At 40.4% G+C, this 288,358-nt stretch overlaps 2 protein-coding genes across 3 annotated transcripts in view; one reads left to right on the top strand and one right to left on the bottom strand.

Moving 5' to 3' along the window:
* Positions 1 to 119,986: 119,986 nt before the first annotated feature.
* On the bottom strand, positions 119,987 to 272,641 carry TMEM232 (transmembrane protein 232). Its single transcript, XM_067464496.1, has 13 exons — positions 272,514 to 272,641; positions 270,224 to 270,335; positions 266,652 to 266,757; positions 261,559 to 261,716; positions 256,236 to 256,335; positions 253,256 to 253,422; positions 241,357 to 241,535; positions 235,327 to 235,450; positions 233,792 to 234,011; positions 212,845 to 213,023; positions 191,368 to 191,609; positions 125,102 to 125,195; positions 119,987 to 120,480 (listed from the first exon to the last, which is right to left on the bottom strand). The coding sequence occupies exons 1-13, from the start codon at positions 272,639 to 272,641 to the stop codon at positions 120,196 to 120,198; spliced, it is 2,094 nt and encodes a 697-aa protein (XP_067320597.1). The 3' UTR covers positions 119,987 to 120,195.
* A 15,540-nt stretch (positions 272,642 to 288,181) lies between these two features.
* Positions 288,182 to 288,358, top strand: part of SLC25A46 (solute carrier family 25 member 46) — a 20,823-nt gene continuing 20,646 nt past the window's right edge. Inside the window, exon 1 of one of the 2 annotated variants that reach the window (XM_060761888.2) lies at positions 288,182 to 288,358. This exon is cut by the window's right edge and continues 156 nt beyond it. In XM_060761888.2, coding sequence (XP_060617871.2) covers positions 288,298 to 288,358 — 61 coding nt within the window. In that variant the 5' untranslated portion in view covers positions 288,182 to 288,297. The other variant, XM_067464494.1, reaches the window with a different exon arrangement.

The raw sequence follows: 288,358 nt of genomic DNA, 5'->3' as shown, positions 1-288,358 counted from the left end.
CTCATCATTTGTTATCACTCCAACCAAATGAGAGTTCAAAATTGGCCATGTTGGGTATGAGAACCAAGTTTGGTCCAGATCCATTGTTGGTTGGGATCACAGTGTTCTTTAGATGCAGGTGAACTATAACTTTTTAAATTCAAGGTTAATTCCCCCCAAACCAGTTGGCCATGTTTGGTGTGTGTGTCAAGTTTGGTCCAGATCTGTCATCGATTGGGTTTACAATGCTCTCTAGATGTGAGGTGAACTATAACTCCCAAAATCCAGGGTCCATCCTCCCAAACTCCTCCAGTATTGTCTGTTGATCATGTAGGGTCTTGGTGCCAAGTTTGGCACAAATCCATCATTGGTGAGAGTTACACTGCTCTTTGAAAGTGTGGGCCATCTAGGAAACCACATATATAAATAAGGTTGGTAGGTAGGTAGATAGATAGATAGATAGATAGATAGATAGATATTATAGAAAGAGATGTATGGATCAAAATAGTATTTTGGGTAACTAGATTTCAATCACTTTTAAATTGGCTTCATCATTGAACTGCCAACGATGGAACAGCCAAACAGTGGCACCCAGGTGGTCAAAATATCCTATCCCAATCAATAATTCTGTACCAATATTTTGAAACAAATTTTGAAGACAGACTGATATACAATGTTTCACAATGGTTTAATCAACACTTTTCTAGAGAATGGGAGTTATAGCCAAACCATCTCCATGCAGATAAGTTTGCAACTGATTACAACTATAGACAATGCTGGTCACTAAAAAAATATAGCACCATCAACTAATCTCATTTTTTTCCTCATATTGGAGGTTCATTGCTACACTTCCTGTTTGGCTAAAACATTAGTTTATCTTTTTAAAAATATATATGAAGTGGCCAGAAAACCTGAACCAAATACTGGAGAGAGGTTTTTTTCAGATTTCCGGAGACTCAGCTGATGGAATAATAAACATGTCTGTCACAGATATGTAAATGAGTTAGACTGATGCATACATATTTGCAAACACTAATCAGTAACCCATGACTATTACACTCAGAAAATCCATGATGATGATTACAGGTTTGAGATAAAAGTGGAGGTAACTAATTGCTGAAATGACCTTTGAGGTCATTTTTTCATGGAGGTGTTTAGCCACATGGCTGTAGTTCCTCTTCAACATACTCCAAATACATGCTTCTTCCTCACTACATGATGCATTTAGGTTTTAGTCAATTCACAACCCCAGCTGGCAGCAGGGCTCACAGGGAAACCTGTGCTTATACATGGCTGCCGCTCGGCAACCAATGTATAGCCAAAAGAAACTGAAAGCACACTGCGTGTTTTGTTGTGGCTGAAAAAAACCCATGGCCATGCCACCCATGCCGTTACAGACCATCCAACACCTGAAAATGCCGAATCATCCGGAGCCTGAATTGAAAAACAGAATGGTACACAGCCCTAATGATCATTACTGACATTTCTGGATAAACATCATCTCTCACCTCTTCCAATACATATCTTACAGAAGCTCATTCTTTAAAAACAACTCTTTGAATTTGCATAATTGTTTGAATTATGTGTTAACTGAACTCTTGCTGATTAAGCCTAGTAGTTATTTGAAACATGTAAAGTGTCTAGAGGTGAACTTAGAAATATTACTTTTCAAGGTTGCTGGGGAATTCTGGGAGATGTTCAGAAATTTAAGATTTCCATGTTCTGATCTGTTATGTGAAGCGAGTATGCACAAGCCGTTGTCGGGAGAGGCATAAAGAGTGATTCCTTGCCCTTTCCAAGTATAGTTTTGAAAGAAAAGAAAAGATGTGTCTTGAATTTTTCATTTTGACTCTTGATTGGGCCCAAAGGTGAAGGTTCCCTTCTGCCCTCTTTCTAGTCAACTCAACTTAAGTGGGACTGTTTGGCTTTTCATCATCCCTTCTTTTTACAAGTGATGCTTCTGGTATGTAGTACAGAATATCAATTTTGCACGTATGTCTTGCATCATAAGTATGTAGTCTCTATGCCCGTAAAAACACGTGAGCCACATGTTCTGTTCTTCCTTTATTTTCTTTGATTTATCTGTTGCAGGAGAAATGAGGAAAAAGAAATGAATCCATGGTAGATCTTCATTGTTTGTTCCTTGATTGGAAAAGGTTGATCAACATTTTCAACAAGAATATATAAGGAGAAATTTACACCCTTTGTTGTGTCTTAGCTCCCTGTTTGGAGCAAAGGAATCCACTCAACTGGTTATTGGAAATCCACGCCCTTCTGAGTTTGTAATGAATTCTGTAAAAATAAAAAATAAATGTGTTCAAAAACACACATTCCCCACATCATAAAAAACACAGTACAGATGTTTCTAAAATGTACACAAACACGTTTTAGTGAATGCAGACATGCATCCATCAACACCTCCATGAACTGGCATGGTATGAAATTGCCCATGGGAAACAGAAGAACTCTGTGGATATGATCTGAATGGATTTGCCAACCTCTCATATGAAGCAGATCCATATTGTCACAGAATTATAAGCTCTTCCTTCATCTGACTTTCTCCAATCAGGGATGTCTTGGTTTGATCAAGAGACATTGACATGTCTCATAAAGTAAGAGAGGAAGACAACCACATTACAGGTTAATATACTCAGGGTTTATCTGCACTAGTTTTTTTTTTAAGTACCCACCTGAATTCACAGCGACTTCCAATAAGTAGCAGGAGGTTTTTGGTTTTTTTTTTTTTTGCCATTGATTCAGCTTTGTTCTGTGCTAAGCAAAGTCAGGGAAGTCTGCAGGAAACTCTGAAGTATCTGTGAGTTTTGCAGTCATCTAGACAGCTAGATTTTGTCTTGATCTACATGTACGCTACCAATGCAGGAAATAGATGTGTCATCCACACCTTGCTGCTAATACTTCTTACCAGCCATGGAGTTTTCTGCAGGTGCTTGGCCACCATAGATGTGCATGTTGAGGTCAGAATAGGATACCCACCTGATGAGACCAGAGTGGATACTCCCTGATCATACAGAAAGAAAATTCAGAAATTTATTTCAATATGTGATAACTTCAGCAAGAACGGTTTATGCTCAGAGGTGGAAAGAACAATTTATTCCAACACAAGAATGAGTTGAGATGGACTAACTATGTTGTTTAAGGAGAAATCTTTTTTAAAGTAAATTTCTATTGTGTTATATGAAGAAAAAAAATCAACAATCTCGATACACATATTATTTCCCCAGTCCCACCAACTCCCACCTCCCTCCTCCCACCTGTGAACCACCACCAATGACTTCCCACACCACACCATATGGAACTAGTATCTATCTTAGTCATTACATTAATAAATTCCTCATGAAACTATTTCAAAATCTATTTTGTCTTATTTTTTAAATACCCAAAGGCAGTGTTTGAACAAACTCTTCATTTTTTGCTTTCCCTTAAGCCAAATACTTTCCCTTAAGCCAAATCTCTAATCCTTAATTAGTAGTCTTGTCCCCCTTCCAAAAATGTGCTGTTGTATTTCTCACAGCCACAAAACTATATTGGCAAATTTCTACATCATCTTTAATAATTTTCTCTTGAAACAAGCCCAATGGGCATTTTTCTGGGTTTTCCTTGATCTTTTAGAAATCATTTTATTAGTCTCTTTCATCACCTTTTTCCAGATTTTTTTACCTCGTGATACATCCACCAAACATGAGAAAAGATGCCTTTCTGTAATTTACATCTCCAGCATTCTGGCTGAGGAGAAATCTTTGAGCACCTTTAAGAAAAATCAGAACTGTGTAGGTTTTAGTATTATATATCACAAAATTTTGCTGGTTTCTTTATTATAACTTTATTTGTACCCCGCTAGCATCTCCCAAGGGATTCGATGCGGCTTACACAGGCCGAAGCCCCAAAACACAATACAGCAATACAATACCTAAAGCAAATTAAAAACAGTTAGGCAGAAAAAAAAACAATAACAGTAACAATACAACAAGACACTATTAAAACTGGGCCGGCCAGAATAGGGGTACAGGATTAAAAGTGCTGATGTGGCGGGAGGAATGTAGGATTATAAAGTAAGTGCAGTGTGCAGTGTGGTTCTACTAAAGTGCTTCTAGAATTTGGTGCTAGAGGTTCCTACTCTGAAAAGGCACATCGGAACAGCCAGGTTTTCAAATTCTTTCTGAAGACTGCCAATGTAGGGCCTGTCTGAGATCTTTCGGGAGGGCGTTCCAAAGTTGGGGGGCCACCACAGAAAAGGCCCTGTCTCGCGTCCCCACCAAGCACGCTTGCGACGCGGGCGGGATCACGAGCAGGGCCTCTCCAGATGACCGGAGTGAGCGTGAGGGTTCGTAGACAGCGATACGGTCACGCATTGCTGCCATTGCTGCTCTATTATGCTTTGCTTCTTTCTGAATAAAATATTTAAATAATCTTTAAAATATTTTTTAAAGAATGGGGTGCCTACATGATCAGCAAGAACTACACTGCTCTACAGGCAATGGCCAGGCACTGACAAAGAACTCCATGGCTGGCAAGAAGTGGGAGCAATATACTTTCTGGACCCCAATTGTGGTGATACAGAGGGTTTGGCCAAGTGCCTGTGGTCAATTCGGGAACAGTCAAGTTCATACTGCTCTGAATTGGTCCTAGATTAAGTGGCCATATAGACACTAACCACACTGTCATATGATGCAGTTTCAAACTGCATTATATAGCAGTGTAGATGGGGCCACAAATGCAACCTCAATCAAGGAAGCCACAGCTGTGTGTCTGCCAACCTTGAGCTGGACCTTTTAATAAGATGATGTCTTAGAGGTCTGTCATTCATAACTTACCATATGTTGAAGCTGATTTGATAGCAATTCAAAAACACAAAATCCTAGATAGGATGTGCATGTTTAATGATGGTGAGAAAATTATTCATTATAGGAAACTAGGGTTTATTTTTTAATCTTCTCTCATGTTAATTTAAAACTCCAGGGTGGGGGCATATAAATACACAAAGGAATACAGGTTAGTTCCCTTAGAATTATAGTGGTACAGAGTGACATGGAGAAACCTCGGCAATGACCAAACTCTGTGCATGCATCCAAGACTCATTTGGAGGGTCTTGAATAATTTTCTTTATTTGGGGAGGCATGCCACAGCCAGTGTTCAGTGAAGATATTTCAATTCTATATTTTCATATTTATCTCTTGGTCATAAAATTTTGGAGAAACCTCTCTGGGTTTTATCCTTGTTTTCTTCCATTTCAGAACATCTTTCTCCTGTTCCCATAAGCATGAATTATTAATTTCAAAATATTAACATTTAGATGGAAGATCATAATGGATGTGGAACCCAAGGGGAAGATCTTAGGGAGAAAGAGTGATATTGTGGGTGGCTGTCCCAGCCAACATATCCAAATGAGACAGTTCTGTTTATTCCAAGCGCCTTGCTATGAATTGCACAAACGCCCAAGCAACCATCAATTTATGAAACAAAAGAAACTGGATTTTACTTTTATAGATTTCTGCTACTATTCCCTGTCCATTTGTAGCTGAGAATTAATGACATATACTCATTGCAAGAGAGGTCAAGTATCTGAGATTGCCAGTTTCTGACCCAGAAATAGAACCATAAGTGCATGTGAAAACGGTACTTATTGCACTAACCATTTTCCAGCTGCTGTTCCCAAAATTTATACAATTGAGGAGGTAATGTCAAGGAGAGGGGGAAAAGGTCTTTCTGAAGTGGAAATACAGTTTGTAATATCAGCCTGGGAATTTCAAACTCTGTGAAACTCTGAGAATATAAGATGTCACCAAAATGATACACTTTGAGGGGGGAGGAATTATATTTGCCCTCAATGGATATACTGTGAAATAACTCTATATCACAGAGCCTCTGATAGAAAGAAGTATTATGTTTCCCCCAAAGTGCCTCCGGCACTCAGATTTCCATGGAAAAGATACATGTCATTCCCTCACTAGCTTTGCTTTTAGATGCAATTAATTTTGCTGTCCACTGATACTTTTAAATAGACATGCTAGACATCTGGGCTCCAACCCTTGAAGAAAATCTTGTCAACCTATAGCCTGGTACTATTTTATTTTTATGTTTCCTGCTGATTGAAACTATTGGGATTAATTTTATTCTTTCTGTCTTTCTTTCTTTCTTTCTTTCTTTCTTTCTTTCTTTCTTTCTTTCTTTCTTTCTGAACCTTTCCAGACATGGGGTGCCAAGTGCAGGGGAGGGGTGGATATTATAGCTAATCGGGGTCTTCTCAAGAGTCTGAAATGTTTGCCCAAGAGACTGAAAACACAGCATTAAAAATGTAAGTAAGTAAACTATTATGGTCGATGGCCAGATCATAACAGGGGGACCCAGTCCCATACATTCACATCAAACCCAAGGGCATATATTCTTCAAACTTCAACAATTTTTAAAATCTAAGCTAAAAACCAATACAAGTAGTTATTAAAGCCTAACTCAAACTACAAGATCATCCGAACGCAGTCTAAAGAGAGGTTCTGGGGATGGCACCAGGGAGGGGCATTAAAATGTGTTTTCCCGCAGACAGGGCAGAAACTGGCTATCCTTGCAGGGGGGGGGGGGTGCAAACATGATAGGCACTTATTGGTTAATATTCATAACATCATTTTGAAAGGAAGCTCATTGGTGGAGCATGTGTTTTCTGTGCAGAAGGAACTAGGTTCAGAGAAGGCCCAAGACATTTTGTTATCTAAGGTAGTGAAAGAAATACCACCATCACCACCAACTCATGCATGAATGTGGATCATGGGCAGGTAGTCAAACAGTACACAGAATTAACCAATTCAAACAGTACACAGTTAATGATATTGTTGCTCCAAACTTACTGCCTTAAATAGCCTGTTCAGAAACATCCTCCACCCCCATGGATGCTAAGAATGGTTAGAGAGAGCTTTTTTATTCTAGGTAGACACTGTCCTGTACCATCAATTTCAAAGAAACTCTCATGTGAAGAATTTATTAATTTATTATTTACTATATTTATATCCCGCCCTTCTCAACCCCAAAGGGGACTCAAGGCGGCATACAGCAGAGGCAAAATTCAATGCCTTAAACAATTCAACAGTTAAATAACATTTAGTTTAAAATCCAAATGAGACTAAAAGCAATTAAAACATAAACAATATCATTTACAGCTATAAAATAACATTATCCATAATCAAGGTCGGGTCATTCCAATGATCGTTACACATAAATCCAAGTCATCTATTGCACTGAATTAGTTGCTGAAGGCTTGGTCACAAAGCCATGTTTTCACCTTTTTTCTGAAAATCAGGAGTGAAGGGGCTGATCTAATATCACTGGGGAGGGAGTACCATAGCCAAGGAGCCACCACTGAGAAGGCCCTGTTTCTCATCCCCACCAACTATGCCTGCGAAGGAGGCAGGACCAAGAGGAGGGCCTCTCCAGATGATTTCAATCTCCGAGATGATTCATAAGGGGACATACGTTCTGACAGATAAGCTGGGCCAGAACTGTTTAGGGCTTTATAGGCTAAAGCCAGCACTTTGAATTGTGCTCGGTAGCAGATTGGCAGGAAGTGGAGCTAGCGCAACTGGGAGGTTGTACGCTTCCTGTGCATCGCTCCGGTGAGCAATCTGGCTGCCGCCTGTTGCACCAGTCTTCCAAACAGTCTTCAAAGGCAACTCCATGTAGAATGCATTGCAGTAATCTAAGTGGGATGTAACCAGAACCTGGACCACCGTGGCCAAGTCAGACTTCCCATACTGTCATTTCTTCTGTTTTGAGGATCCATATAATTTTATAACATGTTGGCTGAAATTGGTTTCTTTAAAACAGTAGAAAAGGTTTTAGTAGACAAGAAACCAAGCATGAGTATACAATTGGATGTGGTGGCCAAAAAATTATCTAATTTCAGGCTGCGTTAACAGGAATATAGTGTACAGATTGAGAGAAGAAATGCTACCCTATGCCTCTGAAAGGATTAGAAGAATGGTATAAGATCTGGAAGCCAAGCCACATGAAAAACAAGTTGGGGAACAGGATATGTTTAGCTTGGAGATTAGAAGATAGACAGGAGATATGATAGCCATCTCTAAATGTCTCAAGCAATATCAAGTGGGAGATGAAAGTAGCTTGTTTTCTGCTGTTCCAGAGAATGAAACATGAAGCAATGAATTCAAATTACAAGAAAAGAGATTTTGCCTCTTGAGTATAAGAGATTTTTGAGATTGGAATAGTCTAACTAAGGAGGTGGTGGATCACCTAAGCAAATGTTGGATTACTTGAAATTAGTATACTTGAAATTAGTGTTTCTGCATGGACAGGGCTTGTACAAAAAGTTCCTTGTAGTTCATTCTAGATCTATGATTCTATGATTTTGAGAATTCTTGTTAATAGCTGCCATTTCAACTTATGCCAGTCCTATGAATGAGAGACCTCCAAGCCTAATGAACTCGCAACACACCTCTCAGATTCTCAACTGCCCAACAAGCATATCACACAATCACAAGAAAACTTGTCTAACTCATGACCAAATTATCAGTCAATTTTCTGCAACATTATAGGGGGTGGGGGAGAATTTATACCCAAACCACCCTAATCCTGAACACAGGTAGCAAGTCTGATCCACATCTGAGCCAATACCATGCGAACTTCTCCAAATGGTGCTAAAAAACCTTTGCATCTAAGCTTTCTCCCTGTTTCTCATTGACTTGCATGTGTGTCACATGATTATGAAGCAAAGATCCAAAGAGGGCATGTGAAGGGATGACCAGGTCTTAAATAGCCTCTGGCTCTGCCCTTATCGCATGCAGTGTGATAGCTTCTTTGTGAGAATGTAATGGGGAACCCTGTCAAAAGCATTACTGAAATTGACATATTCTACAGGCACAGCATTCCCTTCATATTCCAAGCTTGTAACACTAATAAAATAAGATATAAGATTCAGCTGAGAAACTTGTTTTGACCTTTTGGTAGTATAGCATTCCTTACTAAGTGCTTACAGACAGGGGTGGCTCGTCCATTACGCAAAGTAAGTGGTTGCGGTACACTTTTTTTGCCAGGGGCGCAGAGGTGCCTCTGTAAATGCCCCTCGATTGCCACTTGAGGAGCGCCACCTTGGCTCACAACAGCCCTAGCAGTCCAGGGGAGCCTCGGTTTCCTTGCCTCACTGCCAGGCGATCTTCTTCCCGAAGGGGCCGGGCCCTTGAGCCTTGCCTAGCCCCTCTTGTCCCTGCTCCATATCAATGATTGGTTGGAGGGCCCCCGCCAAAATACTGTTTGCTTACCATTGAAAATTACCTAGGGCCACCTCTGCTTACAGATCATCTGTTTAATGATCTGCTCCAGAATCTTTCTTGATATTGCTGTCAGGCTGACTGGGTGGTAATTATTTGGGTCTGAAACTTTTTCTGTTCTCCAGGAATTCTCAAAGATTATTGCCAGTGGTTCTGAAATTATTTTCGTTAAGTCTTTTAATACCCTTAGATCTAATTAATCTGGTCCCGGGGACTTAAATTCATTTAGATTAGCCAGGCATTTCCATACTGCCCCTTTACCTATTCAGAGCTGCATTTTCCCCACTGTATAATCTGTTCCATTCACCCCCAAGTTGAGCACTAATAACTTTTTGGGAAAAGAATGAAGCAAAGAAGGTGTTGAATAGTTACATCTTTTCTTTGTTCCCTTTAAAAGCCCATCACTTGTCAATTTAAAATGCTTTATGGCAAAGAAAAGTTTTTATCTGCCAATGAAAAGTGAACAGGGAGAGGGCCAAAGTCTGTGAGCAGAAATCAAGAAGGCTATCTCCTTTGTTTCCATCACATTTTCTTGAGCAAATGGTAGGACAGAGAAAGCTCTCTGCAAATGATTGGCAGGGACGAGAGAGAGAGAGAGAGAGAGAGAGAGAGAGAGAGAGAGCCTTCTCAGTGATTGGCCCTTAGCTATGGAACTCCCTTCTTGGCAAGATTTGATTGCTCCCCTCCCTCCTGTCCTTCAGAAGGATGGTAAAAACTTGGCTGTGGGACCAAGCCTTTGGGATAGTACAATAAGGCAGCAATAGAAAACCTTACCATACCAACCAGATTTGATGTGGATGATTGAGACAGTTTTAAACAGTGGATTTTAATGTTGAGATAAATGATTTTAATGTTTATGTATATATATATAGTCTATTTATGTCCCGGCATTGAATGTTTGCCGTGTATATATTGTGCTCCGCCCTGAGTCCTCTTCGGGGTGAGAAGGGTAGAATATAAATGCTTTAAAAATAAATAATAAATAATGGGCTCCTAAAGAGAGATGCACTGCTTTAAACAACTTGGGCCCAAGCATAACCCCTTGCCTCTCTGAAGCCCACAATCCTACCACCTTTGGAAAGGTTCTGCTATTGATAGGATTGAAACATTTCCTACTTTTCTGCCCTTTCAAACTTGCATAGTACTTGCCTTTTCATATAATTCCTTTCAGGATCTATTAACTTCTATGGACATTTGTAAAAGTGATGGTGGTGATTCAGAGCTCATTGCCATACTTTTTCATTTTTATCCCTGGTGCTGAGTACTTTGTTAACGGAAATAATAAATTAAATGAGAGTCCTTTTGTCAGGATTGATCTGGAATAACCCCTCTGTATTCGAGGAAGACATTCCAGATTTAAAACCTTAACAAATGAGTTTGGTCAATTATTTATTTTCCTTTTGCTGTCCACTGTTGCTTAATTGAATGTGCATAGTCACAAGGCAAAGAAACACAGTAGTGTTTTTTCTCAGTTTTATGAGGTTCATTATTCTTTCCAAATCCATTTTACCTTTTCACATTTCAAGCAAGAGGCTGGGTTCAAACTATCCATGATTTGCATAGTTTATATAGAAACTGACAATTTTTTCACGAACTCAAAAAAAAACAAAAAAAACCTAATGCTAGCCTATAGTGCACTTCGCCCTGTTAAAAACAATGTCATCAAAGACTTTGGGCTGGCATTCTTTTGGAAACTTTCATTAACATAAGTGGCCTCACATGTTTGGGAAAGAGAATTAAGCAATTCTGCAATATCTATATTCACCAAGGGGTTGTGGTGATATAACCACATAATAGTGCCCACAGAGAACAGTAACTACAGGAGTGACCAGTGTACATTGTGCCCAAAGTCATATTGGTACCCACTGCATCACAGCTCTCTGGTGGTATCCTGTTGTGTCTTCTGAAATCACAACATTGGATCTCTGCTAATTAGGTATGGATGCATAACATTACACACCACTGAACGCAAAGTAGAATTTTGGCCACAAAGTTTAAGTGTCACCTCAATAGAAGATAGTGGAATCACAAGTCATTTTTTCCTTAACTAATTTGAAACGGAGATTAGAAATGCCCCTTTTGGATTACACTTTTAGTACAATTCCCCCAAAATCACAGAATTAGAATGACTACTAGAATTTCAGGAACTGAGTCTGAGAGAGGAAGAGAGGAAGGAAGGAAGGAAAGAAGGAAGGAAGAAGCTATCTCCCTCTACGAACCACCAAGGATGTTAATATCATCCAGGTATGTCCTGCTTTCGGTCCCACCTCCTTTACAGTCTCCTGGTGGGAGTCAAGAGAGAGAGGGAGGGGGAGGATCTAATATCATTGGGGAGAGAATTCCATAGCCAAGTAATACCTTTGCTAATCAATCTGAAGAGGGATAACATTGTTAACTAGAACCAAACTGGGGGTTTTCTTCCCTGAGTTCATGTGCTAGGGCTGAATTATTAGGTGCTCTGAACTGTCTCTTTCTCAGCTATGTCAACCTGACCTGACCATCAATATAAAGGAATGTGTGGCAGTAAGATACTTACACTGAGCTCAATAAGCTTTCTGTTATGCAAAAGGGAGATCTCTCCATAGACTTGTTAGTTATAAGCTCCGTGTCACAACTCTTTAAAAGAACAGAGCTCCAGTGAGCTAACCAGAAAAAGAGAGGGCAGCATGTGAAAACATCAGAAATGCAAAATAATGTAGACAGTGCAGAATCAAAATAAGACATGACACGTTCGTAGCATGGAAATTAACTTTTTAAAGGTAACTACTTAAAGTTATAACACTAGTATCCAAAAGGTGTTGTTTCTGTTTCCACTTCTTTTTAAAAAAATAGCAGTCTATTTTCCTATCAGGTTACTTCTAGTTGCTTGGGATGGAGATCTGAATCTTGTGAGTCATTGGCATATTGTACAAACACATGCACTCCTTTTGTCTACACTTTGACCACTCTGACACCCACAACAGAGCACAAATCAACGCCTGAATCAAATGTTGTTTTTCCACCACCACCTAGTAAGACCATAAGTGAAGAACCACAACTTTGGGAAAACTGTTTATTAGAAAAGGTCTTTTCAGTATTATTTTTACTATTTTTGCCATTTTAATTTATATGTTTTAAATTGTTTTTAATTCAATATATAATTTAATTATATATAGTTGAATTACATCTTAACAATAGGTTTTGTATCTTTGCACCTGTAGCTAGCCCTTTGAATCCACATATTCAACTATCCATGGCTTGAAAATATATGTATTGAAAAATTCTAAAAATAAAAACCTTGATTTTGCCATTTTATATAAGGGGCACAGGAGCCCCCACTGAACTGCTAAACTTGTTGACTGAAAGGTTGCAGGTTCTAATCCAGAGAGTGGTGTGAGCTTCCACTGTCAGCCCCAGCTTCTATCAACCTAGCAGTTCAAAAACATGCAAATGTGAGTAGATCAATAGGTACTGTTCTGACAGAAAGGTAATTGTGCTCCATGCAGTCATGCCAGCCACATGACCTTGGAGGTGTATACGGACAATGCTGGCTTTTCAGCTTAGAAATGGAGATGAGCACCAACCCCAAGAGTCAGACACAACTGGACTTAATGTCAGGGAAACCCTTTACCTTTACTATAAGGGGCACCATTTACTACACCATTGTATATAATGGGACTTGAGCATCCATGGATTTTGGTATCCATGGGAATCCTAAAAACCAAACCCCAATTGATACCAAAGGCCCACCAGGAGATCTAGTGATTTGTTTTGTGAAGAATACGTAGCAAACTGTGAAAATTCTTGCCTATCAGGGACTTTCTTCGTCAGAATTTCCCAGTACTTGAAAAGCCCATTTTTGACCATTATCCCAATATTTTCAAACATTCTTGTCATCCATCCTGCTAATGTCACACTTGATTTGGCCCCAGATATGCTACAGTGGTAAGCAGATTGCTACCCGGGGCTATTTAATTCTTCCCTGCCTCAGCTTCTCTTCCTTTTAATTAAGGAGATACATTTATTTAATTAGGCACTTCTTAGTGCTGACAGTTTTGATCTCATTTACCCATCAACTAAAAAAAGGTGCTAAATAATGTCTGTCTCTATATTTAGATGACAATTATCTATTTTCTGGATGAGTCACTCCAGGGTCCCTCTTATCAGTAATGAATTAGTTTCTTTCACACACACTCTCTCTCCTCTCCCCTTTCCAAAGACAACATATATTTGGGGATGATGTACTGATGTTTATCTCAAAAATATATGTATTCAGATTATATTAACAATTCCTTGTTTTAATAGCACCTGATCAAATCTCAGTTTTTCCTGACTGATGCTAATCAGCATACAATCTCCAGCAGTCTGAAGCAATCTATTAGCACACTTTATTACCCTTTCTAGAAAGCAATGCCCTCTCTTCTCCGGGGACATTATATTTAAAGCAAAGAGGTTTTCGCTGCTTTAAAAAATGCAAGTCAAGGAGCAAGACCTATAACCATTGGCCTTGCAGTTAAAATTCATTTTGGGGGAATTTGATAAATAGCCTGCATTAACATTCTGGGATGCCAAGTTAATCAGGGTAGAAGAAAAAAAGAAATGTTGTTCTTACTGCAGGAATAACTCACTTTTCCATAGTAGGGTTGGTGTAATTATAACAATGGCAAGAAGAGGAAGGAGAAGGAGAAGAGGAGGAGGAGGAGGAGTAAGAAGAGAAAGAGGAAGAAGTAGTCTGCTGGGGATAGTTTTTTCCCCCTTTGGCTCTACCTTAGAGGTAGGATCTCAGACAGCACATTTTGAGTAACATGAAAAGACAACAAATATCAGTCATATAATTTATTCTCATTGTATTTTTATCACCAGGGATTTAGAGAACTCCTTTTGGGATTTTCTCTTTCATGGCCAATATAGTTTTGCTGGTTTTAGGTTATACTAGCCATCCCCTCCCACGCGTTGCTGTGGCCCAGTCTGTGTGTGTGTATCTGTGTGTATGTGTGTGTGTATATATTTGTGTATATGTGTATACAGTATATGTGGTCTTGTGCATGTGTTGTAATGTATGTTTTATTTTTTGGTGTTTTAAGTCTCTTCTGCTGTCTTTTCCCATGTTTTTATGAGTGGTCACTTATTGGCCTAATCAGTGTATTGTGCCCAAATTTGGTGTCATTTCATCCAGTGGTTTTTGAGTTATGTTAATCCCACAAACTAACATTACATTTTTATTTATATAGATGTAGCCACTCTATAAGAAATTTGGTGGAGTAGGATTTGAGCAGCAATTTTACCCACATTCGTGCAGGGGAAAGCCACTGGGCCATTCTCATTCAACCTATCCAGCTGTTCACATGTACCAGTGCTGCTATCCCAGTTGCCTATCCTCCACAGCATTTCTATTGTTTGTTTCTGCAACAGCTGACCACAAAGCTCTGGAGAGCTTCCGGCCATTGCTGGGCACCTTTGCTGATGTCAACAAGGGTGTCGAAGTGACCTGAGGAAAAAAAAGGGGGATTGTCCCTTCCTTTCCCCAAGTTGCAGACATCTTTGCTGATATCCACAAAGACTCCCTGTGATGGCCAAGAGCTCTCTGGAGTCTATGGCCACTGATGCAATGATAAACAACAGAAAAGGTAAGAGTGACTATTCAATTCTGCTGTCTCAGAAGGCAATGTAGCCTATGTTTATCTTCCACAGGTTGATCACAAAATAAAGCAAAATGTATAAGGGGGGATAAATGTGGTATGGCAAATAGAGACATTTTATCAAATGAAAGAGAATCTCTTCCAAATGCACGTCTAGTTTGACCATTGCATACATCTTTCTTACCTACTCCATATTGTTTTTTCTTGATGGTGGCAAGTTGTGACATTATGTACTCTGCTCGGTCCAGTAATCTCACCTAGAATTGCTCTTAAAAGCTCTTAAAAGCCAGTTCACACGTTACACAGCTTGAGATGACAGCTTGGGAGAGTCACACACCCTTTTGCATAGGTTAAATGAAATCGTTTTTAAAGGCATTGTAAAGGTACATGAAACCTTGTCACTGTAAGCATTTGAAAGCATTCCCTGATCTCTCTTTAAGTTCAAATGGCCCAGTATATCCCATTAGGTAGCCCATTTCTCTTCCTCCCTGCTTGCTGGCAAAAGCTATCTCAGTGATTTTCCTGTTAATTACTGATGCATCTAGGTATCCTATGTTAACACCCAATGCATATTTGCTTTCCAAAAGCCTCACATTTTGATAATTAATATTTGCTCAGACATTTATTTAGCTAATTAATGTTGCAAGGCAGGTTATGGAGGTGGGGAAGCCAAAGGGTTTATAATTTCATACTTTCTGGAAATAATTCATGGTCTGGCAGTTAGAGAACAGAAATGGCATAGGTCAAGATTTCTGCATGGCCCCTTTGAGAAATGCAAATTATAATTTTGGGGTCTTTACAAAAAAAATCGGAACAGAGTCGTGATTATTTCAAAGTCTGTTCTGCAAAACATAGAGAAAGTTTGAGAGCTCTCCATTCAATTTTGTTCACTCTTCTGTTCCACTAAAAGAAAACAAGGGCACTTACTGTATGATTCTGACTGGAGAGTCCCAAGTGGAATCAGGTAATACGTCTAGGAGTTTACAAGGGCATCATGAACCATGCCAGGGCAATGGACCTATATCCCAAAGTATGTAATCTCATCCAGAACAAGTTAAGGAAAACTGTACTTTAACAAGAACAAAAATAGAACAAATGATGCAAAAAGAGGGACTGTAGCTCAGAATAGGTAAATCCAGATAAACCACATTTAAGGGAACTTAAGGAACCTTCAGATGTAATATCAGATCTAATATCGATAATCTTTGAGAATTATGGGACCAAGAGAGATCCCATAAGACTGGAGGAGGGTGACTGTTCTCCTTATCTGAAAGGGTAGTAAAGATGAACTACTTGACTAGCCAGCTCGACACCAATAGCAGGAAATATTCTGCAACAGTCTGTACATATTTAGAAAGAAATGTTGTGGTTACTAAGAACAAACATGAGTTTCTCTGGTCATGCCAAATTAATCTTATCTGTTTTGTCCAAACTAGAGTTACAAGTGTGATAGCACAAGGGAGTGATATGGATGTAGTGCATGTGATATGGAGCCGTGGTGGCGCAATGGATTAAACCCTTGTGCAAGCTGAACTGCTGACCTGAAGGTTGGTGGTTCGAATCCACAAGACAGGGTGAGCTCCTATCTGTCACCTCCAGCTTCCCATGCGAGGACATGAGAGAAGCCTCCCAAGAACATACATTCCTCTGGGAAAAAAAAACCTTATTTTTTGTAAAGCAGTTCAGCAGTACAAGAGACTGCCAGACAGGGTGGTGGACTCTCTTTTGGAGTTTTCTAAACAAAGGTGGATGGCTATCTCTGAAGAATGCTTTAGCAGTATATTTCTACATGGGGGGGGGGGGGGAAGGCTTGGAATAGATGGCTTCTGCAATATCTTTTTCTTCTATAACTTCTATAACTCTATGACTATTTTAGTTGTAGTATAGAAATTAGTTTTACATGTGTAGAAAGCCCACAGATTGCTTGGTCATATTGAATCAGGCTCCACTTTTCATGCTAGCTTATCACCCGGGAAGAAGTTGTTAGGATAAAAGAGGGGACATGTGACCTCATCAGATGGGCTGATTTCCCTGTCATGCAACACTTGCTGCCTCCTTTCGCCATGGAATCCATTACATGACACTGAGGAAAGGGGAGAGCAACTGGTGTACGCCACCAACGCTGCAATACAAGAGGCTTCCTGTGTTGCCTTTAGAGCAATGGAGGGAAGTTGAGCGGCAACACTTTCCCCTGTGGGATGGAGGCAGAGGTAAGCCAGGTGATGCGGGACATGGTCCGACTGGTTCTCCACTCCCTTATCTGGAGCCCACTGATTTGCCACAATGCATGATGAATCTATAAGCCTTTGTGATGAGGTCCATTGGCATTTGGAGGAAAAGGAGAATAATATAAATAAATATCAGAGGCCAATAAAGGGGTCCAAAAGAATTATTCCATCCTATTCACTTTATCCACTAGGACTGTTTTTTTTTTTATTTTGCTTAGATTTGGGGGGGGGGGGGTCAAGATTTTTTTATTGTTGTGTAAATGAAAAACAAAAAGAGAAGAAGAAAGAAAACACTGAAAGAAATTAAAAGCATACATAAAAAGAAAAGAAAATATTAACATCTAACGCAAATCATATATGAATGTTTGCCATTTGTATGTTGTGCTCTGTCCTGAGTCCCTTTCGGGGTGAGAAGGGCAGAATATAAATGTCTTTAAAAATAATTAATAAATAAATAAATATACAAAATATTACTGATTGTACGCTTATCACATCTTATCAAACCCCTACCCCTCTTACTTGCTTAATTAGGCGATCCCTTGTTGTCCGAGTAGGATAGTCTTCCAAGATCAGTGTACTGGTGGGTCCGTAGGTGACTGTGGAGCCCTATTTTTGATCTGCATCTTCTCCCACAGTGAGTGCATTGGTTTCCAGGTGAAAGGCAGTCCGGGTCGGGGTTGGTTTGACGCACCTTCCTCTTGTCATGTTTGTCTCTTTTGCCCTCCATTAGTGCCTCTTCAAATTCTACAGCACTGCTGGTTACTGCTGACCTCCAGCTGGAGTGCTCAAGGGCCAGGACTTCCCAGTTCTCAGTGTCTATGTCAGAGATTTTAAGGTTGGCTTTGAGCCCATCTTTAAATCTCTTTTCCTTTCCTCCAACATTCCACTTTCCATTCTTGAGTTTGGAATAGAGCAACTGCTTTAGGAGACTGTGGTCGGGTATCCGAATAACGTGGCAGGTTCAGTGGAGTTGATGGCGGAGGGCCATCGCTTCAATGCTGGTGGTCTTTGATTCTTCCAGAATGCTGACATTTGTCTACTTGTCTTCCCATGAGATTTGCAGGATTTTCCAGAGGCAGCGCTGATGGAATCGTTCCAGGAGTTGCATGTGACATCTGTAGACAGTCCACATCTTGCAGGCATATAGCAGGGTTGGGAGGACAATAGCTTTATAAACAAGCACCTTGGTATCTCTATGGATGTCCCGGTCCTCAAACACTCTCTGCTTCATTCGGAAAAAAGCTGCACTCGCAGAGCTCAGGCAGTGTTGAATTTCAGTGTCAATGTTGACTTTTGTGGAAAGGTAGCTGCAAGGTAGCAGAAATGATCAACATTTTCTAATGTTACACCATTAAGCTGTATTTCTGGCATTGGAAAGGGATTGGCTGGTGACTGCTGGAAGAGCACTTTGGTTTTATTGATGTTCGATGACAGGCCGAGCTTCTCGTATGCTTCTGTGAACATGTTTAGAGTGGCTTTAGGCCTTCTTCTGAATGCGCACCCCTTTTACCCCACACCCGTGAACCCATTCACACTACTCAGTGTGAATCTCATATCTAACAAGCATCTACCCCTATTTCTTATCTTGATAAATTCCCTTTGTGGCTACTTTCAAATCTACCTTTGGTTCCCTTTCCAGATAGCCAAATGCCAGCTTCCATTTATTACAAATTCTTTGTTTTTTCCTCCTCTAATACCCACTAGGATTAGTAAAGCATTTTCTGTTGAAAAATCTGGCCAGAATCAAAATGATACATTTAAGAAATAGTATTTGTTTTTTTTCCAGAAGAACCACACACTTGATTACTTTGGACTCAAGAAAAGTTGACTGGACAGTGAAACACATGCTTTGCCACCATCTTGTAACAGAGCAGATTTTCAATTGTATTCTTTATGGTTCTAAGTCAAATTTCGTCTACATTTGCAAGGAAATGCAATCTTACAATCCGTACTGAATATTTCATATCCTTAAGTCCCTGGTGAACTGAGTACCCACACATCTGTGGGAAGACAATCATGAGCATATATTGATAGTTCCCCACAGGCAACCAAGTGAGTTTACACCTGTAAATTCTCACAGTGTGTTCTGGAACCCATTCATTTCTCAGTGGGGTGTTGCCTACGCAGAGATTACAGAATATGATTGAGAAGACAATATCTTATTTATTAGCTAACCAAGAAGAGACACTTCATTTACTCACACTAATCAATTTTGAAACTTTATTCCATCTGTATGTATTAGCTTCATTTCTCTTTATTTCAACCCATCCAAAATAAACTGGAATTGCCCAGTTATGCGGCATAGTCGATAAACAGGATTAGAAATCCTCCAAAGCCATAGAGATTTATATATTATTTTCTCATTATTGCTGCTCCCAACAAATCTGTAAATGTGTTTATCAATTAATTCTATCTAGTTTCAAGGGATCAGCTGTGAAAAGTATTTGCACAGATAGAGAATTCTAGGGAGACTTCTTGATTTAATTGTTCCTGTTTTATCTAAAAAATATAACAACAGAAAATCTCATCAGCTATAATAATTTCTTCTTAATATTTTGGAATAATTTGTTTCTAATTTTCTCTAAATGAGTTTTTTTTTAAAATGATATTTGTATTTTTCACCTGATTCTCTGTTGGTTCAAAATGTATTCATTCATTCATAATGGATAAAAATCCACATAACTGTAGCAGGAGGCACTGAAATGAAGCTTCTGCAATGTGATGAAATATCTCCCTGGACAGAGCCGAGAAAGAAACAGGCAAGCCATGGTACTCGGTGCCCCTGTTGTGTGATAGAACTGGGTTCATTAAGTCAAGGATGAGACTGGGTGTGATGCACGGATAGGCGGTCAATGACTTGCCCTAGTGGCTGGAATAGCAGTTATGTTAGGCATTCTTGTGTAACCTGTTCTTCATATTTAGGATGAGGGATGGACCTTATCCCTTCTGTGTATCTAGTTGCTTATAAACAATACGTGTTGCACATACACTGAGATAGCTTGCATATAAGGAAGCAGATGTTCTGTTCCTAGAATAGAAACAATTTTACAGTCATGAGCCCTGCATTAAAATTTCTTCTGTGAATCCAGTGTTGTTTTATAGCTGTTCTTTAGGATTTGATATTTCATACTTTGCTACTAGTATCAGGCACAGACAGGTCTGAAAACTAAAACTCATTGCAAGAGATCTGAAATATGGCCAAAACCAGATAATGGTCTCTTTTGTTTTGAGCTGTCCAGAGCTTGGAAGTATCTAACTTAATGAATGAACTATTTGCTTAATGAATTCGTAACACACGACGTCCTCAGAGGGGAAGGGGGGGGGGGTACTCCAATCAACTAGAATCCAATTGGAACCATCACCAGAAGACCTTTTCATTGGCCACTGCAAGATTATGGCATGATCTGCCAGAAGAAATTCAGCGGCGAAATCAGCTGAAGACTGAAGATCTATCTCTTCTGGCAGTTTTACCCAGTCAATGTTAATGTGTGAATTTTAACCTCCATTTTACCTTTGTATACCCAGGAGCCCCCAGCTGTGCAGTGGGTTAAAATGCTGAGCTGCTGAAATTGCTAACTGAAAGGTTGCAGGTTCAAATCCGGGGAGCAGCATGAGCTCCCACTGTTAGCCCCAGCTTCTGCCAACCTAGCAGTTCGAAAACATGCAAATGTGAGTAGATCAGTAGATAAGGTAACGGCGCTCCGTGCAGTCATGCTGACCACATGACCTTGGAGGTGTCTACGGACACCAGCTCTTCAGCTCAGAAATTGAGATGAGCACCAACCCCCACAGTCAGACATAACTGGACTTAATGTCAGGGGACCAACTTTTACCTTTATCTACCTTTGTATATCTAGTTATTTGTATTTCAAGTGCTGTGCTTTATCTCTCTATTTCAACCATGTTGTACCCCGTTTCAGGCCACAATTGATGGTGATGATGATGTATTGAGGGATGAATGTAACATTGATGTCACTTTAAAGGGTTTGGTCTCACTAAACTGTGGAAGAGGAAGGACACATAGTTCAAGTGCTTACTCATGCTTTTACGTGTTATAGGGACAGTGCTTGTGAACTTGAAAAGTTTAGAAGTAATTAACGGCAGTGCTTTGGTCTCATGAGATTATGAATTCTCAGAGCTGTGCAATTATTACAGAAAAAAGAAAATAAAAAGGGGATGGACAAAGAAGAACAATGCAAGGATTGAGAAAAGTTATGTCACAGCAACTGCGGTAAGCTAAAAAGATGCTTTCAGCTTTCTGAAAGAACTTGCAGAAAGGACTGGTATGATAAGAAGAGTAGCTAGCCTAACACACTCCAGCTCTTAGTAATAAAAATTTCCAACAAAAGGATCCATTTTTTAAAACCTGTGCTGTAATCTGAATGCTCCCACATTGTATCAGATCAGAGGATACATGCTGCCTATAAGGTAAGAGTCTAAAGCAGGGGTCCTCAAACTTTTTAAGCAGAGGGCTGGTTCACGGTCCCTCAGACTGTTGAGGGGGAGGGCTGGATTGTAGTTTGAAAAAAGCATGAACGAATTCCTATGCACACTACACATATCTTATTTGTAGTGCGAAAATACCATGAAAGAACAATACAATATTTAAAATGAAGAACAACTTTAACCAACATAAACTTACCAATATTTCAATAGGAAGTGTGGGCTTGCTTTTGGCTGATGGGATAGTCAATTTAATTAGAATTGTTGTTGCTGTGTGCCTTCAAGTCGTTTCAGACTTAGAGTGACCCTAAGCCTAAACTTTAGGGTGGGAGCAGGTAAGTGAATTTGGAGGGCTACATCCAACCTGCTTGGGCTTAGTTAGGCAAACCCTGCTCTTAACACCCCAAATCTTAATATGTTTTTCCTATAGTCAAAGGAACTTGGGAGGGTTAGCTTCTAGTTGTCATTGTATCATAAAAATTATATGGTGACACTGAGGCAGTCACTGTCTCTATCAATTGAACCTACCTCACTGATCTGGGAAGATACAGTGTATGTGTTGCGGCGGCGACGGGGGGGGGGGGGGGGACTCACAAACTCCATTAGTAATATTGATGATGATGGTGATGATGGTGATGATGGTGAAAGTGATAATAGCAATACTTTATTTGCAGACCACCCTAACTCCTCAAAGTGACTAATAGCATATCTTAAGAAAATGAATGGACTTTATAGCAGCTAAGGGTGTGCAATTTGGCAAAAACCCAGGGCGGTTTTGGTATTTGGTTTTCAGCTGCCACTGTTCTGTTTTTAGGGAACTTCTTGAATTCAGGAGGGGTTTCTGTTTTCATGCCAGAAAGATTTGGTTCATTGGCACCAATGGAGAAACTTTAGAGACTAATTTATCCATCATTTCAAGGCCTATCAGAATGAAACCTGACTCATTAATAGGCCTCATCTTCTACTGCAAGTTTGCCAAGTTTCAGAATGTTTCACCAATCTACTAATGCTTTGGAATTTTTAAAAGTTTTGACCATAACATTTTAAAAAAAAATAACCACAAGAGGAGATTCTGGGAATTGAAGTCCCAAGCACATGCCATAAGAGGGGAAGAGAATGGACACAGTCAACCAGGTCTCTGATTGGCTGAAAATGAAAGTGGGAAACACAGAGGGAGAAAAACCTCAAGGCCCCTTCAATGCTTGCGCTGCACAAAGTGCTGCTGGGAAAGTGAGTTCCCATTTGCCTCAAGCAGGTGCCGGGGTGGGGGGATGTCAGGGAAGAAAGCAAAAGAGGAGCCACAGCTTTCCTGATTAGTGAGGCTGCCCTGCCCACACACAGCTGCTGCCTCTGGTAGAGTGCCGACGTGCCGTGCAGCCCCATTGATCCCCATTATTAGCCCCTATTCGTCTAAAAGATCAAGCTGTCATGATCTGTATCAGCTAAGGCTTCTCTGTGTGTTGGGAGGGGGTAGATTTGTGGATATTTTTAAATGAAAGTGTGTATCTTCTGTTGGAGAAGGGAGTAGGAGGAAGTTGTATTTTTTCCTTATAATATTATTTTTGGATAATGTTTATTTCTTTTTATACGGTAATTTTTGGATAATTCAGTATCTGCATGGCCAATGTCTTAAGCATGCAGGAGACACTGTCTGCCACCATGGAGACATGATACAGTCCCATTCATTGAGTTACCATTGTAACCACGTCATTCTTTTCTGGTGACCTAGCTGGTTAATATCGCTGCTCTTTGCTTAACTCCTAGTGTGCTTTTATTTAAAGCTTACCACCAAGGTTAGCCACGAGACACTTTTCAATTTCCATAGGAACAATTAACATAGAGTAATGAAAATGGGTTTTCAAGCTGATTTCAGTGACTGAACTGAAGCAACTAAACATATCCAGAAGGAAAGTCTCTTGGAAAATATCTCTTTGTTAGTAGTATTTGTATCTGCCCCTGATGAAAGAACATTTTATTCTGACTAGAAGTCATATATAAAAAGAAACCATAGCACTTTCAGTATTTCTATTCAATAATGCAACTGCGCCAATTTGACTATTCATAGTCCAGCAATCGTACTTCCGCATATCCTCGTAACCTCACCGTGCTGCATTACTGCTATTCTGTAATTCTTTTTTATTTTGGAGCAATTTCACAATTTCATCTTTGAAAAAAAAGAGCAAATATAACTAGTAAATATAAAATAAATGTAAATAGGTAGCATTCCAAGGGAGGATGGGGCAGGGGGAGAAAAGGAGAATCCTACTCCCTTGATGTGACTTTACTGCTAGCATGTTAACTCAGAAGCAAAATTAACCCATTGCACCAACATATGTGATGGGAATATTGTGGGATTGGGAGCTATTAGTGAGTTTTATCCATCAGTGGTGAAGGATGAGATAATCACAGGGAGGAGGCAGACCATGAGGGATTCACACAACATTGTATGATAGGAGCAATCTCCAAAGATGACAATCCATCTCCAATATCAGTTTTCCTGCCTCATATGATGCACTTCTGGAAAGCAAATGAATCTATCCCCTATTGTCCTCCCATTCCCCTGAATAATGGAGTGCAAATGACTTTTGAACTTTCTGTAAAGTTTGTATTAATGGAAATAACCAAGGACAAAAGAGAAAAATGAACACAGGAGAACAAGTCAAGGTATTTTTTAAAAAAACCTGAAAACTGGGATAGCAGGGGATTAATCAGGATTGTCCCTGACAAATTGAGAGAGTTGGAGAGAGGACATACAACTGATAGTTCAAAAGAAATAGTTAAAATCATAAACCTAATTTCTATTCCCAATGGTGGGGAGTTGTGGGAGTTGCAATTTGACCCATACAGTTACCCCTAGAGACGTATTTGTTTGACATGGGCAGATAGTTTTGGATAGTTTTGGCAGACATATTTCTTTGACTAGGCCATCACCCTCTTCGAGGCCGCCACAACACCAACAGGCCCTGGAGGGCCTCATCATCACCTTCCTTGAGGCCGCTGTAGCACCAATGGGCCTAGGAGGGCCTCACCATTGCCTTCTTTGATGCTGCCACGGAGCTAACAGACCCAGGAAAGCTTCACCATTGCTCTCTACCAAGCTGATGCAGCTCCAGTTGTTTTATTGCTGTTTGCTGTTTGTTTGTTCATTTTAGCAATGAATGTTTGCCACTTTGTTACTTTTGTCTGTAAACTGCTCTGAGTCCCTTTGGGAAGATAGGGCGGTATATAAATAAATTATTATTGGTATTATTATTATTATTATTATTATTATTATTATTATTATTGGTATTATTATTATTATAGAAGAAATCTAATTCTTCCTTTCTCCCTCTCCTGAACAGGCCTGGGGTCTGTAAAACCCCACCTTACAATAGCAAGAGGCCATTTTTTCCTATGTGGAAGGGACTGACCAGAATTTGTCATTTCAATTTCTGATGTTTGATACTTAACCAGTTTGCACTTATTAAAACTAATTCTACCATGGGTACGTAAAACAGGCATTTGCTGTCAGTACTTGCTCAAGACATTTTGTCTCATAAACCCTATATCTTTCCACAATGGACTTACGACCTCTTTTGGGTAAACACTGCCACACTCTATGAAGGATCACACATGTTTTGAATCTGACAGTGATGGTAGCAGGATTGTGGGCTGCAGAACTGGGGACATATTGAACTTCAAGTCATATACTCCTCTAGAGCAGTGTTATTAACCTGTGGGACGCAGACCACCAGTGGGCCACAAGAACAAAAATGTGATCCTCAAGGCTCCTTCCTCTTTATTTTATTTTATTTCTGCTTCTTTCATACTGCCTGCCCTTCTTCCCTGTCACTGACCATGGTATATGTTCTGTATCAAAAACTAGAGCTCATGTGGTCTATCCAATGCAATTTTCTGAGTCAGCACCCCAAACTGAATCTAATGTTGACCAAAAACTGATTTGTAACTTTCGGTACTAATGTTGGAGAGTTGTCCCTGGTCAAAGTGGTCCCTGATCAAAAAAAGGTTGGGAACCACTGCTCTAGAGGCAATACTGATGGGAATTGTAATCCAAAAGGTAAACCTTCTAAGCTCAGGATGAGAACAGTGACAGTTTGCCTTCTTATTTTATTATCACATTTACACTGTAGCCTACATCTTAGAATCTCAAGGTAGTTTACAAGTGAAATCTCTAAAACAATTTAAAACAGTTTAAAAGCAAAGAAGAAGATTAAAGCATATTATATAATTTGTCAGGTTAAAACAGATTTAAACAGCTGAAATAGTTTAAACTACATTCATATTTGGAATAAATCAATTATCCCTGGCCTATATGCTTGAATTAAAAAGCCACATTTTACCTGGTGCTCTAATAAACCCAACATTATTCCAATCAGATCAGCCACAATTGTATGTCAGCTAAGGAAAGCATTTCCCAAATCTTTCCATTGAGTATGGTATGATCTTGATATCCAGGGGAGTTATGTTTCCAACCAGAGAGAGAAAAAGAAGCCATAGATAGGAATGAATGACACTGAATTATCTCACTTCTGATTCCAGTAGATCATAAATTTTCCAGATGAAATATACCATGGAATTCTATGGGGGGACCTAGCAAATTCTTTGAGAAACCATTTTTCTCCTAAGCATGAATAAGTGAAATCATGGATATGGATCCTGTGGTTATGGGTGTAGTTACTGTATATCTTACCCACTGGTGGAACAGAAGGTCTCCTCAGAAGACCTCCAACCTTGGGCAGGGATGTATAGGAAAGATGCTCCCTCAGGTATCAAGGTCTAAAACCATTTGGGGTTGTGAATGTCATCACCAGTATCTTGAATTCAGACCAGAATCATACTGGCAACAGAAGAATTCCTTTCAGTGTCATATGGTGACTGTATGATAATTAGGTCAGGGATCTAGCTTTTTGTTTGGATAGAGCATCATGTACTTGCTTGGTGACTGTTTGGGTTGTAAATAGCAATTACACAAAGCACAGCTAGTCAGAGTTGCAATTGTAGCTTGCAATTATTTGGGCTATGTATTAACAGTGTTCATTTTGGGACTCTTGCCATAGCAATGGCATATCAGACAGGAGATAAAGTATAGGTCTAGAGGGTGCATTTTTTCAGTTTGATTGGCTTGGCTGCCTTTGTTGGGATAATATCTCATGTTTAATTTATCTCCACAGACAGCAATAGGCATCTGTCTAGGATCTGTTATATATGTATGTATGTGCATGCTCTTCCCATTATTATTCTTAAAACACTTCATTGCTGCTCTGGTTTTCTTTATTGAAAATATACATGCCACCTGACAATATCATAAACAAATCCTTGCTTTGCAGAACCTGACAAAAGACGAGGTGGGTGGGAATTCTGAGCAAGAAAAATCTCATTAAGGAGCTTCTTAGAGGAGAAAAGAATGTGAATTTGGTGCCCAAACATTTCTTTCTCACCTCTTGGGTAACTCAACTCAGGTTGCTCCCACTGTTTTTATGCACAGGGTGCCTGCTTTCTGCAAAAGCCATGTTAGTATACCTCATCATCAAAGGTCAATAGGGTCAGGAGAGGAGGGTGGAAGCAACCATGATAGACCTGGCTTCCCTGCGAAACTTGACACGTATTTGCTGCAGCAGCACAATTTCAATGCGGTTTTCTCTCCTCTTCCTGATGCACTGCACTAGCGCCAGGAGACTGCAAGGACAAAGCCAGAAAAGACTCAACTAGAAAGGGCGTTTAGGATTCATAAAAACCATTAATGGGAGTGCACAGAGCATTGCTTAGTATAACTGGATTGTATTTCACTGAGCAAGCAAACCCACCCAAATGCATGATAGAGCTCTTCTCACTTTTGAATGCCTCAGATTCTAATTTAAACAGCTCTGGACATCCTCTGGGCAGGTAGAGGAGATAATCAAGTGAAGTGGGGTGACTCTTTTTTTTGTTGTTGAAAAGCTACGCATTAATTTTCCCACTTGAGGAATGACACATTAAATGCTTAGGATTTCTTAACAGCTTCTAGAATCCTGCCAAAGTGCTGGTTTTATGGAAGTACATTTTCTCCTGCCTATTCCTTTGGGTTCATGCAAGGTGCTTTTGATTTCCAATTAATAATAGATTGACCTTAAGCATGCCTAATTGCTGCATTTTTCAATGTGCGATTCATAAGGCGAAAGATCAGTGAGGCACTCCATGGGCTTATACTGTCCCCTTTTTGTGCATGACAACAATTCTCTTGACAAGAAGAGAGGAATTGCATCTCAGACTTGTCAAACCCATATTGCTTCTAACAAGTGTCAACTGTAGGTATCTATCACTGTCGCTTATCAATCTGCTTGGAACATTACATCTGGGGAGTACAAGGTGGGGCTGCAGTCCTCTGAAGTAATTTATGTTTTCAGATGGCAGGCTAGCTGAGTCATAAAAATTCTATTTATTTTTAATGAAGGAGGGAGAGTATAGTATATACAGATATAAAAATTATACACACTCCTTGAATTTTCTCATACTATAATTTGCACTGGAGTGTGTAGCTGTAATTTTACAAGTTCTCTGAGACTTGATTTTCTTTGAAACTTGTTCAGAAAGCCTTACAGGAGTCTGAAGCAATCTCTGAGCAATTTCATTTATCTCCGAGCTGCCTTTCTGATATAATGTTGTTTATGAACTTTTTAAAATCATCCTCACTTAATTCATGGTTAATGTTGTCTCCATGTTTACAGAATCAGAAAGGTAAACATATTCTCCCACCTGTAGAAAACAAGCAGGTCCATTAGGAATTGAACAGAAGCCCAACTTCCTTTGTTCTCTCTTCGTTCAAATTTGGATATTATTTTAAGGCCTTTCTGTGACTTCTAAGCAATTTCCGTTCTCACAGAAGCAAAATCCATTCCAACCATAGCATAAATGCCAACATTTCATAAATGAAAACTGGGACATATGAGGCCACACAACATCAGAGTGCAGTCAAGGTGGCAAAAATTATGAGTGAGGAAAAACAACAAGCTAGAAGGGTTTCCAATAGTTTGCTTTTGCCTGAACCTTCAGAGAAGGGCAACTTGAATTAACAAAATTGCTCTCAGATTGCTTCAGACTTCAGTTAGCCATTCAGTTATTCCACAGAAATGAATGGGACTTTCGGTTTGTTCTTACCAAAGCATTTTGACCTTAAATCCCAAGCTTTGACTCATAGTCAAATACTTTTTTCAGGATTAACAAATTATTTGCTAAGGTTCATGATCTAATATTCAATCAGCACAAAAGGGAGGATTTTAACAGGATATTTCTTTCCTCTATGTGCTCCTTGGAGGCAATATTTCACACCTTAGCCTTAAGATATGCCTATATATCACATGGTAAATTAGCACCAAATTCCCTTTAGCTCAGAGCATATGTGCAATGATCTTTTAAAATATAAAAGTAGATTTTTAGTGCATAAAGGCCAAAACATGGGGAAATAACTTTGGCTTACAACTCCCAGACTCTCACAACCAGCATGACCTGGGTGAGCTGCAGTCCAAAAAGTAATTTTCGCAAGCTTATATATATCTTCCGAACTCATTTGAACTGCAGACAAAGGGATTTTGTTGCTGTGTGACCAGCTTGACTTCACTACTTCACAGGGTGACCCAGCTTGACTTCACTACTGCACAGGGTGTTGTATAAATATGGGCTTGATTCCTTGGGTTTAGACCAACTAGAGTTGATCAGTTGAGTAAATCAATGGGGTCAACACTTATGTAAATACTATTATTCCAGTGGCTCTACTTTAGTGGAGGGCTAGCAATAAAATTCAGATAATTGTGGAAAGATAGTGGGACACATTATCCCCCAAGGAGAGCTTGGAGGGCTTCACACATCACCATAAATGACATTCAGAAACATATTTGCCCTCAAACTCTGCCATCAAGGGTCCTAATAGAGCTGTGTCAACCAGTTCTGGAAGGGGTTACACTCCCCCTGAAATACTGTGTTCACAGCTTGGGAGTTCTCCTGGATCCGTCTTTCCAAATTTGAGCCAAGGTAGATGCACCAGCCAGGACTGCTTACTATTAACTTCGGCTGATATGGCAGCTCACCCCATCCTAGATTTGAAGGACATGAAGATGGTACTGCACATGCTGGTAACCTCAAGGTTGGATTTCAGCAATGTGCTCTACATTGGGCTACCTTTGTACCAAGTTTGGAAACTCCGACTGGGTCAAAATACATCAGCCAGACTAGTTACGGTAACATCTAGGAGTGAGTATATTACACCTATTCTAAAGTCACTCAACTGGCTGCCAATTAGTTTCTAGGAAAAATATAAGATGTTAATTTTGACCTTTAAAACTCTACATGGTTTGGGTCCAGGTTGCCTAAAGGATTGCCTTCTCCCATACAATCTCACCCGCACACTTAGGTCCTTGGGGGGGGGGGGGGGGGGGCGGTGACTACTCCAGCTAGTCAAAACCCAGCTTGCAACCACCACCCTGAGGACCTTTTCATTGGCCACCCACAACTATGGGATAACCTGCCGGTAGAGCTCTGACAGCTGCATCACCTGTCGGAATTTAAAATACAAGTAAAGTCCAATCTCTTCCGGCAGGCCTAACCAGATAGTTTTAATTATGAATTTTAAACTCCACTCAATGTCAATTTTATGTGCATTTTAATATTTTATAGAAATATATTTTAATATATGTATTTTACTGAATATTTTAAAATGATTATGTGTTTGTTTATGTTTTACTAATGCTGTAACCTGCCTTGGAAATAAAACTATTGTTATTGCTGTAACCTGCAAGCAAGAAATAAAATAATAATAATAATAATAATAATAATAATAATAATAATAATAATAGGGAATTTTCACCATCTTTTCTTTTTTAAACAACAGGAAATGAACGTTTCAAAAACTAAAGTTTCTCCATTGCGTACATTGATCTTAGAGACCCCAGAATGTTGTGAATTGCACTTGTTCCTAGACCCAATATGCTCTAGAAGACATTTGGAGCCAAAAAAGTTTTGGAAAATTGTTTTTGACTTCATGGGGCCTCCAAACGTTTTAGGATTAGCTTCCACACACCTTGGAGGGCATTTTGTGGCAATATGGAGGCCAAATATCTTGTTGATCACTACAAGGGGAAGGGGCTAGGACTCACAATATCACCCTGAGACTGCATGTTACTTGCAGTCTTTGCCCACCCTTGCACTAAAAAAAAATCAGTTTATATAAAGCTGTCCAAGGAATGAGAGGCTAATTTGATGCAACTATTAGAGATTATGATTGTATCCCTACAGCTGGTTTATTGTAGGAGGAACTTCTGTACCTGTTAGTGTAGATACAGTCTTTTATAACAGTCCTACCTAATTTTAAATGAGAGAGTAATTGAGCATTGGGAATGCAGTCAATTAGGGTGCTGAAGCATCGATTCATTGTGATTCATTAACTTGTCAGTGGATTATGCCTTATGTTTCCATAGCATTTCTGTTGATAGGCATGCCTTTCATTACATTTCAATCTCCCTCCCCCCACAATCCCCATCCCAAACGGGATATGTTACCTGCATGATTTCTGTATCTACCAGGATCACTCTATATTTAATTATACTGTTCTCAAACTGCACGTTTGTTCTTTATCCCTCTCCCAACTTAATCTTTTGTATTGCACAAGACTGAAACTGATAATCTTTTTTGCTATTAACACTTCATTTTGGTCTGTTGGGAAAACATTTAGCAAGGTATTATCCCCATAGCTCATTAGAGAATTAATCATTTGTGTACAAGAGAAGAATGCTTTTGCCATTGTAGTAAAACCAAGGAATCTTCTAAGAAAGACTATTCAGCTGTTTATGACAATAGGTATCTTCTATCAATACAGCAAAAGGCAAGCAAAAAGTGAACAGAATGTTAAGATATGAAGGGTTTTATTTGCATTGTTGCTCCCCATTTTGCAGATGCTGGTAGGACTCAGCTCCCTGATATCCAGCTGCTATTTTAAATCTGTAACTCAGAAGTAGATTCTTTCCTTGGCTTTGATCATAAATCTTTATTTGATGCTGTACCTTGAAAAGCACAGTAGTAAAGCTCCAGCGAGTGATCTGTCAAAGCAGCATGCTTCTTAATCTTCCCAGGGCCGCTCCAACCATTAGGCAAAGTGAAGTGATTCCCACTGCTCACAGAGGTTGGGGAGTGGCAGCAAGGGAGTGGAAAAAAGGAGGATATGGACAACCTGGATATGGATAAGCTGAAACATGTCCAGAGAAGGGCGGCCAAAATTGTCAAAGGTCTGGAAGCCAAGCCTTATAAGAAGTGGTTCAAGAGTTGGATATGTTTGACTTGGAGAAGAGAAGGTTATTTTTTTTTTAGTAATTTCAGTTCTGCTAAATTGTGAGTTTAAGGACCCAGAATGTCTTGTTTCCCAGAAGCCAAATGAGACACAAACGGGTAGAAGGAAAAAGCAGAGGTTTATTCTCAATGGCCAGAAAGAATATCAGTAGAACACACATTCCAAAGTACTGACATACCACAATGCATACATGCAGAAATATTTATAGCACTTTGACCACAGTTTGAAACAACAGTTTGAGCCCTGAATGTCAATTGGTCCAGATCATGGCAGGCTAGGATCTGCATGTTGGTTGGCTGGGATGCACTGTATGTCATTGTTGCCGACCAGGTTCCAGGTTTAGAGGGAAATTTAATAAATTGTCGTTGCTCAGTTTGAAGTTTTGTGGCCACTGCTAGTTCCACTTCTCATGGGGTGTATGAAGGAAAGAATGTGGATGGGTTTGAGGTAATGGATGCTAATGATGGAAGTTTCTCCAGCCTGGATAGGACAATGGTCCATGCTGGTGAAGCATTGGTAGCAATGAATGTTAGCCAACCTGAATGGGTTCCCAGGAGATGACAAAAGAGGGTGTTGGACTACTTCTGTGACCTTTGGTTTGGCTTCATTGTTAGGTGCGTGGAGACATTGTTAGGGAGTTATGGCTATTGTGGGGTTATCTCCTAAAGTCCTATGTGTGGTGAGGCAACATTTCAATGAAATTCATGAAAGGTTAACTAGCAGGCAAGTAGAAATCCAATGTGTGTTGGCTGTATATCTCAATGGAGTCATGATTTCTCAATAACAAAGAGGAGACATGATTGCCATGTTTAGCTATTTGGAAGGATGTCATATTGATGAGGGGGCAAGCTTGTCTTCTGCTGATCCAGAGAGTAAGAGTGAGTCTACTATGACTGCTAAAGCCATGCTTAATCCATTTCCAACATTCTATGGATACAGAGTATCTACAGACCTGACAGTACTGTTCTGGAAGAAAGTTATTCCTTAGCTTTAACTTTTTAAAATTCAAAAATGCACCTTTAGTGTTCATCCGAACATGGCTTTCTTATTACTGGCACTCATTACTGAGTTTGCTGTTGGATGCAGTGACATACCTCAGACATAATCTGAATCTGATTTCTCTAAACTTTGGCTGTAAAACTTCATTGCTCTGGAATGTGGGTTGATTTGTTTATAAAGGTGTACCCTCCCCAAAACTGGTCTTCAGAACAATATACTATAGAAACATAAAACAAGTTGAAAAGGGAGGAAAACATACAATAAAATCCCAATCGGCAATTAAAATTAAAGAGCAGCAAAATGTTAAACGTCTCACAGAACACGGCAGTCTTTACAGCCCATCAAATTCAGGACAAGGAGGGAAGACATCTCATCTCCATTGGAAGAACCCCATTATACTGCTATTCAAACTGACCTGTCTTAACTACCTATCAGCTTAGACTTTCTGGTAAAATAGAGTGTTTCTAGGTGCATGTGACATTCCTTTCTCTCAACACTAAGCATGCATCCACACTGGAGAATGAATGCAGTTTGACACCACTTTAACTGCGATGGCTCAGTGCTATGGAAACCTGGGATTTGTAGTTTGGTGAGTCACCAGCACTTTTTGGCAGAAAAAGCTTAAAACCTTGTAAAGCTACAACTCCCATGATTCCATATCATTGATCCATGGCAGTTTAAGTGGTGTCAAACTATCAATTTTGCAGTGTAGATGTACCTTGAATATTTGTAGCAAGGTGTATGTTTTGCTACTAGGCCAGAGAATTTGGGTGAAGTTAGGTAAAATCAAGCCTAAATCCCTTTGCTAGTCCATCTTGGGTAGATTAGTTGAAACAATGAATATACAAATGTGTTGACATACCAACTCTCCTGGTTTATTATATCATTATTATATATATCTCTCCTCCTTCATTATCCCCCTATTTCCCGAACAGACTTGCATACATGTATGAAGTGCAGAAATAATTTCCACTCAGTTTAGTCAGCAGGAAGGTGTTGAGATGCAAAAGTTTAGTCTTCCCAGTAGACTCAGGCAAAAGCAAACTGCTGCAGCCTCTCCTAGCTTGTGCCTTCTCCTTCATTAATACGTTTCACTCTCTTGACCACACTCTGGTATTACTTGACCAGGTATGCCCTAGCTTCATCTTTGAAATGTTGGAGGGTAGGCCTTTTCCCACATTGCTTAGCATCCTATCAAGCACACATTCAATGCAAGCTGTCTTTGACATCTATCTGCTGATTTGCTGGTCTCTGCCTTCCCTTTGGTTTGCTTGTGTGGTAACATAAAAAATAGAGAGGAGAAGATATTTGAATTCTCCTCACACTCCCAACAGATCTATCTCTGTCCAATAATTTGTTCTCAGTATGTCTTTTGGGCTGTGGTTTTTGTTTTGTTTTTCGTTAGATGTGGGGGGAAAGGCACCTGCTTCTCTAAGAAGAGCTGGGGGACATTTTTTGCCATTCAGCATGAAAGCGGGAAGTATCAGAGGGCTGGGGTCTGCTTGCACTGAAGGGCAGCTGCTCATTAAAAGGTTTAGCTCTAATGTATCTGCATGGCACCGACTTCTCACTGAGACAAGCTTCGCGCAACTCCTACTAGTTCCTCTATGCTGTCAGAAATGTCTTTTGCCTCATTGTATTGCGTGGCTTCCCGTGGTCTCTGAAGGCCCCAGTTTGAGTCCCATCAGTGATGGTGTGATTGTCAGTCTGACGGCTGCTTCAGTGAAAGAACGAGTGTCTGAAGTGATTGATTGAGTCAGTTTAGAGTGCTTGGTCTCTTGCTAGCAAAACACGGCAGACCTAACAATTTAATAGCAGCAGCAGGACCAAAAAATCTATTTTTTGTACTACTGTGAGCCAGTTCAATGTGTGCAGTAATGACCTAGTGGTGGGGCCCTGTCACCCTTGGAAGGAGCTTGTCAGTCCAGAACTTCCCTTCCAGCATATCAATACAATACAGATGTTATTTATTTTCCGGCCATGTGCCCCATATTTTTGCAAAGAACAAAATGTCTTATGTCCATTATTTTCTTCATAATAACGAAATTTCTAGGAATCCTGGAGAGAGGGAAAGCTTCCATTTAATGATCATAGGCTTCCAGTATGTTTTAGCTCAGGGGCAAGCAAACTAGTCTCCCTCTGATTTTGGGGGGATTTTAGTCTCCCAAACTTCTGACAGCATTAGCCATGTTGTCTTGGGAATCTGGGAGATGTAACTCAAAACATCTGAAGAATGCCAAGTTGCCGATCTCTACTTTACTATAAAAATATGTGTGGGTCATCGGCTTGTTATCTGCCTCTTTCCATGTTAGAATACCCCTAGTAAAGTTATAATTTCAGATTTCTCCAGGTGGCCTGGCTGACTGCCAGTCAACTTTCTGATGCTGCTTTTGGGAGAAAGCAGATGGAGCAAATGTTGCTGGGGGTTCTGATATTTGTAGCTTTATTTCTCAGACACAGACACACACAGACACACACACACAGATACACACACACAGACACACACACGAACACACACACACACACACACACACACACACACACATATATATATATATATACGTGTTTTGTTGTACTGGACTATTTCTTGGCGGTTCTCAACAACAGGTGCAACCCTTTATTCCCATGCTTCATTTTAAAAAAATCTGAAATTTAGCAGATAAAAAAATCTGATGGGCATGTCTATTGTTGTTGCTCATGCTAGAATTTTTGTCTCTGTTAATTGTGTGCATTGGGAGGTAGGCTGTGGTATATATTTGCTGGATAGTCTGAAAATGGATGGTGGGAAAGTAAAGGCAATTCTTTCATCCTGTTTTTCTCTCTTTTCTCTTTTTTATGTTTTTTTTTCTTTTTTAAAGTATCATAAACTATGATGCCCCCCCCCCCAGTGGCACAGTGGGTTAAACTGCTGAGCTGCTGAACTTGCTGACCAAAAGGTTGGTGGTTCGAATCCAGGGAGCAGGGTGAGCTCCTGCAGTTAGACACACCTTCTGCCAACCTAGCAGTTCAAAAACATGCAAATGTGAGTATATCAAAAGATACCACTTTGATGGGAAGGTAACAGTGCTCCATGCACTGTTACCTTCCCATCACATGACCTTAAAGCTGTCTACAGACAACACCGGCTCTTCGGCTTAGAAATGGAGATGAGCATCAGCCCCCAGAGTCAGACACAACTAGACTTAATGTCAGGGGAAAACTTTACCTTTATCTTTTATTCTATGATGACAGCCAGAATGGTATGGTGATTTGAGAACTGGACTTTGACTCTAGAAACTAGGGTTCAAATGTCTGCTTAGTCATGGAAACACACTGGGTGATCTTGGAGAAGCCACACTGAGGAAGGCAAACACTCTCTGAACAAATTTTGCACAGAAAACTGTGTAACTGGTTCACTTTAGGAAAAAAAACTGCAGGCACCATCACCACCACCAACAGCAACAACAGCAGTGCCACACTGAAATAGCACTTTTGCTAAATTCATTTTCACTATTTCACTAGGGCACCCATGGTCTGTGCATCAAAAACATATTTTTTTTCCAAAATGTAGCAGAATACCTCGACCTCAGTAAAAAGACATTGATGATATCATAAGGTTGATGTTACAAGGAGCAGCAACTGATGGTGTTATTAAGCTGTGGCACATCAACTAGAGACATAAAGAATATGCTAGTCAACTGAAAAATATCTGGTTCAACAAATGAGGAAAATATATGCATATATACATTTTCAAGACGGTGTTCTCATCCTGAGATTCCTCCCCATCCCCTGAGGACAAGAAAAGAGTCGTGCTTTGAGATCTGAGAACCTTATTGCTCATCTTTGGATTATATGATCAGTATCAGCAGTGTGCAAATAATAAAACTCAACAGGAAGAAAGTAGAAGGGAAAGAGGAGGAGAATTCTCTTTCACACACAGAGATACACACAGGCCACCCATTTATTGTTCAGGATTCCCTGTTGTCACGGAAGAGACATGATTATTGAGAGAGATTCCGAGAAAGACTGAAGTCACAAAAGAGAGAAGAGAAAATGCTGAAAGGAAGACAAAAGATGGAGAAGGTCAATAACAGATGAATAAAGCAAGGGGGAATTACACTCACAGACTTTTAAAAAATGAAGGCATAAATGTGGCAGAAGTGTACCCTGCAGAAGCATTCGTGCCACCTGAGACTATCCATGTATATTATTCAGTTCAGCTAGTTACTTCTAGGCAAGTATGTAGAGGATTGTAGATTTAATTCACTGTTATTGAGAAAAGATATATCACTTTCAGTTTATGGACAGATTTCATAGTTAATCCCCCGCAGGATTGAACAGACATAAAACCAGGTGTTTGCTTTGAATAATACATGGGGAAAATTATTTACCATTAATAGTTAATGAAACTAAAAGCGAAGTGACAAGGGGATATTTCCACTTTGGTAACACACTTGAGATATTTGAAACAATGTAGATATTTATTTTGGCTTGTATTTTTTTTAAGACAAAGCTTCTTCTCTGGCTTAAAATGTGGAAGAAACTGAAATTAAACAAATATGTTTTGCAGGCTGCTTTTCTCCACTCCCTCCTAACTGCAATTTGGGGATGTGAGTAATTAGGAAGAAATGAGATTGCTCCCTAGCAGCCCTGATCCAACTTCTTGGCTCAGTCAACAAGCTGGGGAATTAAGTTCCACATTGGCGAGGAATATCTGGCCATTTAGAGACGTGTCGGCCTATAAATAGGTCTATCAGGATGTGGTCCTGACATTTTATGGCCAGAAAGTCCTTGGGATGTGTTGCACTGCTCTAACTTCCTTCTCACATGTTGCTGTTGTGTATTCATTCAGTCACTTCCAATTCTTTGTGACCTCATGGACCAGCCCATGCCAGAGCTCCCTGTTGGCCATAACCACCCGCAGCTCCTTCAAGGTCAAGCCAGTCACTTCAATGATACCATCCACCCATCTTGCCCTTGATTGGCACCTCTACCCAAAAACTTCCATTTTCCTCAACATCATTATCTTCTCCAAGCTTTCCTATCTTTTCATCATGTGGCCAAAGTACTTGATCTTTGCCTCTAACATCCCTCCCGTGAGTAGTCGGGCATTATTTCCTGGAGTATGGACTGGTTTGATCTTCTTGTGGTCCAAGGCACTCTCAGAATTTTCCTCCAACACCACAGTTCAAAAATGTCTATCAGCCTTCCTTCTGGTCCAGCTCTTGCATCCATAGGTTACTACGGGGAATGCCATTGCTTTGTTATGCAGATCTTTATTGCCAGTGTGATGTCTCTGCTCTTAACTATTTTATCAAGATTGGTCATTGCTCTCCTCCCAAGAAGTAAACGTCTTCTGATTACTGACTGCAGTCTTCATCTGCAGTAATCTTTGCGCCTAGAAATACAAAGTCTGTCACCGCCTCCATATTTTTCCCACTGTTTGCCAGCTATCAATCAGTTTGGTTGCCATAATCTTGGTTTTTTGTGTTTAACTGCAGCCCAGCTTTTGCGCTTTCTTCTTTCACCTTGGTTAGAAGGCTCCTCAGCTCCTCCTTGCTTTCAGCCATCAACGTGGGATCATCTGCATATCTACGGTTGTTAATGTTTCTTTCAGCAATTTTAACTCCAGCCTTGGATTCATCAAGCCCCGCACATCGCATGATGTGTTCTGCATACAAGTTGAAAAGGCTGGGTGAGAGTATACAGCCCTGCTGTACTCCTTTCCCAATCTTAAACCAGTCTGTTGTTCCATGGTCTGTTTTTACTGTTGCTACTTGATCGTTATACAGATTTCTCAGATCAGACAGATCACATACCCTTCAACATTTCACAGACTAAAACCAGGACACATGTATTTAAATAACATTAAAATGTGGTTGACATACCAAAAGGTATTAGAAAAACATATCAGGAGAGGCTGCAGTATTTAGCTTTGGCCTGAGCTTCCTGGGAAGGGCACAACCCCATCCATGCCTCTCCTCCTAAGTGTGCAGCTATTAAAGTCAAACTGAAACAAAAGTGATAGAGGGAAGAGAAGAAAAAAACCACGGCATTTTAAAAACAGCTGAAAAAGTGGGATCACAGACTATTAATGAAACTTGTCACACAACTCTCCTTGCCAAATTGGGATAGTTGGATGGTATGGTGTATAGGCTAAATAGAGTTTTGGGCTGGGGTCCTGTGGGAAAGGTGTTGTTTGTCTTCAGATCCATCAAGCCAAAACAACTGATAGAAACTCTAAAGGAAGGGCGCCAGTGAAGGAAAAAGAGCTGTATCTTATATGCCACTTTTCTGAGTAAAAATTATATAGTGCATCCCAAATTCAAAGGGAAGCAATCTAGAGAGTCTGAAGTGAAGCCATTTTTTTAAAGCACAGCAGACAGATGAATATACAGCTGGACAGTCTTTCCCTCTGAGCTGTTTATACCATCAAGTTGGTTTGTCCTCAGGCCATTCACAGTCATGCGGCATAAAAGGCAAACGTAGGTTTAGATACCATGGCAGGGAGTGTTATATGCCTGAGGATCATGGCAAACCAGCCAGGAAACTTCCTGAAACATCCAGGAAACAGGTAGAATCAATAGGGTGGGTGATATAAAAACGAAATAAAAACCACTATAATTTAGCTTGCCCAACCTAATTGCAAAGAGGTAATTTCCAATAGCAGTTGCAGGGTGGGCACAGTGGGCATGCTTTCAATGATGCCATGTCTGACTTGCCTTTCCCAGCTGAAGAGATTAAAGAAGGGCATCTATTTCTGCTGCTTCAGGGACTAGAAGATTCCAGGCAGATCATGCCACAACATGGGAATGGCCCAAGTTATTGACTACCATACCATTTTCTCCTCCTTGCAGCATTAATTTTCCTAAAATAGAATCAATATTATGAAAAAGTGTTCCTAATTAGATTTTTTACATCTTCCCTTCAGTTCTGATTTTTGTTTGGTTTTGATATTTGCATAAACCTTGTAACTAAGGTTTATTTTCACTAGCTTTATTCTCTTCTTTTGATTTACTCATCCTATGTGTGTGCCAGGGCAGCACCGTGCCACAGAAGATGAACGGTGACATGTAGAGGTTGAAGATTGGGGAGGTTTGACTATCTCCTCAATTGGAAAAAGAAGTGTTTTACAGCAGAGTTCCAATCATATTAACTTTGTGACCAAAACCTGTTCAGAAATAAATCCCAGTGAGTTCCATGGGTCTTACTCTTGGATAAATGTGTACAGGACTGTAGCCTGAAATATTCTAAAAGGCAACTACGAGTTGCATTTCATTTTTCTCCTAGAACTAAAAGCATCACACATTATTATTCCTTATCTGTTGTTCTTCCTTGTGCCTTAAAATCGGTTCCAACCAATGATGATCCTAAAGCAGTGGTTCTCAACCTCTTGGTCCCAAGAGGTTTTGGCCTTCAACTCCCAGAAATCCTAACAGATGGTAAACTGACTGAGATTTCTGGGAGCTGTAGGCAAAAACACCTGGGGACCCACTGGTTAAGAACCACTGTCCTAAAGGGAACCTATTGCAGGGTTTTCTTGGCAATATTGGTCCAGGAGAAATTTGCCATTACCTTCCTCTAAGACTGAGTAAGTGTGACTTGCCCAAGGTCACCCAGTGGGTTAGGAGTCATGGTGGGTAAAACCCTTGTGCCAGCTGAACTGCTGACCTCAAGGTTGGCAATTCGAATCCACGAGATGGAATGAGCTCCCATCTGCCTGCCCCAGCTTCCCATGTGAGAAGAAGCCTCCCTCAGGATGGTAACACATCCGGGCATCCCCTGGGCAACGTCTTTGCAGACGGCCAGAAGCATCTTGCAGTTTCTCAAGTTGCTTCTGACACAATTTTTAAAAACCTAGTGGGTTTTAAAGAAAAGTGAGAATTCAGGTCTTGGCCTCCAGAGTCATAGTCCAACACTCAAACCACTACACCATGCTTTTTTATTCTAGACTATAAAGTACATTAGACTGAAAATCTATGTCAAAGTTATGAGGAAGCTGGGATTGACTTGATCTGTAATATGCATTGGGCAGAGAAGGTTTGTATGAACACAGTGACAGGTGTAATTTTGGGCAAATCTCATAAAGGCAATTTGCTTTTAGAAAAATATATGTCTATAATTAATCACGCTGTGTGCAAGCATGCATACCCACAGGTATTACATGTATTGATTTGTTGTTATTGTTTTTCTCTCAGGCTTCCCTAAACTCAGCACATAAATTCCAAGGGTTCTCTGCTTAAAATAGTGTGTGTTCTTCCTAATAGCTTTTGCTCTCTTTGTTTTCATGAACATCCCCTTTGACCACTCTGATGTTGCTTAGCTACATATGTCTCAGTTTTTATCTATGAAATGTCAGAGGGTATGTTCCACACTCTGGCCAACAGTCTGCTAGCAGCTTTTCCACATTTCTAGAGCAATCAGACAGCATCCAGCCATTCAGAGGAATGTGGAGATAACATACCGCGCTTGCAACAACACAGGGCAGTCTGACCCCAGTGAGTCAAATGGAAAAGAATAGTGTGTTTAAAGCAATGTGGCAGAATGCAGGCAGACAGATTGTTACACTATAAGGCATGGGGAGACTCTATCACAACTTGAGGCAGCTAAAAAAGCACTGGTGACCACCTCTGCTCTCTTGGTGTTCTTTGAGGGAAATTGCCAGAGAGTTGCCCCTGCCACTAGCATTTCCGCCTTGAGTCCCCTCAGGGAAGAAGGCAGGTATAAATAAAGTAAATTATTATTATTATTATTATTATTATTATTATTATTATTCACAACAAGATTATTACACAGTAAACAAGATCACTATGTTGCCTGTTGTATAGGCTCACACGTCAGACACTTCCCAAGTGCCTAGGACTATGTGATGTATCGGCGAATAATGTGTGCAGATCGGAGTAGGGTGGGTTTTTGTAGCTGACAGATGGTGATTTTGTCAGCACCAATGGCTTTTAAGTGCAGCCAAGGTCTTTAGGCACTGCACCCCGTGTGCCAATCACTACAGGGACCACCTTTACTGGCTTGTGCCAGAGTTTTTGCAGTTCAGTCTTTAAATCCTTGTACTGTGTAAGCTTTTCCAGTTGCTTTTCATCAATTCTGCTGTCATCTGGGACTGCAACATCAACAATCCATACTTTGTTTTTTTTTCCCATGATCGGGAGGTCAGAAGTATTGTGCTCCAAAACCCTGTCAGTCTGAATTCAGGAGTCCCAGGGTAGTTTGATGTGTTTGTTTTCTGTAACCTTTTCAGCTTTGTGATCCCACCAGTTCTTTATCACAGGCAGATGGTATTTGTGGCACAAGTTCTAATGGATCATCTGAACAACGGAATTATGCCTCTGCTTGTAGTCTGTCTGCGCGATCTTCTTGGAGCAGCTGAGTATGTGATCCATCATTTTGTCTGCTTCCTTGCAGAGTCTATACCTGGAATCTGTTGTTGAGTTTTCAGTCCTGGCTTGGATAGTATTTGTTCTAATTGCTTGCTGCCCAAGAACTATTATTATTAATAATAATAATAATAATAATAATAATTTCTCCACCCAGGCATTCAAAAAGCCCAGAAACAGTATCACAATGGAGAGAGGGAAAGGGGGGCTGGTGCTTCTTGTGGGGTCTCCTGGGAAAGAGTAAGCTCTCATCTTTCACCCAACTACTGACAAAAGGGGTGGTTCCTTTTTTATAGAAGAGTTTAAGTACAGTACTTACACTGACCTGAGTTTTCAGGGTAATTTTTTAAACTAAAATTCTAGACTTATACATGAGTATATATATTAACTACAGCACCTCCAGGATTGCTCACCATGACATCTTGTTTGAAAGCTAAAAAAAAGAACAAAGCCTGGTGAAGGATAGTTCAGGGTAGGGCACTTAGGGTGTTAAAGACCCCAGTGCCAATTAAATTTGAAGTCTTGTTTTTGCAGCTGAAATAGTCATCAAAGACTGTGGAGTGCAGTTATTTGGCTTTTAATCTATTGTTTACTATTGTTATTATGTATCGTTTTATATATGAAATGTTAGCACATGTGTTTAGATTGTTTAGATAGCTATATAGGGTAATGTTACCAAAAAAAGTAAGAAAGATTTGGAAGTCAAGGAAACAGCACAAATAACAGCCTTCCTAAACACACACACACAAAAGATATGAGTTATCATTTCTGGAAGGGAGTATGTACTATGGACTAGGTCAGGATTACATCTTCTTTATTTTGCCATTATTTTTTGTAAACTGCTTTGAGTCCCCTCAGGGGTGCGAAAAGTGGTGTATAAATATTGTAAATAAATAAATAAATAAATAACTTAGAACTAATTGAAGCCAATATTCAGGTAAAGTATGTAAAGTCTGAGCATCCCTTATCCAGAATTGTGAAATCTGAAATCCTCCAAAATTCAAAATTGTCCACATGAGTATTTGAGATATAATGGCTTTCTGATGGTTCACTCTTCACAAACTTTGTTTTAAAATATTGTGTACAGAATTATCTTCAAGCTATATTTATAAGGTGTAATGAATTTAGTGTTTAGATTTGGGTCTCATCTCTGAGATATCTCATTATTTATTTATTTACTTATTTACTTATTTGCCCTATTTATATCCTACTTTTCTCTACCCCAAGGGGGACTCAAAGTGGCTTACATATGTACATACATACAAATAACAGGTATTTCCATGGGGGGGGGGGAATGAAATACTTTGATCCTAAGTATTTAAATAAGGGATATTCAACCTGTATCAGAGTATACTTCAGGGAGGCCCACTGAGTCCTATGTGAATTCATATGGCACTTATTTCAATGAGTCTACTGTAGAAAAATGAGGAAAACATTGAAAAACTCATATGTTCTAATTTCAATGAGTAATAACTGCATTTGCAAGGATAAATGAATGAAGCAAATGGTAGGAACAGACGGGGATAAATTTGGCTTGAAAAATACAAAATTGAGGATGTTCACAACACCATTAACAAAAAAGAATATTATGCTCCATTGCATAGTATTCTAATTTGGATATTAAGAATGCAAGTGGAAGTGGTGGATGAATTGAATAATAACTTTAAAAGGATTTTGAGTTTTCTATAGCAATAAAAGGAACAGGTAGTATCCATTTGTAGCATTACAATGCCTCCCCCCTTTTGTTTGAAAAAGTGTTCTGTGATCATTCTGATAGCAAGTGTTGAAAAGGAAATGTTCTTAAAACTTTATAAGCCTTCCTGACCACTCCCACCCACCTGCTAAGAACAAAAGTGAAAAGTAAGAAGGGATCATAGAATCATAGAGTTGGAAGAGGCCTCGTGGGCCATCCAGTCCAACCCCCTGCTAAGAAGCAGGAAAATCGCATTCAAAGCACCCCCGACAGATGGCCATCCAGCCTCTGTTTAAAAGCCTCCAAAGAAGGAGCCTCCACCACATCAATCACTAATGGCATAAATCTTTTTCTTAGTTCTGACTAGACGAGATCTACTAAATAAGCTGGATTTATCTATGTGTATAGTATATTTGTTGACTTACTACTCAGCAACTGATTTAATTTAATTTATGGGGCCACGGTGGTGTAATGGGTTAAACCCTCATGCTGCTGAACTGCTGACCTGAAAGTTGGCAGTTTGAATTCGCAGGACGGTCTGAGCTACCACTGTTAGCCTTAGCTCCTGCCAACCTAGCAGTTCAAAAACATGCAAATGTGAGTAGATAGGTAGTGCTTCAGCAAGAAAACGCAAAAGGTGCTCCAAAAAGTCATACTGGCCACACGACCAGGAGGTGTCTATGGACAACGCAGGCTCCTCAGCTTGGAAATGGAGAAGAGCACCTCCCTCAGAACCTGAGATGAGCACCACCTCCAGAGCCGGAAATGAAAGAAGAAGCCTTTGCCTTTGCCTGTGTATTTGTGTTTCCTTGTATTTCATTGTAACAAGGCATTCAATGTTTGCCTGTGTCTGTTTATATGCTGTAATCTGCTCTGAGTCCCCTCGGGCAGAAGAGTGGAATATAAATAAAGTATTATTTATTTATTTACTCTGTTTAGTACCAACAACAGGTTTCCTGTTAACTTAAATTAAATTTCTAGTCCCAACTAGAGTCCACCCGTTGCATTAACTGGATTTACACAGTTGTTAATTTAATATTAGCTAACTGATTATTTGCCTTTAAAAACTCTATTCACAGGGTTCCTATATGTCAACATACCTAGAAGTCTCTTAGCTGGTCTTATTCTCTAAGGAGTAAGAAGTCAAACTGTTTTTGGGTTAAAATGTGGACAACTTTAATTAATTGTTACCTATTTAACTTTGTAACAATCTAATTCTATAGGTGTCCTGAACTTGGTGTGGCAAAGCCGAGGTAGCGTTCCTGCCCAGCCTACCCCTTGGCTAGTTAGGGTGAAACACCTGAGTCACCTGGTGACCTAACCCGGGTAACCTCTAAGCAAAACATGCCGGAGAAGTCTCTCTCAAAGTTGTTGAGGCCAGACTCTCTCCATTTCTAGGCCATTTGGTTTCACCTCACCTCACCTCACCAAAATGAACCCCAGGTTAGTGTTTTAGCTAATGGCCTTCACCCCTTAGGGGGGTGCCTTGTGTGTACACCACATGTTAGATTCCCCTAGCTGTTTTCTGTCAAAGCCTATTTAAAACCACACCATCCCCATTTGCCCCTGTGAACAGTACAGGGTAGGCGAAAACCCCTCCTACAACATAGGAGGGGAAAAATCCGGGCATGGTGGGTCGTAGATCAGGAACAGAATGAAGAAGGGGGCAGGCCAAGGCTATTAGCCTAGCTCTGCCCCCTTCTGAGTAGTTCCAGCAGGAACTACATTAGTCTCTTTGGATTTTACTATATAAGTTTTTGCCTTTGTTTTTCATGGACTTTGATGGACGAATTCCTTGAACTATTTTGTTCTGGCTTATCTTCCTACCTAATTGGAATTACCTATATTTTAAAGTGGTTTTTTTACTTTTACTGCTTTTTAATTATATTGAATAAACGGATTGCATTTCTACTCAACTGTGTGGTGTCTAAAGTCAGAGGGCTCTTCATGTATGGAGTGCAACATCTTTCTGCATTGTGTGCCAGACACACCTTTCTTAACTTTCCCTCCATTCTTTTTTATTCATTTACAATTCTTCTACTGCAAGATGTAATGTCAGTGAAAGCCTTGACAACTTCACCCAAAACCTCAGCTCTTTCTCTTGTCAAACTGATAAGCTTGAGAGAAGGCTGGTCAATCATCTAATCATCAATTTCTTTTTACTGAATAGCAAAAAAATAGCTTTTTGAGACTTTATCACCCCAAAATACTATTCCACTACAGCCACATTGGCATGAAAAGTGAATACATGCTGCCTTAAGCACCAATGTTGCACCTTTTGTCATTAGTGCAATTGCACCAGTTTGTCAGCCCATAGCCTCACGCCCACGCTTCTGCAAACCCTGTCTTCCTACACTACTGCAGTTCCTTTTCTTATTAATATATTATATATTTTTGTATAATTGGCAATTCCAGCATTTAAAAAGGAAAAGAACAAATATAAATATGAAACAAAAAGAATAGCTTGGGAATAGGGAAGGGAAGGGAAGGGAAGAGGAAGAGAGAATCCTTCTTTCTGACAGCACGTTACTGCTGACATGCTGGCACAGAAGCAAAGAGAAATTGAAAAAGGTTAAAATGACATCCAAAGTCCATTTTTCTGTATGGACATTCATTGATTTTTTTAAAAAAAAAAAAACCCTGATATTAATGCATTAGCATTAGCATTTCTATTTCTCATACTTGCAGGGGGTCTAAAATGTGGTTTAAGTGGTAGCATGTGAAATCAATATAGAATACATAGGAATGAATGAATTCCTATTTGCCCTTTCTGCCCAGCTGTGCCAAGGATGGAACATATTATGCTTTACTAGTGAGCTTCCTCAAATGTGGAAATACCATAATCTCTCTCTCTCTCTCTTTAACTTATCTGGAGATTGGGGTAATTGTATTCTTATGAAGTAACATTTACAGATTGCAACACAAATAATTATGCCTGATGCCTAGGACGTAGTATGAGATATAAATGTTAAATCACTTAATAAGCCTGTCCGTAGTACTATCACATGGGACAGTAAGGAGAGAGAGCCAATTATGAATGCTCTTCCTGAGTGATTGCATATATTTATGGGAAATTACCCAGACATTTAATTTGGCATAAGGAAGCTTCTAAAAACTGAGAGCATTCATTTAAAGAAAATAAAAAAGAGAAGTCAGGGAGGTCAAGGCTCCTCAGAATTATTTAAACTATGATACAAGAAGCCTGGCATAATGCACACCACAGATCAGGAAATGCACAAACAAGTTCATGAGGATATATGCTAACGGGAAGTTACAGTTCCTTAAAAAGCAGTGTGAGATTAAGGCTGCAATCCTTATTGCACACTTTTTCATTATCAAAATATGCTACTCTAAGGCCGCAGGCATGTAGCCGGGGGGGGGGGGCTTGGGGGGCTTCAGCCACCACCACCACCACCACCACCACCCCCCCCCCCGAAATTCTGATGGTGGTCCGCGAGAAGGCCTTACTGGTGCATTATTTAAACTGCTATGTTTATTCATATCATGATCTGATCACTATACTCAATATATCCCATATGCATGGGGGTATTGGGGTAATGATACAAAAGGTTTGCTAGGGTAGACCCTCTTTCACTCAGACTCAGCCCCCCCCCCCCGAACCAAACTCACCTCCCCCCCCCCCCCCGGAAACAAAATCCTGGCTACAGGCCTGCTAAGGCCCCATCTACACTGCCATATTTGAAACTGCATTCTATAGGCAGTGTAGACTCATGTAGCTCCTGTTTAAACCGCTGAGATGCTGAACTTGCTGACCAAAAGGTTGGCAGTTCAAATCCAGGGAGCAGGGTGAGCACCCGCTGTTACACTCAGCTTCTGCCAACCTAGCAATTCAAAAACATGCAAATGTGAGTAGATCAATAGGTACCACTTTGGTGGGAAGGTAATGGTGCTCCATACAGTCATGCCAACCCCATGACCTTGGAGGTGTCTACAGGCAACGCTATCTCTTCGGATTAGAAACGGAGAAGAGCACCACGCCCCAGAGTCAGACACAACTAGACTTAATGTCAAGGGGAAACCTTTGCTTTACTTTTAAACTCATATAATTCAGTTCATAGAATCATAGAAGTATAGAATCATAGAGTTGGACGAGACTACATGGGCCATCCAATCCAGCTCCCTGCCAAGAAACAGGAAAATCACATTCAAAGCACCGCCAACAGATGGCCATCCAGCCTCTGTGTAAAAGTCTCCAAAAAAGGAGCCTCCATCATAGTGGAGCCCCAATGCAGTTTAACTGCATTATATAATTATACACTGACCATCTAATGCAATTTCAAACTGCATTGAATGGCAGTGTAGATGGGGCCCAAATGACTTACATATCAGAAACCTTATGTGAGCATGATTTATTAGTGGCAACGTCAACAAATGTGAAGATGAATCTATTTTGGTTACCTTTACTTACTTTTTCCCTCATCTTGCATTCATTCTGCTTTGTTTCTGCATCAGTTTATGTCTTTTATTTGAATATAAGCTTGAGAATGTATGAAAATTTCAAGCACATTTTGTCTAGATATCCACAGTTTTAATGTAAAGTTTCCTTAAAATGCCTATTTTTGCAAGCTGTTTTCCTCAGTATCGTGTTATTTCGGCATTTTAAAATAATACGTGTAGTTTTTCACAAAGCTTACCCCCCAATATTCACATTTATGTATGCATACAGTAATCCACATTTGCCTAGGACCCCTGTGAGTGATAAAACTGAAATAAAAACCTGTTTTCCTCTTTTCACCTGAGAAAATTCCTCTCTGGGAATCTGTAGAGGCACTGTCAAAATCTCTTCTGAGTATTCCTTGCCTATGAAATTAGGTGGTCACGAATTACTAGAGGATTCCAAAATTCTGGCAGAAGTTGACTGTGCTCAATTTCTGCCAGAATCTCCCTGAACAACATAGAGATTTCCTGAGATACATTCTGGTTGAGTGTAAGAGTCCCTTTGGCAGATACATGTTCCTCCTTTGGATCTCAGCCATGCAATACTTCCTTCATCCCACTTGACGGACTCCATGGTTCCTTGAAAATTAATAGCATATGGAAATGCTGTCCGTCAGTACAAGATTTATCATGACTCTCTCTTCTGTGCCTTGAATGCTTGTTTCTAATCAGCGATGATACATTTGAAAGTTTAGCATTAATGACATTGTGTAATTACAGTTTGCTGGGGCTACATTAAAAATAAGGCTATAATGCAGGAACGAGGAGTGATTACGAAGTGAAGATTGTGGCTCTTCCAGATTTAACAACTACTAAATTGCTCCCATCTCTTATGAGGTTTAGGTAATTATCTCTTGAAATGGATATGAAGTTATATTACTGTCATTATAAAATGTATCTAGTCTAGGTATGCGCTGGTCATATTTATACTGAAAAGTTCTGAGTTTAGCTTGTTTATGTTCAATATGGATTGGCTTTTTCTTCCTTTCTTTTGTTCGTTCTTTCTTTCAAGTCCATGTTGTGTGGTGAAAGTGGAGTATAAATCATGATGATAATACATTTCTCCCTCCTTCTCTTTTCACTTTCCTTTCTACTTTTTAATGCTAGCCCTCTTTAGTAATCATAAATTTGCTTTGGAGAAACCTTAGTGTTCATATTTCCCCTGAAATAAAAGAGAAGCTTTTTTTCTTTCCTTTAGAAGAGAAGTTGAAATTGCATGGTTCATTGGTTACATAACCCCAGGGAAGTATTTTGTGCAGACCCCAGAGGTCCCCAAACCCCTTTCCCCACCAAAAGATTCAACCGAAAAGAAATAATTGTGCCCCCAGAGGCTTCTAGTACACACAATTCTCTATTTAAATGCAATGGCCCCATCCACCCATGTACATACTTATCCCGCTTATTTAAGCCCAAACAACACATTTTGGGAAACCAAAATGAAAAATATGCCAGTGCAGCCTCTAATGGCCCAAAGAGATGGAAGATGAGTTCACCCAACCTGTGATTGCCCGTCTAGTCCAGCAAAAGTCGGGGGGGGGGGGGGAATAGCTGAAAAGGGTCCATTGCCAGTCCGTTAGTCCTACAAAATAGTTGGTTAGTTAAGTTTAAACAGTTCAAACAAACTCTGTTGCTGTTGTTTGTCTTCAAGTTATTTCTGACTTATGGCCATTCAAAGATGAAAACATCAAAGGCTTTTCTGGAGCTGGAAGTGTGCGATTCATCTAAAACCATCCAGTGAGTCCCATTGCCAAGCAGGTAATCAAAGCCTGGTTTCCAAAATCATTCTCCAACACTTACTTACTTTTCTCATCCTCCCAAAATGTGAATAGCCAGTGAAAATAACTTACAGTTGTGGTTATCAGCTTATTTGTTTTGTCCAGCCTTGTTCTAGATTCAGTCACAATATGAATATTGTCTAACAGACCTAGCAGGCACAATCTCCACTCTATCCCCTATCCACTTGTTTCTACACTGCTAAAATATTTACACAGGTTTCAGGTTCAATAGTAGCTATTGGAAGACAATTGGCTCTGAGTTTTAGTCTGAACTTGAAAGAACTATCCTAGTTTCTTCAAGTTCAAGTTCTCCAAAATTAAGAACTTTGGTTATTTTCTTCAAACTGTGGACTAAAACCAGGAGGGGATTTGCCATCCCACACCAGTGGAAGTCATTGGGTAGTGCTGTGCTTGTCCTGTCCTTCAGCAAGCTACTCCTGGTAGAGTAAGACAAACTTCCTTGAACTGATTTATAGGAATTGTTCTAACCTTGATGGGACATTTGGAAGAATAAATAGTGTGGGGAAAAGGCATTTCTCTACTAATAAAAACTATACAGCTTACATTTCATACTATGATCTTACATTTGTCTTCACAAAAGGTTGTACTTTTTTTCCCCAACGCAGTACAAATTTCAAAAATGTTTATGCCAAAACTGACATGTAACATTTGCCACAATCTTTAATGCTGCCACGGAAGTGCACCTAATGCTATATTCTATTCCCACATTCCAACATTTCAACAATCTAATTCCCTACTATAATTGTGTGTGACAATCCAAGAACCATTGTTCTGTAACTCACAAATATTTTTAGGTAATATTTTGCTGCTTTTCTATTGTGCTAATTGGCATATGTCAGACCAAGATGGAAGTATAGCTGTTTTTAGAATCCTAATTACAAGTTCTTTTTCCTTTCGTTTGATTGTGCTCACAAATCTGACATTAATCAAGAAAGGCAGCACTCCAATGGAATATATAGAAAGATGACATTCAGCGAAAAAAGGCTAATCATGTCTGCTTTCTGTCTGAATAGGAGGTTTCACACCTGTGGTACTTCTGTCACAGAGTCATTCTCGTATGTATTGACAGGGCTCTTGCTCCAAAGGGCCCCTGCAAAATCCCCTCCACCCTTGTGATGCCTTGATGGCATCCACTGAAGTAAAAATTGTCAAAGCAAATAAACCTCCAAGGCATTTCGAAGAGCCATTGCATTCAGACAGCAGGGAGTGGGACAGAGAGGAGGAACCTTTGGTCAACATGTAGCTTGGGTTGCTGTACGTTTTTCGGGCTATATGGCCATGTTCCAGAAGCATTCTCTCCTGACATTTTGCCTGCATCTATGGCCAACATCCTCAGAGGTTGTGAGATCTGTTGGAAATTAGGAAATGAGGTTTATATATCTGTGGAATGTTCAGGGTGGGAGGAAGAACTCTTGTCTGTTGGAGGTAGGCGTGAATGTTTCAGTTGAAACCATGAAAATTACCAGAATCTGGCTACCAGTATTTTAAAAACTCTAAAATTATAACAGTAAATAAAGACAGTGCTACGGCTATGAAGGAGAAAGTGATGAAGCAGCTCCCAAGTGAAGTTTATAGCTGGGTAAGATAAATTTTAGCAGCTACTTCCCTATATCTGATGATTTGTAGCTCCATAGATACCCTTTTCCTCCTTCACTGGACAGTATAGAGCCACATCAGTACACTCCAGGTGCTTGAAAACTGCATTGGGAGGAGGTAGACAGTAAAAGCCTCTATCCCCACTGATAAAAAATGACCTATATGCTGGTAATCTCAAGTTACACATGTGGTATGTCAGTTGGCCAGAATGCTCCCTAACTAGGCCTATCCTATAATTTAAAAGGAATTGCACATTTTCCCAAGTAGTGGATATTTTCATAAAAGTCTACACATTTTCTGAATGTTTCCTCCTTGATGAAAGTGCTTTTAAGAGCATGTGCACAGTCCAGAGAGAGAGGGAGAGTATATCTTTTGTACAGAGATTAATTTGGAAGCATAATGTTTCCAGTGCAGTTTCTCTCTGACTTCTTCATTTCAGAGATGTATCATAAATATATGTTGCAAATATTGGTTTGTAGAAGACTGAATGGCTCCCAGAAGAAGACTTTAAACCATTCCAGCAAAGCTGTTACATCAGTTGCCAAACTAATCAAGTTATTTACTAGTTTATTTCCTCCTTCCAGTTCATGACACAACACCTATAGCATTCAGATTTGTTCCCCTATCCCTTTCCCTATCTCAGTAGCCAAAATATTCAGAGCTATGGCTCTAAAAGACAAGATCTGTAATTGAAAGGCTCAGCATTTCTGTTTGTCAGGGCTAAATAAAACACAGGAAATATATTTCCTTTGTAAAATGATAGTAGCAAAAACTTTCCCATGGAATAACGACATCAACATAGTTTCAAAGGATTATCTTTCATATCAATTTTCAGCACAGAATGATATTGAATGGAATTTGGTTTGAAATGTGAAACTGTTTTTGACAGTTACTTTGAATGTAAAAGGCAAAAAGTGATGACATTATGGGGTAGATTTCAACTGCCTGAATTGTAGCTTTTGATTCAAGATCCACAGAGCTTTTTAACAACTTTTTTTGTAGCTTTCTAGTTATAATGGCTCTGTGTTACCCTATGTCTTTGTTTACACCTGCACACAGGGGTGCATATGGGAGACGTGAAAACTAGCTATGACACATACACACTGTAATCCAAGGAAATGAGAGAAATGACTTCTTTGACTGAAATAAGGATAAACTACCTTTAAAATAACTTTTAAGATTGGACACCAAAAGCTCTATTTGACAAAAATATTGTACAAAGAGAATTTTGATTTTAAACTCTGCTTCTTATCCTTTGATTGCACAAAAGCTTTTCATTACTGTATCATCGCCTTCATGCTTTGGGGAATGCTGGCACCCCATCTCTGTTTCTACTGTTTACATTTAAGGTCAATTGAAAGGGGGTTGTGGGGAAATGGAAAAACAAAAGATGCAAAACCTAAGGATATTACTGACAACAGGCTGTGTCCCATTGTTCACATGTATCCAAAATAAAGGATTTTGGCAAGAAGACTTAGTACAAACTGAGCTATTATTAGAAATCTGGAGCCAAAATGATTTGGATGCCAAAAGGAAAATAGTATTTATAGTGCAGACTATGATAATTCTTCTTGGTCTCCTGCCCCCCCCCCCCCCCCCGCCGCCTCCTGGCACATCATTTCTACATGCCAGGCAGACTGCTGGAGCAGCGTAATGGCCACCAGATATGTTTTCTTTAATTTTAAGGCCTGGGGGGGGGGGCTTCTGGGTGTCTACATGCCCTCCCAGTAGTTACCCGGAAGGCATCTAGACACCCCACTGGGAAAGCCTAATTTGGTGTGCATTTTTGTCACGTCTGGAAGCACCCTTAGACTGATACTTCTTAAAGACATGCTTTCTTTGTTTCAAGTTACAGCCTCATGGCAAGTCCCCGAGTCCTCCATTTTCTTCTTCTCCTATGAGCCTGGAGCAATACAAGATGTCTTCTACAGAGCGTCAGATAGTTAGATAGCTATTTATGCAGTTCTTTGAATAAAGTATTGAATAAAGTTTTTAAATAAGAAGGCTTTTATGACTGGAATCACCAGATTGCTGTGAGTTTTTTTGGGCTGTATGGCCATATTCCAGTAGCATTCTCTCCTGACATTTCACCTGCATCTGTGACTGGCATTTTCAGAGATTCCATACAACCCGAAAAACTCACAGCAACCCAAAGTCTTTATAACTTTCAAAGCCTGGCTGTGTTCCTGTATAGCTGAAGTTCATTCGCTCTACTGCTGCATTCAAAAAAATTCTGATCTGCTAAAGTGCTGCTGCTATTGCTGATTTACCATTTTATAATGCTTATTTCTTTTTGAAATTACCCCAACATGACCATGGAGATAGAAATATGAACTAGGCACCGCAGTAGAAAAGAGAGAGAATGATAAATGAGCAATAGCTTAAGGACCTAATAACATTGAGGTCCTGAAGCTGAGTGACAGTGGATGAATCCATGGGGCAGCGGAGGAAACGGTCACTCTGCACCCTGCATCACCTCTTCCCAATCACATGGGGGAAGCCATCACTGCCCAGCTTCCCCCTGTGCTGTCCCTAGCTTACTCAATCAGAACACAGGCAGTCACCCATGTTTTGAATTCTTTCTCCCAGAGTGCTTTCAACTCGAACCTCACCAAAAATCACCCTACATCATGTGATGGGCTCCGGCAGGCTCCATGCTACAAAAAGCCCCATGTGATGAGGTCTTATGAGTAAGAGAAAATCCAAGCAATTCTTCATGTTGTGTAATGAACAGTTAACCATAATGAAAGAACAGGGTGAGTGTCTAAGCACAAGTCTAAACCATCTACACAGGATGCTGGCCAGATTTCAAAACAAAGAATACAAAACTCAAAACAAAGAATGCCAACAAATCAATGTCTTTGAAATGTATTCAGAATTGGGGAGAAGAAAGAGGTCAATAGCTAGGTTCTGAGGAATGTTCCTGACAGCTTTCAAGGCCCTTTCTCTTGCTACTTCTCATTAGAAAATGGACACTTTAGCCAAGCAGTTAAGGAGGCATCCACAAAATATAAATCACAAGCTACATAAAGCCATCAGATTGTGTGGTCCAAATCCAGAACATATTTAGACAATAGCAGAAAGCAGCAGTCTTTGTTACTAGGCGAGTCAGCCCTACTTCCAAATGTAATCTCAAAGAAATGAAAGCAACACCAGTGATTTCTCATAAAAAGTGGGAATTTCTATTATGTTGTTGCCAAGCCCAAGTGTCTACATATGTTAGTATCTCATTGTTTTAGTGTCAGAATCACTTAATGTTGTTTTAAGTTCAGAAGCTTTTATCCACTTATATGCCATTTTAAAATAAAGAATAACTTCCCATTGTAGCTAGTTCTTTAAAGCCAGCATTTTGATACTCCAGATACAAGGTCTTGCTCTTTAAATGGAAGCTGTAATGTCATTTGTTTAGAAGGCTTTTTACACAAAATTAAAGTAGGAATAAATCCTAGCTGTACTTCTTACTGTGGGTCAATGAAACAGTTGCTTTTGTTTAAGCTTCCAAGGGAACAAGGATGAAGCATGTATAAAAGCAAAGAAAACAATGGTAAGGAATCCTTCGATATGTGCCCTGCTATAAAGAGGAATGTCCCCTATTTAAAGGCTATTGGACAATTTTCCAGCCATCAAAAATTGTCTTCTTGAAAGACTGAGCAGCTGAAGTCCAGTTTAATGTCCAGTGTAAAGACTGATAATGGCCCTAGTAATGTCTGTTATAGCTGGAAATGTATTTTTTCAGGTTCTGTGTAGGTGAGATGCTGCCTTAGTTATCACAACCACGACAATTGTTTATTATCCTTTTTTCTTTTTCTGCCCTTGAGAAGGGATAGCCAGAAATTCAAAAGATTGTGTTGTAACGGCAAAGAATAAATATACTGGGTTGTTGTAGGTTTTTTCGGGCTATATGGCCATGTTCTAGAGGCATTCTCTCCTGATGTTTCGCCTGTATCTAAAGCAAGCATCCTCAGAGATTGTGAGACCTCACAATCTCTGAGGATGCTTGCTATAGATGCAGGCGAAACGTCAGGAGAGAATGCCTCTAGAACATGGCCATATAGCCCAAAAAAAGCTACAACAACCCAGTGACTCCAGCCATGAAAGCTTTCGACAATACAATAAATATACTGTTAAAACTCAAAATTGGAAAATTTACTACTCTCTGCTGAATTTTGTGAGTAGCCATTTGAAAAAGTAACTTTTCCAATCTCTGAGTAATAATGACACTGTTATTATGCTTGCCGTTGTGTTGTAAACCGCGTTGAGTCGCCGATTTAGGCTGAGAAACGGCGGTATATAAGCACAGTAATAAAATAAATAAATAATATATATCCCCTACTGATAGCTAAGAGTAAGGCCAACTGTTAGCTCCATATACTTGTTTATTTCTATCTCAGTCAGTTATAGAATGTCACGAGACCAGCTTTGACTAAACAGTGGGAATTCTTCAGGCTAAACTGGTCTGTATGATTCTTTGTGAGAATTTGCTAGTTCTGTGTTTCTGCCCAAACAAATGTGTGATCAGAAAATGCAAATGGTGCTATCATTTCAATCTTAATGGGCAGGGGAAGCTATGGCAATGGATATAGGACAAGCCAATGTAAAAGAAATGGAAAGAGACATATTGTGGCTGTTCCAACTTCTGGTTCACCATCCAACCCACAGATTCCCAGCAACTGTAGTAGAAACCCATCACACCATGAGGTACTGCTGTTTAGTGCCAGGTCAGAGAACAGGAAGAACTGTACAAATCAAACCAAGAACAGCTTAAGGAACAATTTAGAACCTACTTCATAGCAGCGAGGAAAGCAAAGAAACAAATATTTGCTGTGTCTATTACATCTGCTCAGACTCATCCAGTTCTAAGTATTACATCCTAGACCTCAAGACTGCTGATGAAGAACACTCTGAAAAGTGTGGGGTTGTATTTGTTTTGTGAAGAAATTGCTTAGATTCTTTCTGACTCAGATTCCACGCTGAATATAGAGTCTGAGGAGGTAACTGAGGCACGTACTGGTCTGATTTTGACATGATAATTTGGACAAGTTACTTAGAAAGCTGAGGCCAACCACTTATTTGTTTGACCCATGTCCACTCTGGCTAAAAAAAGTTGCCTAAGAAGACTGGTCAATCGCATGGTTGTAAATCCTTCCTTGAAACATTCCACACTCTCCAAAGGAAGCAATGGTAAACCTTTGCTGGAAAAGAAAATCTCCCAAAAGTGAGTAATGGCAACACAATTTCAGGATTACATTCAGACATTCCAGTCTGGATTCAGGCCTGATTGGTTATGGGACAGAAAAAGCCAAGGAGGCCATGGTAGTACATTGTCTGGAGGGAAAGTTGTCCTGCAGTGAAGAACTGGATGTGAGTAAATGGAATGAGACTTAATCCAGACAAAACCAAAGTGCTGCTGGTCAATAGGCTGTGATCCCAATCTCAACCTGAGATTGGATCACAGCCTGTTCTGGGTGAGGTTCCTCTCCCTCTGAGAGGTCAGGTTCATAGCTTAAGGGTGCTATTAGCCAAGTGTAGATGCACCCTAGGTTAAAATCTGAGTTTAGGAAAGCTACTTTTAGGAAGTACTCCTCCAATCCCCAAGACAGCATGTGGCTAGTCCAAAAGAGCAACCTTCCCAAACTGTAAACATAATCAGCCACAGATTTTTTTAAAGAATTACAAGGTTAACTCTCTTGAATTTGTTTCAAAATGCTGAAAAGGCATGTGTCTTGTTTATGGCTGAATAGCCTTAATGATTTATGTCCCAGGCATTTCATCAAACTTCACTTCTACTGATATGTGTTGGAAAATACAAGGCCAGGCCAGCGAGGTTGGGAGGAGGAACTAGAAAGGAGATGCCAAGCTTAATTTGGACAATCCATCCTGTTATATTAGCAAGCTTTCATATCCGTTGTGTCACAGTGATCTTTTGGAATTAAGCACACACAAACAGACTTAATTCAGTTTGGAGGTCTTGCTGCATCAGTGTCTTTCATGCAAAATGTTAATATGACAGGGATGAAATATTAATCCAGCAGCAGATATAAGCCATAAAACCAATTTGATCCCAAAATATTAAAATAAATATGACACGATTAAAAGTCTGCTAAGGAAATACAATGGTTTTCTCATAAGGATGAGTTGCTCAGGTGTATATTTAGGACTTCTTTGAAATGTCACCACTGGATGATGATGTGGTAGAGATGAAAGTATTAGTTTGATGGATGTATTTTCTGCCTCCTCATCATTTCAGACGTTAATGTGCATTTTAAATGTTCCCTCAACCCAATTCTGTCGTTCGTTCTGACTTCCATCCAGCATATTTAGTGAATTATAACTAGCTCTGAGAACAATTGTTGATCTGCCAAATAAGTACCCATAAATAAAAATAAAATAGTATATATATGAGGCATTTTCATACGCTGACTTGTGGATGAGTCTCCTTCCAATTTCCATCAGTTTCACAAATACCAATGGAAAATAGAGAAAGACTTATTGTAAATACCTCAGGTTTCTGGTACTATTCCAAGGCATGAATCAGGTCACACAGGGAAGCCTCGATTTTTGTGTTAATTGTTAATCCCAGTACCCTCAAGGCATCAGATCCCATCTGATCTTGAAAGCTAATCAGGGTCATCCCTGGTTAGTATTTGTATAAGATACTGCTATTGAACATGACCACTCCAACCCAATAAAAAGGGAGACATAGTTCTATCCCCAAGGATAGAGGGCCAAATGAACTACAATGGCCCCATCCCTCCAGCCTCCCGATATCAGCAGCACATCCAACTCCATAGCCCCAACTCCCCAAACATGCATGCATCCCGGCTCAGCTGTTCAGCCTGAGCCAGTCCGCTACTGAAAATCTCCTCATGGCCCCACTCTCTCCTCCCAACTAGGTTACAAGCCAGGCTTATACAATGTATTCTATACCCATTTCCAGAATCTCCACAATACAATGTACCTTTCTATATTTCTTTCTCCTTTTTCTTTTATGTGAATATGAGCACGAGCACAGAGGAATGAATTAAAATAAATAAAGCAAATAACCTTTCATGTCCCGTATGCAGCCATGGTAAGGACCCTTTCCCTTCACCCCCTTTTCCAGCTAGAAACTTATATTGAAACACCACATGAACTGTCTCTTTTATATTTTTATAATTTTATTATTATTATTATTATTATTATTATTATTATTATTATTATTATCACTGGGTTGTTGTAGGTTTTTTCGGGCTATATGGCCATGTTCTAGAGGCATTCTCTCCTGGCGTTTCTCACTACCTCTGAGGATACTTGCCATAGATGCAGGCGAAATATCAGGAGAGAGTGCCTCTAGAACATGGCCATAAAGCCCGAAAAAAAACCTACAACAAACCAGTGATTCCGACCATGAAAGCCTTCGACAATAAATTATTATCACTATTACTATTTTTATCTTGTTTTACTGAACTATATGAAATAAAAGTCAAAACTTACATGAACTTGTGAACTCTAATAATCTCTTGAGCAATCTCAACCCCTCCAGATACTCTTTCTACACTCTGTGTGGGAACCAGAGATGAGATATAATCTACTGGACAAATAATCTTTGCTTTTGCTATGGTCTCTGCTTGGGGTAAGGGGCTCACTCCTACAAACTGTGTAAATGAATTTCCATATTTCCATTCCGTGTATATTGCAAGTGTGCGCCAACTCAGTCAAGCCCAGTACAAGATTTTACTTCCTCTGCTATTAACATCTACATAAACCGCTGAGTTGGGTTGCCAGGTGAAAGATTCCTATATCTTTTATAGCTGTGTGGAAGAGGGAATTTCAGCAGGTGGAGTTTATGTGGCAAGCAACTCCTCCTGCATTCTTTCATCTGCATCATTGTTAAAGATACACGATTTCCGCTTCCTTATATTTCTTCTGGCAACCCTATCATCGCCTGATGCCATCCAAAAATGTGAAGTGAATGGTTATAAGCACAAAAAACTCTGCAAATACCTGATTCTGGAAGTTCTGGAGGCCTTTGTCCAACACTGGGGATTACTATCAATAGAAGATCTCACAGCCTGACTTATATATCCACTAGCATCAACATGAAGTGGTACATGTCCCAACAGGATTCCAGCTGCAGAGAGTATCTGCACTTACACTACACATTTATAGCAATTTGATCCAACTTCAATTGCCATAGGTCTGTTCCACTGAATTCTGGATGAAGGACTTGGAATTTTCCTGGAGACTGCTCTAATGTAGTTTAGGGAAGTGAACCAGAGTTCTTTAGCAGGGGCCCCACCTACATTGCCATATAATGTAGTTTGTTTCATAATGCAATTTGAGTGCATCAACCTGCATTATATGGCAGTGTAGACTCATATAATCCAATTCCATGAAGTTAAACTCCATTATGAAACTGCTTTATACGGCAGTGTAGATGGGGCCAGAGAATTCAAAGTACCTCCAAGGAACTACATGTCCCAGGAGTTCATGAATGAAGGTAGGGCTATTAAAGCAGTATCAAACTTCTATAACTGGGTAATACAGGTGTAGAATCACATAATGCTATACTTGGCATGACTGTCCTGACAACCATTGTCTTTCCTTCCTGGCAACAGACAATGCCCTTTTTGTTCAAACAAGCTTTTATTATCTTGCTACTTTTTAAAAAAATACATGCTGAAATAAGAAATTTATATTCTATTTAATTGTTTAACTTTGACTATGGCTATTAATTCTTAATAAAATTCTTTGCTGAGACTTTGGATTGGGAGACATGTCATAAAGTTCCATACAGATAGAATTACAAAATGTCTCCCTATCCGTTCACTTTTTTTAAGCTGCTGCAGCATTTCTCTAACATCATTTTCCTGGCTGGTGGAAAGTAGCAAAGAAATTCCTGGATATAATAGCTGGACACAAAGAGAAAAGCATTTTAAGAGACATCCTCCTCACAAGCTTCTCAGCCTGTTATCAATATTAATGTAAACTTTGGGAGAAGAAACTCAATGGCCAAAGTATATCCATATACAAGTTAGACTCATTAGACTAATTTACTTAAAGCACCATAATCATAGATCATACGTATAGGATAGGAATAGTGATTCTGGGGAATGTTGTTTAAACCATTGCTTTTCTAATCTATCATGAGGCAATATCTTTCCCAGTACAGCCCTTCCTGTAGAAAAGGTAAGGATGAATCTGCATAACACACCTACTGCATGACCCATGACCATCGAAGAATGGACGCATTTGCAAATATTTCCCCTGCTCTTATAGTAAAATCATGAATCAATTGCTGGAGTGTTTTCCAGAAGAATAAGCAATTTTGACTGCATATAAGGGATTTTATGCAATTAAGTCATATTTGGGTGCTCCCAGAGGCAGGAACTAAGTGGCTAAAATCAATTAAATTATCAATTCAGTTGAATATTATCTAATACAAGGAGCAATTTAATCCTGCTGAGTTTTTAACTAAAGTCATAGACACATTAGCATTTCAGCATGAACTTACTTCCAAAATTAACCATTGGTTTCTACATATAGGCAAGATTTTAGATCAGCTACTTAGCTAAGTTGGTCCTCCACATTTGCAGGTTTTGATTAATATGTTCATACTAGGAATATCTAGGTCCTCCAGGGCTATTCTGTGATCAACTTCCAGTCTTTTTAAAATGCCTGGTTCTCCCACTTTTGAAGGGGCTGTGTACTCCTAATCCTTGTAAAATGAAGGGACTACTGTACTTAAGTATAATGTACTGAAATATACCAAGTATACAGTATTGATGTGTACATCTCCTGAACTTACTCTGCCTCCCCATCCTACTTTAGTAGCAGTGGATGCTGTGAGTGACAGTGGTTTCTTCCCCAATTGATCAGGGCACAGCATATTGACATTTCCACACTCTTCTTCCAATGATCTCCAGTGTAATAATCAGATGCAATGATGAGTAATTTCAGTTAACCGCAAAAAGTGGGTACAGTCTGGTGTGCTTAGTTACTTCCAATGAGTCAGATTCAAGACATGAACCAGGTATGAAGGCAACAAACAGAAGTTAATTCAATCTAGCCAGATAGGATGTCTGTACAGAGTCTGTGCTCAAAAAGAACCGACATAAAGCATACAGGGAAGTGGAGAACATTTTACCCTCTTTGACAACCATTCAAAACACCTGCACCCTCCCATAATTGATCAGAAAACAAGGCCAGTTTTGATCTTACTTGAAGGCTGGATTTGCCCGCAGCGGGTCTGCTCTGATCCTATCAACAAAAGCCAGGAAGGTTCCTAGCATATGTAAACAGATTTGTGAATGGGGGAGAGGTTTTTAAGATGGAAGAGAGTTGCTACATGCACACAATGGAAAGAGAGTTGCCGTTTACATGCACACATGTAAACTGTGTGTATGTAAACTGGAAGAAATTTGCAGTTTACATGCACACAATGGAAATTCCACCAGTGAGGCTTGGGCTCCAGGCTATCTTAGTCCATTTCCTGTCCCCAGGCATGAGATTAAGAAAAACAGATTGATACAATTGCAGATTTATACAATCAATTTATACAATTGATTCCATTTTCTATAGTTTATATAATTTCGCAAGAGTGGATTTCATACACAGGAGAAGATATAGCTGGCTGGACTCTCCTGCAGTTGAAGCAGAACAGCACTTGGGAAATGCAAAATTGGAAAAAGGGGGAAAATTAAATAAATTCATATTTAATTCATCTTTGACCCTTTGTGTCTAATCAGGAGGGGGCTCAATTTTTCAATAACATAAAGATCTTTTTCACAATTCCATTTTGCACCAGAGATTGCTGGTAGGAGAGGATTAGAAATGTCTGTCTTCTGGAACTCAACTGATATGGGAATATGCCTCCATTGCTCACAGTGGCTATTGCTTGGTAAAGCAGGACTGGGAGATATTTGTGATCATTGCAGTAGTACTACGGTCATTAATACACATGGACTGTGAATATAAGTTAGTTACAGAAGGATAACTAGGTTATGCCTCTGTAATTGTGATAGTGAATTCCATTATCAGTTTTTAATCAATTACATAAGATATAGTGCTAAAAGCCAATGCTTTCCACAATTCCTGGATCTTTATTCAAGGCCTGCTTCTCTTACATTTTTACATCTTTGTTTTTGTTGGTTCATCAGGGTTGGCATTTGCAATATTTAGGACACAAGATTGAAACTATGAGTTTTAGTTCATGATTAGAGTGTGACAGTCAAATTAATATGACAACAGTAAAGTAAGGTAAAGGTTTTCCCTTGACATTAAGTCTAGCTGAGTTCAACTCTGGAGTGGTGGTGCTCATCTCCATTTCTAAGCCAAAGAATTGTCCCTAGACACCTCCAAGATCATGTATCTGGCATGACTGTATGGAGGGCCATTACTTTCCTGCCAAAGTGGTACCTATTGATCTACTCAGATTTGCATTTTTTTAAAAACTGCTAGGTTGGCAGAAACTGGGGCTAACAACGGGAGCTCACCCTGTCCCACAGATTCAAACTGCCAACCTTCCGCACAGCAAGTTCTGCAGCTTAGCAGTTTAACCTGCTGCACCACTGCGGCCCTATGATAACAATAAGAAAGTTTAAACACAAGATTAAAATAATCTTTTTAAAAATAACAATAGTAAAGTTAAAACACAAGATTAAAATACTTGAAGTCAGGCCAAGTCCTTGAATTGAGCCTTCTTATCTGTCACATGACAAAAAGTATCTTTAAGTGATTGTTAGTAAGCTTTTTTTAAAACACACACACATCTGGCTCAGTTGCATTAGCATTATAAAATGGGATCTGTAGCATACATTTATCTTAAATATGTTTAAAACAACTTACAATTTATACCTCACCTTAATATCATTCCCCATCACTCCTGTTTCGAGCTTGGGAAGAAGGAAACATGCATGACTTTTTGAAATCCCCAGTTCTTACCCACCTTGTTAAATGCCTCCTTTTGCCCTCCCTTCCCTTCCTTTATTTTATTATTTCTACACCAGCCTTGCTTTAATTTACTAATTTCCACATGAATCACATTAAGTGTCTCATGTTAAGAGCTTCAAAATTAATTTTCTACTAATCTTCTTATCTCTGGATGGTCCATCTCTGCATAGGCACAGCAAAGGTTATACAGGTGACTGGGAGAAGGCAAACTTATAGCCCATCCAGTGAGACAAATTAGTGGATCTAGCCCACTGATTGGTGGATCTAGCCCAGTTGATTAACTTTTAGCATCCATTTAGGCATATGAACTAAATGGATTAAAATATTAAAACGTCAGATCTGGTATTCTTGACTGCATTTTAATTATGACTTTGGAGAGGTGCCGACCTCATCATCTTCTGAATTTTCAGAAGCTATTCACTGCCTGCAGAACAGAGGGCATATCTCACTAGTTTTTTTATGAAATCCAACACTGCCAGGCTTCATTATGATTCTTTGATAACAAGGAACAGTATAAACATAGTTTGCAGTGTTTTCAATATCGGCTTTACTCTATTAAACATGAAACAAATGCACTATGAATGGAGAAAAGGTAGATTGTCCTGTAATCCAGAATTAATCCTACAGAAACAATATGAGATGATGTAGTCTGGAAACTATTACAGATATGTGCTCAAAGAAGTTTGAAAAATGATACCAGTTTTATAATAATTTAATCTTATTAAAAAAAAATCAATTATTTCATTCTTAATTAAGATATCCTGTACAAAAAAAGCAAAAACCAACTGAAATAAATGATTTTCAACATATTTTTCAGTGTTTTACTTCATTAATTAAACAGACATTAGTCATAGGCATTTCAATATTACAGTTAGCCCTTCACATTTGTTGGAGGTAGGGGCACAAGACCCCCATGAAAGTGAAGGATCAGGAATACAGGAATTTATATAGAGAGATCTTCGACCATCTCTCTATATAAAAATGCTCTGTTCATTTTGAGTGACAACATAACTCCAAATCCGCTGGAGGAATACCACCAAATTTGGCCAGAAGCTAACCCAAGGAGTGAACATCACTTTAAAAATTGATTTTGTCATTTGGGAGTTGTAGCTGCTGAGATTTATAGTTAACCTACAATCAAAGAGCATTCTGAACTCCACCAATGATGGAACTGAACCAAACTTGGCACACAGGACCCCCATGACCAACAGAAAACACTAGAAGGGATTGATGGGCATTGAATTTGAGTTTTGGAGTTGTCGTTCACCTACATCCAGAGAGCACTGTGGACTCAAACAATGAAGGACCTAAACCAAACTTGGCATGAATATAAACACAGATGGAGTTTGAGGGAAATAGACCTTGACATTTGGGAGTTGTAGTTACTGGGATTTATAATTCAACTACAATTAAAGAGTATTTTGAACACCACCAACAATAGAATTGGGCCAAACTTCCCATACAGAACCCCCATGACCAACAGAAAATACACACACATATATGTATATGACAGATACAGTATCATAAAATTGAAAGGGACCCCTAAAGAAGAACAATTATATGTTGCATGTTCCAGAGTAGGCAAACCAGACAGTCTCTACATCAACATTGAGAAAGAAACAACAAGAAATACAGTTTACCCATAAGCATAAAACATTACATATATTAGAAACCAACACTTTATCATTACTTTATTTTCCAGATCACCAGACTGGGCCACAGCAGCACATGGCAGGGGATGGCTAGATGAATTGGAGATGTTTTCTCTCTAGAAACCTTGAGGTTTTTCAGCATCTGGAGGAAATTGACCACATAATCAAACTGAAGGACCTATAGATTCCTAAGGATAACATTTCAATCAAATTTGTGAATAATCAAATCTACAAAAGTCACAACTACAAATGCAGAGGGACAACTCCATTTCTTAAAAGTCCCTTAATTTAAAACAATGCAAGTTTCCAGAGTATTGTTCATTTTGGGTTTCTCTTGAACAATATAGCTTCCCTCTGTGGCTTAAGAATAAGAAGTTAACCATTTCATCCTGATAGCTATGTATCATATTACTGGCACAATTAGGACAGGATTTCATGGCAGAAGTCTAGGGGGCTGCTGACTGGAGATGCTTAAATAACAGAATTCCCAAGTGATTTAAGATATGATAGGAACAGTGGTAAGCCATAAGATCCTTTAATGTACTGCCAAATGCTTTAGGTACCTGCCATTTTCATTTCTGTTGCATGGCTCCAGGAATCCTGGAATCTGAAGTCCAAAGCATAATGTTTCCAAACTCTGGTTCTCAGGCTCCATCTTGACTCAAGAGGTGCCACTGGAGATTTCACTGAGATGTCAGAACCTTTGATGACATGCTCTTCAGCAGTTACAAGATTGTAAATTGGACGTATGATTTTGTAAGCACCAGTGATTTGTATTTATGAGAAATGTAATCAAATGTGACTGTATAGCCTATCTTTGAAATCTGGCATCATCTCAACTGAAGAATATCCCATGCTATTTTCAAATGAAAGCAATAGCCCCTTTCAGATGAAGCGATATGAACTATAAACAGTTTTCTAGACCTGTTAACACTCTGGGTTTGTATAAGGAAATTATGTTTGCCATCTTAGGGTTTTTTCCCCCTTCCTTTTCTAATGATGCCCCAACATGACATTTATCCTTGTTGCAGCAGCTGCACATTGGCTCAACATTTCCATCAAGCTGTCTATCACAACCCCAAGATTAATTTCTTTAGGATTCACTGTCAATGCAGCCCCTACCAGTATGGTTTTTGACCCACTTTACATTTGGATATGTCAAATCTCATTTGTCATTTTAAGCACATTTGTAGATCTTTCAGAGCATTTCCTTGACCCTTTTGTTTTCTTCCACCTTGAATATCCTGGGGCTATCAGTTCTACTCAAATAACCTGCCCACTCAGTTGCTTTGGTTATTAAGTTCTGGTAATATTTATTTATTTATTACCTCAGAAGGGAATCGAGAGCACAGTTTTAATGTATTTAAAAAACACAACGTTTAAAAAACTTGTCATTATTCTAAATGTCCTTTGACCAGTAGCTGGTCACTTGGAGTGCCTCTGATGTTGCTATAAGAAGGTCATCCATTGTGCTTGTTGTCTGTGGTTTGCTCTTCTCTGTACTCACATGTTGAGGAGTCCACTTTGTGGCCCTGTTTCTTAAGGTTGGCTCTGTGTCTCGTGGTGCCAGAGCAGTTTGTTTAGCGCCTTCCAAGTCACCCCGTCTTCTGTGTGCCTAGGAGGGAGTCTCTCATTCTGTATCAGCCACTGATTGAGGTTCTGGGTTTTAGCCTGCCACTTTTGAACTCTTACTTGCTGAGATGTTCCTGCAAGTATCTCTGTAGATCTTAGAAAACTATTTCTTGATTTAAAGCATTGGTGTGCTGGCTGATATCAATTGAAATATATCTCAATGAAACTATGTTATCGTGGCATTTATATTGCATTATTCTAAGATGTCCAGTCTCATTTTAATATGGGCTAATTGATGAAGGCTTCAAATAATTCAGTTTTGTTGTATAAGTTGCATAGGCTTGGAAGGGGCCGGGACTTAAGCTCAACAAATATTGGTTTGGATTTTTTTCAAAGGGAATTCTTACAAAATACATTAGTAACCACTGTACATTTGTATTCCAATGTCCATTTTAATTAGATCACTAGTCTACAATCTTTGCAAATGGTTCATCTTTTTATTTTTCTTCAGCGTTTGTCCCACTTGATGGCAGAGTCCGCTTTACAGGTTTCTTGGTGTCTTTTCACCCAATTGTGTCCTGAGTCAGGGTATATGCCAGAAGTCTTCAGATCGTTGTGTAACCTGTCCAGCCAGTGTTGCTTCAGTCATCCCTTTGGCCTCTTGCCAGACACTTCTAAATCAAGAGTAATCTTGCGAATTGAACTGTCTTCACCTCAGAGAGTATGACCATACCTTCTGAGGCGTGATTCTCATAATGTGTCCACAATTGGAGCAATGCCAAAGCATTGTCAGATGTCATTGTTGCAGATGTGGTCAAAGTGTGTGATGCCAGCTGTAAATCATAGCATCCTCGTCTCCATAAAACTGAGGCGGCCTTCTGCTTCCATTGTTGCCAGCCAACATTTGGCTCCATATTTTGCAGAAGGTCTTATAACAGTTAGATAGATCTTTGATTTTAGGTGATCAGGCATCTTCAAAGGAGAACTGGGTGTTCTGGTTAATATAAATCAAGCTAATTTTTCATCAAAAGTGATGTAATAATAGTAACAATAATCATCATCATAATTATCTTTATTCTTATATCCCACCTCCATCTCCCGGAAGAGACTTGGGGCGGCTTACATGGGGACCAAGCAAGGTTGCAAAGTAACACAATTAAAAACACATAGCAATCAACTATACTAAAACAATAAAACCAATAAAATCTAAGTCATTATAAAACATAACCAAACATGCATATCATGATCATGTATATCATGATCAAAATTTTGACTAACTTCCAGTATATTTGGATGCTCTTATGAGCAAATTCTTTCATTACACAAGCAGAGCATCTCGCTTGCTATTTCTATTCTCATTTGAGAATGGTGGCTTAGTCTCTTCCAAAGAGACTAGAGATGTTATCACACGAGTGCTTTAAAGTGGCAACCCCACATTTTTGCTGTTTGCAGAATTCTGGGAAATGTAGTTTAGGGTGGGATCTTTTGAACTCTCAGCTACAGAAGTCCTCACCTTTCCAAACTACATTTCCCAGAATTCTGCAGGTGGAAGAAATGTGGGGCTGCATGCTTTAAAACCCTGGTGTGACAATTTGGTAAGCCACTATTCATGCAGCAGGATGCAAGAATCTTCTGTTCTAGTTCATTAGGTACTGAGTTAATAAGATTTTAAAAGCCTGCCTAATTACAAATATATTTGACAGTGCCTTAATCTGACAAGTACACGATTGATTTAGACCAGCAATGACAGAAATTTAGCAAACTCTTCAGTTTTCACCAGATTTAAACAAATGGCTGTAAGGCATGGAATATGTGCATTTGAAACTATTTGAGAGGATAGGGAAGTTTTTGAAGGTCATTGACATATGCCAGACATCCACCAGAACAGGGAATTAGAATGCAGAAAATGAAGGATCTTTCTGTGGAATCACAGAACAGAAGATGTTTTAAAAATCACCATTTGAACAGGAACTGGATACCTGACTCCATACTTAAAATGTGTGCTGCTGTATTTACTCCTCACATAGTAGAACAAGAACAGAAACCCTAATGAAATGTAGAATCAATTAGGGCTTGAGAAAGCTAATTTTTAGGCGACATCTCTCAGAATCTTCTAGGCTGCACGACATATGCCTATGCTTGTTGAGGCATCCTGAAAGGTGTGCTCCACTGCAGTAATTTTTTCATGCTGTAGAAGAAGAAAATTGAGAGAAGCAAGTTCTAGACTGGTGACGCAGCCATCTGCATACAGCATCCACTTCAAAGATGAGAATCATGCGTCCCTACAAATGTTGTTAAAAAAACACTCAACAAATGTAGCCAGAATAAGCATTAATGATTAATGCTACACATTATGAGACAGAGAGACTTGCCACCTGCGTGTAAGGAGTGAGAAAGTTGTGCAAAGTTGTGCAGGTAAGTTTGAACTTAGGGGCTGATGTCCATGGGGCACATAGCCAAGAAGATCTCGATATTACCAACCAAAAATGAAACAGTGATGGGGACTGTGACAAATAGGACTGGTATAACCATCGGGACCATTGTGGATATGGACTTGCCCACCAAGTCTAAGACATACTGGCACAACTGCTTTTCCCTTAGCTCATAATTAAATCAAATGTTATAGTTATGCAATCCTGAGTTATAGTCAGGCATGTGTGCCTTTGTGCTCCTTGCCATTTTAAACAGTCCAAGTACTTTATGGTTCCTATAGTCTAGTAGTTAGAGATGTCATTTCAAAATATTTGAATATTTGTAGAATTAGATGTCGGGATTTATGAGGATGTCATTGGACTACCTGAGCAGTAGAGAATAGGAGATGAAAGAAATGCAGGTGTTCTTGTGGGAAAAAATTGTCACCCTCATTTGTGTGTGTGTGTGTGTGAGAGAGAGAGAGAGAGAGAGAGAGAGAGAGAGACCAACCCACATAATTCTCCTTTAACATAAGATGGTGGAGTCCACGTGCCTTATTTTAAGCTAGAATGAAGGGTCTTTTTTATTATACTGGAATTAGACTTTGTGTTAGGGGCTCTGGCCCATGGTGGACTCTGGAAAAGGAAAAATGGCTCCTAGACAGGATGAGTGTTGCTCATCAAAACCATCAAATTGTACTAGGAGAATCTGTATTTTTTGCTGATAGGAGCCATAAAGGAATACTTTGGTGGTTTAAACTCAGACAAACACACAAAAGCTCATTTTCAATTTGTTACTTGATTTTTGAGAGACAGTGATATCGAGTAATAAGTGGCTGCCTGAAGACCCAATGTCTGACTATTTTTTTAAAGGAATATCATGGTAGAAAACAATAGTAGCAGGGAGCATAGTGCAAGGAATTCACCTGTTTTTTTGCCTTGAGGCTTTGCGTATCAGTAGCAGCTGGTGGCTTCCATGATGGCAAGGTGATGAATTCTGAGTTTTAGCCTGGATCTATTCCCACAAAAAAGATTCAGTACCATGGACAGTTCCTTTGAAGTTCAAACTGAGGCTTTGTCTACAGAGGCCAAATAAAAGGAACTTACTTTCCAAACACTTTGCGCAGTCCACACAATGTACAGTGAGCTTCACAACAGAAGTTTCACTCCACATCTAATCTAGCAAAAGAACCACAAGTTACTTTAGAGCTTCCAGGAAGCTCCACAACAACTCTAGTGTTTTTGAGGTGTTGACAGATGAATCAGTCTTGATCCAGTATGATCCGGTGTTCACATATCTAAAAGACCCATAGCTATGTCACCAACTAGGAGTAGCTCCCCGGCAGAGATTTTTTGCAAAGTTGCTCCTGGATGTCATATGGCTGGACACCCTGTTGTGATCCCACTAGAAGTGATGCCACCAGTAAAGTCTGACAGGAAGCTGCTTTTAGCTGATGGAATTGTGGCAGCATCCCAAATGTGGTATTGGCTTGACTGACTATCTGGGGGAGCTCTGGAGTAGTTTAGCCTAGAATATTTTGGCAAGGCTAGATGCAACCTTAAACTCAGAATGAATTCATCATCCACCTGACAGGCCGCCGGCTGCCACTAGTCAAAAAGGGTGGAAATTCAATGTGTTGTAGCAACATGATGTGGGAATAGAGGGATTCCTCCTGTTTACAGTACAAGAGCACCAGAGTTGCAGTCTGTACCTAGCTAAGGTCATGCTGTGAAAACATGAAAATTCAAGGCAAATATAGTGATCTCTTTTAAACAGCTTAATTCAATGCTTTGAAGTCAGTGAGTCAAAAAGCACATCATACATACAACAGCTGGCCATACAGAGTCCCCTGATATTGCAGTCCTGCCAGATTTGCCCCTCCCTTTTACACTACACAATGATCGCATTTTGATTACATTTTAATTACCATGGTTCCATTTTCTAGAATCCTTGGATATGTAATCTAGGAAAGAGTATTAACTGTGATCTCTAGTAGCTCCCCAGATTCCATAGCAAGCATCCATGGCAATTAAAGTGGGATCATAGTAATCTAATTATATAACAATTAAGATTACAATTATTGTGATTATTAGTATTATTATGTTTCTTACCTGCCTCTCCTCATGAATCAAAGATAGTGTGAAACGGCCCCAGATATATCAGAGGGAAAGTTGCAAAAAGCTATCATTTGAGATGGAAGCAAAGCAGATCAGAGAAAATGAAAAGGAACTGAGAGACAAAACTCAGCAAAGAACAAGCTAGAAACTAGTCAGGTCACCAAAGTGGAGATTCGATTTCTGTAGAAATCTTAGGGAGAACCATAAAATGGGGCCCAAACTAGAGTCAAGGTTGACATTGGATTTTGTTTTTTACTTTCTTATTTGCCATAAGTCTATAGTGCTGTTTTTAATAAAACAACAACATTACATGCAAGTTAAACTTTTTATAATATTGCACTTTTGCTTTTGTGTTTGACATAGGCCAGGCCTTTGATTGGAGTCAGGGGAAGGTTTCTATTTTTTTAGCAAAAGTATTAATTAATGCAAATTTATTGGAAGCCCCACAGACAGCACAATTAAACAGGCTCTATTGTCTGTCATCACAGAAAGAATAATAAATGGGAAGAGAAAGGGGCAGGGAGAAACGGGTCAGAATAACCTGCCAATTTTGCCTAACAGTTCTTTATTGACTTCAGAAATGACATCCAGTTCAACCAGGGTCATGAAAGTAAAGCCGAAGAGAAAATCTCCTTGTCTGACCTTGTTCAGTATCATATACACATGAGTGATTCCACAGATATCAGACTGTTAACACTATAAACTGCTTGCAAATATGCAATGAGAAAAAAATCTGTTTTCTCTTGTTTCAACTAAAATCAGCCGTTCATTTCAATTCTCATGAATGTAATTTCTTCTTTTTGATGAGGAATGATGACAGTGGACACAAATGACTGCTTGACCATTAAATAAATAATGTTTGCCTTCCCTTCAGGGCTGTGGATAGTAGCAAATGTATATGCTCAGTTAGCCATCAAATTGCTTACCCCCAAATAACCAAGCGTAATGAGTGAAAAGGACAATAATAAAAAGTCCACAAAGCCAATAGACCAGAATGAGTTATAGAAAGGAAATGGAACACAAAGACTTAGCTATGTAAGTGAACGACTTCTTTTTTTAAAAAAAAATACACAAATACATGAATTGGCTTCAAAAGAAAAAGGTTGGATTTTTGAGGGTGGGTAGAATGGATAAAATTCAAATTCTATATAAAATTAAAATTCCATATAAACTAGTCATGTGCATTCAAAATCAGGAGGTCAGATATTTGTTTTTCATTTCATTTTTGTGTACATTATTGGGTAGTACCATCATTTTCTATTGGGTATCTTCACAAATGCCAAGCGATGGAAAAGGCCAAACACATAAAAAGCTGAAAAAGTTACTGTCTTGTGTCACAGGTCCCCAAATCTCTAAGCACATGGCAGTTGTCATGTTGGCATCATGCCGGTGAAGGGTTTGGGGAATTTAGTCTTTTTCGAGCTCTGCCAGAATAAAAACAAAAAGTTGTTCCCTGTGTTGGTAAAGTAGGAACTATTTGCTTCCTCTTCAATACTTCTGAATGAAAATCATAATTCTGTCCACTGAATTGTCTACTTGGAGAACTTGGTTGTCTTGTTTGCTGTTCATACGTCAATAAATTTATTTTTATTTGGGGCACTAAGATATCATATTCAGTGTGTGGGGGGAGATGGGAGACTAAAAGGCTTCTTGATTAGAATGACTGCAAGATGTTTTGTTATCTGAAGCAAATGGGAAAATAGCAAAAGCACATCCTCTGGTCCATGTATTCAAGCAGACTGAAACAGCCATTGAACATGGCAACTGAATTTGTATTTTAATCTTCCAATAATGAGTCATTTTAGAGAGGCAAGACAGGCCAATGGGATCTCCTCTACCTATTGGCCTTTTCCACAAAGAGAAGGGGGAAGGCCAATGGGCTCAGGAGCAACACTTGCTACCTTTTTAGCATCTACCTCCTGAGGAGGTTGTTTTATTCTAATAGTAATGCTGGCTCGGTTGTTTCTGCTCAGCCCCCCCCCCTCCTCCCCGCCCCAATCCATGTTGAATTAAACATCAGCAAGAAGAACTGCATACAGTGCACAGCTTCCAGTTGTTGATGTTCTGCTCAGATTACACATGTCAAGATTGGAAAGCATGTAAATACTGGAGGGTTGTGCCCAAAATGCCCGATAAGAGAGCCAGGCTAAACTGGGGTTCTGTAATGTGAAAATGAGTACTACTGGGCAGCCAAGTTGTTCTTCATTAACAGGCATGAGCAATATTTAGCCTCAATGGAACATTGCTAGGGATATTTTGAGACAAGATGAGAATGCCAAGTGCTCCAGATGTTGGAATAATGCTCTCATCATCCCCTTTGACTACATTGACTAGGTTCATGGCAGTTGCTGTCCAATGATATCTGGAAATTCACATGCTTCCATCTCTATTTCAAGATGCAGACATAATAATAACAACAAACAACAACAAACAAACATGGATGTGGCTCACAAATGGAACTTTGAAAAAGGAGACAGGGGGCCTGATTCTTACAGTCCAAGAACAAGCCATTAGAACCAATGCCCTCATTAGAATTGAAAAGTCGACGACAGATTCCAAATGTAGACTCTGCAAGGATGCAGAAAAAATGATGGTTCACGTACTCAGCTACTGTAAGAAGATTGCGTAGACAGACTAGTGACAACATTTCCATCTGTAAGATGCAAAAGGCCACCCTACTTGGATCTGCACACATTATTCGCCAATACATCACACAGTCCTAGACACTTGGGAAGTGTCAGACGTGTATTCAAATACAAAAGCCAGCATAGTGATCTTGTTTGCTCTGTACTAATCTTGTTAAATATCAAATAATAATAATAATAATAATAATAATAATAATAATAATAATAATAATAACAATATCAGACTTATAGGACAATTCAAACAGGTCCGGTCTTTCTGTAATGAATCATAAATTGTGCATTGCTGGAGGTCCCTCCTTTCAGGACACTTCTGCCTCTTTTCAACCAAGGAGACCTATGCATGACATCCAGAAGTAGTTTAACTACTTCTGGATGTCATGCATAGGTCTCCTTGGTTGAAAAGAGGCAGAAGTGTCCTGAATGTGATGAGCTCAGTGCCCCTCCATACTTAAAAGGAGGCTAAAGAGTCCTAAGACTGGGAATTTTTTTAATTTGATTAAATGGTGAAACAATTTACACTGCAGGATTATAAAAGCCTGATATCTTATAAAATGCTGGGATTTGTAATTGGGTGTGGCACCAGGGTAAACATCTCACAAAACTACAAATCCACGAAGTCCATAGCACTGAGCCATGTCAGTCGATGTGGTGTCAAACTGCTATAATTGTGCAGTGTGGATGTAGCCTTAGAAGATGATTCAAAATCCCCCAAGACATGTATTGGTTCTTGAGGAAGCACACAGAGGCTCTGTAGCAGATGGAAACTTGTGGAAAGTGTGCTCCCAGGGTAGGGGGTCTGAATGTATTGCTATAAGTGAATGTGACTCACCATGTTTCATGTTCAGTCTGATGTGTCTTTTAAAAGAGAGAAAATGATCTAAATATAAGTTCATTTAGACAAGCATCTCTTGTGCAGATGCTTCTAATTGCCAAGCTGGATATATATATTCCACCAGCATCTAATTAGCTGTTTAGCACTTTTACATGCAAGAAATGTAATGTTCAAGCAGATCAGTTGTTAACACTAAACAGCTAATTATCCAGTTCTGGAGAAAGCATAGAGAAGGATAACACAAACAGCTGATTAGCACAAGAAAGCTGATTATTGCTAAACCACTGTTTATTGTGTGCCCTCCCTGATCTGGAGACTCCTCTTTTATGGGCATTTTTCACTAGCCCTGTGGTATGGGACCCAAAAGTTACTGCCCTGTGCTGCATATCTTCCCACTAAAAGGCAATTTATATGTAAGGTTTTAGGTTTCTCTGCAGAACTAGGAAAAAGTTTATACAGGAGAATGATCACAGCCTTCTCCTTATTTTTATCACCTCTCCCTAAAAAAAGAATAGAACTCAGCTCACCAAATCTCTGGAATTGCTTAGGACTCAGTAAGATATCGTTGCACTACGAGATAATGTAACATTTCCTTTAAAACGATGGGGCAAAGTGGCAGGACAATATCAGGAGGTGAGTCTAGGTTATAGACTAACAAATCACTCTGGAGAGCTGGAAGAATGTAAGGTTAATCCAAAGAATGGTGCACATGTTGTTTCATGGAGAGACTAGCAATGAATAACAGAGTATACATAACATTTTCCCCTGTGTTGTTTTTGTGCATTTAATTCTGCAAAGGAGGAGAAATCTGTAAGAAAATATAGGGCATAATATCTGTTGTAAATGACAAAGGATAAAGAGATTTCTTTCCTTTGGACCATTTCTGTAATTACAATAAATCCTAGCTAGATATTTTCTTGTACTTCTTCTGCCACCCTGGCACAGAATCATAGCCACAGAGCTTGGAAATGCATATCCTCCTACATTTCACAGATGAAAATCAAGACACATATGACCAAGCAACCTCAGAGGGTGGGCAAGATATGCTAATGATAAAGACCTCATGAACTGTGAGAGGCTGCAGCAGTTTGCTTTTGCTTGAACCTTTTGGGAAAGGCACCAGTCCTCTCCCCCCTACTGAATTAACTAAATGCAAACTACCTTTACAATTTGAATTCAGCTCACAGCAGTTGAAATAAATAGAGGAGAAGTGGGAGAAGGAAAACAGCAACTGAAAAAGTAGAACAACTGAGGATTAGTTGAGACTATTGCTATCAAATCAGGCTTGCTGGAGGCTATGGAAATAGGGTGGCCACACGAGCCCTTGAGAATTCAATCCTAAAACCTAAGGCCAGGGCCATTCAGGGGAGATAAAGTGGGGTAATAATACTAATACTACTACTAATAATAATCCAAACATGGTTGGATGATGTTTTCTTCAAATTTGGGGGCTGGGGATTTGTCTGGGAAAAGTTAAGTAGTTAATTATAAGCTGGTACAAAACTATGACCAGGATTTTTAAGATACAAGTTCCACAGCACACTCATATCACAGAAGAGGGGTTTTAAGCATTAGGCTTGTGCAACCCAAGTGAACCTTGATCCATTTTGGTGTCCTGGCTTTCGGTGGGGGCTCCGATCCATTTTTTGGGAGTCTCCCGAATTTGGGAGGGCATATATCTGTTTTCGCTCTGGAGTGCCGAAATATCTGTTTTCTATCAGCCCATTATTGGGGAGGGGGGCTTCTCAGGCTCCCCTTCCTGTCATTTTAGGTTTTTACGCCTAAGGGCTGAGAACAGCGGTATACAAATAAAGTAAATAAATAATAAATAAATTAAGCTGTTTCTACTCTAGAAGAGAGAGGCGCTGTGGGCAGGCGTGCACACTTTCTCTCTCGGGCCTGCATGCCGCACACACTCTTCCCAAGGCATTTAAAGAAGGCAAGTTCTTAAAGCTGTTTCTTACTCTAGAGGAGAGGTGCTCAGCTACACGCAGACACAAAGGGTTCTGACCTTTTCCTACTCCAGAGGAGAGGCACTCATCTGCAGACAGGTGTGCACATTTTAGGGAGACTTCTTGTTCTTAAAGCTGTTTTTCTACTCTAGAGGAGAGGAGCTCATCTGCAGACGTGTGCATTTTAGTAGGCTTCTTATCTGTTTCTACTCTAGTGGAGAGACGCTCAGCTGCAGGCAAGTGCACACGCTTTAAGGAGGCTTGTTCTTAAAGATGTCTATTCTAGAGGAGAGGTGCTGCAGGCAGGCGTGCGCACGCTTTCTCTTCCAGGTATGCCCCACACCAGCAGCCATGCACTCTTTCCAAGGCATTTTAAGGAGGCTTCCCATTTCCAAGTAAGGAAGAGTGATGACCTCCTGGAAGAGGATACATAACTGATAGTAGTTTTCAGGGAATGATTTTCTTTTTCTTTGCTGGGGGGGCGAGTGTTATACAAATATTAAACTGTGATGCCGAAAAGCAGAGTAGGAGCCGAGATTGGCTCCTGTTTGCTTTCATTGTGGGCAGGTTTTTATACTGGGATGAGTTCCTGAAGGACCGAAGACAAGGAAGGAAATGGAAGAAATGAATTCTGCGCACAAGTATAATAAGCATGTATCTCACAGGTACAGAGGATGTATTTCTCCTGGACCAACCCACATCCCCAAACTGATGGAAACATTACTCAATCATGCTTGATATCTGTAGTGATGGGAAGTCTTTTTTCTGCCTGAAATCCTGGTCATTTGTTATCAACCAGAGTAGTTGACAATGGGCTGGGTGAATGAACAATCTGACTTGGGGCCTATTCACAGTATGAATAATGATGCTGTGATTCCATCTTGATTGCCATGGTTCCATCCTATAGAGTCTTGAAATTGTTAGTTTGGAGAGGGTCATTTATAGTTCTTAGCCAGAGAGCTCTAGTGTCTCACCAAACTACAAACCTGAGGATTTCACAGAATGCAGCCATGGCTGTTAAAGTAGAATCATAGTGCTATCATTCCATAATGTGAATGAGCCTTTGGTGTAAGACATATGTTCAGGCTTTATCTTGCATCTGCCATTAAACAGCATAATTCATGTCATTCATACAGCTTCAGTACTCCATATTCAATCTAGAGATGATCCTACTGGCCTGCCTTATATAGTTGTGGTAAGCACTGCAGTTTGATAGCGATAATGAATGTGAAGTGCCTTAAACACTCAAGTGCTATACAAATTGTTGTTAAGAGCACAACAACAAAAAAGAAATGAGTCCATCAGAAAGAAATTATGTATAAGAGAACCAGCTGTTTCTATCATCCCTTGTTCCAGTGTAATTTTCTCAACCAAACTTTAGAGCTTGTGGTCTATTGTGTTTATGTGTTTCACAAAGCTGGCATTTTAATTGGATTTTTAGAAGTAAGACTACAAAAGAAAATATTAATATAAGCTCATCACATTTTGAAAAATGCATATTCTTGAAGTTGGTGTCCATAAAATATATATTCTTGGGTAACAAAAGTAGTAAGATTTTCTGTCTACTGAACAATAGGTTTATATTTCCAGCCTTGGACTATAAATCTTCTGGAAACAGCATTCAGGAGCCAACAATACTAACCATCACTTTAATTCTGTGGTCCAGTCATATAATTTAAAATAACACATGTAGCCGATATCCTGCATAAAATGCATCACTATATTATGAATATATGGGTTCCTGTTAAAAACCCTACAGAGGCTGAAAGATCTGCCAAGACAGAGGATTTGCAATGCATAATAAAATGCGGGTGAAAGCACAGTCATTGGAACACAGAAGCAGAGAAAATTTGAATCTGTTGCTTTGTAGAGAACTAAGAATGATCAACATGATAAGGATGTATTATTGAAGGCAGTCACAAATGCAGGTGAAATGTCAGGAGAAAATGCTGCTAGAACGCTGATGAAATGAAAGAACAGAGCCATCTTGTTCAGCCTTAGGAGCCAGAACTTAGTTAATGCATACCACAGAAACTTTGTGGCAAAAGATTTGGCATTGATGTAGAGTTCCAAAATTTGACTTTGTGGACTCCATCAGTACCAAAATGATGGAGGTTGATCTGTTGGTGAGCAGGGTGCTGCAGAAAGGAGTGATGAGCCCCTTCCACCAGTGAGCAATGCTCTCATCAAGAGTTGTACCATTCTTCTCCTCAAAGTGTCACCCACTGACAAGAGAGTCATCTCAGCCATCAATGTAAGACTGTTTGAAAGACTGGAAATTTCTGAGCAAGAAGTATGGTAATGAGGCAATAATTTATAGATTTGAGTCAGACAAGGAGACCCTACTTGGTTATCCATACATAACTAAATAGGCAATATAGACTATGGACCTCCGCTAACACTATGTAACACAATTTTTTCCTGTGCTATAAATGCCATTTCCTAATTGATACTATCATAAAATTTGGAAAATGTTTATTAAATTGCAAAAGCTTTGTTTGTGGGACATCCTGAAGCACATTCTGCTATAGATTTTCAATGAATATTTCATAGGATCTTAACCAATTCAGCATAGTTTGTGGCAGCTACAAAAATGAAGTTTCTGGAGTATAACAACTACTTTCAAAGTCAGTACCATGCAATTAAGTAGGAAATAACACTTTCAAACCAAGAACAGATTTTTCTTCAAATTTTGTTATGTAAATGTAAAGGTTTCCCCTTGACATTAAGTCTAGTGATGTCTGACTCTGGGGTGTGCTGCTCATTTCCATTTCTAAACCAAAGAGCCGTCATTGCCCATTGACACCTCCTAGGTCGTGTGGCCGGTATGACTGCATGGAGCGCCGTTACCTTTGATCTACTTGATCACCTATTGATCTACTCATGTTTGCATGTTTTGGAACCGCTAGGTTGGCAGAAGCTGGGCCTAACAGCGGGAGCTCACCCTGCTCCCCGGATTCAAACCATCAACGTTTCAGTCAGTAAGTTCAGCAGCTCAGTGGTTTAACCCACTGGACCACCGGGGACTCATTTTGTTACACAGTGTAATTAAAAATAAACTGCACCCAACTGTTAACTCCCTTTTAATGGAAGCTCAGCTTAAATGCCAAAGTTCTCCTTGAATACTGATACCAGCCACTGCAACTATGCAATAAATCTGGTGTCTGTGGGGGTCACCCCCCCCCCAAATCCTGAAGAGATAAATCAACTCTTGTGTTCCTCTCCTTACCCCATGTAGCACTAGGCTGAAGAGCAAGATGGCCTGATAGCCCTCCCTTACAGAAGGACAGTTGTTTTCCTTGTTTTGCTATTTCTCTCCTTTAGTGATGACCATTCTAGTTTTACAGCTCTCATGATGCATAATCATGAGTTTATATCACATCAGCATTTGGGTGCTTGGGAATAAGAAAGAATTCCGCCTCCTTCCTCCTTCTTCGGGATCCTTCTCTCCATATGTTGGCATTTCATAAAGCTGCTACATTTTCTCGCTCTATTCAGTATATAAATGTCATTATATATGTTTAAAATAAGTGGAGATACATCTGCATTGGTAATTAGAAAGGGTTTGAGGATATTAACTGCTAACATCTGGATAGGCACATGTGATGGCGCAGTAAGACGTGTGACTGACATTGATCAGTTATCTTGGTACTGTGAGTTTCTTCTCTCTTTCTTGTCAATAAAATAATGGAGTCATTGCAATCAAGACTGTACATTTACTCCCTCTTGGAATGTTTGTGGCTCAGCTAAATTATGAGTGTTTGGGAGGAAATTGCATACTAAGTTAAATGCAGAATGTGTGTTGGAGCTTTTGCTTCTTTTTTGCATTTAGGTAAGCAGGTGGGGACTCCAAATAAACCTGGCCCACCGCCCATAGCTAGGGTTGGGTAAATCTTCATCTCAGCTATGTGCCCCTCCCCCAATTACATTCACACACCACAAAGGGCTTAAAACAGGCAAACTTTCTATTTTGGGGGCCGCATGGCAGGTTGGAGCGGGGTAGGTGGGTTCTCTCCAAGTCCCCTCCCTGCTCTTTGCTCCCCTTCCTCTTCTCTTTCGGAGGCAGAAAGTGAAGGGAAGATGGGAAACGCTTGGATCCCAAAAAGGGTTGGTATTGGTCAGGATGAGATGGTGGACGAGAGGAAAAGTGTATCCACGAGACCCCATATTTCCTACTCCTGATATGGAATCCTTGAGCTGGGAGAGAACTCCAAGGACCAGCCAGTCCAACCTCCTCCCATGCAAAAAGGCACAATCAAAGCACTCCCAATAGACAGCCTCTGCAGAAAAGCCTCAAGAGAAGGAGATGCCACCATACTCCCAGGCAGCCTATGCCACTCTTCATCAGCTCTTACTTTCAGGAGGTTTTTCCTAATCCTCTCAGTTGAATCGCTTTCCCTGCCATTTGAACCCACTGCTCCTTTGTGCCCTGGTCTCTAGAAAGTCAGTCCCCCCCCCCCCCTCTTCCTTCTCAGTGGGGCACCCTTTGAAATTTTGAAACATGGTTCCCATGTTCCTTCTCTACCTTCTCTTCCCCCAGCTAAACATCCCCCAGGAGGAAAGGAGGGAAAAAAAGAAACAGAAGGATGGAAGGGAAGGATGGAAGGGAAGGATGGAAGGGAATGGAGGGAGGGAGGAAAAATGGAAAGGAAGGAAGGAGAAGGAAAGAGGGGAGAGAGGAAGGAAAGGGAAGAAAAGACAAAAGGGAAGGAAGGTGAAAGAGAGGGAAGGAGGGAGGAAAGAGAGATGGAAGGGAGGAAAGAGAGGGGGAGAAGGAGGGAATGGAAGAAAGGAAGGAGGAAGGAAGAGAACAAAGGGAGGATAGGATGGCCTGAGAAAAAAGCCCAAAGGACCGCATCCAACCCCTGGGCCTGTGTTTACCCATACCTGGCTTAAAAGAGAGGGTGAAACAGTTAGTGATAATTGCCATTATAGTTGTCATCATCTTTATTAATCCCACACTTTTTCACAAAATTGCATCTAGAGGTGACTTACTAATTAAAATAATTACAACAGAAGGTCCATGTTAAAACAGGACTCAACTATTAACATTGAACTAATTTAAAGCATGTGATTAAAAGAATAAAAGCATCCAGAAATGTAGTTGGCCCTTCACGTTTGCGGTTTTACTTGCGCAGATTTGGTTATTCACAGATTTTATTTAAATTAGCTTTCATCCTGGCATCTTTTCAGTAGCAGGCTAAAATCTTTCTTTTCAGGCACGCTTTTAAATAAGAAAGTTTTTAAGATTGAGCCATGGGGGTTTATGTGGTTTTAACAAGTTTTTAATAGATTTTATTGGTTTTAATTTAATTCTATTTTAATGTTTGTATGCTCTGGGTTTGAATTTACATATTATATGATTTCTAGTGTTAGCTGCTTTGAGTCTCCTTTGGGAGAGAAATGGGGAATGAATACACATCATCATCATAATCATCATATGTTATCTCTAGGAATCTCCAGGTCCTCCAGTGTGACTCTCTGGTCAGTTTCCAGCAGAACTGACCAAAGAGTTATGCTGGAAAATTTAGAACTCCCTAAGGTGGGTTCTCTCATTGTAAACCATAGCAATTTCTTTATTTGCAGTTTTTCATTTTCACAGGGGTCTTGTGCTCCTAATCCATGCAAAAGTGAAGAGCCTACAGTAGTACGGTTTAGAATAATACAGGCTCTCTTTCAAAGTCATTTTCTTTAACACGTTTAATTCCAAAATTTGTGAGACTAATAAGCAAGGGGTTTATTCTAACCTGCCTCATGAGAGCATTTCAGGGAATAGGGGAAACTACCTAGAAGGCCCTGTTGAGTGTCCCCACCAGCCATCCCTTTAAAGATTGTGGAACCAAAAGAAGAGTCTCTTCTGAGGACTTCAGAACACAAGCAGGCTCATACAGGGAAGTAAAGTCTATTGTCCTGGACCTAAGTTGCACAACTCTATTGTTCGATTTAGATTTAGATCTATACTTGAAGGTGAAAAGCAATGTGTGGGAGGTGATTTTTTTTAAAAAAAGCAACACATAGAGAGGTAAGCCAGTTACAAATCTACTCTATTCTATTTTCTGCCAATTTCTTTTAAAAAACTACACAAAATGTGCATTTAAATTGTGTATATTCTTTCATCCCTCTCATCTACCTATCTGTGTTTCCTATCACGCTCTCTATCTAGCAAACACCTAAGTTACTAGGCAATTTAAAACAATCATAAAACCTTATCATAAAACCAAAACCCGGAGGAGCTAAAAACATTCCAAACAATAAAATCCAAGAACATCGTTAACATGCAAATAGAAAAATGACAGAAAGTCTGACACAAGACTTCATCATATGGGGGGCTGCAAGCATCATAAAAAGCTTGTGGCCCAGTTGATCGATGGAGCCCCATGCTGTCAATTACATGTCACATGCTGACTTCCAGTGGAGCTCCATTGATGAACTGGGGCACGAGCGTCCTATGACGCTGCACCCAGAATATGGGAGGATTCCCATGTTCCGTTTGGAACAATGGGATCAGCACAGGAGGAAGTATGATGGGGAATGCATCACTGCAGGCGAGGTGGGGCATGGGGTACCAGGATTCCCTAGCTGCCCTGCCGATTCACTGTGGAGACTGGCAAATCACCCCATGCAACCTCATCAATGTGATGAGATCAACAGTTGTACATGCCCAACAGAAGAGAGTACTTTTATTGATCATGAAAAGTCCACCTCAGCTCTTTTAGGAGGAAATTCCTAACAAGAGACCCTCCTAATAGAACAGCTGTGGCCAAGGTACCTAGCAGTCTAGCTTTTTTAAGATAGTGGGACATAGTGCCTCCAATTCTGGCAATAAATTATGAGCAGATTCATGTTGAAGGAGGTGATTCTTTAGTTATTTTCACTCAAACTATATAGAGCAGGGGTTCTCAACCTGTGGGTTCCAGATGATTTGGCCTTCAACTCCCAGAAATACTATCAGCCAGTAAACTGGCTGGGATTTCAGTGAGTTGTTGGCCAAAACACCTGGGAACTCGCAGGCTGAGGACCACTAATCTAGATCTTTGTAGGTTGGGCTCAGCACCATGAATTGTGCCTTGGAAACTACAAGCCACTGAAGTGGATCCAAGATTGGCATCTCCCTTCTCCAAAATGTTCTCCAATTCTGATTTTGTTTTGGGGAATTCTACCTTATCTTTCAGGGAGTCCCCAGTGGCACAGTGGGTTTATTTATCTTATTTACCATCTTCCACGGCCTACCTGCGGCCTACCCAGCACCTCGGCTTAATTTGCACCGCCGACGCCGCTTGGTTCCCGGGCCTGGTGAATAGACCGACGCTGCCGCGGGCGCCGGCGCAAACCCCGTCCCCGTTGCCGTCCTGTTGCCGCAGAAGGGTGAGCAGGGGCTGCTTGAAACCAGACCGCAGCCGCCGAGTCACCGCCGGCAGCCGGGGGGGGAGGCCGGGCGCAGCTGGGCGCGGCTCGGCTGCCGCCGAGCCGCCGGATCACTGTCGCCGCCGCCGAACGCCCCACCACCGGCAGCCGAGGGAGAGGCCGGGCGCGGCCTGGCCCCGCCGGACCGCTGCCGCCGCCAACTCATCACCGGCAGTCGGGGGGGGAGGCCGGACGCGACCGGACCCGCCGGACCGCTCCCAAATCATCGCCGGCCGAAGCATCGCCGGCCAAATCACCGCCGGCAGCCGAGAGGGGAGGCCGGGCGCGGCTGGGCGCGACTTGGACGCCGCCGGATCATCGCCGCTACCACCGAAACCCCCCACCACCGGCAGCCGAGGGAGAGGCCGGGCGCGGCCTGGCCCCGCCGGACCGCTGCCGCCGCCAACTCATCACCGGCAGCCGGGGGGGGAGGCCGGACCCGACCGGACCCGCCGGACCGCTCCCAAATCATCGCCGGCCGAAGCATCGCCGGCCAAATCACCGCCGGCAGCCGAGAGGGGAGGCCGGGCGCGGCTGGGCGCGACTTGGACGCCGCCGGATCATCGCCGCTACCACCGAAACCCCCCACCGCCGGCAGCCGAGGGGAGAGGCCCGGCGCGGCCTACCACCGCCAAACCGCCGCCGCCGCTGGCCACTGCCGCCGCTGGCATCCAGAAGGAGGGGCCAAGCGCTGCCTGGCTGCTGAGTCATCATCAGCGCTGCCGAACCACCCCATCGCCGTCAGCTGAGGGAGAGACCGAGCGCGGCCTGGCCCCGCCGGACCATCGCCACTGTCGAACCACCTCACCTCTGGCGGCTGGGGGGGGAGAGGCCTAGTGCTGCCGCCGCCAGGCCGCAGCCGAAGGGAGCGGCTGAGTGCTGCCCGGCTGCCGCTGGGCCGCCATTGGGCCGCCGCCACCGCCAGATCATCAACACCAGCGGCCACTGAAGGAACTGCCGGCCGCCATTGGACCGCGGTCGTCAACCCCCGCCGCTGCTGCTGCTCGCCGCGGAGGTGGGGAAAGCTGTAACCGACCCTCTTGGGTATAAAGAGCTGAAACTGACTTTCCTTGTGTAGACCGTTGCATATAGATCTTATTCTGGCCTCTCCTGTAAATTCTGTAAAATATCCTAAGTTGGCTTGTTACATTGATTTCTACTGAGCAAGAGGGTAACTAACCATCTTGCTGCCCCACCCCCGAGTCACCACCTCCGGAAGCCCATCCGCTGGTATCTCAACCGTCTAGAGTCTTACTGGGGTCATAGCAATCGTTTTTAACAACTAGTTCACTCCTGGCTGCCATTTGTGGTTATTGCTGCCAATAGGATAAGAACGAGATAGAGCACTAGGCGCCTTCCTCTTGCTGCTAGATTGCACCAGCACTTTCGCCCCGCCCCCGCCCCTCTGTGCCGCACTTTAATATCCCTATATAGAGCACTTTAGATCCAGCACTTTATGTTGTGCCTTAAGTATGTGTTGCTGTTGATTGAATACGATTTTGAGGGGGTGCGCTTAAATCTTGCACTTCAAGAACTATATTTGCACTTTAAGAACTAGCTCATTGGAGCAACCGGAACATTAACTACCATCTGCGCCGCTACTACCCATGTGGTCCCTCGCCCCTCTCTTTGTTCTGTCTCTATTGCTGTTGTGTAGCGGAAGGGGCAGAGGAGAAGGTGGGTTGGAACCTGTAAATGGATGGGTGGTGGGGAGGGGGGAGGGGGGAGAGAAGGGATGCTGGCAAGAATCAATAAATTTAACACCAAACATAGGAGGTAGCTATCCTATGGCTCAGAACTGCGGCATGGAGGGGGGGAGGTGTTCCATGAGCCGGGGGGCCCCCATAGAGGTCGTGGTGGGAAGGAGGAGATGCGGGAGAAGGAGACCACGAATTCGGCCTGATTCGGACCGCTTTTCTAAATTAATTATTCCCAATAGGTCTCCTAAGGTAAATTGGTGTAACCAGGTGAGCGGGCCCTCTGGCTTGAAGGTGGTGTTGTTGAACGCCAGGTCTGTCAACGGGAAAACATCTTGGATCCAGGACTTAATCCTGGAAGAGCGGGCAGACCTGGCGTGCATCACGGAGACCTGGCTGGATGAAGCGGGGGGCGTAAATCTCTCCCAGCTTTGTCCTCCAGGTTTCTCCGTGCAACACCAACCAAGAGCCGGAGGACGGGGAGGCGGGGTCGCAGTGGTCTATAGAGATACCATCCATCTAACCAGGAGCCCCATCCCGCAGACCACAAATTTTGAATGCGTCCACCTGAGGGTGGGTGACCGGGACAGAATAGGGATTCTGTTAGTGTACCGTCCACCTCGCTGCACTACAGTCTCCCTACCTGAGCTAGCGGGGGTGGTCTCGGGCCTGGCGGTGGAGTCCCAACGGCTTCTTGTGCTGGGGGACTTCAACATCCACGCCGAGGCAACCCTCACAGGTGCGGCTCAGGACTTCATGTCCGCCATGGCAACCATGGGGCTGTCCCAACAAATAACTGGCCCCACCCACTGTGCTGGACACACATTGGACTTGGTTTTCTGCCAGGGATGGGAGCAGGGTGGCGGTGTGGAGGAGTTGTCCATCTCTCCGTTGCCGTGGACCGACCACTTCCTGATTAGATTTAGGCTCACTGCGCCCCCTAACCTCTGCAAGGGTGGAGGACCCATTAAGATGGTCCGCCCCAGGAGGCTAATGGATCCGAATGGATTCCTGACGGCTCTTGGGGAGTTTCCCGCCACCGCGGTAGGCGACAATGTCGAGGCCTTGGTCGCTCTCTGGAATGGGGAGATGACCAGGGCTATTGACATGATCGCTCCGGAACGTCCCCTCTCGAGTAACCGAGCTAAACCAGCCCCTTGGTTCACCGAGGAGCTGGCAGCGATGAAGCGAAAGAAGAGGGTTCTAGAGAGCGTGTGGCGATCGGACCCAAGCGAGTCAAACCGAGCACGGTTTGTGTCCTTTCTGAGGGCATACGCCGTGGCAATAAAAGCCGCTAAGAAAACTTTCTTTGCGGCCACTATTGCGTCCGCAAAGAACCGTCCGGCGGAGTTGTTCCGGGTTGTCAGAGGTCTTTTAACTCCCCCCTCCGGTGGGAGCCCTGACAACTCGGCAACGCGCTGTGAAGCATTTGCTCGGTTCTTTGCAGACAAAGTCGCTTTGATCCGTTCTGGGCTGGACGCCACATTAGATGCAGTCTCCGTGGATGTGACAGAAGCACCTGCTTGTCAGATGTTATTGGATTCCTTTCAGTTTGTGAAACCCGAGGATGTGGACAAGGTACTTGGAGGAATGAGACCCACCACGTCCATCCTAGACCCCTGCCCATCCTGGCTTCTTAAGGAGGCCAGAGGGGGATTGGCCGAGTGGGTAACGGTGGTGGTTAACGCCTCCCTTCGGGAAGGCAAAATTCCAGCGAGCCTCAAACAGGCTGTGATAAAGCCGCTGTTGAAGAAACCATCACTTGACCCCACTAAATTGGACAACTTTCGGCCTGTTTCCAATCTTCCCTTCTTGGGCAAAGTCATGGAAAGCGTGGTGGCCTCACAACTCCAGGTATTCTTGAGAGACACGGATTATCTGGATCCGGCACAGTCTGGTTTCAGACCGGGACATGGTACCGAGACGGTCTTGGTCGCCTTAGTGGATGATCTGCGCCGGGAGCTAGACAGGGGGAGTGTGTCCCTGTTGGTGCTCCTGGACCTCTCAGCGGCCTTCGATACCGTCGACCACGGTATTCTTCTGGGGCGCCTTGCAGAGATGGGTCTCGGGGGCACTGCCCTGCAGTGGCTCCGGTCATTTCTGGAGGGTCGCACTCAGAAGGTGTTACTGGGGGACTCCTGTTCAGCGCCACAGCCGTTGACCTGTGGCGTTCCTCAGGGTTCCATCTTGTCCCCCTTGTTGTTCAACATCTACATGAAGCCGCTGGGTGAGATCATCCGGAGTTTCGGGGTACGGTGTCACCTGTACGCAGATGACGTCCAACTCTGTCACTCCTTCCCACCTGCTACTAAGGAGGCCGTCGAAGTCCTGAACCGGTGCCTGGCCGCTGTAATGGTCTGGATGAGGGCGAACAAACTGAAATTAAATCCAGACAAGACAGAGGTACTCCTGGTCAGTCGCAAGGCCGAACAGGGTATAGGGTTACAGCCTGTGCTGGACGGGGTCGCACTCCCCTTGAAGGCGCAGGTTCGCAGCTTGGGTGTGACCCTGGACTCATCGCTGAGCCTGGAGCCCCAGGTTTCGGCGGTGACCAGGGGAGCATTTGCACAGCTTCGGCTCGTGCGCCAGCTGCGCCCGTATCTTGGGAAGTCTGACTTGGCCACGGTGGTACATGCTTTGGTCACATCCCGCCTCGACTACTGCAACGCTCTCTACGTGGGGCTGCCCTTGAAGACGGTCCGGAAGCTCCAGCTAGTCCAGCGCGCGGCAGCCATGTTGTTAACGGGAGCTGGACGCAGAGAGCATACAACGCCCCTGCTGTCCCAGCTCCACTGGCTGCCGATCTGCTACCGGGCCCAATTCAAGGTGCTGGTGCTCTCCTACAAAGCCCTAAACGGTTCCGGCCCAAAATACCTTGCAGACCGCATCTCGGCCTATGAGCCCACGAGGGCCTTGAGATCATCCGGGGAGGCCCTTCTCTCGGTCCCGCCTGCCTCACAGGCACGTCTGGCGGGGACGAGGGAGCGGGCCTTCTCGGTGGTGGCCCCTCGGCTATGGAACGCCCTCCCTGCTGAAGTTAGACAGGCGCCCTCCTTGATGGCCTTTCGTAGGAGCCTGAAAACATGGCTCTTTGAACAGGCCTTCAGTTGAGTGTAGTGAATGAAAACGGAATGAACCAGGACTACGATGTTGCTTACGACCCCAGGACCTGACGAAGCGGATTTTTAGTATAGGTGTGTGTTATGTTGTATCTGTCTGATTAGTGTGTCTCGGATCATTGTACATTGTCTTCTTTGTTGTTGTTCACCGCCCCGAGTCGCCTTCGGGCTGAGAGGGGCGGTCAATAAATGCAAAAAATAAATAAATAAATAAAATAAATTTATTTATTTATTTATTTATTTACACTATTTCTTGTAAGCTCACAGCAGCCGCTCCCAGAAAGGACACAGGACGCCAATCCATAATCAATCAGGAAACTTTTACTACTGGATGCATATACACAATGAAAGCCAGGATTGGCACACAGACGCAAGTCAACCCTTATATACCCTCCCCCACATTCGAATCCCCTCTTCCCGCCGACCAAAGATCCCGCGCAATATTCCCCGCCAAACCACCAACGGCCCCTCCCAAGGCCACCAGCTGCAATTCCTTATCAGTTCTCCATGTCAGGAATCCGGTTTTTTGCGCCAACATCCAAGGCCAGGAAACCGAGTCCTGACATAACGTCCCCCTCCACCTCCTCTTCTTCCTGGAAGGGAAACACACGTCACCATCATGTCCCTTCTTTGTCTAGCGGGCCTTGGTACTTTTTTAGCAAATTACAATGGAATGTTGGGTGTACCTTCCCCAACACCTTAGGTAGTTTCAAAGTATACGTCACTTCATTTATTTTGTCAGAAATCCTGAAGGGACCAATGTATTTGGGAGACAATTTCCGAGAGGGGGTATTTAGCTTGAGGTTTTTTGTGCTCAGCCACACTAAATCCCCTTCCTCTAACCTATCACCTTCCCTCCTTTTCCGATCTGCAAACAGTTTATATTTTCGTTGGGCCTCTCGTAGTGATTTTGCCACCTCCTCCCAGTTCGCTTTCATTTTGTCCGGCCATCCTTCCTTTCCCCCCAGTTCTTCCCCCCAACTCGGCAGTTTGGGTAAAGGGGTTACTTCCATGCCGTATACTACTTCAAAGGGGGACTTCCCTGTGGATGCGTGACAGGCTCCATTGTACGCGATTTCTGCAAACGGGAGTAAATCGGCCCAATCGGTTTGGCATTGGTTTGTGTATGTCCTTAGGAACAGCCCCAAGGTCTGTTGTGTGCGCTCGACCCCCCCATTGGTCATGGGATGGAACGCTGAACTCAGGGTCCTTTCCACCCCCATCAACTGCATGAATCCTTCCCAGAACCGGGCCGTGAATTGCACCTCTCGGTCACTAATCACCTGGTCTGGACAACCATGTAACCGATAGATATGTTTGATAAACAGCTCAGCCAATTTCTCTGCAGAGGGTAATTTAGGCAGCGCTATGAAATGCGCTTGCTTTGAGAACAGATCCATCACCGTCCATATGTAACGTTGACCTCGGCTAATTGGGAGTTCGCCCACAAAGTCCATAGCAATTACCCTCCACGGTTGTGATGGTTCTGCCACCTTTTGCAATAACCCCGTTGGCTTTTGTGTGGTTGCCTTACTTTGTGCACACGCATTGCATCGGGATACATACATTTTGGTGTCACCCCTCATCCCGGGCCACCAACACTGACGTGCCAACATTTTCAGGGTTTTCGTTACTCCCCAGTGTCCCGCTCCCTTGTTGCCATGGCATCTGACCATCATTTTTTCCCTCAGGTTGCCTGGGATGTATAACTTCCTATGTACAAATCCCAACCCATCCTTCCATTCCACCTTTTCCTTATTTCTTTCCAGCCACTCATCCTCCCTGCATGCCTGCCTTATCTCCTCCTCCCATCCCCCGTCTTTGCTCTCAACCCCCACCAGCCTCTGGCTGCGTTCCGTTTGTGCTCGGGTTTGCACTGCCATGCCCCACTGCCGTTCTGAGAATACGCTCCCCTTTGGGCCTCGCCCCCTCCCTCCATCCTCCGGCATTCTTGACAACGTGTCTGCGACCACATTTTGTTTTCCCTTTTGGAAACGCAGCTTAAAATCAAATCTGCTGAAATACTGGGCCCATCTTATTTGCTTTGCTGATAATTGCCTGGGTGAAGTGAGGTATTGTAAGTTTTTATGGTCGGTCCACACTTCAAAGGGGATGCCGCTTCCCTCTAATAGGTGCCTCCACGTTTCTAGAGCCCTCACCACTGACAGAGCCTCCTTCTCCCACACTGGCCAGTTCCATTCAGTTTCGCTGAACTTTTTTGAGATGAATCCGCAGGGTTTCAACCTCCCTTCTGGGTCCCTTTGCATCAGAGCCGCCCCGTAAGCCCAATCTGATGCATCACAATGGATTACGAATGGTTTGGTCAAATCGGGGTGGATTAATACTGGTTCCTCAGTGAATCTGCGTTTCAGTTCTTCAAAAGCTTTTTGGCACTCTGTTGACCAATTTAGCTTTGCTCCCGGGGACCGCACTTTCACCGTTTCCCCCTTTCCCTTCGTTTTGAGCAGTTCAGTTAGGGGCAATGTTATCTGCGCAAAGTCCTCTATGAACCCCCGGTAGAAATTTGCAAATCCGAGGAATGATTGCAACTGTTTGCGCGTTTGGGGAGGGCTCCACCCCCTGACATCCTCCACCTTTGCCGGATCCATTGCTATCCCTCCCTTGGAGATCTGGTATCCCAGGAAATCTATCTGTTCCTTATTGAACTCACATTTTGGTAGCTTTGCAAACAATTTTGCCTCCCTCAATTTCTGGAGCACCTCTCTCACCAATTTGACATGGGATCGTCTATCCCGGGTAAACACAATTACATCATCCACAAAGCAAAACACCCCGCGATACAATAATGGGTGTAACACCTCATTAATCATCTGCATAAATGCTGATCCAGAGCCTTTGAGCCCGAATGGGCAAATTAAATATTCAAAATGGCCGAGCGCACAGGCGAACGCCGTTTTCCATCTGTCCTCAGGCCTTATGCGCAATTTGTGATAGGCCTCGATCAAGTCAATTTTCGTGAACACCCTTGCTTCTGACAATCTCGATAGCAAGTCCTTGGTTAGTGGCATGGGGCAGTTGTTGGTGGTGCTCACTGCATTCAGCCCCCTATAGTCCACGCACAGTCTCAACGAACCGTCCTTTTTGTGCCTAAATAGCACTGGGGCTCCCAAGGGTGATTCGGATGGCCTTATAAACCCTCGGGCCAAGTTTTTTTCAATATATTTTCTCAGTTCCTCCATCTCCTTGACCGACATGGGGTACAATTTACTCCTAGGCAACTTAGCATCCTCATTGAGTTCAATCTTTACTTCGACCCTCCTAGGAGGGGGAAGCTGATCTGCTTCCTTTTCGTCAAATACATCCTCAAAGTCTCTGTACTCAGGGGGAATTTCCTGCACTCCACCTGCCGTGCTTTCTTCCCCCTTGCAACATTTCCCCCCTTCTTCGCTCTGGAATGTTATGCTGCCTTCCCTCCAATTGATCTGTGGGTTGGCTTCCTTTAACCATGGCATCCCCAGTATTACATTGTAAGTAGCCATAGGGGATACTACAAAGGTTATGCTGCCTTCCCAGCTCCCCACTTTACATCTCACTTCTCCCACTTCAAATCACGCCGGGGCTCCAGCCGCTACTGATCCATCTAGCTGCGAGAATGCTATGGGGCTCTGCAAGGGGGTTTTCTCACATTTCAGTTCGTCCGCTAATTCTGGGGTCATAATGTTTCTTGAGCAGCCGCAATCCATGAGGGCTTTGCAGCTGGCCCACTTCCCCTCCCCTTCTAGCCTGATCGGGAATACCAGCATTCCTGGGCTGTGACTCACCAGATCTCCCACTGGGGCCCTAGAAGGGGGGCTCTCCTCCGCTCTCTTCCCTGCAGCCGGTTTGAACTTTGGGAAATGGGACTCTCCCCCTTTCCTTTGTCGACATTCAGCAGCCCGATGGCCAAGGCGACCGCATACATAACAGCCGCCCCTCTGCTCCTTGGGCCCTCCGGTTGGGGCTTTCCCGACCGTGCCTCTCTCCGTCCTCCGACTCTCCTTCTTTGCTCTCGTCTGCTGCGGCGCCGCTCCTTGATGCCTCTTGACCTGTGCCAAGGTTGTCTCGATGCGGCCAGCCAGCTCAATCCATCCGCCTATCTCCTCCGGATCGTCACGATGAAGTGCCCAGGTCAAGATTTCTTTCCGCAGGCCCTCTTTGAATATCTGGACCTTGGTGGTATTGGACCACTCTGGCACCTTCTCCGCCCTCAACCGGAATTCCTCCACGTACTCGGACACGGAGCGATGTCCTTGGCTTATCGTCTGCAGCTTTTCCCTCGCCCGGACCCTCTCGAGCGGATCCCTGAAGCGCGCCTCCATCGCAGCCAGGAATCGCCTTGTAGATCCCAAACATGGGTCGTGCCTGGCGTGGAGCTGGACGTACCACTCCGCTGCTCCCCCTCTCAGTGCTGCGCCCACTGCTCGCACCCTGCTTGCCTCTGACCCGAAGGTAAGGGCGTTATCTTCTAGATATCCCCTCACCATAGTCAGGAAGTATGCGAGGTTCCCGGCTTCTCCTCCGAACTCGATCCTCAGCTCCTCCCTCCTAGGTTGGTATAGAAGGGGCTGCCTCTCCCGGTTCTCCGCTCGCGGTGGCCCTCCCTGGAGCCCTCGCTGCTCCGGGGGCAATTCCTGACGCCCTGTGCCGCGCCCGGCTCCGGCCGGGGGCACCAGGAACGTCTGCTGGGACGCCAGTCCCCGGGGTCGTTCCTCCTCCTCATCGCTCTCCGCAGCGGCCCTCCAACTCGTCTGCGCTTTAGGACGTGCCCCGGGTCCCCGGTCACTCCTCTCCCCCGCGCTCCACATCGATTCCCCTCGGGGTGGTGGTTCCTCTAACAGGGGGGCCAGCCGCTCCATCACCTTTGATATCATCGCGAGGGTGGTCTCCATTGATGCCATCTTTTCCTCCAGGAAATCCAACCTCTGCGGGGAGGGAAACTCTAGCCCGCTGCTTTCTCTCGTTGCTGCCCCTGCCCCCTTCACTCGCCTCTGTGTGACTCCGTTGGGCTGGGCGTACGCAGTCAATGAAGCCAAGGCATTCACTCTCTCCAGCTCCTCTTCCGCATTCTCGAAAGGGGAGGCTGGTTCTCCCCCCTCCGTTGGATCTTCCTCCTGTTGCATAGGGGTACCTCACCACAGCCGTGGGATGGCACCGATGAATCCTGGCTTAATGTAAGCTCACAGCAGCCGCTCCCAGAAAGGACACAGGACGCCAATCCGTAATCAATCAGGAAACTTTTACTACTGGATGCATATACACAATGAAAGCCAGGATTGGCACACAGACGCAAGTCAACCCTTATATACCCTCCCCCACATTCGAATCCCCTCTTCCCGCCGACCAAAGATCCCGCGCAATATTCCCCGCCAAACCACCAACGGCCCCTCCCAAGGCCACCAGCTGCAATTCCTTATCAGTTCTCCATGTCAGGAATCCGTTTTTTTGCGCCAACATCCAAGGCCAGGAAACCGAGTCCTGACAATTTCTACCCCACTCTTCTCAATCCCCCACAGGCAACAATTCAATGCCACAAATATTACATTATAACAGCAAGATAAAATCATACAATACAATAGATTAAAAACCACGTTAATTATACAATTGTAAAGCCATTTCCATTATAACAATCATATGGCCCAGTTCAGTGTTCAAAGTGCCGTTGTGTGTGCTAGCCAAAAGCCTGATTCCAAAACCACATTTTCAGATTTTTCCTGAAAGAAAGGAGGGAGGACACCAATCTAATTTCACTGGGAAGAGAATTCCACGGGTGGGGGGTCACCACCAAGAAGGCCCTGTCCCTCGTCTCCACCAGACATGTTTGCGAAGCTGGTGAGACCAAGAGCAGGGCCTCCCTGGTGCATCTGAGACTACGAGGCGGAACGTAGAGGGAGATACGTTCGAACATGTAAGCTAGGCCGGAGTTGTATAGGGCTTTATAGGTCAAGGCCAGCACTTTGAATTGTGCTCAGAAATGGACCGGGTTAAAGCACTGAGCTGCTGAACTTGCTGATTGGAAGGTCGCAGGTTTGGATCCAAGGAGTGGGGTGAGCTCCCACTGTTAGCCCCAGCTTCTGTCAACCTAACAGTTTGAAAACATGCAAATGTGAGTAGATCAATAGGTACCGCTCCAGCAGGAAGGTAACAGTGCTCCATGCAGTCATACTGGCCACATGACCTTGGAGGTGTCTACAGACAACGCCAGCTCTTCAGCTTAGAAATGGAGATGAGCACCTGTGGGTTCCAGATGTTTTGGCCTTCAACTCCCAGAAATACTATCAGCCAGTCGAACATGACTGGACTTAATGTCAGGGGAAAACTTTTACCTTTACCTTACCTTATCTTTCATAAATCTATTGTGTAATTGATAATAAAAAATCAATCATTTATCCCTAAATCTTCTCTCCCTTTTAATTTCCAGTGCTTGTTTTCTTTGAGTAGATACTCCCTATAGGTCCTTGTTTCCTAATTATATGTTGGATTTAATGCTACTTCCAAAGGATGCAGACATAGAGGGGTTTTTTTGTTCTATTCTTTCCATGTATCTCTTCCAGAAGCTGGGAGTCTAGCTCTTATGGGATGTCTACTGAAGTCTTTATTCATCTTATCTTTTTCATGCCATAAATACATATGCCATCCAAATTTTAAGTTATATCCCTCTAAATTGAGTAAAGCCGAATTTTCTAATCTAACCCACTCCTTTAGCCAGCTAAAGCCTGCAGCTTCATAGTACTACCTAAATCCTGGTTTCTTGATTCCTAGTCCAACATTCAAATTATCCTGCTCTGCTGGCTCTTGACAAAAGCCTAACCACTGCAGTTCATACAAACCGGACACCTTTCAAGGGAAGTCACAAAAAAAGAAGACAGTAATAAGCTACAATTTGCATATTCCTTAAGAACATAGTATTCAGCTTTCCTCATCTTAAATATAGATCTGTATAAATTTTTGAGCCTAGAGCTGCATTGCAAAATTCAGAAAAGATGTGTGCTGATCCACTTATTGGTTCAGGGATGAGAAATTAAGTCAGCTTATTTAAAAATGCAGACTGAAGAGAATCCTCTAGCATCCATCTGCATAATACACTGTGTCTCTCATGTCTCAAGATGAGAAGTACAGATCCTTTAATATAAAAACATCAAATATCTTGATGTAGGAGATGTAGGAGATAATGCTTTGGACCAAAAAGTAGTGATATATCACATCAGGACAAAAAAGTGTCAAAGGAGGGCATTAGAAAGCCAATGCAGGATAATTCAGCTGTCTGGTCTGGCTCGGGAGGTGTCCGCTTAGCTTTGCCCATCAGCAATAATGGAATTGAGTTCCTTGCTCTACATAATTGCTTCAAGTCATTCTCCAGACGCAGGGAAGGTAAGATTAATAAAGAGCATTTGTTATAATTTTGCAACCAATTTATGTAATGGAACACATAATAAATAACCACACTGAATGCAAGCATTTATCACAGCCAATTTCTACATCTATTTGTTCACTGTGTATTAAACCGGCCACTTACATGAATAAGGCTTGCTCTCTCACTATTCCTCCCCCCTCCCCTCAGTGTTAAACAAGGAATTATCACTATTGGGTATGTTGTTTGTTTGAGTGTCTGTGATAACAGGTCCTGAAAAATGGTATGCAGTTTGCTGGAACATATCTTCATGTGTTTGGTGGCAAGAAGCTCTTTCAAAGTTGAAACATGATGGTTCCATAATCAGTAGAAAAATGAGTCTGTTCTGTATTTTACTCTAAACTATAAAAGAACTGTCTAAACTGTTAGATCCATTCTGTTGGTTCACCATCTTGGACAATTTCTCGAAAGCACTGACAGAGCAGATTCACCTGCCCATTGCCACTGGAATACTGCCATTTCCTGCACATGCCAAACAAGTGTAGACTTCTGGATTTGCATGTTGGGAAGGCAAGGGGATTGAATGCCAGATAAACAAATTTATTTGGAAATAGTGGTTTCAGTGAGAACACCCATAGAGCTCATCAGGTATTATAATGAGCCTCTTTCACACAAACAAACACCAATGGTTGGGGTGGAAGCTATGAGATCAGGAAAAAAAAACTTCTCATCGCTACTTATGTTCATTTGTTATCTGATGGCAGAATGTTTGTATGACAAGCAAGACATTTGGGAAAGGCTGGAGTCAATAATGTAGTTGTGGGGATTCTGAATTTATGTTCACCTAAACTGCTGATTAATGAGGATTATAAATCCTTGCTATTTTTGTTCTTGAAGCAACAAGTAATTTGATAAATTTCCCGTTCAAAGACTATTCACTGTGACTTACTTTGCAAAATTCATATGGAGATTTTGTTTTTGTTTGTTTTTTTCAAAGAAAATAGAATGTTATGTGCAGAATATGGCATTTCTATGCAAAAAATAGAATTTCTGTGTAGATGTTTTTGTGTAGAACATACTGTTTTCTGTGCAGAAAGTTCTGTAGTTTGTGGCCTATCTGTGCAAAATTCACATATGGTTTTTTGTGTTTGCAGAAAATAGCACTTTCTCTATACAAAAGGACTGAAATCCTCTGGCAGATATTTATCTTCTGATGCTACTCCACAAAGCAACATCTCAGATGTCAGGGGTTCAAAACAGAATGTAATTCCCTGATGTACAGCAGAAAGGACTCTTCACTCCTGTTAGGGAGCCAAATACTAACACAGTATTTAAAGTATGTACAGCGAACTCTCTATCCTCATTCACCATCCACCAACCTTCAAGCCTCATCAAACTCCTATCCTCATCAAACCCTCACCAACTATTTATTTATTTATTTCATATACTTGTATCCCGCCCTTCTCACGCCCAAGGGGAGACTCAGGGCGGCCTCAGAGCAAACACCATTTGGTGCCATCATAATGATAAGAACAATCAACAAATTCATTAAAGCAAAATATTAAATAAACAGTTGTTAAAACACGGCAATTAAAATCCAGGTCCAGGTGAATTCATTGTCACTTCAAAATTGCTTATGTCTTCTTCATACAAGCCGCTGTTCAATGGTCAAATGCAAGGCCCCATAGCCAAGTGCTGAGTTTCCTTTTAAAGGACAGGAGGGAGGTGGTCAGTCTGATGTCTTTGGGGAGGGAATTCCACAGATGGGGAGCCACTGTTGAGAAGGCCCTGTCTCTCATCTCCAATTGCATTTGCGACAACAGTGGGATCGAGAGCAGGGCCTCTCCAGATGATCTTAAACTTTATGATGATTCATAGTAGGAGATATGTTCAGACATGTAGTCTGGGCCAGAACCATTTAGAGCTTTAAAGGTTAAAACCAGCACTTGTGGTCGGAATTGTGCTTGGAAGCAGATCGGCAACCAGTGGAGCTGGTGTAACAGAGGAGTTGTATTCTCCCTGTATGCCGCTTTGGTGAGCAACCTGGCTGCTGACCATTGAACTAATTGAAGCTTCCGGCCAGTCTTCAAAGGTAGCCCCATGTAGAGCACATTGCAGTAATCTAATTGGTTACTACAAGATTACTACAACCTATATTCTACAGTCTCAGCACTGGCCACCACACTCCAATTAAAATGACACCTTTAAGTACTGTTATTACTTAAAGAATTGCTGTGTAACTTGCAAATCCTGACATCAGCCAATGGACCACGCTCAGAGATGCAATGATTAAAATACTTCTTCTGGCAGGAGAGCCATTAAAATCAATGTGCAAAGAGCATCATACTGGCAACGACAACTGTTTAGAGATGTCAACATGCTTTGTTACACTCCTTGAAGTCAACTCCAACTCCAATTTTCTCAGAGGGTTTTCTTGGCAAGGTCTTTTCAGAGACAGTTTGCCATGGCTTTCTTGAGAGAGCGTAATTTACCAAATATCATTCAGTGAGTTTCCATAGTTGAGCAGATATTTGAACCCTGGTCCTCTAGAGTCAAACCAGCACATTAGCCTTCCTACTGCAGTACTAGACTACATTAATGATATTTCACACACAAATATGTGGTTTCACTTCTACTGTTCAGAGTGTTACTCAAACATCTCTTCAACTTTCTCTGCATTTTTAAAATTAGGTATTATGTCTACCCCTTAGGCTGCCATTGGGTCTACTGCCACTACAATGACAAATTCATTTTAGATTTGATGGATACATTTTCTTCAGGCATTCAGGGTTGAATGGGTGTTCTGCTGGTGCCAGAACTTGCTTCAGTAGTGGCAGAACTTCCATCCAACTCACAACTACTGCAGGAATAGGGGGTTGAAGTAAAATACAGAATGTGTTCTATTGGCTGCCCCTGACCTTTTTGTTCATAAGTCAATCAAACTGAAGTACGAATCCTGAGCCAATACGCATCTTATCTAAAATAGATTGTAAAGGGGATATTTTCATGGCTTAAATGAGACCTGACAAGTAGTGTTGGATTCAATTATACTATTAAATTCAAGTTGTTGCATGGGTTGTAGATTCGTGGTGAAAATCGGTGTTCAGTTGCTTGCTCTATTAGCTAGGCCAAGGACTTTATCACAGGAAGCTATCACACAAGCAGCGATAGTAGAAATGTATTTATTTATTTATTTATTTACGACATTTCTACCCCGACTTTCTCACCCCGGAGAGGACTCAAGGTGGCTTTACATACAGGCAATGATTTGATGTCTTAAAACACAATGTACACTTAAATAAATATTAAAATAGAATTAAAATACATTAAAAACAATTAAAATGTTTAAAAACAATACATTCAGAGTTAAATACATAATCCACGAGCATAATCCAGGCCATTCCAATGGTCATTGCAAGTTGTTCCAAGTCTATCTATTACACAGGTTTTCTAAAGGTTTAGCTACAAAGCTGCATTTTCACTCTCTTGAGGAAGGTCAGGAGGGAGGGGGCTGATCTAATATCCCTGGGGAGGGAGTTCCACAGCTGATGGGGCCACCACTAAGAAGGTCCTGTATCTCATCTTCACCAATTGCACCTGCGATGGAGGCGGATCGAGAGCAGGTCCTCCTCAGATAATCTTACACTCCATGATGGTTCATAAAGGGAGATACGTTCAGACAGATAAGCTGGGCCAGAACAGTTGGCATGAGCACCCTAATAATCACACCTGAGTTGACACAATAATATTGATTTGCCAAACTGTGGTCCCATGGCTGTACTTCCACATACTCTCATAAACCTTCCCACACTTATGCTATGTTGTACGTTTTATTTTAAAACAATTGTGCATTTCCAGCAGCAGTTTTTAAAATAATTTTAAAATAACTAAGATTTTTAAAACAGCTCTGGAATAGTGAGGGGGAAAGGGAGAGAGGAGGAGGAGAATTCTGCCCTCTGACATTATTTCAGTACCAGCAATCTGGTGCAGAAATGGGACAACCCGATTGTGTAATGTAGGTGACAAGAATGTTCCAAGACTGGCAGCTATTTACAAGTTAATCATCAATAGAAGGCAGACCAGGAAAGCTGACAGTCCTGCTTCAATGCTGTTTGCCTCCTTCGAACGATGATATCCTAAGAAATGGTGCTTTGTGAAGGCCCATGTAGTTAGTTTGATGGCTTAGGGCTCAGTTTTTTAATTCCAGTATCCAATACTTCACTGGTTATCTTTAGGGTGCTCTTTGTTTTGCTTTGCTTACTTTTTCTTTCATAGCAGTGGCCAATTATATGGATAAATATAGCATTCTTTCTGCCACCCTTCTTCCATACTACCTGAAATGTAATTTCACCCCGACCTCCCGTCTATCATTCATAGGAGTGCCATGATTTCTTGGCCATAGTCCAGGGGTCTTCAAAGAGAGCAGAAGGAGTAATTTCCTCCTTGCCCATAAGACATGAAATGTATTGTTGTGGGATGGCAGATCTGCAGCAATACATTATGCATTGACATAATCCCATTTCCTTGGCTCCAGCCACAGGATGGAGTGCAATCATTTTACCGGCACACTTGATCAGCAATGTAGACAGCCAATGGGAGGAAGGAGTCTGAATTTTGCCTAGATTGAGGCAAAAGATTTAATTCTGTGAAACATTCCTATCTTAAGAAAGAGCTAATAAATATTGTGTGGTTTTATTTTTGGCAGTGGGGCGAAAGGATGGGAAGCACTTAAGGGCTGCATTGGTTGCTTAGTTAAAAATGCATCTGTATCTCACCCAGAATGTGTTTAAAATTGTTTGGACTATTTCTTATGTGTAGCATACTAAATGAACATAAAACAGCCCATTGAACTGGATAACCAATACAAATGCTAATTTGTTGCTGCATACATCTCTGAGGGAGAAAACATCCACAGCATATGAGCAGCTTTAGGTTGTGAAATCTAATTACAGTATAAATGTTACTGCTCTCCAAAACATTCCTCCGGGGTGGGACTGTGCCTGGCCTCCTACTGTGTGGAACCTAAAAATATCTTCCAGTTATTGACAAAAAACCAATAATGACCAAAAAAGTACCCCCGGCTGTCATCATACTTTCCCTTCTATTTCCTAATAGCAGTAATGGTTTAGATATGACTCCCAGTTCAGCAGTGTGGAAACATTTACTGCTGTTGAAAAAACGTGTCCACTCACACTCCTACCCCCACTGGATCTAAATCAGCTGATGTATTTTGTAACTACTTGTCCAGAACAACTGAAGCTTGGCTAATGAATCTGAACGTGGACATCTATCTTAGGCCCATGGGTACTTGCTTTAAAATAAGGCTACTACTGTTGTCATGTGTAATAAGAAGAATGAAGAATGATTAGCAATGATCCCAAGCCAAAGATTAAGGAGATGTCTTGCTTCATGATGCTGTTCCCTCTCATTCTTCAGAAACTGGTGTTTTCCCAGCTGTCAAATATCTCTCCTTGTTGAGGGAAAGAAAATGCAATTCACCGATTGTTTAGCATTGTCCTGTGCTGAAAAATATCTACAGTGTTAACAAGCAGTGGCGCCCTATGACAGGGCTCCTTAAACTTTTTCCACTTGCAACTTCTTTTCACTTGATAATTTTTTTATGTGACTCTAGATAGATATTAATATAAAATAGGTATAAAAATTAAATAAATCAATATTTACAAGGCTTGCTAGACAGTCTGGTTTTCCTTTTTGTAGACTACAGCTGAAGAATTTTCTGCAGAGTCCACTGTAAACACTGCATGTTGTGGATTTTTGAATGGTTGGCACTCAGAAACGTTTTACTGTTGCCATTTTTTTCATTACCCCAATATTGAACTAAGGCAGTGTTTCTCAACCTTCCTGATGCCGTGACCCCTTAATACAGTTCTTGATGTTGTGGTGACCCCCAAACCATAAAATTATTTTAATTGCTACTTCATAACTGGAATTTTGCTACTATTATGAATTGTAATGTAAATATGCAGGATGTATTTCATTCACTGGACCAAATTTGGCACAAATACCCACAAATACCCAATGGGGTTGGGGAAGATTGATTTTGTCATTTGGGAGTTGTAGTTTCTAGGGTTTATCGTTAACCTATAATCAAAGAGCATTCTGAACTCCACCAACGATGGAATTGAACCAAACTTGGCACACAGAACTCCCATGACCAAAAGAAAATATTGGAAGGGTTGGGTGGGCATAGACCATGAGTTTTGAAGTTGTAGTTCACCTAACTCCAGAGAGCACTGTAGGCTCAAACAATGATTGTTCTGGCATAAATACTCAATGCTCCCAAATGTGAATGGTGGAATTTGGGGAAAATAGACCTTGGCATTTGGGAGTTGTATTTGCTGGGATTTATAGTTAATCTGCAATCAAACAGCACTCTGAACCCAGCCCACAACGGATCTGTATCAAACTTGGCACACTACCTACATGGCCAACATTGAATACTGGGGGGGGGGGGGGGGGTTGTTTTTTAATTCTGAGAGTTGAAGGTCACCAATACCAAAAAGGAAGAGAGATCTTCAGCCTTCTCTGCCAAAAGGATTCCTAACACCATATGTGTTTTCTGATGGTTTTTGGAGACCCCTCTGAAACCCCCCTTGCATGCCCTCAGGGGTCCCAACCCCCAGGTTGAGAAACATTAAGCTAAGGGGACCCCATTTGGGATTGGCACTCACAGTTTAAGAAACAGTGTCCTGCAGGAAGGATTTTTGGAATAAAAGCTCTGGTTTACCACACATCATCAGATGCAAAGTAATATACTCAGTCATCTATAGAAAAGGACATAGCAAGACTGCAACATCCAGAGATTAAAATCCCACAATTGTACCATTCAAAAATTAATTTTAATACAAATACGTGTATTCAAGTTGCAAATAAGCACCCATTTGCACACATCCAGACTCTACATCGATCAACACAGGGAGCAAGGCTGATGTCAAGGTGTAACAATGGGGCAAGGCCAGGAAATGCAGCCTCCTCACCAATCTATGTTCTACACATGGAGAATAAATTCTGAATAAGGCATATCTATGTTTTTAGAGCTGAGATACAGCACCAGTGGCAATGGTAACAGCTCTCCAGAATTGTTCCATTGGTTATACTAGATGAGGCTAATGGGAGTATAGTTCAATAACATCTAGGGGGCCAGATCTTTCCCACTATGAGCTATAGCATATATATTAAACAGATACTCTCTTTAACACCTGGTGATACATCTGGCTGGATAAATATATGCATATAAAGATAAACATAGATGTTACTCAAATATGAAAGCAACTATTTAATGCTAAAAAAAACCCCACAAAACCCAGACTTAAAAAATATTTTTTTTCCCTAGAGCTTTTGCCAGATTCCTATAATTTTTGCTGGAACACGTATTTGTGTTCTTCTCTGCCCAGCTTCTTTGCTAGGTGAACTCTTGGCACCTAGAAATCCAATTTTGCAGAAAGAATATAAGAGCCATCAACTCCTTGAACATTTCAGATCTCTTACTTTATAACTGTGCTGTGAAGTGGGTTTGGAAAAGCAAATGTTTCTGCTGAAGGAAGTGATTATAATAGGATGTCACAGAGAATTATGCTAATATAGATAAACTTGAAGTGACGTGAATCTAGTTTTATACCAAACTTTTTATACAGAAGATATAACACAATGTAGTGTGCAGCAATTGCAGAAGAACTGTACAGACACTTATAGCAAAACTGATACATTTTCATGCACTCAAGATATATATTCACAATCAGTTAAATTCTTAGTGTGCAACTCAGTTGTTATCCACTTTGGACTCTCGTGATCTGAGACAAACTTCCAGTCTAAGCTTTGTACAGGTATCCGTTGCCTGGTTTTATTCACGTGGCCAATATTTCCAAATATTGCTCTGACTTTGTTTGGGGAAATAAACAAGAGAAATAAATCAAAATTATGAGATGAAAATTGTTTGGAAACTAATGTTTATACAAAAATGAGGAACTTCGGGCCCTTCCACACATCCATATAACCCAGAATATCAAGGCAGAAAATCTCACAATATCTGCTTTGAACTGGGTTGTCTGAGTCCACACTGCCATATATTCCAGTTCAAAGCATATAATGTGGGATTTTATCCAGCTGTGTGGAAGGAGCTTTAGTTTCTGATAGGGATTAGGTGACCATATGTTCAAAACATGGTTTCCAGATACAATTCAAAGTGCCAATGTTCATCTATAAAGTTCTAAAGACCTCTGGACACTTTACCTTGCCATCCCAGATCACCTTCTCCTGGTTCTATGGCCATCAGGTAGTTGAACCAAAAAGATGGACTTTTTTTGTGCTGGGTACATGGCTGTGAAAGAGTAATCTTACATACTGTTTACAATTTACTTTTGGGATCAGTTTAGACCCATGTCAAGTTTCCCCATTTACATGGCAACCAACATTTAAGACATTTTGATCACTTGGAGTAATTTGCATGAGCCCAGTAGATTTCGAAAAGGTATGTGAGGGATGATCCTCATGATAATCTAATTTGCTTGGAAAACCGTGAAAGTGGCAAATGGCCATTTATATCTTTGTGTACACCTGGGACTGAGTTGCTTCTACCATTAAAGACACTTATTAATATAGATTTATTTGTACACAGCACATAAGCATATTAGATCCAAGTATCTGGGATTTGTCTCTGAATATCGGGCTCTTCCCAAGGGCCTAGGATATTTGAGATATTTTCACAGAATTTGTGCAGTTCCAAAAAGTGCTGCCTTCTGCAGCATGTTTTGCCTGTTGTCATCCATTTTTCAATTTGGCTTGTTTGCAGTACTTGATTCAGCTGTTTGGCAATTCTTTCATGCAGGGTGGTTAGTTTCTTGAGCCAAAATCCGTGCAGTTCATCACCGTCTGGGGTGGTCCAGTCCCTCACGTTTTCTGCTCGTTTTTCAACCATTTTAGTTGTTATTGCCAGGTTGTCCCTGATTAGTTCAACCAGCATTTTGGTTGTAGCTTTTTGGGTTGTCCCACATGTTTCTTCAGAACTCAATTGTTCTTTTTTGGCATCTCTGTGTTTCATTTCATATCTCCGCTTACTTCTGGTAGAATAGTTTCTGGTTGGAGTAGAAAAGTTGAGCAACCCTTGCTTCCATTTTTACAATCTCCTTTAAAACTGCTACTAGCCATTGTTTAACTACTTCCAGTTTAACTACTTCCAGTTTCTTCTTGTCCAGATTGTATCCCTCAGCAATGTCTGACTTGATTTTGTCATTTTCAGCTTTTTCTCCTTTGTGATTTTTCAGTTTGCTTGCATCTGATCATAGTTTGCTGATTTTTCTTTCCAGCCTAATTTTCCACTTCGGAGAATGAATTTTTGCTCTTCTTTCTGGATGATGAATCTTCATGTCTAGCTCTTTAGTAATCACTACTACAGCACTGTATATAAGCTAGTTTGTTTCATGCAGAGCTATTGTCTGGATTCCAGCAATGGCCTTGTTTGCATCCTTCAATGAACTGAGCAGATCCTTCCTTGCTTTGGTGGTGGCAATCTTGTATGTTCATTTGCATTGTTCATGTGCTCCAGAATCTTCTGCTTCGGTTCTTCTAAATTTTTGGTCAATTGGGAACTTTGGTTTGGTTCCATTGACTCTGTTGCTTCATCTGTGATTATTGTTATTTCTTCCTTCTCTTCATCTTATGTCTCTAGTCCTTGCAATCCATGTATTGTCCCTCATATTAGCATGAAAACACGTTACCAATTCTGTTGAATTTCTCTGAGTGTTGCTAGGTATCTCTTCATACTTGTGCTTTCAAAATGGCTTGTGCTTTCAGCTGGATTTTTGCTAGCTTTAAAAACTTTGTTCTTAATAATATATCTTCTTTGATCAGCAAGTTGTTGCTCATTAATTTCTGTGTTTGGGTGTATCTCTTTCCAGATTTGGTGCATTCATTTGAGGTACCCTCTTTTTGACGGGTTTGATCTGTAGTAGCAAGCCATAATTTCTCTATTCTGAGCACACATGTATTTCCTACATTTATTCAATGCTTCCAGTAACTCTGCCATCTCCAGCCCTGGTTGCTCAGCTGAAGATCCCGAGTCCTGTAGTCCATTTTCTGCCAAGTGCCTAGGTACTCCAGAAGAAGATGCAGTCCTTGTTGACCCAGGGGATGACCAATCTGGTATACAGTTTGTTTTTATTGTCTTCACCATGGTTTTAGATTTTGGGCACATTTAGTCTGGTTCCACATCACAGGCCTCGCTGGTTTGAGTGGCCCTCCAACTCAACCCTCTGACTCATTAGAGCATACACATCCCACCACCACCACCACCACGTCAAGGTGCTTTTTATACCCTGCTTTTTGTCTCCACAAAAGATACTAATGCAACTGCCTCAGGCAGCATACTCTGAAGGCAGTTGCACATACAAGTGACAGTTGCCTGGCAACTCTTCTGTCTTGAATAAACAAGCTGTGTGGATCACCTAGTCTGTGCACTACTCACAAGGATCTGCTGTCCTTGGATGTGATGAAAGTTATGTTGTTGCCACTGGCAGAGTAAGGCTTAACTGTGATTTCTGTCTATTGAGCAGGGAAAGGAGAAGAGGAAACCTTTTTGTACTTTGCTTCCAGCAGCCAAATATCTTGAGTCAATCCCAGGTATGAGAAGTTTGAGAGTGCTGGCAATTAGCTTCACTCATTACCATTCAGGAGTTGCATAAGGGTGGGCATGGGCCAGAATGAAGCTTGTATAAACTCCCAGTGGCAAAGAAACAGGTGCTTTGGCTTAGACAGTCTGACCATAGTCAGACCCGTAGCCAGGATTTCATTTTTTTTTTGGGGGGGGGGGGGGCTGAATTTTTTTCAGGGGGGTTTCGGGGGGGCTGAGTTTCTGGGGGGGGGGGGGCTGAGTCTGAGTGAAAGAGGGTCTACCCTAGCAAACCTTTTGTATCATTACCCTAATACCCCCATGCATATGGGATATATTGAGTATGGTGATCAGATCATGATATGAATAAACATAACAGTTTAAGTAATGCACCACTAAGGCCTTTTCGCGAACCACCATGAGAATTTCGGGGGGGGGCTGATGCCCCCCCAAATGCCCCCCCCCCCCCGGCTACATGCCTGACCATAGTGATCCAACCTTGGATAGCCTCCAATATACTGTACACGGGGCTGCCTTTGAAAATGTTTCAGAAACCACTGCTAATTCAAAATGTGTTACAGAAAATATCTCCCCTTTACTGAAATGTCCAGAGTCCCTTGGGTTTCCCAAAAAGATAGTGGCATCAGGTGGTTACCACATCAGTGAATTGAGGCATCTATTCAAAGTTTGAATCCAAAATGTTTAGTTTATTTGTAGTAAGTGTAGTGTTAACAGAGCAAATCCAGGGAAGAATATTCCACATTGCAACAGAATTGTTTTGCTGTTGTAGACAAGCCCTATGGGCTGCTGTTCAAATACAGCATTGTTTTCACAAATTGCCCATATAGGCTGCCTGATTCTGTTTGAGACCCAGGTATGGGCAAACCCAGGCCTGGGCAAACCCAGGCCTGGGGGCCGAATGCAGCCCCTTGGGCTTTTTTCTCAGCCCCTCCTCTCTCACACCATCCTATCCTATCCAATCCTTCCTTCTCTCTTTAATTCCCCCTTTCATCCTTCCTTCCTTCCCTTCCTTCCTTACCTCCCTCTTTCTCCTTCAATCCTTCCTTCCCTTCCACCCTTTTGTCCTTCCTTCCCTCTTTCCTCCCTCCTTCCCCCTCTCTCTTTCTGCTTTCTTTTTTTCCTTTCCTTTCCTTTCCTTTCCCTTTGTCTTTCCTTCCTTCTCTCTTGCCTTCCCCTCTACCCTCCCTTCATTCCCTTCCACTCTTTCTTCTTTTTTTCCTTCCTCCTTTCCTCCTGGGGGATGTTTCGCTGGGAAAAGAGAAGGTAGAGAGGGAACATTAGAACCATGTTTCAAGATTTAAAAGGGAATTGAGGAGGAGGGGGAAAATTGACCTCCTGCTGCTCTAGAGACCAGGGCACAAGGGAGCAATGGTTTCCAAATGGCAGGGAAAGAGATTTGACTGAAAGGATTAGGAAGAACTTCGTGAGAGTAAGAGCTGTTGGAGAATGGCATAGGCTGCCACATAGTCTGATGGAGGTTTTTCAGCAGAGGCTATTAGGCATGTTTTGATTGTGCCTTCTTGCACGGCAGGGGGTTGGACTGGATAGCCCTTGAGGATCTTGTCCAGCTCTTGGAATCTATATCAGGAGTAGACAATATGGGGTCTCATGGATACATTTTTTCCTCTCCCATCCACCATCTCACCCTGACCAAGACAATCCTTTTGGGATCCCAACGTTTCCTGTCTTTCCTTAACTTTCTGCCTCCGAACCCCCTTCCTCCCAGCCCGCCTGCCTACCCTGCTCTGGCCTGCCATGCAGCCACCAAGTTAGAAAGTTTACCCATGCCTGCCCTATTGGAATTGATGCATCTGGTGCGAGCTCCCTGACTACAGTTCCGTACCCATAAATTTAATTGTAAAAAACTTCCCAATGCTTTTTTTAAAAAAATGACCTTTTCCCAGTGCAAATTGCTGATGTGATGCCTTCAAGGAAGACTGGAGCTGTAATGGAGTGGCAAAGGTCTGAAACTCCCTACGTCTACCCCCTGCTTGCAATAGGCTGGTGGAGGGAACTGCACTCAAGGCAGAACTATGCAGCTAAGGTCAGTCATAATTCTGTCCCCACTAACACCATCACCAATTTTGCATTCTGCTAAGGTCGTCTCAAGTTCTTTGAACCTTTTAAACTGTCATGTACATTTTATTGTGTATTTTTGGTGCATTGTAAATCCAGTTCGTTCTGCTCTTTTCTTAATTTTTATGATTATCTGTACTATTTTTCCTTTTTTTTTTTTTTTTTGTAAACCACCCTAACAGAACTTCTGAGAGGAAAGAAAGGGATATACATTGAATAAATAAGAAAAAAACCCTATATTAAATCTCCCATGTGCTATGCAAACATGGTTTCTCCACATAATGAGAAACAAAAATGTTTGAAATAAACCACTGGTTTTTTTTTACCCATTTCCTAGTTAATCCCACGTTAATGCACACTTGCTAGCACTGCCTACGACACAAATATTTTTTCACAGGGTTTTTTCCCCTTCCTCTCACAGATCCACAAATAAACAAAAGCCAGACGGGAGTAGAAGGAGCAAAGTGAGTGTGGCATTTTCTATCTGCTGAAGTTCACCAGCAGCACAGTAAACATAATGGTCCAGGTTCAGTCAATGGCATGACATCCGTGATGTCAAGTGGAAAACATGTTTTGCACACATCCTGAGACACCTTATAAGATGTCACAGGCTGTGCACAGCATGTTTCTTTTGTTTTAACTGACAAGAACAAATCACTGCTCCTTTCTGAAAAGATGTAGCTGCCTGTTTTCTTCAAGCCCCTTTGCCTAAAGCAGCTGCTATTTTGCAATGAGCGCAGGCACTTGGGACCTGCAGGGAACTGAGAAGGGAAGGAAGGAGAGACCGTGGATTATTTTCTAAATTTCTGTTATCTTTGCAATTCCTTATCCTAAAAGAGATTAATCTGTTAAAGGGTCAATTGAGCTCACAGACATCTTTCTCTGTCCCTGTCCAACCCTGTACCTCTTAGGACTTTTCTCACAGCTATTTTGTATTGATGGTAAACATCACAGACCACTTTGTTCCATGTGGAGAGGGATTCAACCCACAGGTAGGAAATCTATACTCTGCCAGATGTGGTTGGACTCTGACTCCCATAATCCCAAGCAAGAATTGCTAGTGATATGGAAGTAGTGATAAGACTTGGATATCATCTGGAGAGCTATCAATTGCCCATTCCTGCCTGATTTGCACACATTTTTGGTTCATTATGTAAGACAATGCCTTCCGGACAAGTATTTATTTATCATTCGGGAGTGAACCAAACAGTTGTATTGTATTTTAAAATAAAAACCACACATACACACACACAAAGTTTGCAAACTTGGCATTCTATTAAATGTCCTTTGACCATTAGCTGGCCACCTGGAATGCCTCTGGTGTTGCTATAAAAAGGTCCTCTATTGTGCATGTGGCAGGGCTCAGGTTGCAGTAGGTAATGTGTGGTTTGCATTTCTCCACACTCGCATGTCGTGGAATGTACTTTGTAGCCTTTTTTCTTAAGGTTGGCTCTGCATCTCGTGGTGCCAGAGCGCAGCTGTTCAGCACCTTCCAAGTCACACAGGGAGTCTTTCATTTGGTATCAGCCATTGATTGAGGTTCTGGGTTTTAGTCTGCCACTTTTGGACTCTCACTTGCTGAGGTGTTCCAGCAAGTGTCTCTGTAGATATCAGAAAACTACTTCTTGATTTACGTCATTGGAGTGCTGGCTGATATCCAAACAGGGGATGGTCCAGAGATGTCACTGCCTTGGTCCTTTCACTATTGGTTGCTACTTCCTGGTGGATGTCAGGTGGTGCAATACCAGCTAAACAGTGTAATTTCTCCAGTGGTGTAGGGCGCAGACACCTCATGATAATTTGGCATGTCTCATTAAGAGCTACATCCACTGTTTTAGCATGGTGAGATGTATTCCACACTGGGCATGCATACTCAGCAGCAGGGTAGCAAAGTGCAAGGGCAGATGTCTTCACTGTATCTGGTTGTAACCCCCAGGTTGTGCCAGTCAGCTGTCGTATGATATTATTTCTAGCACCCATGTTTTGCTTGATATTCATGCAGTTCTTCTTGTTGGTCAGAGAATGGTCTAGGGTAACTCCCAGGTATTTGGGTGTACTGCAGTGTGCTGCAATGGGATTCCTTCCCAGGTAATCCTCAGAGCTCGAGATGCTTGTCTGTTCTTAAGACGATAAGCACTTGCCCCTTAACCCCTGAAATAACGAGACAGACAACAAAGGTATGGATTCAAATTGGGCAACTTTTATTGAATGTTACCTATTTAACTTTTCCTGAACTAAACTAAGTGTCAAGGAACTTGGTGGCTAACCGAGGCAGCGTCCTCGGCTACTTAGTGTGTAAAATTTGTGTGCCCTGGATCCCCAACCGGGCAACCTGAAGGTAAAGTCTGGAGAAGCCTGTGTCCGATTATTGATATCAGCTTCTCTCCTTACTGTGCCAATTGATGTCCCCTCACCCATTTGTTGACTTCTAGGTGAGTGTTTGTTGTATAGTGACCCCCACCCTTAAGGGGTGCCTTGCGTATACCTCCATGTCTGTGTTTTCCTGATCTATTTATGCCACGGATTGGGGGCAAATGTCTATTTCGCCCCCATCCCCCACCAAGCCACCTCAAAACTTCCTGAATGCCTAAGTGCAAATCAGCCAAAAATTGTGCGTTACCCGAATCTGTAAGGCCTAACTGCAAATCAGCCAAAAATTGTGCGTTACCCAAATCTGTAAGGTGTACACCAACATAATGGTAAAACTGTGTTTTGTCATGTGTAATGTCTCCATGGTGTATGTAAAATCCCCTGCCCCGTGCCGAAGCCGTGCACATGGCCCGGTTCACACGCGGTCTGGCCTTCTCAAGCTTCCTGACGTCACCGCCTCCTGGCCACCGAAGGCGTGTAATGATGGCCGACCAAGCGATGTGAACCCGGGGCCATGCCTGCCAGATCTTATGAATGTCAGCACGGGCTTGTAGATACAGGGCCCTGCCGTTAAGCAGGCCCAGATCGTAACCTCCGATATGGAGCACCGGCCCAACGAAGGCCCCGAACACCCTTCCACTCGACTAATGCAGTGGAAGCGCAACCCAGACGCTGGCCAAAGGACGAGTTCCTGGCGTATCTCTCCGCCCAGTGGACATAATTATGCCCACAACAAGGATTCTCCATCTATGCACCAGCCTGGCAGTCCCTGCAAAATAAACAACAAACAAACAAGCGCCGAGCGAACCTATCACCTGTAAGCGTCCTATTTCCCCCTGCCCATTGATTTAATGGCCACAACCTTATAACCCAGGTGAGCTGCCAAAGATGCTGCCCCTATACGAGAAGAATGAGTGCCAAGTTATGGGCACCCGAACCCCAGCATCTTCGGCGCCCTATCTGTGATGGCCCAAACTGATATTTTGCAAGGGGGTGGAATCCTGAAGGCAAAACAAATATTCCCTCGACTCACCCTAGCTCGGGGTCCCTGTATCTAGCTAATGCAGCCGGCACGCCCAGGGGATCATATCAGACGTATCTCAAATTAGAGGATAAGGTGTGAAACCAGGAACCCAACACCGTGAAACATCATGAAACAAGGGAGCCAGTTCTCCCAATTCTGCTCAACCTTGCGTTTCTTAATTTTCTCCTTACTGTCCTCATCTAACTCCTCCTTCTCCTTCTTATCCAGATCCCTAAAGTATAAAGAAAAGATATCGATATATTCATTTCTCAATATCTTCTCCATAGTTTTGGTTGCCAAATGGGAACCTAAACCTGAAAGACTGACAGTAGGAGTCGCCTGTGGTGGCCATTTTGCTGTGCCCCAAAATTTGTTAGCCTCCCCAGTTCGGGCCGATTCCAAGGTGACAGTAGCCGGTTTGGCCGATTTAGTGGTGGAATCATCCCTATTCTCCCCTATACTGTGTTCCGACCCACCAGCAGACTGACTCCCAACTGCAGCATGTGAGTGAACCCCCACCACTGGTTGAGCCCGCCCCTGGTCCCATGGCCATGTGAGTGAGGTGGAAGTACTTGCTGATGTGAGTGTGGTGGAAGTACCTGCTGGGACAGCCGTCACCAACTGCTTGCGCCCTGCTACCACAGTGGAAGCAGCAGTCGACCCCACCGACTGAGTGGACCCAGCCACGGCACTGGACGTAGAGGCCAATGCCGCGGGCTGACTGGGTCCGGCCACAGCAGCTGCCATGGACCCGGACAAAGCCTGCACAGATGAAGGTGCTTCGGGACTGGTGATGGTCTGCACAGCCGAAGACACCGAAGAAGAGCTCTCCGCAGCCCCCGGAGCCACCGGCTGGTCAGGAAGTCGAACCGCCTTTTCAGCCCCCGCGGTCAAAGCCGACTCTAAAATAGAAACCCGGGACAAGGATTTAAACAATTGCTTCTTGCTTGCCTGGCGAGTGGGGCGTGAACCAGCCCCACCAGTCCCGACCCCCCTATCCTTTTCCACTTGGTTAACACGCTGCAGAAGGGCCTCTAGATCTTCCATAGACACCCCATCTTCATCCGACGATGACCCGTCCTGACGTAAAGGGCGCTTGTGACCTGTCTTCTCCGCGGGACCCTTTCCCTTAGGGCCCCCCTTGTTTTTCTTCGAAGGCATCCTAAAGAACAAATGGGAGTAGAAGATACCAATGAGCACCGACACCGCCCACCGTGCACATGTGCCCCCGTAGTAGCCTCCCCCACTTGCAGTCGCGGCAATGATAGAGTGCATACAGCCCCACCTAATCATAGAATCAAAGAGTTGGAGGAAACACCATGTGCCTTCCCAGATTTCCAACTTATGGCGCCCTATTGTTTACGGCACCACATAACCACAGAAACAAAGAGTTGGAAAAAACATATGCATCGTTCCTCCTCCCTTGCTTATGCCGCCCTAAACCATAGAATCAAAGAGTTGAAAGAGACCCCAGGCGCCAGACTTCCATGCCTATGCCGAATGGGCAACCACCTGTTGGTGACCCGAACTGTGGCCCGGTTAACACAACAAAATGGACCATAACACAACAAAATGGACCATGTGTCATTAGCCACCACCCCCCTGTGGCGCCTTGGAATCATAGCATCAAAGAGTTGCAAGAGGCACCATGCTCCCTCACCTGCCTCTGCCTACAGAATAAGTATGCTAATACTTCCCATTGTAATACTAATGTTTGTATTTGTTAAAATTGTTCTTCATTTTAATTATTGTATTGTTTTAAGCGGTTTATTTATATACATTTTTTATTTTTTTATATATATATATATATATATATACATATACATATATATAAATAGTTATATAATATTAAAAACCAACACAGGCCAAACGGGCCATACCAATACCAAATGGCAGCCGCGCTTCCAACAAAATGGCGGCCGCTTGCTTAAAGGGATTAATAAATCATCCCTCAACAAAGCGAGGCTGGTGAAAACAGCCGCCGCCGCTAGCACGGCCGAATCGGAGCCTCGCCTTAACTAGCGTGCAGCCGGATCGAGGCCCCAGCCTCACATATGGCCAAACTGTCCCAAAAACTAATTGTGCAAAACTGCGTCACTGTGCAAAAGTGCGTCACAAAAGGGACCAAAATGGCGCCCGGCGCCGCGGCGCACAACCCAGCAGGCCAAAATGGCGCCCTGCGCAGCCACGCTTGGCCCCAAAGGCCAGAATGGCGGCCCAGCAGGCCAAAATGGCGCCCTGCGCAGCCGCGCTCGGCCGCAAAGGCCAGAATGGCGCCTATCGCAGCAGCGGCCGCCCAAAATGCCGGCCGCTGCTCCGCGCCTCCAGGAAACCTCGCGCGGCCCCAAAGTCGCGGGCAAGGTCCGCGCAACAAAACAATCGCGGGAAAGACGCCCTCGCGCCTTCCCAAGGACCCGGGCGCGCACCACTCGTTCCTCCCGCCGCGCCACGGCAGCGGCCTTGACTCGGGAGGACCCGAGCGCGCGCCACTTGCTCCTCCCACCGCGCCGCTGATCCTCGCGGCGAACCCCAGCGGCCTGGCCACCGTAGGGAAGGAGAGAAGGCTCTGGAGCTCGCGCCACTCGCTCTTCCCGCCGCGCTGCCTCGCCGCCGATCCCCGCGGTGGCCACGGCGGCCTGGATCCGCAGGGGAAGGAGAGAAGGCTCCCCTCCTTCCCAGCCCTTCCCAGGAGCAGACCTTAGTTGCGTCTTCCTCCTGAAACGTCTAGCAAGACTGAGGTAAGGAGGCTGGCTCACGTGACTAGCCAGCCCCCGCCCCTCTTCCAGGAGGTTCTAAAGGAACCTCCGATTCTCTCCCTTCAGGGGGTGGGGCAAATCGCTCTCCCCACCAACTGTGTTGGTGTGGAGAGTCCCATGTCTGTGTTTTAGAAGGATTAGGAATCAGCTGGTTTTCCCTATCAGGTTGGCACTTGTCCAAGAAACAGACAACATTGTCTCCTGCTTTATTAAATATTTCTCAGAGAACATTCGTTCACAAGTTCTCAGTTAAGAAACCTATAAAATACAGTCCTACCATCTGGTTTTTCTCTAGGAATCTGGAGAACTGGATTTTGTTGCCTCCCTTCCTCTGAAATAAACAATAATAGTAATAGAAGTTATAAACATTTTAAAACAATTAGGCATTTATATTCAGTCAGTGAAAATATGAAGTAAAAGGTGAGATGGAAATTAGTCCCGCAGCTAAAGCAAGTGAATAACATTGAATCTAAATGATCTCCTAAATCTGTTGTGTTTTCTATGAAGAATGCATATTGATCAAAAGTAACAGAGTTGTCAATGGAATGTGCAAAACAATGCAAATATTTGAATTTGCATTAGAGAGTCTGACACTTCCAGATTTGCTTGCTGTTGATAAATAAAGTTCCAAACGCATTCAGTATAACAATGAAGATGCTTGGAATTTGTATAATGAGTCTTCCCAATGCTTTAAATCTCGGATGACTTGCCTGTGGTTTACACAGGTGGAACGTGGGCTGAATCCACACATACACACCCAAATTATTTCCTCATATGCACAGCACATCTATCTACCAGCTTAATATTTTCCCTTCTTCTTTTTTGTAGCTCAACAGATAATCAAAACTAAAGCTGTATTCTGACAAAATATTCCAAATTTAATAAATGTGTGTCTGCTCCCGTTTTTAATAGATGGCAGGAGGATTGTACATGAATAATGTGTGTAATATGGTTGTTGGTTGACTTTCCTTTCACATCCCAGAGAATGAGAAGAACATCAGTTCAATTTGAAGGCAATTTCCCACCAAGATAATCTCCTCACTGGTGCAAATGTAAAACTAAGCATATTGGAGACATAAATATGAAACATTGACAGGAGGGGAATACCCTCAGTTAAGGCACATTATGTCTGCTGTCCACCAAGACATGAAAGATAACAAAAGCAAAAGGGTGGGTTCCTACTATGTACTATATTCTGCAAATCTCAAAACAAAACCGTTTGCTATTTTTACAGCCATCTTTCTGCAACTACATATTATGGAACAGTTGAATTATTCCTACATTATTAATGCCCCATTAATGCTACAGAGGCCTTGGAATGTGATGACTAAGAATTAATTATTTTGGACTCACCTTGATCCCGTGTCTCTCATTAGGTGAAGGGTAACAGTAAAGAGATACAGAGGTCATTGTGACTGAATAATTTTTGAACATGCAAGATTCTTTATAAACTAATATATGAATTAGTGTAGAAACCAGTTCAGATCAGAGGAGGGAACTGCTTGGTCCTCCAGATGCTCTTCATATACTATATATACTCAAGTATAAGCCGACCCGAATATAAGCTGAGTCACCTAATTTTACCACAAAAAACTGGGGAAACATATAGACTCAAGTATAAGCCAAAGGTTTAAAATGCAGTAGCTACTGGTGAATTTCAAAATAAAAATAGATACCAATAAAATTACATTAATTGAGACATCAGTAGGTTAAATGTTTTTGAATAAGATAAGACTGGTCAACTCTGATTAAACCATTATTCTAACCTTCAATGTAGATGTGTTTATGCATCCTTCCAATAATAATAGAGAGTAAAATAATAAATGTAATAATAATAATCCAGACTGTAGTAGTAGCAGTAGTAATAATAATAATAATAATAATAATAATAGAGTGAAATAATGGAAATGTAATAGTAACAGTAATAATAGAGTAAAATAATAAATGTAGTAATAATAATAGAGTAAAATATTAAATGTAATAAAAATAAAAATAATAACAGAGTAAAATAATAAATAACCTTGATTCGAGTATAAGCTGAGGGGGACTTTTTTAGCCTAAAAAGGGCTGAAAAACTAGGCTTATACTCAAGTATATACAGTAATTGCTTGAGTCGCCTGAGGGCTGAGAAAAGTGGTATATAAATGAAGTAAATAAATAAATAAAATGAAGTAATTCTAGCAGCCATAGCCAGTAACACCCAGCAGCCTTCACTAACATAACCAGTTGTGAGGGATACTAAGACCTGCAATTCAACATTTGGAGGATCACACAATTCCCATATCTGCCTACATTCATACACTGGGTTCAACTGTTTCTCCTCTTGGAGTAAGCTACAGCAGCTAACAAATAATACTCTGAAACCAAAATGTGTGAAATCCATGATATATTTTAAGCCTACATTGTTCAAATAATTTCATTCACAACTGCTATCAACCCTACCAAACATGAGCAGTGGTAATGGATGTAGTCCAAAACATCTGGATACTATATATGAGAGAAAATGATGCTCATATTATTTGAGAACACAGAAATGCTGGGCCACTCTAACAACTACCATGTCAGACTACACAGAGAAGCCAATGAAATCTACAAGCATGTGGACAATTTCAACAGAAAGGAGGAAACCATGAAAATGAACGAAAGCTGGCAACCAGTATTTAAAAATAAAATAAAATCATGACAATAAATAAAAAGCAACTCAAAAAACAGGGGAATTCCAGACAAGAATCAGCTAACACCTCCCAACAAAGAATCCCCCAGGCAGCAACCCTCCATGCTTTGAAGCTGCGAGTCATTAAATACTAATCAAGGTGGCCATTTGCAACATTCACACTTGCCTCAAACAGACAAAAGTTCTTTCCCCCACCCTGGACATTCGAAAGATATATAAACCTCACTTACTTAGTGTCCAACAGACCTCACAATCTCTGGGGAAGCCTGCCATCGATGTGGACAAAACGTCAGGAGAGAATGCTTCTGGAGCATGGCCAGACAGCCTAGAAAACTCCCAGCAGCCCAGTAATTCCAGCCATGAAAGCTTTTGACAACACATGCTCATTGAAGTTGCCAAACTGAGGAAGTCTTTGAAGGATGTTTTTCAGGATTGGAGAGACTATGAACATGAATCCACACCTAGGCATTCCCTTTGCCATTGCTTGGTCAGTGTTTCTAAATAGATGCTTGTCATATGCAATGAGTCCTTTTTCCTTCATTATAAAAGTCAAAACTATGATGTTGCGATTAGCAACGCTAATAATTATAGCTAGGAATGCACCCACCATTATTTTTGCCATAATGTGCCATAATGGCAGACAAATACAGATGCTGGGGAGTGGCTGGTGGGCGGGGCGGGGCGGGGCGGGGCGGGGGGGGGATGGGGTGGAACTTCACATTAAATTTTGAGTAGGTCTGGCAGATCCTAAAATGCTCCTAATTCCAACTCTACAAACCAGCAGTAAGCTAAACCAAACCCTGCTTTACTCCTAGTTCAAAGAAACACATTCAAATATGTCAGAGAATTGCTGTGAATGGAAGTGAAGGTGACCTTGTGAAAAGTCATGAACTTTGAAAAACAAGTTTGAATAGTTTTTTTCAGAGCAGATCAAAACACTTCAGAAACATCTTACACTTATTCTCTCAAGTGATAAATGTCTGATGTCTGAGTGGTGACTTCCTGGAAATTCAGGTTATCAGCAATTTCATCAACAGCAATCTGGTTACTAATTGTTAAAACATCTCTGATGATGATATGATGATGATGATGATTATTATTATACTTTATTTGTATACTGCCCTATCTCCCCTAGGGGACTCAGAGCGGTTTCTACATATGCAAAATAATACAAAAACATAAAATATAAAACAAAAACATAGTCATAAACTGATAGCACAAGATATACATTAAAATTGTTTAAAACCAGTTCCGCTCTCTCTCCTTCATGCAAGGTAAGCTGCCAGGAGCAAAGATTTCAATAAGGGGCCTGGACTATTTAGAATGGGCTGGACCAAGGAGAAGGGAAAAATGGGGCTGGCTGAATACTATAATACATAGTTAGAACATGATGAACCTTATTTGTAATGGATCACAAATGCATTTTTATGAAGGTCTTGTGGACCACTGGTGGTTCACGAACCACAGATTGGGAAAAACTGTGCTAAAACAAAGCTTTCTGATATAATTACTGGCTAAGAGAAATGTTGATCCTTCTACATCACACAGAGTCTTTAGCGAAGACTACACTAAATGATTCTGCTTTAACACAGCTGTGTGTTCAGACATCAAAGTAAGTCAAGAATCAATAAATTATGTTAAAGAAGGAAATAATGGAATGTAATAATGTATATAAGGGAGAGATAGAGAGTACGCATAGGTGATGCAGAGAACAGGAAAAATAAACCTGTGAATATAAGGCTATGATGAGGTAATGGCAGCAGCAGAGACATATGATAGCACTGAGCATCTTTAGTGTGATTCTGTTGACTTAGAGCCAAACACCTAACTGTGCTAAGAAACAGGTGTGTTATGCACTCCAACAGTACGAAATCTCAACACTGATCACTACAGAAAGACTGTTTTCAGGAGAGGATATTCAATTATAGAACAGACTAACAATGATGTACAAACACATTTTAGGAAGCTTAATGCCGTTTTTGTTGTTTTTATTGAAAATCAGTCCCAGAGGGTTGAAATTCTGAACAGAGGATAAGTAAGATGGGAGAACACCACTGGGACATCACAAGGGCAAAGAAACTGGAAAAACAATTTTGAGCTGGACAACATCAGCAGGAAATGACTCGAGCATCCTTTCCACCCTAACCCAAGCTTTCCATTTTTTTCATTTTAAAAATGGTTAGGCCTTGTTACACATATTGTTCAGTGAGGGGGGAGTCTCTAGTAGAGATGATGTCCAGGTTTGCGACAGATGGGCACCTGACCAGCTGAATCCTGCTGCTTGTCTTAGTGAATTCATCTTTATCTTCCTGCCTAAAAGGAAGCTCATAAGGTTTCGTTGTCTTGTGCAGCTTCTCTAATCGCCATTTCATTACTTGCTTGAAGTGCTCTTCTGCCAGGTTTTGTTTCTGTTTGAGCTCTAATTCCAAGAGTTTTTCTTCTAGCTTAAGCTGGAGCAGCAATTCCTTTTCCCACTATTGTAAGACAACAACAATATTGACACAAGGTTATTTCATTCAAGAGCTTAATAAATGTTTTTAAAAACATGCTGGTATGTTGACTCTGCAGGAAATACAAAACCTGAAAACAGATTGAGAAAATTGACATAGCCTGGACTAGTGGGCTACAAATGTTTTTGACAAGGCTGAGTAATGTACACCTGACCTAATAGTTTTGTCCTCTAAGGTGCTACTGAATAGGTTGCAGGTTCTTCAAATGATACTTACAAACTCAGTTTTCTCTGTTTAAAAGTATATGTCCAGCATGTTATAGTGTTAACTAACAATTCTCTCTCTCTCGCTCTCTCTCTCTCAAACACACACAAACAAACACATTCATGAAGGGCTCTTGACCATTCCAGCTAGCTAGGAGGCTCAGCTGATGCAGAGGAATTGTCATGCTTCCCAGTATGACAGAATGTGTTATCTGAAAGTAAAATACCAAAAGACATGAGGTCAAGAAGCAGCCAGCTTTCATGCCATCAGCATTACAAAAGGGAAGCAACACAGTCACCAGCCATGACCTAGCAAACACCATATGCATACAAATCATACGCAGGTTACATAAATTTTATGCAAATTAAAATGTGTAAATCATCTGCTACCCTCTAACTCATCATGCAATTCCACAGTGGCTTTCGGTATTGAACTTATTCTTCTTCAAGCCTTTTTATTTTTCAAACCAGAAACATGTTACTGTGCAGAGAGAAAGTTCCACTGAGAAATATATTTTATTTTGACATTGCCTGCCCAATGCTTAAACAGACAAAAGACCATCCTATGATTTGGGAATCTCATTCAACTCAATAACATATTATTCAATTTTGAAAGTAGCATTTTTGAATGATAGCAGAGCATTAGGTGAAAAAAATAATTACAGGTGATAGGTACAAAAGTTCAGGGAGATATTACTTCACAAATTTGATTTTTGAAAGGGAGTAACAGTGCATTTCACATTAATCCCCTCATCAGTTTTCTGGCACAAACTATAATTAGTAATAATCTGAATTGCTCTTTTCTATACAAAAACATTTTCACTTTTACCTCAATTACTCCCAGAACTTTGTGAGGAAATGAGAGGCACTTACAAAGCACTAAGAATTAGTGACTTGAATTTAACACAATAACCTCAAGTCCTAGAACAAACTATGGAAAACAGCTTTTCTTGATGAAATTAATGTGTAACCTGCAAACTTTACTCAAAAATAGGAATGGGTTTTTTTCAGCAACAACTTCCAGAATTAACCAGAACCCACATAACCAGTTCACAAACTGGCTAGAAAGGACATGGGCAAACTTTGGCTCTCCAGGTGTTTTGAACTTCAACTCCCACAATTCCTAACAGCTGGTAGGAGATCAACCAATCAGCTTCATAAAAGACACTACAAATGGAGCAATGGGGAGACCCAAGAGAGTGTGAAGATCAAAGAGGAAAAGGGGAGAGCATGTACACATCCTGAAAAGTGATAAGAGGACAGATAGTTTGTGAGTTGGGAATAAGATAGAAGGGAGTAAAAGGGAAGAAAAACAACACCAGTCCAGGGTTGGGAAAGAAAGAAGGAGTGCAGTAGTTTTGCAAGGAAGCTGTTGAGGAAGGGAATCTACCAGTAACCAGAGCTTAGCCAAAGTTTTCTCATGTTACTCTGGGGATTCTCCACTGCGCTATGATTTCCAATTCAAGCTAGGTTTTCAACACAAGTATGAAATAAAGTACAATCTTTTAAAAATACAATTTCAACTGTACAAATATTATGCAGGGACTAAAAGTGTTGCAGTAAAGGAGAAGTTCATATCTCTAGTTCTGAGCCTCAACAACATCATTATTGCATTAATAGAGGCCCTGAAGGGATAGCCTTATGTGTAGAAACTGCAGCTCAGAGTAAAACAGAAATAATAAATGTGTTGTTGTTTACGAAAGAAGAAGTGCAGCTTAAGTTTCGAAAGGAGGATAAAGGAGAACAGATCTGGAAATAATGGCCACATAAAAAGAAGTGATAAGACTTTGAAGTACAAGGACAGGAGCTTCAAATTCAAAAAGCTGTTTGGGAGAGGTGATTGATTTTATGGGATGCCCCTGATTTCATTGTGGACTGGTTAATCTTAAATAATAAAATGTTCTCCTTCTAACAAAGCATTAAAGTTAACCAGTAGCTCCTGGGCATTTTTCCCAGTTGCCATTATTATCAGCTGACAGAACTTCCTTGAATGATAAAATGTATCTCAGTGCACTTAGTATTTTGCTGCCTCCAGAGTCAGAACTCAATGGTGAATTTATTCTAAAAGCTTGCTTAATGTATTGGAAACAGTATATTCCTTTCACTCCCAGAACTGGCTCAATAACAACAGATTTTAAGAACTTTTCAAAATACAGAATACTCTGGGTATTCAGAACATGGCAAGCGAAAGTCTCAAATCCCTAGTGTTTGTGGAACACAACCAAGTTGTATGTATGGCTATTACTATTAATAAGGATGTTGATAGCACTTTCCAATGCTTGTCTGTATCTCAGTGCTATGCCGAAGGTAAACAACTTGCCCTACACAAACCAGTGAGCTAGCTTCAAAGATGACTGGGGATTTGAAGATTTTCTTTTTCCACAACAAAATCTTCAGTCTCAAAACATTAAAGTCTGAAAGAAAAATGCTTTAAAACATGCTAGTTTTAAAGGAGTGTACTACCTTCCATTTGATTGTTTCTGGGACTGCCAGCTTAAAATCTCCAAGGGAAAAAGACAGTGAAAGTATTCAATACAGTGGAGGGAGAAGAAGGCTGAATAAAGGGTGGGAATTACATGCTCTGGAATGCTGATTTCAGGCCTGGTTCTTTTTTTTTTCTTTTTTTTTTATCACCCCATATTTCTTCCCCTCCTCAAATCCTCACATCATGTTTTTTTTCCCCAAGTCTTTTGGGGCACCTCTGTACTTCTTATCCCCCACCAAACTCAATGGGCCTGAAAACTCCTGAATCAACAAGGTTACACACATATTTAAATAACCCTGCTCACCCCCACCTGCCACCCCCTCCCAAAAAAAGCCCCACAAACAAACAAAAATAGCAAATAATGGGAGGGTTTTGTGATTTTCCCCTGGTCCTCTGATGGCCTAGTGGATTAAACCACTAATCTGCTGAATTTGCTGACCAAAAGGTTGGTGGTTCGAATCTGGGGAGCGGGGTGAGCTCCTCCTGGTAGGCCTAGCTTCTGCAAACCTAGCAGTTCGAAAAAATGCAAATGTGAGTAGATCAATAGGTACTGTCTTGGTGGGAAGGTAACAGCTCTAAATGCAGTCATGCTGGCCACATAACCTTGGAGGTGCCCATGGACAATTCTGGCTCTTCGGCTTAGAAATGGAGATGAGCACCACCCCCCAGAGTTGGACATGACTAGACTTAATGTCAGGGGAAACCTTTGCCTTTATCTTTACTTTGTGATTTTCAGGCAACTTCCGTTTTTAGTCTACAATTCACATAACTTCTCATTATTTGCTGCAGACTTTCATTGTCTGTTTCTTTTCACTAATATTTTTGTCATCTCAGTCACATATGTCACAGTTTTTGTATGAGAAATACTGGAGGGTATGAAAGTGTTCCTTTCATGACCATTAAAACCTGCTGAAATTTCCTATTTTGTATAACGTTTTAAGGGACAAGAGCACTGTCTCTTGTATCACCTGGCAATACTAGAGGCCAGTCATTTTCCATCCTATTGTGCCAGGCACTGGTCCCATACTTGTATTCATTGGCTAGAACTCCAGTTCTTGCCCACTTCATCCAGAACCTCTTCGCAGATCAGCAGCTAATAGACTGTGAATTGGTATGAGTACAAGGATCATCACTTTCAGTAGATCTTTTCTAAACTATCTAGAAGACTCATACAGATGGACAGGTAGAAATGGGAATTTTAAATAAAAAAACATTTGTTTTGCACCCACAGGCATTCACTGCCATGTTTTCAATCAGTCATGGTCATACTCATACACTCTTTTCTCCCTTTGCAACAAAAGGAAGATGCAAGGGCTTTCTTCAGAGCTGTTATCAATGAAGGTCCATGGGGGTCCTCTTGTATTAGCCCCATCTCAAGCATTTGTAAAAGAAGGAGGGGGGGGGGGTCCTGGGAAACGAAAAATTCACTGTTGAACCTGAACTCCCTGTCCTCTGCTCTAGAGCACTTTAGCATTTTTCAGCAATGATGCAGCACAAAATCCATTTTGAATTGTCATGGCAGGATACAGAACGGGAGCTTGAAGAAGTTATGTTTGAGAAACGCAACTCCCCAAATCTTCCCCAACCATAGTGCCAACCAACCATGCTGCCTGAGGTATTCCCAGAATAAAAATTCAAAAAAGTAATTTCATCAAGCTTTATACAGGACAACCCAATTATTTGGTTCCAGTCCTTAGAAATATACATAGAAGATATCAGGTCTTCATCGGATGGAGTCATGCCTCAGCCAATGTATAATTTTACAATATGGAAGTATATGCCCCATAATTCAGAAAAATAATTAAAGGGTTAGTAAAATCTATTTGTTGATAGCACCAAACTGTAGATTTCGAATATATAACATTAGATTTGTACAAGTATTATTTTAATGTCTTACCTGAACCTCAACAATTCTCCTTAGCTCCATATCTATGCGAGTGAAATAATCAGGATAGGGAGATTTGGGTATTCCAGCTTGCAAAAGTTCTTCCCTTAAGGAAAAGAGAGAGAGAGAGAGGGAGGGAGGGAGAGATCTATTATCCAACCTTGGAATTTCAGATTTCCATTCTGGAATTGCAAATTTTCATTCTGGAATTGTAGATTTCCATTTCCATTTGCAGATCACAGATTTCCATTCTAATCGAAATGATAAGTGTCTAAACCTCTCAAAATGTGTAAATAAATTCCTGCAAATACATACAGGGACCATATAATCTGTGAATAGTTCCATTATTGTTGGCGCTTTGGGGATTTTTTCCCCCCAACTGAACAAAATACACTGCTGTTTCACTATTTTTTCCCAAATGTATTGGTGCTTTGAACTGTATGCCTTGGTTAAACACATGAATGAAGCATGTTTAACTACTATATCCTCTTGAGATGTACATTTTTCTATGTGCACTTTTCAAATGTGCACATATTTTGATGCTTCCACATTCATCCATGAAAATGTAGATTGTACAACACAAATTGCAAGAAAAAAATCCATGTGGACAGATTCTTCACCTGCATCACTAATAGGGCCGGCCCTAGGAACACTGCTGATTACCTGAGTGGGAAGGCAAAATCATAAAGCAGGAAATAGCTTTATGATTATCCTGATATAATAATAATAATAATAATAATAATAATAATAATAATAATAATATGATATCTACTCACTAAAGTTTTAAAGGAAAGTCTTGTTCATTTAGCTTGTACACCACACCCTCCAAATGCCCCGATTTGGCAGGAACGCTCGCAATTAATCTTCTGTCCTCCCACTTTTTCAACTCCTTTGAAAATATCCTGGTTTAATTTCTGCCCTCTTTTGTCCTTCAGTTGCTGCAATCTGAGTTCAATTTGCAAAAGTAGTTTGCATTCAACTCAGGAGGGAGAAGGGAAGAGGAGGGGCAAAACTGATTCCTTCCAAGAAGACTCAGGCAGAAGGAAACTACTGCAGTGTCTCCTAGCTTGTGTGTTCTTCCTCATTGGTAATGTTTACCATCTTGATGACAAATATCCCACTTTTCACTTCTGAAGTGTTGGAGGAAATGGCCCAAAATGCTGGGGAGAAGGAGTGATTGAAGACGTCCCTTACAAAGAACAAATCAAATCACATTTTTCTCCTTCCACCTATGGGAATATCCAGTTTGCACAGGAACATTCAGTGAATTGGTCTCATATCCACAAATGGAAATAGTCTTTTACTTACAGGTCTATATACAACCCCTTGACTCCAAGGATTATAATTATGATTGTATGGCTATTGCAGCTGTTAGCCCTGTATTTTCAAACGAAATCATTGAGACTCCATGAACAATCTTTTTTAAAGGCCACTTTACCGTTTGACATTCAAGCAAAACTTTCCTTACAGCAAGACAAAACTGTGGTGTAAACATTCATCTTACCACTGACTTTGTCTGATAGGCCTTCCGATCAGTGTGTCCTCTGGTTCTAACTTACCAGTTTGTTCACTGCTTTTCAGACTCTTAGTTTGTGTCACTGAACTCTAAATTTGCTGCACTATCATTTTGGCAGAAAAAAAGAATTTGAAACACTTAGAAGGATTTTCCCTCCATTGGCATTGATTTTGTAGCACCCGGAGTGCCATTGGTAGCTTGGTAAGTGTACACACAAAATTGTTTTGAAATAATTTCAAATGACCCAGTGCATCATGACCCAGGAGGCGAAATAGGGAAAAATTGCAGTATTTCAAGAGAAGCAGAAAATAGACATTGTTTCTCTAATCAAACCCTCTTCTAGACTTCCATTCATAAGGATTCATTTTGAATCAAAACTGAAACTTTTCCTGAAGATTCCAAGAAACAACCCCACTGTTAATAATGATGATAGGGGATATAGCACTTGCTGTTCCATACTAACCAATAATATATTGGAAATCTGATTCTTGGCCAGAAGAAACAAAAAAAAAAAAACAGGAAGAAAATATCTTCTGTATTTGCTAAGTATTTCTGCAATTAAGCACAGGAAAGCAATGAAGTTTCATCAGTGCTTTCTGTGCTTTCCTTATAAAGGCCTAGAAGGAAATAGTACCGCAGCCCTACTTATTCCTCACTACATTTCAGCTTTGTTCAAAGCTTGGAATAGTTCCCTTTTTGACATGCAACTTCTTGACTTGCTCAGGTGCAGTTGGTTAAACTCTTGTGCCGGCAGGACTGCTGACCAACAGGTCAGCGATTCGAATCCGGGGAAAGTGGGTTGTGCTCCCTATGTCAGCTCCAGCTCCTCTTGCTGGGACATGAGAGAAGCCTCCCACAAGGATGGCAAAGAACATCAAACATCCGGGCATCCTCTGGAAAATGTCCTTGCAGACGGCCAATTCTCTCACACCAGAAGCAACTTGCAGTTTCTCAAGCTGCTCCTGACACAAGAAAAAAAAAAGGCAACATGCTCCAAAGCAAGGCCTGGCCCTATTTGTTACATAAACAAGACATGTTAAGAAGGAGAGAAAGGATAAACCCATAAGCTCAGCCCAATATTTTGGCTGCCTACCACAAACAGGGCAATCTTTTAAAAAGAAAGGCTTTGTTTGTTTGTTTTCGCTTTCCCATGATTTAGAAATTTAGAAGAAGCTTTTTCCCAGTTTCAAAAAGCTGCCGCTCACAGGAAAAGACAATAGTGAGGATATGTGTAAATCTAGTACCTTCCTTCACATTTCCTATACTTTGCCCATATTGTATATTTATAGTGAACTAGCAGTTCCCTGCCATGCATTGCTGTGGCCTATAGTAAGAATTTTTGAAGTAGAGGTAGCTATCTGGACTATTGTGAAAGAGAGGTACTACCGATTCCTTGCCTCCTTTTTCTTCCCCTTCCTCTTTCTCTCCTTTCTTCCATCTCTACCGCTTTCTTTCATTCCTTCCTTCACTCTTTAGTTCCATCTTTCCTTCCCTCTTTTCTTCCCCCCCCCCTTTCTCTCCTTATTTCTTTGTCTCATTCCCTCCCTGTTTCCTTCCTTCCTTCACTTTTTATTTCCTTTTCTCCTTCCTTCCTTCTTTACCTCTTTCCTGCCTTTCCTCCCCTCTTTCTTTCCTTTCTACTTTCTCTTCCTTGTCCAGGGAAGTCATGCTATCCCCACCCCCTCCACCTTTGTTTCTTTGTATTATATTTTGCTGTATTGTATTTTTGGGCTTGCCTTCATGTTTGCGGCCTTGAGTCCCCTTTGGGGAGATGGTGGTGGGGTAAAGGATATTATTATTATTATTATTATTATTATTATTATTATTATTATTATTATTATGCCTTGGTCAGACCACACCTGGAATATTGTGTCCAGTTCTGGGCACCGTAATTGAAGGGAGATGTTGACAGACTGGAATGTGTCCAAGGGAGGGCAACTAAAAGGGTCAAGTGTCTGGAGAACAAGCCCTTTGAGAAGCGGCTTGAAGAGCTGGGCATGTTTAGGCTGATGAAGAGAATGTTGAGAAGAGACATGATAGCCATGTATAAATATGAGAGGGGAATTCAAAGAGAGGAGGGAGCAAGTTTGTTTTCTGCTGCCCTGGAGACTAGGACGCGGAACAATGGCTTCAAGCTACAGGAAAGGAGATTCCACCTGAACATTAAGAAGAACTTCCTGACTGTGAGAGCTGTTCAGCAGTGGAACTCTCTGCCCTGGAGTGTTGTGGAGGCTCCTTCTTTGGAGGCTTTTAAGCAGAGGTTGGATGATCATCTGTCAGGGGTGGTTTAAATCTGATTTTCCTGATTCTTAGCTGGGGGTTGGACTAGATGGCCCATGAGTCTCTTCCAACTCTATGATTCTAGGATACACATAGTGTCATGTGTTACACACACCAGCTGCAATGCCGGTTTGCCTGTCTCATGCTTTACTAGTCTTTTATATGTTTTGAATATGTACTATTTTATTCTGAAAAGCTGCCATAGATCACCAAAGGATTCCTGACTTCTTCTTTTGTTTGTAACCAGATTTCCCCCTACACACACGTTTGAGCTTTATTTTTCATATATTTGTTGTTCTTTTCCAAATACAATCACTCTAATGATCTTAATTACAATCAATGGTGTGTATTATACTTCTAGGCTTTCTCCTCATTTCTGGATTTAGACGCTTGATTGTTTCAGCTGGGCTCGTGCCTGTAAATTAATGCTTCCCCGAGTTTCTCTTGATTGCTTCTTGCAACTGGATCACACTGTATGAGGGTGCTTTTCATTGTTGTTGTTTTTTTGTAATACCAAGAGATTGCTGAATTGTAATTTTTTTAATTTCAAGCAAGGACTTCATATTGACTTCCTGCTAGGCTGGTAATTGAAGTCATTTTATTTATGTTAAAACTGTCAAATAATAACTCTTTCAATCTGTACTATAGTGCTTTGCACACACAGTATGATGCTAATGGACATTAAACAATATGGGGGTGATGAGGCCTGACACTGCCTAATGTAAAGGGATACATGCTTCGGTACAAATATTGGGATTTTTCAAAAAGAAAAACAAGTTCTACTGTTTGCTTTAAGTGGACAGAAGCAGATAGGTGCAAAGCCTTTAAATCTTTTAAATGTATTTATTTATTTTGTCAATGGGCCTTGTGTAAAATGACACAAAAAGCAATAAGCCTTTGAAACATTGCCAACTTTTTCTGCCATTTCCCGCATAGTCTACCACTGGGAAATGTTATTTAGGTCGCCATACCTAACATCACTAGCACTGTCATGTCTACCTCAGCCTTAATTGCAGGTTCAAGTGCTCCCCAGCTGCACTTTAGCTATTATAGGACTCTGATTAGTCACAAGCATTCCTTCGATGGCAGTCAACTATGGATGTTTCACCCTATTTGAAAAAGGGCTGCTCAACTCTGCTGGCAACAGAAGACACTTTAAAAGATGGATCTTGCTCTCCTGCTATCTGGCCTTTCTCATCCAATTATTTGTGATCCATACACAATAACTTTGATCATTTGTTTCTGAATCTTGGAGTACAGCTGCAATTGTTATTTACATATGGTGAAAAAAATCACTACAAAGATTGCAGTGGGAACTATCACAGCACATAAGAGTGCATGCTTCATAGCATGATCCAAGTTCTAGCCAAACATTTCAAAGCTGTTTGTGACCTTCAATGATATGAAATTGAAAACACATGCAATTTTTGTAGCCCGATGCTAAAATTCACTTTCCAGAATTCTAATTGACTGAGAACAGTTTCAGATTTGCGCACACCCTTTTCTGGACATTATAATATGAATTGATAAATGCAATTATAGCAGGATTAGAGTGCCATTGGATAGAGCTAACTGCATGGTCATGTATTGAGATTGGATCATCTCTTTTCATTGATAGGGGGAAATCCCATTAAGAAATCCAGTAGTGCTGTTGTACTATCTCTCTACCTTGTACACTTCCATTCTTCTGCTGAAGTCCTTATATTATGAAGTGGTGGAAGGTTTCATGATAATGTTGAAACTGCCTAATTATGCAGTTCTGTTAAAAAGGGGGATATAAAAACCCACAGCATGCATCCACTGGGTAGGGCAAACACAGGTAGGAAACCTCTGAGGAGGACCGATCATGGGGATTCACACCAACAATGTGCCAACATTGTGCAACTGCGGTGAGGTGTGAAAGTGATGGTTCGAATGATTGATGTTTCCATTTATTTAAAGAACACAATCACAATGAGACAACAGGCTGGTTTGATAAAGTCCTTAGTCTGTGTATTTTCCAGAATTGGCCCATCAACTAAGCAAAGGAAGAAGTCCATCTCAAATGATGTAGCATCAGGGAAAGTGATCTTTCTTATCATGATAAGCGTCTCTCAATGCCTCATTCCTTCGTTTCTGTCTCCCATTACCTTGCCTACTTTCCTCTCTATCTCCACTGTGCCAGGGCTGAAAAGAATGTTCCAAAATAATTTTAAAAATTATAAAGAAACATGTTGCTCAGGTCTCAGGAACGAGGGTTGACTTATCCACAGGTCAACATAAGTATTGTACCTGAACTTTTACCAAAAACATGAGCCATCCCCTTCTCTGAGTAAAGTGGTGAAAAGCAAAAGCTTAATCTGTCCTGGAGAATCCTAAAATGATAGATCTTCTCTATTCTCCCATCCACAATACCACTTCTGGCTTTTTTGAATGCCTGAGCAGGGTGGACAGCACCCAAAGATTGCTGGCCCCCTGAGTTGCATATTGTATTATGTTTGGTATTGTTTGCTTTATGTCTATTTTATGAGAAAAAGCAGGATAGAAGAAGAAGCTCAAATCCTATTGATTTCAAGGGAATATCAGTTAATTTAAGCTTCATTGGATTTTCTCCATTTGACAAAATGCAAAAAAAAAAAGTGGGGGGGGGGGAGGGAAACTGAAGACCTGATTTTAAAAAGCTATATACTAATAATTTTCAAATTTCTATCACAACTTTTTTTCTGACTCAACTAGCTAGCAGACTACATTTGTGAACCATGAGTACTCACGGCTTCAGAGGGTGTAAAGTCGGCAAGAATTTATATTTTCTTAAGTTTCATTTTATGGATCAAGAAGTTGCCATTGCACGTTTAGGAATACAAGATATATTGTTCTCACAGATATTTCCCTAGAGCAGCAGGTTGATGATTTACTGAAGGCTGGTGAGAATCAATTCTGGGGGCCTTGCACTCACTTTAACAAAGACTGTTTCTTATCAAAATGGTATTCTTACTTTCTGCAACAAAACCATTTAATCTTCTTGACATAGAAGCATGGATATTTAGCCTTTGTGACCCCTAGCAAGTGTGTTTACATCTTGCAATACAATCCTTTCCTCACATTACACCAGCTGGACAAAGAAAAGAATAGGATATCTCCCATGTCAGCCATAAGGTTCATGTCTTATTGCTGCTGTGAAGTTATGGGTGCACAGAGGTAACATTATACAACTTTAAGTAACTGTAACTGCTACAATAGTATAACTATGATGGTATTACATTACAGTGTAATTACAATGATAACATATCTGATAGGGCTATTGATGTCATGATGGGTATCTCTGAGATCAGAAGCATCATGTCTCTGATATGAGAACAACCATGACAGAGGATTACTACATGGACATCTGGCTGGTCATTACAGAAAACAATACTGGAGTTGATAAGTTCTTAGCACTGAGTTCATGTAGTAATGGATACTTTCATACAACAGCCACTGTGATGTCCTCTTTGTAGTGTTTGGTACCATGATAGCTGTTTTTGTGGCCCGAAGTGAGATCTCATAGGACATGAAGGAGGAGGAGGAGGAGGAGGAGGAGGAGGAGGAGGAGGAGGAGGAAGAGGAGTTGTTGACAAAATCATTTTCAGTAGATTTCAGAACAAGGAAACATCAACACTGATTACTTATAGTGGATTGAGGACAGCTCAAAAATGCAGTGTATAAATTATGTGTGGTACAAACCTGAGCAGAAACACAAATTAGAGGATTTAAACTGGGATAAGCAAAATCAGGATTCTCGAAAATATGCCCTGTAATGCATCTGTGCACATAGGTGTAAATCTGATTACATTATGATTAACTTAACAAAATATAATTTCCCTTTTAATGCAGTATAACTGTCACTTGATTACTCTCACCACATCATAAAGGGCTAAAATCAGTGGCATGTGCCAATTGTACCCCATGTCACCCACAGAGCTGGTCGGTTCCCATCACATGAGGCTGTGGCGGCTCTGAGGATGAAGGAGGGTGGAGTCGGTGCATGCCACTGGCAGGGCAACACCAGAGAGCTCCCATGTTGTCATGCAACCTATAGGAGGAAGCCGCACGCACCACACATGCTTATGTTCCCCCCCCCCCCATGTGATCACCCTCACTTGGATCTAGGTGATGCGGGGCGCCTAATTCCCCCATGCTCATCTACGAACCGCAGCACCAACTGATGAGGTCATCAGAGTATGCAGCAGTCCTACTTATTAAGTGAGCTCATTGAACATAGTTTCAGTTATTTGCAAAGACATTTGAATACCACAGAGTAACACAGAAGGACTTAGCAATGTCTAGAGAAGTGTTCCCTCTTGGCCTCTGGCTTCTGCTGAAAGTTCCACATGGAATTGCACTGAAGGCCTCAAAATAACACTTCTCTGGGCATTTTTAGGTCCTCCAGAATGATCCCATGATGTGCTCGAGAAGGCAGCTCAAGGCCAGCTTATTCGTTTCAGATAATAAAAACAATGTTATGAAAAAAATCATGTTATACAAAGGATCCAGGAACTGATTTTTCACATAATATGTGGGCCTACTGTATATGATTATATGGGTTCGTTATAGTAATTGGTGGAAATATCATATGGTTCACATGTGGCTCACCATGTCGGTCTTATGCAGCAAAATGAAAATCATTAAGCTTCCATCACAGTACTAGAGCATCGCAGTATCAAATCAGCAGAAAACCACACTACCAGAGAATCACAGTATTACATCAGCAGAGAGCCACAGTATCGGTTATGTGATGCTCCGGTACTACAGTTCTAGGCGGATGTGATACTGCGATGCTCCAATATTGCAAAAGCTATTTTCTAACAAGAATGATAGTGAACTACTTTTAGACCATGGAACTACAAATGTAACTGTTTTAAAATTAACTTCCCAAGGTCTGCCAGTGTTACTGAGATCTCTTCTCCCACTTCCTCTGTAGCCACCAAACATGGCAGATATTTCTTTAGTTTAATCCCTTGACACATACATCCCTCAAACATTGAACAACGCAATCTTGAAATGTGTTTCAATAAGGAAGTGACAGATTCAATAAACCAAAAAGATTTCACACAACAACAAATTTAAAACTGGTGAATAAATGTAGTAAGGTACTTTAAAAAGCAATCGAGTCTCCAATAAACTAGGCCGCCTTCTGCTTATTATTATTACAGTGAAAAACTCGGGAAAGTTAAAAATATGATGAATGGTTAGTTGTTAAGAAATATGATTAGCTGACATAGATTTTATTCTGAGCACTGTTCTGATTAATGAACTAAAATGTGATAAACAAATGCTTATACAATAACCTCATTTTCAGCTTTGTTGGGCAGGAATAATAAATAATCATTCTGCATAATAACAGAAGGTGCAACCAAAAGGCACGGCTGCTTTTCAACTTCGACTCCTTTCAACAGGGCCTGCAACACATGGGGATTGGTTCTAGTATCATTCGATAGATGATACTTTCATGCTCATATCCCTACTAGCAAGTAAAAAAAAATACAATCATTCTTCTACATTTTTGGTTTTGACTTTTTCAGATTCGATTATTCATGAAATTGTTTTGGTAAACTCTAAGTCCTTCAGTGCAATTCTATAGTCAATTTCCAGCAGCAGTCAACCACAGAGTTATCCCAAAAAAAAAAAAAAAAAAACCATGACATTGAGAGATGTTTTCTTGGGTTAAAAAAGTAGCAATTTCTTTATTTGCATTTTCTGACATTCACAGGGCTCCTGTCCCCCTAACCCTGTTCATCTGACTGTATATATGGTGTATAATCCACATTCAACAAATATGTATGCATTGTCGAAGACTTTCATGGCTGGTTGTTGTAAGTTTTCCAGGCTGTATGGTCATGCTCCAGAAGTATTCTGTCCTGATGTATCACCTGTGCCTATGGCAGGCATCTTGAGGTTGTGGGGTCTGTTGGAAACTAGGAAAATTGGGTTTATATATCTGTGGAATGTCCACAGTGGAGCCATTGAAATCCACAAGTATGTGGAAAATTTCAACAGAAAGGAAGAAACCATGAAAATGAACAAAATCTGGCTACCAGTACTTAAAAGACTCTAAAATCATAATAGTAAATAAAGAACAACACTCAAATGCAGGGGAATTCCAGGCAAGAAACAATTAGGGCCAGCTAATCACCTCCCAACAAAGAATTCCCCCAGGCAGTAAGAAACCAGACCTTGAAACTGCTAACCCCTTAAATGTTAATCAAGTTGACCAATTGAAACATTCACACCTACTTCAAACAGACAAGAGTTATTTATCCCACCCTGGACATTCCACAAATATATAAACCCATTTTCTTATTTTCCAATAGACCTCACAACCTCTGAGGATGCCTGTCATAGATGCAGGCTAAACTTCAGGAGAGAATGCTTCTGGAACATATCCATACAGCCCAGAAAACTCACAACAATCCAATATGCATGCACTTGTGCTGGAGAAGGGGAGAAGTAAAATTCACATCTGGAAGACAGAGAATTGCTTTAAACTTCACTGCTTAAAACCTCTCATAAAATTTAAGTGCTTTCACTTTGATCTCACATCTGTGATTAATTCAGGATATAGCTTTATGTCCTATGTGATTCACAGTATGAAACATGTAATTTCTTTGGAAGATTTTGATATATTTTTTAGTACAGTAGTTATTTTACTGGTTAGGACGAAGCTGGGAAGGATCACTTGAACTCCAAAAATGTTACAGGCACAACCAGGAAATAAGAACCAAGGTGGGACATGCTCTGATAATTCCATTCAATTTTCTGTTAGTCGGCTGTTGCTTCATGGTTAGAGTTGTTATTAGTTGAAACGGGAAGAAAAATATTGTCAATATTCACTAAGGAATAAGGAACGGATGAAGCAGGGACCAATCTGGAAGTTCAAAGAGGCTGGAATAGCAATTACGACAGGTTCTGCATTGCTTTGGGAGTTTTTCTTTCAAAAAAATTCTCTTTTTTAAAAGGGATATATTTGCCTTCAAAAGCTAGATATATGAGTTTTTCTACTTTAATATCGTTGCCATGCACCATCTACTTATGGCTGCATTTGCATATAAATCCTATGACTACTCATGAGCAGACTTGCTGCTACCCAAGGGATTATTTGTAAATGAGTACTTTCTAGCCTGCTTTGACAGTATGTGTTTTTCCTTCTTTTTATAAAGGAGGTTACAAAACAGCATCTTGAACAGAAAATTTCCCGTGGTAGATTTTCCCAAAACAAGAAATGACACATAGGCTGCAATCCTATAACAATATACAAGTGAGTAAGCCTAGCGATCTCAGTAAGATTTCCTTCAAAGGAAACATATACTGGATTGCACCATTAAAAATGCAAACAGTATTTAAAAATCAATGGAAATTGTTGTTGAATACATTTTCCTCAATGCCTCCTTTTTCTCTGATAACCAACCTATCAAGTGATTTCTACAATTCCTACTGAACTGTATACAATGAAATTGAAAGAATGATTGAGACAATCATTCATTGTAGAATCAATGTGGAATGAAAAGATCTGTGTGGCTTCCATAGCCATTCCACCTAATGTAATACAAGTTTTTTTGTGCCATCTACCTTTGAACTATAATTCTTTCTGCGGCAATAGGAAGAGAAAACAGTAGTGATAATCCAGCCATTTTGGTTTAACTGAAACTTGTTGAGGCTGTGGATCCTATGACCATTTAGATTTTAGTCTTCAACTTCCACAAGCCTCAGCTAGCATGGCCAAGAGTCAGTGATGCTGGGAGCTGTAGTTCAGTGACTGGAGAACCACATATTCCCCATCTCTGTCCCCCACATTCGTGCTCTAGTGAGGTACAGCATAGCCACTGCAGTATTGATAGTATAGATAAAATGAAATGTAAAGAATTGCTGATTATGGACACATTCAGCTCCAGTTTTGCCTTCTTTCTCAAAGGGCTAAAATATACAGTAAGTTTTATGTATAGCAGCATTTTAATATGTCAGTGTTCTCTTTTTAAAAAGTAGCAATTGTGATGTACAGGGCTGGGACCATTGATTGTTGGTGAAGAAAGGATGTTATTCTTTTTCCTATGCTATTTCTTCTATTTTCCTCAGTTGCAAGTTGCCATTGATACTGGTAGAGATCCAGTTCTGAGAATACCAATACATCTGGTAGGAAGTAATATGGTGCTGGAAATATGTTGTCAAACAGACATTTTGAAGTTATTTATACTGCATTCGAAATAAAGGGTTGTTGCGTCTCATTACACAGTGCTATTGTGATAAAGCACATAGTTACTGATTAGGATGAAAGACCCTTTTCCCTCCAAAAATTTCAACCCTGACAACATGACCAATTATTATTATTTTGTATCAAAAGCATTGCATAAATTAGTATAAAACTGATAAAAATAGAAGGAGCGCAGGCGGCTAAATATCTTTTGGCCAAAAATGGGCAACAGCAATGGCATTGTCTGTAGGCTCCCACAATTCTTCTTCTGTACATGAGGCAGAGCACAGTGGACAAGCATACAGGTGTGGAGTTGTCTGTTCTGTTCCACAGTCACACAAGGTGTGGGATTCTTTTAGGTAGTGCCATTTTGCCAGGTTGTCTTTTGATCTGCCCACTCCACTTCTGAGCCTGTTCACGGACTTTCAAGTTGTCCATTCTTGGTTTGCCCCTGGGGGAAGACCCTCGTGGGGGGCCATCCAGTTGGGATTTCCTGGTTTAGCTGCCCGGAGGGATACCCTTGCTGTTGCTGGGGGGATGCCAAGAGGAGTGGTAGTTCTCATAAAGCTTTTCCTTGATTTGAGTCTACTGGGAGAAGGCTGATAGCCATGTAGTAGATGGCTTTCACAGTGTTCAAACTTATTTCTCTCACATTTAGCACCAGGACTGTGGCACAGTTGGCTGGGAGTCAGATGCATTAAGATCACTACTGACCGAAATGTCATGAGTTCAAAGCCAGAGTGAGCTTCCGACCAATTTGTGTAGCTTGTTGTCGACCTTTGTAGCTCGAAAGATAGTTGCATCTGTCAAGTAGGAAATTTAGTACCACTTATGTGGAGAGGCTAATTTAGCTAATTTATGAGGCTATAATAATCTCCAGCAATCATGCGGGGAATAAGGAAGTACTTCATCAGTGTCGCAGATGAACGGTGAAGCAACAGCTCCCCTGGTGGCCAGAAAACGTTGGAATGTTAAATAGCCTCTGACTATCTATATATGTTGTATTCTAGAGTTTATCAATGGGTATAGGTTATCCCTGACTGGACTGCCGCGTCCAGTGGGGTCACCACCCTGCGGCCAAAAAAGGAAAATGAACTTCGGTACGTGGAACGTACGGACTCTGATGGACAACAGTGGCAGTGAACGCCCCGAACGCAGAACTGCCATAATTGCAAGGGAGCTGGGACGCTTCAACATCGACATAGCAGCCCTTCAGGAGACCCGGAGAGCAGGAGAGGGACAGCTGAAGGAAGAAAAAGGAGGCTACACCTTCTTCTGGAAGGGACTGCCCGAAAAAGACCAAAGAATGCACGGAGTTGGCTTCGCCATCAGAAATGATCTGATGAAACATCTGTCCAAAGCACCCACTGGCATCAATGAATGACTCTCAACCCTCCGAATCGATCTTGCCAAAAACCAACGGGCAACCATCATAAGTGCCTATGCACCAACACTAGATGCTGACAAGGACATCAAGGAGAAATTCTACTGTCAGCTGGACAACGTCCTATCAGGGATACCTAAGGAGGACAAAATCATCCTCCTGGGGGACTTCAATGCAAGAGTTGGGCGAGACTTCGACCTGTGGCCAGGAACCATCGGAAAAGACGGGGTTGGAAACAGCAACTCAAATGGCATCCTGCTTCTCACCAAACGTGCAGAGCACAACCTTGTCATCACCAACACGCTCTTCCGTCAGAAAAACAAGTTCAAGACATCATGGAAGCACCCCCGGTCAAAGCATTGGCACCTCTTAGACTATGTAATCACACGTGCCAGAGACCGCCGTGACGTGCTCCTCACAAGAGCCATGACAGGTGCTGACGACTGCTGGACTGACCACAGGCTAATTCGATCCTCGATGGCTATCAAGATCGCTCCCAAGCGCAGACTCCAAGGAAGGAAGACAAGGCGCAAAATGAACACCCAAGCCCTTCAGGAGCCCTCCAGACGAGCCCATCTCCAAACAGCACTCAAGGACCATCTAGCTACAGTACACCCCGAAAATGTTGAGGAACATTGGAACAAACTGAAGACCTCCATCATCCAAGCCTGCGAAGAAACTATTGGATACCAAGCCAAGAAACATCAAGAATGGTTTGATGAAAATGACATCGAGATCCAACAGCTAATTGACAAGAAAAGGAAAGCCTTCCAAGCATGGCAGAGAGACATCAACTGTGCTGCTAAGAAAAAGATCTATGCCAGTGCAAAAGCTGAGGTCCAAAGAAGGACAAGAGAACTCAAGAACATCTGGTGGACAAAGAAGGCCGAAGAAATCCAACACCTGGCAGATACCCATAATTCTCAGGGATTTTTCAAAGCCACAAAGGTCATCTACGGACCAAGAAACCATGGCATACAGCCTCTACGCTCATCAGATGGAACCAAACTCCTGAAGGACCAAAACTCAATTGCACTACGTTGGAAAGAACACTACCAAAGCCTCCTGAACCGCAGCTCCAATGTGGCCGAAGAGGTCCTCTCATAAATCCCACAACAACAAACCAGGGATGAGCTTGCAGCACTGCCTAGTTTGGAAGAAGTCAGCAATGCCATCAGCCAACAGAAGAATAACAAAGCCAGTGGACCAGATGGGATCCCTGCTGAAATCTTTAAAGAGGGAGGACCTGAGCTGACACACCAACTCCACCAGCTCATAGAAAAAGTGTGGGTGACCGAGAAAATTCCAGCAAATTTCAAGGACGCCACCATCATCACCCTCTTCAAAAAAGGGGAAAGAACAGACTGCGGAAACTATCGAGGTATCTCCCTTCTAACCTCCGCTGGGAAAATCCTCGCAAGAATCCTTGCAAACCGCCTTCTGCCCCTCTCAGAAGACACCCTCCCAGAATCCCAGAATGGCTTCCGCCCCTCCAGAGGAACCGTGGACATGATCTTCACTGCATGACAGCTCCAAGAAAAATGCAGGGAACAAAACCAACCTCTGTACATGGCATTCATCGACCTTGCAAAGGCATTCGACACAGTGAATCGCAGCGCTCTCTGGACCATCCTCCACAAAATCGGGTGCCCTAACAAATTTGTGAACATCCTGCGGCTCCTCCATGATGACATGATGGCAACAGTTTTGGACAGCAGTGGCTCCCAAAGTGACCCATTTAAGGTGGAATCGGGTGTCAAACAGGGATGTGTTATTGCCCCAACTCTATTCTCCATCTTCATCGCTATGATACTTCACCTTGTTGATGGGAAGCTTCCCACCCGAGTGGAAATAATCTATCGGACAGATGGCAAGCTATTCAACCTCAGCAGACTGAAAGCCAAAACCAAGGTTACAACAACATCTGTTATAGAACTCCAGTATGCTGATGACAATGTTGTCTGTGCGCATTCAGAAGAAGATCTACAAGCCACTCTAAACACCTTCGCAGAAGCATACGAGAAGCTCGGCCTGTCACTGAACATTGAGAAAACCAAGGTGCTGTTCCAGCAGTCACCAGCCAATCCCTCTCCAATGCCAGTAATACAGCTTAATGGTGTAACATTAGAAAATGTGGACCATTTCCGCTACCTTGGCAGCCACCTCTCCACCAAAGTCAACATCGATGCCGAAATACAACACCGCCTGAGCTCTGCAAGTGCAGCATTTTCCAGAATGAAGCAGAGAGTGTTTGAGGACCGGGACATCCGTAGGGAGACCAAGGTGCTTGTCTATAAAGCTATTGTCCTCCCAACCCTGCTCTATGCCTGTGAGACGTGGACTGTCTACAGACATCACATGCAACTCCTGGAACGATTCCATCAGCGCTGCCTCTGGAAAATCCTGCAAATCTCCTGGGAGGACAAGCGGACAAACGTCAGTGTGCTGGAAGAAGCAAAGACCACCAGCACTGAAGTGATGGTCCTCCAACATCAACTCCGCTGGGCCGGCCACGTTGTCCGGATGCCTGACAACCGTCTCCCAAAGCAGTTGCTCTACTCCGAACTTAAGAACGGAAAACGAAACGTTGGTGGACAGGAAAAGAGATTTAAAGATGGGCTCAAAGCCAACCTTAAAATCTCTGGCATAGACACTGAGAACTGGGAAGCCCTGGCCCTTGAGCGCTCCAGCTGGAGGACAGCTGTGACCAGCAGTGCTGCAGAATTTGAGGAGGCACGAGTGGAGGGTGAAAGAGAGAAACGTGCCAGGAGGAAGGTGCGTCAAGCCAACCCCGACCGGGACCGCCTTCCACCTGGAAACCAATGCCCTCACTGCGGAAGAAGATGCAGAGCAAGAATAGGGTTCCACAGCCACATACGGACCCACAAGGAAACCCATAATGGAAGACCATCTTACTCGTCCAACGAGGGATCGCCTAAGTAAGTAAGTAAGTAAGGTTTAAGACATCCTGTGATTATTCTGCAAGTTTCATTCAATGCTATGTTCACCTGCTTTGCATGGGCAGACTTATGCCAAACAGGACAGACATACTCAGCAGTTAAGGCTTACTCAAGGCTTACTCAAGGCTGATATGACCAATGATAAGAGCTTATTATGCAAAGTATCCAAAGGGCCAAAGATTTCCAACCCTAGTATCTATTTATTTTTTATTCTGTCTTTTGGTCTGGTCTACTTTGCACATTTCCTGTTATATAGAAAAAATAAATTACACATAATATGTTGTAGTAGAGCCTGCGAGTAACGATGCTAACAGTAGTTTGGGCACTAGAAGGGGAAAGAGGTTTACTTGGGAGCAGGAATCTGATGATGAGCAACAGAGGAAAAGGATCCGGGAGATACTTATGGCACCCTCAGATGAGGAGTCATTTGAGGGTTTCTCTGGGGATGATGGGTCAACAAGTGAAAAGGAGGAAGGAAACATCATGGATTGGTCTAAGGCAGTGGATCTCAACCTGGGGTCCCCAGATGTTTTTGGCCAACTCCCAGAAATCCTAACAGCTGGTAAACTGGCTGGGATTTATGGGAGTTGTAGGCCAAAAACATCTGGGGACCCCAGGTTGAGAACCACTGGTCTAAGGCAAGGGAAAGGGCTACTCGGGAGCAGGAGTCTGATGAGGAACAACAGAGGAAGAGGATCCGGAATATACTTACTGCTCCGACAGATGAGGATTCATTCGTGGGTTTCTCTGGGAATGATGGGTTAAGAAGTGATGAAGATGGGGATGACACATTCGACTGGACTAAGGTGAAAGAGGTACAAGCTGTATGTGCGGAGCCAATGTCCAGTGATACATTTGTAGGGTTCTCTGGTAATGAGGACTTGCAATTGGGGAATACATCTGAGTCTTGGGGGGATCTAAGTCTTGACAGAAGATGGAGAAGGTGGAGAGATGGGAGTAGGAGTTCACGTGTGGAGTCAAGAACAGCTGCAAGGGATAATGATGGGGTGGAGGTCAGCTCATCTTCTGGTGATGATGTGTAAGATAAAAGTAGGTTCAGAAATGATGAATCTTTGCAGAAGGCAAAGTGTTGGTATATGTGTATTCGGTACTGTCTGAACTTGTCGCTGCCTGTTCTGTGTTGGCGTTGGGTTTGGGATCTGCAGGTTGCTGCTCCAGTTCATGTGTGCTTCGACTCGGCTTGGATTCTCGTGAGTGTGGATTTTCCCCTTCCTTGACCTTTGACCGATTTGACTACAACGCTGCTTCTGTGGACTTTGGAACTTTACTACTTCAGATTCTGCTTGCTACGATCCTGGACTTTGTTTGACTACACTTTCTTCCCTGCGGCTTCTCTGTTTTGTTAACCATTTGCATGCTGTGCTGTTTTGTGTAACCTTTGGAATACCTTGTTTAATCTGGTTCTTTTCTCCGGATAATCCAGATTACTGCTTTGGTTAACCTTTTTGAACCAGGACTGGTTTTTACCTTTGAGTTTTGACCACAGACATTTAGTTAAGTGTCTCTGAATCTTTTTCCTTTGCTTAATAAACTCTGTTTTGAGAACTAACTCTGGGTCTGGCCCTTTAAGGCGTCTGTGTTCTGACATAATATGCTGACAATTAATTTGTACATATTTGGAGGGGAGGGATAACTTTCTTCCAGCTTTGTTCCCCTGCTTAATAGTTTCAGCAATTGTCTCATGAACGTCTTTGAAGCCTTTCTATATTAGACTTTCCCTTCCTTCCATGCCGTTATCTACCTGAAAAAATATAAGGGTTTTTTTAACATATACAATTGAAATTCATAGTTTTGCTTTATAAACAATCTGTTTGAATGCATGGCTCACTCTTTTCTCATACTCCTTAAGACAAATCTTCCTATGGCTGTAATTTAAAAAGCCTTTTGCAGACAGAAAAATTGATTTTTGCATCTGGTTTTGAGGTGACAGAAGAATTAATTACTCTGATTTTGAATTAAAATGTCTTTATTCATACAGTTTATGAGACCCAGGGGTTCTATAAAGATCTCAGCCCAATATAAGATTTGGATAATACAATCCATGTTCTATGAATTATTCAAGTCATAGTTATATCCTTATATAATAAAGCACCATTCAAATGGGGGGGGGGGGGCACACCTAATGCTATATCCCTGCCCTTTCCCAAAAGTAGGCAACTTGATTTAGAGAAATGTACAGAATTGATTAGGAAACTATTATTTTTGGTTGAATTATCTGGCCACAAATACAATTGACAATCTTTTACTGGATGCTATGTATTTTGGTTAGAGCAGTGGTTCTCAACCTGTGGGTCCCTAGGCATTTTGGCCTACAACTCCCAGAAATCCCAGCCAGTTTACCATCTGTTAGGATTTCTGGGAGTTGAAGGCAGTAGCATCTGGGGACCCACCGGTTGAAAACCACTGGGTTAGGGAAACTTAAATCCTTGCATATGTCCACCAATCCCAAAAAAATATTTTAATGTACATGACAATTATTCATGTAGCATTATATGAATAAAACTAATGACAGAAGTTGAAAAGATTAATCTGAGGTCTAAAACCTTTAGACTCAGCTAATGTGGTCATTTCTTTGTTATTGTCAGGTTCTGATTTCATGCAACCTATCCACGGAGCCTACCCTTGCACATTTCACAGAGGAATACCAGGGTACATGTGGCCAAGCAACATCAGAGTAAGGTCAAGATGGAAAACGTTATTAATGAGGAAGGATACACAGGTTAGAAGAGGCTGCAGCAGTTTATTTTTTTTCCTGAGCCTATTATTATGTTTATTTATACCCCGCTTTTTCTCTCCACAAAGAATACTCAAAGCCGCTACTGGGAACAGCAAGATTTTACCTCCTCCTCCCTTTTCCAACATGGTTCACTGAATTCAAACTAATTTTGCACTTTGAACTCCGTTTGCAGCAACTGAAGTAAACTGAAGACAAAGGGAGAAAAGAGGAAGTGGGAGGAGCACAGTCAAGATGATCCCAGTGATGATCGGCACTCTGGGTGCAGTGCCTAAAGACCTTGGTCTGCACTTAAACACACTCAGCGCTGACAACATTACCATCTGTCAGCTGCAAAAAGCCACCCTACTGGGATCTGCATGTATTATTCGCCGACGTGTGATCCAACCAGCATAGTGATCTTATTTGCTGTGTACTAATCTTGTTGTGTTTCAAATAATAATAATTTATTTATATACCACCCTATTTCCCCAAAGGTATCCAAGGAAGTAAAGACAAAAGGAAGTTGGTCTTCTGAGAACATGCCTTCAAAGAAACCTAGCTTGGTATTACACTATATTTGCAATGTTTTTATGACCATTACAACCATACAAGATAAAGACAATTGAAGTAGAGTAGCTCATAGCAGGATGGTGGGACAAAATAAAAAGCTTTGCAAATGCCAGCTATCATCTCAATACTCACTCCAACAGTCCAACAATGATATCAACAGCTAGGAATTTCACCTTATCTTTGTAGTCTTACTTGAACGTTTTTCTAAAAATACATAAAACTTTTTCTGTTAAAGTTTTATTTGTAGATTTTTAAATGAAGTTTTAATCCTAGTGGCCAGTGATAATTTTGAATGTGCACACATTTCAGTGTTTATGGAAAGAACAGTGTTTTTGGTTCTATTAAAGAAGTAGTCTCTGTAAACAACTGATACTTGAGTAGATATATACATAATCCTAGCAAAATAATGAGACTCCTATTTTTAAAAAATTAACATATACCGTATTTATGTACAAGCTTATGTGAATTTGATCAGACTTTATTACATTTTATTATATCTAATTGATGGATGTCAATGTTGTTTCTAAATCTTTCTTCTTGTCCCTTTTCTAAAATTATATTTTCCTCACCTGTGTGGAATTCTCTTTGGAGATAGAGGTGATTTATTTATTGATGGAAACTTTGTTGTAAAACATAGTAATTTAACACGGCTACAACAGAATTTTGCTTCTCAGATATGTATTAATGTCCATCTGTTGTCTATTAGCATATTATTTTTAATGCATAGTTCAGAATTATTCAGTAAGGCAGCTGTTTTAATGTTGGATGTTAGAAACCAGGAGAAATGCTTTTAATATATCACCTCAGATCTCAGCTCCATGGGAAGGCAACTGTACAGTCACTTTCAATTTGAATTAGATACATGCTATAAAAACGTAATTGCATTCATCCTGCTAGAAGTCTCCATTTGTGGTTTTGTCATCATATACTTTTTATTGTGCTGACATCCATTTATATATGTGTTGTACCAAAGCATTTTAACTCTCTAGATGTAATACAAATAATTTTATTTTTACCTGAAGAGGACTTCAAGCAGAAGCTATGGCTTGAAATGTAAAACTAGTCTTCCTAGATTGTTTGATTAGAGAGAGATAATGGTATAACCTAGCCAGGGTTCAAATTTCTGTACAGCTATTCGCACAATGAGGCAGGATACACACTACAGAATGTTAGCAGTTTGACAACACATTAACTGGCATGGCACAATGCTGTAGAATTTGTTTGTTTGTTTTGTTGGCTTGTTTTTTAGTTTTATGAGATATTTACCTGTCTCTGTCAGAGATCTCTAATGCCACAGAGATGACACATCCCCAGATTCCATAGAATGGAGCCATGCCGATAATATGGCAATTTTAATCTGGCGAACTATTTCTTAACTATTTCAATGTATATGAATGTATTTATTATGTATTGTCGAAGGCTTTCATGGCCAGAATCACTGGGTTGTTGTAGGTTTTTTCAGGCTATATGGCCATGGTCTAGAGGTCTAGACCATGGCCATATAGCCTGAAAACACCTACAACAACCCTATTTATTATGTGTTTTATATCATGTTTGGCATTGAATTGTTTCCTGTTTGGAAGCCGTTCTGAGTCCCTCCTTGGAGGTCGAGAAGGACGAGGTATAAATGCCTGAAATAAATAAATGAATGAAGGAATAAATAAATAAATAAATAAATAAATAAATAAAATGCCAATTCTGTATGGTCTGAGGTCACCTTGGGCTACTTATAAGACCTCGTCTTAACCTACTTTGCAGACAGGAAAACCTATACACATTTCTTCAGAGGAAATGTGAGATAAAAATGGAGAAAAACACTTCTTGATAACTTCTACATCAAATAGCTAAGTTAATAGTTTATAATTAAAATAAACTATTTGTGTCAACTGCATTTTGTGTGGCCAGAATCCAAACAAATATGCAATCAATTATAGCCAATCAAGGGTATTTTGGAGCCATGCTTCTTGAGTAATTATCTTCTACTGACATGAAAAGCTATTCTAAATGTGACTGTAACATTGCTGCCATTCAAAGGAATGAAGTCAAGTGCATGCCAAGTCCTGGGGAATATTTAAAGTAGATTTTTGGAACCTAGCTACCTGAACATACTGTTAAATGTCATATGTAAGGTTGATTCAGGAGAGATGTATCCTTTGGAAAATAAATAATAATATACAGGATCTGGTGGGCTTTTCTTTCTTGGCTGCAATATAAGGGGTTTTGAAACCCACATCTCCCTTGAGACAATTATGGCGAACTACTGCAGTGTCTCCTCATTAAGCAAGGATCAGGACCTTTTCCCTTGTCCAAGAGATGTGTTCCAATCTGCTTTAAATTTTCCAGGGATTAGGCTACCAGCCTCTCTTCTGGAAGGACTGTAGGGTACAACTTTGTGCCTGCCCTGATGGAGAAAAGTCAGGCCTTCGATGAATGAGACAACACCATAGGACCCTGGATGGAAGTTGAGGTAGATCCATCTTAATAGGACGACTGACCACTGTAGTTTTATATATAGTGTTTTTAAAATTGTTTTTGTAATTGTGATATATGATATTTTAATGAGTGTATATGTTTTTATGGCTGGAAACCGGGGTGAGTCCCTCAGTGAGGCTGAGAAGCTCGGTATAGAAAACTGTTAAATAAATAAATAAATAAAATATTACAGCGTTCCCTCACTATATTGCAGTTCGCGGACTCACTGTTTCGCACGGAAGGGGAAGAGGGAAAAGGAAGAGGAGGGCTTGCTTCCTTTCCAATGGTTCAGAGTTGTGCAAGCTGAAGGCACCAGAAGATCGTGTGGGGAAGGAGGAGGGGGGAAAGGAGAAGGAGAAGGAGGGCTTGCTTCGCTGGAGTGAGTAGAAGAGTCAGTTCTTTTTAGGTTCTCCCAAGATGGGGTAAATTCTTGTCTTTCACCACTCTACTCAAAGAAGATGGTTCCAATATTTGGTAAGAGTTAAGGTACACTACTCACATTGATCCACGGATATGTTAAGGTTTTTGGGTTGTTTTTTTTAATGAATTTCTAGACTTATTCATGAGTATATTCTTGTTGATATAACTGCCATGCTATTGTTCAAGAGAGGAAGCCTACCAACCAAAAAGGTGACAATTTCACTCACTGGGAGAGAAGGCAGGAAGAAACTCCATGGGATTCTGAAAGGTTAAGTGACAGATAGGCAGACAGGCCTCTTCATATGTGAACAACATTCACAATGGCAATCTATCTAAAACTGGCTGAAAACAACTGCATATCTGTGAAAAGTGTGTTCAGATCACATCCAGAACTGATTTTGCAATTATCATTTAGCAAAGAGAAATGTGCCTAGCAAAGTCATTAGTTACACTATCAAAATCTGTAATAGCATATGGTGAATGATTGACTATGATATCACAGAATAGAATGAGATACAGTCTGCAGATCCAGGGGTAATTAACATGGCTAAACAAAAATCTGATAGGATTGTCAGACAGAGGGTTAAATTAATGACAATGCTGCCTTGGTAATTCCAGCTCAACAGATCGGACCTTAGACAAATAATTTAATTTCCTTTTAATGGATTTCCTTCATCTGCAAATGAGAGTTGCAATGTTTATTCCCTTCTACATGATTTTTCTATGTGATTAGCAGGGTGAGGGTGTCTGTTGCTTGTTTTCAATTTTCTGAAATATATGTACTCATCATAATCATTCTGTTTAGGCCTGCTGGCATCATTCAAATAACCATAGATTTCTTGTACACAATCCCATACATATTTACCTCCTTGAAAATCACATTGCTTATCCACTTTGGGCTCACTACAACCAATATGGTCAGTGTGTTTGAATACAACTTGGAAAATCCAAGTTCAAATCCCCAGAAAATGACCCATAAAAGATAGTTGTGAAGATAAACTGGGAGGGAGAGAGACATGTGTACTGCCTTGAGCTTACTGGAGGAAAAGCAGGATATAAAAGTAATAAATAAATACACGAAGCATGATCCTAATAAGCAAGAAATTGCTCCTGCTGAGTTAACTCGATTTTAGTCCTAGGTAAATGTGCATAGAATTGCTCCCTCAGGCTGTAATGCTAGACACACTTACCTGGGTAAATAAAAAGATACCAAAGTCAACATCTAAGCTTGTCCACCTAATGTGATTTTTAATCTGTAGCGCAAACATGCATACGGTTCACCCTTGATGATTAATTCACTAATACTTATGTATAATTCACTGTTTTGTAAAGTGTGGGGACTTCATGCAGTCACACGAGCATAAAGATTTATTTTTTCAATTAATATTGTGGCAGCCTGGTGAGGTAAATTCATGATGGGAACAGGAATTCTGAGAAATACAGCACCTTGCCATTGATTAAAATTTACCTGTCAAGAAAGTGAGAGCATTAATAATTACAGCAACTGAATCTGTCAGGACGAAGATGGAGAAAGATGAAAATGTTACTTAGGAAGGATCAAGAATGGAGGATCAAGAAAATCTTTTCGTTCAGGTTGCATTTTATTTTTATTCAGACTGCTGCACAAAAACAATGGTGCAGCCCATCTTCAGTGAGTCAGAAAATTTCTGATCACAGAGAGATGACTTTGTGCACACACCCTTTTGGTGATGCTACAGTTTACAATACAAGCAAGCAGACCACTCATGTAGGCAGGTATTTATCTATTTTCTTTTGGATAACAACTTCTAAAAACCCACAGCCATTATGACCACAACAGGCAGATTGACTGTAGCTTTCCAGGAGTTGTAGCAGAGTAAAGGATTTTTTCCAAGTTTTGGTATTTATATTTACAGTATCAGCAACCACTTCACATGCTTGCATTGCATTTACACTCAAAACATCTATCAAAGAAACTGTCAGCCAGGACAACTGGCTGCCATGATGCAATGCTATGGAGTCCTGGAAATTGTAGTTTTATGAAGCACCACTACTCTTTGGCAGAGAAGGCTAAAGACCTTGTAAAAATAAAACTCCCATAATTAAACAGTACTAGTGCATGGCAGTGAAAGTAGTATTAAACTGCATTAATTCTACTATGTAGCTGCCACCTTGTAAGAAGCAGTACATGGCAGAGCCAAAACACAAGAGGACATGGAAATCAGAAGAGAGGCATGAGTTACTCCTAATGGATTCACAGAAAAGGACAAAGTGGTGGCAGGGGTGAGAAACAGAATCCTGAAGGGTCAGTTTACTGACCCACTGACTAGATCTTTCCCACCATCCTCTTTAAAAGCCTGTCTGAATTAAAAGGTTTTAGCCTGCCATCAGAAGGACAGTGGGGAGGGGCCATTCTGGCTTCCCTGTACAAGGAATTCCAGAGTCGAGGGGCAGCCACTGAGAAAGCCTGCTCTCTTGTTCTCACCAACTGAGCTTGAGATGAAGGTGGGACCGAGAGAAGGGCCTCTCCTGAAGGTCTCAGGGCCCAGGCAAATTCATACAAGGGGATGGGATCAGCCAAATAGCCTGGACCTGAACCTTTTAGACCTTTAAAGGTCATAACCAGCACTTTGAATTGTGCCCAGAAACAGACTAGCAGCCAGTGGAGCTGTTGCAACAGGGGAGTTTAAGTAATATCAAAAAGAAAAATGGGTTCCCCTGAAACTGTGGAGACCAAAATCCACTGATAGTGGTGATATGAAAATAACTAAATTAACTCAATGTATATATTACAAATATACATATCAAAAACTGACACATACATATAAGTAGAAACAATAGGTTCTTCTCTTGAAGTATAAAGCAGTCTTCGTTTGAGAAAATATCCTTTCTTTATTACATGTGAGTAGACTCCAGTAGTCACATGAAATGACTCCAACCTGCTACCGGTTTCGACTCACAAGAGTCTTCGTCAGGCGGTTGGCTTCAAATTATCAAAAAAAAGGCTCAACTTTTAAGGTGAGAAATTCACCAACAGTCTTCTGGTGGGGTGGGTCAACTATTCTTTGTTGAGCAGTGCACTCTGCAAGAGGTTTTATTCTGTGGCGAGTGTTTTTGATAATTTGAACCCAACCGCCTGACGAAGACTCTCCCTTAACAGTTGATTAGCACTGGAAGGAATTGTAAATATAACTATGCTAGTCATTATTACTATTATTGCTGCCCTACTACAATGATAAATGAATATGTAGATTAGACAACAGTTCAGATAGAGCTTGTTGCAAGATCAACTGTGTTTTGAGCTTTTCTGTTGCCAGTTCTGATGTGAATTTAATTTGCTTCCACTGTGCTCTCTATAATTGATCTGCCACGAGATACAAGACTCATAATCTTTCAGGGAGATTAAGATAAATGTAAATCACTAAAATATTCTACTACAAAAATGAAATATCAACTCTAGCTATTTCTGCTGGAGGTACACTCTAGCTACAAATAAACAAAATATTTCAGCCCAGATTTAATTGATAGAAACACATTTCTCACAGGGTATAGAACTGATGCCCTCTGTTAATATTCAACTTTAATTTTTTAAAATTTAAAAAAACTTATATTGATTGAAGGTAGAGTCCTAAAATAAGGAAGTGAGGGTGGATAATAGATTCTCATGGATTCCTGATGGAAGCTTAAAGTGGGCACCTTTCTTCCTATTAAGTAAAAATCAATAGTCCAGGGGCCTCTTCACATGAGACAAAATAGCCCCATTTTGCTACTTCTAGACACAGCTTAGATAGGGCCTGCCGAGCACCATCAGATACATGGCAGGCACCATGCACATTCCTCTCAAAATGGAGGGGAACCACCAGAAGGCACTTCCTCCTCCTCCATGGGGAGGAAAGGGTTTTTCGCATAGCTCCAACAGAGTTATCCACACTTTGATGGGGGAAAGGGCAGCAGGGCAATGCATGTTGCTGCTCTTTCTCCCATCTGATGAGGTCTGGGACAGAGTGCCAACATGCCCTGTCCCATCCCCACCATGTGATGGGGAAGGAGGGAAGAAGGCAGAGTGTGTGGAGCACTATGAGGCACCCCACACGCCCTCCCTTTCACTGGCAATTGCTGGTGCAATGGCATGGCACCAGTGGGTCGTGTGAAGAGGTCGTAAGAAAGTAACTAGATATTTAGTTTCATACTCAAAATGCACTCCTGCATATGTAAGAACCCATGAGGAGTTGTTCCAAAGAGGAATGCAAAGTGAAGTGGATGAGGGAGCAGGAGAGATAAACAAAAATGTAGTATGAGCAGTGGTGTACAAAAAGTGAGTTAGGGTGTGCTGTGAGGGCATGAAGTGAAGTGAGGGAGTTAGGGACATGGAAAGTGAATGACAGAGAGCAAGAAGCAAGAAAGAGAAGTACTATAAGGGTTCCAGATGAAGCAAGAAAGGCACTAGGAGAGACTCCTTGGTCAGGGAAGTAATGAATCACCACTATTTCACAATAAACCTGTCTTATGAAAGCGCTGTCAAGATTAAAAAGAAACCCTATAAAGTGGAATTATTCCAAGTGAGTTATACACAGCACAACAATAATATTAATCAGTTCTTGTGGGGTTTTTTCGGGCTATATGGCCATGTTCTAGAACATGGCCATATAGCCCGAAAAAACCCACAAGAACTGAGTGATTCCAGCCATGAAAGCCTTCGACAATACATTGAATAATATTAATGTTTTGTCTTGTACATACACTTGTAGTTCTCATCAGATTGGTATTATTTATTTGTTTGATTATCTATTTTGCTATCAGTTTTTCAACAAATGTACAGATCCTTGAAAACATGACAGGAAATCCCCTGAGAGTGATTATCTTCTAATTCACAGGGCAAGCCAAAGAGGAACTAGGGATAAATCAGAGTAATTGAAGTGCAAAAAAAAGCATAATCTGATTTCCTTCATATAAACAAAATAAATATTGTATTATAAAACTTTTTTAAAAAAAAAACAGTCTATTTTAATTATCTTTCAGCAATTTAAAGGTGGTGTATCTCCCTATTCCAGGTCTAGCACTTTGAACACCATACTGGTTGTCTTAAATCACTATATAAAAAAGAAATGAAAGTTGGAAACATGCAGCAATTAATGTGCTAACGTGATTAGAATGTAAATCAAAGTATTTTGCATAATTAAAAACATGTGTATTAAGTACAATTTAGGATTTGAGATGGTATGCCCTAAAATAGCAATCCTATGCAGGAGAGACAAAGAAGAAGCTTCAAAGACAGACATATTTCTATTTATCACAATGAAGTGCATTACTGTTAAAAAGTTTAAATATCTAGTGAGCAGTGCAGGATCTAGTAGTAGATTTCAACTTACATAGCAGTCGATTTCAGTAGAGCCAGGAGGGGATAATATTTTCTTTGCACAACAGGTCCCATGGGCCCCCAAAATCAACTCTGGAGAGCGAAGGACCACTCCAGAGAAGTTTTTCAAATGATGGAAAGGTCTTTGACAGGAATTGGTAAAATTCCTCTTAGCACAGTATTAGCACAGTATTGGACTAAGCCCAGCCCAGCTCTTTCCTATCCCTTGCAAAAAGGAGTGTCTTTTTTGATAAGCAGAATGGAAAAAGGTGACCTGCTATTACCCAGGAGATGAAGTAGCATATGTTCAGCAGTAGCTCCTATGACCTATGATTCAGGAGCACCTAAATCCACCAGAATATAGTAAAGCTTAACCTGTCTCAGCAAGATGCCACATGAAGGCAGTTTGGGTCATGGTATCAAAAAATATACTGCTAAAAAAGATGGAAAAGGAAATCCAATTTGTACTTCCCCCATTCATCCATCTTCTAAAGTAAAAGAGAGCAACCAAAGTCAACCTAAAACCAAAACCAAGAAGCCAGTTTTTAAAAATGTGAATATAAGCAAGTTCCTCCAGTAATACCTGGAACTGGTCCAGTGCTGCATGCTCTGGTTGATTAGGCCAATAGTTCCATGATGCTAAAAAGAGGAGGAGGAAGGGATGTAGTATCTTTAGAAATGGTTCAATAAACCAGTTCAAATGTCTCAGCTGTATGAGCCACACAACAAATCTGAAGGCAGTGGAGCAGGGGAAGACATAAAGGTCAGGAAGCCTGCACAAAAAGTAGTCAAGTACAAGGAGAAAAGAACACACAGAACATGGAGGTAGTGGAAGTGAGAAATGAAAGAGCTAAATACACAGATTGAGAGGAGAACTTGAATGTTTCCGATACAATGCCCAGATCCCACCGGACATCGTGGTTATCCAATTTTATCTCCCTAAACTCAAGGCTACTTCCTTTCACTGTGTTCATTCTGAAAAACGAAAGCCAAGGCATAGATCCAACAGAGGCACTGAATCAATTAAAAACTGTAAATCAATACATATGAAAGTTCAATTGATTCAGTGGATATTCTCTCGTTGGGATGGATAACTGGATTATGGGACCTCATCACATGATGAGCAGGGTGATTCGTGTAAATCGCCCTAGTCATCTCGCTATTATAGCGATCAACAAGGGTGTCAACAGGACCGTCAGTCTCCAGGACAGGAAGATCCCCAAGAGACCTCAGGAGTCCTTCTGGGTCCATAAGCCTCCTGGGGCGGACCATCTTAAGGCATTGAATTATTGCCTATGATGTAAGCCACCTTGAGTCCCCCTTGGGGTCGAGAAAGGCCGGATATAAATATAGTAAATGAATAAATAAATAAAACACGGGAAGCTTCCTGTGTTGCCACCACTGCCTTCTGAGACTCTTGCACCTCCCTTCAAACATGGAACTGCAACGGAAGTAGTTCAACATCATATGATGGGTTCTGGAAAGCCCATGCCTGAGGAGAGGAGTAAGCATCCTAGGACACGCAAATTTGCCCATCTGATGAGGTGGTAGGTCAAACTACTCTGTGAGACAAATTTTTGTCTCCTGATCATGGTTTTCATCTTTTGAAAACCTAAGTTGCTTTAAAACAATTTTGCCCCTTTTTTTCCCTCCCCCCTCCCCCAACTTTACAACAAAGCATCTTTTAAGTGAAGCCTGTCCAGGATTCTTTCCATTTTTTCCTTTATCTGATCAGTAGCTTTTCCTTCTTCAACCAATTTCACATATCTTGCCCCCCCCCCCCACCACCACCACCACCACCACCACCTACTTTTTAAGGAAGATATGCCAATGCCTTTTTTTTTCGTCTCTTGTCTCAACCAGATTGTTCTCCCCAAAGGATTCACCTGAACTCTGTGCTGTGTTCACATCCAAAACTCTATCAAGCAAAGCATTACTGCAAGCATCTATCATCATAGCTTGGCCAAAACCATTATCTGATCACACTATCAACCTGTTACACATTGAGTGCACCCTAAGGCAGCCATCCAAAGAGTTACTCAAATATTACCAATTTCCTCATTCAGAGACAACTGTAGACTGTGGGTTCCTTCACTCTCTCTGCTTCACCAAACCCATTCTCATTAGGATTGAGAAGCATTAAAGTGGAAAAAGACACCTTTAATTCTGACCCAATAGGCCTTCCAAATTCCTGTTCATGCTAGAGCAGAACTACAGCCCTGTGCTCTTTCCTTGAGGCAGGATGGAACTGGCAGAAAGGGCTGACTTTCTCACTTAGGGTAGAAAGATTTGATTGATTAATAGAAAGTGCTGCCAGGGGTGTGACCAGGCATCAAATGAGACAACTGATTAATTGCTTTGTCCTCCACTTGCCAATATGTAAGAGACAAAATCAGCTATTAAAACTTTGTTTACAAGGAAAAATATTGCTTATGATGAGAATGAGATGGGTAACAGAATCCATTTAGGATTCAGATTTAAAAACCTGTTTTTCATCTAAAAATACAGCAGAAGCTTGCTGAGGAAGAAGGACATATTAAGATGGCATCCAGACAATAAAATATTCAAAAGCCTAATAAAGGAAAAGGTAAAGACTATTTTGCAGGCTATCTAAAAGAATTATTTAGTCAACTAAGCTTCAGAGTTCAAAGCCAATCTTAAAGAAATTAAAGCTGATATAACAGCTGAACTGAAACCTCTGGATGACAAATTAATGGCTTTATCTGAGAAAATAATAGGAGTTGAGGAAGCTGCAAATGAGGCATTAAACCTGAGCACAGCTCTAGAGAAAAAGATTAGGGAGTCGCAAGAACTTAAAAGTCTTTTGCAAAGCAAGGTGGATGCTTTTGAAAAACAAAGCATAACATTTAAATAGTTATTTTCGTAGGATCCCAGAAAATGCAAAATTTGCTAGTATTGGAAACATTATGGTCAATTTGTTAAACAAAGTCAGAACTTCATTTTTCAAATAAGGGTTTTGAATGGGCCCTCCATAGGACTTCAGCAGAAATGTCAATAAACTACAAGTGTGGGATGCTGCTGCAAGGTGTATAAACTACCAAAAAAATCCCACCAAAAAAGCAATGGCCCTTTATGTTTTAAACAAAATGTCCTCATGAGACTGTAGGAGTGCTAAAACTCTAATCTTTCAAAATCTAACTTCTGAAACTATGAAAATAGAGACAATAAAAAGATATTACACAGAAGCTACAGTGGAAGGGAGGCAGTTATCAATGGGGCTTTCCATTTTGTCTTGTTGTTTATCATGAAGTAAAAAATCCATCATTGCAGTATCTGTGAAGCATTAAACATAGTTACAGTAGAGTCTCGCTTATCCAACCTCTGCTCATCCAAAGTTCTGTATTATCCAACGCAGCCTGCCTCCTGCCCGGGTCCACAGCTGCTTCAATACATTGCAATGTTTTGGTGCTAAATTCGTTAATTATTACATAACATTACCGTGTATTGAACTGCTTTTTCTATCGATTTCTTGTAAAACATTTATTTATTTATTATTTAAACTTATATGCCGCCACTCCCCTGGGGCCCGGAACGGCTTACAAGAATGGCTAAAATCTAACAAAATTTAAAAGCAATTTAAAACCATTTAAAAACAGCACTATCAAACATTAAAAGCCTGTCAAAACAGGTATGTCTTACATGCCCTGCGGAAAGCTGGTAAGTCCCGCAAGGCACGGACTTCAGGTGGCAGAGTATTCCAGAGTGATGGTGCCACTGCTGTGAAGGCTCTGTGTCTCATTGCTGTTAGACCCATGGTCTTGACACTGGGAATTTCCAATAGATCTTGGTCCTCAGAACGGAGGGATCTCTGGGGTTGGTAGGGGGTGAGGCGGTCCCTCAGGTACATCGGCCCCAGACTATGCAAGGCCTTAAAGGTGAGTACCATCACTTTGAAAGTCATCCCATGCTCAATTGGTAACCAATGCAGCTGTAATAAGATTGGTGTTATGTGGCATCTCATCGGAATTCCTGCAAGAAGCCGAGCAGCTGCATTTTGTCCCAACTTGAGCTTCCGGATCACCGACAGAGGAAGGCCAATGTAGAAGGCATTACAGTAGTCCAGTCTTGAGATGACCGTGGCCTGGATCACCGTACCTAGGTCGTCCCTGGACAGGTAGGGGGCCAGCCGTCTAGCCTGCCGCAGATGAAAAAAGGCAGTTCTGCTAATGGCGGAGACCTGGGCCTCAATCGTCAGCAGAGGGTCCAAAAGGACTCCCAGACTCTTTACCAATGATGACGGGCATAACGCCTTGCCATCCAGGATAGGCAGCTGGATATCCCCACTGCCCGGTCGACCCAGCCATAGGATCTCCGTCTTTGCTGGATTCACCCTCAACCTGCTGGCACGCAGCCATCCAGTAACAGCCTCGAGGCACTGATGGAAACAATCGGGTACAGAGTCCAGTCGGCCTTCCATCTTCAGCACCACTGAGTGTCATCGGCATACTGATAACACTCAAGCCCAAAACCTCGAACTAGCTGAGCAAGTGGCCGCATATAGATGTTAAACAGCAGAGGGGAGAGAATGGCCCCCTGAGGAACCCCACAAGATAGAGGGGACCTCTCAGAGAGCAGACCTCCCCTCTCCACTCGCTGTCCACGGTTGTGAAGAAAGGAGGACAGCCAATTTAAAGCTGTCCCCCTGACTCCAGCAACAGCAAGGCGGTGGGTCAAAAGATTGTGGTCGACTGTGTCAAAAGCTGCTGTGAGCTCTAATAACACAAGCAGCGCTGACCCGTCCTGGTCAAGCTGGCATCGAAGGTGATCCGTGATGGAGACCAGCACAGTCTCTGTCCCGTGCCCCACACGGAATCTGGACTGGAAGGGATCTAGTCCAGCTGTGTCATCTAGGAATTGCTGCAACTGCTCCGCTGCTGCCCTCTCAATCACCTTGCCCAGGAACGAGAGATTTGAAACTGGGCGGTAACTGGAGGGAACCGAACAATCTAAGTCTGGTTTCTTCAGCAGGGGAGAGACCACCGCCTCTTTTAAACCCTCTGGAAAAACTCCTTGCTCAGGGGAGCTGTTTATAATCTTTAACAGAGGGTCGCGTAATCCCTCCAAGCAGGATTTCACCAACCAACATGATGTTTTGGTGCGCTTAATTTGTAAAATTAGAATGTAATTGGATGCTTAATAGGCTTTTCCTTAACTCCTCCTTATTATCCAACATTTTCACTTATCCAATATTCTGCCAGCCCGTTTATGTTGGATAAATGAGACTCTACTGTATTACCAAAATTATGTAGAGTTAAAAAGCAGGAATAATGAACAAACCCAGAAACAGTCCAAATACAAGGCAGTACTGGAAGACACATAGAGAAAAAGAGAACGGAGGTGTTGTGTGGTTTCTGGGCTGTCTGGGTGTGTTCTAGAAACTTTTTCTCCTGAAGTTTCACCTGCATCTGCGGCTGGCATCTTCAGGAGAAAATGCTTGGTAAAACATTCAGGTGTCCCCTGGGCAACGTCCTTGCAGAGGGCCAATTCTCTCATGCCAGAAGCGACTTAGTTTCTTAAGTCGCTCCTGACACACACACACACAAAATGCTGCCATATCATCTAGTTCAATATGGATTTTATACAGCTGTGTGGAAGGAGCCCAGATCTGTTATTCTTTGGACATATTAATGCATTGCTTATCATATTTTCCAGTGAGTCACATCATTATTGAAGATGATGTGACTCACTGGAAAAGAAAATAATGCTGGGAAAAGCACAAGGCAATACAAAACTATGAAAACCATATTATGGTGGATTAACTCAATCAAGGAAGTCATAGTCTTGTGTTTACAAAACCTGAGCATGTCAGTTGTTGACTGGGGCTCCTTGATGTCCAGATCTTGTTGGATTACAAATCCCATTAGCCATAACCATCATAATCAATATTGAGGAACGCAAGAAGGGCTGTTCAGCAACATGTGGAAGCCTGCATGATTCTCACCCCAGTTGGATACAAGTTTATTGTGATGCTATTGTATGGCATTGGCAATAGTCAAGCAAGACAGGCCTAAAATTCTACTTAGTTTGCTAAATTTATTTGACAGCCTTCCTTGATTTTAATGTGTGTGTTCTCTTTTCCACATTTAAAATGTCGGGGGAATTCTACTCTCCCATCCCCTAACTAAAATGTTGACGGCTTGAACATTTAGAACGTTAGCAAGACAGATGATGATGCAAAGATACAAACCTAATCATTCGCTAAATGTAATTGGTGCATTTTAACAGCATGGAATCAATACAAGTAATCACAACTAATGCCATTCAAGAGGAAGCCTGATTTAGATTGCCATCTTGTGGCAAACGGACACTTTTTATGAAGGGCAAGAATGCAGGTGAAAGAGAAATCTTACTGCTGTTAATCAGTGCTTCCAAATAGAGCTTTTATTGTGCAGTCACGATATTTCCTCATATCATGGTAAAACCCACTTCCTGGAAGTATATGGAGAGCTCAAATGACTTTGTAATTCCTTTGTTATTAGCCCATGTTTCCCCACTGCTGCTTCTGTCTTTTCTGACTGCCAATAAATCCTATTAGGAACGAAAAAGTAAAATAGCTGTATAATTTTTCAATAGTTTGGTCAAGAAAATGTGCAACTGAAGCATCTTGTTAGAGAAGGTCAATAATGTGCTGGAGAGGCCTATGGCTATACTTTCTATCATTTTCATTTCAAGGTGCAGAACCATTTTATGTCCTGCAAAACAAGCATCTCTGAAGTTTACAAAGCAGCAAGAGATCTGACTGAACACAGTACTGCTTACTTACAAGGAAACATGGACCTGCCTGTAAGGCTGCATACTTTATATGCATTTACTCCATTCAAAAAAAATCAAATGTTCAGTGTGCTGGAAAGGAAGCACTCTAAAACTGAATCTTTAAAAAAAAGGAGATGTAACAGTTAAAATGACACATAACTTATCTGTTTCAAATGCCACATTGCCTCCCTCCCCCACTTTGAGTAAATCACATTTGAAAACAATGAATGAAATAAACCCTTGGAGTAAGGAAAGGTGTTTTGTTTTAAAAAAAAGTCTGTCTGATTATAATGCACAAGCTTCTGCAGTTTTTTTTATTCTGGTTATGAATATGAACAGGGCAACTTGAAATTTGTTGTTCTTTATTTGTTCAGTCGCTTCCAACTCTTCATGACCTCATGAACCAGCCCATGCCAAAATTCCCTTTCAGCCGTCGCCAGGTCCAGCTCCTTCAAGGTCAAGCCAGTCACTTCAAGGATACAATTCATCCATCTTGCCCTTGATTGGCTCCTCTTCCTTTTTCATTCAATTTCTCCCAGAATCATTATCTTCTCCAAGCTTGCCTGTCTTCTCATTATGTGGCCAAAGGACTTCATCTTTGCCTCTAATATCCTTCCCTCCAGTGAGCAGTCAGGAATTATTTCCTGGAGTATGGACTGGTTTGTGGTCCAAGGCACGCTCAGAATTTGCCTCCAACACCACAGTTCAAAAGCATCTATCTTCCTTCCCTCAGTGTTCCTTATGATCCCAGTCTCGCATCCATAGGTTACTACAGGGAATACATTGCTTTAACTATGTGGACCTTTGTTGCCAATGTGATGTCTCTACTCTTCACTATTTTATCGAGATTGGTCATTGCTCTCCTCCCAAGAAGTAAATGTCTTCTGATTTGAATCAGCCTGGTTGCCATAATCTTGGGGTTTTTTATGTTATACATGGGGAGGGGGCTGAACCCTTAACCACCACCCCCAGGCCATGGGCCTGATTCTTAATTCAGTCTAGACATATCTGACAGGGTAATAGTCCATCTATGTTAAATATCACAGCAAAACAAGGCAGCCAATCAAATGCATTCATGTCTTTCTCAGTCTATGTTGTTGTTTTAAGAAGGGAAACACAGAGCACACTAGTATGCAATTGACTTTGGACAGAGATAAACAAGTCTACTGTGGAAGAAACTTGATTCACAAAAAAGTTATATTTTTAGATAATTTATTTTGGTAGTTTTAGAAAAATGCATTTGTTAATATGAAATTCATTTTACTCTTTGGCGATCTGAGTTATTTGCTCCTTTCTAATAGTTTAAAGCAATATTGCACTCTTTTTTCAAAAGTTCTTTGATCAAGTTCTCACTGGTATTCTAGCCATTCTAAGTACCATCTAACTCCGGCTTTTCTTTGGGTGAAGGTATATATCTGCATAACCCTTTAGAATAGTTTGAAACTAGATTTAGGATTTCTTCCCATCCCCAACTCAGACACAATAGTGTAGGCAATGTATAACAAAGGTTTATGATTCAGTAAGCACTGTCTTCAGAAGTGCATTCAGAGAGCTTCACACATAAAATTCCCTTAGCTGGCAATGAGAATTGGATCTGACTGATAGGGAGAGATGACAGCAACTGCAGAATCTCTTCATAAAGCAATATACTTTCAGAATAGGCAAGTATACTGCCAAACAATTCAAAGGAATTATTACATTTCAAGGTGAGAGAAAGCTTTATGTAGCAGTGGCATAATATACTAGGTATACATCCCACAGTATCCACATTTTAAAGCGGAGTAGGCAATATATGGCTCTCCTGATGTTGCTGACTGCAGTTTTATTATTCCTCTGTATTGGCTCTGCTGTTTAGAGGCTAAAGGAGGAGGCCAAATGAGGGCATTGCTCCCACATAAGAATGCTCTCAACAATATTTCCCCCCATTCTCCAAATTTCCAGCATTTGGTTGGTTGGGTGTAGAGGCATTGGAAATTGTTCGTTCTTATGTTTACATTCCCTTGATGACTTTGCCTGCTTCTTTTCTTTAGATGGTTGCACTGCATTTCTAATTGTTCTGCTAAAATCTTAAGGCACCCCATACTAGAAATTTAAGTACTGAAGATGAAGTGGTTTGGGGAAATTCTTGCGGGGGGGGGGGGCAATGTCTTCATTTTCGCGCCACTGTAGCTACCTTCTTTCATAGAGATGAGCAAAAATGTAGACCAAAACATCTGGAGAACCTACATATATGAAGAGCTGAGAGGGAACAGAAAGAGTTAACCTCCCCCCCCCCCACTTTTTCCCTGAAACTTTTATCTCCTGAAAAATTGATTATGTAATATTTTTGTTAGAATCAGGAAAAAACGTTTAAGACAAGGTGTTCTCATAACCACTTCCCCACATTCCTTTTAAAAATTATATAGCAGGTGAACTTTTATATAGGTCTTTGTATAGCATCTCTCATTATGCCATTCCTGCTCTTGGCTTCCTTTTTAGGTACTCGTTTTCTATGAATGAGAGCTTTTGTGTCTATTTGGCACAATGAAGGATTAGAGGCCAAATAACAGTCTTAATTTTACTAATGTATATTATTTCCTCTGCTTTTTATTGAGATTTCTATTTTTGCCTTCTCCTTATAAATTGGCAAAGCCAAAGAATCATACAATCTGAGAGTTGAAAAGATCATAAGAGCCATTTATCCATCTCCCTGCCAGGCAGGAATATACAATTCCTGAAATATACACTCATGAAACACAGAGAGTTCACTACGTTCATCAAAGCAATCTGTTCTACTCTTGAACTGCTCTCCCAACAATGAAGTTTTTCCAAATGTTTAGATGGAATCTCTTTTCTTTGGATTTGAATCCACATAATTACTGTTCAAGACACTGTTGCTCTTTTTGTAACCAAAAATAAAGTTTTCAAAAGCAATTTCCATGCATACTTATCTTTTGAATTAGCTACACTTAAAAGATATCAAGCATAATAAGTCTATGGTAAACCAAATAACTCAAATTGTCTATAAAAACAGGATTTCTATCAAGCTTTCTAATGCAAGCACCCCCGAGTTACAAACATCCGAGTTACAAATGACTCATAGTTAAGAGCAGGGGTGAGACAACAGGAAGTGAAATAATTTTTTTCATTACTTTAAAACATCTGGAAATTGTACATTACTAAGAGAGTCACAACAGAAGGATCAGGAGATACAAGGGTAAACATAGTAAGGAAAATGCATTTGGCAGAATTTCATCTAGTCCTCCACAAAACAAAAAACAAAACAGCCTTTGGAGCCCTTACTGGTGCCCAGCGAAATGTTATCTGGTGCAGCAGATGGACCCTGGGGGGTAGGCCCTCAAGCAATACTGGTTTCAAGAAAGTCCATTTCCCACTCATAAGAATGGAATATTGGAAGCAGAATAGCTGTTCTAAGAAAATATTACCAAAAGTATCTTAAAGATAGGCAAACTATTCATCTGCAATTAATCTGGTTGCCAAAAAAGTTAGGAAAGGTTTATCTGACACTGTATAAACCTATTGATTAGAATATTGCAATTACATAGTTTCTAAAGGTTCATGTGATTAAAAACACTGAGCATCAGTGAATAAAATCTAAGCATCGCTGAGCTGGATTATTTAAAATTGACAGGTTCAAAGTATGCTTTACTAGTGCTACAGAATCTCTGAATTTTAAGTATCATTTGGAGCAGTGGACAAAATCTCATGCACAGTCCATCTGGATCTTGTTACAGAAAAGATCAATGGCATTGCATATTACTTTCAGTGCTGAGATTCAATGGCATGACAAGTGATTCATGCCTTTGAATCAATCTGTGCATTTAAAGCAGTGTCCCTTATTAAGCAATTGCTATATGAAACATTCTGTGCCTTTACAATTAGCAGAGCAAATTAACAGGAGGACAGCTGGAAATGCCCTGAAAATTCAGCAAGGAGAAAGTGTAGTAGAGCCCCTCTAGATGGAGGGTTCCCAGCAGAGACAATTTAAAAGGTAATGGGGAATGTATGCTGGAGTTTGGTTCCAGTACCCCTCGTGGAGACCAACATTTGTAAATGCTGAAGTCCCATTATATACAATGGCATAATAAAAATGATGACCCTTATATAACATGACAAAATCAAGGTTTGCTTTTTTAATTAAACTGTGAATGGTTGAATCTGAGTTGCTCAACTCTCCTCTCCCCAATCCGTGGGTGGGCCAAGGGGCAGAGCCGCCGTGCCTGGCCCGCTTCGGGTCCGGAGGCGTGTCTGAAGACCCCAGTGTGCACACCAAAAGTTGCCTCTTCTCCTGACTTTCTCTTCAGCCATTGGGACCGAGAGAGAGAGAGAGAGAGAGAGAGAGAGAGAGAGAGAGAGAACCCCTCCGGCTGGAGGTATCTCCCACCTCCGCTCCCTCCTTTGTTTTTGCGCCTACCTTCAGGAAAGGCGGGCATCTCCACCTCTTTCTCTCTCTCTCTCTCTTGGTCCCAATGGCTGAGGAGAAAGTCAGGAGAAGAGGTGACTTATGGTGCACACGCCGGGGTCTTCAGGCATGCCTCCGGACCCAAAGCGGGCCAGGCAAGGGAGCAAGTGTGGTAAGTGTAGTTACTGGGATGTATAGTTCACCTACAATCAAAGAGCATTCTGAACTCCACCAATGATGGAATTGAACCAAATATGGCACACAGAACTCCCACGACGAACAGAAAATATATATCAATGATTGGTTGGGGGGGGGGGGCAAAATACTGTTTGCTTACCGTTGAAAATTACCTAGGGACGCCTCTGCGTAGCAGTTTGCTTTTGCCTGAGCCTACTATGGGCAAGATCCTGTCCTCTCCTCCTCCCTGCTTCTTGGCAGGGGGTTGGACTGGATAGCCCACAAGGTCTCTTCCAACTCTATGATTCTATGATCTCTCAATTAAGTGTAAACTCCTTTTGTACTTTGAACTCAGGCCCATCTACATTGCCATTATAATGCAGATTGAAATGCATTATATGATCAGTTTAGGATCATATAATGCAGTATAACTGCAGTGAATTTATGTAAATTTACACTGAACATATAATCCAGTTCAATCTGCATTATAATGGCAGTGTAGATGGGGACACAGATTGGGAAGCAGTAACTGAAGTAACCTGTGGATGCAGGGGGAAAGTGGAGAAGAGAGAGAAACAGGCTATTTTAAAAGCAGTTGAAAAGGTGGTATGACAGAATAATTGGAGCAGTCCCTGCCACATCAGTACAACAAAAGAGTATGGAAAACTGGATATGTGTGTGTGTGTGTGTATTCATATCTAGTTACTTCCATTTGCAGAAAGAAATAGGGATAATCTGGCAAGGAATGAAACATGCAAACCTAAAACAGAAGGACTGAACCAAAAGAAATAAGGTATAAGAAGCTTGCATTAATGAATCTGTTCATAAATTAAAAAATTCATTATTAACATATGGGAGTCTCTAGCATTCCAGTGAACAGTTTCCCAGTTGAACACGTAGAAAGAAAAAAAGAAAATTCAGCTGTACAGTATCTGAATAGATCACTTTGACATTTTGTGCTCTTAACAATGGTCAAAATGTCTATGCCAATCTATTCAAACTTTTCATTTCTGTTCCTCCGCTCTCTTGGCCAGCTCCATGTTAGATTGATATCTTGGTTTACATATATACAGACTCAAACTGGCACTCAGCTTAATAAACAATTCATTTTATACTATCAAGTGTCCTTCACCTAGAAAGTAACACAAACCAAATTGTTTTCTTATTCCTGGATCTGTGCTAGATACCTGCAGTATCTTGAAATCCCACATCCCATATCTTGTTTCCATTTCAACAGACAAAAATCATTGTTGGGGGAGGGGGTCCTAATGACTGTATTCTATTTTGACTTTTGAGGGTGCAGTTTACTGTACTGGAACTAAAAAAAATATCCTACACTATCTGGAGGCCAAAATATGAAGAAAAAGATGGATAGGAAGAAAGCCAGGAAAGCTGGATGGAAAACAATTCACCACCTCATCACACTTGAATCCACTTTAAATCTGGTTGCTGCCTCCTGCAGAATTCTGGGGTTTGTAGTTTAGGGGGGAGATTTTAACAGCCTCACCAAACTACAAACTCCAGAATTCTGTAGGAGACAAAAACCAGATTTAAAGTGGAATCATTCTCTAGCGTGATGATAAACCACACCTGCCTTGGGAAATTTCCGCAATTTGTTTATTTATTATTTATTTACAGTATTTATATACTGCCTTTCTCACCCCTGGGGGGACTCAAAGCAGTTTTTGAAAATTTAACATTAAAATAAGAGTTTATCTTTTAAGTGTTTGGCTAAAGAATAATTGAATAAAAGGCTAATTTTTCAGTCAATAGTTCAAATATGCCTGTTAAAATTTATATTTATTTATACTTTTTTTTTTTGCTTGCTTTATGGCTACTCTTTGCAATATTTTGCTGTTATGGTTTTACAGGAACTTGATGTGTGTCTTGCTAGCCTGTTAATATATTTAAGCTCTTGTCATAGCTGTTCTTTTGAATTCTTGCCAAGCAGCATCAGGCATACTATTTGCCCTTGTGGTGATCTATTAAACTTGGGTTCTAAAGGGAAAACATATCTCATGATCACTGGCTCAAGTGAAATTAAGTAAAGTGACAAATTTATAGTAGCTAAAGGAGTTGGCTTTTTACTTGGTAGCAACATGAACTTTGCTGGAACCAAAAATGTATCACTTTATTTTTGATAAGAACATTTGAAAGATGACTCAACTAAGAAAAAATGAGAACAAAAAGGATAATGAAAACTTTTGATCCAACAATCAATCAATCAATCAATCAAGAAAACCCGGGACAAATTTAAACAGGACTTTAATGAAGAAACCAATGTGATTGCAAGAAAAGTTTGAATAGTGTTATAAATGTTGGGAAGAACCACATTTGTCCATTGTGCCCCCCCCCTCCCCACCTTGTGTTGTCCTCTTTGTATATCTCCTGGTAAGTTTAATACATACTGGACCTCTGAAAGAATGAACAGGAAAATTAATTTTATTGCTTTTTCCTGACTTTATCATTTGAATGCCTTTTTATTTTAAGCCACTCACAAGAAGCTTTGAGGCAATCGGGCTTTGTTGTTTTTTCCAATACTCCTGCTGTGTTTCTGCATGAAGCTCTGATCTATGAATTTCTATGTCCATGTTTTTCCCCAAGTTCTGTTTTGTTTTTATTTTTATTTTTTTAAAAACCCTCACTGAAATGTTTTTAAATCTTCTAACCTCTGTGACTAAAATATATCAGGTGATGCCCTATCCAACTTGGCAGATAGATGTTTTGTATTTTAAGAAACTTTGAGTTGCAGATCTGCATCTGATTGCTTCTGGGTAAGATTGCTTAGGATCACACCACAACTAAATAGATATTAGAATCTGTTTGAGCTAAGCTCATTTCTAGAGGGTTTGCTTTGTTAATTTACATTGTTACGGGGTGTCCTATTCCTGTGGTTTTTAATATATTCACTATTTTACAATCATATGTTGTTTTACAATCTCATCAGATGGGGCGAATTTAGCATCCTGGGTCACTTTCACAATATCGTGTAAATTCTGGCCAAGGCTCCGGTCCCAACTGGGGTGAAAATGTCACCGGACAATTTCCCCCCAACACAAGAGGCTTCCTGTGTTGTGCTGGCTCAAATGGAGCCAGCACATGTGATGAGGAAAGTGTTGCCAAGAGGGAGCTACATGCAGGGCGACAGATTCGCCCTCCTGCCCTCTCTTTTCTTCCGGATGCCAAGCAAAGCAGGATGCTTCACTTGGCCTTTATGATGAGGCCCTTAGTATATTTTCCCATTTTAATAGCATATATCCATACCTTTTGTTGTTGAAATATTGGGCATGGAAAATGTTCTAGGAGATTTTATAGCTATTTTGCACTCATTTGGTAGTGTTTTCAAGTTTTGCCTTACTCCAACATATTACATTTCAACATTTATATGCTAATCTAATTGTAGTCACTTTGGCTCTTATATTTAGATCATGATCTATAATTTTAATGCAATACGTTTTGTATCTTTGTTGCTTTGATGAACATGTATGACTTCTCACCAATATATATGACTTCTCACTATATTTTAATTTCTGAAATATTTATTATGATTCTGGCTCAAAGGTCACTTTCTCTAAAGTCAATGGAGCAAAGCAAAATGATACTAATAAACAACCATTTTACAGGGCTTATCATTTTGGACAGATTGTTTAAAGTTTGTATTAAATGGCACTCCATGCAGCCATGCAGCTGCATGAGGTGTCTATGGACAATGCCAGCTCTTCAGCTTAGAAATGGAGATGAGCACCAACTCACAGAGTCAGACATGACTGGACATAATGTCATGGGAAAACCTTTACCTTTACCTAATATTAAACCCCAGAACAGATTCAACTGACATGATAGCCACCAATAGCCATTATTTCTGCTTGCCCAGATTTCCAAATTATTTTGTTATGTTACAGATGGGGAGAGTGAGGTTGAAAAATAAAACTCCACATTATTGGTGGAACAGTAGAAAGTGTACGTTCATCTTATCCAGTCCACGAAGAACAAAATGAAGATACTAATGTTGTAACAGGCAGAGATAGAGATTCCCTGGTGCAAACAGCTACAGAGTTGGTGTTGTAGGTTTTTTCGGGCTATATGGCCATGTTCTAGAGGCATTCTCTCCGGATGTTACAGAGTTCACCTGAAAGTGGCCGAAGCAATATCCAGAACCAAAGAAAAATGGTAATGAAGAAATCGGCATGGGGATCTTTGAACTGTTTGTCACTGAAATACTTATTTACTGTATAATATCTAAAACTAATACAGGGTTGCATCTTGTATTCATGGCATGAAAGAATTGACACCATACCAAAATTTACAAGTCTTCTGACAACACTGAAATGCTTCTTATAAGGGTCTAACACAGACCCTCTGAATCCTTCAGGAAACTCTGGCATCTAGTCTCAAGGCACTGTCATTTGAGTGTGATGATGAGCATGAAGAGATTTTGTGAATTCACTAGGCATTTTTGATCCAACAAGAAACATGCACACAAGAGCAATGTATAGATTCAGTGATAAGCTGGCTGGCTTTTGGGATTTGTGCAATATGTTTGTTGAGCAGCTTTGAAAGTGGTACATAACAGAGACAGATTTAACAAATTATGAACAGCTGGCTTAGGTCAAAGGTAACTGTCCATTCCTGCAGTGCCAAGCAAACCAGGATAATCTGGCATGAGAAAGTGGTGGTGCTGTAAGGTTAAGACACTGTATTCTACAAAGACAGATGTTTACCTGGGCAGGCAGCCTGCTTCACTATGGACAGACAATCTTAGTAACAATATAGTAACATTGGGTGAACCATACTTCCATAATGAGCCTTCATAGTGGGGAAAAGAAATGACAGAAGGTCTGCTAATCAAATATCTAGTATATGTTGTAACCATACAATGAAATAAGTACAAACCCCTCTGCTATAACTTCTGCAACTGAGTATCAAACAAGAACACAAGGGGAAAAGTGCCCAATTTGTAGAAAATTTGGCTGATGAAGTGATTCGATTATTTGTAAGATAGCTGAATCCCAAAAAATAAACAAATAAATGATTATAGGACATTTCTCTCAGCAAAATACCATGAAATCAAGTTTGTTCTGCAAATAAGTAGCAAGGACTGTTTTAGAGTCTATGTTTGTTACCTAACTTTGGCCCAAACAAGATTTTTTACTTTTGCGTGGAAAACAGCAGTAGTAGTATTTTTAAGTCCCTGAAATTGTGCTGATTACAATTTTTAGTAGAAAAGGAAAAAAACTCCCCTATTACGCCAGCTCCACTTGCTGCCAATCTGCTACCAAGCACAATTCAAAGTGCTGGCTTTAGCCTATAAAGCCTTAAACGGTTCTGGCCCAGCTTACCTGTCCAAACATATCTCCCTCTATGAACCATCTAGGAGGTTAAGATTGTCCGGGGAGGCCCTGCTCTCAGTCCCGTCTCCTTCGCAAGTGCGACTGGTGGGAATGAGAGACAGGGCCTTCTCAGTGGTGGCCCCTCATCTGTGGAACTTCCTCCCTTCCAAAATTAGATCAACACTTTCCCTTTCAGTCTTCAGAAAGAAAGTAAAAACAGGGATGTGGGACCAAGCCTATGGGCAGTAGCAATGCAAGAAACATACAGATTGTGTGCAATTGACACTTGGAAAGGCCTCAGACTTTGGCTTCTGGATTATGTGATTTTAATGTTTTATATTAATGTGTTTTAAATTCCATGGTTAAATGTTGTTGTTTTTCTACTTAATATGGTTTAATTTAATTTATAGTTAGGTTTTTAATATGTTGTAAAGCATTGAATTTTTGCTGTGAATTCGTTGGAAACTGGTTTAAGTCCCCCTGGGGGAAAAAGTGGTATATAAATGAAGTAAATCTATATATATAAATTTGTTAGGGGCATCCAACGAGGAAACAAAACTCAAAAACCCCCCAACGAAACTTAACCAAAATTCCCATGTCCATAACACAACCCACAAGGTACAAACATATCTACTCAAAATGAAAAACAACACAACAACACACTCACAAAACGGCAAAACAACAAAACTCAAAAAAACCCCAACGAAACTTAACCAAAATCCCCGTGCCCATAACACAACCCACAAGGTACAAACATATCTACTCAAAATGAAAAACAACACAACAACACACTCACAAAACGGCAAAAAAACAAAACTCAAAAATCCCCCAACGAAACTTAACCAAAATCCCCGTGCCCATAACACAACCCACAAGGTACAAACATATCTACTCCAAATGAAAAACAACACAACAACACACTCACAAAACGGCAAAACAACAAAACTCAAAAATCCCCCAATGAAACTTAACTAAAATCCCCGTGCCCATAACACAACCCACAAGGTACAAACATATCTACTCAAAATGAAAAACAACACAGCAACACACTCACAAAACGGCAAAAGAACAAAACTCAAAAAACCCCAACGAAACTTAACCAAAATTCCCATGCCCATAACACAACCCACAAGGTACAAACATATCTACTCAAAATGAAAAACAACACAACAACACACTCACAAAACGGCAAAACAACTGAGCATTGGCGCCCAGCCGCAAGTTCCCTGGCGCGCACACATGGTCTTCCGGCCAACGTTCCCTCTGCGGAAACCATGCCCACTCCAAGCCCCACCACGCCGCTTCCCGCACACACACACCCCCTGCCGCACACACACACACGCAACCCCACGCTCCATCACTCCCCCCGCCGCGCATACACACACACAGCCCCACTCCCCCCGCCACCACACACACACACACAACCCCACGCTCCATCACTCCCCCCACCGCCGCACACACACGCAACCCCACGCTCCATCACTCCCCCTGCTGCCGCACACACACACGCAACCCCACGCTCCATCACTCCCCTGCCCCAATCTTACCTCCTTTTACTTCACGCCACCTCCAAACCCCACCCCGCCCCTTCCCGCCCTGTCAAAATCTAGGAAAGACAGGAAGGAAGGAAAGAAGGAAGAAAGAGAAAGGGAGGTAAAGAAAAAGGGGGAAGGAAGGAAAGTTAGAGGAAGAAGAAAAGGAAAGATAGAAGGAAATAAAAGAGAGACAGCAGAAAAGAAAGAAAAAGGGGGAAGGAAGGAAAGAGATAGAGAAAGAAGAGGAGAAGGAAAGATGGGAAGGAAGGAAGGAAGGAAGGAAGGAAGGAAGGAGGGAGGGAGGGAGGGAGGGAAAGAAGGAGAGAAAGAGGGAAGATTGGCCACAGCAATGCGTGGCGGGTAAAGGTTGTTATTTCTATGATTATTATGATGCTATTCTTCCTATGAGACCCTTTTAGGGGGAATGGGAGAGGTGTCAGGTCCCAGAGGCAATGCATTGCATTATTGTTATTGTTATGATGGTGGTGAAATAAAAGGAAATAAAAAGTGAAAGAAGGAAGCAAACAGGGAGGGAAGAAAGGGGGAGGGAATGAAGGAAAGAGAGAAGGATGAAACCAAGTAGTGAAAGAAGGAAAGAAAGAAAGAGGTAGAGAAGGAAGAAAGGAGAGAAAGGGGGAGGAAAAGGGGGAAGGAATAGGTAGGGACCTCTCTTTCATAATAGTCCAGATATCTACCTCAACTTTGATAAGTTTTACTATAGGCCACAGCAACGCGTGGCAGGGCACAGCTAGTAAATACATAAATAATAAAAAATTGACAATTGCTCAAAACAGAATTCTGGCTGATGTGAACATAGTTCTGACTGGGTTTTAGATGTTGTGGGATATACCCTTCATTCAGCACCCACAAACATTGCTATAGACAGAAACCTTTTTCTTTATATAATGGAATTCCCATGGAGACAGAAGTCACCCATGTTTTTTTATATCTGTTGAATGAATACTACCAGTGGTGTCAGGTTAAGAATGTAACCCTTCAGAAACAATATGCCACATGTGCAGGAATCTTTCCTCTCCTTTCCCCACATCCAGCAACACCAGATGAATATACAATTCGAGTACTATTATGTTGCTCCAGAAATGGCTTGAGCCTGCCACTGAGCTGATGGAGCCAATCAAGATCATTGTCTCCCTTCTTCCCCTGCAGGTGATTAGCATGGATCATCTAGGGCAGGAACAGCACTTCTCTTATAACATTCAAACTGAAATTTTCTTCTGTAAAAAAAATAAAAATAAAGCACTTCTATTTGCATATTCCCATCCAGTATAGCAGTTTGTGCTTTATATAGATCTGACATTTCATAACTAGTCAATCTCCTGATGATCCCTGTGGGATGATGGTACATCCACAGAGCACAACATGGGAAGGTTTTGGAAAGTAGGATGTGTGGAATAAAAAGAGATTCTGCATTTCTATCTGGGTCACAGAGCCTAGATATGCATATGAGCCACATGTTCCTCAGGGCTTTTGTCTGGAAGGATTCAGCCTCAAACCAATCATTAATTTTCTCCACCAAAACCATGAACTAATTTAACTTCAAGCCATTTGCTGAAAGTTTTTTCCCATCTTGATTTATGAGAAGAATTGCACCTGTTATTGTGCGAGTGAGGCATTGCGTCTTCTCCTCTCCAAATAGTGTTCCAGCCTTAACATTTCTATTCCTCATCCCTCCCCCACTATAAAAAGAACAACAACCCTGCCATATGGAACAAAACAATCCTAGTCAACGAGTAGTTGAAATCATCAGATGAATGTTTAGTTTATTCAAGGTTCCCCCTCCCTCATCTAAGCTGTTTTTATTACACACTCATTCTCTTTTCTGTACCAAAGATAAATGTAAATGAAATAGGAAACATTAAGTGCATAGGAGAAATGTATCTAACTTAAACTAAAAGTGAAATATCATTTACTAAGCTGCTATTGATGTAATGAAAGAAAGAAAAAAGTAATCATCTCAAATTAGTTCAAATGGCTATATATTCTTAAGGCTCAGAAAGAGCCACATGAATGTTAACTGAAAAATGCTGTGAAATGAGAACAGCCAGTCTTTTTTTCCTGAGAAATGTTTAGTATACCATATTTTCAGCCTGTGGTAAATGTTCTCAGTTCTTAATATTAGGTGCTTTATGGCTACTATTCTGGCAGACCACAGGTTACTGGGGATGAAATTACTATGCTTTAAGTGAGAAAATAATTTGGTCATAGCCATGCTAACTGAAGACTGTGCAAGTTTCTGTTTTTCCTGCAACAGAAAAGGACATTGAAATACACACACCACATATATACAGGCAGTCCCAAACTTGCATAGATCCAACTTATAAATGGCTCATAGTTAAGAATGGGGATGACACAAAAGGAAATGGGAGAAATCTATCCCAAGGAAGGGAAATTCACTCCTGAAAGAGTTATCACGGGAAAAGGGGGTCTCCACTGAAGCTTTCTCACCAATCCTTGTTTCCACTTTTTCAAAATCCAATTGTCACAGGGACAGAAAGTGACGTGAAATCTTCCCCCCCCCCTCTCTCTCTGTATGTGTGTGTATCTGCAGCTACAGATACATGTTCTGACTTACAAGAAAAATACATGTTCCAACTTACAAACAAATTCAACTTAAGAACAAACCTAAATAATGTATCTTGTTTTTAACTTGGAAACTGCCTATATACTATTGCCTCATGGTTTGCAATTTCTTGTGTTGTCGAAGGCTTTCATGGCCAGAATCACTGGGTTACTATAAGTTTTTTGGGCTGTATGGCCATGTCCCAGAAGCATTCTCCCCTGACATTTCGCCTGCATCTATGGCAGGCATCCTCAGAGGTTGTGAGTCCTGAGGCAAAATGTCAGGAGAGAATGCTTCTGGAACAAGGCCATACAGCCCAAAAAACTTACAGCAACCCTTGCAATTTCTTCAATATGCTTCCCTCCCTCTCATATATCTACTCCCTCTTTTCTTGTGATGAGTTACAGGCAAGCAAATACTCATTAGTATATAAAGGTCATTCTTCAACTTAGGGTCTCTAAATTGAAACATTGCATTGAATTGTTTAGTTCCTAATAATTGTATCTTTACAACTAGGGGACATAGTGCCATTTTCAACATTATTTAGAGCTCTGATCATTCTTTCAGTTTTGGGCTCACAACCTCTGTGCTATCCAGCTTGCTGAGTGGCCTTTGCACACAATGTTAACATCCACAGAAACACATGACAGTTGTAAGCCAAAGCATATTAAAATCCAGACAACTAACTACCCACCAAAGAGAATGTGTCATATAGATCTTTTCAGATCTTTGTGAAAACATTCTATATTACTCCACTGAGTAATTTTGCACCAGCAAAGGAATTATTATTATATTTATTTTTGCAATTCAGATCCCTGTCCACCTCCTCTTAAAGGATTAGACTGAAAGCTATGTAATTGTTACATTGTTTTGCCAAACAAGAAAAAATGGGAGAAAAACATATTCAAATTGTCTTCCAGAAGCTTCGGTTTGAGGAAAAGAGGAAGAATATCTACTAGGCTTGTGCATTTGGGGTAAACTTGACCCATTTCATGTCACGGCTTTTGGTGGGGGCCCCGGTCCATTTTTTGGGAGCCTCCCAAAATTGAGAGGGTAGATATCTGTTTTCACTCCAGAGTGCCAAAAGATCCATTTTCTATTGGCCCATTATGGGGGGAGGGGCTTCCCAGGCTCCCCTTCGCATCATTTTAGGCATTTAAGCTGTTTTACTGTAGAGGAGAGGTGCTCAGCTGCAGACAGGCGCACATCCTTTCTCTCCTGGACCTGCATTCCACACACATACTCTTTCCAAGGCAAGGAGACCATTTCTTTTCTTATTCTAGAGAAGGAGCTCAGCTGTGGGCTCAGATGCCACAAACACACACTCTTTCCAAGGCAAGGAGGCAAGTTCTGATTCTTTTACTCTGGAAGAAGCACAAGCTTCCTCTCCCGGGACTGCATACCCCACACACACTCTTTCCTAGGCAAGGAGGCATGCTCACGAAAAGCCGGCAAGGAGCAAGGATGGGCTCCCACTTGCTTTCGTGTCGAGCTGATTTTCATACTGGGAGGGGCTTTCCTGTTACGTGCTCCCAACAGTAATGAAAGTAATGAAAGAATGAAAGTACCAAAGGAAAACGGTTCCACACACAACTCTAATATCTACTACAGAATTACTGGGGAGAAAATTGCTACATCTGCTTGCCCTAACTTAAGACCTAGTAGATACTGAACTTTGTCATGCTCTCCCCTGTTAGACAACTCTATTTTCAGTTAGGCAAGTTATTTTCATCATCTTCTCTACTTTATAGAATGACTCATTTTTTACAATTATTCAGAAAGGAGATTTCTTGTTTAAGGTTTTTATCATTTTTCTTTAAGACATTTTGCTTTACAAGAGAGAAGTTTTGCTTAAACATCCTAGCCCTTCAACCACAAAATCTATTGGGACATAGAAATGATAAATGTTATATGTTTTTATAGTTTCTCCCAAGACAAGTATTGTTATTTTTTAATCATAGCATGGAGGTAAGGTGGTATAGGTTCCTTCAGGATCTTTATCTGAGAAGCAGTTTCACTCTAAAACTGCAGTCATGGCTCCCAGAAGGCAGGGCAGTTAAAAGAAAGGAGGGGAAAAGGAGATGTCAAAGGGAGTGCATCTACACTATAGAATTAATGTAGTTTGACATAACTTTAAATGACATTGCTCAATGCTATGGAATCATGGGCATTGTAGTTTTACAAGGTTGTTGCCCTTCACTGCCAAATAGTGATGATGCTTCACCAAACTACAACTCCCATGATTCCATGGCATTGAGCCATGTGTAGATGCACTCAAACATGGGTGCATCCATGTGGCAAAGCCAAGCAGAAACAAGAGTCATAAACATGCTTGCTTATGTGGGTGCAACTTCCATTCACAGGATTTACTGCTAAGTGAGTAGACATATCTTGGATCTGGGTGCCACTGCATGGCATCAAATGCCTAAATTTTTCATTCTGGAAATTATTTCATCCTTTTTGTTCTCCTATTAATGTTCCCTAATTTGCAGGTTACCCTATATATTTAACTATAACTCTAAAACTATTTGGCAAAAAAAAATCAACACCCCCAAATTGGGTCAACTTCTACACAGATCAGTGTGAGAACTGTACCTTAACTCTGATTAAAAGGGGAACCATCCCCTTCTTTGAGTAGAACAGTGGAAGACAAGAGCCCAGTCGTTTCAGGGAGAATCTAAAAGAAGCATCAACCCTCTTTACTATGACTTAACTTTGGGCCTTTTGAAATGCCTGGGCTGGGAAACGATGGCAGCCACCAGGGGCAACTTGCCTCAAAACGACATTGTGTTCCCTTCTCCATGGAATGACCTTATCCATTGGTCATATAAAAATCCATAAGTTTTTCCACAAAACCTGTTTTTGACTAAAACATGAGGTTGACTTAAACATGAGTATATACAGTATAGTAGTTAGAAATCATAGACTAAACTAGGCTAAACCATTAATGGTTGTCCCACCAAAATTGCACTGTTTCTATGATATTAAGTGGTATTATGATACTGGGGCACTTTTGCCAATGTCAGAACCTTGGTGTTTCTCCATATGATACTAGTAGACCAAATACTAGCAACTACTCTGCTACTTAGCAGAACCAGTCCCACAGAGTCCCACAGAACCAATCAAAACCATAATTATCTTCTGTAATAACATTAATGAATGAGGGACAATTGTTCATCACCTTTCATGCTGAAAAGAGGAGGAATAAAAGAATTATTACTTATATAGTACAATCTCCCTGGTGATTCTTGCTATTCCAAACACCTATCTGTGTGCAAGCAGGATCAATACTGGTGGCACAATATAAAAGAGCAATTACTGCATTAAAATCCATGTTAGTTGGTATTTCTTTCTCGCTTTGTAATAAAAAAGAGAAACAGCCAAGAGGAAAACTGCCATCTGGTCAAGCTCTGTTTTTCACACAATGCAAGCATCCAGAGGGAGGATCTGATACTAAAATTAATCTGAGAGAGACACCGGATAGTGTACAGATTGCAAAAATAAAACTCGTCCCTCTGCTTCTTGCAGAGATTGTACAAAAAAGTAAGCTGGTGCAAAACATTTCCAAATTATTATTTTTGATAAGTGGAATGCTAAATAGACTGTTTATTTAACTATAGAACATTTTCTTCTGGCACTGCAGAATCATCAGTGTAATATATTTGTCTGGAAGGAGCACTGCAATGTAAAGACACGCCATTTTCTACATATTTATTATTATTATTTATTTATTTGAAACATTTATATTCCGCCCTTCTCACCCCGCAGGACACTCAGAGCAGAGCACAACATATATATGGCAAACATTCAATGCAGAGAATAAAACCATAAATATATATACACAAACATTAAAATCACATATCCACATTAAAATCAGTTGCTTAAAATCCATCTCAGGACACCATTTTGCATCATTTCACTGCCTGGTGCATAGAGCAAGCATTGGCAACTTATGGTCTTCCAGATGTTATTAGACTACAATTCTTACAATCCCACCCCTACACTCCACCCCCCAGTTATGTTGGCTAGGGTTAAAGGCTGCTAAAGTCCAGTAACATCTTGAGGGATAGTGATTCCTTCTTGGTTTTACGGCTGCTCCAAGTTGGAGCACTGCCAGTGCTAAATCACTGAAGGAAGGAAGGCTAGCACCCAGGACTTTTAGTTCAGCTCTGACCAGTGATAAAATCCAAAGTGGAGCAGGATTCAGACTTTCCCCAGTGTCTTTTAAACCCAGGGTCCAGCCACATTAGCCTGCTTGCGTTGTATGGACACACCAGGATAAAACAATACCCAAATTGCATTCTATGGCAATATAGATGCAGCCTGCGTGGGCTGCTCCGTGAGGTCATGAAGAGAAGAAATCAACTGAACAGATGCAGCCTAGGACACAGCTCCCCTTCTGGTTGTGGCAGGCAACAGATGCGTGGAGTGTCCCTGTCTCCTTAACTGCGGTACACAATAGTAGCCAAGAATAGTATCTATGCTGCTGCTAAGACATCATAGTCAAACTCATAAAAGTTTAGTTCAACAGTTCTTACTCCAAATCTTATTTCAGATATGCACTCAGTAGATGAACATGGCCAAATATCTCTCTTGCCTTGAACAGGTTTAGTATGCTTTCCTATTAGTTAAAGTTGTAAGAATACAAATATTTTGTGTGTGTGTATATACACACATGTGTGCCTTCTTTCACAATTTTAGGAAGTATTAAATTGTTACTAAATATTTGCATTTATTAATAACTAAACAGAAAAACAAGACTGACTCATGCGACGTACGAAGACTAGTACCTAGCATGATAATGGTGACTGAGCAATTCAGATTTCCTGTCCATTTGTAGACGCCGTATAATAGATGTTCTTATCTCAGCCTCCAACTTGTTTCTGTCTGTATATTTGATTCTCTGCTATCTGGTATGGCTTGTTTTTTTGTTTGAGAACAACAACAACCCACAAGGTCCTCTGTCTGAACATTTTTATCTCCTCTCACACATCCACAAACATTGGGAGAGACACAAAAAGTGACAAGCTCTGGTCTCTGGTCAAGAGTTAAATGTGTAAGGACAATTCTCTTTATGTGTGATGGATGTTAAACAATTACTAATCTTAAACTGGAGCAGCACAGCTGGAGAGAGATGTGGGAGCTGCTGAGGAAGATAAATGAATATGACAATTTATTAAAGATACATGGTTAGTGCTTGATGCCGCTGTGCTCTCTTAGCAAGAAGCAATGGATTAGCCGTGACTTTGAAAAGGGGAGACAAGTAATGGAGTGCAAAGTGCAGGAGAAGAACCACAATATACAGAGTATTTCAACTGGAAATGGGTAATGCTGACATGTCATTGGAATGAAGGAATACTTTGAAAAGATATTTCACTTTAGGTGTGAGGAAGGTGACTGTTGTTTTTGATATTTTTAAAATAGCTGTGCTTCACAGGGAGAACAAGAAAAAGAGTTCAGCAGAGGACAAACTCAAAGCTTGGGGATGTTTAGACTGTACTCCCACATTTGCTTTCAAGTAAATATGTACAGGAGTGCAGTGTAGGCCACATCCTGCTCACATATAACCCCAAGCAAAAGCAGTGAAGTCTGTGAAGGGTAAAAAAAACTGCAATCTTGCAACCTGGGAATAAACCCTATGAATTTGCCAAATGAAGACTGTAGCAGAAGCCATCCTGATTTTAATAGAAGCCATTCAGGACACAATAGTAAACAAAATGTAATAGAAATGGCTACAATTCAGAAGAATTCTTCACAAAAGTTGTTGTACATAAAGCTATTTCTGAAATGTGCCAGAAACTCTTTTCGTCATACAAACTGAAACCTATATTTGAAAACCACAATATTTTTAAATGGATTCCCATATAGCCAGAGTTTTTGAACTGCAGTTCTCTGAAAATCCAGACTCTGGATTTTGACAAAAAGCAGGTGTGCATCAGCAGTTGGAAAACAAGATTAAAATATCAAAAGCAGTTAGGAGTTTATTAGAAATATCTCTATATAATGAATGTAACTTAGCCAGATATTCCTAAATTTTATTGTTGCTTTTCACTAGCAGATAACTTCAATTACTATATCTGAATTTATACATGTCCCAAGCATGGCCATTCAATTAATAAATTGTATATTAGTAATTTTAATGTCTAGGAATTGAAGCCATATATTCTAAAATCAAATTGTGCAAGGAAATATGTCATTTGAGCAACTCTCTCTTTTCTTTACTGGCCTTTTCTTTCTTGAGGCCTGCAGTGGTTATAAGCTTGAGAGATGTGAACTAATGAATGGCTATTCTTTTGGAAAGAAATGAGGGGAAATTGTACATTCACATAAAACTGTACTTAATAAGCATGGGAGCTAGGAAAAAGGAAGATCTTTGCTTATTGGAAGAACAGATCAAGAACATACACAAGATGGGTTTCTGATAAATATAGGGTTTGTCTACATTGGCTGGTTAATTTTGGGGCAGCTTACTAGAGAAATGTTCCAGACACACTGCCCTAAACCTATGTGGTTAATTAGATTCCAGACAATCCAGACAGGCAGAGACTGTATTGGCCCCACTGGATTGCCACTTTACTGTCTATGCTACCACTCTCAGACAGCTACAGAAGTTCATGAGAACTCTGGGCCACTGAGGGCGCCCCATGGTGATATCAACACAGGTCCCCATGCAACCTGCTGTCCATACTGCACCAAAGTCACAGGGATGTTCCAATGTTTCAGGCAAACTACAGAGAATCCTCTGACCTTAATCTACTTAACCCCTTCAAAAGTGGATAGCCAGGATGCAGTGCACAAAGTCAAGTTATTAGGTCCATGTAGATAAGTCCATTATCTATGCCTAACACTCCAAAGCAACCCTGTTGCTTCAATGCTGTGTGAACATAAGGTCATACAGGCACCTCTGCTTATTTCCAATAATCTTCACTCAAATGGACAGAACACATAGGCTTGGATCTGTAGGGTTGCCTTAGATATGTCAATGGATCTGACAATGACCTGTTTTCTTTGAAACATGTGTCACCATGCAGATTGCTTTTAAAACCTTCCATGTGACATGGCACTGTACAATTGGTCTAAATATTATTTAGACCAATTGTACAACCATAATTATTGAAGAGTTTGGTAAAGATTCTTCAGTTCTCCCCCACACTAAGAATGCAGGTTCTTCAGTCTCTCATAGACCAAGTGAGTTGAAGTACCAATCTTCCTCACAACTTAAAAAAATTAAATAACTTTTTAGAACAAATAAACTTTTCAGTTCCTCGGTTTGGTTTCGAAAAGCTAGCTACAGCTCTCATTTTCTTTCCATTCCTTACTATATTTAGATGCCAGGACTCTAAGGCATTCTGTCAAAATGAACATCACTGAGGGCTCAATGTGTTTACTTTGCTTGAGAATAATACTCAGTTCATGTCACTCATGCTGCCTATACTGGGCAAGGCTTCGGTAACCATCTGCCATGGGTGAAAAGTGCAGAAGCCAATTATTACTTTGTCCACCTCTCAGACTAGACATGTTTTCCCTACCACGAGTGGCATATCAGGAGCCACACTGCAACCCACTCCTACTCCCTCTGAATTGAATCATCTCTTACTGAATCAACTGGCACATTTCTGGCAGGAAGAAAAACAACTCATTTGCAATATGGTGCTGGAAAAGAGTTCTACAGACATTATGGAATGATAAAGACAGATAGGTACTAGAACAAAGTAGGTCTCAACTCTCAAGAATTTGGCTTCAAGGAAGACTGTTATACTTTGATGTAATATGAAGACACATGAATCATTAGAAAAGGCAATAATGCTTCATAAGGTAGAAGGCAATTGGAAAAGAGGAAGACGACATTACAGTGGAAAAGAGTCAATCAAGGAACCCATGAACTGCAATATCTGAGCAGGGCTGTTGAAGACAAGGTGACTTGGAAGTCTCTAATTCATAGGGTTGCACAATGCAAAATTAACTTGCTAGTGATTAACAACAACACAGATATATCTCCAGTGACATATCTGAAAGACCTGAATGTGGGTTGAAATTAACAGTACCACTAAGATACTGGAAAATAAGGTTTGGCAATATGACACAATACAATAGGATTCAATAAATTCAGAAGCAAAATAAAGTCAGCAACCCAAAAGATTAAAACCAAGCTATGAACAGTATATGTCAAATGTTTGGATGATAGAGTGTGTATAATAGATAATGCTATGAAGACAATTTTGTGGAGAGCACAGACTAGAATGATAGCAGGACTGTAATTTACCTATAACTAGACGAAAGCTCAAATCCCTTCCTTCTTTCCACTGTTCTTTAGACTCTGCTGTCTTGGAAAGCCTTTCCAGAAAATCAGACTGAAAAAACCATCTGATGTCTCCATTACTTGAGGAGGTTATTGGATTCAGGGACTGTAGAGATGTGTTCATTATAAAGTGTTATTTATAATGTGTTTAAACTGTATTTATAATGTTTATTATAGAGTGTTTAATGTACTGTGTTTAAACTGCATTTATGTATTACATTTATTGCCATGGCCTAGCTGTGAGGGATAGGTTGCCATGGTGACAAGACAAGGCAGAAGAGGAGGTGGGCGGAGCTTAAGGAGAAAAAGGTTGGAGTGTGGCAGTTAAGCTCCAGTCCGGTGGAGGAGACCCGGAGAAGAGCAGAGCCAGTTAGTTAGGGCTCTGTTGTGAAGCTGTGAGAATTCAGTAGTTCCTAGAATTTGTGAATATTTCTTCAGCAAGAGAGCTGAAGGTGTTACCTTGTTAGATTGCTTAGGTTAAAGGAATCTAACAGAGGGGGTTTTCAGGATTGCCAGTAAGGAAAGACTGGTGATCAGTGGTTTGTTCCGAGTATAGGGCAAACAGTGTGGACATTCACAATAGGGAACTCTGGAATAGTATAAGCACTTCACTAAAGAAGGAGTTTGTAGATTTGTAACATTCAGAAGCCTGAAAGTATCTCAAACCAGCCATTTTGTAACATCAAGCCTTGTGCCAAGTTCAAACTCTCAAAACTGCAACAATTACGTTCTGTTAACAATAAAACTTGTTCTCTTTTTATTTCAAACCTGCCTCCTCCATTGCTGTTATGCTTGGTGCATTCCACACTACCAAAATCACCTCACAACCCAACTAAAGATAAACAGAGACATAAACCAGCGTCTCTAAACATATTGGTGGCAGCTTAATAGATATTTGAAAGAAGGTTCCTCACAGAATATTGGTGGCATTAAAGAAGATTAATGCTTCCTCACATAATTTTTGGTGGCATCTAGTGAGATTAGCACTGCTTCTTTACATTTTTGGTTGATAAGCGGTGGGATTAACGCTTCGTTACATTTTTTGGTGGCAGACGACGGGATTCGTGTAACAACTAATCGAGTGCCTTAAGTTTAATTTTAAAATAAGTTGTGAGGTAAAAGTTGCTGAAAAATGGCTACCAGGCGACAGAGAAAGCTGGCTGAAGAAAGAGAGGGAGTCCAAGAGGAAAGTTCGGGCTCTGAGGCAGAGACAGAGTTAGTGCCTATGACAGAAATGGCTCTTAAGTACAAATTAGAGATGAAACGATTGGAGATGGAGAGAGAGGCGAAACAAAGAGAATTTGAAGAAAAACAAAGAGAGTTGGAGATGGAGAGAGAGGCGAAACAAAGAGAATTTGAAGAAAAACAAAGGGAAAGAGAATTTGAAGAAAGACAAAGAGAGAGAGAAGTGGAACGCGAGTTAGAATTGAAGAGAATGGAGTTTGAGCTAGAAAAGCAAAGATTAGCTTTATCTCAAACATCCAGTGATGTTCAGGAAGGGAGATCTGGAGGGGATACCCCAGATTTGATGAAGAAATTCCCAAAATATACCAAGGAGGATTGTCCAGAGAAATTCCTAATATCTTTTGAAAGATGTTGTCGTGATTTTGGAGTGGCTAAGGAAAAATGGATGACATACCTTAGGCCACAGATAAGTGGGAAACTTTTGCAGATTTATGGACAGATGCCGGAGGAGTCTTGTAGAGACTATGATCTGTTTAAGAAACAGGTTCAACAGGAATATAGATTGACTCCTGAATATTATAGATTTAAGTTCAGGACGTTGAAGAAAGATAAAACACAAAGTTTTGCTCAGGTGGCCTCTAGATTGTCTCAACTGTTTGATAGTTGGATAAAGATGTCTGAGGTAGAAGATTATCATCAGCTGAGGGAACTTTTGAAATTGGAACAATTTTTCCAATTAGTTCCTTATGAAATTCGTTGGGTGATTCAAGATCGCAAGCCATCCACGATTGTAGAGGCAGCGGGTATGGCAGATCAAATAACAACCTTGAAAGAAGGATTTGAAAGGGAAGATCTGCCAGGGGACAAAAGAACAAACAGGCAGCCATTTTATTCACAACAAAAGCGCCCACAGCAAGAAAAGGGTGCTGACTTAGAAGACACCACCTGTAGGAGGCAGAGTGTAATAAGACCAACTGCTCCTGAGGTAAAACGACGGTGCTATCTATGTGGAGAATGTAATCATTTAAAATATCAATGTCCCTTGTTAAGGAAAGAGAAAACAACCCTCTTTGTGAATAAAATGAAAGAAACACCAAGGGCAGAAGCAGATACTGTTTCAAAGGAGAGTTCAAGCTCAGAGCCTCAAGAGAAACAATGTTTGTTCATCCTGTCAGGCAGCCCATCTAAGGACTACTTAGAAACCATTTCTATTGATCACAAAGACAGGAAAGGATTCAGAGATACAGGTTCCGAAATATGCATCGCGCACCCTGAAATAATACCTCAGAGATTTCAGCAGCCAACCTCTGAAGTAAGATTAAAAGGTTTAGGTCCCGCGATCCCGACACCCGTGGTGACCTTGCCAATAGAATATAAAGGATGGAAGGGTGTGTGGGATTTTGCAGTCAGTCCTGACATACCATATCAATGTTTAATTGGAAATGATTTGGCTGAAGAGATTAAATACTGTAAGATGGCGTATGGGGAGAAAGAATGTAACAATGAAAGCCCTGAACAGAAAGCCCTGTGTTTTGCCATACAACAAGATGGGGACGAGAAGCCAGAATCTAGCACTACGGTTGCTGAGCTTTTTAAGAAGACAGGAGGAGTCAAAGAAATTCAACAGGAACAAAGAGCAAAGGAACAACCCTATAGATTTATTGCTGAAGATGGTGTTCCAAATATAAAGTCAGAAGTGTACAGCCAGAAGAGACCATGCAAACGAGGAACAAGCCCTGCAGCAGAGCCGATTCCAGTGGCTGATTATTTGAGAGCCAGTGAAGAGAGTATAGAAACAATAGGTCTGGAAAGACAAGTGATAAACTCTGAGGAGAAAGAGGAATCCTTGACCTTAAAAGATGCATTTCCTTCAGCTCCACATAAAGAAATTACCTCAGCCGAACTTTTTGACAAAGACAATAAATTAAAAGTAAAAGAGAAAGCTAAAGGAAAACAAACTCTGGATGTGACAGTAGAAGCTGATGCGAGTTCAGAATATCCAGGGGTCTTCTGTGAAACAAAGATCCATACATCTGAAGAGAAAGTAAACAGAAAAAGAAGATTTGGCCATGTGTCGGAAGAGAGATCTCCTTTATCCTTGAACGGAGAGGAAAGAGAGAATAAAAGCCAAGCTGATAGACTGACAAGAAAACTAATATACACAGACTATATTGGTGATGATAAAAAGAAAAAGCTGCAATTTCTAGCTTTGGAAGTTTGTCCAGATAGCAGTGATGAGCTTGCCATGAAGAAGGACAATATTCGTGTTCGTTCTTCCAAGGACAGTGAGTTCTCTTCAGTGCCAAGAAAAGATGCTCGAGGAATTCCAGATTATTCACCACAACCTGATGCTTCATGGAAGCAAGCCATTGTTCAAGCCCTGAAAATCAATGGAAACAGAACTGTTCCTGATAATTGGAAGGTCAGACAAAAGAAGAAACCTAAAAAGAAGAAACGAAGAAGTGGAAGAAAGAAGCTAAAAGATCATCATAAAGAGACATTGCTGTGGTCAGTTGGTCCAATACAACCGAGGTTGTGTTTGAACCATGGGACATTGGACACTAAGACATGTCAATGATCAAATGTGGGAGTTTAACTATTGTGTGGGCTATTAACAAAGTGGGACCATATGTATGGAAAAAAGTTGTGGTATGGTATATAGATAAATGTCTTGTGAATTGACCAGACTGGGTAGAGAGTCAATTGTGTATGTTGATGGGATGGAAACACATTTGGACAAGGGTGGTTTTATTCAGGTAAGCTATATAGATATAGGTTTAGTGTTAGCCTGTTAGTTTCATTGGAAGGTGTTTCATCAATACTGATTCCATGGAAAAGGATTTAGCTTTTAAAATCTAATGTATGTGTAAGGTAGTGTAATATTAAAGTGTGGTAGGTATATATGTTTTACAATAGGCAATAGATATTTACGAATATATATATAAGTATAAAAATGTGAGACTTTGATACCACATCCATAGATGATACTAGAATTTCATAGGTTAAAGGTTTGTATGTATGGTAATTGAAATGTACCTAACTATGATGCGTTTCCCTTTCAGAATTGATGTATATGTATATATTGTTAAATAATATGTGAGATTATTTTTGCTATTCTAGGATTAAGAAATATACAAAAATAATATTTCTGGGGAGGAAGGTGTAGAGATGTGTTCATTATAAAGTGTTATTTATAATGTGTTTAAACTGTATTTATAATGTTTATTATAGAGTGTTTAATGTACTGTGTTTAAACTGCATTTATGTATTACATTTATTGCCATGGCCTAGCTGTGAGGGATAGGTTGCCATGGTGACAAGACAAGGCAGAAGAGGAGGTGGGCGGAGCTTAAGGAGAAAAAGGTTGGAGTGTGGCAGTTAAGCTCCAGTCCGGTGGAGGAGACCCGGAGAAGAGCAGAGCCAGTTAGTTAGGGCTCTGTTGTGAAGCTGTGAGAATTCAGTAGTTCCTAGAATTTGTGAATATTTCTTCAGCAAGAGAGCTGAAGGTGTTACCTTGTTAGATTGCTTAGGTTAAAGGAATCTAACAGAGGGGGTTTTCAGGATTGCCAGTAAGGAAAGACTGGTGATCAGTGGTTTGTTCCGAGTATAGGGCAAACAGTGTGGACATTCACAATAGGGAACTCTGGAATAGTATAAGCACTTCACTAAAGAAGGAGTTTGTAGATTTGTAACATTCAGAAGCCTGAAAGTATCTCAAACCAGCCATTTTGTAACATCAAGCCTTGTGCCAAGTTCAAACTCTCAAAACTGCAACAATTACGTTCTGTTAACAATAAAACTTGTTCTCTTTTTATTTCAAACCTGCCTCCTCCATTGCTGTTATGCTTGGTGCATTCCACACTACCAAAATCACCTCACAACCCAACTAAAGATAAACAGAGACATAAACCAGCGTCTCTAAACATATTGGTGGCAGCTTAATAGATATTTGAAAGAAGGTTCCTCACAGAATATTGGTGGCATTAAAGAAGATTAATGCTTCCTCACATAATTTTTGGTGGCATCTAGTGAGATTAGCACTGCTTCTTTACATTTTTGGTTGATAAGCGGTGGGATTAACGCTTCGTTACAGGGACAAACAGGCAAAACTGGATGAAAGCAACTCACTCAAGGTACCTCCGCTACCTGATTTTTTACCCCCCTGGAAGGGTTTTTCAGGTGATACAGGGGAATGTAGAAAAAAAAAAGAAGAGAAACCTCCCCTTGGCAAGTATGAAGATCCTTCTGCACAGAGTTTTCAGGATCTAAGCCATTGCTATTAGAGTGGTGAGAAAATGTGGTATCAACTAGTGTGAGGAAATGATGCACAGGCTGTGGATTGCTCCTTCAGCAATCTTGGGAATGACAAAGAAACATGAACCTGTGGTAGTATCGCTGGCACTGAATATGTCTGCATAGAATTGGGCCATGACAGTAACAAGGGGGATTTCCAGACACATGATATAATGGTGAGTGCAGGCCAAATTATGGTCAAAATTAAATGATTAACAAACCCCCTTTAAAACAAAATCAAAATAGTAGATTCAAGTATAAAGGCCCATTTCTGGTTTAGGAATGTCTCATGGATATATCATTTTACCTCCATTTCTGGCAAAGATCTACTATTTTTTCTAGACTAGAATGTAATTCATCAGGGAGGGCAGAAAACCCTAGGAAATTAATAAGTCTTTGATTTTACAGAGAAGCCAGTCAAAGACCATGAAATGCAGTAATCTCATCTATTTTAAAAAGGTAATTTCCATTCTCTTTGGTATTTCCAGACATAAGACCTGGAAATTTCAAAATATATGTTACTTCTTCATTAACTCATTGTTGGAGTTCTTATGACAGCTAGACCACTGGGCCAGATCCTAATTTACTGAAAATAACAGTAATACTATTGGCTTCTCGGGGGTTCTACACAATTTATTGACACAGCTGGAAGAATATAAAAGTCACTTTAGTGTTTAAAAGGGGGTAAGAGGGGCAGAAGTAAATCATGAGTTTCAATAAAACTCTGTGCAGGAAAACTCCTTGGGCTGGTGGTGTTTCACTATTCCTGCTTTAAAGAGAGACCAAGACTCCATCTACATTGCCATATGAAATCCAGGTTATCTGCTTTGAACTGGATTATATAGAAGTGTAGAATAATATAATCCAGTTTAAAGCAGATAATCTGGACGTTATATGGCAGTGTAGATGGGGCCCAAAACAAGTCTTTAGAAGATAGGCATTGATATTAGAGAGCCAGACACCAAGCACAAAAATGCATGTGCATGCGCATAAGTTCACCATGATAATATGATTTAATATTATTTATCTGGCTGACTCTAGGAGGTAGGAATTATTATATATTTAACAATCTCATCTCCTTCTCCCTTCTTCTCTCCCTCTCCTATTTTTCACTGTTTGTCTATCAAAAAAAAGCATGTGTTGTCAATATTTATAGCTGGAAGAGCAATCTTTAAAGTCCCCAGGTTATATCATCCTGTTTTGTCTGATGCTAAATTCTGTATCTATTTTTCATTCAATTCTTTCATAAGCCAAAAACTATAATGCAATGGAACACACGGGGTTTATATTTCTGAGACAAAATGTGACTGAACTAGGAAGTTGTGGTTTCAAATCTTTCCTCTGTCGTGTTTTGAGGCTGTGGCCTTAACCATTATCATTTTGCCTTAGCATTCTGTCTGCAATATGGGAATAAAAAGGCTGACCTACTTTATAGTTATTGTAAGTAATGCATGAGTTTTCAAACACTCAAAAGTGGTAAACTTGCTAAACATTAATTTTGTGCATTTGTATAGAATTGCTATTTGTTTGTTTGTTTCGTTTGTCAGCCCCCCCCCCCTTTGTTTTCATTTTCACACGCCTTCCGAAAACAGGTGCCTTTCTAGTTCCATGTCCAAAGAACCAAATATTTTCGCATCATTGGTCAACATGGGCAGGCTTTCCCCAGCTCCCCTTCCCTCACTTTTAGGGCTAGAGGGGTGAAAATCATCACACTTGGAGGGCATATCTACCACTTTTAGCACACCAAGTTTTATCACATTTGGATCATTCCCTGATTTTTAGGGATTTTTTTTTCTTTTTAGAAATAAAATCTCCTTAGAAACATTCCATCATTTCCCCCGCCGGCCCTGCCCGCTACCCTTTCCAGCAGTAGCAGCAGACGCACACCTTGGAGTGAGGGCTTTGGGGGTGGTCGCTCCAATAAATACAATGACCAATGCATGCCCATATAATGATGTTCTTATCCTCCAACTGACCCAACAGGCAGGGCTCAGAGGTAAATACAACATGCAGCAATTCTCTGTGGGCTGCATGAGGAGTGCCACGTGGCGTGAAAATCAGGGGAATAAACGATAACCATTCCCACTTATTTTAGTTTTCAGGTTTATTTTGTACCGGGGAGGGGGGTACTGTTTCATGCCCCTCAAATGAAACAAATGGAATGAAAATATGAAACGAGTACTGTGCACATGACTATCCATTCTTGAAAATATACTTTGTTACAGATATATGGAAAGATTTCTCAGTTCTCTCTTGTATGTTCCTAGTGGTGAGATAGACATATAGTCAAAGTGGCTCATTTAGTCAGACTATTAGCTGCTATATGCTGCTGGAAGGCTTATCTCTGATGCATTCACAGAGGGAGACACATTGCACCAAGCCAACAAAAGATGAAGTCTCACAATGCTTATATAACATTACAAGGTTTGGATTAGAGATTATGTGCTAATTCTGTGCTGGATCTCAATAAAAGACAGAGCGTGATAGGGTGGGATTCAAGGTCAGCCATGGAAACTGGCCACGGTAGTCCACGCTCTTGTTACATCCCGCCTAGACTACTGCAACGCTCTCTACGTGGGGCTGCCCCTGAAGATGGCCCGGAAGCTGCAATTTGTCCAACGCGCGGCAGCCATGATCCTAACAGGAGCGGAGCGCAGGGAGCACACAAACCCCCTGTTGCACCAGCTCCACTGGCTGCCGATTTGCTACCGGGCCCAATTCAAGGTGTTGGTATTGGCCTATAAAGCCCTAAACGGTTCCGGCCCAAGATATCTATCTGACCGCATCTCGGCCTATGAACCCACCCGGACTTTGAAATCTTCCAGGAAGGCCCTGCTCTCGATCCCGCCGGCCTCCCAAGCACGGTTGGCGGGGACGAGAGATAGGGCCTTCTCGGTGGTGGCTCCTCGGCTGTGGAGTGCCCTTCCTATAGACATTAGGCTGGCACCATCTCTCATGGCATTCCGTACAAAGTTGAAGACCTGGATGTTTGTGCAGGCGTTTGAGTAATTCAGTGCAATCTGGTAATTGAACATAGGAACAGAACAATGGACGACGAATTTGGATCATGCATGGATGATGAGGCGATGGGGTTTGTAATAATTGTGTATTGGGATTGCTTATTAGTTATTAATGGAAATGTGTAAATTAATTGTCATTGTCTATTGAACTATTGCTGTTTTTATTGTCTTTGCTGTTTGTAAACCGCTGTGAGTCGCCCTCGGGCTTGAGATACAGCGGTATATAAGCATAGTAAATAAATAAATAAATAAATAAATAAACTGACAGAGTGATCCTGGGCAAGTCACATTCTTTGAGCTTCAGAGGAAGCAAAGGTAAGCTCCCTCTGAGCAAATCTTGCCAAGAAAATCACATGACACGTATACCTTAAGGTTGCCATAAACTGAATAATCATATGCTTTGAGTGATCAATAAATCAATAAATCAATAAATCAATAAATACTTATTTATAGACTGCCCTCTCTCCCCAGGGCTCTCAGGGCAGTTAATTTCTCTTTGATTGCCAGTTGCCTTTTCTGGGAGTTCATGGCACTGTCATTATAGATTTTCCCTTGTCATAAGGCTTATTTTTAAACTCAGTAATGATGCAGCCAAATGAAATGACAGAGAAGGCTGCTTTGATGCAAATCAGACAGGTGACTGCTTCGTCCCAAAGATCTGATCCAGATAGATTAATTTCTTTCCAAAGACTTTTTACCAAGCTTTATCTGACATAGGAAGGATGGAATCAAGAAGGATTAAAAGAATATTCAGGCAAATTGCATGAGACTAGATAAGCAATGTGCAAGCAGAGGAAATTGCTACCTTAAAGAGAGACGTTTGGCTTTTTTCTCCTTAAACACTGATTCTCGGTATGGCATCAACTGTTGCTTCTGGACAGGCACCTTTGGCAAGGGAACATCTGGACCAATTGGTGGCAAGAAGTGATGGCACATGGAAGTGGCAATTCTCCATCCAATGTGCTGGGCTAAGGGACCGTCTCCAGTAGTTGATAAAGTTTTTCTTTTGGATGCAAGGAAGGGGTCTCTTGGACCACTGGCCTCAGTCTAAGAAATAAAGTAAAAGAAAAGGCATTGCCAGGAACAAGGAAATAACAAAACTAATCTGGAATATAATCACACTAAAGAAGGAATTATAAATAAGGCACTCCTGTGTTTATTTCTGCTCTTCATACTTCACTTTGATTTACTAATCCTGCTATAGTCAGGAAATCTGCAATGAAGGTTGTATATAAGATAATGAAAATGAGGTGACTTCGGCATAATTTCTCTTCTTTGAAACAAAAACAGACCCCTTTTGATTTGAAGTGCTAATAATGGAAATGCTAATAATATCACTCATTGTTTGTAAAATTGGTAGAAACATTAAGGGATTTAGAACAATTCGTCACTTCCTTGAACAGGCATTTTCAAAGCAATTAGGGCAGATTTGCCTTCAAACCCCAGGTGTAACTTTGACTTTTAAAGTTTGGCATTAATTACATATCACCTTAATAACAGTTTGTGTTATACTACTTAGGGTAGTTCTTTGCACTACAGCTCAGTGCTGTGGGATCATTACTGTTTCTGTATTTTCCAAACTAATGAACTAAGCAATCACCTTACCATTGATATTTACCTTTACACAGGTGCATGTGCAGACAGATTTATTATAACTGGGAGTTGCCTGATTGATGGCAGATGAAGGGGGACATCCATGTGTAAAAATGAATTTGCATAGAGGTGTACTTATTATGTAGCAAATTAAATGAACAGGGAAGCAATTTAGGACTACGTGGGGGAGGTACAGGGGAGGATTCCTGAATGGCTGAGTCCTGTTAACTGATCATTCCAAACTTTATTCTTCCATCTGGGGATAATTATTCAGAAGCTTGATCTATTTATTCATTTATTTACTTTATTTATACCTCTCCTTTCTCCCCATGGGTATTCAAGGTGGCTAACATCCACACACTTTGGTCCCCATTTAATACAAAAAAAATTAAAATTAAATAGTACTGTGTGGGTTAGGTTAAAATACAATTACAATATAATAAATGCAATTCAAATGCATTTTAAAACAGACAATACACTCCCCCAAATCCAGGCCTCGGATTAGGTATTTGGATGACACAATGGACATGAGTCCTGCATTACAGAAAATGGACCTTTTTTAAAGGGACAGTTCTTTATTGGCAGGCATCCTCTATTTCAAGGGTTGCCTGAATCTGTTTCAAAGATCCACTGGAAGGGAAAGCAAGTTACCCATCTACAGTTGGCAGCTGGATTACAAGCTGAGCAGATATCTCTGACACTTGACCACAGGACTGTGCATCTATAAATGTGCACCTGATATATAATTGACAATTCATATGTGTTATGTAAATCTGAGGTCTCTTTTACTATAATTTAGGGAGATACCTTTTGCCTTTTTGGTGGCATGTAAGTAGGCACCCTATAGATGATTGGACAACTCCCTGTACATTCTTTTGCCTTCCTCTTCAAGGGAAGATTGGATTAAAATGTAATAAAACAAAAGTAGGAAATTCTATCAACCCTGCAGGGAAGGGACCTTTTTTGATTTCCTTGATGTACATATTTGGATGTACATTCTCACAAGTGCACTCTTTTGAGAAGAACCCTATTTAATTGACTGAATATGTTCCTTAACATTTTAACTCTGGTGTTGTTCGGAGATATACCATTGCAACACCATACGTCTATAAAAATGGCTTGTAGGGCACATCTACCCTGTAGTATTAATAGTTTGAAACCACTTTAATTGCCATGGCTAAATACAATGGAATGCTGGGAGCTATAGTTTAAAGCTATAAAACATTTAATAGACTTTAGTTAACTGATACACTGATATACTGTTAAACTAAATTCACCAATTTTATGGGTTTGTTTTTTTTTTGTACCTGATGGTTTATTTTAATTAATTTTCCATTGTGAAGGGTGATAGCCCCTAAGATGCCAATAAGGCATTTTCTTTCTTTGTTCAAAATCTGGTTACAATTATTGATGCTATTAGATCAATGGATGCCAACCTTTTTTTTGACCAGGGACCACTTTGACCAAGGACCACTCTCCAACATTAATATCAAAAGGGTTATGAATCAGGTTTTGGTCAACTTTAGATTTGGTTTGGTTATTTGGGGTGCTGATTCAAAAATAGCATTGGATAGACCACATCAACTCTAGTTTCTGATACAGAACATATGCCATCCAGTAGTTGCTGTCTGCTCACCCACAGAAAACCATATTTAATAAGCTGCAACACTATAAGAGAGTTTTGCGAGATCAGTCACTCTCATTGGAATTGTGTAGTAATGGTGAAGCTGCAGATCATATTTTAGTTCTTGCAGACCTCTGGTGGTCTATGGACCACAGGCTGGAAACCACTGTAATAGATTGAAAGTGTCATGTAATGCCAAAATCAGCCACCTGTTTATGCCTATTATGCAGTTGTTCTTTCTTGAAAGTAAATCAGATGTTGAATCCTCTCAATTTTGCTCTAAAATATCAGTAACAACTAGAGAATATATTCATATTTTAAGCAAACCATTGTTGAAATCGATCAGATTTCATTTTATATTCCTATTAGTTCTTGAAACAGCAAACAGATGGAAAAGGAGTTGTCTCTATTTTTAAAAAAAACAAAATGTTAAATGTATTTTTAAGTATTAATGAAAGCTGATTCAGTGTAACATGTTTATTAATGTCATCTGCAAATATGCCGTGCAGACACCCACTTTTTAGTTGGCCAACTGTAGTAACATTTCATTCTAGTATCTAGCAGCTTCTGCTCAGTTATAGCTGTTGCATATTCTCTTTAAATCTCGCTTTTCAAGGTCTTAAGTGAGCTGTGGGAGTAAAAACTAAACTCATTCTTAGCTTGGACTTCTATGTTCAGTTTTTCATCTCTACAGCATAATTTATATACTTTTAAAAATGCAAGAGAGAAAAACCCCCAAGTGCTCAACATACATGTGTCCAAAATCAAATTTCAAATTTCAATTTCTTCTGCAACACACTTCAAACCTTAAATTATGAATTGAGTCATGTCCCTTTGGATGCCTCACTGAGAAACAACAGGAGGTCATCTAAGGTAAAAAGGAGCCCTTCCTAAAAGTGATGGCAGACATTCTGAGTGGAAAGTTGAGTTTCTGGTAAATAAGAGCAGAGAAAAAGGGAAGGACACAAGTTCAAGAAGTACACCAGAGCCAGGACAATTGGAAGTTGTAAACTTAAAACCTTTTAGGCCCCATCTACATTGCCATATAAAATCCAGATTATCTATTTTGAACTGGATTATATGGCAGTGTAGACTCCTATAATCCATTTTAAAGCAGATAATGTGGATTATCTGCTTTGATAACCTAAAAATGATTCTTCAGAATATATTACTTAAGGGAAAGAGATATAAAATGTATTGTGATACCACCTTCTTTAAAAATGAAATTTCAAAAGTGAAAAGAACTCCTTCCATGTCAAATTTCCCAGTCTACGTAAAAATAAAAGAAGTGACTTTCAAACACTGGTGCCTGTTTCTCTCTATATGTGTCAGCTGCCTGATACACCTAAAGAAATTAAAATGTGCATTTGGTCAGGTGATGGAACACATCATGTTCCTGAATTGAAAGTTATTTATAGCGAAAAAAGAAAAGGTGAATAGACTTCAAAAGCTCTTTTGTTTGCTTGGTGGCGGAGTATACTACCATCACAGTTTCTTGTCACAAAAACATTAACTGAAAATATTTTTATTTGATGTGTATCTTGTTTTTCTCTCAAAATTCTGACTCAAAGCAGCTTGCAAGATTAAAAATAGATACAGATAAAATGTAAAGTCATATAGTTAAAATAAAATAAATGTCAACATTAAAGCAGACTTGAGTTAAGAGCAGTTTTAAAAGAACACTGACTTGAAATTACAACATCCACCTACGCAAAGCCCCCTCACTTTTATATTAGCCAGTTAATCACCAAAGCCCACATACAACATGAAAGCCTCATGGTGAGTGTAACATGTGGAATAGCAGTCATACTACTATCATGATGTGATACTTTGCAAAATACCTATATAATACTCCACCTTATTTCCCTTTGTCCAATGGAGACTATGGTAACTGTTCATAAATTGCCAAACTAGTAGAAAGACATCATATAAAAGACATAAAAAGGCACAGAAATGTATATAGTGATTTATGCATATAAGTGTTTAGACTTGCTGTAATTAACAGAAATGTGGAAACTCTCAACATAGTGGAAGAGATTGTGACTGTGTGATCTTTGCACCTATTCAGTATGGTTTTCAAGTACAGGCAGTCCCCAGGTTACAAACAAGATAGGCTCAGTAGGTTTGTTCTTAAGCTGAATTTGTATGTGAGTTGGAACAGGCACATTTTTAAGTATAACTCCAAGAATATATGTGTATATGTGTATATGTGTGTTTGGCTGGTGGTGTGTGTGTGTTTATTTATTTTTTTATTTATTTACGACATTTCTACCCTGCCTTTCTCACCCAGAGGGGACTCAAGGCAGCTTTACATACAGGCAACAATTTCATGCCCTCAAACACAATGTACACTTTATAAATATTAAAACAGAATTTAAAAGTGCATTAAAACATTTAAAAACAATACATTCAGAGTTAAACACATAATCCACAAGTGTAATCCGGGCCAATCCGGGTCATTGCACATTGTTACAAATCTATCTGTTGCACAAGTTCTCTAAAGGCTTGGTCACAAAGCCATGCTTTCACTTTCTTGCAGAAGATCAGAAAGGAGAGGGCTGATCTAACATTGCTGGGAGTTCCACAGCCAAGGGGCCACCACTGAGAAGGCCCTGTCCCTACCAAATGCGCCTGTGAGGGACTGAGAGCATGGCCTCCCCAGATGATCTTAAACTCCGCAGTGGTTCATAGAGGGAGATGTGTTCAGACAGATAAGTTGGACCAGAACCATTTAGGGTTCTGTATTTATGTATGTGTGTGTGTATACACACACACACACACACACACACACACATGCATATGCTTTCAATAGCATAGGGAAGAATTCACACACACACACACACACACACACACACGGTGTTTGTTTTTGCTGTCTGTGTCTCTGTTTGGAAGATTTCATATCACTTTCTCTCCCTGTAACAATTGGATTGGAAACAAGGATTGGTGAAAGACCGCTTTTCCCATGAAAACTCTTTCAGGAGTGAATTTCCCTTCCAGGGGGTAGATTTCTCTCACTTCCTGATGTCTCATCACTGTTCTTAACTATGATTCATTCATAAGTCAGATGTTTGTAACCCGGGGACTGCCTGTACTACTGGGAATCTTTAAATGCTCCAGTTCTCATGGTTTATTCCATACTTGAACAAGATGGTCCTTCAGACAGAAGAACCCTACAGACAGTTCTCTGATAGGATTGTTTGATAGGCTGTCTCCAGTAATATAAGCCACATGAAGGACAGGCACAGATGTTGGGAAGAGTAGAGCCATCACAAACTTTATTTATTTTATTTATTTTTACCCTACCTTTTTCCCAATAGAGGTACTCAAAGCGGTAAAGGGTTAAATAAATATGGACCACTAACTATATGGACCACTAACTATAAATATAAATATGGACCACTAACTATAAAAGAGATGCCATTGTCATTTTGATGTGCAGGAAGTAGATGGAACTATCCCCAACATGGAAAAAATGGCAGATGGTGATCAAAAAGCAAAGCAAGTAGGCATATTCCTTATGGAAAGACATCAGAGCAGAATGCAACAGAAAGCAAGAACAGGGCAACCCCCAAGAAAAATCCAAATGTCAACTGCTGAGCAAGTTCTTGAAATCATCGGACATAATCTGCAACAAATCTATAGGCTGCTGAGTGAGCACTGTAGCTTTTGCCTAAGAGTATTTCGACACACCGGCTAAAATGCTTGACAAGACATCTCACAGAGAAGCATCACACTCTCATATAAAACAAAATCAGGAGCATAATGCAAAGATAGTTTGTGACTAACTCCTTAGGATTGACATTTATTATTGAATTCATTTTTTAAAATAATTCAGTACTGTCATGTAATGCAGCACTGGCCAAAAAAGGCCCTGAAAGAGTAAGGTTTAAAAACAATCCACACAGAAGCAGAAAATCGGGTGCTGCAACAAATTCTCACACTCAAAAAAAATGCAAGAAGTCTTTTTAAAAGAGAGAGAGAGAGAGAAGAAAACCTGTTAGTGCTTCATGTTTTGTGATGGCAAAAAGCACTTAGACATGATTGGTTTTTTCCAATGTGCTTGCATATGCTTTAGGATTGCCCACAGAGTACCATCCTTATTCTCAATTTCACAGTAACCATCACTAATCAAGCAAATTTATTAGCCTATTAGGACAAGATGGCAAGTGTCTGATTTGTAGGGTTTCCCCCCTCCCCCCTCCCTGTGTTAGATTTGAAAAGATAAATCAGCCGTTTCACATGAAAATTGACCTTAATTATCCCAAGAGTCTTTTCCTCACTAAGAACTTGGTTCAGCCTCTTATAATTCCTTGATTATGAAAACACATTAAAGAAGATACCAATCTAGCATATGAACTCTGGCAACAAAGTCAAATTAATATATTCAAATTCGTATATCAAACCATGGAATCACCTTCAGTCAATACCAGAGTAGATTTAGTTTATCCTTAGTTCCACTGCATTCAAAATGGAATTGAATTGACAACAGATTGCAAATGTGTACAAATTTGTACTCAGAACCCAAAAGAGCTAGAAAGTTAGTTCCAGCTGAACTCTTTGTTCCATTTCACGCTTACTGGAATCTATGGGACATGGGAGGAATACATTTTTACATAGATTTGAATGATTACATTGCAGTTTGTGTTTATATATTATGTTATGTTATGCTAGATCACGAGTATGTTTAGGAAAGTTTGGGGTGTTTGGGTGAAAAGACTAGAATATTGGTAGAATTCCATATGATGATTGGTGTAGACCAGTGATTCCCAACCCGTTGTCCATGGACCACCAGTGGTCCGCAAGATCTAAAATATAGTCCACAGCCTCACGGTTACTGCATTATTCCAATGAGAGTGACTGGTCTCACAAAACCTTCTTATAGTTCTGAGGTTTATTAAATATGGTTTTCCATGAGTAAGCAGATGGCAACTACTGGATGGCATATATTCTGTATCAGAAACTAGAGCTGATGTGGACTATCCAATGAGATTTTCTGAATCAGCACCCCAAATAACCAAACCAAATCTAAAGTTGACCAAAAACTGATTTGTAACCCTTTTGGTACTAATGTTGGAGAGTGGTCCCTGGTCAAAGTGGTCTCTGGTCACAAAAAGGGTGGGAACCACTGGTATAGACTGTGGGTGCAGGAGATGCTGGTGGGACAAAATTGTGAAGAGTGAAGAAATGGGGTTACGGTTTGAATAAAAACAGAGAAGCAGGGCAAAATGTTGCTGGTTGTGTACTGAATAAAGATGAATTTTTAAAAGACAAAGTACTATAAAGGGAAGAAATTTATACCGGTTTAGAGGATCTAAATCCAGAGAAATCCTGATGGCAGAATCCCCTCAGGAAGAGTGAAGGAATTTTGAAGTAAGATTGCTCTAGGTCCTGGTTTACGCTGTGAACACTCTAATGGGATTCTCACAGACCTAAATGCAATAACCTTACAAATGAAACTAAACTTGTTTATGCCTCAAATTTGGTTTTTAATATTTTATTAGAATTACCCAGGTGACAGAGGGGCTGCTGCCCACCTGCTTTCTCTTTTTTCAAACTCTGAGAAAGCCTATCTCAGAATGTCTCCATGACAACTCTCTGGCTGCTTTTGTGGCTCCTTCCTTCCTTCCTTCCTTTCCCTGATGCACTTTCTCTCTTTCCTTTCTCTGCCTTCTTTTCTCTTCCCTTTTCTTTCTTCCCCTCCCCTCATATATTTTCCTTTTTACTTTTCTCAAAAGTCTTTATGGCACAAACAAACAAACATGCATAAATTGACTTTTATATATACTGTATACTATATAGAGATTAACATATTTATATTTGTAGCATGATCTAGTCTTTCTATGTGTCTTGGATACTGTTTTCTATGTTTAGGATGAAGGATGGGTTAAACATACTGTAGATGATATACAGTAGAGTATTAGTTATCCGACATAGACGGGCCAGCAGAACATCAGATAAACGAACATGTTGGATAACCCAGACTCTACCATAAGAGGCGGCCAGTGTTGGGAATCAACCTGTGTTTGTGTTCCAGGATCATGATGCTTATGATGTGAGTAATGATGGTGCTGAAGCTAAGGCTGAGGTGCAAGATGGAGATGGTTTGGTCAATGTTTTTCATACAGACAATGACAGGCCCCAGTGCAAAGGGCAGTTTCTCATGAGAATATCCCTGTTGAACCTAGGGATAGGCTTTCTGTGAGCTCTCAAGATGTGGGTTTGGAAAACAATCTGACACCTGGAAATTTTAATGAGCAGCCAGATAGGGAGTTGAAGGATACGCGGCTGAAGATCAGCCAGGATCGACAGCAAACTCAGTTTTTATGTCGCTCCGAAAGACTTCGTCAGATAAGAAGCAAGTGTGGGGGAAAGCGAAACCAGTTTCTGGGTTTGGGGATATAAGGTTTCCTTCAAGGGAAAACCTGTTAGATCAGGCATTGCTTGGAAATCAAGTTCATATGCCATGGAAATCCTGTTCATGGGGTTGTGTTCATGTGGAGAATTTTAGCCTTTTGGATTGTCCTTGCTTCCTGTTGATTCCTGCCTGGATAAACATTGCCTTGGAACTGCTTTTCTATATTGTGTGGACATTGCTTTGTGTTACTGCATTTTACTGGCTTATTACTTTTTGGAACCTTCTTATTTCCTTACAAGCATTTATTTTTACGGACTATTTTCTAAGCTTCAATAAAAGAGGATTTGCTTCTTCACTCATCGTGTGGTGTGTTTTAAAGTCAGAGGGCTTTTTCCTGACCTGGAGTGCAACAGCCAGGCTCCTGTTTCTGCTGCTGCTTCTGTCTTTGTGGCCCTTCCTCCCTCACTTGCTTACCCACCCGTCCTTCCTTGCTCGCTCGCTACTGTCACGTTGCTAGGGCTCTGCCTTATTCAAGTAGAGATGAACCAAATAAATACCCAGTTTGTATAAAACAGTTTAATTAAAACAGCACTTACTTTCTGGCTGTTTTAATAGTCCAAAATATAAAATATAAAGATAGCACTCAGCCACAGAATAAACAGCAAACACTGTTGCAGGTTCAAGATAACTCCAGAGTCAAAAGGTCCAGTCCACTGGTCAAATGCCAAGAGTTCAAATAAACAAAGTCCAGGGATCAAGAATCTATTCCAGAGTCAAAAACCAGTCCAGAGAATCAAGGTTCCAGGATTCCAAGGGTTCAGAAGACAGGTCAGGATACCGAAAATCCACAAACCTAGGGAAAAACCAGCAACATCTACCACCAAGATATGACAAATACTTTTCTCCCAAAGATAATTTCCAAGGCTCGCTCCTTATATCCAGAAATACCCAGCTGCAACCTATCTCTTGCATACCTCTACCCTTAATTGCTTTAAACCATGAACTCTTATTTACAGATTACTCAACCCATTAGAACTAATACCCTTCCATCACCAACCACCATAAACTGTAGAACATATTACATGACAGCTACTCACCAGGCCAAGTCCTGGTTCTGCCACCAGGACCCAGGCTGGTGAGTAGCAAGAGAGAGGGAGGGTGGGTGAGTGAGGGAGGGAGGGCCACAAAGGTAGAAGGAGCAGCAAAAGCAAGAGCCTGAAAGAGGTGGTCAGGCTCTTGCCACCGCTACTGTCCTTGCCCCCCTCACTCGCTTACTCACTCACCCTCCCTCCCTCTCTCCCTCGCTACTCACCAGGCTGAGTCTTGGTGGCAGAACCAGGACTTGACCCAGTGAGTAGCGAGCGAGGGAGGACAGGTGGGTGAGCAAGCAAGGGAGGGAGGGCTGCAAAGGTGGAAGCAGCGGCAGAAGCAGGAGCCTGAAAGAGGTGGCCAGGCTCCTGCTTCTGCCACTGCTTCTGCCTTTGTAGCCCGCCCGCCCGCCCGCCCTCCCTCCCTCCCTCGCTCGCCAGGCCACATCCCGGTGGCAGAACCAGGACTCAGCCCAGTCAGAAGCAAGGGAGGATGGGTGAGCGAGCAAGGGTGGGAGAGCCACAAAGGCAGAAGCAGTGGCAGAAGCAGGAGCCTGGAAGAGGTAGCCAGTCTCCTGCTTCTGCCACCACTGCTCCCCTTGCTGCCCTTGCTCACTCACATGCCCTTCCTCACTCACCAGGCCAGGTCCCAGCGGCAGAACCAGGACTCGGCCGGGTGAGTAGCGAGGAGGAGGGATGGGTGTTTGAGCGAGCAAGTAAGCAAGAAGGGTGGCAAAGCAGGAGCCTAGAAGAGGCGGACAGGCTTCTGCTTCTGCAGCCACTGCCACCTTCCTCGCTTGCTCACTCACCAGGTCAGATCACAGTGGAAGAACCAGGACTCAGCCCAGTGAGTGAGTGAGCGATGGAGGAAAGGGCAAGGGAGGGAGGGCAGAGAGGGTGGCAAAGGCATTGGCGTTGAATAATACAGAGTGTCGGATAAGCAGAAGTCTGACAACTGGGGCTCTACTGTAACTTAAATTGGAGCCAACCCAAGAAGCCATTATTATGTGGGGATCTTCATAATTATTACAGGCCATAAAGAAAGAAAGGAAGAAATTTCCTGTGGAACATGATTTGTTTTCTAGACTTTGTGGATCAAAAAGAAAATCTTGAGAGAGACCTGTAAGATGACGGAAAACCAAAGAAAGGCCCCCATGATACTCATAATCTTAAAATAATATTTCCACTATATAGTCCTAAAATTCCTTTGATTTTGATCTTGATCCTGATTTATCTGCATTTATTTTTGCTCTTGGATGGAGATACTCAGGTGTCAAATACAGCACGTGTCTTGTGCTACTTCTGGATGACTTACCAATGTACTGTATGTATTTAAGATACAATTTTGGGGTTTGCCTTCCTACCTCCCCCCTGATTCTTTGCAACTTGTAGCTGCTTTGTTTATTTGTAAATGCTTTGTATTTGTATCTAACTTTTAAAACTTAATAAAGAAGATTAAAAAAAAAAGATACAATTTTGGGGTTTGTAAAATTCATTAGAGTAATATTCTTTTCCAGGTCTTGAAGACATTGCTGTATTGGGCGCTTCCAGACTAGACTTAAATACCCATCGGAACAGGGATTGTGGCGCAGCTGGCTGAGTGTCAGCTACATTGAGGTCACTCTGACCAAAAGGTCATGAGTTTGCAGCCAGCCCGGGTTGGAGTGGGTTTCCAACCAATTGTGTGTAGCCTGTTGTCGACCTTTGCAACCCGAAGGACAGTTGCATCTGTCAAGTAGGAAAATAAGGTACTACCTTAAAGTGTGGGAAAGCTAAATTAACTGATTTATGAGGCCATAAAGAAGACTCCAACAAAGCATTCCAGCAGGGAAGAATGCAGAAGTGCTTCATCAGCGTCGCAGATGGACGATGAAAGCGACAGCTCCCCTGGCGGCCAGAAAAAAGTTAAATAGCCTCTGTGTAGGTCTGTATATGTTTGTATGTCAAAAATTAGCATTGAGTGTTTGCCATATATGTGTACACTGTAATCCGCCCTGATTCCCCTGTGGGGTTAGAAGGGCAGAGTATAAAAAGCTGTAAATAAATAAAAAGCTGTAAATAAATAAATAAAAATGCTCCGAAGTGGGTTTAAGTCCCCATGGGCACCCAAAGATGCAGGCTTTCCTGAGGGTTGTCCCTATTCCAGTGCAGTAACTATTCCACCACCACCACCCAAAAAAACCCCTAAAAGCCTTAAAACAAAATAAAAAGTTACCGGGTCACCATGAGACCTCCTGGCACATAAAAATGACATGGCGGAAGGCATGGGGGACAAGCAAATCCCCCCCTCACTTCCGGGTGCGTCAATTCTATGCACCAGGAGGGCTTTTGGGGGGAGAAGGGGGTGCCCTCATGGAACCTGAAGACGTGAATTGGGCTGTGATGACAGACAACGGAGACTGCAAAAACAACTCTAGTAGTCTGTCCTCACTGGACCCAGACCCCATTAGACCTGGGCCTTTCAAGAAGGCCTGGGTTTAATGGGGTATCTAAATAATTTGGGTCAAAGCAGGGTTTACCTGCTTTGTCTTAAATTATTCTTTTTTACCTGAGATGTCATTTGGACACCTCAGGTAAAAGTCCAACAGGGCCCACATTTTGGGCCCTGTCTGGAAGGGCCCTTAGACTGATTCTGTAGCTGAGGATTGTGTTGTGCATAAAAGTAAATTTTGCAAGGTCTGCCTTCTCCAATCAGATATTCGGGGTATTTTACTGAGGGGGGAAATGGAAAGGAATGGCTGAAAGAAATGTGTACAATTTATAAGGGCCAAAGTACAAAATATCTCATGATGAGTGGGCAACGATTCAGTGATAGGCTCAATAGGTAGTTCCAGCCATTCCTCACATACACAAGTGGAAGTGTCCCAGGCAAGATAGAGGTCGCTTTTTCAGTTTAGCAGACATTGATATATCTCTATAATGATCTTCAAGATAAAAGACAAATAAATCATAAAAATAAATAGCCATTAAAGAAATTAGTGAAAGGAAAGAAACCTTCTGTTTCATTAAGCAAATTAAGTTTGAAATGCTATATTATCATGGTTTAATATCCACAAAATTTAATTACTTGAAGCAGCTTAATTTTGCTGCATAACCTGGAAGGACATGCAGCCTGATTTCAATCATTTTGCAGATGTCCAAAGTGCCCTGACCATATTTCTTTACATCAAAAGGTTTGGGAAAATGTCCTCCGGTCTGCTGAGGGAAGAGAACTCATTAAAATGCTGAACACACCTATGCTGAAGGAGAATAAATCACATTCAGAAAGGGCTCTTAGCTCACCAAGGGCCTTTCCAAATACCATATTTTGGATGCTGGGAAAATGAGGCTCCTAGAAGAAAAGCACTTCCTTGGAGAAAGATATGTCTGCACTCCCCTGAAGGAAATGAGTCACAAATGCTCTTTTATTGCACTATAAATGGATTGTTTAGAAAGGCCCGATGTTAAGTGGTTATGTTTTCAGCTTTTTTCGCCTTTCATGAATTCCTGCTATTCATTCTGTGCTTCTGATCAAGTTGCGGTTATATAAAAAAAATCAAGCTGCAATCAAGAGGTAATGTTGCATTTCTGTGCCGAATTTTAAAGAAAGATGATGACATCATACATGTTAGCATTTTTCTTGTTCTTCATGCTGCTAGTGGTTACAAGGGAGCTCTGAAAATAAGCCACCCTGATTTAACTGGAGCTTCTGTATAAGTGAGCTTAAGATTTCAGCATGTGATAAACACTGCAGCATCAGCCTCAAACACAAAGAGTGGCTGGGGAGGAAACAATGAACTTGACATTTTATAAATATATATAAGTGAGTAATAATCTGTCCGAATTTGCCTGTAGGCGTTTCTCTGCCCAGATTGCGTAATGTGCCAAGATACACTCCAATGTGGGCAGGTGTACAGAGGAGTTACACTGCTGTAGCTTTAGTTAAGCTTCTTATCAGTTCAGTTCAGTTCCATTCCTCTCATTCAATAATAAGTTCCAAGTGTATTTAATATTAGGTTAAGCTTTGGGGAATTTTACCTTTCCCCTTGGGCTCAAATATTTTAGCAGAGGTAGTACTGCTGCTAAAAAAAAGGTAATCCCCTCCCCCCCCCCCCCCCCCGGGAGATCCTTATGTGTGACTTCTTGTTCTACAAGATGCAACTAACAAACTGAAGAAGAAATGGGGAAAGGTACGGAGTGATTAATAGTATCACATCACGTTTTCTGTGTTAGGTGAGCACTTGACATGACAGTGGGAGAAAAGGAGACCTGCAAATGTTATTTTCAGCTGCTTTAACATCTATTTCCAGACTGAAACACTAGCACCAATGTGTATTTTCTATCAAACATGTTCCTAGTTACTATAAAAAGATAAACAGCTGCCTATATTAGTTATGATCTTTTACCCAAGGCACTTTCATTTTTAGTCTGGATTCATTTGATTTTTCTTTCATCTTATAAACATAAGTAGCTGTGCATCTGTATGCATACACAAGCACACATATATTGCATATGGAATATACAGTGCAAGCTGTAATATATATTCAGTACATCTATGATATACATATTATACAAAAAAGACACACAAAAGTATTGGGTAAACAGTATGGAAATTGGTTTGCTATCTTTACAAAATCAAACTTGGATATAAAATTAAACCTCCTTCTAAAATATTAATTCAGGACAGCCTTTTTGTCTAACTTTTAGGAGCAGCTGACTGTCTTCTTTCTTCATTGTGTTATGTGCCAGCATGCACTCAGCTGGATTTCACTGATCTGCTGCTTTGAAATCTCCAAAGTGCTCAGAAATCCAACATAAAATGCAAACAATTCAGAATGGATGAGTTCTGGCATGCCCTCTTTTCCCTAGAGGATCCCCTTAATTTAGGAGTTACATAGCCTTGATGGGACAAAGCAATTCAAAGTGCATTTAAATTTTAAATATATATGAATATACACGTTTGTTGCTCAAGTGATAGATTTTAGTACACCAGAATTTAAAAATGTTAAGAAATGCTTGCCATTTTTAACTGCTAAGGGTGTGTGTATTTGGGGTGGGGGGAGAGAGAGAGAGAGAGAGAAGTTTGTAAATATATTGTCTGAGACAGTAGAAGAGAAGGGACTAGAAAAGAACAGAATTAAAATCAGTAAGAATGTACTCAGGTCCCAAGAAATATGTTACATTTACAAGGCTTTGAGACATAGACCTAGATTTGGAAATCAAATCCATTTGTCACAGAAGACACAGAAGACAAGACAATGAAAAAGTGTTTGTGATTGGCCTTGGCATTGATAAACAACACAAGAATTCCCATTGTATAGATTGCAAGAGAGAAGTCTACCTCCTTGTTTCAAGCCTAACTCAATGCATACACTTGGGACAGGAAAACAGGCTTAGAAACAGAACTGTGACCTTTTGTGACAGCCACTATTATACACCATGTGGCACCCATTGCCAGTCCACCACCTCTACAACAAACCTTATCCCCTGATATTGTTGGGCGAATCCCTTCAATAGCCCTTAATAGTAGTGCATGTGCAGGTAACCTCAAGGTTGAACTTCTGCAATGTGCTTTACATAGGGCCACCTTTGTATTAAGTTCAAAAACTCCAGTTTGTTCAAAATACAGCAGCCAGATTGGTTAGAGGAACATCTAGGAGTGAGCATATTACATCTATCATAAAGTCATTCCATTGTCTGCCAATTAGTTTCCAGGCAGAATACAAACGTTTAGTTTTGACCTTTAAAGCCCTACATGGTTTGATTTCCAGGTTACCTAAAGTATCACCTTCTCCCATGGAGCCCCCAGTGGCGCAGTGGGTTAAACCCCTGTGCCAGCAGGACTGAAGACCAACAGGTCACAGGTTCGAATCTGGGGAGAGGTGGATGAGCTCCCTCTATCAGCTCCAGCTCTTCATTCAGGGACATGAGAGAAGCCTCCCACAAGGATGATAAAAACATCAAATCATCCAGGCATCCCCTGGGCAACGTCCTTGCAGACGGCCAATTCTCTCACACCAGGAGTCATACAATCCACCCCAAACACTTAGGTTCATCTGGGGGAAGGTTACTCTAACTAGCCAGAACCTGACTGGTGATCGAGACACAGAGAACCGTTTCAGCAGCCACCCAAGACTATGGAACGACCTGCCGGAAGAGTTCTGACAGCTAAATGAGTTCTCGGAATTTAAAATCATCTAAAGAGCTATCTCTTCTGGAAGGCCTACCCAGTCAGTTTTAAGCATTAATTTTAAACTTATGTCCTTTGTTTAACCTCTGTTAATAAGTATCTTTTATAGAAATACATTTCAATATGTTTATTTGTGGTATTTTTACAATGTTAATGTGTTTTAATTATTCTGTAATCCACTTCAAGCCATGAGGAGAGGCAATAAGAAATAAAATTATTACTATTATTATTATTATTATTATCATCATCATCATCACCACCACCATCATCATCATGCCCCAGTGCCACAACATGCCTGTGCAGTGATCCCCAGCTCCTTCTGCCAGCACAGAAGTGGCATTATGGAAGGTGTTTGCCCATCTCTCTCACTCTTCCAATATTTAAAGTAAAAAAGATTTTTCTTAATTTTTTTTTTAAACTCGAGACAGCTACTGATCTCCAGGAGGGCAGAATTCTCTCCCCATTTAGAAGTTCAGCTCCAAGACCAAGGGGTGGTGAAGCAGCACTGTTGTGTGCCCACCAAAATCATGCAATACTTTTGATGATTACCCTGTTAAGTTGTCGGTATCATGAATGCTGCTAAAAGCACTGTCAATGGAAAAGCACTGTCAATGGCAATTGTGTACATTTTTAAGGAGACAACCTAACAACTGATGTTTATTCATATCACTAAGCAATTTATCCAGCATTGCCCAGGTTGATGTTAATGACTTGGTTATGACTGAAACAGATATGTGACCGGTAGCATCCACAATCCTAGAATTGTGCATAAAACAAAGTCTGAGTATACTGAATCATCAGAAAGCAATAGTGCCACTATCTCAGCTACTGATGTGGATAACTTTGGATTTAGAAGTATTATGAATTTCAAAATTCCAAATAAGGAGTGTTCAACTTATACATATGAATTTTAGTTCAGTAGATTTGCTTCACAGATAATTTATATTATTACACCATGGTCTAGGAGAAGTCACACTATAACTGACTCCCGATTTGTACTCTTCCTTGAATCTGTGCGAACTTGCTATTAACAGCAGAGTACAACACATATTATCACTTCAACTTCTTTGCTCTTTTCCTCATTGAAACTTATACAGCATAAACTGCATCTCTTTTCTTCATTTCATTTACTAAATTGACCAAAGGCAAATAACCCAAAAGAGTTTGACAAGAATGCGTAGGAGGTTTGCCAGACAAATTCCCCTGTGTCCTCAGCCTAGGCTATCAAAGTGTTGCATTTTAAATTCCCTCGGCCTATTCCTCTCTCATTTAAATAAATCAGACATTCTTATCTAATTTCCTGAGATAATAAGAGTGTTTAATGTATAATTTAACTTTACTGCAGACATTGCTTATAGCAAATTTATCTTTCTCACCTGTCGGAATTATAGAGCTTATTTCTGTAATTTCACCTTGTATTACGGAGAACAAAATCTACTTTCTAAGAAACAGTAATTTGCTTTCACATGGCCACATATGTTGATGATCCTTGAAGTCTGCTGGGATTTTCTTGGTTGCCCACACTTTTTCAATGAGCTGGTTGAGTTGTCTCAGCTCAGGTCTACCCTCTTTAAAGATTTCAGTAGGGATCCCATCAGGTACACTAGCTTTGTTATTTTTTAGTTGACTGATGGCTTTGCTGACTTCCCCCAAACTAGGCAGTGCTGCAAGCTCATCTCTGATTTGTTGTTGTGAGACTTGCAAGAGAACCTCTTCAGCCACCTTGGAACTGCGTTTAAGGAGATTATGGCAGTGCTCTTTCCAATGTAGTACATTTTTTATCCTTCTGAAGTTTGATTCCATCTGATGAACATAGAGAGTGTATGCTATGATTTGTTGGACCATAGTTCACCTTTGTGGCATTAAAAAATCCCCATGCATCATAGACATGGTGATGTCCATCAGATGTTGTTGAGTTCTCTGGTCGTTCTCAGCTTTTTGCATTGGCATAGATCTTTTTCTTAGCAGTGCAGTTAGTGTCTCTTTGTCATATTTTGAAGGCTTTCCTTTTCTTATCAATTAACTGTTGGATCTCGTTATCATTTTCAACAAACCGATCTTGGTGTTTCTTAGTTTGGTATCCAATGGTTTCCTCACAGGATGTGATGATGCAGGTCTTCAGATTATTCGAATGTTCCTAAACATTTTCAGGATGTTCTATGGGTAGATGATCCTTGAATGTTGTTTGGAGAAGGGCTCATTTGGAGGGCTCTTGAAGGGCTTTTGGGTGTTCATTATCTTTCTTCCTTGGAGTCTACATTTGGGGGTGATTTTGATGGCCATCATGAATCGTATTAACCTGTGGTCTGTCGAGTAGTCATCGGCATCTGTCATGGCTCTTGTGAGAAGCACATTGTGACAATCTCGGGCACATATAATTACATAGTCTAAGAGGTACCAGTGCTTTTACCAGATGTGCTTCCATAATGTATTAAGCTTGTTTTTTCTGGTGGAAGAGCATATTGATGATGACAAGGTTGTATTCTGCCAATTTGGTGAGAAGCAGGATACCATTCAGATTGCTGTTTCCAACCCCATCTTTTCCTATGGTCCCTAACCACAGGTCAAAGTCATCCCACTCTTGCGTTAAAATCATCAAGGAGGATGATTTTGTCCTCCTTAGATATCTCCGATAGGATGGTATCCAGCCAACAGTAAAAAATTTCCTTGATGTCTTCGTCAGCACCTAGTGTTGGTGCGTAGGTACTTATGACAGTTGTCTGTTGGTTTTGGCAAAGTTAATTCAGAAGGTTTAGTGCCATTTGTTAATGCCGATGGGTGCTGTGGACAGATGGTTCACCAAATCATTTCTGATAACAAAGCCGGTTCTTCTTCAGTCAGTCCCTTCCAGAAGAAAATGTAACCTCCTTTTTCTTCCTTCAGCTGTCCCCCTTCTGCTCTCCATGTCTCTTGAAGAACTGTTATGTCACTGTTAAAGCATCTCAGCTCCTTTGCAATTATAGCAGTCCTGTGTTCAGGGTGTTCACTGCCTGTGTTGTCCAACAATGTCCATGCATTCCATGTTCCAAAGTTCATCCTTCTTTTTTGGCTGCAAGGTGGTGACCTCTCTGGATGTGGCAGTCCAGTCAGGGATAAGAGAGGCAGACTATGTTTAGGGCACCTTTTCTAGCCCCTCCTGATATGGGGTGAGCAGAGTATCCACATCCAAGGGCTGCCAAACTACTCAACTGCTTCAGACTTTGAAGTAGAATGACTGAATCCATATCCAGATGTTGGTTTTGTTTTGTTTTTCTTTGAAGACGCCTGTGCGTGAATTTGATTTATATGCGGAGATCAGTGTACAGCCGATCAACACCCAGTCTTCACAGAATGAGGGTCCCATCCAGTGGCTTGATTAACATGACAGCAGTGGCTTCTCATGTGTTGCAACCTTCTTCTGCCTTCACAGCCGTTGTAACATGTAACAGGTTATCATCTGCCTACTCCGCCACTGTGGTCTTCAGATTTGTTTGGTCTGGTTCCTCCCTTGTGGCCCTGCTGCCTAGAGAGACTCCCCTACAAGTACATGACTCCCAACAATTTTGCCCGCACACAAGTCCCCATACCATGACAAGATGACAATCCATCGAGGGGGGAAAGTCACTGTTATATATTTCTAAACAAAGTCTTTGGAATAGAAATAGTAACATAAAACAGATTTTTCTCTTTGGGAAAGTATATCATGAGACTTCACCATGAATATAAGTTGCAACAAATTCCTTACTTATTTTGGAAACAATTTCATTTTCTAGAAGGTAACAGAAATGGAATGGAGACTATTTTAGACTTAATGCTTATCAACAGGGAAGAATCGGTCACTGAGAAGAAAGTAGTGTGATTCCCAGATGGCAGAGACCATATTTCATTGGAATTCACTATACAGAGAAAAGTGAAATTGAACATTAGACTTTAGGAAAGACAATTTCAATAAGCTTAAGGAAATACTATAGTTGAGATACTATGCCTAGAAATATCTAAAAGAGCTCATGATGGATAGGAATTTTTTTTGTGAGGTATTTATAACATAATTATGAAAACCTCAAATGAAAAAGAAAAGTGGTATGCTCCTAATGAACTATAATTGCTTTATGAAGAACTTTCATATGTGTAAGGGAATAAAAGAAGGGAGAAATCATTAAATTGACAGCAAGATTCTCCTCCTCTTTCACTCTCCCACTTTCCCTCCGTTATTCCAGAGCTAGCTTTTAAAAAAAACTTTACAGTAATTTGCGGCTGGGGAGTTGTTCATCATTGCAGGAACTTTGTAAAAAAAATTAATAAAATACGGAGTAGTGGAAGTGCAGGAAGGCAAGGTTACGAGGGTGTGCAGTAAGAATAAAGGAACATGCATCAGTAGGTCAGTGCTATTGGATAAAAAGGGAAAATTGTGATAACAAAGGTGCTTGTGCAGGTATGTATCTGCTATTCCTGTATGCGTGACTGCCACAGGATAGTGGTTTTGTGCAATGAATTCCCAATATTTCCTGTCTCTTAAGGTTTTCTGAAGGCAGATGGGATGGTAATTCCAAATAGGGAAGAGGGAAGTGAAATGTATCACTAATATAGACACAGGCAACCTAAGAAATTCCAGAATCATTGTCATTGGGTTAAAAGCACAAAGTGGAGTGAAAGTAGATGAAATGCAATGTGATTTGGAACATACTTTGTGATATAGTATAGAATTTATGACATAAAATAATGTGCACTTATTTGCATGTGTCTGGCAACTGAGAAATAGTAAAATTGATGGGAACAGATAAATTTCCCTACCTATATTTTCTGAAATAGGAATGCTGAACCTTCAGATAACAAACCAGAATTCAACTGCAACTTGGCAGCAACTTAATTTAAATGATAATTACTCAATAAGATAGCTGTGATCAAGGGAAACTTCAACACTGACAGCCACACCTTTTAAAGCATATGGAGTGGGCTGGAAGGAAGTTCCCACTGGGGAAAGAGGTGACATTGGAGAGGACTTAGAAAAACACCTCCCCTCATCAAGTCTTCAGACAGGTTGGCAAAGCTTTGTGGGAGGATGCAGGAGATATAAAGGAACAGGTCGATATAAAAAGCAGTAGTAATAATATTTAAGTGCTGGCCCATATGAAAATCCATCCATCATTTAGATTTATAAAAATAATGTCAGTCTTTTTAAAATGCTAAATAGTCTGGGTTCAACAAAACAGCATTAATGAATATCTAATGATGAAACACAGTGCTAAATATATCATCCAATTTTTTAAACTGCTAGTTTTTTTTTAAAAAATGTGGTTTTACTCTGACAGGTAGCAAAGCAGAGAAAGTTAATTTGAAACCTTGTCTCATCTATGTTACTGTTTCCACAGGAAGGTTAACCACTTCTTTTTCAATTCTAAAAAAAAATCTGGTTAATGATACAACTCATATTTGAACAATGACTGCAATGAGCTAAAACTAGATTTGGCACCTACCTCAGCTACTTTTACAGCATTCAGGACTCGGGTCTCCTTTTCAATGTCTTTTTGTTTCTGTAAAGCTCTCCAGGCAGCATTCCGCAATCCTTCTTGATTCACGTGCCCAGAAAGTTCATTCCGCAGCAGAACTAGATTGTAGATCACACCATAACGAATAACCCAGAATGGATCATGATCTGAAGATAATATTTTAGTATGCCATGAATATTAAATTTTCCCAATTAGTTCATACTACAAGACATGTTTTATAATAATAATAGTAATAGTAATAATTTATACTTTATTTATATTCTGCCCTTCTCACCCCGAAGGGGACTCAGGGCGGATCACAGTACACATACACAGCAAACATTCAATGCCGCTTTGTATAGACAATACACAGACAGACAGAATAGAAGGAGGTGGTTTGTTTTGACTTGGTGTCCAACTGTTTTTGGTGCCATTGAAGGTTGAGCTCGAATCCAGGGGGTGCTGTTGCTTTATCCTCTATGATGAAGAGTCGCCAGGACTTCCTCCTTCCTTTTGGTCACCCAGCATTTTCTGATCTTTTTTCCTTATGGCGTTGTAAAACACCTCCCTTGCTTTTAGCGGTACCTAATTTCTCTAATCACCACTAAAGCTGTTTTCGAATTGCTTAGGTAAACAATGAGCTAGGCTGACAGTTGACAGCTCACACCAACCCGGGGCTTCGAACTTGCAACCTTTTGGTGGATAGATCTTATAATTGCTGATGATTTACCAGCTGTGGTAAACCTTTCTTATTTGAATTATGGCTAGTTGGTGTTGTTCTAATCTCGAGCCTAATTTAAACATGGCAAGACCATTTAAAAAGGGGTGAAAAGCACTTGCTAATGGATTGTGACGATGATGATGATGATTACTAATAATACTATGCTTTTTCTCTCTACAAGGAGACTCAAAGCAGTGTATATTAAAAGCATTTTAACATAATTTAAAAATTACAAATCTACATACATTACAACAGAATTAAGTATCAATGGTATTTGTTAAAATTAAGTTAAAATCCATAAAAACATATTCAAAGCTAAAAAGTAGCTGTCATGTTAAAAAGGCATTTAGTACTGTGTACACTGGACCATCATGCATAGTTAGCATCTCCAATCCTCTTGAAAAATGGAATTTTCTATCTACTAATGCTAAACACAAATGTCTAATATGTGAGATATGTGACTTCTAAAAGAAATGCAAGCTACATGGAAAATCGACATAGGTAAGCCTCCCTGTGTTTTTGTTGCAGAGGAAATAGTTAATTCCTGTTATTTCAATGGCTTATTCCCCATTAGAAATTTAGTCTGGAACTGATATCCTTTGTTCTCCTACCTTTTATAGACAATCCAGATGACAATGTTACCAGTTTGCATTAAACTCATAGAATCATAGAATATCTTCTATAGCTCACCTTTTCTTTTATAAAGATCTCTTTCTGGGGATTTTTTAAAATGTAGAACAAAACTAAAATGGCCAGCAAATACCAAACTGTCTTATTAAAGGATGACTATACTATTAAGAAGTAGCTATCTTACTGTACCAGTACTACTTTTATTGCTACCGCTTCAATGTTACTGCAGTATTATTGATTAATAGTCTTTTGATTGTGTCTTATGCTCCCAGTTCTAGCTCCACTCTGGGAGGTGGTTAATTATGAAATGATTTTCATTTTTACCCTTTTATTGAAAAATATAGCTAAATAAGTTGATACATGTCAGTCTTCGGAAAAAAAAGAAGCAGCTGCCAGGAGATAGCTAATAGCTGCACTGTATTTTTAACTTTCACAGAGGATGTCATGGTTTTACATTACTTTCAGGCAGTATGGTTGCAACAAAATGAAGCCCTGTTCTATTACACTGGCTAATGAGCAGAGCACAGAATAAAAATCTCCAAGCATTACCAGCATCATCCCTACAGGAAGGATTGGACCTACTACTAAAACACTCCTTCAAGTTACACCCCAGAGAATCAGCCAGAGGAAACCCTGTTTGATGTCTTCAAAATTCTCCAAGGAATCCTGCAGAAACATCCATTATAGCACACACTTTCCCTATCCAGCTGATCAGAACACGTAATGTAATAGAGAGGCATTCACTATTCTTTTTAACCCATCATACAATGCCACCTACTAACCCCAGCTGCTTTTATCAGCCAGGAAGGATGAGTCACACAAGTCCAAATATCCTATTCACATCCATGGGATGAACAAATTGAAAGGTGTCCATTATTACTGAACAGGTAGAGTATTATCAACTACAGTCCCCCCATTTGAAACAGATATATGTTTCTTTTCTGCAAAGTGCAGTGCAAACTGTTCACTGTTGAATGGTTCATATACTCCTATTTGGGGTCAAATGATAATAGATCTTTCAAGTATTTGGAACACGTGCAAATCTGGGCACATGCAACACTGTCATAAACATGTTTTTGCTTTGTTTGCTTTTTCTGTCAGAAGTGCCAGAAAGTGTGTGGTTCTATAAACTCTAGCCACTATTTTGTCAGACTTAGTCTGAGTTTTCTACCAATTTCTAGTCACTGTTTGATCACTGGTAACTTGTCAGTGAATCAAACATTTCATTTGGATCAATTCTGTGATTGAGGACACTAAGGAACCATTGCATCTCCTTCCTTACTTATCCATTCCAGAGGCCAACCAGTGTTTCAGCATAATTCCTGTTGTCCTTCTACCTGCAGCTGAAAAAAAGTGTTCAAGCTTTCTGAAAGTAATTGGGTTTATAGGAAGGTGCTAGACATTTAACATTTTGTATTAACGTGGTGCTTTAAATTAATCATACATTTAATATTTATAACTTGCAGAACTTTATCGAGATGTTTTAAAATGTTGTAAACAGCCTTAAATGATAGATAGATAGAAAGATTGGTAAGGAAGGATGGATAAGGTAGGCAAGCAGAAACGAGGTGCTTATCAAGAAAGATGGACAGGGACTCACTCAAAGATTGCAACACGTTTTCATTCATGGATTTTGTGTATTGAATGTGGCAAAAAAGTTGTGAAAGGAAATAAACGGCTAACACGGGGAAAGGTTTAGGAACATATCAAAAGAAAGTGCCTCTGCATATATTTTTTCATGAAAAGAGGGCTCTATTGTTATATTTATGCCGCTATATTAGATGTGAGAATGATGGGAAGCTGGTTTGATCCCATCCCATCTCAGTATATGGCTCCTCAGCATTTAGGCACAATCATGGCAGTTCCCTTTCCAGCTGAAATAAGATAAGGTTCAAAAATACAAAAACATTAAAACATCAAAGACTTAAAGGCATCAAATCACTGTGCTTACCCCTAAGAGATTTTGGCTCCCTTCTGCCTTGTATCATGTTACCTTGGCATTAACTACATTCCCTACATGCCTTCCTAATTAGAACAGGGACTACGGGGAACACTGAGGAAATATTAGTCATCTCTTTAGAGGCCTGTGTTCTTCTAATACAAAGCGTCTCCTGAAATGGAGCTTTGCATACTTAGTTCTTATGAATGTCAAAGGCAATTTAGCATGCTGTGTCGCTAGAAGGACAATAGAATTCTCCTCACTATGTTGAATCAGGTAGTTAAATACTTTGAAAAAGTAACCATTCAGACTGCAATCTTATGAGCACTTACCTAGCAGTAAGTCCTATTGAGCTCATTGGGGATTACTTAAAAGATATACAGGCCTAGAATTGCATTACATATCATTGTTATAGGTGATAGAAGAGAAATAAAAGGATTAAGATGTTTTTGGCTCTCAACATTGAGAATATTTAATATTTAATAAACTGGCTCTTTTGCATAAATGTACAGAAATGTAAATAACCACCATCTGTAAATGATTATGTACTGGTTATGAACTATATTTTTGAAAATGTTAAAAGCATACTGCCTTTTGAACTACTGGACATTCATGTTATTGCTATGGCCTCAAGTTGATTCCAACTTATGGTAACCCTATCGTAGGGTTTTCTTGGAGAGATTTGTTCAGCTGAGGTTTGCCTTTGCCTGTCTCTTAGACTGAGAAAGTATGATTTCACCAAGATCACCCATGGCTGTGTGGAAATTCAAATACTTATCTCCTGTATCCCTACATCAAAATATTATATTGCAATACTCCAAATATGGAAGTCACTTCTGAATATGACTTCTGGTTTCTAATAATGTATTATTATTATTATTATTTTGCTTTAGGTAAGGGAAGAGGGAAACAAGTAGTGGTTTATTTTTTTTCCAAATATATTTGGTTTGTTAAGGGCAAAAAAATCTGCCCAAAACAAATTTAAGGAGCACAGGAGCTTTGGGGTGGTCTTAGAGAAGATGGAGTAGCCTAGAAACCCCCAGGAGAGAATCACATGAAACCTACAGGTCATTCCCCAATCCTGCTTTTATATAAGTACTGAAATTGAGCCTTGTTGGATCTGAGTAAAGCTTTAGCTCATAACTGCGTTTCCTGTAGAGGCCAACTATGTATCTACATGCAGAGCTTGTAGGTGATATGTCTCTTCTGTTATTGCTTCCCAGAAATTGATGTTGATCAACATGGTGCCTCTGATCCTGGAGGTTCTATGAAGCTATCATGACTTATAGGCATTCAAAGCCATATTCTTCATGTTCTTCACCTTCCAGTGACAGTCATAATATCTTGTGGCAATAAATTCCATAAATTAGTGGCTAGAATCCTGACAAAGCCTAAAGGAAATATGAATTTTGTCTCATGCAAGTATATCCTTGCCACAAGTAGATTGTGGGTGAAGAGGTCAAGACTGCAATTCCAAGCATAATTATTAGAGGGAAAGATCAAATGAATTCCATGGGGGTTAGTAAAAAAAGGCTACAGAGCACAACTACAATTCTTTATACACCAACTAAAATCACTCCATTATTACCAAGTAAAATGCACAAGATCAAGCTGTAAGGTTGCAAACCTATAGGTACCTACTTGAACATAGGTCATCATGAAAATCAACAGATTTTTGAGTAAATAATGATAGGCTCAGGCTGCTCACAAACTGAAAACCATGAATATTTATGCCCTCGTTTATCTTGTTTGTGAGTCACAATCACAGTAGCCTGTTTTTAATAGAGGTATTAAATCAATGTATTCGCTAAATAGTTGATATTTTAATTCTGTCATTGTCAACTAACTTTTTACCTGTGACTAGTGTCTGAAGCTGGACTAGAGATGCCATACATTTTGCAAATCACATTTATGACTGTTGTATTAACACAATGACCACAAATGCTCCCCAAAGCAACCTTAGATGCCAGCCAGCTACACCAACAAAGGGGGTTCTGAAGCATTGGCAAGTGATACGCTGAAAGGTGATGTTCCAGCTCCCTCTTGCCAGAATGTTGCAGTGCAACAAAGGTCTGCAAGAAGAACCAGTAAGGGATCCTGCTACTGCTTTTTGCACTGCAGCTCTCTAACAGGAACTGCTCTGGTTGGTGCAGTTGCCTGATTTCTAAGGTGAGTTTGGTGGGGAGTCATATGGGGAGACAGAACATAGCTACTTCATCATAGATACGTCCCTCCATACAGAATCTTGACCTGTATGTTTTATGTTGTTTTTAAAAGATGTTGATAGTTTAATTCTATTTTAATGTTAATGTAATCTTTTCCATGTTTTAAATGCATTGTATTTTAATTTGTCTGGAGTTCCAGTTTCAGGGGGAAAGTGGGGTACAAATTAAGTTAAGAACAACTTTTAAAAACATTTAAAAGATACTGTGCTGTATATTTTAATAAACAGCAACACAGGGACAAGAAAACACAGTGAGATTGATAATTATAGACATTTTTTAAAGTATAAAGATTAATTAGATAAGACTGGATGAGTGCATGTTGAGCATATGAATGAGCAAATGGCACCACACAGCTCTGGCACACAACCCAAATTACTTTCATACAGACTGAAATGATTTAAGATTCCAAGGAATGAAAATGTAAGTGCTAAAATTACCTCTAAACAATGAGGAATGTAAGATGATGGCACAAAAGGGGACATCCACTTATCTATTTGGCTATGGTTTTCACAGCACTGTAGCCGTCTGAAAGTGATGTCAGCCTCTCCACCTCCCAAAGGATTCAGAGATAAAGTAGATGCAATAGATTGACAGGATGCATCAATGAATGGGCAGAAAGTGGAGTTACATTTACACTCACAGCATGACGGTGAGTCATAAGCAAAATGCCAATATAAAGATGCAATCAAGTCCACTTGAAAGGCTTTTTGAAAAATTCAAGCAGGGATCCTCCTTTTAGAGCAGAAAAAAGCTCAAGAGAATTTATTGGACCAACCTCGCATGTTGTTAATTAGATAGAAGTAGTCACAGTGTAAAATGCGAAGTCTGAAAATTCACCAAATGTTTGCTTGCAACTCAACCCACATTCTCAAGATCACAGTAATGTTGTTATTCATAACTAATTACTTTTGGAGGTAGTGAGGATACAATGAGATCAAACTTCAAAAGTCATGCAATAGGCAAAGTTAAAATCACCTCATTTGTAATTCCATAATTACATCTAAAATATTTAAAGTTTGCACAGCTGCAATTTTCATTCATGGGTCAATGACTAAGCAACATCAAGATTTCATAGAGGCTCTTGTAATGTTCCAACAAAATGTATTATATGTCTTATTTATGTGTTATGCTGTATGATATGTTATACTTTTTAAGAACCATTTTCTAACTTCGTATTGTACATTATCTTCATCTTTTAATCCATCTTGTCTTATTTTGCTTCTGATCCTTTCCTTTGTGTACCCTGCTCCTCTATATACCTAGCACTTTTAGATATCCCAGGATTGGAAAGATGATAAAATAAGTCTGTTTCTCAGTTTCTCAACTAATTTCACATAGCATAATGCAGCCTCTGAGGTCCTTTAACAACACAGCTGTATATGAGTACGAAGAAACAGACTAGGATATTTTTAGCACTTATCTGGCAGGTCTAAATTTGAATATGAGAGATGCCCTTGGTACAGGCAAATTAGCTGGCAAAATTAGAAATTAGTCTTTCTCTTCCAAGTATGCTATGGGAGGAAGGTATTCAAATGCATTTTCAAGGGAAGGGAAACTAGAGCTTAGAAAAATGAGAAACATGCATCATTTTTGGGGAGGATTATCACAGGTTAACTACACATTGTATTTCTTGGGAAGAGTAAACTTGCAAGACAGATAAAAATGAGTCCTTGTCTTTGTATTTCTACATCACAGAATACAATTCAATTCACTTTCCCTGAAGTGACAAGGTTCCATTTTGACCCCCATGCTATTCAACATCTAGATGAAACCGCTGGGTGAGGTCATCCAGAGTTTTGGAGTTCAGTGCCATTTCTATGTGGATGACATCCAACTCTACTACTTCTTTCCATCTAAATCCAAGGAAGCCCCGCAGATACTCGACCAGTGTCTGGCCATTGTGATGGTTTGGATGAGGGAAAACAAGTTGAAGCTCAATCCTGACAAGACAGAGTTCCTCCAGGTCAGTTGCATGTCGGATCGGGGTATAGGGTGGCAACCTGTGCTCAGTGGGATCGCACTCCCCCTGAGAACACAGGTCCACAGCTTGGGGATCCTCCTGGATTCAGCACTGATGCTTGACGCTCAGGTGTCGGTGATGGGCAGGAGAGCCTTCGCACAACTAACGGCAGCTGCAACTGTACCTCATGAAGTCTGATCTGGCCATGGTGGTCCATGCCTTAGTTACCTCTAGACTGGACTATTGCAATGCACACTATATGAAGCGAATTACAGGTAGCAGTCTATCCCCCTGTTTAAGGAGCTCAATTGGCTGTCGTTTATTTTCCGGTCCCAATTCAAGGTACAGGTTATCACCTACAAAGCCCTGCATGGTTTGGGACCCAGCTACCTTCATGACCGCAAGGGGACGAGGGAGAGGGCCTTCTCTGTGGTTGCCCCTAGACTTTGGAACTTGCTACCCATACAGATTAGGCAGCCTACAGGAAGAGTCTAAAAACTTGGCTGTTCTGGTGTGCCTTTGAGGATTAAACAACAAGCCCCTCACCTTGACCAACTCAGCACATAATGTCTTTGGATGCACTTTTTCTCACCCTTCAGTGAACTAAATCCCATTGTTTGTCCCATCCGAACCTCCCACCAGATATATCACCCTACTCATCCATCTCACCCAGGGTATTAAAAATCCTATTTGTTGTATTTGGCCCTGCCCACTTAGCTGGCAAGGGCAGGGGAAGATTAGGACAGAAGAAGTAAATGGTATAAAAAGCATCAGAAAAACATAAAACAGTGATTATGAATGGGATTCTCTAAAAGGTGTGGAGAAAAACCTCATATAAACAACTTTTGATTTAACTTTTTTCTAAATCTCTATTTGGTGAAATATTAGTTAGGGCAAACACACCAAAGTCACTGTGAACCTAAACACAGCCTGCCTTGAAACCCATAATATAAAGAGCATAGCCTACAGGCTCAGCCAGTTACATGTTAGCCACTTTTAAAATTAAAATAAAATGAGTATTTTCCAAGTGAATTAAGCTATGATGCATTTAAGGCCTAAATACTGTAAAGGCATCAGATCCTGTCTGACCTTAAAACAGTGTTAGCTCTGGGGGCTACTTGAATGAAAGCTCACCAATGAATACCAAGTGCTATTGGCTATATTTCAGAGAAAGGAACAAGCAAATACACCTCTTAACATTTCTTGCCTAAAAAAAAACACTATGAATTTCATAGGGTCCCCATATCTTAACCATGAACTTGAAAGCACACAGATTCTCATACATGATATTTTATTCCTGAATAAAAATATTAGTGTTGAGGACTATATGAGACAAGAATATAGATTTTTTTTTGTCATGTCAGGAGCGACTTGAGAAACTGCAAGCCGCTTCTGGTGTAAGAGAATTGGCCATCTGCAAGGACGTTGCCCAGGGGAAGCCTGGATGATTTGATGTTTTTATCATCCTTATGGGAGGCTTCTCTCATGTCCCCTCATGAGCTGGAGCTGATAGAGGGAGCTCATCCGCCTCTTCCCAGATTCGAACCTGCGACCTGTCGGTCTTCAGTCCTGCCAGCACAGGGGTTTAACTCACTGCACCACCGGGGGCTCTTATAGAAAGAATGAATGAAAGAAAGAAAGAAAGAAAGAAAGCAAGAAAGAAAGAAGAAACTCTTACAAAGACAAGCACATGGCAATATGGTAGGGCTGTCATAAGATTACTGGAGAGTAATGTAATAATCATACCTAGACATTCTGGGAGAATCTATTATAAAACGACTCATCCAGGTTCCAAGCAGCATTGAAAGACTCACTTCTGTTCCAATTTGTGTGACCTAGTGGCAGCTATCAAAAATGTTCCTTTCAGTCTAGTGAAAGAAATATGCCCTTGACAGCTCAGCAAGTGACTATGTTGGGGGTGCATGGTGGGGTGTAAAAAGTCTCAGTAACAAAAGCATTTTTAAAAAAACTGAAATTAAAGAATGATCAATTAAGTATTCAGAAAATCTGAAAAGGCAAATTATTCTTTTGATATTCTAATTCTTACCTGGTCCCGCCCATCATCTATTGTTAATTGAGTAACCACACAGAAACTAGAATATGTTTGCTAATTCTGCTGGTGGTTTACCTCTCCAATCAGCTCAAATGCCAGCACAAGACAGAACATGTACCAAATACATTTTCAATAGAAAGCACTTCATTCACACACAGACCCATTTTAATATCAAGTGGTGGCATTTTTAACAAGCCCACCTAATTTTTATTCCTCTGGAAGCATGAGGCACAGAAAGGTATACAGTCATCAGAAAGAATTCGATGTATGATCCCTATCACTCCAGTAGTTTAGCTGATAGCAAAAAGGTGCTGGAAAGGAAAATAGGACAGTGGGAATATTCACTCATACATTTTATGGCTGAACAGATGCAAACAGTTTAACTTGATCTCTAAATATATGTAATTTTTAGCATGGACTGATTGTTTATATCAGGTTAACTATTTATACAATTCCTATCTGGAATTCTAAAATCTGAAATATTCCAAAATTGGAAATTGCCTACATGGGTGGCTGGGACAGTAATACCTTGCCTTCTGATGGTTCTGTGTACAGAAGTTTTGTTTCATGTATAAAATAATTCTAAAATATTGTATAACATTACCTTCAGGCTATGTGTATAAAATGTATAGGAAACATAAATGAATGTTTTGTTTGGGCTTGGGTTTAATCTCCATGATATCTCATTATATATGCAATTATAAGTATTCCAAAATTTAAAAAAGTCTGAACTTCACTACATATCTGATCCCAAGCATTTCAAAAGGATAATGAAAACTCATCCTGTACTTTTAAAGTGCTTGTGAATTGTGCTTAGCACTATTGTAACATTCTAAGCTCAAGTTTTGTAAGTTCATTTTTCCCAACAGCTTTCAAAAGTCAAAGAGGAACTGCAAAGCTCAGATACATTTTATGTCTGGTTACTGATTCTTTCCTCAATCGCTACTTTATACGCACATTCACACAATTGCCCATGTACATGTGCAAAGATCTTGACATAAATGCAGGGCAAAGATCTTGCAGCTAGAATTTAATAACCTCTCCACAGGAGCCCTGCTATTGTTGCTATGATTGATGAGACACTGATAATGGATGAGAGACTTGTCATTTTTAGTAAAATTTGAAAACCGAACTCTTCAAAGTAATGGCAAGACAAGCATTTGGCTGGGTGATGAAAATTCTGACAGGCTTTATTTCAGTTCCACTGCATATATTTTTCTGGCAACAGATAAATAGATACAAGGAGGGGGGGAAACCAGGATGCAAGCAAGATAGTGTCCTGTGTGGTGTCTAGTAAGAGCCCATTAGCTAGTCAGGGTCAGGAAGGGTCAAAAATTGATAGGAGCTATTTAGGGAAAAACCAAGAAGCAGTGGGTTAGTTACTCTTATTTATTAATCATTACGGAGCATCTGCCTTAAGGGTTAGAAGTTTTGAAGACTTGTATGTGTGGCATTGTCCATAAAAGTTATAATGACCACTCAAAGGACTGCGCTCAAGTTCATTTATTAATAAAGAGGTATCACTGACTAAGTTATTAACTAGATTCAGTAAATAAGGAAGAACAATTTCATTGCAAACCTCCTGATAATTTTTCCCTCTTTACACAAAGACAGCTGTAGACTCAAGCTCTTTTCAATTTGCAAGACACAACAAAGTAAATCAAACTCAACTCTAGTTAAAGTTGGTGTGTTTTAACTCTGTTCTAAACTAGCCTTATAAACAGTGCTGTCATTCAAAATAATGAGCAGCTAGTTCCTGTTCCCAGCTCTCTCACACAACTCTGAAAAATGGAGGCCTTCCCTCCCTCTGACCCTCTCACCTCTTCATCCTTCTTCTTCATCCCCTTCGCTAGTCCTTTTAACCTGTTTTCTAACAATGTTCACAACCAGTTCTGGCAAACTAGTACAAATTGGCTGAATTATACCACTGCTTATAAATGCATCTGATCTTATCCTCTAGAATAATGACAATATTTTTGTCAACGGTGCTAAGGCTGCAGTACCTTATGCTTTCATGGAATCAGTTCTGTGATCCTCCCTCCCTTGCAAGTTCCCTTTCCTTTCTACCTGTCATTGTGAAGGTATTTTGTCAATTTGCACTCCTCAGTTTTGATGGTGCCATAAGTGAAATTGACAAAGTCCATAGTCAATTCTCTGAAGGTCTTCTAGTGTGAGATTATTATTTTTTTGCAGAAGGCAAAAGCATTAGCAGCAGTTATTTTTAAAAGAAAAAGAAGGCCATGCAACATCACATGTATTCTTTTCAAAAAGCAAGGCTGTCTTTTTTTACATCAATAGTGTCCTCCATTGTCTTTTAGAGGGAAGATACAATACAGAAGTCACTGCTGGAGGATGCTGCATGATCAGCCATGGAGGAAGATGCTGGAGGGGGAACATTTTTGCAGGCTCAATCCTGGCCTAAGTTGAAATCTACTGAGACCACAAAAATTAAAAAGAAAAATCCTCTATCCAATTTGAAAGGGTTGGGCACTAATACTTTGCATGTATGACAATAGTGATGGTCTTTAACATCAAGCATACTAAAATTTGCCTTTACATTTTTGGCAGATGTAACCCATATGTGGAAAGATCATACAAGGTGCATATGCCTGGTTACTGCCTATTAGAAGGTAAAGAGTGGCTAACAACAGGATTTGTGCATAGTATCATTCTTATTAAGATGCAGATAAAAGGATGAAAGTTCATTTCTGCTTTACCAGACAAGATGGATTTTGGCTGATTTCCTTAGTGTTTGTAGGAACACAGCAAAAAATGAAGATGGATTAAGAGAGAGATGACGATGGGTAGATAGGCAAGTTACATCTAGAGATACGCACAGTCAAATCTTATGTACAACCTATGCTTATACTTTGAGACTTCTGATCTGGTCGCAGTGGTACATACCTTAGTTACATTCCCTTTTACTACTATATCATGCTCTGCAAGGGGCTGACTCTGAGGAGTGTTCAAAGTCTTCAACAACTACAAAGAGCTGCAGTCAGAGTGTTAAGTGGGCAGATTCCAGGGAACATACAACAGCTTCACAGGTTACCAGTTTGTTTCCAGACATAATTCACAGTGCTAGAAACGGAAATTTTTAAAGAATGGGCTGAATGTATTGTATTATTTTAAACTGTGTGGCTTTAATTGCTTTTTATCTTTCTATCTACATTTTAACATTTCAAGTGTAGACTTAAGTTGTTTTAATATTGCAAACAGATGGATTCAATTTTAATGTCACTTCCTATAAATTTAGGTGTATCATTCATTTTTAAATGAAAACTTATCTTGAGCCCCAATTTTGGGGAGAAAAGTGAGAAATAATAATAATAATAATAATAATAATATGACTATTACTATTATTATTATAATTATTATTACTATTAATGCTGCAAGTCACTTCTGGTCACTTCTAGTCAGAGAGAATCTAAAAAGATGTTGCCCACAGGATGCCAGGATGTGTTGCAATCTTGCAGAAAGGCTTCTCTCATATCCTTGGGGAAGCATGTTTGCTCCATCAATGTTTAACATTTACACAAATAATCAGTCACTGCCAGAAGGGACAGAGAGTTTGATCTACGCTGATGATCATGCCATCACTGCCCAAGCAGTGAGCTTTGAAATGGTTGAACAGAAGCTCTCTGAAGCTTTAGGTGCTCTTACTGCCTACTACAGGGAAAACCAGCTGATTCCTAATCCATCTAAAATACAGACTTGTGCTTTTCATCTTATGAACAGACTGTTTAGCCAGTATTGCACCACCTGACATCTGCTGGAAAGTAGCAGCCAACAATGAAAGGACCAAGGCAGTGACATATCAGCCAGCACTCCAATGCCTTAAATCAAGAAATAGTTTTCTAAGATCTACAGAGATACTTGCAGGAACACCTGAGCAAGCGAGAGTCCAAAAGTGACAGGCTAAAACCCAGAACCTCAATCAGTGGCTAATACTGAATGAGAGACTCCCCATCCCCCGGGCACACAGAAGACTGGGTAACTTGGAAGGCACTGAACAGACTACACTCTGGCACCACAAGATGAATAGCTAACCTTAAGAAATGGGGCCACAATGTGGAGTCCACAACATGGAAATGTGAAGAACAACAAACCACAGACCACCTATTACAATGCAATCTGAGACCTGCCATATGTGCAATGGAGGACCTTCTTATAGCAGCACCAGAGGCACTCCAAGTAGCCCAGCTACTGCTCAAAGGACATTTAATATAATGCAAAGTTTTTAAACTTTGTGCTTTTTAAATACATTACAACTGTACCCTTGGTTCGTTCCTGATATGATAGATAAATAAATAAATAAATAACTATTATTATTCATCTGCATAATGTCCTAAATCAAGCAGAGAAGAGGAAAATATATATGATGTCAGGAATACTTATGGAAACAACTGCAGAAATTAATGTTAACTTCACTTTACTTGATCTGTTCCTATAAAAAGTTTCTAAAACTTAGTCAGGAAACAAATAAAATATGTTTACCACTGAGACAGAGACATAGTACCTGATTATTTCAGGAAAGTCTGCCTTAGAGATTAAACCACGTCACCACCACCATCATTTATTTTAAGAAGTCCAATTTCATCTTTTAAAAACAGAGATTTCCCAAAGAGTTATGTGGGGCATATCAAGTAAAGTGACTTTACAGTGAAATCTAGAAAACAGAATTGGAAGGCTGTGAATAGCTCAACTGCTGATATCAGCAAGGTGAGGTGAAAGTAACTTAACAGCACGTATCAGCAAGAAAAAACTTCTCTAATTCTGCTACTATGTCTGCCATGGACCTAACAGAGTGGATGTCCACTGAAATGGGCTTAGAAATATTTAGCAGCAGTAGATCAGCTTGAATGCTCCAATGAAATTTGAGAGATAGTCAGTACAGTCTTATTGATTTCTGTGCAAGTAACAAAGAGCTGGTAATTTATCCAAAATTGATTTCCTCTGTTCAACTTCGTTTCAGAATGTTGGCTAAAAAATCTATCCAAGTCACAGAAAATGCCTATGCATTACTATGGAGGTGGCACATTTCCAGTATACTGATTGGACTTTTCATGTTCACAGGACATACAGATAGTGTGTTTGCAAGGAAACACAGCACTGCTGTCTTCCTGCATTTGGACATGCCTATAACCAAGGGGAGCATGCCTGATTAGTTGCCAGGCTATGTGGATTCTGGAGTAAAGTGAACTAGCTACATCATCTGCTAGCAAAGCCTGTCAAATCATACTTTACTGAACACTGAAGAAACAGGGGGCTTAATTTCAGCACATGCTACCAAGCACCAATCAACCAATCAACTGTTAAGAAAGTCTGAAATGATTTCTAAGAGTACTTATCTATTATGTCACAGAAAATAGTGGATGAATTTTGACAGGCTCTTCCATTTTTAATTTACTCAGTTCAGTCTTATCTTTTCCATGCCATCTTTGGCTTAGCCTCTCCAATCACAGCATCACTTTTAAAAGCTAAATTTCAGTACATTTTGTTTGGTTGTACTTCTTATTTGGAGATGGTTTTTTATTTTCCTCCTTTCATCACTAGTTTTCTATTCTTATCTCTCCTTTGCATCCTTTATTTCTCTGTTGACTTTCTACACTGTTAAAATTTAATGGTAATTTCCTTGGAAAGACTTGTTTAAAAAATAAGACATATGTTCAGGACGTTACCAAAAAACAGAACAAAGGAACAGTTTTCCTTGAAAGGTTTTCACAACAGATTGATACACTACTTGTTTGCTTGCATTTCAGAACACAAAAGGGCTTTGAAGGGCATTTAAAATTCCAGAAATGTCCCACAAGTATACTGATATGCAATTACATGGAAGACCTCAAGCTATGGCTACTGAAGCATGCAGAACTTGCATAGTGCCAACCAGTTATTAAAAGAGCCATAGGGAACCTCACCTTGCCTTTGTGCCAGAGTCAATTTTTAAGGACCCTAAAGAAAAGAAACAACATGGCTACAGTCCTGCTTCCTTTTATTTCACACAGGAATGTCAAAACCTTTCAGAGAAGTTTCCATGGTTTCAACAGCCCACATATCCGTTAGCACACAGCACTCAACTGGAAATAATCATGTACACCATGTAAATGACCAAAACATACCTTAATGTTAATGACCAAAATGTACCCTAATGTTTTAGTAATGAATATCCCAGTTATTGAGTAAACCACTATTGGATCATACATAGTATTACTGTAAAACTTAATTCTAATATTTTCAACCATGACTTTAAGGACATCTTCACACACACTGCTGGAATCACTGAGTATCGCCACAGTTTCCAGCAACTTCAGCAGCGCCTGCTCAAGGGGGCATGGGGACCTGTCGCCTCATGCCCTACACAAGGGGTCCCCAAACTACGGCCCGTGGGCCGTATGCGGCCCGCCGAGGGCATTTCTTTGACCCACGCGGCCTGGCCTGGCCACGCCCACCCGGCGCCGCTCTGCCCATTGTGGACACCCTCTGCTTCGGCCGCTCTGCCTGTGTGCAGGGGCTTGTTCTCCCGGCGCGGCTGTTAGTGGAACAGGAGGCGCCCCGTGGCCACGGACAGCAGAGCGGCCGGAGCAGAGGGCGTCTGAGATGGACGGAGCAGCGCCGGGTGGGCTTCGGCCGCTCTGCCTGTGTGGGAGGGATAAGCCTCCAAGGTGGGTCTTCTGCAGAGCCGAGCGGCTGGAGCAGAGGGTGTCCAAAATGGGCAGAGTGGCACCGGGTGGCCACGCCCACCCGGCGCTGCTCCGTCCATCTCAGATACCCTCTGCTCCGGCCGCTCTGCTCTCCGCGGCCACGGGGCACCTCCTGCTCCACTACCGGCCGCTCCGGGAGAACAAGCCCCTGCAGCAAAAAGGTTTGGAATATCAGTGCCAAGTTTTTAAAGCTTTTAAACAGGGGCTGGATGGCCATCTGTCAGGGGTGATTTGAATGCAATATTCCTGCTATTTGGCAGGGGGTTGGACTGGATGGCCCATGAGGTCTCTTCCAACTCTTTGATTCTATGATTCTATGATTCTAAGTTTGCAGGTGAACTATAAATCCCAGCAAATACAACCCCCAAACGCCACCAGTGTTCACATATTGAGTGTCAGTGCCAAGTTTGGTCCAGATCTATCATTGAGTCCACAGTGATTTATGGAGGCAGGTGAACTACAACTCCAAAACTCAAGGTCAATGCCCACTAAACCCAGTATTTTCTGTTGTTCATGGGAGTTCTGTGTACCAAGACTGGTTCAATTCCATCATTGGTGGAGTTTAGAATGCTCTTTGATTTCAGGTGAACTATAAATCCCAGCAAATACAACCCCCAAACGCCACCAGTGTTCACATTTGGGCATATTGAGTATCAGTGCCAAGTTTGGTCCAGATCCATCATTGTTTGAGTCCACAGTGCTCTCTGGATGTAGGTGAACTACAACTCTAAAACCAAAGGACACTGCCCACCAAACCCTTCCAGTATTTTCTGTTGGTCATGGGAGAACTCTGTGTCAAGTTTGGTGCAATTCCATCGTTGATGGGGTTCAGAATGTTCTTTGATTATAGGTAAACTATAAATCCCAGCAACTACAACTCCCAATGACAAAATCATTTATTTTTTTTTAGTGAAGGACATACATTGGGTTGTTAGGTTTCCAGTGCTTTTTGAGTTCTGTTAATCCCACAAAGGAACATTACATTTTTTATATAGATTTATTTCCTATATTTATACCTTGCCCTTCTCTCCCCCCCCCCCCACAAGGGGACTCATGCTTACATATACTAAAAACCACTTTCAAAAAGACAGAAAATAGAATGTTTTCCTCATTTTAATTGGAACTATTTTATCTTCAGAAATGCTAAAACCATGCTTTATGTTCAGATTGTAACAATAAAAATACATGATGCATATCAGATATTTACATTACGATTCACAACAGTAGCAAAATAGGACATGTGCAGTGTGCATAGGAATTTGGTCATCGTTTAAAAAAAACTATAGTCCGGCCCTCCAACAATCTGGGGGACAGTAATCCGGCCCCCCATTTAAAAAGTTTGAGGACCCCTGCCCTACACTATCCTGGCTTCCCCCTAACTCATCACACAGGGAGAAGCCTCAGGAAATTGGCTCAACCTGTTTTTCCCTATGGAAAGATAGGAAGACTCCTATCATGCACCAACTACTATTTTTTTGCGGCGGCAGTGGCTTTCTGGCACTTTTGCCATGGAGCTGCCCTGGAAGTACTTTTCCAGTGTGGTGGGAGCTGTTAGGCTCCATGGCGAAACTGCAAAAAGCCATCGCCACCATGGATTTTTAGCCCATTTTAGGAGGTCCTAAGAGAAATATATTATCACAGACACAGACAGATGGGCTGTTGATGACATTGTAGTTCATCTGAACTTCAACTTCAGGCCAAACTCCAATGTTTCTGGCATCTTAGAAATGTATATAAGGACCCCTGACATGGTTATTTGTCTTGAAAGCACAGTTGTTGAAGAGACAATCTTTCAACCTGCTGCATGGCACAATAACTTACTAAAAAACATGACTCCTTTATCAGGAGTGTCTAAAAAGACAATAGCGCTTAGATTGCCGAGCATGTGCCTGTTAATAACTGTTTGTTGTTGTTAAACGTTCTGCATTTCTCAAGCTTGTTTGAGCTACTTCTTTCAGGAAAAGATAATTTCAGTCATCATAAATAAGGGCTCCTGCAGATAAGGTCCTATGTAGGGAGATATTTGTTGCTGCAGTTCTTAAGGTTTTTTTAGAAATCAAATCATACTTCTATTGTAGCAAGTCTATTTCTCTGCCAAAATCTTGCACCAGCTGCAACGTTTAATTCTCACCTTCAGGTGGGATGCTTTTTAACTCCAAGACATGTTAGAACAGTATGTTCCTTTTTCTTCTCCTATTTTTTAAAATTATTTATTTAATTTGAAGTCATAATGGCTGAGTGAAATTGAAGTTCTGCATTATAAACTGTATACAGGGTAGGGGGACTACCTCAGCAAAAACAAAAAGTTTTTTAAAAATGGAAGAAACTAATGGAGGTTTCAAAAATACTTACAAGTTGTTCCCAAAAAGAATAGAATGAGCAGACACAGAAATGATAGAAACAAGCAACTCCAAAGGAGATATATGATGAGAAGTAATATTTCTTTAGTCCAATATGAGACTAACTTCAAACTAAAACCAGAAATGGAGCAGGAGTCCATCAGTGCAGAAGGCAAGGTACTGCCATTATACAGTGTTTCAAAATCATGGACCCCGTATCAAAGCAGTATATTTTACAATGCCAACAAGTTTGCAGTTACACACAAAGTTACATACGGCTTAATGAGTTATCATATTGAAGCCATTTTAATCCAGAAACAAATTCAAAAAATAACCCTGCAAATGGAGAATATGGTATCTCATTCGGCCTTTTGTTGCCATCTTGAGAATGATTGAGGCTACGGGTTGTGTGTGTGTGTTTGTGTTAGGAGAGGCATCTAACAATAATCATTTGAAACTCTATGCCCAACTTTCAAGGAGTAAGACTTTTATTCATGGCCAGTCTGCAGTTGCAGAGACACAGAGATTTCAAATTGGGTCCATCTTTTTGAAACACTCTGTATTATGATAAACAATCCAGTTGCCTTACTTTAGTTCTCCAGAAGGTACAATAGGCAGAACAACATATTGCATGCTGCAATAATCAAAAGTGGTGTTTACCAAACTACAAATAAGCAATAAAAAGGATTCCGAGTGACTACTCTAGTTTTAGTAAAGAATCCAAGATTATCCCCAGATTATAAACCTGATCCTTTATGAGGAAGTTCCTTTTCAAAACAAAAGGAAAAATTATTTACTGGACAAACCTCCCATAAACAGTATCTGACTTGGAAGTCATGTAGAGAAGACCAGCTCATTGATCCTTTCTCAAACCTGATTTAGTTTCTTCATCTTTTAAAAAAGGAATGGCATATATATTTCTCTAAGAAATCCCAATTTAGTTTGCTGGAAAGAGGAAAAAAACTCCCTTTCCCATAGGAGGAAAAAAACTCCCTTTCCCATAGCCATCGAAAAGAACACACTTCCCTTTGACAATCTGGAGCAGGCCCGTAGCCAGGATTTTGTTTCCGGGGGGGGGGGGGGTGAGTTTGGTTCGGGGGGGGCTGAGCCTGAGAGAAAGAGAGTCTACCCTAGCAAACCTTTTGTATCGTTACCCCAATACCCCCATGCAGATCATGATATGAATAAACATAACAGTCTAAATAATGTACCAGTAAGGCCTTCTCGCGGACCATCATGAGAATTTCAGGGGGGGGGGGCTGAAGCCCCCCAAACCCCCCCCCCCCCCCAGCTACATGCCTGATCTGGAGTGGAATCACTCTGAGACTGGATCTACACTACCATATAATCCAGTTTCAGGATTCAAATTATTGCATAGCAGTGTGAACTCATATAATCCAGTTCAATGTCATTTTAAAGTTTTAAAACCAGAGATTTGTAACATCTAAAATTTGGAGGACCTAAATAGTTTGAAGTCTTGCCCTGATGTCGATACTTTTAATTTGATTGTGGCTGGATGTCAAATTTTGTTTGTATAGTAGGATTTAAAGTGTTATTTATTGTTTATATTTTATCATTTATCTTATTTTAACTTGGGGGGTTTTGCTTTAAACTATACATGTATGTTCATTTTATTTTTCCGTTGTGTTTATTTTTATTGATTTAGCCTAATTTCTATTGTATACCTTATGTGTTTGTTTGCACTGTTGCTTTTTGTAAGCCACCTTAAGTCCCCTCAAGGAGATGGGCTGGAATATAAATAAAGATGATGATGATGATGATGATGATTATTATTATTATTATTATTATTATTATTATTATTATTATTTCCAAACCATAAACAGTACATTCAGTTAAAGAGGCTGTTGGTCTGATCCAGCAGGGCTTTTCTTGTGTTTTATGTCCTACCTATAAGCTATAAATTAAAAGTCAATTGAACTGTGCAATATAAGATGAAGTGTCTCCTGAACTGTCTCTCCTTGTCATCAGAATATAAAAATGGCTTTTCTTCTGGTGGTGTCAAGCCTTGTGAATTTTCTCTTCTGTCTCTCTGTTCCTCTTCTCCTCTATTTCTCTCTGTGTTGAAGATTTCGTAAGTTTGGAGCAGTGTGAAAGGCACATATTTTCTGTTTCAGCATCCAGCTGTCTCAACATCTTGACTTTTAAAATTATTATTATGTTTATGCTAATCAATAGCTAATTAATTAGCAGTTGCTATAATGCTATGGACAACAGGATGAACAATAAATATTCCTTTAATTTAATTATATGCACACATGTATATGAAAAATAGTACTTTAAGAATATGCCTCCATAAGTAAATATATGCACAAAATGTAGAAGCAAATTTGATTCTTTGGTACTTACAATTATCAGGAGAAGAGCCGTAGCAAAGAAGATCAAGAAAACTTGCTCCTCTTAATCCTTTGTCATCTTTACGCTCCCTGATGCAATCACAGAATCCAAGAAAAGCAGTTTTTTGCAAATCTGCACTAAGGCCATGTAAAGAAATTTCTTTCAGTATACAGGTGTATATGTATGCCACTTGCCACTGCCAACATGAGAAGCTTTCCTTGTCACTCGTTTGCTACAGAGAGATCAACAGGTAATTAAATATGTACCAAGCCAGTAGTCATACTACATTTCCAAGAAATAAACTAGATATCTACAAACATGATTGAGACCTGCTTAATTTGCATATTATCTGCACTGTAATAGCAGTATACTCCACGTTAATAGTCATTGCAAAATCCTTTGGAATCCTGGGGTTTGCAGTCTGAAGAAAGGCATTTAGAAGTGTTTGCCAGAGAACTCTTGGGCTTCATTAAACTACAAATCCCAGTATTCTAAAGGATGCTGCCATACAGGCATGTAGCCGGGGGGGGGGGCTTGGGGGGCTTCAGCCCCCCCCCCCCCCCGAAATTCTCATGGTGGTTCGCGAAAAGGCCTTACTGGTGCATTACTTAAACTGTTATGTTTATTCATATCATGATCTGATCACTATACTCAATATATCCCATATGCATGGGGGTATTGGGGTAATGATACAAAAAGTTTGCTAGGGTAGACCCTCTTTCACTCAGACTCAGCCCCCCCCCCCGAAACTCAGCCCCCCCAAACCCCCCTGAAAAAAATTCAGCCCCCCCCCCAAACGAAATCCTGGCTACGGGCCTCCTGCCATATCAGTTAAAGTGGAATATAGCACTAGGACAGTGTAGTATGACAAGGATATATGTTAGTTCAGCCAGCCTGAAGTCCCTCAAAGAGAACAAGTGCAACTTTCTACAGTGCAGGGTAAATGAAGTAATATACAGTGCTATGCAAAATGGAGTACAATTTCAAGTTCAGAATCTAAAATTGCTAAGGTAGCACTGAATTGTGGTATATCAGTATTCAAATATCATATAGCAAGCATATTCACACATTCGATTTTTTATAATACATCTTCTAACTTAACTATTGGGAAATAGGCTATATTTTTAGACTACACTGAGCATGCTGACTGAGGACTCTATGAAATGGAGTGGATATACACTACATAAGTGATGGGCAAACTTGGGTCTTCCAAGTGTTTTAGACTCCAACTCCCACAATTCCTAACACCATACCGGCTGTTAGGAATTGTGGGAGGTGAAGTCCAAAACACCTGGAGGGCCAGAGTTTGCCCATGCCTGATCTACACTGACCATAATTCAATTCAAACTGCATTAAACATATGGCAGTGTAGATTTAGCCTCATAGACAAAATAGCAGACTCTCCCAAATTCTGGTCCGATTCAAAACTAAATCATGTTGTATTCAGTATGGCTTATTCTCAAGCAAATAAGTAGATCACTTCCTTCCAATGTAGTGTTTTTAATGAACAATTTGCCATCCAATGACAAAATTACTCTGGCTTTTACCTGCTTACAAAGAAGTATTGAGCTTGAAATAAAATCTTTCATTAAATCCATTAAAACTTTCAAGCAAGGAAGACTCAATTTGGCAGCCTCTCCAAGAACCATCAAGCTCAGTACAGATTCCAACCTACACATTTCGGGACAGGAAAAAAAACATTGTTAGACCAATATATACATTTATCTATATAGAAATGTACAGTAACACTGAAAGTAATCCACTGCAGTTTATTCAAATTATTTATTTTATTTATTTATTTACTTCGCTTATATACCGCAATTCTCAGCCTAATGGCGACTCATTGTGGTGTCAAATTATAGACTTATTCAAATGTCCTAAAGTCTGAAAAAGGTACATTTGTATAGAGGCAAAAGCCTGGAGAGGATAAGGGGCTGGGAGGGGGATGGATGCTCTTCAAGGACAGCATGTAGCCCCCCCCCCACCCCCACCAAGGAAAGCCCGGGGTTGTTGGAGGGTATGGAGACTAAATTCCAGAAGGAACTGAGATATAATATCCCAGTTCCTCCCAAGATTTAGTGATATCTGGAAGGGGCCTTAGACAGAAGAGGAATGTTTTAGAAATAGCAGAACAAACTCTGATGATGTAAAGAAATGAAAAATGATTCCAGTAGGTTTCATTGACTACCATGAAGGCAGTGGATGTGTGGTTTAGCTTTGCTTTGGCCAAAGTGCTGAAAAATGTAAGAATTTAAAAAAAATGGTTACATAGTGCCCCTTTCTTGTAAAAGCTCTTAAACCATCCAACCAACCCAAAATGAGCAAGACTCTAAAAGATAATTCGGTGCATTCATTTAATTTATTTAAGGGAATATCACAATAGTGCAATGCAACTTCATTTGATGCTCTGCCTTTCTTGGTTGTAACAGAGTTAGCCAACTTTGGGTCAGATGCTTTACAAGAAGAGGGGTTAGTGCCTCCTAATGCTCATGGCCTAGTCATTGCAAATACAATTGTAGCTCCTCGTTAGAAAAAAACTGGACCAACCCTACTTACAACTTGTTAAAGTACACAGTATATCAGCATATTGAAGCTGAACTGAAAGACTATATATTATGGCTAAGTATGACACCTCATGAATTTATAAACTGAAGAGTTTGCCTTGGTGCCTGGACCTTTCCTCATAAACTGGAGATCTTGAGATCTTTCCATAAGGAGGACAGATACAGACTTCTTGTGTGCCTTCATGTTGTTTCTGATTATTGCAGATTCTTCTTAGCAAGTTTTGTTTGGGTGGTCCCATTGCTGTTTTGGGGGGGCTAAAAAGTGTGACTTGCCCAAAGTCACTCAGTGGGCTTTCATGTTCTGGTGGGAATCTGAACCCTGGTATCCCACCCAATACTCAAACCTGGTACCGTTAATTTCCTCAGGATGCACCACAGCAAAAACTAGTGTATTCAGAAAGTAACTAATTTATGAAACACAAAGCCGTCCTTACATTATTCTATTACAAGGATCATTCACACACAAACAGAACACCAAAAAAAAAACAGACAAAAGAAAGAAAAGAATAAGAGCATGGTCACCAAACTGAGCAAATGCAGCAATTACAAATGGAGCATCCTGTGTCTGGAAATCTAAAATGCCCCCAACTTGTCCACATGAGTGGCTGAGATAGTAACACACTTGTGTTCTGATGGTTCTGTGTACATAAGCTTTGCATCATGCATAAAAATATTACAAATATTTTTATAGAATTACCTTCATCCTATGTGTATAAGATGTATAGTGAACATAAATCAATTTCATGTTTAGACTTGGGCCCTGTTTCTAAGTTATCTCGTCATGTAAGTTTATGCAAATAAAAATATTCCAAAATTTAGAAATATCCAAAACACTTCTGGCCCCAAGTATTTCAGATAAGAGAGAATACGGGGTAACACAGTGATACTTAAAGCCAAAAGAGAACTGATGCTAAATAAAAAGACAGGAAGATGGCACAAACCAGACTGACATTTAAGGATCCTAATCGAATTGGAAAACTGGAATGTAAATTATGTTTTTGCTGGAGGCAGCACCACTATTAAAATCATTCCATTGGCTGCCAATAGGTTCCAGGCAAAATGTTACTTATTACCTTTAAAGCCCCACATGGCTTGGATGCTGGTACCCTATGGAATTGCCTCCTCCCATATAATTTGCCCTGTAAACTGAGGTGCTCTGGAGAACATTTACTTCAGCCAGTCAGGTGTAGGGTGGAAATTGTTACCCAGAGGACTTTATCTTCAGCCAAACCTAGACTGTGGAATGACCTGTCAGAATAGACTCCGTGGGGAGTAATAGGTAATTGTTGTTGTTATCATCATCATTATTTTGATGCAACATAATATTCTAACAGTAGAGTTCCCATTATTCAGTGAGGTTGATTAGAATGCCAACAAGGACATTTGCATGTTTGTTTGTTTGTTTTCTGTTGCAGCAGGGGGAAGATACTCTTATTTGGCAACAGACTTTTTTAAAATCCTTCCAGATATAAATGTTTTTTTCTGCCATTTATTAATTTACCATTTTAATAAGTGCCTGTATATTTTATTTTGCACCATCTCCTAAGGAGTCAAGGTCTGATAGAACACCCTAGTGAAGTATATAAAAAGAAAGGAACTAATTATCATAAAGTATGATACAACAACTCATGACAACAAATCTGAAAATAAAAGAACGTCTTAGGATGCATTGACAGTTCACAACTCATAAAGTTGTTGGACAGTCTTAGGAGTGGGACCTTTTTAACTAAATGTTTACTACGTGTTAAATCTTACAATAAATGACAGCCTTATTGAGCAAGGGGAGCACTCTATAACATAATGATTCTTTAAGAGTACAGATTATATATTATCTGCAGGAAAGAAAACATATGATCTTAAACATCATTAGTTCTCTTCAGCAAGCTCTTTATTTTCCTCATCCACTTACTGTCATTTTAAAATAGCAAAGACTACAACTTTTGAAACACTGAGGTAAAACCAGAAGTGTGGTTTGATTTAGTGAACTTTGCATTAAGAGACATTTTCACACGATCATAGCTGAAAAGCAAATGTAAGGTTGACTTCACCAACAGAAAAGAAGAAAGGAAAATAAGGGCACAATTTATGCTCAAACACTCTCCCTAAGGGCTTAACACTTACCGAAAGACAGTAAAGCCAAAAGAAGAAGAAGGCAAGAGAAGGGAGGTGGGAATCATGGAGTGGAATGGTGATATTTCTGAAATATTTCATTTTATACGTTTAACAAAAACCCATTGTATTATGCTGCTTCCTACTATTCACTTCACCAACTCTCATAAAAAGATCTCTGTTAATAATCTAAAAACTTCTGGGATGCCCTTAGGTGCGAGATCCTGAAAACACCCATTCAGAGACATCTTATATTCAGCATACTGCAAAAACATTAGCAGTTTCAGAGTCATTGTCATAAATGTATCAAAGTATTAACCAGGGTTTTTTAGCAGGATAACAAAGACTATATATATAAAATAAAGCAGCAAAGTAAAGAACAGGAATAAATTAGTGCAAGTTCTCACCCTCGCCAAACTAACAATTAATTCCCTGATAGTAAAAATAAATTCAGCTTTAATTTTTAGCTATATTAAAAACATTGCTATCTTTCAAAAAAGGAATAGGTGAATACAGGATAAACAATGTGCACTGAGTGATCATCCACAATGATGAGGATGATTGCAATTGTGAGATGCAATCACAGCTGGGAGAATGGGGGAAACAACAGAATCAGCCGTTATTAATGCAGGAATAGTCAGTCTGTCCATAAGCAAGATCTCACTCAAAAAGGCATAACATTCAACATTTGGCAGACGCAAACTGGGATATGTGTAGCCAAGCAACATCAGAATATGGTTAATAACAACAAACACACAAGTCAGGAGAGGCTGAAATGATTTGCGTTTGCTTGAACCTATTAGGAACTACTTTTAGACTTTGAATTCAACTTGAAGTAACTGAAACAAGATAAGGACAAATGTGGAAAGTGGGGGAAAGAGAAAAAACAGGGACATTTTAAAAGCAGCTTTAAAGTCAGGAAAATAGAGGATTAATTGGGACTATTAGGGTATTGAATATTTGCCTTTTTTGTATGTTTATTTACAGTATTTGTACACCTCTTTTCTCACCCCGAGGGAAACTCAAAGCGGTTTACACATAAGTAATGGCAAAAATTCAATATGTAAACCACCCTGAGTCCCCTTGGGGAGAGAGGGTGATCTATAAAGTTATTATTATTATTAGTAGTAGTAGTAGTAGTATATGTTCCTGACAGATCCGAAGTATTGGAGGATATGTGAATAATCGGACCAGAATCATCAGTTTTATGGGGGAACCCATTCATCTTAATCCTGATAATTGTACTTCTGCTCATCTGAATTTGTATACAGTGTTGGCTCAGAACAAAGATCCTGGAGCTTCCTTTCAGATTGTGGTCCACTACACCAGTTCTTTACACATACACTATGAATGTACTACTACACAAATTTAATGCATTAGTCCAAATAACACATGACACTTAGAAAAGTAGCTTCTCTTTTTTTTTAAAAAAAAAAGGGTTGTGCACAACTATTGTTTTAAGTCAGAAAAATTGTGATTTCAGGATATCTTGAATTACAGCAACAAATGTAATAGATGTTTTCTTTTCTATGATTTGATGCATCAGTGCATGAGATTTAATGACTGTGCAGTTGTATGAACATTGTGACATTGTACTAGCATGCCATCAGGAGTATTATAATTAAATATATTGGCACAAATGTTTAAGATCTGGGCGTACATTTCTGTTATGTGTGAGTTTTTGCTTTATCTCCAACTACTCAACTTGTTTATTTGGCAAGTATGCTCAAATTTTAACAGGTTTAACCTAGGTTTATGTTAATTTAGCTTGAAAACAAGGAAAGGGATTGATATTTCTTTGGAAATGACCTGGCTAGACTTACCCTGGTGTCGTTCAAATACAAATCAGTATTTCACACATTATAAATTAGACAAATGCACATGTTGGAACACTGATGTAAAGGAAGCATCTGCTGTCCATCCCATGCTATATTCTCTTTTTCCTGCATTTGACAATAAGCATGAAAACAAATTGCCGCTCACAGCATGGCTCCTACTTGAAATTTCCACTATAGTACCTTTAACCATGTGGAAAAATATTCACTATAGACATAGTTTTTCAGACTTCCCCAGCCACCCACTTGAGATAAAACTGTGTTACTTGCCATGAAGTTATCAAAGAAAACTATGCAATCATCCAGTGGACAATCGATAAGTTCATAGACTGAATTATCATTCTTCCACGTTACTGAACATAACAAGATAAGCTAACACATGAAGACAACTTTGCTCACTTTGTCCATTATTCTGACTTTCCGTTAGGCCTTACCCAAGCTGAATACCAGCAGACCTCCAAAAGACCTTGGTCCAATTTTATTCATTGAACAAAAATTTCAATTTTAAGAAAGCTACTTTGTTTTTTTCCAGTAAATGTCTTCCTTAAAATGGCTTAAAATTAGGTATACGGCAGAGTTCTAACAAGCACAATCCACAATTACAACCTGTTGAAGCTTCAATTAGCAAAAGCTATCAAGAATACAGTTCTAGTGTAAAATTAATTATAAGCATTCAAAATTAGTTTGAATTACAATTTACATATAAAGAGCACCCAGAACTGAAGCCAAGTACATGTCCCAGATGGATGTCACCCATCGCTGCAGCTGTTTAGTTAGGTGGAAATTACTGCATTTTGAAAGGCTGAAATGAAGTTGCTATCAATAACAGGCATAATTTAATATAGGTAAACTATTCAAATGTATGTTATGTGCTTTCAGCCAAAAAAATTTATTGATAAACTGAAGTAATATAAGGTGCATAAATTGCTTCTCCTTCTGGCACAAAATATAAAAAATCCTTTGACAGGCAACTTTGCAGTGATTAACATTTAGGCATAAAGGTTACTTAACATATCAATACAAAGGTTATTTCCATAAAGATTATATCAAATTATAAGGTTGGCCTTACCAGTCTTTCTGATGAAGCTGTTCCTTATAGAATAGTACATGACCGAGCACTTCATTTATTTCGGAGCAGCTGTTATGTACACAAACCCAAGCAAGAAGGCTGTGCCAGAGAAATGGCTTAATTTTGAACTGCTTTTGTTCAGGGTTTAATTCAGCTGCACTGTCAATACTCATGGGTGACTAGGAAAAATAAGTTAAATCCGTTAATAAGATCTTGTGAATACAAAATTAATTGGTAATTTTCAGCATAGGCTTGCATCTCATTTTTTTCTATCATAATATTTAACTCAATAAGCATTATATTTTCATGCAGAGTACATTCTGTTCCCACAACATATTGAGTTTTTAAAGCTGCAGGATACAGTCACAAGAATAAAAGTGGAGAGGGTGGGGTGCTTGAAAAAAACTTTCTGCTTTTTTTATTGTGGTTGCCTTTATTGTGCCCTATCAGAATTTAAAATAATTCTTATCTACGTTGTTGTGCCCTTGAATCTCATTTGATAAACAGCTGCACAAAGATGTTTTCAATAAACACCTCAACAAGACACTGAAGTTAAGTGGCTACATGGTATAGATGCATGCAAGGTTTTGGACTCAGAAATTGTGACCCATTAAACAATTGTCTTTTGTAATCTGAGAGATGTGCCCATGATGCTTTGCAATACCTCAAGGATTCTAGAAACAAAGCTTTTTAAACATAATTTGCTTCTTTCCTTCCATGAAAGACAGGGTACTCTGCACACCTACTTTGATTACATAACAACTGAAGATCTGTAAAATACAGGCAATATCCAACATTGTCGTTGCATTTCATATGGCAGCTTCCACAGACACATGCTGGAGGGGTGAGGTATAGCCTCCCTTCTGCAACTCCTCACAGATCCCATGCCCTTAAAAAAACTATTCCAGGGGACTTTGTTCAGTGCCAGAAATGACTATATAGGAGAAGAGAGGTACAAATAATGGATTTAGACCAGAAGTTCCAACATCACACTTTCATTGTCATTCCAACATCATGTTTCACTATTCCCTTCTCTATGTTTCAGTGGAAAATGTGAACCAAAGCTTCAGCAGCAATATTTCAATCAGACAGCAAAATCAGATTGTATAAATGTCTCTGCTGGGTCCAGCCACCAGATAGTTATGCCAGTGATAGGTATTCATGTTATCATCCCCAGAGGAAAGAATGGTGGGTGCTGTGGGGTTTTTTCCTATTTAGTCAGTGCTTTCATTTACTGTTTTTATTCAGCAATACGGCATTTCTGACTTGCAGTTCAGCTCTCTTCTGAAAATTTGAATTTTCTACTTGTGCCTTCACCTAAGGAGCAGTGGCAATTTTGAAATGACAATTGTAGTTTTCTAAAAACTATACCTCTTCAGATGTGAATATTTAATAATCCTAGAATGTGTTTTCTAAGGGAAAAGGTTTAAGCAGCAATCCAGCACTTTGCTGGAAGACATATTTATGAAATGTATAGGTGTTTTTCAAATAAGAGACATTGGAAAAATATGAGAGAGATCCTTGGGTTTAAAGAAAAACAAGGATGGAATGATATCCTGCCCCTGCCTCCCAGCAAGAAAATTTGGACTATAGAGAAATCCGTGCCATGCTATCTCAAAACATGGACACACTAATGGACCTTTACTTTTTTGTTTTGTTTGCACCTTTACTTCTATTCAAAGTACATGTGTTTTGTTATTTGATTCTTTAGAAATATTCAAGGCCAGAGTTAAGATTGTTGGTTTGTATCCTCCACACAACTATGAATGATCCCCACAAACAAATTCTGAAATGTCCATATTAGACCTGTATTCCCATCTCTGACCATTACAACTTGATCTGAGACAGCTACCGTGATTTCAGAAATCAAGGAGCTATGATTATTTACTTTCAAAAGTTAAGTAACACAATATTTTGCACTGATTTCATTACTGATCTATCTATCTATTTGAAACAGGTTGAACCGACAAAAGGAAGGAGCCTTTAATAGAGTTCTATAGATCTGGCTTCCCTGAGACTATTAAAGTCCACTGAACAGACCTGCATTTCCATCCCAACAAGTACAGATCAATTGGACAGGGCTAGTAAAGATTATCTAAGTGTGCACAAGACTACACTGAAGTTCTGTCTGCAAATGCTGATACTGGACAAATCGAAACTGGACAAAAAGTATATATGTACATGATATATTTCTGATATTTCAGCATCTAAATTCACTTTCCACATTTTTTTTTGTCGTGTCATGAGTGACTTGAGAAACCAAGTCGCTTCAGATGTGAGAGAATTGGCCGTCTGCAAGGACGTTGCCCAGGGGATGCCCGGATGTTTTGATGTTTTTACCATCCTTTTGGGAGGCTTCTCTCATGTCCCCGCATGAGGAACTGGAGTTGATAGAGGGAGCTCATCCACGCTCTCTCTGGATTTGAACCTGTGACCTGTCGTCTTCAGTCCTGCCAGCACAGGGGTTTTATTTATTTAGTTATTTATTTCGCGCATTTCTACCCCGCCCTTCTCAACCCCCGAGGGTGGACTCAGGGCGGCTTACAAAAGGCACAATTTGATGCACCACTGGGGACTCCACTTTCCACATGATATAACCAAACAGGAATAAAAACCAACCATTCACATGATCTCTTGCTAATATCAGTAGGTTTCTCTTAGCACTATAAGCAACTATTTAAACTACTACAGCTGCATGCATTTTCATTTATGCACATTCTCCCATAGCATCAATCAGTGTTATTGTATTTACCCCCTTATATTCATGATATGTGGCTTCATTTTCAAACTCCTCTCACTCCTTCTTCCCTCCAGTCACATGTCAACTATATATTATAGTGCATTTCTTTCATTTATATGGTATCTGTATGCTGCTCTGTTCCAGTTCGTCATCTTAGTTAATCTTTCTTCTCCCTTTCTTTTTCAAAAAGGAGAGAATTTAACATGTGTTTCTATGAAATTGCTCGCCAGCCTTCCTTTTCTTTCATGAGGAAAAAAACTGACTGTTACAATTAGGATTTTACCTGTATGATGATGAAATTTCCATGGACAAATTCAATATACTTGATTTTGAGTAGACACTCCCATTAAGACTAATATTGAAATTGTAACCCCTACTTGCATCAACCAGTGAATCCCACTGAAGTTAAGGGAGGAGCTCCTTCTGACTAGACACTCTCACGTATAGTAAATAAGACTGAAGTTGAGTTCCTGTAATGCCAGTAAATGCTATGACAATGGAGTTCCATCATCATGGTATTTGCTTCTGAGCCCTGCCACATGCACAGTGGAGGACCTTCTTATAGCAACACCAGGGGCACTCCAAGTGAACAGCTATTGGTCAAAGGACATTTAATATAATGCAAAGTTTTTAAACTTTGTGCTTTTTAAATACATTATAACTGTACCCTTGGTTCACTCCCGACACGATAAAAAATCATGGCTATCTCTGACAATTTAATTTCTCAAAAGCCACCTTAGAAGCCAATTATCTCCACTAACCAAAGAAGTTCCAAGGTACTGGAGACTAGGTTGTTGAATGACACAGAGCCTTACATCCCCCTGTAGGGTCATATCCAATTGCTTTTTGCACTGCACTACCTGATGGAAGAGAGCTGGAAACGGTTATAGAATCATAGAGTTGGAAAGAGCCTCATAGGCTATGGAAGCAAACCCTCTACTCTATGCAGGATCATCAGTTAAAACATCCCCAGCAGATAGATGTAGAGCCTCTTTTTGAAGACATCTAGAGAAAGAGACCCCCACCACCTCTCTAGGCAATACCTTCCATTGTCAAACCGCTCTTACTGTTAAGAAGGCTGAATTAACTGGCCTTGGCCCACATTGACTCAAGTCAACTCTGTACATCATGCAGCCACCACAAAGCTGATTTGCCTCCCCCACTTTTGAGGGAAAAGGTTAGTATTTATTTATTTATTTATTTGCTTCATTTTTATACCGCATTTTTCAGCCCTTGACAGGCGACTCAATGCGGTTTACAATGCATTTAAAAACACAACAATACAACAACAGGATCGACGTTGATCCACAACAATTAACAATCAGACAGGACAAATCAACAAACAACATATATAACGCCTCAATTGAATCAGATCCGTTCTCATAGTCGTTGTGCCGTTCCTATGCTCCATTTACCGTCTTCCTTAATTAGTTGCATTGCTTAGCCGAACGCTTGTTCGTAAAGCCAGGTCTTGACCATTCTCCGAAACGTCAGCAACGAAGGTGCCTGTCTGATGTCTACCGGCAAGGCATTCCATAGCCGAGGGGCCACCACTGAGAAGGCCCTGTCTCTCGTCCCCGCCAAGCGCGCCTGTGACGCAGGCGGGATCGAGAGCAGGGCCTCCCCAGACGATCTTAATGTTCTAGTCGGTTCATAGGTGGAGATGCGTTCAGAGAGGTAAGCGGGGCCAGAACCGTTTAGGGCTTTATAGGCTAAAGCCAGCACCTTGAATTGTGCCCGGTAGCGTATTGGCAGCCAGTGGAGCTGGCTCAGCAGAGGAGTGGTGTGCTCCCTGAGTGCCGCTCCTGTTAGCAACCTGGCTGCCGAGCGCTGGACCATCTGAAGCTTCCGGGCAGTCTTCAAGGGCAACCCCACGTAGAGCGCGTTGCAGTAATCAATCCGGGATGTAACCAGAGCGTGGACCACCGTGGCCAAATCAGACTTCCCAATAGTATAGATGAGCCCTAAGTTTGGGGAGGAGCATTTGCAGTCATTTTAATCACAAATGTGAATTGTAGTATTTATAAGGCTATATGCTTGGTTTACAATATTGCAATGTCAGCCTTTTACACAATCTACTTATTTCCCTCTGAGCAAACGTGTTCTGCATTGTATTGATAATCCTGGCAAACACATATTTCGGTGCCTCAAATGTTAGCACTGTTGACCTGCTGATTCAAAAAATGGCACCAGTTTTCCCCTATCAGTTCTCGTTTTTGATATACCAAACATATACCATATGCCAGTCTTCGTCTGCTTGCCCATAGAAAATCATGATGACCATATCTAAGAAACTAGAGCTGATGTGACCTATCTAATGCATTTTCTGAATCAGTGCCTCAGATAACCCTGGGAACAGGCCTAAAGACACCAAGAATTTCTTTTTGTTGGGCTGTGTAATGGTTCAAAATTCTAGGCGTAAATGAAAAATAAGCGTTTAAAAGTGAAACAAGGAAAGATTTCCCCCCTAAATTAGGTTTTATCAGGATAGAAGGCATTGCATAACTTGAATATCCTGATGATTTGGAGAGCTGTAGAGAAGGATAGACATGTTCATGTGGTCATCACATGAGATTATTCACATCCCAACCTCCCCGATTTTGAAAAAGCTTACACAAACTGAAAAAAGTGTGCAAAAGATTAGAGTCCAGAAGAGGGAACTTTCCTGAGAAGTATGGAAATGGTTCCATGATATGAAAAGAATTGCGATAGATTCCTACACCAGAAAAAAAGAGAGCAATTAAGCATGTTTTAGCATTATTTACTCAACACTAACAATATGCACTCATAAAATGAAAGAATCGGGTCAGGCAGACCCTGCATAAGTAAACAAAAACACTTTGAGTCTTCTCGAGGCTACTTGAAAGCTTCTTTGAAAATGCATCAAGGGATGTGTTTTTCTTCCACTTTTCTTATGATTTCCATTTTGGTAGCTAAACTACAGAGCTTTACAGACTTATCTGATGTTCTCTTTTCTCTGTATTTTGCTGTTCATGAATGGACAGTAAGGGACTGGTAGGTAAAAAAATCTTTATAAAAAAGAAGCTCTTTGTCAGGGGTTTGGTTAAGTAGGGGATGCTTGTATTTCATTCCATCTCTGCCATACCATTCATGATGTACTATATAGGAAACATGATGGATGGGTGAGATTATGGTGCAATATTTAATCAGGGTAGAAAGTAAGGCATAAGTAAGTGTACATCAGGTTGCCTGATTTGTGAAAAGAGGCTATCAATGGTATAAATTCCTTGCTTTGTAGGTATAGCTTTAAACAATTTTTAACTACTGTATCTGTGGCAGTTGATAATAAGCTGCTTTAGTTATGACTTTCATAAAAATGAGACTAAAATAACATTTTATTGCTATTATTACTATCATGTCGCCAAGTTGGTTCCACTTTATGGAAGCCCTGAGGCAAATTTATCATGGGGTTTTCTTGGGAATATTTGTTCTAAAGAGGTTTGCTTTTGCCTCTGAGTCTGAGAGAATGTGACTTGCCCAAGGTTTTTTTAATCCTGTCAGAAGCGACTTGAGAGTTGCTTCTGGTGTAAGAGAATTGGACATCTACAGAGACGTTGCCCAAGGGGACGCCCGGATGTGTTAGGTGGGAGGTTTCTCTCATGTCCTTGCAAGCTAGAGCTGACAGACAGGAGCTCAACCCATCTTGCAGATTCAAACTGACAACCTTCAGGACAGGAACCCAACCTTCAGGTCAGCAGTTCAGCCAGCACAAGGGTTTAACCCACTGTGTCACCGCAGCTCAAGATCACCTGCCCAGGGTCACTCAGTGGGTTTCCATGGACAAACAAGGATGACTTCCAGAGTCTAATACAACATCAAAGCACAATACCATAGTGCCAATATTGTTTATTATTTTAATATTAAAATGCAAGTAATCTTAAAGATCTGCAATCATTTTGTTTTGCATGCCCCTTCTTCTATAGGGGCCTAGTTTTGTTAAACTACAGCTTTGATATGTTGGCTAAATACTTTTGGGCTTTTAATGTTTATTTTACTTTTTCCTGTGCTTTTTCCAAAAGGATTGTGAAGAAGAAATGGGAAGAACAAAGTCTCTTTCCTCCTTTCATCAAAACAATCATATACAAGTGAAGCACCTTTGAAAATGATACAATTCTTAACTTGGTTTATTAACTCTTAAGAAAAGTAATCTTCTCAAGTGATGACAAAACAAAAGAATGCCTTTATCATGAGCTCTCACTGTTTGCCCTAGATTCTGCCAACCTAGCAGTTTGAAAACATGCAAATGTGAGTAGATCAATAGTACTGCTCTGGTGGGAAGGTAATGGTGCTCCAGGCAATCATGCTGACCACATAACCTTGGAGGTGTCGACAGACAATGCCGGCTCTTAAGCTTAGAAATGGAGATGAGCACCAACCCCAGAGTCGAACATGACTGGACTTAATGTCAGGGAAAACCTTAAGCTTTTATCTACTAAATAACATCCCGGGGATGGAGGATGTGTCATTTAAAAATAGGTACTTTTGGATTGAAGCAAAGCCTCACTATTATCCACATCTAACTGTTTCTGAGAAGTACAGCAGTTCAGGTCAAGACACTCATGCTGTACAAGAGGACTGAACACAGTAAAAATGCTTAGCATAAAAAGAAAAGTATTCTCAAAGCCTGCTCTGACTGAAGTTTTTACATGCAGCAAGTAAATTATAGATTATATCCACCTACACATTTCAGCTGCACAGTCTCGCCTTACGTGCCTATTTTTATTTTCTTTATTTCAACAACTGCCATTCTTTAGCATAGCTATGAATCTCTCCATAAAAAGTAACAGAGCATAAAAAGATTTCAGAAGCATCACAGAAGAGACAGCTAAAAATATCACGATGTGATTCAATTACGATTAATGGAGCTTAGTCTTTGTAATATATTTAATTGAGCTATGCAATAAATTATTCCACAAGGTTTTCTAAATTGAGGAATATATCTCTATAGCACCCTCTAGCAAACCAGGATGAGTGAAAGATTTCTAACAGGAGCCCTGGGTGATTTAAAACAAAAATCAATTCTAGTCCATATCCTATCCCATGAGCTTTTCTTTCCGGCTCATTGTGAAAGATGCAGGAAAGATGCTACAGTCCTTAAGTTGCATTAATCACACTAGGGCCAGGGGACAACCTAAGAGGCTGAACAACAGGAGATTGTAGAACAGAAACCAGTCCATTAACATTCATGTATTGTTCTCTGAATAGCCATTCTGTTATTACTAACATTAGATCCTAGAAAGGTTGAGCACAATTTTTAATTGAAAGTATTTACTAACAACTTTTCTGTCCGTCAACCATCACACTGGCAATGAAGATCCGCATAGTTAAAGCAATGGTATTCCCTGTAGTAATCTAGAGATGTGAGAGCTGGACCATAAGGAAAACTGAACGAAGGAAGATAGATGCTTTTGAACTGTGGTGTGGGAGGAAAATTCTGAGAGTGCCTTGGATGGCGAGAAGATCCAACCAGTCCATACTTCAGGAAATAAAGCCCGGCTGCTCATTGGAGGGAAGGATATTAGAGGCAAAGATGAAGTACTCTGGCCATATCATGAGATGACAGGAAAGCTTAGAGAAGACAATGATGCTTGGGAAAATTGAAGGAAAAAGGAAGAAGGGCCGACCGGGCAAGATGGATGGATGGTATCCTTGAAGTAACTGGCTTGACTCTGAAGGAGCTGGGGGTGACGGTGGTTGACAGGCAGCTCTGGCGTGGGCTGGCCCATGAGGTCACGAAGAGTCAGAAGCAACGGAATGAATAAACAACAAAACAAAATAAAACTGTCTATCAGCATCTCCAGAATGATGAACATTACCTCTAATAAAAACATTATTTATAAATAGATTCATAAATTATTTTTAAATTCAATGGCCAAATAATGCAGTCGTAACTTTCCACTGAACAAAAATGCATCTCAGACAAGCCAGCCTGGTTTCCTTTGAAAGGCCATTTCACAGTCAAGGTGCTGCTACAGAGAAAGCCCTGTCTCATGTAGTCTCCAATAAAGCCTCTCAAGATGGTAGGATATACAACAGAGGCTTCTTCTGAAGTTAATCTATTCCAGGCAAGCTCATAAAAGAAAAAGAAATCTCTGAGACCCAAGACATTTTGACAAATGAAAAGGATTATCTACCAAGTCTGTGTTCATGCATTTTCATGACTGGCTACCTAACTATATGGCCAAGCTAACCATTCCATCAATTTAATCACTCTAGTTCTTTTTATTTATATTGCTTATTTTATAAAATCCAAAACTGGGAAATGAATGGGATACAGTTCAGTGGGGCCTGGAGATCTAGGGGCCCATCCAGATAGTGCCTTTATCTCAGAAGCTCCCGGTTCAAAATGGCAGGTGGCCAAACAACATCCTCTGAAAACATGGGAGGAGTTGCTACAAAGCACTAAAAATGAGATTTTCAGTTAAGGGAATATCTTAGTTCTGGCTGGAAAATGGGGATATTCAAATCTCTGTATATCCCTACATTCAGAAAATATGAGATTTTTATATGTTTGTTTGTTCTTGGGATATACATGTTGGTTCCTGATTGGTTGAATCATAAAAACATGGCAACAACTGACTAGAGGGTGAAAACTTTATCCTGGCAAGAGAAACTTTATCCTCCATTTATTTAATGAAGTTTGTGACACACAAACAAAGGTTTTGTCATGTAATCATCTTTCCTCATTTTTTATAATAAAAGCATTGAGGAACAGACATGTATAACTCAGGAACATCACTCCATTGTTCATAAGCACAAGTGCACAACCAACCTGTCTGGACAGATGGCCATGCAGCATCTGAATTATAGTAATGATGACAAAGTTCTGTTCCTGGCTTGAAAATGTCACTTCATGTTTAATAGTGTAATCCTGACTTTGAAAGTAGTGGTCCTTCTCCACAAACTTTGTTTCTGTGTCACAAACTTCATTAAACGTGTGGAGGACAAAGTTGCTCTTGCCAGGACAAAGTTTTTTGCCCTCTGGTCAACTTCTGCCATCTTTTCAGGAGAAAAGCAATGAGGAACAGATATGTACAGTATGCCCCAGGAACAAAATTCATATGAACAATGTGCATGTTCACATCTGTGCATTTAAAGTTTTCTTGTTTTTTTAAAAAATGCTGAAATTTCTGGCAGATGTCCTGCAGTGGCCATCTTGCAGGCTTTGAAATCCCATAACAAAGCAGCAAGTCTGGACATTGCAGGCAGAAATCCCAGGACCAACAGGTCTGTGTGCGGATCTGCTCTCAGGTTCTGGGGTTTTTTGCCCCTCATGGAAAACCCGCAATTTGGTGCTGTCTTGAAGTGCCCTAGAAGAGCAGCTCAGGTGTTAACTCATTGCCACATCCAAAACTCCATACAAAAATGGCTACATTGTAAATCATGCTTATAGATACAAACAGCCCTCCACATTCACTGTGAAAATTGCTATTATATATGTGAGAACATCTCTTTAGGAATTTCTAGGTTATCCAGCATGTCTCCGTGGTTGATTTCCATTGCAAGCTGATCAAATAATTGCACTGGAGGACCTAAAAATTTCTACAGAGGTGATCAACCTAGCAATCTCTAGGATCTCCAACTTGACCAGAGAAGTTGACCATAAAGTCACACTGGAGGACATAGAGATTGCTAGAAAAAAACATTTTACTCATATTTACAAATAATCAAATCTGCAAAAGTCAAAACTACAAAATTTGGAGGCACAACTGTATCTATTTTCCAGTATCAATGTACCTACTGTTTAGCTTGAAATCATTGTGCCATTGTATCATTTCTTCTGAAATAAATGAGAAGAAATGATACAATGGCACAAGCAACATTCTGAGAGTTATTGTTCAGTTAAACTAGGGCTTGTACAAATGGGTTTGTGGCTCCCTATGCAGCATGCTCCCTTTGATACTACCAGTCCCTGGCCCTTGTATGCAGAATAGGAAGGAAGAGCAGCTACTTGAAAAGTATTGTATTGTAGCAAGTAAAGTAAAGTATTGTAGCGATTCATCTATTTGTAAAGTGTTTGTGCCATTATTGGTCTATTAGATTATTTCAAAGATGAAAACATGGATGGGATTTTAACTTTATTAGTACCAACAGTCTTCTTATTTGCCATTCTAAACAAATGTTGCAGCTAATATGGCCTTAAGGCTCTCAACCTTTGCCACACTCTCCCCTTTAGATACCAAATCTCACGATCCCCTACCATGCACAACTAGGTGTGGCTAGGATCTGTAGAAGAGGAGAAAAGGTCAAAAGGAGAATTGCAAGTCAGAACTGTGGCAACACTTCTGCTTATGTTCAGTTTGAGGTGTTGAGCAAATCACCAGCCTCTATCTAATCCAACCAAATTCCTGTTGGGAGTGCTTATCTTATTTGCCTCTATCACCTGGTATATTGAGGTGTACTGATTTTGCCAGCTAGACTGATAGGAAGAGTATTGACTGTTTGCAGTGCATTTTCATGGTTTCCTCCTTTCTGAGAGGAAACAAACAAAGACATCTAATCACCTCTCAACAAATGTTTGCTCCAGGCACTGTCAGGCCATTATATGCTAATCAAGGTGGTCAGTTGAAACACACCTAGCTCCAGCAGACAAGAGTCCTTTGTCCCACCCTGGTCATTCCACAGATATATAAACCCTTTTTCCTAGTTCCAACAGACCTCACTACCTCTGAGGATGTGTGCCATAGATGCAGGCAAAACGTCAGGAGAGAATGCCTCTAAACCATGTCCATATAGCCCAAAAAAACCTACAACAACCCAGTGATTCCGGCCATGAAAACCTTTGACAATACATTGAATTTATTACTTATGACACTTCTCCACAGTTCTGATTAATATTTTCTACATATTTTTTAAAGCAACTCTACCTATCAAACCACTAGCTATAGTACATCGATTGTGCCATCATCATTGCACATGATGTATTCGGTTGATAAAATCCTGAAGATCACTGGAATTGTCATGACCTAAAGATGCCCATTTTAGGAATCCAAACTGAATAATATATACTAGATCTTTTCGTGAACTTTCAGCTATCTAACCCATTAACTTATCTTGAATATTCTACATTGCTAACCATGTTTATTTAATCAACGCAATACTGTTAAAACGTATCATAAATTGTTACGTGTTACCTACTGTGCCATCAAATCCTTCCTGCTCTTCTTCTAAATCTGCATGAGGTGCTAATGATGAATCAGAAAGGACCACTCTTTCACAGATAATTTCTCCAGCCTTCAACATGAAATGCACCATGAAGAGGATATTTGGGTAATGTTGGTAGCAAGCTTCGCAAGCTGCTAGTGCTATGGCACACAGACACAAACAAACCAAAATAAATGTGTGCAATTGCCCTACATTTTGTCTTGGTGGACTTTTACTAAATTTGAGGTGTTAGTCTTCACCATTTCACTAAAAAAGAGCTTTAGCAAAGCTTTTGCAGAACAGATTTATAAATATTGTGTGACCCCTTGTGGTGCCTCAAAAAATGGCAGGTAAAAGTCTAAGGACAGAGCCACGCTTATATATAAATACGTCTGGGTTTCCTTCCTATAAAATTCATAATTTTTTGCAGACACAAATGTGTTCCATCCCATATTTGCATTAGTTTTTTTAAAAAAAAAAACCAACAAAAATACATTTTACACAACATTTCCCTCTTTATTTTGTGTCTCTGTGTGTACCATGTGTAATCAGGAAATGTGAATTAATTCAGCCCACATTACAAACCAAACATTTTTTCCTCCATTCCCACATAGAAACATTTTCTGTGATTGCTACATTCTTGATTACATGCAATTTATGTGCTACTTTACAAGAAAAAAAAGTCTGCTACAAATGTATCAGCTTACAGTGAGCCAGAAGCCATCTTTATACAAAATTGGATTTTTTGGAACTTTGGGTTTAATTTGGTAGCATGCACTCGGTAACCCATCTATTTCCATATAAGGAATTGGTACATTTTAAAAGGAACATATTTTTGATGTCCTAATACTAAGGTAAAGGTTTCCCCTGACATTAAGTCTTGTCATGTCCGACTCTGGGGGGGGGGGGGGGGGGGCTCATCTCCATTTCCAAGCCTAATAGCATGACTGAATGGAGTGCTGTTACCTTCCCACAGAAGTGATACCTATTGATCTACTCATGTTTGCATGTTTTCGAACTGCTAGGTTGGGAGAAGCTGGACCTAACAGCGGGCGCTCACCCTGCTCCCCAGATTCAAACTGCCAGCCTTTGAGAAAACTAATTCAGCAGCTCAACAGTTTAACCCACTATGCCACCTGGGATCCCAATACTAATATGAATACTATTTACTAATATTGGAAGGCTTGAGACAAATCTCATTATTTGTGCTATAAATAGAAGTGAAATCTGCATTTTAGTAATGTTTTTCTTGCATAATACTGTAATCATTATAGCATTCTACCAGAATGAAATGACTCTGCCAACAATAATTTGACAAAGTCAACCTAAATCTGAAATAGTTTTGTTTTTTTTTTTACTGTGCAGTTTCTCTATTGAAATCAATATATTATTTTGGGGAAAGTTTCTGAGGATAGCATTGTTTTTTATCACTTGTGGGTCACTTTTTAATATGCATATTTATGCATATCACAGTATTACAACATTCCCTGGGGACAACATTCAGGAAGATCTCTTTTTTGAAGTTTTCTTAATATGCTTTCTATCTCAGACTGCTGTAGGTGAATCTTGTGAAACGGAAGCCAAACAAATATAATATCAACAGTGTTTTCAATTGTCAGATTTCCTCGTTCCCTGTATGAATCTGTGGCCATGACAACCAGTAACACTGGCAAGACTGCAATACCTCTGCAGTCTCACCAAACCCAACAAGTGCTTGCTGAGTCACTGCATACAGTTACATGGATGCTGAAAAGGCTGGCATATGCTAGGAAGAGATCTGGCCTGGAATTAATTCATTAGAAATTCTAGTATTGTGGGTGACTGGTGAACTTATTTTTCTCAAACACCCTAAGCTTCTGTAGTCACATTGCATGCATGAAGAGTCAGACTGAATAGGAGAACCAGGCTTGGGGGAAATCTTCTAGAGGATTTTGCAATAGAAGATTATTCCCTTTGTGGAAATAACCTCTTCCTACTTGAAATGTGTGCTAGGTCATGGCAGCATGACGCAAAGCCTTCAGGGGCCATTCACATTAACCAAACTGCATTCAGAGTTTGGAACTGGTTCTCTGGATCAAACCATGTGTTTTGAACTCACTAAACTGATTTATAATTTAAGGTCTATTAACAGTAATTAACATCTTCCACAGGATTGAAGGGGAGCCAGACTTCATAATGATTTTTGTTTCTGGCAGTATCTCTCCCTGCAGTCTGGTTAAGATACATTATCATGGCATTCTCTGCTAAACAGCACTGGTACCTCACAAAACTACAGATCCCAGTATTCCAAAGCATTAAGTCATGTCAGCTAAGGTGGTGTCAAACCCCTAATGTACCTACGCTGTGTTTATCTAAATGTTATCTGCCTTTTAAGAAACTAATAAAGACAGGCCTTTCTATATATCAAAATAGTGGTCAAAGTGACCCAAATTATTAGCACAATTATTCATTTTTCAGATATGAAGTGGTAATGGGGGAAGGAACAATTTTTTCTATAGAAAAGACGTTTTCAAAATTCTCACAGTAAGGACCCTTTCACACAGACAAATAACCCACAAGAACTGCTTTGAACTGGAATATCTGAGTCCACATGCCATATATCCCAGTTCAAAGCAGATGTGGCATTTTATTCAGTAATTTGATTACTTAGTTTGCCAATTGAAAGGAAATCACAGTGAATTGTCCACCCCTTTTCAAATCGTCTCATATAGGACAACTGATAAGCCCCAACTGAAAGCACTATTGTTTTGATATATTGTAATTTCTCTTCTGTGGGTAAATCCTTACTTACTACACTGCAAATCTGGTAGAAGTACAGGAGTACAAAGTACAATCTGAGTATACCCTCTCTTTTCGGATACAGTTTTGGAGTAACATTACTGGAGTGAACACAGTAAATGAGATGGTAAATATTTTATATTTCCCAGTGCATCATAAATATAGAGAGATAGGTAAACAGAAAAAAACAGTGTACCTTTTAAGCCAGTATGAAGCCTGGATTTGTGTTCTTCAGAAAAATTCTGACCATCAAAGAAATGTATTAGAAGAAGTCTTAAAAGCGCCAAAAATCCAAGCTGTCCAAAAATCAAAAAGATATTAATTGGAATCATATAATTTTCATCAATTTTAGGGGGCTTTTCATAAAACCATTTCACTTTCGTAAAATAGTGAGATTTTGCTTCTGCCATGTCCCACTGTTTGCTTCACAGGGGCCTTCCTCATAGCCCTATATCCCAGAATATCAAGGCAGAAAATCCTACAATATCTGCTTTGAAATGGGTTATCTGGGTCCACACTGTCATATATTCCAGTTCAAAGCAGATAATGTGGGATTTTATTCCGCTGTGTGGAAGTGCCCTCCCTTGCATTGGGATTAGAAGCTCAGTTCCCTTACCACTTACTTGGGACTTTTCTCACTAAAAATTATTACCAGAAAACCTAACAAAATGTCAAATTAATTATAGAATGTTTCAAAGTGAAAAACAGGCCACAAACCATATCAAGTAACTTAATAAGCCTTGTGATGGCCCACAATGAACCCTGTGATTACTTAGTAAAGCACAACACATTGAGGACATCACAACATATTTGGTTCATTAACATATTGGCTGAATCAGATGAACAGGATAGTAGGAAAGAGTTAATTCAATAAATCATCAGAAAGTTAATAATCTCTAGTAATAACTGAAGTGAACTGAGTAGGGCAGCAAGACAAGAACATTCTCAGAGGTTATATTAGGACTTGAGATATCAAAGTGCCTAGGACCAATATCTTGCTTTTCTTGGTAATAAGTCAGCGTACTGTAAAGGATTCAATACAATACACAGAGGATTACAATATGGCCTGAGCAAAAGTACATGAGTAAAAAACAAACAAAAAGTATATTTACAAGACAGACAGAAGCAACACATTCTTTAATAATGTAGCTGGTCAACCATTTGCCAGGTGTCTGTGATAGATTGCTTCCATAAAACTATGCAGGAATGATCTTGAAGATATTTGGGTCTTTTTTCATCTCTTCTTTCATTCTTTTCATTAACTTACTATTGAGCTGGCAGACAGGCTAGCAATTTCTTTTGTAGGCTACTAATGTTTGGGTGAAAACTCTCCTTATGAAAGGATATCCCTGTGAAGATTGCTTCTGCTTTGTAATCACTGAGATAGAGTGAAGGAGTATGTATTGTTGACTGAAGGAGTATGTATTGTTAACCATCATAATAACTAGGGGTATCATTTTTTTTCATTAGTTGTCATAAGTTATATCAAATTAGTTAAATTAGTACTTAAAATGTGATATCTGACATGCGAGCATGGCCCCCACCGAAAACTTAAGAATCAAAACTTGCCCAATGCTTTTTCATTTGAATTTTGTAAATCTCAGAAGCCTCCCAAAGTCAGTTTCATTTTCAGCACAATGAAAGAAAGCAAAGCCAAAGGGGCTGCCTTTCCTCTTTAAATTAATGGCCTCTTGCCATTAGGAAAGGGAAGCAGCAGGAAGGAAGCAGAGTTCGCTGGGAATTAGACTGAGAAAGAACAGAATTCTGTGAAATGTAGTTTGAGAAGGTGAGGAGCCCTATGCCAAAGATTTCAAAAGGCTCTGCCCAAAACTACATTTCCCAGAATTCAGCTCAGCATCAGAAATCAGGAAGGGGAAGATTTGTCCCTCCGTAGCAACAGCCAGTCAGAATTCCAAAAAATTGTTGAACCTGCAAAGAGGACTGACTGATCCTTCTAGTAAGTAAATCTCTGTGCTGGGCTAAAGGGAAAAAATCACTAAATTGAAGATTTATTGGTTAATATGAGAGGCATTAAATGAGACAGCTGTTATGATTTAAAAAAACATTTTTGTCAAAACATTTTTAAAAATCCTAAAATCAGTAGATTTATGAATATTTCTGAAAGTTGGGAGGAATGATCCCCTATTATCTTGTGTCATTGTATAGAAAATTCAAGAAGATAGCTCTTGTAGTTTTTTAAAAAAATGTTGTTTATAAAAACTTTGAAAATTCCCCTAAAATCCATGGGTAAGTGAAATGTTCTGAAACTTGATGGGCTAATGCTGGTAAATGCATTCTACTCACAATAGCTGTAAACATGAGAGAGAAAGGAGCCCCTGAAGTTTCCCCACTTGCACAATTACTATAACAAAAAAGTGACAACATTTCGTTATTCCCGTTATAGTAATGAAATTTTCACTAATGACACTTTAGAAACACTTTAGAAATGAAACACTGGCACCTCTGATTTTGCAATGAGTTTTGAAACTTTTTTCATCAATCGCACAGCCCTAATAATATGACTTGAACTTCATCTGCAGTTTCTATGTACAGAATGCATTTTGCGAGGAGCATTCCTTAACTTTACCTAACACCAGGTTAAACTACATTAACCCTGTTTTAGGGACTGTATATCCCTGTACATCAAGTAGATGCCCAGGAGCAACTTCTTGCCAAAGTTGGGGTATATGTCCCATTGAGATGGGCCCTTGAAAATTCTCAAGAGACATGCATGCATTGAAAATATTATTTTGGGTTTTTTTAAAAAAAAAATTGGTCAACTCTCCAATTTGAAGATATCTTGTTAGACACGAATTTCAATTAATTTTTTTTTGTAACTTAGGATATGATACCTCAATAAAGTACAGGTGTTCATGCAAAGAAATATCATCAAAGAGTTCAATGCAGCCCCGTTCTTCATTGTGTGCATTAAATTAACTTTGCCAAGGCAAAGGAGCCTGGATGTGGATACATGTGCACCCCTATTATTCTTTGTAATGGTCCAGTATTGCTACTCTTTGCACATATATGAACACGCACCAAGTTTGGTAAGAGGATAACAGACTTGTATCAATTCCAGCTCACTGGCTAGAATGAGATCAGTATCTTTATCTAAACCACTCCTGAGACTATTAGTGACCAGACTCCATGACTCTTCAGTCTCGAAAAGGGAAATCATTGCAGTTAAGATAAAAAGGTGTTGCTTGAAAGAGCCTTACGAATGGCGAGAAAGAGGGAGATGACTGAGGTTCAGGGCTAAACTATTAAGTAATAACGTACTAGCCAATCCTTCAATTATCCTACAGGTGTTATTCAGTTTTCAAAAGTAATTCTCTCTTCTGGACATTCTCATTTACATGGCTTCAATTTCATCCCCTCTCTTGAATGCATAAATCTCTTGCTGCTGCTTTAAGATTATGTGACCTAACATCATACATTTTGGTTAATGATAATCCATATGGGAATATAAAGAGGTGACATAATTTAAATAGTAAAAAGCACATTACACAAAAATGATCACTAACATTATTAGCTAACCATATGCACTGGAATAAAAAAAATCACTCCTTTTGAGTATTTTAGAACATCTCATTAAAGAATCACCTGGAAGTATATTTTACAAAATATTTCTTTATAGACTACTCAAAGCCAATGAATCCAGGGAGATAAAAATTGAGAATGGAACTACCTATAAAGACAATATGAAGCCAGAAAATGCATTGCTTTTATTTGAACATGTTGCTGCAAATTATTTTGTATAATAAGGTCTGCACAATATAAACTTCAGCTCTAATAACGCACTCCCACAGCAAAACAAACAAAAAATAGTATTGGTTGAGAAGCAGCAGTCAGTCTGCAGTTATATCAAGTAAACTATTACAGCATCGTTGTGCACCAGGAGCCCCCGGTGATACAATGGGTTAAACCCTTGTGCCAGCAGGACTGCTAACTGACAGGTCAGCGGTTCAAATCCGGGAGAGCGAGTTGAGCTCTCTCTGTCAGCTCCAGCTCCCCATTCAGGGACATGAGAGAAACTTCCCACAAGGATGGTAAAAATATCAAAACATCGGGGCGTCCCCTGAACAACGTTCTTGCAGACGGCCAATTCTCTCACACCAGAAGCGACTTGCAGTTTCTCAAGTCGCTCCTGACATGAAAAAAATTGTATATTGGGGTATGAGATGTTTTTGTTAATGAGGTCAACATTTGCTGTTATTTTCCCTCAATCAAATGATTAGCAAACTATATGTACTGGTTAATATTACACACAAGGAGGTATGCAATATTAAATACATGGAATGATCAATGCAATCGTGCCATAATGTTCCCTTTCCTCCCAATAATACCTGAATTATATTGAAGAGAGATTAATTTAAATGGCAAACATGAATAAGATCCATCACACTCAGAGGCAGCCTATGCCATTCCCCAACAGCTCTTACTCTCAGGAAGTTCTTCCTAATCTTTTCTGTTGAATCCCTTTTCCCGCCATTTGAAACTATTGCTCCCTTGTTCCCTGGTCTCTAGAGCAGAAGGTCAGTCCACCCCCCCCCCCTCAATGGGAAACCCTTTTAAATCTTGAAACATGGTTCTCATGTTCCCTCTCTACCTTCTCTTCTCCCAGCTAAACATCCTCCAGGAGGGAAGCAGAAAGGAAAATGAGAAGGGAGGGAGGGAGGGAGGAAGAAAAGAAGGTTGAAAGGGAATGGAAGGAGGGAAGGGAGGGAAGACACAGGGAAAGGAAGGGAAAAGAGAGGGGGGAAGGAGAGAGGAAAGAGAGAAAGAAAAAAGGATGAAAGAGTGGAAGGGAAGGAAGGAGGCAGAAAGAGGGTGGTGAAGATGGGAGGGAGGGAAGGAGGAAGGAACGAGAGAAGGAAGGATAGGATGATGAGAGAGAGGAGTATCTGCGAAAAGCACCCAAGAGGCCACATCCGGCCCCCGGGCCTGGGTTTACCCATACCTGAGCTAGATCTTGTGGATGACATGAACTGTACTGTAAGGTAATCTTAGTGGCGAAAAGACAGCTGGCATTTTTTTTAAATTCTAATAATGATGATAATTTTATTTGTTACCCACCTCTCTTTGCAGCTTGAGGTGGGGCATAATGGTTAAAGCAGACAGATAAAACACAATACTAAAATGCATAAACCAAAATACATGCAACTAAGAATTAATAATGGTGAGTAGTATCTTTTCACTTTTATGGTATGGATTTTTGTTTTGTAATATATCATCTTATATATCCACACTGGGAAACATACAATATGTTGATAACAGGAACAATTTTCACTAACTATTTCATGATTAAGAGGAAAGAGTTTGTGACCTAGGTGGAATTTAGTCCACTGCTGCATCCCCATAACTGAAAAACAGCACCAGATCCAGCTTCCAGAGGTGAGGTAAGGCACTCCTGGTATAAACCCACCTTCAGAGCTGTTCATTTAAGAATACGTACAAGGAAACAATGTGCATATTACAATACCATGGCATTGGCATTTATCGTCAAAGGTACAACATACCTTGGAGAACTTGATTTCACATGAGAAGAGATACGGTTTTTTGACTGCATCATAACAGAGTTTATACAATATGGACTCTGAGATAAAAAATAAAATTGGGATATGATCTGCAGCAACAGGAGCATGGTCCAAGGAAATTAGAAGAATATCAAGAGCTTCTGAAATAAAAAAATGTAAAAATATAAAAACAATTCATATCAAGTGCTTGCTATGCACAGCCTTAATATTTCATTCAGTCCTCATCACACCTGCAACACAATGCTTGCCAAGTTATGAACAAATAAAACAAATGTTACATCAATTTTTTCCAGATTGTTTGCCTTTTCTGATTATCACTTTGATGAAGAAGCAATTAAGGCTTGTCTCTTTCATAATTCTATTCAACAGTTGCTGAAATGTTTATGATAGATGATGAATTAAATCTTATTGTATAATAAAGCCATCTAAATTAATAAAATCAAACAGGCTTCTAGGAATGTGCAATGTGCACTGATTATTGAGGTATTCTATAACATTTGTTTTCTTGCCAGTATTTGCTTAGTTCACTTTTTTATATTGCTGTTTTTTTCATAATTGCTAATTACAAAGCACAGTTAATTATATGAGGCAGTGGGGGGAAACCACATTACAAAAAAGGCAGCACTTCTGTCCTTTCAATAGTTGCAAAAAGAGGTGGTGGTGAAACTTGCTTATCAAGGCCCTCTTTGTATTTTGCATGTAAGTAAGAGAGAACTTTTGACTTCTCATGGTTTCCACACTTGACTGGTGGGGGAAAATCTACAGCCCCGCATATGTCCAATCACTAACTAATGGGAAGTCAACAAGTGAAATCCAGAGTTTGAAAGGATGTAATCTGAAGTTGAATTTATGAAGTAACTGTATGTCTGAGTTTCTGTGAGTTTTCCAAGCTGTATGGCCATGTTCCAGAAGCATTCTCTCCTGACATTTCATCCACATCTATGGCAGGCATCCTCAGAAGTTGTGAAGTCTGTTGGAAACTGGGCAAGTGAGGTTTATATATCTATGGAATGTCCAGAGTGGGAGAAAGAACTCTTGTCTGCTTGAGGCAAGTGTGAATGTTGCAACTAGACACCTTGATTAACATTGAATGGCCTTGCAGCTTCAAAGACTGGCTGGTTCCTGCCTGGGGGATCCTTTGTTGGGAGGTGTTAGCTGGCCCTGATTGTTTCATGTCAGAAATTTCCTTGCTGTTCGAGTGTTCCTCTTTATTTACTGTCCTGATGAAAATGAACAAAATATGGCTGCCAGTATTAAAAACTCTAAAATCAGTGATTCCGGCCATGAAAGCCTTTGACAACACATTAATTACATGTCTATAGGCATAAGGCTTAGCCATGAGGGTGAAGCTTTAAAAAAATCTTTCAGAGCTACTAGTCAAAATGGCAATGTGCTTTCCATATCAGTTGCTGATGAATAAAAGAATCAGGGTATATTTGGATTCATTACTTCTAGCAAGCTTCACATGGACAACCATTATGTAAATAGAATGTTAGACTAGATAGTCCTTTGTTCTCATACAATATGTTTTTTATTATGTTCCTATCTTTAAATTCTGTGTTCCATGCATACATATCCAAGGCTGCAACTCCAGGTTGGAAATTAGCCAAAAGGTGATCATCAACTTCATCTATTGTGAAGGCTGCCATACTTGCTACCACATTTTATTTTTTCACTCCGGTTTATGACTGCAATTGGACACTTTCTATGTAGATAACAGTAAACTTCAATTTTTCAAGCAAGCTTCAATCTTTCAAAATGAGTCTTTGCAGAGCATTGGCCATGGATGCAGTCGCGGAGCTTACCTGATGGTAGCAAGAGTGCTTCCCACTAAGGCTGTGGTTCTCAGCCTGTGGGTCCCCAGGTGTTTTGGCCCACAACTTCCAGAAATCGTACCCAGTTTACCAGCTGTTAGAATTTATGGGAGTTAAAGGCCAAAACATCTGGGGACCCACAGGTTGAGAACCACTGCACTAAGAAATGTTCTAAAGCAGTGGTTCTCAACCTGGGGTCCCCAGATGTTTTTGGCCTTCAACTCCCAGAAATCCTAACAGCTGGTAAACTGGCTGGGATTTCTGGGAATTGTGGGCCAAAAACATCTGGGGACCCCAGGTTGAGAACCACTGTTCTAAAGCATTAGAGCACAACATCTGTAGTTGGAGGGATCATTTTGCCCTCTCCAAATCTTGGATGGCCACACTCTCTCGACCTCCTTACAAAAGCAAAATGAAAAAGGGCATCCACAGAACTTTTTGAGAGGGATGCAATTTGTCACTTTTATGCAATTGTCAATACCCCAGCCCTCTTTTATGCCAAAAAGGACTTTTAAAATAGGAACAATCATTTGCTTAAAAAAAACTATATCAAAAGTCAATTATACCAAAACTGGATTCCACTTTGTCATTAAGGGTCTTTAACTGGGGAGGAAGGGAGCAAGAGAGCTGTATATGCCGATGGTCTCCAATTTGCCCAATCAAATCCTACTCTAATACTAATATAAGGAAGCCTAAGAAATCAGAATCACAGACTATATGTACAATTTCAGAGTTTCACCTTCATAGCAGGTCATAACCCCCTTATAGTAGTTAGAATTTTACTACCACTTAAAATAATGGTGTTGTTAATTCAGTCCCATAGTATCTAAGAAAATTAATGCTGAAATATTTTTGAAAGAAGTAGGTATCTTTTTTTAAAAAAAGAAAGGTGTGTAACATGTTTGTTAGCCTTTTCTTGGTTCTTATTATGGGAACAATTTGTTATGAAAGATCAGAAGAAACTTTTTTTACTAACATTGATGTTTAAGTATTTCTCGTTTGTTACAAAACATAATAAAAGAGAATGCAGTCTGTACCTATTGTCTGACTAACTGTACCTTTAAACCAAACATGGTAATTATATCAGGCAAAATTATATTATAACAATAAGAAAAAATTGCCATGATTTCAACATTCCTGGAAATCTTACACTCTAATTCTTTTATCTGAATTGTTGAGGGCGATACTGACATTTTTTGCTTAGCTGTCTCTGCAAACTTTATTTGCTACTAAGTTTTCATTATAACTGATCAACATGTACATTTGTTACAAATAAAAACTCTTTTCAAAATATCCGTAAGGTTTAAACTAAACTAAAGCTTTCCTGAAGTTTTCACTAGCAAAGAAACCAGATGCTATTTAGTGCTGGACAATGTTTCATTTCTAACTATCCTTATAAATACTACAGTGTTTATTGGCATTAACTTCAGTTCCCAGGCTAACCACATGTAGTGAATCCCTAATGGAAATATTAATATTTTTGGCTTCTAAGGAACAAGTCAACCACTGTATATATTGTAGATTTACAGATGCCCGATGTCTCTCCCAAATCCTCCTTAATGAGCCTGGCATGGTAATTAATTTTAATTAATTTAATAATTAGACATTCCAAATTTTAAAAATATCTTTGTTTTTCCTGTCATTTCTCCTTCTTGGCTAAGTTGAGATACTGCTAGCTTTTAAAGTTTTGTACTTCTGCAGTGGAAAGTTCTGATATTGGGAGGAAAGTCAAGTATCCCCCAAAGTAATGTCCCCAAAGTTGGGTCTACTCAAGAGTAGCAGGATTGGAGGGGGAAAGCGCCGTATCCCCAAAGTTGTGTCTAGTTAAGATCAGTGCCTCAGGTCTACAGCAGTGTAGCAAGATGTATCAAGTTAAGATAAGTGCCTTGGGTCTACGCCAGAGTAGCAGGATTAGAGGGAAAAGCCCTGTATCCCAAAAGTGGTGTCTTGTTAAAACCAGTGCCTTGGGTCTACTTCAGAGTAGCGAGATTGGAAGGAAATGCCCAGTATTTCCAAAGGTTTTTTTTTTCCGCTAAGGGTTTTTTTTAATGGAGTAAGCGGGAAGTGCACTGGCTCAAAAATGATTTTGGGAGAAAAGACAAAAAAGAACAACTTGTGATGGAATCAGAGAAATGATATGATTTACTTTCTGATGCAATGGGACATAACACCATAGTAATGTGACATGACCTCCCCCCTCCCCCCAATGTGGAATAACATCCTTAGGTTATTGCCAAGGCAGTATATATACTTTAGATCACCTAATGAGGATTAGATGTCCTTCAGTGTCCTTTTAATCTTTGCACCTTCCTGTCCTACTCACAATCCAAGATGAGCTAATTTACTAAGAACACTGATCGTTATATTGGGCTGCATCCAAAGGCTTTCTCCTAGGAACGTAAGGGCCTTTGATACAACTAAAGCTCCAGTAAACAAAAAGGAGAAGGTGATTTTTAGCTCATGACCGCACAGTTCTTCCTACATTATTCTGGACTAGTGGAACCTGGCTGGTGTCCAAACCCAATGGAGCAGTTTTTCCACTATTATTAAAGGGTTTTACCCCTTCTAATTCTTCAAATGTACTTACCATGCTATTTTATTCATAGAAATCAATGAGGAAATCTAAAACATATCATTATTCATGGCAAATTACTTTGCAGGTATAAATGCCATTTTAAAATTACACTCAATTTATTCTAGTTTTAGAAAGAGCACATAATGAAAAGCTAATCCTCAAGAAGAATACTGAATATACATGGTTTGTAACTGAAAAAATTAAAATATAAGGTTCTAGGCAGGGCATTAATTTCACTATTTTCCTGAAAAATGGGAAGAAGTGATTGCCCATTCCACGTTCAGAAGCATGTAGACTTCAGTGCAAATATAACACACATTTTGCAAAATGCCCAACCTTCCACAATTTGGTCATCTGTAGAGAGCTAAGACATCACTCAGAGGCAAGGTCAGCACTATGGGCAACTCTCAATGGTATCAAAACTGCACTGTAAATAGCAAAGCAAATCTAAGAGCTGCCTCTATTTCTGTCTCCTAACTGAAGACTGGATTTCAGCATCCATCTTATGTTTGCTCATGTCAAAACTGGTCCCTCCAAATATTTCATATTTATTACAGCAAAAATGTCTTTGAGGAAAGAGGTTAGTTTTATTTCAAATGTGAATAATTTTTCATAGCTTGAATTAGGAGGAACACAAAATAAAATAGAATTTGGAAAGGGTGTATCTTCATTTGAACCGAACAAACCTTCATTGATTTCTCCTCTACATTGTGATAACATAATAGCTTCAGTCCATGCTAATGGAAGATCCACATGCTTCCCACAACCTAATGTAGTAAGACCAGATCGCCTCTGTTGGGAAAACAAAGAATGCAAAAGCAGGGGAGAAAAATTCAGATTTAGAATATCCTTTCAATAATCAATTGACTTGCATACTGTAGAATATGTGTGTGTTTAAGGACTCTATTATTAGGTTTTTACTGATGCAAGAAACAATAGCTGGAGCTAACTTGATAACAAGATGTAATTCTGCAAGTTAATATTTAATAAAAAGATAACTGTTTAGCTGTAATGATACTGCTACAACCATTTACAGATCAGAGCAGAGAACAGGCATCGCAGGTCAGAGCAATTACATGGGAAAGTGGTAGAGAGAATTCATGGGAAACGAAATGCTTTCATGGGGTGGCTATTAATTAGCAAGTTGTTTACCTAAAGAGTTAGTTCAGGCAATGTATCATTCAAGTGAGAAGCTAAGCCTAAGTTCTCTGGTTCTTGTTTCAAGTCAAGCCTTTGGTGTTGGATTCAAGTATTCTGGGAGTTTCTATGTTCCTGTTTTCGTATTCATGATTCAAGTTTTACTAAGGGCCCTTCCACACAGCCATATAACCCAGAATATCAAGGTAAAAAAATCCCACAATATCTGCTTTGAATTGAATTATCTGGGTCCACACTGCCATATATAATGTGCAGATAATGTGGGATTTTATTCAGCTGTGTGAAAGGGGTCTGAGTATAACTTATGATTGTGGACTTAAGCTGGTCTTATGATTTCTTTTGGCTATTCCTGGACTGTATTACCTTTGAATCTGTATGAGACATTTGGATTCTTGTTGGATTATTGCTTATTGCTAAACCTTTTTGGATATACATCTTTGTTTATTTCTGCTTTTTTCCTATACTTTTGATGTGTTTTTACAATAAACTGTTTGTTTATATTCTGGACTCTTGTGTGGTGCTGTGGTCATAGATTTTTCCAGTTCTGGGGTGCAACAGACCATATAATTCTACAGTTGTATTCTACAGGAATCTCTCATTCAATGTTTACACTTTAGTTGGAGTCAAAGGTGGTATTCCTGCATTCCATGAATTCCACAATGTTAATTTGGATCTGCATACATGAAATAAAATATCATATGCCAAATTGACATTTGTTATTCTCTTGTATTCTTACATAGCTCGAAAAAACCTACAACAACCCACTATTCTTATATACTTTAGTAGGTTGTTTCCTATTCCTAGCCTGTTACAAAAACAGGACGTAATTTGCATAGTAAGTCTTTGCATATGACTCTTATTACCAACCTATTGTTCCTTTAGGAAACTGCAATTTAAGCCTGATAATGCTGAAAACAAAACAAAACATCATAATCACCATTGCTTGGTAATTTTTTTTATTCATTTTCAATGTCTAAATACAACTCATTTTATGACTGTCTTCTCTGTACAGCCTTTAAGGCACTTTTCTTTCACATTTTTTTGCTTCCACTAATTAAGCAATATAATATTCCTCCCAAGAAGTCTTTGATTTCCTATTGCAGGATCTTAGCTTTCAGTATAAGCAATGACATATACTTTATTGAAGCAATCATTTTCGTGTCATTGTGGTAATTTTGTTTTTCAGCAAAGAATTTCGTCCAATAATATCTGCTGGCTATCTAGATCAATAAGTCTTTCATCTCAGTCCAGAGTTGCACTGACAAAATTAATAACGAATATTTAGGAAATTACCAAATTTCAGAATTTGAAAACGGATACTATAGTGAGAAAATTTTTCAGTTCTCCATTTTAATTTTCTACCTTGTTTCTTAACAGGGCCGCTATCACTTGATTAAATAAATAGAAGTTAATGGAGTGAATTATGAAATTCATTCATTAAATTTGCATATGAATAAAAACAGCTATTCAAAAATACAGTCATATTCCATTTTTAGAACATTAACAAGCTGTAATGACTTTTAAAAAAAAACCTGGAGTACAGTACTGCTATATTCATCTGTCATTCTCCAATCAAGGGTTTAAACTAATTAGTTTGTTCATATTTGCAGAAAGAGTGGGGTGAGAATATATCTTTAGTACTTCCACTGCTTCTCTTTCCTGCTACAATGAATTTCAAGTGTCCTTCATTCCCTGCGGCTCATTCCCTGTTGCCAAATGATAAGGAAAACAATTCTGGTGGGTAAATGGGGAAAACATACTTTTTAACTGATCTGGCTTTTTCAAGAATGTAGCAGTCATTCAGTTAGATGGGCCATTTTAGTCCCCTCAAAGTCTCGATTCATTGCATTGCCACAGTAGCACAATGGGTTAAACCCTTGTGCTGCTGAACTGCTGACCTGAAGGTTGGCAGTTCGAATCCGTGGGATAGATGAGCTCCTGCTGTTAGTCCTAGCTCCTGCCAACTTAGCAGTTAGAAAACGTGCAAATGTGAGTAGAACAATAGGTACCGCCTTGGCGGGAAGGCAAAAAGATGCTCCATGCAGTTATGCCAGCCACACGACCAAGAGGTGTTTACAGACAACACTGGCTCTTTGGCTTGGAAATGGAGAAGAGTACCTCCCCTAGAGCCAGAGATGAGTACCACCTCCTAGAAGAGGAAATGAAAGGAGAAGCCTTTGTCTTTGTCTGTGTATTTGTGTCTCATTTTGTTTCATTGCAACAAGGCATTGAATGTTTGCCTGTGTCTGTTTATATGCTGTAATCCACTCTGAGTCTCCTTGGGGAGAATGGTGGAATATAAATAAAGTGTTGTTGTTGTTGTTGTTGTTTTTAAAACCCAAATTGGAATTGGGTCCAAGAAGAGTAGAAATGCTGGTAGTTTGTCAAGAGTTGGATTAGTCCATTTGTGTGGACAACTTCCTAGAGCTAGTGTGGACATAAAATAAGGTTGCTTAATTTGTCAATACTGAATTTTATACTTTTATGTGTAATCTTAATTTGATAAATAGTCATTATCATTAATAGTGAAAAAGAGAAGTTATCCACCTCACTTTGGTATGCACAAAATATAGGGTAACTGTAAAATCTTATAATTATATTTGTTAATCTATTTTTCTTGCCAAATTGACAAGGGAAAGAATGCAGCAGACTCCAGAGAAAAACTCGTGCTGAACATAATATGCAAACAGATTGAGCTTGCCAGAAAGTTATCATCTTTTCATCTGGACAGAAGGAGAAGTAACTCTAGTACTAGAACATTCCTCATCATATTGACTGAATTTGTTTAGTGAAGGGTGGTATAATTGCTTTTAAACTACTTTTAGTAATACTCTGTTCCAATATGTTATCTTCTTTAATAAGAAGTACTCAGAATTCAGAGCAATATAAAATTTAGATCTGAATAGCATATTTTAAAATGAGTACATAATGTTGTTCTGCACTTTAATGTTACTTTTAAAAGTAAGTAACGATCATTTTGAAATTAGAAATGTTTACATTCATTCTTACTGCTAAACATTACTGTAGACATTTAAGCTGAACAGATGGTCTTTATGAGTGTGACATTAAAAAAACCGCTGTAATTCTTGTGAATACAAACCTTGCATCTCGCAAGCATTTTTTTAGCCAGTTCTATGAATTTCTCTTTTCTTTCTGTTTCTAGTGAGTCATTGAAATCCTGAATGAATTCTTCTGTAAGTTCCAATGGGTTTCTTAAAAAAGTATTCAATACAGAATTTCAGTTTAATTGACATGTCATATATACATGGAATCAAAATACAAAGTAGGATCACAATAAAAAGTTATTTAATTTTAAAGCATATGAATTAATGTGCAGTATAAAATGTTGTTTGTGCCCTTAATTTGCCAAATGTTGTGAGTAAACATCTCACTTTTACTGCAGCTTTGATACACTTTATAATTAACTCTTTGGAGGAGAGGTAAGTGGATCATCCATGAAGCAAAAGGGGCATTTTTTCCCTGAGGTCCTGGTTCCATAGCATCATCACCAAGAAGTTTCTGTTATTTATGCAGCATTTCCTTGTATAACTGAACATGCACAGTGCTTAAAACTAGATCTAAACATTCTACAGAGCTGGAAAAGGGGAACCTAAAATTTCCATGCACTTCTGTAATCCATTCCCAGATCTCATCCAGGCCTTTGCAAATGAGAAAAAGAAACAATATAGGTGGGTGATGACAGCATCAAAAGCACATGAGTATCACATTGGAAACAGGGATGGAACAAAAGAGTCTACAAAACCTATTTGAATTGAGCACAACATTAGTTCTTTGATGCTCAAAAGGCTGAAGGACTGGGGAGAAACCAATAAGCAATGGGAAGATAGGGGGGGGGCATCAATGAGTAGAAACCAGATCTCTCAAGTTGCATCTTCTACCACAAAACCCTGCCTAATCTAGACATCTACCATACAGGTGGTACCATACATCTTCCCACTTTTGAAATTAGGCAAAAGTATGTTGAGGAGAAGATATTTACATCTGTAATGAGTTCTCCAAAGAAGATAATCTACTGCCAAATTTGACAACCGCTGTTTTGTTTATTGAGGTTTCTAATGTGCTTAACTCTATTTGATTTTGGCTATATATATATATATATATATATATATATATATATATATGTTGATACAATAAAAAATATTCTGTACTTTGTTTCTGTGAAAGCCGTGGCTGAATGTCTGCTATATTCTTTTGTCAAATGGAAGGTGTCATGGGTAAAGGGCACGGACCACCTGGAGAAACTGCTAAAGAGCCATAGTTAAATTGTTTTCCTGACTCCAGCTCTTAGAATACTATGATGCAGAGTAAATATTTGATGCAGATATTTAGTTAGTTAGTTATGGTATTTCCCTCTAGCTGTGGCAAGAGAAACCAAATATTGCATTTCCTTAAGACAAATAAAAGTCCCAAGGCAGTCTCATCTTCTCATTTGTTACTAGTATGCATATTGTACTAACTATGATCTCATTAGATATCACAAGCCTGCTCCCTCTTCCCTATGACATTCTTTCAGCTGGAATGTGTCCAGAAGAGGGCAACTAAAATGATTAAGGGTCTGGAGAACAAGCCCTATGAAGAGCGGCTTAAGGAGCTGGGCATGTTTAGCCTGAAGAAGAGAAGGCTGAGAGGAGACATGATAGCCATGTATAAATATGTGAGAGGAAGCCACAGGGAGGAGGGAGCAAGCTTGTTTTCTGCTTCCTTGGAGACTAAGACGCGGAACAATGGCTTCAAACTACAAGAGAGGAGATTCCATCTGAACATGAGGAAGAACTTCCTGACTGTAAGAGCCATTCAGCAGTGGAACTCTCTGCCCCGGAGTGTGGTGGAGGCTCCTTCTTTGGAAGCTTTTAAACAGAGGCTGGATGGACATCTGTCAGGGGTGATTTGAATGCAATATTCCTGCTTCTTGGCAGGGGGTTGGACTGGATGGCCCATGAGGTCTCTTCCAACTCTTTGATTCATTGATTCTATGATTTAAACATGGGTACCATGTGTCCTCTCAACTTATGCAGGTTAACCATACCATGCTTTTTAAGCCGATCCTTGTGGCTTCCAGATAATCACATAAGCTTAAAGGAAAAAGTATTTGACTGATTTGTCTGTCCTATCTCGTTATTTGTCCCTTTCATTTTGTTATCCTTCCAACCCAAATTAATATTAAGGATCTCTAATGTCTACATTTCCCCATCTACTTTCTGTTAAATACTTCTAGGGTCTAATAAACTTTCTCTTACTAAGTCTTCAGATTCAGCTATCTGTCATAATAAGGCACTGTCAGGAACAGTGTAGGTTACACTGATTTCTTTCCAAATGCTGTCCAGATACAATATATAACAATATACTTCTGTAGTTTTACTTAAACTTACTTGTGTTTCTTTTTCTTAATCACATTCTCTTTCAGATATCTGGCCAAAAGTCTCCGCTGAATCTTTCGATGATCATCACTGGACACAAGGCCAAATATGGGTTGCACTGGCACTTTTATAATAGGCATGTTATTCTAAAATAAATCTTGGGGCAGGGAAGGTAACAAAATGTCATAGCAATATGGAAATTCTATCTTAAATCTGCTAATTTTACAGAGAAAGCTACAACTTACAAACAAGCACACACATTTGAACTGTTCATAAAAATGGATTTGTAATACAATACTACTACTAATAATATGATATTATAATTATATATATTTATATTACTTGTAATATTACTAATAATATTACAATATAATGATATAGTACAATATAGTAATATATAATACTGATATTGTTCTATGCTAATAATATGATATATTGTATGTATATATATCTTGTAAGCCGCTCTGAGTCCCCTTTGGGGTGAGAAGAGCAACATATAAATGACGTAAATAAATACAAAAATACAAAAAAAACATACAGGTTAAATATCCCTTATTTGAAATGCTTGGAATCAAAGGTGCTTTGAATTTTGGGTTTATGAATACCTGCACATACATAAAAAGATATTTTGGAGATAGGACCAAAGTCTAAACATAGAATTCATTTATGGGTTGTTGTAGGTTTTTTCGGGCTATATGGCCATGTTCTAGAGGCATTCTCTCCTGACGTTTCGCCTGCATCTATGGCAAGCATCCTCAGGGGTAGTAGACCTCACTACCTCTGAGGATGCTTGCCATAGATGCAGGCGAAATGTCAGGAGAGAATGCCTCTAGAACATGGCCATATAGCCCGAAAAACCTACAGCAACCCAGTGATTCCGGCCATGAAAGCCTTCGACAATACATTGAATTCATTTATCTTTCATATACACCTTCACCATATATACTCAAGATAATCTGATACAATATTTATAATGATTTTGTGCATAGTACACAGTTGATGTAGTTTGAACTAACAGAAAGTGTCACTATCTTAGCCACCCATGTCACTAAGTGTCACTATCTTAGCCACCCATGTTTTGGATTTTGGAATATTTTGGATTTTGGAATCCCAGATTTTATATTTATTTTTTTAATCGTGTCAGAGGCAGATTGAGAATATACTGCAATTTACTTCTAGTGTAAGAGAATCAGCTGTCTACAAGGATGTTGCCCAGGGGATACCCGGATGTGTTATCCTGTGGGAGGCTTCTCTCATGTCCCTGCATGGGAAGCTGGGTCTGACAGATGGGAGCTCACCCCCTCTCACAGATTCGAACAACTGACCTTCAGGTCTTTAGGTCAGCAGTTCAGCTGGCACAAAGGTTTAACCCATTGTGCCACCACAGCTCCACGGAATTCCAGATAAGGAATGCTCAGTCTGTGCATATGGCATATACATATATCCAAGCAAAAATAAGTCATCTAGATGGAAAACAGTCTTGAGGATTTACTCTCAACAGTTTCACTTGGAAAACTATATTCCTGTTAGATCAGGTCAATGAATAACAATAATTGGCTCCACATAAACCCATAACAGAATAATGAAGTATAATTGCAATACAGTTTAAGTTTATTGATGTATATCCCAATCCACCACACAGTTAAGTAAGCGCGCTTGGATTCAAGCCTACTTATCTCATTGATTTTATTTCCACTACTTCAACTTAACTACTATTGATCAGACTGTTATGGAGCCATTCTCCAATAGAACACTTTTAAAGGTAGATTAAAATGTGCTGAATCAAATGTTATTAATTATCAAAATAGGTTGGCCACAACAGTGTTGCAGAATTAAAATATCTGCAAAACAGCATTAAACAATGAAAGACAAGCAAAATGTGTAACATACCACTTTTAAAATCTATATTTCAGTTGATTACTGTAGGAAAATATGAGGTGATAAAACATTTAAAAGCAAAACGTGGATATGTGACTTGCCCAAACGGCATTTTTAGTCTCCTTCAGCAACCTTTGAGGGACGTTAAGGTTTAAAGTCCTAAGTGCACTTTCATGGCATGTGTTGTCTAGCCACGTTTTGAAACCTGCTTGAAGCTGCATTAAATAGGCTGTGTAGATAAGGCCATGGTCAAAACTGACCCAAATATTGAGTAAAAAATGCTAACTTTGAATCACACAATAGCACAACTCCTCATGTTTGTTTATTTTATTTTATTTTTAAATATCTGTATCTAGCCTTATATCTCACAGTCTCCGGTTCCTTCTTCAAGTTACAGTTCATCCACCTCTATTGTAGTAACAAGCTATCATTGGTAAGGTATCTTCATAACAACAAACAAACTGGGGCAAATTTGATCACTTTATTCTGCAATACACTGAAATACAATTTTTCAAATAAGTCTTTTGAAAAACTTTGAACAGGAAAAAGTTGTGTGCTTTGGTATGATGATATTGTGTCAAAGCAGGACAGCTTTAGCTGTCTGGTTAACAAAACTAAGCACTTATGCACTACATTTCCCATCAGATCTTATCTACCATCTATCTTCATCCACTCCTAATAAGCAAATGGAAATGAAAATACCCACTGAAAGATTATGCTGGGTTTCTGAAAAGATCATCTGATTACTAATATTTTTGCAGTCGTTATGATGAATCATCACTCTATGTTAATTCCAAATACATCTACATTCTTTATTCTTTATAAAATGCTTCTGTAGTTTTGCAATTCATATTTTTAATCAGGTTTGAGGTCCCAGTCAGACAAATCTTTGCACTTCTGACAAAAACATAATAAATGAACAATTGTCACATTGTTTCATATGCAAACCTCATTCAATTCTGTCTTCTAGCTCCTGCAAAGATCTTGTGTCTTCCTCCTTGATTAGAACTTCTACACAATCTGAATAACAGAAATGAATATATTTTAAAGATAAAGCATGCGTTTTCTGATTAGCATCCTAATTCAGACAGTTATTAATAATTTCAATACGACTGTCATAGTTATTGTTCTTTGGCATTTTCCCCACCAAGAATCACACTCTGCTTATCTTTTTGTTGCCATAGTAGGACAAGAATATCAGATCTGGAAAGGGATAAATACTCTTTGCAATCTTACAGTCACTTCCCTGATTGAAAAAGCTATAGAAGATTCTATAAGAGATTCAGAAAGAGAGAAATTGATGGAATATGTTTCCCAGAATTCCCAACCACTGGAATTTTGAGTGTCAAAGTCCAAAATAAATGTCTTAAGCTTTGGGCATAGTTAACTGAAAATGGAAGATGGAGAGACAAAAGCTCAAAGAAATGGATAAAGCCTAACTTGGTTGCTGTGAGTTTTCCAGGCTGTATGGCCATGTTCCAGAAGCATTCTCTCCAGATATTTCACCCACACCTATGGCAGGCATCCTCAGAGGTTGTGAGGTCTGTTGGAAACTAGGCAAGTGAGGTCCAGGGTGGGTGAAAGAACTCTTGTCTGTTGGAGGCAAGGGTGAATGTTATAGTTGACCACCTTGATTAGCATTTAATGGCCTTGTAGCTTCAAAACCTGGCAGCTTCCTGTCTGGAGGCAACCTTTGTTGGGAGGTATTAGCTGGCCCTGATAGTTTCTTCTATGGAATTCCTCTGTTTTTTATTGTTCTTTATTTACTGTCCTGATTTTGGAGTTTTTAATACCTAACTTGTTTGCACCCAAGGGTTGCCTAATATGGCTTTATAAGAGACAATATACAAACATACAAACCCAGCATCACTGATGTTCCTCCACTTATCCAACCGAAGCAGTTTGGGGCAAAAGAATACAACTAATATGAAGGGAGTAAGGAATATATCGTTCCTACTTGGTTGCAGACATAATTGATAGCAACACTTGGGATGCACTGTATAACTAATGCAGTTTGGGACAACTTTAACTCAACATTATGGAATCCTGGTATGTGTAGTTTGGTGAAGCACCCGCACTCTGCAGAGAAGGTTAAAGACCTTGAGCCATGACATCAAAGTAGTGTCAAACAGCATTAATTATACACTAAAGATGCAGCCTTGGTTGTGACAACATTTGCAACATAAATTCTTAAAGTGTATCTATCCTGCAGGATTAATGCAGTCTGACACCACTTTAACTGTCATGGTTCAGTGCTATGGAATCATGGGAGTTGTAGTTTTGCAGTCTTTAGCCTTCTCTCCCAAAAAGTGTGGGTACCTCATAAAACTCTAAATCTCAGATCCCTCTATACTGTCCTTATATCCCAGAGTCTGATCTCAGATTATCTAATTATCCCTGATTATGGCAGTGGCGACTCATATAATCCAGTTTAAAGCAGGATTATAATCTGTGATGAGATTCTGAGAGATAAGGACAATGTAGAAGGGGCCTCAAGATTCCACAGCATTGAAACATGGCAGCTAAAGTGGTGTCACACTGCATTCATTCTGCAGTGTAGATGCACCCTAAGGGCCCATCGACATGAGCCAGGACCACTGAATGAGATCAGAAGTCACTCCTGGACATCCAGACAATGTTCAGGGACTTTGAATTTCACTTCATATGAGCAGAGGTTGAGGAATGCTCCACAGCCCTGCATTTCAGGATTATGTGGACACCTGGACCGGATCTAATTCCAACTGATCCTGCTGTCCACAGAAGCCACTGTCATTTTCTGCATAAATAGTAAGTGATCTGCTTCTTGAATAGAAGCAAGATGGCATCCCACCCTACTTCAAGTATCAAAATGTACTAATAGATTAAAAGTCTGAATTTAAAAAATCCTTAATGAGAAGAATATGAATAATCTTTCTCCAACTGCAGAACCACTGTTCTTTTTCTTAAACATGTCTAAACATACACTGCTGAAACTATGCAGTGAAGAAAAAGATGGACATTTAGGGAAGGAAGGCGATTATAGAAAAATATGAAGATAACGATGCATGTTGTTCAAAATTAAGCAGAATATAGTAGCTCTGTTCTGTAGGACCTATGCAGAGGACAAGTTTTATCACAATTTAAACACAAGCAAGATGTTTCCCTTTCTAATTAAAGCATGGGAATAAGGAGAAGTACCGTATCTAGCACCCATCACAATATTTTGAATAACCCAGCAGAAGACTTCACATGCTTTGCAAAGTGCTCCATCTACTGTGCATTTATAGTTAAGACCTTACTTCCTTGCAATAACTTGTGTGAAATAATTATGTAAATTATAAGGAGAGTGCCACTGCAATGTACTTATTGTACATTGTATTTATTATATTTTAACTGTATGTTCTTTTTAATTTTTGTATTCACTTTGTTTTAAATTGGTCAATGTGTGTGTGGACCTTGAGTCCCCTTTGGGAGAAAGGCGGGGTATCAGTAAAGTAAATAATAATAATAATCATCATCATCATCATCATCATCATCATCATCATCGCATGGACAGTTCCTTGACAAAATTAAAGGAAAGGTTGATGAGGAGAAGACCTGGTTATGGCTCATAAATGGAACACTGAAGAAGGAGAGAGAAGGCCTAATTCTTGCAGCCCAGGAGCAACCCATCAGAACAAATGCTATTAAGGCCAGGATTGAAAAATCAGCTGTTGACCCAAAATGCAGACTTTGCAAGGAAGCTGATGAAACCATTGATCTTATCCTCAGTTGCTGCAAGAAAATTGCACAAACGGACTACAAACAGAGGCACACTCTGTGGCTCAACTGATTCATTGGAACTTATGTCACAAGTATCACCTGCCAGTAGTAAAGAACTGGTGGGATCATAAATCTGCAAAGGTCATGGAAGATGAACACGCAAAAATACTGTGGGATTTTCAAATCCAGACTGACAAAGTTTTGGAACACAATACATGAGACATCACAATTGTGGAAAAGGGGAAAAAAGTTTGGATTATTAATGTTGCCATACCAGGTGACAGTCGCATTGAGGGAAAACAACTAGAAAAACTCAGCCGTTATCAGGACCTCAAAATCGAACTGCAAAGGCTCTGGTATAAACCAGTACAGGTGGTCCAAGTGGTCATCAACGCACTGGGTGCCGTACCAAAAAATCTCAGCCGGCATTTTGAAACAATAAACATTGACAAAAACACCATCTGTCAATTGCAAAAGGCCACCTTACTTGGATCTGCGCGCATCATACGAAAATACATCACACAGTCCTAGACTCTTGGGAAGTGTTCGACTTGTGATTTTGTGATACGAAATCCAGCATATAGATCTCGTTTGCTGTGACGTGTCAGTAAAATAATAATAATTGTCATCATCATCATAATCATCATCATGTTAAGAAACCAAGTATGGATCATCAATGTTGCAATCCCAGGCAACAGCAAGATTAAAGAGAAACAACTGGAGAAGCTGACACAATACGAGGATTTAAAGATCAAACTGCAAAGACTCTGGTACAAGCCAGTAAAGATGGTCCCAGTGGTGATCAGCACACTGGGTGCAGTGCCTAAAGACCTTGGACTGCACTTAAACACAATAGACACTGACAAAATTACCAAATGTTAGCTACAAAAGGCCACCCTACTGGGATCTGCACGCATTATACGCCAATATTTTATTTACTGTGTCATCAGCAACCATACCATTGTATTACATTTCTAACAGAACAAAACAAACAAACAGATAAAAAAACCACAAATTTTGCAAACTTGGTAGTTGATTAAATGTCCTTTGACCAGTATCTGGCCACTTGGAGTGCCTCTGGTGTTGCCGCAAGGAGGTCCTCCATTGTGCATGTAGCAGGGCTCAGGTTGCATTGCAGCAGGTGGTCTGTGATTTGCTCTTCTCCACATTCGCATGTCATGGATTCAACTTTGTAGCCCCATTTCTTAAGATTGGCTGTGCATCTCGTGGTGTCAGAACGCAGTCTGTTCAGTGCCTTCCAATCGCCCAGTCCTCTGTGTGCCCAGGAGGGAGTCTCTCATCTGGTATCACCCACGGATTGAGGTGCTGGGTTTGAGCCTGCCACTTTTGGACTCTCACTTGCTGAGGTGTTCCAGCAAGTGTCTCTGTAGATCTAAAACTATTTCTTGATTTAAGTCATTGACGTGCTGGCTGATACCCAAACAAGGGATGAGCTGGAGATGTCACTGCCTTGGTCCTTTCACTAATGGCTGCTGCTTCCCGGCGTATGTCAGGTGGTGCAATACCAGCTAAGCAGTGTAATTTCTCCAGTGGTGTAGGGCTCAGACACCCCGTGATAATGCGGCATGTCTCATTAAGAGCCACATCCAATGTTTTAGTGTGGTGAGATGTGTTCCACACTGGGCATGCGTACTCAACAGCAGAGTAGCATAGCGCAAGGGCAGATGTCTTCACTGTGTCTGGTTGTGATCCCCAGATTGTGCCAGTCAGCTTTCGTATGATATTGTTTCTAGCGTCCACTTTTTGCTTGATGTTCAGGCAGTGCTTCTTGTAGGTCAGAGCACGGTCCAGAGTGACTCCCAGGTATTTGGGTGTGCTGCAATGCTCCAGTAGGATTCCTTCCCAGGTAATCCTCAGAGCTCAGGATGCTTGTCTGTTCTTAAGGTGAAAGGCACATGTCTGTGTTTTAGATGGATTAGGGATCAGTTGGTTTTCTCTGTAATAGGCAGCAAGAGCACCTAGGGCTTCGGAGAGCTTCTGTTCAATCATCTCAAAGCTCCCTGTTTGAGCGGTAATGGCATGATCATCAGCATAGATGAAACTCTCTGCCCCTTCTGGCAGTGGCTGGTCATTTGTGTAGATGTCGAACATTGATGGAGCAAGCACGCTCTCCTGAGGCAGGCTGTTCTTGTTCCCGCCATCTGCTTCTCTGGCCCTGGAACTCAACAAAAAAGCTCCTGTTTTGTAGCAGGTTTCCTATGAGGCGGGTGAGGTGGTATTCCTTTGTGATATGATACATTTTTCTCAGGAGGTGGCGGTGGTTCACAGTATCATAAGCCGCTGACAGGTCTATGAAGACAGCTCCTGTGATCTGCTGCCTTTCAAAGCCATCTTCTCTGTGCTGAGTCAGGTTCAGCACTTGCGATGTGCAGCTTTTGCCCTTCCTGAAGCCAGCTTGTTGTGGAATCAGACAGGGGTCTATTTTTTCCAAAATAAGTCTCTCCAGAACTTTGTAGAGGTGGCACAACAGGGAGATTGGTCTGTAGCTTTTTGGATCATTACGGTCTTTGCCTGGCTTCAAGATGGCAATGACTCTTGCTTTCCTCCAGATTTTGGGGATCTGACAGGATGCAGTGCCAATACATCACACAGTCCTAGACACTTGGGAAGTGTCCAACATGTGATCCAATACAACAGCTAGCATAGCGATCTTGTTTGCTGTGTACTACTCTTGTTATGTTTCATAATAATATTAATTGTCCTCTGGGCAATGTCCTTGCAGACAGCCAATTCTCTCACACCAGAAGTGACTTGTAGTTTTTCAAGGGGCTCCTGATACAAAAAAAAGCATGCACTACTATTCCTAGTGACAGTATTCATACATGTGAATCAAGTGACAGATTTCAAAATAGCCAAAGTTTGGAGATGAAACACTGTTGTGCCATCAAATGTCTGTACTACAAACAAATTATTTCAAAAACATCAAACCCATTTTTAGCCCTGCAGACTTGGAGTAATAGTTGGTTAGCTCTACTTACACAAATGTGAACAGACCTGGGCAATGTGAAAAGAAATTATCAACAGTAGTGCTGGTGTGGTGGACCTCATTCCACATTAAGAACCACATTATCTCCCTTTTCAAGCTAGGTTACCGGTAGTTTTAATTTGCTTAGTGATAATTTATTACTGGAGGGATTAATCTCATTTTGCACAAAACTCATCAAGTCCTCCTGTGCAGATCCCTTGGGTATGAATCAGACTGGAACAAAAAGGCTTTTAGTAGAGATTAAACTCAATAGAAGTAGATTCAACGTCCCTTTAAAAATCCACTGAGTTCATGCAAAATGTAAATCTATCAAGGAGAATGAAATTATTTTAAAACTGAAATAATATTATATTTCTTCTAATGTGATATAAAAGGCAAGCATCCATGAAGCCGCAATCTTAGAATTGGTGAATTGTGTGGGGAAAGGGCCCCAAAAATATGGTTAGGTTTACTAATGAGCAGACATGTATAGGATTTCATAGTAAATTATTCGCCCAAGCTCTACATCATAATTAATAACCAACCTCCAACAAGCAGATAACCTTTGCTCTGTTATTTGTCCTTTAAGGACCAAAATGTTTGGCTTTTAAAGATAAAATTAGGGAAATATCACAAGCAATCCCTATTCCAAACGATCTATATATTGTGATGCTGAAGGCCTTCATGGCTGGAATCACTAGGTTGCTGTGGCTTTTCCAGGCTGCAGATGGGCATGTTCCAGAAGCATTCTCTCCTGACGTTTTGCCCACATCTATGGTAGGCATCCTCAGAGGTTGAGGGGATTGCTGGAAACTAGGCAAATGAGATTTATATTTCTGTAGAATGTCCGGGGTGGGAGAAAGAACTCTTGTCTTCTTGGGGCAAGTGTGAATGTTGCAATTGGCTATCTTGATTAGTATTTAATGGCTTTGCAGCTTCAAAGCTAGGCCAGTTGCTGCCTGGGGGAATCCTTTGTTGTGAGGTGTTAGCTGGCCCTGATTGATTCTTGCCAGGAATTCCCGTTTTCTGAATGTTGTTCTTTATTTACTGTCCTGATTTTAGAGTTTTTTAATACTGGGAGCCAGATTTTGTTCATTTTCAGAGTTTCCTCCTTTCTGTTGAAATTGTCCACATGCTTATGGATTTCATGGCTTCTCTGTGACATGGTAGTTGTTAGAGTGGTCCAGCATTTCTGTGTCCAGGCTGGTTCAACAGCTGCTCTGCTATGGCAGATCTATATATTCCAAATGACCTCACAGCAAAACGTCAGGAGAGAATGCTTCTGGAACATGGCCATACAGTCCGGAAAACTCACAGCAACCCAGTAATTTTGACCGTAAAAGACTTCGACAATACATTGATCTATATATCATTTTGACGTATTCTATTTGCCCTACATAAATGGAGTAAAAGCATCACATTTGTTATTACAATTCAAAGATTTCATGGAAATAATTGAAACGCTAGCAGTACAATCCCCATCAGGATATTTACTCAAAAGTACATTCCACTATGTTTCATTGAGTTTCCCCGCCAATAAATACATACTGAACTTAAGCACAACTCAGCTATTAAACAGAGGGAATCAATCATTTCAGAGAGCTAATCTCTGACAGTAAAGTTTTTACAGTTATTATGGGCACTGAAGAATTAAGGCTGTTAACTGCCTGGCTCAATGGTATGGATTCATGGGAGTTGTAGCTTTACAAGCCCTTCAGTCTAGGTATGGGCAAACTTCGGTCCTCCAGGTGTTTTGGACTTCAACTCCCACAATTCCTAACAGCCTACCAGCTGTTAGGAATTGTGAGAATTGAAGTCCAAAGCACCTGGAGGACCGAAGTTTGCCCATGCCTCTTTTAGCCTTTTCAGCCATAGGATACGGAGCCCCCAGTGGTGCAATGAGTCAAACTCTTGTGCTGGCAGAACTGAAGACCAACAGGTCACAGGTTCAAATCCGAGGAGAGCGCGGATGAGCTCCCTCTGTCAGCTCCGGCTCCTCATGCCAGAAACCTCCCACAAGGATGATAAAACATCAAAACATCCGGGCATCCCCCGGGGCAATTTCCTTGCAGATGGCCAATTCTCTCACACCAGAAGCGACTTGCAGTTTCTCAAGTTGCTCCTAACAGGAAAGAAAAGCCACAAGGTGCTGGTGCCTCATCAGACTACAAACATTGTGGTTCCACAGCACTGAGCCCTGGTAGTTAAAGTGGTGTCAAACTGCCTGAATTCTACAGTGTGAATGCAACCTGAGCAGAGCCCATGACCTTCCCACCGCCTTCCCTGGCTGCAGGATAAAAGAAAGTTTCACGAAGAAAGAAAATAGAAAAGGCAGCGGCCTTCCTCCTTTCCTCACCCTCCTCCAGCTCCTGCTCTCTGCCTTGTATCCAGGCGCTGATAGGACGGTTGTCATGGAAGCAGCCAGGCCCAAGCGCTACTAAGAGAGTGCAGGGCAAGAGGAGGAGAAAGGCCACTGCTGCCCTGTCTTGCCTTTTGCAGACATCTGCAAACTGTGGCCCTCCAGCTGTTTAGCCCTCCAACTCCCAGAAGCCCCTATTGCCAGCTTATTCAGTGGGCAGGAATTCTGGGAGTTGCAGGTCCAAACAGCTAGAGCAGTGGTTCTCAACCTTCCTAATGCCGTGACCCCTTAATACAGTTCCTCATGTTTGTGGTGATCCCCAACCATAAAATTATTTTTGTTGCTACTTCATAACTGTCATTTTGCTACTGTTATCAATCATCATGTAAATATCTGATTTGCAGGACTTATGTTCATTCACTGGACCAAATTTGGCAGAAATGCGAGATACACCCAAATTTGAATACTGGTGGGGTAGGAAGGGGGGTTGAGTTTGTTATTTGGGAGTAGTAGTTGCTGGGATTTATAGTTCACCTACAATCAAAGCAGATTATGAACTCCACCAATGATGAAATTGAACCAAACTTAACAAACAGAACACCCATAAACAACAAAAAATACTGGGAAGGTTTGGTTGGTAGTGGCCTTGAGTTTTGGAGGGTTTTTTTTTTTTTTGTCGTGTCAGGAGCAACCGCTCCCGTTATGAGAGAATTGGCTGTCTGCAAGGACGTTGCTATATTACGCATCCCATCGCTTTAAATAATGTTTATTAATGTCTGAGCCAAGCATGGGCAAACTTCAGCCCTCCTAATGTTTTAACTTCAACTTCCACAATTTCTAACATCTGGTAGTGATATTGAATCTAGATTATGGTCTAGATTCGATATCAACAGGCTGTTAGGAATTGTGAGAGTTGAAATCCAAAACACCTGGAGGGCTAAAGTCTATCCATGCCTGGTCCAAGACCCATCATATGGCGACCCCTTTGTTCGCCAAGTCAAGAAGGCACCAACCTGTATTAATTTGGCAGCCAGTGCATCCAAGAGAGAAGGAAATCATTGGAGGGAAAAAACAAAAGTCACACAGGACCTTAGGCAGATTTGTGTCCCTTTTGCCCATCATTTGAAAGCAAAGGTGGGAATCTTCCAGTCCTGAAAAATATAGGATGCGTCTATCTATATTATAGAACTAGCTGTCCCCTGCCATGTGTTGCTGTGGCCCAGTCTGGTGATCTGGAAAATAAAAAAGAAAACTGGGGACGGTTTTTGTATTCATAGATTCATACAGTGCTTGAAATAAATATATGCTTGAATCCATGAATACAAAAATCTATGATTTACGGAAAGCTTCCCATATATCTAAAGCCCCCAAAGCAAACCTTGATTTTCCTATTATTATTATTATTATTATTATTTTAATAAAATTATTTTATTATTTTTATTATTATTTTACTGACAGAAAAACACAGTGTTGTTGTTCATTCGTTCAGTCGTCTCCGACTCTTCGTGACCTCATGGACCAGCCCACGCCAGAGCTCCCTGTCGGCCGTTACCACCCCCAGCTCGCTCAAGGTCAGTCCAGTCACTTCAAGGATGCCATCCATCCATCTTGCCCTTGGTCGGCCCCTCTTCCTTTTGCCTTCCACTTTCCCCAGCATAATTGTCTTCTCTAGGCTTTCCTGTCTCCTCATGATGTGGCCAAAGTACTTCAACTTTGTCTCTAGTATCTTTCCCTCCAGTGAGCAGTCGGGCTTTATTTCCTGGAGGATGGACTGGTTGGATCTTCTCGCAGTCCAAGGCACTCTCAGAACTTTCCTCCAACACCACAGTTCAAAAGCATCGATCTTCCTTCGCTCAGCCTTCCCTAAGGTCCAGCTCTCACATCCGTAGGTTACTACAGGGAATACTAGGCGGATCTTTGTTGCCAGTCTGATGTCTCTACTCTTTACTATTTTATCGAGACTGGACATTGCTCTCCTCCCAAGAAGTAAGCGTCTTCTGATTTCCTGGCTACAGTCTGCATCTGCAGTAATCTTTGCACCTAGAAATACAAAGTCTGTCACGGCCTCCACGTTTTCTCCCTCTATTCCCCAGTTGTCAATCATTCTTGTTGCCATAATTTTGGTTTTTTTGACGTTTAGCTGCAACCCGGCTTTTGCGCTTTCTTCTTTCACCTTGATTAGAAGAAAAACACAGTATGTCACAGCAAAAGAGATCTATATGCTGGATTTCGTATTACAAAATCACAAGTCAAACATTTCCCAAGCGTCTAGGACTGTGTGATGTATTTTAAATGATGTGTGCAGATCCAAGTAAGGTGGCCATTTGCAGTTGACAGATCGTGATTTTGTCAATGTTTATTGTTTCCAAATGTCGGCTAAGATCTTTTGGCGCAGCACCCAGTGTGCCGATGATCACTGGGACCACCTGTACTGGTTTATGCCAGAGCCTTTGCAGTTCGATTTTGAGGTCCTGATAACAGCTGAGTTTTTCCTGTTGTTTTTCCTCAATGCGACTGTCACCTGGTATGGCAACATCAATAATCCATTTTTTTTCCTTTTCCATAATTTATTATTACTATCTTTATTTATACCCCGACTTTCTTTTTGTGGGGACTCAAGGCGGGTAACAATCCATACTAGACAAGTTTTAAAAGTGCAATACAAAATTAAAAAAAACACAGTGTGATAAAAACAATTAAACTACAATAAATCCACTAAAATTGCCTTTAAAGCTCATATCCTCCCCCAATACCTCCCAACCTCCTCAAAGCCAGCCCATTCCCCTTCCCCAAATGCTTGTTGGCAGAAGAAGGTCTTGACCTGCTTATTTTATATATGGGGCACCACTTTACTGCTTCACTGTGTATAATGGGAATTGAGCATCCATGCATTTTGGTATTCATGGGGTGAGGGTCTTGGAAAATTCCCCACTGAGGCACCCACACTGTAGAATTAATGCAGTTTAACACTGCTTTAATTGCTTTGGTTCTGCTGTGGAATCCTGAAGTTGTATTTTTACAAGCCTACTTTGCCAGAGTGTTGGTGCCTCATCAAACCACAACTCCCAGGATTCCACTGCATTGAGCCAAGGCAGTTGAAGTCGAATCACATTAATTAATTAATCTATATAAATAAAAATGTAATGTTCGTTTGTGGGATTAACAGAACTCAAAAACCAGTGGGCAAATTGACCCCAAATTTGGACAGCATACACCTAACAACCCAATGTATGTCCTTCACTCAACATTTTTTGATTTTGACATTTGGGAGTTGTTGTTGCTGGGATTTATAGTTCACCTACAATCAAAGACCATTCTGAACTCCACCAACGATGGAATTGAACCAAACATGGCACACAGGAATCCCATAAACAACAGAAAACACTAGAAGGGTTTGGTGGGCATTGACCTTGAGTTTGGGAGTTGTAGTTCACCTACATCCAGACAGCACTGTGGGCTGAAACAATGATGGGTCTGGACCAAACTTGGCACAGATATTCCATATGCCCAAATATGAACACAGATGGAGTTCGGGAGAAATAGACCTTGACATTTGAGAGTTGTAGTTACTGGGATTTATAGTTCATTTTTCCCAGCATCATACTCTTCTCTAAGCTTTCCTTTCTTCTCATGATGTGGCCAAAATACTTCATCTTGGCCTCTACTATTCTTCCCTCCAATGAGCAGTCAGGCTTTATTTCTTGAAGTATGAACTGGTTGGATCTTCTTGCTGTCCATGGAACTCTCAGCACTTTCCTCCAACACCACAGTTCAAAAGCATCTATCTTCCTTTGCTCATCCTTCCCTATGGTCCAGCTCTCACATCCGTAGGCGCTTTAACTATGCGGATCTTTGTTGCTAGTGTGATGTCTCTACTCTTCACTGTTTTATCAAGATTGGGTGCATCTACACTGGCGAACTAATGCAGTTTGGCACCACTTGAATGGAGCTTGCAGATCGGTATCGAGCTTGCAGATTGATACACAGCATTCCTCCGGTGTATCTCCAAAAGACTGCACACAATCCAGTGACAGAGCTTTAGGCAAAACATTTAAGAGGTTGTTTTTTTTCCCTCTTTACAACTTTCTTTCTTCCTGACTCCCTGGAGGTGGGGAAACCAGTCACCGAGATCCCATGTGGTGCTTGAGCCAGCACTCTTGGCTCAAGAAGGTGAAAGACCTTGTGAGAGTACAATTCCCGCCATTATCCCATAGGACTGAACGATAGCAGTTAAAGCAGGCATGGGCCAATTTGGGCCGTCTAGGTGTATTGGACTTCAACTCCCACAATTCCTAACAGTCGCTAGGCTGTTAGGAATTGTGGGAGTTGAAGTCCAATACACCTAGACGGCCCAAATTGGCCCATACCTGAGTTAAAGTGGTGCCAAGCTGCGTTAAATCTGCGGAATGGATGCACCCCAAGAAAAGGTTCCTTCCTTCCTTCTGTTTCCTTCCTTCCTTCCTTTTCCTACATTCCCTCTCCTTCCTTTCTTCCTTCCTTTTCCTACATTCCCCCTCCTTCCTTCCTTCTCCTTCCTTTCCTTCTTTCTTTCCTTTCTCCCCTTCCTTTGTTCCTTCTCCTCCCTTTCTTTCGTTCCTTCCTTCTTTCCTTTCTCCCCTTCCTTCCTTCTCCATCCTCTTTCCCTCCTTCCTGTGCCTCCTCCACGTGACCAGCCTCAGCTCCCGTCGCCCTTTGAGCCGGGGAGGCTGCTTCCGGTGGGTCCCCGGAAGCTCAGCCGCAGAGGCAGCGTTTGCGTCTCAGGCCTTCCTTCCTTCCTCCTTTCTGTGGAGGGCAGTTGAGGGCCTTGGCGGGGCCCCGCTCTCTCCTGAGTGATGCATCCTCGGCGCCCCGAGGGCTTCGACGGCCTGGGCTTCCGGGGCGGGCGGGAGGAGC

This window comes from Anolis sagrei, chromosome 2 (genome assembly GCF_037176765.1).
Source record: "Anolis sagrei isolate rAnoSag1 chromosome 2, rAnoSag1.mat, whole genome shotgun sequence".
NCBI classification, from domain to species: Eukaryota; Metazoa; Chordata; class Lepidosauria; order Squamata; family Dactyloidae; genus Anolis; species Anolis sagrei.
This window is presented reverse-complemented; position numbering and strand designations above follow the sequence as displayed.

Excerpts from the sequence above, each read along its gene's own strand:
- TMEM232 (XM_067464496.1), bottom strand. The coding sequence starts at position 272,641 with ATGCCTATTATAAAAGTGCCAGTGCAACCCATATTTGGCCTTGTGTCC. Across the intron at positions 234,012-235,326 it reads CAATACTTCTTTGTAAGCAG|CAAACGAGTGACAAGGAAAG; the intron begins GTAAAAGCCAGA and ends ATCTCTCTGTAG. Across the intron at positions 213,024-233,791 it reads CGGCTCTTCTCCTGATAATT|ATCATGATCCATTCTGGGTT; the intron begins GTAAGTACCAAA and ends TATTATCTTCAG.